General features: G+C 37.8%; 4 protein-coding genes, 3 long non-coding RNA genes and 1 pseudogene across 9 annotated transcripts; 6 read left to right on the top strand and 2 right to left on the bottom strand.

Annotated features, from left to right (window-relative positions):
• Positions 1–3,131: 3,131 nt before the first annotated feature.
• Positions 3,132–10,942, bottom strand: LOC129443819 (uncharacterized). The gene is made up of 2 exons (XR_012357700.1): positions 9,866–10,942; positions 3,132–4,728 (listed from the first exon to the last, which is right to left on the bottom strand). It is a non-coding gene; the product is annotated as an uncharacterized lncRNA (long non-coding RNA).
• An 11-nt stretch (positions 10,943–10,953) lies between these two features.
• LOC141349812 (5S ribosomal RNA) lies at positions 10,954–11,070 on the top strand (annotated as a pseudogene).
• Positions 11,071–16,217: 5,147 nt separating this feature from the next.
• LOC129424422 (uncharacterized) lies at positions 16,218–18,501 on the top strand. Its single transcript, XR_012357816.1, has 3 exons — positions 16,218–16,342; positions 17,328–17,544; positions 18,112–18,501. It is a non-coding gene; the product is annotated as an uncharacterized lncRNA (long non-coding RNA).
• Positions 18,502–19,436: 935 nt separating this feature from the next.
• Positions 19,437–31,507, top strand: LOC141349719 (uncharacterized). Its single transcript, XM_073853528.1, has 8 exons — positions 19,437–19,577; positions 19,670–19,854; positions 19,949–20,073; positions 20,165–20,231; positions 29,462–29,615; positions 30,403–30,548; positions 30,636–30,746; positions 30,826–31,507. Exons 2-8 carry the CDS (start codon positions 19,702–19,704, stop codon positions 31,012–31,014), a joined length of 945 nt encoding a protein of 314 aa, XP_073709629.1. The 5' UTR covers positions 19,437–19,577; positions 19,670–19,701; the 3' UTR covers positions 31,015–31,507.
• A 10,870-nt stretch (positions 31,508–42,377) lies between these two features.
• LOC129419462 (uncharacterized) lies at positions 42,378–45,763 on the top strand. Of its 2 annotated transcripts, XM_073853527.1 has the most exons (5): positions 42,378–42,470; positions 43,506–43,659; positions 45,052–45,197; positions 45,297–45,407; positions 45,487–45,763. In XM_073853527.1, the coding sequence occupies exons 2-5, from the start codon at positions 43,584–43,586 to the stop codon at positions 45,676–45,678; spliced, it is 525 nt and encodes a 174-aa protein (XP_073709628.1). In that variant the 5' UTR covers positions 42,378–42,470; positions 43,506–43,583; the 3' UTR covers positions 45,679–45,763. The 2 variants fall into 2 exon arrangements, with proteins under 2 accessions (XP_073709628.1, XP_073709627.1); XM_073853526.1 differs by lacking the exon at positions 42,378–42,470 and having other exon boundaries at positions 43,302–43,659.
• An 83-nt stretch (positions 45,764–45,846) lies between these two features.
• Positions 45,847–52,057, bottom strand: nucb2b (nucleobindin 2b). Its single transcript, XM_073853525.1, has 13 exons — positions 51,890–52,057; positions 51,197–51,331; positions 50,625–50,730; positions 50,388–50,522; positions 49,881–49,984; positions 49,520–49,705; positions 49,294–49,384; positions 49,164–49,222; positions 48,977–49,069; positions 48,800–48,889; positions 48,431–48,601; positions 46,604–46,664; positions 45,847–46,513 (listed from the first exon to the last, which is right to left on the bottom strand). The coding sequence occupies exons 2-13, from the start codon at positions 51,329–51,331 to the stop codon at positions 46,431–46,433; spliced, it is 1,314 nt and encodes a 437-aa protein (XP_073709626.1). The 5' UTR covers positions 51,890–52,057; the 3' UTR covers positions 45,847–46,430.
• A 39,167-nt stretch (positions 52,058–91,224) lies between these two features.
• Positions 91,225–261,073, top strand: luzp2 (leucine zipper protein 2). 2 transcript variants are annotated; one of them, XM_055174604.2, is made up of 12 exons: positions 91,225–91,425; positions 200,905–201,016; positions 211,180–211,250; positions 217,378–217,459; positions 225,907–225,969; positions 229,019–229,081; positions 230,338–230,400; positions 238,182–238,256; positions 240,114–240,281; positions 249,642–249,746; positions 259,246–259,317; positions 260,034–261,073. In XM_055174604.2, the coding sequence occupies exons 1-12, from the start codon at positions 91,403–91,405 to the stop codon at positions 260,136–260,138; spliced, it is 1,002 nt and encodes a 333-aa protein (XP_055030579.1). In that variant the 5' UTR covers positions 91,225–91,402; the 3' UTR covers positions 260,139–261,073. The 2 variants fall into 2 exon arrangements, with proteins under 2 accessions (XP_055030579.1, XP_073709625.1); XM_073853524.1 differs by lacking the exon at positions 91,225–91,425 and adding an exon at positions 102,490–102,796 and having other exon boundaries at positions 200,912–201,016.
• On the top strand, positions 132,487–134,749 carry LOC141349785 (uncharacterized). The gene is made up of 3 exons (XR_012357815.1): positions 132,487–133,270; positions 133,728–133,818; positions 134,511–134,749. It is a non-coding gene; the product is annotated as an uncharacterized lncRNA (long non-coding RNA).
• Positions 261,074–288,358: the final 27,285 nt, after the last annotated feature.

Raw genomic sequence — 288,358 nt, 5'->3', positions numbered from 1 at the left:
GTTTATTGTTTTAAGTAAAAGTTAAAGTATTTCTGAAAACTGTCTAAACCAGCATTTATGGAGTTAATGACGATCGGCAGTAGAGTGAGGGGTGTGGTTTTTGCAGCGGGAGAGACGAAAGTGAGAGAGTGTGGAGCAGCAGAGTGAGCGTGACACAGAGATTTTCTGAGTTTAAAATGTAAAACTATTAGTGCACAAATCAAGATGTAACTTGTTTCTGATGATTGTTTGCACGACAACCATATGAAAAGAGTGACAAGGTGCATATTGAGAAACGGGAGGAATTTCTACACGAAGTTCAAAGACTGTTTACTTTTGTGCTATTGCTAATGCTAACGCTGCGTTAGTTGAGAAACATATGCTGAAGTCAGTTCATCACAAGTGAACAATATTTTCTAGTTAAAGTTTGACTCTCAGTTGAACAGTTTGAAGAGTTTATCTGCTGTTTTCGATCTGAAGACAGAGAAGAGGACTCATACAGAGTTTAAAGCAATCAGGACTTCACTCGTGAGTTTTACTAAACGTGGTGTTAAAAAGGAGATCGAGTTCGTGTTGTAATGCTGATCGGATGATGAGACTGCACCCGTGACTGTTGGTGAAAGGCTGGGACAGAAACATTATCTAAAGGTACCTTTCATTTTGTTTGCTCGGTGACGAGTGAAGCGGCCATTACGTTTTTGGGCCACTACGAACACGAGCAACGCATCAGGCCTGCTACGGTATTTTAGTTTGATAATAACTTTGGTTGCCGGCTTTAGATTGCATTAAGGTGTTTTGTGGGCCCACAAAAAAAGTCTGATTTAAGTGATAAATGTATATAGAGGTTTTCTGAATTAATCCACTTGAGGGTTAATAGAGTTTAAATTGTTTTCTGTGCATTTATACATGATACAGTATTGACTGTGTTTACATTTGTTGTTTTAAAAAGAAGGTTCATAGTTTACATTGAATTCTGTGCATTTGTATGGTACAGTATTGACATTGTTTACATTTTTGTGTAAGTAAGAGAGACTATTCAATTACAGTATTTCCATTTGAAAAAAGAGGAACATTTTATGTTGAAGGTTTAAAAAGAACAATTATATTTTTTATTTAATTTGTTTATTTCTTTTGAGATAATAACTTATTTTTTGAGTAAATAACTAAGAGATATTTTCTTAAACTTTGTGTTGTGTTATTTCATTATTTACTTGGAAAGAGGTTATTGTTTTATTTGAGGAAAGACATACATAGACACACGGTTAAAATCTTTATTAATACTTTAACTTAAGAAAGGTAAATTCATAGTCAGGTATAGAAAACATTTCATGTGTGTATTTTAAAAGAGAAATCCAAGATAATATCTAAATTGAGTTAATAAGGGTTAACACATTTCATTAATACATTAACAGAACCCAAAAGCCCTGCCCTAGTTAATATAAATACTGAGGGGAGCGCTACACACATATGAAGGTTTAATGTAACTTTACAACAGGTTAAGCAAGACCACCCTGCAATAAATTAAGGCACAGCTTTATCGGAGTCATCAGGAGCTGATCCCAAGTGTTTATCTGGAAGCTGTTGGTGTATGTACTGGTAAAGTGCTTGCGACTGTGTAATGGATGCAATATCAACCCTGTGTAAAGCTGAACCAAAGATGGTTGTTTTTCAGTAGAGATTTGTACATTTGTGCCAGCTCAACACATTGAAGCAGTTTCTCGGACAGGGTTTACAGGACTATGGCAAAACAATGGCACTCATATATGTTGAGGTATGTGAGTAAAAGGTGTTTTTAAATTATTGTAGCTCAAATATGCATTTTAGCCTGGGACCAGCATAAGCCCTGTCAGGGAAACTGCACCATTGTGTTCCCAAATCAGATGTAGGTTGCTTCAGGTTGAGTTGTGATTTTAAAGTGTAGTTGTGGTCAGAGACGGATGGATCCTCCCATTGTGTTTCTGCATCACAGTTTAGGAACATGTTGATTTAGTCCATGGGCCAAGCAAGAATTTGGTACCACCTAAGGTGGCAAAATAAATTTGGTAACAGTTTGTTTGTAGAGTCCATATAAGTACTTTGAAACATGATAACCATCTTAAATTAGTAGCTTTACTAAACTTTGGGACAATCATTATGTTTGCCAGTATAGTCCTACAGTATCTGCACAGCAGGTCTAATGTACGAGGTAGCCATACATGCTGTATGTTATTTTTTTCAGGACAGTCAGGGGTGTCCAGATCTGCCATGATTTGATATGATATTTGTTGTATAATTTTTATATTACGCTTCATATTAAAGAAAGCATCTTTAAAATTGTTATATTTGTAAATCTTATCTCAAAAGATATTGGTGTGGGGGGATATCATTTCAGATATGGATAGACAATACTGTCTATAATCTGGTGATATCAGAACCATGAGAGTGGGACAATCCATGACCTAGCAATTTGAAAAAATATGTATGTAGTATGTACTGTATATGAAAATTTTGTATTATCCAATAACAACGACTGGTGCTAATTTCAAAAGTCTCAGATAACTCCACCATACTTCATTGTACATGTAAGCCATGTGTTTATTTTGATGTGTGTTACCCTTGTAGCCTACTAGCACTTTGCGACTTATTCAGTATAACTCAGCTGTGTTTAACTCTTTCCCCGCCAGCGTTTTTTTAAAAAAGTTGCTAGCCAGCGCCAGCATTTTTCATGATTTTTACAAAAGTTTAATGCCTTCCAGAAAATGTTCTTCTTTAAATATATAAACAAATAATATATCAGATGAAAGAACAGACCCTCTGCTTTCAAAAAAAAAAAAAAACGTTTCATCCTACCTTCATTAGTTCTCTTGTAATCACCTCTCAAACATGGGTAGGTTTCTTCAAAAACACCCAATTTTGAGCAAAAAGCTAAGATAAATCCATTTTTGCGAAGGACTTTTGATAAAGATCAGATGCAGAGCAATCTTTTAAACATACACAGAGTTCTTTCTCTTTCACGTGAGGCGCTACTTCCAGGTTGTATAAGCCACCTGGTGGATATTAGCGGTATTGCGGAAACACGGAAAATCTTGTCATTGGCGGGGAAGCGTTTTCTCTTAATTGACGAGATATCTCGTCAATGGCGGCGAAAGAGTTAAATGAGTGAAGAAATTACCAATGATTGCAACTTTGTTTAATTTGATGCATTTTCAAATCAAGAATACTCAGACCATCTTTGTTCTACAAGCAAGATACTTGTGTCACTGTGAAGTAGGTCCACACTTTTTCATTTGATACCTGTTTTATACAAGAAAAGATTGATGAGTGTGTGGAAATTCAGAGATGGCGCGGGTGTCAGGAAATGTGACAACAGAATGCTAGCTATAGTCCGCCGTGAACTAGTAACAGATGAAGGTCAATATCACAGATCCTGCTACAGGGTGTACACAAAGGATCCAAATACAGACATAGACAAAGGTGAAATTAACTTGGACCAAGCAGAATGTCATTATGAAGCAGCAGAAAGAATGGCGCTTTATAAAGTTTTTGCATACATTATGGAAGGACTGTTTGAACATCCTACAGTGGTACCATTCACAGACCTGACCTCTAAACTGGTGACAGAAATGGCAGAATCTGGTGTAACACAAGTGGCATCTTCTACAAAGAAACATATTCTCAGGTAGAAAAAAAATGACACAGCCCTTTGCCTTCAGAAGCAAGCAACAAGTGAAGATGCCATCCCACTACCACAAAACATCAAGCCTGGTCTGTTCACAACATTGGCATGCGACAATATAGAGAGACTAGAGGAGACAATCAGTGGTGAAGGGACATCACATATGAATGGAATTGCTGTGCAAACAAAGCCTACTGCTGAGACCAGAGCTTTGCCTTGCATCCCCAAAACCAAGAAGAGAAGCATTGAAGCAGTAGAGATGGTACTTCCCATTTACAATGCAAGAGAATGTGCCAATTCTTCTGTTATACAGACGATTGATACTAATCATGCCTCCTTTTTACAGAATACAATGATTACATTTTCCTATAACTAATAATTATATAGTATAAATATGTATAGTTCATTTCTAGACATTTGGACACCTCACTGACATGGATGAGAAATATCTCCGACTTATTTGTACAGGTATGCTAATGTTAGACTGGATGCGGGGACCACCAGCACCAATGGCTGTTCTGGAGCCTATGGCCTGCAAGTGTTCACGGACCTGCAAGCTACCTGACTGTTCCTGTCTTGCCAATAAATTAAAGTGCACAGAAACTGATTTAAACCTTAATGACTTAAAAAATACAGCTAAGTAGCACAATAAAACAAAATAATAACATGATAACATAATAATAAACATGTTTTGACACAAAATGTTAAAAACGGAGTTATCTCGTTTTGCAACTAACCTCTTCATATGATGATGACGATGATGAATAAACAGAAACAGTTTGCAATGACCAAATAAGAACAATGTAGAATTATTTTGTTTTTCTTTGTATGACATGTTCTGTTCAAATAAAGTAAAATGACTTAATTCTTTGGCTCAACAGTTAGTGTCATTGAAGGCTGATTTCTGTGACAAAGCTACCACTTATAAAAGGTTATCATGTTGAAATATCATCTAGAGATATGGACTTAAAACAAAAATCTAACTAGAATTTGCCACCTTGGGTGGTACCGATTAGTGAAAATTTTGGCCTGGGCCCATGGACTAATTGTATCATCCTCACAGTTGTCCACTGCATCACTACACATCAATGCATCTGTGAAAACAATATATTATTATTATTAAAACAATATAACCATAAAAAATGTATGTTAGTATTTAAAATAAACTTGCATCATGAGAATTAATATGGCACCCATACTTAAACAGAACAGTGTGTAAGAGAGAGATGCATTACAGTTTTTTTTATTCGCTTTGGTACTATTTTCACAAGTAAGGTGTACATTTTCAAAACTCTTAGTACAAAACTCAAGGCAGATCATCAAATAGTCAGTTTTTTCAAACATTTAATCACATGTTCAATTGACTTAGTACAACACACAAATTATACATTCACTTTTTCACCACACTTAATCATTGTGTCATCAAAGAAATATCTTTCATTTGAAGTAATTGTCTTTCACAATGCAATGCTCACAATACTTTTGAAATGCTTCTCATCTCATTTGTGTAAATACATTTGACCATCACTAAATCCAACTGATCTTAATGGTTAATCACTGAACCATTTGGTAAACCTATATATTTTCATTTCAGCAATATACAGTATATGGATTTTGAGAACTACAAAAATAAAACCTGTGTTTGTACGAACATATAAATTATGTCTAACCACACATGATAAAATACTCTTTATTGCTAATTGATTTTACATAGTGGTAACCAAAGTTGGTCATTACAGTAGATATACTGTAAAAGTGGGGGTGTAAACACTGGCAATTTATTTCAACATGAAGCACAATAGATAGCAAGGAATAAAAAGATCTTGTGGACAAGGGATCCATCAGAGAGGTGGGCATGGGGACCCACAGAGAGGTCAAAGAGGTGGACAAAAATCTACGGCCAAAGACAGGCTCGATCCAAATTACTGTAATGTAATGTAATGTAATGTGTGCACTAAATTTTATGTTTTCATTCAGTTACATCATAGAAAGTATACCTATGTTACAATTATATCTGAAAAAAACTACTGTAATTTGCTCAAATGATTGTAGAGGATGTCTTCATTGATCCTTCACTTGATTACACATAGGATGGATATTTTGGAAATTATAGATTATGTAAGTAATGTAAGTGTAGTGCCTAAGTGAAACTGTGTACAGCAATATGTATTTTTTAGTACTGTAGCATATTAATTTCAGCACTATTACAGTTTTTTTTATTCGCTTTGGTACTATTTTCACAAGTAAGGTGTACATTTTCAAAACTCTTAGTACAAAAATCCAAACTGATCACACTTGTAACGCAGCTAGTCATTCTTTCAAAACCTGATGTAATGCTTTCAGTAAGTTGCACATGTTTTCAGTCCACATAATCATTGTTTCAAATATAAGATTATTGTAATATGTAATGAGAACATTTGGTTTAATCACCGAAACACAACGGTATGATCTTCTTTCAGTTTAGTACTTTTAACAATCAGTTCATCCAACAGCAAACAATGCAAGATAAATGTTTCAAATCAGCCTTAATAGTGCTGAAATTAATATGCTACAGTACTAAAAAATACATATTGCTGTACACAGTTTCACTTAGGCACTACACTTACATTACTTACATAATCTATAATTTCCAAAATATCCATCCTATGTGTAATCAAGTGAAGGATCAATGAAGACATCCTCTACAATCATTTGAGCAAATTACAGTAGTTTTTTTCAGATATAATTGTAACATAGGTATACTTTCTATGATGTAACTGAATGAAAACATAAAATTTAGTGCACACATTACATTACATTACAGTAATTTGGATCGAGCCTGTCTTTGGCCGTAGATTTTTGTCCACCTCTTTGACCTCTCTGTGGGTCCCCATGCCCACCTCTCTGATGGATCCCTTGTCCACAAGATCTTTTTATTCCTTGCTATCTATTGTGCTTCATGTTGAAATAAATTGCCAGTGTTTACACCCCCACTTTTACAGTATATCTACTGTAATGACCAACTTTGGTTACCACTATGTAAAATCAATTAGCAATAAAGAGTATTTTATCATGTGTGGTTAGACATAATTTATATGTTCGTACAAACACAGGTTTTATTTTTGTAGTTCTCAAAATCCATATACTGTATATTGCTGAAATGAAAATATATAGGTTTACCAAATGGTTCAGTGATTAACCATTAAGATCAGTTGGATTTAGTGATGGTCAAATGTATTTACACAAATGAGATGAGAAGCATTTCAAAAGTATTGTGAGCATTGCATTGTGAAAGACAATTACTTCAAATGAAAGATATTTCTTTGATGACACAATGATTAAGTGTGGTGAAAAAGTGAATGTATAATTTGTGTGTTGTACTAAGTCAATTGAACATGTGATTAAATGTTTGAAAAAACTGACTATTTGATGATCTGCCTTGAGTTTTGTACTAAGAGTTTTGAAAATGTACACCTTACTTGTGAAAATAGTACCAAAGCGAATAAAAAAAACTGTAAGGCTGATTTGAAACATTTATCTTGCATTGTTTGCTGTTGGATGAACTGATTGTTAAAAGTACTAAACTGAAAGAAGATCATACCGTTGTGTTTCGGTGATTAAACCAAATGTTCTCATTACATATTACAATAATCTTATATTTGAAACAATGATTATGTGGACTGAAAACATGTGCAACTTACTGAAAGCATTACATCAGGTTTTGAAAGAATGACTAGCTGCGTTACAAGTGTGATCAGTTTGGATTTTTGTACTAAGAGTTTTGAAAATGTACACCTTACTTGTGAAAATGGTACCAAAGCGAATAAAAAAAAACTGTAAAAAGAGACAGTAACATTATACACACAACCTTTAACTTCAGTGTTAAATAATACGTTGTTTAATAGGTCATTATCAATATCTGAATGAGAAATGAACTGACAATTGTGGGATTTGATTTTGTTTTATTAATCGTGCTGTTTATCATCTTAATTAATGTGTATTGTTACAACAATGATTTCTGTGCTGACCACAAGAAAGTTGTCTGTGTGTGTGTGTGTGTGTGTGTGTGTGTGTGTGTGTGTGTGTGTGTGTGTGTGTGTGTGTGTGTGTGTGTGTGTGTGTGTGTGTGTGTGTGTGTGTGTGTGAGAGTGGGTGTGTGTGTGTGTGTGTGTGTGTGTGTGGGAGCCGGGGGGCTGTAAAAAGCCCTGAAGGGAAAACACACAGAACAGATGGTTTCAATAAACAAGTTGTTTGCTTTATAACTATGTTATATTTAGAGAAAGTGAAAATTAGTATGTTTAACTAATGAATGCATTTAACCAATTCATGAACAATGGAGTATTGTTGTGTTGTTGAATAATTATGTTTTACATATTTACTGCCTACATTTCATGATCATTGCCAAAAGTGTTAAAGTTACAAAGATGTCCAAATAAGGACTGTGGAAATCAGTGGCGGCTCGTGACTTCTCATCCGAGGGGCGCGAATTCAAAATAAGTGTTCGGAGTATCATGTGTGTGGTTCCCTTTTCCAAAATATGTGTCATGGGTGTGGAGAGATCATGTGTGCATCACATGTTTTGTCAAAATAAGTGCCTGCTGCACTAGCGTCAAAACCGTTTATGATAAAAGAGACGCTCACGTTCCAAAAGGCACTCCCTTAACATTAAACTCTGATTAGGCATGAGATTATGCGAGTATCTGGCAAACATGATCGTCTCTTTTGTCATAAACCCTTTGACGCGTCTGCAGCAGGCACTTATTTTGGCATGACACGTGATGCACACACGATCTCTCAAAGCGCAGAACACATATTTTGAAATTACGTACCACACACATGACGGGCTACATACATGTTGTGATGAACTTCGCATCGTGCGCCCTCAGAAAAAGAAGTCACCAGCCGCCACTGGTGGAAATTGATTTTGTTCCATTTTATATTTCTTTAATTAATCATTTTATTCTACAAACACTGTGTGTTTCATATATGCATTGAGTTATTACGTAGAAATTAGGTGTTTGAGTTTGAGAGTGGAAAGCTACCAGCTTGAGTGTGTGTGTAAAACTGCAAGAAGGATTAGCTAGGAATGTATGTCTGGAAATTGTCAGAGATAAGAGAGAGACCAGAGGAGGAAAAGCAAACAGACAACTATGTATTAACTAATGCTTTAATATTCACAGGACAAAATATGCAATATATTTCTTACTTAATCAGTATTAATCAGTGAATAATTGATGTAATAAAGATATGATGTTGTCTTTGATAAATGTGTATTAACCAATGAAATGAAGGTTGCATACAGAATAATCTAATGGGGGGATGGCAGCTCAACTTTGAAGAACAGAATCTCCTGCGCTTGTTCTTTGTGTGTGTGTATTCTTCCCTGACAGATGTTTTTTAATAATGATTAAAGTGTTTTGCTTAGAAGTAGTATTGCAGTAAAAGATGTAATATGTGTTTATCTATCTAAAGAAGTTAATGTGTGCCTTATTCATATAACCAATTTTACGAATAATGAAATGATGTCATGATATTGAAATGTGTTTTACATAATAATCACTTTCATCTTACAGCTTATGTTTTTTATGAATAAATGAATGTTTTATTAATGATTTGTTTTTAAGAAAGCATTATTATATTCTATGTGAAATCAATCATATGTGAAGTGGAGGAGTACTAGGGAGGAGATGACGGACTGCATGGATCTCAGGGTTGTGTGGAGAACAGTTTGTTTTTTCTTTGTCTGTGTGTGTTTATCTTCGCCTACAGGCTAAAACTGGGTGTGGTGATGGAGTCAGATTGACGAGGGGAACGGCCTTTGTGGGTGGAGATTCTAAGAAGAAAGAACGACGATAAATACTCATGTTTTTGTCCTGAGCTGGTTGTTCATTGCTTGAGATGACCCAGCGCGCTGTAAAACTTTTTCATATCAGATCAATAAATAGTTTAATTTTAATACTGTGCCTCTCCTCTAATTATGAACATGCAATGGACGCCTTGAAGTCCAACACATTCTACCATCTGAAATCTCAGTAACTTGTAGGAATCACGTGGGCTACTGTAAGAATGCAATGTAGCTACTATAATATCTCGTTGTACTATCGTAAATATAAAAATATAGGTGGACAATTAAAACCATTCAAATAGTTGCATTTTATAAACTAACGTTACTGATCTTAAGTGTATTTGTAGAATGGACTTCACAAATCTAACTTTAGGCGAACGAGCACAACGTTAGCTAAGATAGCTTACCTGAAACTGGCCACCTTTTCAACACCCGGCGTGGTTTAAAGTTACCGGAACATCGTAGTCGAACCATTACTTGGGATAAGGGTGTTCCTCAGTTGGCTTAAAATTGGTTAGAAAGAAACATAAAGGCGCTCGAGTGAGCTTTTTAAGCTTAACGCGTCGCCTTCAGTCACTGCCTCAGCTGCTCATCGTCTATGCGGCCGGAAGAACGTTGACAAAATGAGCGAAATGGCGCCGCCCTTGTTGTCGTGAAAAATAAGGTGAATAGAGTGCCGAAGTCATGACGTCACTTTGTAGGCCAACCCGGAAGTTAGCGGCGCATGGGTTCCCTCGATCGAAAAGCCATTCATTTTTCCCATAGACTTTTGGAAAATCGCAAAAAATAAGATCTGTGTTCAACAAAGAGTTATGAACCTTACACGTTTTGTCTATCAAGATAATCTTTATCAGTTAAACGAAAATGTATACATTTTGAAGCCTAAATAAAGCCATCAGATATAAAATGCTAACAGTATGCTATAAACGGACTACAGCGCACCGGTCGCGGATCAACGTCATCATCAAGCTTCCTCAAACTTTATTTAAAAAACACGCTCGCTCATTGTGATCTGCGCTGTTTATGGACACTTATCCACTTTTTCATGAGAAATATTGCCCATTCGTTATATTTCCAAAAATGTTAGAAATTTTGTTTACGCGTGATTTTTTGTTAATGATTTATTTATTTATTAGTTTAATTATTTCGTTAGTTTATGTAAACCTTACTATTATCATTGTGCCCCAAATAAACTTTAAAGATTATCTTTCACTGTATTATGTTTGATTGTATGTTTGCATACCATTTGCTAATTCGCCAGAAAAAAAAAACTCAGAAGCACTAGCTATTGCCGTATATCTTATGTACTTTTTCTTACTTAGACGATAGAAAACCATAGATCGAGGAGAGAGAACCACTATAAATCTGGACATAACAGTGCAGCTTAGATGCTGGTTTACTTACCGGTATTGTAAGGGCCAGCATGAGGGACAAGGTTTATCAAGTCTCATTAAGTAAAACTATGGAGAGATAGAGGAGTTATAATAGTGTTGTTGCCAGCAGCCATATCACCCTGTAGCCCAAGACAACTTGCCCACTGAAGCTAAGCAGGGCTGAGCCTGGTCAGTACTTGGATGGGAGACCACCTGGGAAAGCCAGGTTGCTGCTGGTAAAGGTGTTAGTGAGACCAGCAGGGGGTGCTCACCCTGTGGTCTGTGTGGGTCCTAACATCCCAGTATAGTGACGGTGGCACTATACTGTCAAAAAAGCACCGTCCTTCGGATGAGACGTTAAACCGAGGTCCTGACTCTCTGTGGTCATTAAAAATCCCATGATGTCTTTCGAAAAAGAGTAGGGGTGTGCCCCGGCATCCTGGCCAAACTTGCCCATTGGCCTACTAATCATCCCTCATCAGGCACGTGCACACATAGACATCAAAGGGGGCTTGAGCACCTGCCCTTTTTATTCCTGGAGAGAAAGTGCCCTTTTTTTCTGGGGTGCTTTTAAAAAAAATAAATAATATGATCTTTATTCATATAACAACTGATGTTTTTCTGTTTCTTGTGTTTTTTACTTGTTGCTTATTTAATTTAACATGAATTTATTCAGAAATCATTTAAATGAGATTTAAACTCTTATATAAAGAAAAATAGCGCTATTTGTGGCACACAAACGGTTAAAAGATGAGTCCCGCCTCCAAAATTCAAATCGCTAATATGATTGGCTTTACCTTTCCTTAGTCCCGCCTCTCTAACTTACTTCGCTTTATGATTGGTCTGTCTACACTCGTGCTGCATCATTCGCGCTTCAAGCGCCAAAGCTCAGCCTGAACGAGACGCGATCATGTGCATGATTATGCAGGCAGCTACCGGTAAGTGTGTGAGGGAGAAAATATTCTTATATTAACAGTTTTATGCACAAAATATGGGACACGTTGTTACACATAACGATTCAGGGACATTGTTTTCCATGGCAATCCCATATTAACCTGAAGAGTTGCAAACTTGTAACAATGTAGTGTATGTAGTTTAAACAGACTGCTCATAAAATAATAAAGCACAAACAATAAAATAATTGCTAACTACAGTAGTAAGCTTTTTTGTTTGCATTTTTTGTAATGGCTGTTAAATAAGTATAATGTGTTATACTGGAGTGCTGGAGGAGATTGGGAAGAAATCTGATGGTTCAGTATTTTACTTGCCCAGTCTGAATTTTCACTGACATCACAAAAAAGTAAAATATAAAATACAAATAAAATAGGCCTAATATATTTGTTGTTTCTGACATGTGTAACCCTAATAAATATGAAACCTAAGATTAAAGGTGCCATAGGATGTGTTGTCATAAAATGTTAAATTGTTCTTTGACAATTACATAGAAGGTATGTTGCTTTATTAAGTGCAAAAATTATCCAGAAACGTTTTTACATGTCAATTTAGAACCCTAGAATTTGAATTTGAATGAAATGGTCTATTTTTGCCCTATTTGAAAGGGTCATGAATAATAATGTTGAGCTCTGCTCTGATTGCTCTGCTCTGAGGCTCATGCCAGAAGCTCAAATTAGTAAACAGACCTTATATTTTGAGCCCTTATCAGGCAAAAATACATTTTGAGTAACAACTAATCAGCTAAACGCTAGCATATGATATAGCATTTATTTGCATGTAGCGCTAACTCAGCAGTCACAACTTTGTTTTTAGCATTTTAACAAATTTGTAATTAATGTGTAATTTAATGTTTTCAAAACATGCACATTGTGTAATGGCTTCCTTTCCTTCTCTTTAAACTTAGACTACTAAGGAGACCATGGTTTCTGTGTGAACAACTGATTATTTTGTAGACATCTTTTGAAAATTAAACAATTGCGTGAGTTTGAGGAAGATAAAATTAATTAACTTTTTAAATATTTTTTTAAAAAGGAAGTCAGATTTGCGTTAATATATATACTTTTTTATACATAATTATGAGAAGTGCCCTTTATTTCACTTGAGCCCCTGCCCCTCAAAATGTCTGTGCACGTCCCTGTCCCTCATACTAATTGGCTATATCACTCTGTCTCCTCTCCACTAATAAGCTGTTGTGTGGTGAGCGTTCTGGCGCAATATGGCTGCCGTCACATCATCCAGGTGGATGCTGCACATTGGTGGTGGTTGAGGAGATTCCCCCATTCATATGTAAAGCGCTTTGAGCACTGAGAAAAGCGCTATATAAATGTAACGAATTATTTATTATTATTATTCTATGTATTTTTAAGATAACTATACAATCTCTGAACAAACAGAACACAGTTAAATTCCAAACATTTAATATAATAGTTATATATAATTATATATGTTGAATTTAAAGAGAATTGTCCAATAGCATCAATGCTTAAATACAATATATTATAATTAAACCATATATGTTCCCTAAATAAACCATATATACTAATTTTGTTCACATTTTCTATATATTTTTACCTGGTAATCCACAAGCCCCAATGTGAGAGCCTGTGTAGTAAATTTTATCTCACATTACTGTGAGCTGACTGGTGTATAGTTACAATAGTATACAATAGTTTAACATTTAATTTTTGGCATTTGTTAGACAAGTGACTTACAGTGCATTCAAGCTATAGATATCAGCGTGTTCTCTGGGAATTAAACAAAAGTTAACAAAATGCTCCAATCACTGATCCACAGAAACATTGCAGCAAGTTTTGTAGTAAACATCTTTATTTTCATAAAATAAGTAAACTGAAAACAAACTATATACTATATAATTCACATGACAAGTCTCTACAGGGAAAGAAAGTATTTTTGCAACGCAATGTGAATGCCCACATGGAAAATGCAAGTGCAAGTGTGTATAGTTGTGGGCAAATTTTAATCAAGGTCCTCAAGGATGATTTCTTTGGGTCTCCTCCATCCAGCAAAGTACGTAACGGAATCCTCAAAATAAGCAACATATTCACACACAGCACTGAAAGTATCCCTATCTGGCAATCCTGTCTCCATTCGAATCACACTTTCACTCATCTGAAAGGCTGAATAATACCTGTCATGACAGTTACTCGTTTGCCTTTGGAGTTAGTCTTTGAGAAGCTGAATCTCTGTTATGGAATGCTCTAACTCAATCTTAAGCTGGATTCTTCTTCTTCGTCCAGACTGCAGCTCTTCTTTAGTTGTGCTTTTATTTGGTTATTCCTCAGAATTGATAGTGAGGGTTTGATCAGCCGGAGATGATTCATCATCTTTGTTTGCCATAAATTGTAGCCATTTCCTCCTCTTTATAAATGGGTGGTGGAACATTTTTAGGCACATCAGCCCTATCCTGTCTCAGGGAGTATGAATGATCTTCCAAAATTTGTCCAGTGGGAACATCATTTGTGGATATAAACAAAACAGGGACATTTTATCCCCTGCAGGAAAATGACAGCAGATGCGAGAATGGACACTGGACATCCGGTCAGCTCGTCTAAGGATAAATTCAAAATAAGCAGTGTTGGTTTTATGGAAGTTACACCTTTACAAATTAAAATTACAAAAATCACACAATAAAATATTTGTATTAAATTAGAATGGAGTTTTTCAGCATTTACATTAATCTTCTTCATTGATCCGTCCATGTTTATATAGCATATTCAATATAGTTAACATTTACTACTAAAATAACAAAGATTAATATCATTGTTGCCTAATGCCTAACTAGTGCTGTTTACAAATACAATCATTATTATTAGTGGGTAAATCAAAGTTGAATAAAAGTCAATAAACCAGGTATTATTTTGAATATTTTAATTAAACACATTTCTCGAAGTAACGCTAGCCTTTAATAAAACTGCAGCGGATCTAATCTATTAAACAGCAAAGTAAACAAGCTTTAAGATATTTTAAGAGAAAGACACAGGTAAGTTATTTTAGCTGTTGATTTTGTAATGAAAAAAGTTTATTCTTGCTAACTTAGCCTTTTCAATTCCATCTGACCGTCAAAGTATCATATCATTCGCGTGTTGAGCAATATGCATCATTAAAGTTTGGTCGTGCATGGCCACATTAAGGCAGTAAATACGGTGTTCACATGGAAATCATCGTTGTGTTAGCTTAACGTTACCTTATGGCACGAACAGTCTCCGCTGGGGAACATCGGAGGGTAAACGAGCATCTTTCATCGACGACTTGTGGTTGCATCTCCGGACAAAACAAAACATGTCAAAATACAGTCTCTCCACAGTACAACAATATTTGGAAAAACTACAATTTGAGAAGACTAAATATATAACGTTATGTATATTAACTGAAAGGTAAACTTCTGAGAACGTGAGGCTGAAAGGCTAGTGACAGATTTCCTGTCATGATGACGTATAAACTCCCCGCCAAGGATGTAGTCCCTATTAGCAACTTGTTAGCAACCACCGTTTTAAGGCACAATAAAGTTTTAAAAAATCACAAGCAGATTATAACTGGTGTATTTTATGTCATAGAACAAAACGTGAAAATATTTAGAGGTTTTGTTAACCACAGACCTTATTTCAGGCGATTTAGCAAAAACCCATTCAAAAAACCCATATCAGGGCGAGGGAACCCGTAGTGCTAAAATGCTACCTCACTTCCGCGTTTTAGCCTACAAAGTGACGCCATTACTTCGGCACTCTATAGTGATCCAAGCATTACGTCGAGTTTGCCGTAAGCTTACCTCATAGCCATCATAAGCCAGGTTTGCTGACGGAAGGGTAACGTAACCACACGGAAGAGCCAAAAAGTACTATTGAGGAATACAAAAACGCAAAAGCAGCAGTAGTAACAACAACAGAAAACAGTTTTGTTAGATAAATGGCCTTGGGCAAAAGTCTTTATAACTGCAATCACATAAGTTAGTGGAAACAGTGTCAGGCTTTCCCAGATGGAGACAATATAGTGAGGTAAAATTTTAGTGCTGTTTAAATGAATGCGTTGTGTTTGTTATTCATTTAAAAATATGAACATAAAGTTATAACTCATGACAAACTGGCAAGAGAGTTAATAACACAGATCTGTCCAAATATGAGGGAAACTATATTCCTTTGTAGGCCTACTGTGTAGCATTATTAGAGTACGTTGGTCTATATAATTTCCTTGTTGATTTTACATTAATACTATGATTTTACATTTGAATAACCATTGTTTCAAAAATCATAAAATAAAATCTCACTCTAGTTATTACTAATACAAGCAACTTTTTATGGTTTTCTATATGCTTGTCTTTCACAGATTATTCATCCAGTGTTTATTCACAAGATTGACCGAAGCTTATTTAGATGACCAAATTATGAACAATGACCCACCCTGAGGCTGTAAGAGTGTGCCTGATAAGAAGAATGCGTACTTGAAGCAGTTATAAGACTTAATATATTCAAGAAGACCAAGCAATCCTTATAGGACTACATGCAAAGCAATGTACTCCAGACCGCACAACTGGACATACAAGTACTTTTTAAAAAGCTCATTATTCTTCTTAACTTAATTATCCATGCTTATTCTTTTTGCTATTGTCTGTTTTATTATTAGTAAACAGTTTTGTTTTAAATTGTTAAAACATCTTTATCTTTTTTCAGATTATATTTTTGTTAAAGATTTTTTATTATCTACATGTCATGTCTGTGTTTATTTCAAGTGCAAACAGTAGAACTGTCACAAATGAATATGACTTTGCACCTGCACTTAATTTAGACATTTTTAAGCATTTTAGGTCAAAATCAGAGTGTAACTTTTACTTTTCATACTAAATGAAATATTCAGCCCCAAATAGCACTTGACTACAGAAGAGTTTTCACTTGTTAACCTGACCGATACAGCAACCATCACACCAAACATTCCAAAACCTGTTTCATTAGATAGAAACAATCAATGAATTTGGGCAACCAGTATCTGATTGAATACTATAGCTAAAAGTGTGTCACAGCTTTGTTCTGATCGGTTGTTTCTGTTTATGTGTTTTGTACGCTGTGTGTTTTGTCATTGGTTTGTTTTGACAGGTGGCCATGCACGTACCAGTCATTGTCTTAAGCCCAGGATACACTGCAAGATTTTTGCTCTCCTATAATATCATTACCTTATCACACTGTGTGACATGGATCATTTAAACTTGGGTACGACAAGCATGTAGACTGTATAATGATGACACCTATTGAATCATAGGTTGTGACGACTGTGACTCCAGTTAAGTGCAATGTCACCAGCATGTGCTAGTGTTAAACAAATACTGGTACGCTCATCGACATAGGACCACCGAAGAGCCATGATCACAGAAATTGCCACAAATGTTTCACGATGGTAATCTTTCGTTTGGGACCTCCAAAAATCATGCAGCGTATCCCAGGCTATATCCTCCCCTCCGTCTAGTCATCATCTCATTAATTATGAGATGCGCTGTCAGTGCTTTTTCTTTCTGACTCTTCTCTGTTCTCTCCAGATTGTGCCCTGATGCCATCTGCCCCGTTCTCCCAGCCTCATCTTCCCTCTCTATGCCTAGCTTCACATCGGTTGGCTCTTCTTTGGCTCTCTTCATCCCGTCTGCCTGCCTCGCTGCTCTCCCTGATAACATTTCCTGACTGATGCCTTGCACTCTGACTCTTTCTGCAAGGTGCCATTCTCAGCAGTGACTCAATTTAGTGCCACCCTGCTGCTTGGTGAGTCTCTGCATTCTGGAATTGAGATTTTCATTGCCCATTCAATAAACTGTTTTGTGCCTACAGTTGAGTCTGTGACTTTTTTTTGACCAAGTGATGTAAGGTCTCAACTTTATACCTTTTAATATTGATTTCTAGTTACACAGTTGTCTTTATGATGGGCCTAGCATTTTTTAGAGAGTCTGTATTTCTGTTCCCTATGTCAATACTACCCATTACAATGTTTTTGGTTGAAAACAATTATAGGCCTTTGTTGCCAATGTTTGTTGTTTATGGGTTTTATTAATAATCAAATATTAAATAAGATTCATTTATAACTGAGCAAAAAAATTAATCCTTTTGGAGTTTATATTCCATTATAATTTGCCTAATTCTTACTAGAGTACATGTAATAAAGTTCTGTTTTCTTTGTCATTTATGTTTTTACTACAGTACATTCTGATTGTATGAAGTTATAGACTTAACAGTTTACAGGCTGTGATGTGCATTAGGCCTACATATACTAACATTCCTAGGTCATCCATTTCCCAGGGCAGCACAATAAACTTTACCATTTATGTGTTGCAGGCATTGCACTTCTGAGGTCATCACCATCTTTCTTCAGCCAACCAAAATGATTCTCACCAACCACCCCAGCTCTGCTAAGCTTGATGTTGGAGGTCTGCTGTTTTTGAAGCAGGGGACCACTGTCCATTAAAGGCTTCATAAACCATTTAACAAAATCACATAAGATAGGGTAGTTCATACTCCATGCGATGTGCCATACAACGGAAGGGCCATGTTCCTTATCACATCTGGATACTGCAAAGCTCCTGTCTCCTCAACAATTAACGAACTAATCAATTATTAAATGAAGAAATGCTATGTAAAAGCAAAGATATTTCTTCCTGTGGAATTTGAGTCTTAAATTTAGTAATTACTGTTTTATGGCATAAATAAAAGTTAAATATTATATTATTTTAAAAGCATCATGTATCTTTTTTCATTCCTAATGTATTCTACTAGTAGTGTGTCAGGCTCAGGCACTTTAACCCTTATGAAAAAAGCCAAGGAAAATAGAGAGCATCATATCAAAACAACTGTTTATTTGCACATGCAACATTAAACTATGGTATACATCTCTGTTTTCATTACAATATTGAAAAGGGTGAGTATTTGGAGTCTACAGTACTGCTTGCTCCATCTCCAGCAAAGATAAAAACGTCCTAAGAAAAGGACTCATTCACATAGTATTCCTCTTTTTACAACCGCGACACATTTTGCACAGACAACACAGCATCTGGAGGACGTATATGATCCTCACCAGTGTTATTTATTGTTTTTTCCTGTGTGTGTCTAATGATAATAAAAAAAATTATAATTGATCAATTATACTTTGAAGGATAAAGCAAAACTACTATATTTACTATAAAGCTATCTAAACCAATAGCAGCTTCATAAGACTTAAGGTGGTTATCAAGGGACTAACAAACAAATATAATGCATATGGGTTGACCTGTGAAAACATAATGTCCTGTTTTCATTTGTCAGTTACCAGTTAGGCTTTAGAAACATGATAAAGTTATTTGAAAATATAGTTTGGAGAAATGTGTGAAAGTGGTCATGAATTTCAAGGGTTGAATGATTATAGTTAACTGTTTAAAAATATGTAGTTGTAGCCTACTAATGCTTTTATAAAATGCTCAAAATATATTTTAGATTACATCCTGTGATATCCAAGCCTTCTTTGTTTCTGTGTTTTCAAAGCTCCACACCAGGTGGTGGTAAAGAAAACAGTGTAGGTACGCGTTAACACGTGATTTACGTGTTAACACGCACTTACGCGTTAACACGTAGTGCGTGTTAACACGTATTTTTAACATGTTTTTTCCCTGTTGGCCTTCCATAGCGCCACGCCCTATTGAGTGAAAACGAAACTGCACGCGTCATGTCTTTTAAGGTGGAACCAAAAGTTTTGTGGTCTCTCTGACCCGCCAATTCGCACAAGACGTCTGACCGATACAGACACGCTACCTCTTTTGGCTGAACTTAAAGTTAGTACATTTGATATAGAAAATAAGTATAGTTTGACTCCATTTGCTTTGTTATGGAGGATAAATGTATTTATTGTTTATTTATATTCTAGGCTTGCAGGTTCTCAAACGAGAAAAAAGCAGCATGGCCATACCTATTGTAGACTTCAGTGCCTATGAACTTAAAAATACACATGTATCAGACGACAAATTAGAAAAGCTTGGGAAAGAACTGAGAGCGGCATTTACCGATGTGGGATTTGTTTACCTAAAGAACACAGGCATACATCAAGAAGAGGTTCGTAATTATTATTGCCTTCGTTATTTCTTCGGATATTCTGATGTATACAGACGAGCTATTTTTTTTCATCACCGTCTCTTCTGTTTAATAGGTGGACAAAGTCATGAGTGTTTCCAAAAAGTTCTTCAGTTTGCCTGAAAATATGAAGGCACCGTTCAGCAGGGGCAATTTCTCCTGTGATGTGAATCACGGCTGGGTTTCACTAGAAACTGAAAGGCATGCAAATAAATATTCAATAGTCTCCTCATTTATTAACAAATTCACAAATGATTTTTCTGTTATTTTTTCTTTTCTTGTCATGTCACAGCCTGAATCCTCAGCGTCCCGGTGATTTGAAGGAGGCATTTAATATAACATCACTGAGGGCAGATATTGTAAATATTTTTTTTGTTACTTTACTCTTTCGTGTAGAGGTCCTACTTTCCCCCCTTTAAAGTCTTCTAATTAAAAAACATTATTATTATAACGCATTATTTTTCACATATTTTAGATTAATACTACGGCTGTTTTTCCTATCTGCTTTGTTATTTTAAGACTGGGCTTTTTTTCTACAAGAGCTTCACTATGGCCTACTCATAAGAAGTAGCGATTGTCTTTTTCTCCCGTGGTGACGTGTATCCGAGTAAAACCGGCTTCTGAAATTAAAGGCGCAAAAGAGGATGTTTCCGCCGACTGAGAATCCAAAGACCGTTACTGGGTTTTTAAATAAGCGCATGCGTAAGAACAGCCTTCCTCCTTCACAGCTCATTTCAAGGGAACGCCTTCCAAAACTCCTGCACGAGTATTTGAACACGAGTGTTTGTTTACCACCGGCATATGCTGTGTCGCGTCAGTGGATTCATTATGTGAAAAGATATGATAATAAACACATAAGACGTAAAGTTAGATCAGTCGACGCTACCTACTCCCATTTCAACTAACATGTAGCAGACTGGTCACTTACAACTACAGTACAAGAACAACGTCGATATACCTGAATAACAGTACAACAATAATTACTCCACAAAGAAAGAATAATCACTGTTACCTGTCGAAGAGAATTTTTGCGACCTGCGCGTCTGTCTTGACACCTCTCTGTTCCTTCATTGCTCTCCAGCGTTGAAATGTTTCTCCAATAACGACGCTGGTTTGTTTACATTATTCTGACAATTTTCTCCTCTTCTCAGCGACTTAAAAACTCTCTTTTGCGTCCTCCTTCGGGTTTCTTCTCTTCCATGGTGCAAATTCGAGGAGGAAAGCAGGAGCGAAAATGAAAACAAACCGAAACTTAAGACGGAGTTTCATGCGCTATGCGCATGCGTCACTCGTGTAAAGATACTGGAGCGTGAACGTCTCTCACAAGGAACGTAATGGTAGTGATTGACAAGCCAGAGGGCCAATGATGATTGCGATGATTGCGTAAACGATTGGCTGATGTTTTTAAGGCCCTACCTTATGCACAGATGACATATATTAATTTTATTACTTTCAGTGGCCCTAATAAATAGTCTTTTATCATTTAGTAAAGACAGTTTCAAGTAATATTGCAAAAATGTATTAAACAAACATCCTCTTTTCCACCTTTAAATAGGGCAGGGCTGGACTTGAATTTGTTAATCGAGAACTAATAGAGGGTATGCATTGACGTCACTTTTCCGCGTGACCACGCGAGAGCTCGCCCTGTTGAGTGGCAAAACGTGCAACAAAATGGCTGGTTTTCATGGGGGCTGCTGCGAAAATGGCAGTAGGACTGACTTTTATCAGCTTAAATTAAATTTAGTTGGACTTGATAGCAGAGGAGGACAATACTTAGTTATATTAGTTACATTTCCCAAGCATCTCTGTGCTTTATTAGGGTGTTTAGAAAACTATGTATTCTTTAATGTTGCATATGAAAATTTATTTAGTACCTAATTACATTAAAATGTACTTTTACTTGAGTAACATTTTATCGCACAGCAGCTGTTTCTCATTTAGACGCGTTTCTCTCGTGTTTTCGCTGATTTCACATTGTGCTCAAATGCTGCCGCTCTGTCTTCTGCCACCCACTGGGCGTAACTGCAGCACTTTGCCGAAGGTGACGTCACGTGCATACCCTCTATTGGATCGTTTAAAGTTGGGTCATAGAGACAGAGTGCAGTTATGCAAATTTGGGGGCCACGCCCACGGGGGGGGGCAGTCCGACCGTCTCCATTGACTTTGTGTCGCGAGAGGGCTGCCTCCTTGTCATTTCTGGCTTATAACAAAGACAGAATAATGGCTAAAAGCTGCTGTGTGACAAGATGCACAGCTTACAAGCCAAAAAGCCCAGAGATAGGTTTTTACGGGCTGTCGAGCCGTAAATCTCAGCCTTTAAGGAGAAAAAAGTGCATCGATGACTACGTTTCCCTCTAGTGGGCGCAGTTCTACTAATAGAAGTACTATGAAAAGTTGGCTGTTTCCACTTTTGTGTCTTTAAACGCTGGTTTTTTGGGGTCGACGGCTTGTGGGGACTTGTTTCTGGGTTTTTTGGCTTGTTGGCTGTGCATCCTGTCACCAGAGATGTATAGTAACGAAGTAGAACTACTTCACTACTGTACTTAAGTACTAAAAGTCAGTATCTGTACTCTACTGAAGTATTATTTTTTTCTCCTACTTCTACTTTTACTTCAGTACATTTTTTCTTTGAGTTTAATACTTTTACTCCGATACATTTTTTATGTGCTGCATAGTTACTCGTTACTCTCAAATGTTACGAATCATGGTCACATGGTGGTCTGAACCAATTGGAGATAGTGAAGGGCGACCCCTCCCTCCCTCTCACTCACAAATATGAGCCGGGTTGTGGACAAATGTGAAGCGAAGAGAGAACCAAAGTGTGCGAGAAAGACACAGAGAGAGAGAGAATGCGCAAGAAAGGGCGAGTGTGCGCGAAAGAAGGAAACCTAAATTCAATGAAACACCTTGTACCTTTACCTATTACCATTTTATCGACTAATATTTCATTAATTCTGAATTCTCTATCGCCATATCAGTTAAATTAATCTGAATTATCTGAACATTCATGTCCTTGTACTCCTGCTACAGCCAAAGGAATTGTTAGTGTCCTTTAGCTTAAACATTTGAAATAATATAAACAATATTATATTCAAACTTTTGACTGTTTTCTTTAATAACTACATTACACAATACTTGTACTTTTACTTTCAGTACTTGAGTAGTATATTTTAAAATAAACTACTTGCAATACTTAAGTACAAAACATGTTTAATACTTTAGTACTTCCACTTAAGTGCTGTGCTTAAAGAGCACTTCAACTTCTACGCAAGTCACTTTTTTGATAGAGCACTTGTACTTTTACTCAAGTCTGGGTCGCTAGTACTTTATACATCTCTGCCTGTCACACAGCAGCTTTTGGCCATTGTTCTGTTTTTTTTTTTTGTTGTGGGCCAGGGATGACAAGGAGGCGGCCTCTCGCGGTGCAGGGTCGGTGGAGCCGAATGGATTGTTTCCCCCCGGTGGCGTGGTTTTCGGGTTATGATGCACTGCGCTCTGTCTCTGTCACTAATAGAGAGTATGCATTGACGTCACTTTTCCGCGAAACCACGCCAGAGCTTACCCTGTTGAGTTGCAAACGTTCACCAAGATGGCTGGTTTTCATAACGGCTGATGTGAAAATCCCAGTAAAACTGACTATTATCAGCTTAATTTGAATTTAGTTGGACTTGATAGCAGAGGTGGACAATACTTAGTTACATTTGTTATATTTTCCAAGCATCTGTGCTTTATTAGGGTGTTTGTATTGGGGAAAATTTGACTTCACTACATTGTAAAGCATAGACTAATGGAGTAAAAATTATGATAATAAGCTTTGGAATGTTTTCCAAAGAGAATCACTGATAAAATACAAATACTTGAAAAAAATACTAGAAATACTAGAAAAGTAGAAAGTAAAACCTCTGCTTGATAGTGACTGACCTGTGGTCAGTGGACGTTGGCATGAACAATCTATTTACTATAAAACGAAATCTTAGAATTCTTGTTAAATCTGTTAGTACAGTCTATCGCACAACAGCTTTTTCCCATTCAGACGCGTTTTCCCAGTGTTTCTGCTGATTTCACACTGTACACTAATTCTGCCACTCTGTCTTTTGCCACTCAGTGGGCGTAACCGCAGTCACTTTCGCCGAAGGTGACGTCACATTGCAACCATAAACACCTACGTTTATCTTCAAATGGTGTCTTCGACGACAGTATACTATAAAAATGAAGGTCATCTATTTTGGCATTCCTATTCTGACACTCAACAGCACAACAAGACATTTCTAGTGAGTTATATTGTACGTTTCACTCGTGTCTAATTCTTTTCCATTGTTTTTCTGCCACCACATGCGTGCGTGATGTAACTGTGACGTCGACTCGCAAAAGGTCTATTCATACTGTTGTGATTTATACCGTATCAACAAAAATTTAGAAGTATACCGTTGATAAAATTTTGGGGCATATCGTCCAGCCCTATGTCTGACCATGCCAATGTCCACAGACTACTGGTTGTTTGGCAAGTTGTTACGGTCACTGTTAAGGCCAACTAAATTCAATTTGAGTTGATCATAGTCAGTTTTACTGGCGTTTTCGCTGAGGCCCCTATGAACAGCAGCCATTTTGTTGATTGTTTTGTTGTCCGACAGTGCGAGCTCCGACGTGGTCACGGGGGAGGGGTGACGTTGTTGCATATACCATCTATTGCTAATCCCTGCAATCTTTTCTCGCACCCCACCAGACCCGGTGCTAGACACAAATTCACAGATGGGCATTTCATTTTTTTTTTAGGGGGGTACAAATGAGATCAACCTCACTGCAATGCCCAATATCATTAATTATGAATTTTCATTAATTGGGAAATTTGTGTTTTTGATTAAAGATTATTAGGGCACATGAATTTAAAAAAAATAATGAAGCTCACATATAAATTGTTTGTAAAAAAAACCCACAATATTCCAAAACAAATTACAGTTTTTCCTTTTAATTTCATGGCGACTTTATTATTTCCTTTATTTAGCCAGGAAAATCACATTAAGAGATTTCTATCTCTTCTTCCAGTGAGACCTGGGCCCGTATGTATAAAGCCGCTCAGAGTAAAATTTTAGTCTTAACTGTGTCAAAATTCTAAGAATGACGTCATTTTACTCTTATTCCTAGACTTAAAAATACGTTTGATTTATAAAGCCTGCTAAGTGTTAAGACTAGGTCTCAGCTCCTAAATTATTTAAGAGAGCTGGAGAGGTCTCTTAACCTAGTTAAGAGTAACAAGGGGGCAGCAGAGAGGTGGAGATCGTTCACTTTACAACAAAGAATGTGTTAGAATTACTTTAATTCAAATGTATTTCTATAGTACTTTTGAAAAAAAAAATATTGTTGCATTGTTGTAGAGCAGAAAATGTACAATATATACATGTTAGTAGTATATAGACAGTAGATAGAAATTAATATAACATGAAATATAAAGAGTATAAGGTTTTTATACAATGTATATTATACACAATATAATTACAGTATAAGATGTATATTAGTAAAAAAAACATATTTAAGTGCTAGCACAGTACCAAGAATTTTTATGGGATTAATAAGAGAGCAATTGTATATACTTAAATGGTATATACATTTGAATAAAATACACTGTAAAAAGTTAAAGTTGAATCAAATTATTGATAATGCCTAAAAATGTCATGTTTTTTCAACTTAAATCTTTCAGTTTAAGTGAAATAATTAAAGTTAAAAATGTTTAAATATTAGGTGTTACCAATTGAAGTAAGTTTTTAAGTAGAGACGCTTTTACATTTTAAAGTTTATGATAGGTAAATAAAATACCATAAAAATGTAAATAAAATCTACAATAGCATTATCAACCTCAAAAATTGCGAAGTATATACAAGGTTGCAGTGACATCATTATGTAAAGTGATATTAATAGAGTATAAAACCCTGACCCAAAACATGATGTTAGCAATGTTAGCAGTGAGCAAGCCAAAGAAAGCGACAAAGATGGCAAAAATTAAAACTTTAAGTGGAGAAGTCCAACTTAACTTGATCATTTTGTTCAGGCTTGATCATCAAAGTATTTTTTTATCTAAGTGTTTGCAAACTTTAGTCTTTTTTATAAACAGCTTGTGAGTAAAATCAAAATGATATTATTCATCATCTTCATTTAAAAAAAAATAGTATTACGTTTGTCTATTTCATTAACATGTTGAATCTTAATCAAAATTGTTCAAAATCGTGTAAAATAAATGCATGTACTTATTTGTCATATTGTTAAACATTTCTTTAAGCAAATTAAAATTAAAATATTTAAATACTAATATAATTTGAATGTATGGTGTCACATGCTGCTGTAACTGTTTAACATTGCCGGCTTTCTATTGGCTGATTCAGAGGTTAAGGGCGGCCATTTTGTGTTGAAATCATTGTAGTCCTTAGTTTGCGGCACTTAAGTCAGCACTTAAGAATGAGTCTTACACTTTACTGAAAGTTGCTTTCAGCTTCTTTATAAACGTCTTCTATTCTCAGACTGGTCCTACTCCTTACTAAGAATTTTTTGACACTTAAGTCATAGCTTAAGACTATTCTTCAGAGCATTTCTGAGATGTTTTATACATACGGGCCCTGGTCAAGACGACGGCACATTGAGTTTCATACAAAAAGAATACAATTGGACAACAACACAATTTAAAACAATCACATAATGAAAGATCTAAAACAAGAACGCAAATACAACAAATCAGTTAAAACAATTGCAAGTATCCATTAAAACATTTAGTAAAAGACGTTTAAGACGGTTAACCTTTAACACTGCCAGGTTGTCTTTTCTAGCTCAGACATTTATTATATGCGGCTCTGGGCCCATATGTATAAAACATCTCCGAATTGCTCTTAAGAATAGTCTAAAGCTATGACTTAAGTGTCAAAAAATTCTTAGTAAGGAGTAGGACCAGTCTGAGAGTAGGAGAAATTTATAAAGAAGCTAAAAGCAACTTTCAGTAAAGTGTAAGACTTCTTAAGTGCTGCAAACTGAGAACTACAAGGATTTCAACCTAAAATGGCCGCCCTTAACCTTTGAATCAGCCAATAGAAAGCCGGCAATGTTATACAGTCACAACAGCATGTGACACCATACAATCATGAATCATGAAGACATTACAATTATATTAGTATTTAAATATTTTAATTAAAATTTGCTTCTCAAAATGTTTAACAATATTACAAATAAGTACATGCACTATTTTGATTAAGTTTCAACATGTTAATGAAATATACAAACATAATGCCATTTAAAAAAGATGATGAATCACATGATTTGATTTCACTCACAAGCTGTTTATAAAAAAAGACTAAAGTTTGCAAACACTTAGATAAAAATACTTTGATGATCAAGTTAAGTTGGATTTTACTTAAACACTATTGTAATTTTTACAATTTTTGTCACTTTCACCTTTGGCTTGCTCACTGCTAGCATTGCTAACATTATGTTTTGGGTCAGGGTTTTATACTTTATTAATATTACTTTACATGTAATGGTGTATCTTGTAGATACTTCATAATTTTTGGGTTGATAGTGCTATTGTAGATTTTATTTACATTTTATGGTATTGTATTTAGTTGTCATAAACTGTAAAACGTAAAAGCGGCTCTACTTAAAGGAACAACTTACTTAAACATTTTTAAATTTAACTATTTCACTTAAACTGAGAAAATTTAAGTTGATGAAACATCAAATGCTTAGGCATTATCAATAAGTTGATCCAACTTTAACTTTTTACAGTGTATATTATGCAAAAGTTTGATTTATAAAGCCTCCTAAGTGTTAAGACAAGGGTCAGCTCCTAAATTATTTAAGAGACCTGGAGAGGTCTCCTAACCTAGTTAAGAGTAACAAGAGGGCAGCAGAGAGGTGGAGATCATGGACTTTACAACAAAGAATGTGTTAGAATTACTTTAATTCAAATGCATTTCTATAGCACTTATGACAAATTTCTTGTTGCATTGTTGCAGAGCAGCAAATTTACAGTAAATACATATTAGTAGTATATAGAAAGTCGATAGGAATTAATATAACATTATGAAATATAAAGAGCATGGTGTTTTTTATACAATTTATATTATATTACACAATATAATAAACAGTATAAAATGGATAAAATGTATATTAGTGAAACTTATTCAAGTGCTTACACAGTACCAATATTTTTTTATGGAATTACCAAGACAGCATACTTAAATGGTATATAAATTTGCATAATATACACTGTAAAAAGTTAAAGTTGGATCAAATGCCTAAAAATGTGATGTTTTATTAACTTAAATTTAAGTTAAAAATGTTTAAATATTAGGTGTTACCAATTGAAGTAAGTTTTTTTAAAGTCGCAATGAAATTGAAATAAAAAACTATATATATATATATATATATATATTACACTATGTGGTATTATTAACAAATGACTTATCTGTGAGCTTCATTGTTTTTAAAAAAATTGTGTGTGCTCATAATAGGCTTGTTCGACTTCATGCGGCGCCGCAGGAGTCAACGGCCGGATGACGTCAACGTATCGCGAGACCGAGACGAAATATAATTTCTGGAATCATTCTCGCGGTACTTTGACGTCGTCTGGCTGTCGGTTCTTGCGGCGCCGCATCAAGTCGAGCAAGCCTAATCTTTAATCAAAAATGCAAATCACCTCCCCTCCTCAAAACGATCTCTATTCACTTCCGGTCATATGGTATGGCAGGTGGGTGGGGTCCGGGAGAAAATCGCAGCGATTAGCAACATGACCCAACTTCAAACGATCCAATCAGATCTCGATGGACAAATTCAAATCCAGCCCTGCCTGATTTCATTTCAGAAGCCGTTTCATTCGGATATACGTCACCATGGGGAAAATAAGGCAATTGCTACTTCCGTTTCATGGCGACTTTAAGTAGAGCCGCTTTTACGTTTTACAGTTTATGACAGGTAAATAAAATACCATAAAATGTAAATAAAACTACAATAGCATTATCAACCCCAAAAATGTGAAGTATCTACAAGATTGCAGTTACACCATTACATGTAAAGTGATATTAATAGAGTACCAAAACATGATGTTAGCAGTGAGTTAGCCAAAGGTGAGTGAAATCAAATGATGTGATTCATCATCTTTATTTTTTTAAATAGCATTACGCTAGCTTTAATTTTCTGTCGGTCTTAGTACACGATGTAACTACAGAAGAGTCAGGTTTGAAATAGGAAAAATATCCAAACTTTTTGGTTATTTTTTAGCGCGATGCTAATGGTGTTATCACATTTAATGGATTATGCTAAGCTATGCTAAAAGTGGGAGCACCAGACCTGGAGATCAGCTGAATGGATTCCAAAACAGTAAAAATCAAATGTTTAACTCTAGAGGAGCTGGAATATGAGCATATTTTCAAAAAAAGTGGAGTGTCACTGTAACATATGAAAAACGTATGTATTAGCAAATGTCATTTAAATAAACAAATATTCATCCTTTTTATGAGCTCAAATATTATATTACTGAAAGTTAGTGAGACATTGCATTGAATTATAGGAAAGCATTTGTGATTGGAAACACATTATCTCTTCTGTTGGTTAGAATTGGCCCTCTGAAGGAGTTGAGGATTTTCGAGAAGTCCATACGGCGTTTTATCTGCACTGTAAGGATCTTTCTCTCAGGGTCTTAAGAGTGATGGCTCTTGGATTAGGTCTGGATGCAGATGTCTTCCTCAAAGCCCATAAGCATATTGAATGTAAGTAAAATGATTTGCACTTCCTCTTTGTGATGTAAACACTGCATGTTAAAGGAACAGTTCACCCCCAAAATGAAAATGTATTATTTTAATTGCCTTTTGATTCATTTTATATATTTGTTCACCTTCATCTTTCCAAATCTATATACATTGTGGGTCACAAGTCTGACATTTGGAAGAATGTGTTATATTTTACCATGCAGTTACAATAAATAAAGTTTAAAGCCTTAATAATTTGTGATCCTGATATTAAGCTGGGTTTTCACAGACTGGGTCACATTTTTCTCTCCTTGCTTTAATAAAGCAATGTCACAGGAGGAGTTATTCAATTATATCAATTAATTATATCAATATGGCTGTGCAGCCTTTACCAAAGAAAGTCGTTCCTATAGCATCTGCACATCTGGCTTCCCCACTTGGCAGCCATGTTTTTAGATTTCTCTAAAATGGCTCAACAAGGTCAAAATAGAGAAAATATTTAATCTCACATCAACTGGACCAAAAACTTTGTTCCCTTTCAATACGGTTCACTTCGCATTGCGTCGGAATGCTCGTTCCTGTTATTTCAGGGAACCAGGGTAACGTGAGTAACCTTATCGTTTCTTAAGCTCAAATTGATTTTTTCATTGCTCCAGTCTTGCCCAAATCCCCTATATGCATTTTCAGTATAGGCAAACCTATAAATAGTGCCAGTGAGTTTAGCCTATACATTTTCACTCCGTTTGATCATACAGAATCGAGAATGGACCTAACAGTTGTATAATCAGACTTTGTGTGTGTTTTTAAGCTGATGTGAATCCAACCACTTTGCGGACTTTGTACTACCCTCCAGTAAAGAGTGAATGTGCGAAACAAGATCAGGTGCGCTGTGGTGAACACTCGGACTATGGCAGTATCACTCTTGTCTTCCAAAGTCTAGAGGGTGGACTGCAGGTTAGTGGCCATGTTAAATATAGTAGTCCTCTATCATTAAGGATACATATGAAGTTGTTTTGGTTACTGTATGAATGTTTTCTCCAGGTTCTCAGTCGGACTGGAGAGTACATTTCAGCCCCTCCCATTCATGGAACAGTTTTAATTAACATAGCAGATCTGATGCAAAGATGGACCAGCGACGTTTTTGTGTCCTCTGTAAGTCTCTTCACTGATCTGTTTTGTGGCATTTATTGTAATTGTTTGGTGATGTTTATTTCTCATCTTTGACCCTTAGGTCCACAGGGTCTTGCTGCCCCCTGAAGGCGACTCTAATACACGTCAGTCTATGACATTCTTTGTTCACCCTGATAATGATGCCATTATTACTTGCTGTGATGGGTCGGACAAATATCCTCCTATTAATTCACTTGATTACCTTTTGTCAAGATTCAAGGAGTCATATGGGAAAAAGGTTGATGTGTGATATGTTTAACCCTCATATTATGTTCCAGGTCAATTAGACCGGTTTTGGTCAAAGTTTGGACATGCTGACATGTTTTGAAGTGTACCAAAATAATTTTGTAACGATTTTGAGGTTCACAGGTCAATTTAAATTAAATATATATTTTTAGTGTTTGTTGTTATATTGGGTATTTACTATCCTGAAATTGGGGTAAAAATGCTTCTCACTCTTTTTAGTACTGAAAAAGTCTTTTACAGACACGGATGGTAAAAGTGAGCTATCATTTCTATATACAATGTGTTTGAAATACTACTTAAGTTACTGTTTTCTTCCAGACATTTTGTGACTTTTTCTCATTTAGGGCCATGAACATGCATGCAAAGTAAGGATACACTGATGTTTTGTATGTGTTTTTTTGCACAAATAATGATTTTTGTTACGATTTTGATGTTCGCGGGTCAATTTGACCCATATTTGTTTGTTCCAAGGCAACTGAATAGTGAAGGATCCTACCTTAGATGGTAAATGGTAAATGGACTGCATTTATATAGCGCTTTTATAGACCAATGGACGTCCAAAGCGCTTTACATATTGCCTCACATTCATCCATTCACTCACACATTCATACACCGACGGCGGTGTCAGCCATGCAAGGCGCCATCCAGCTCGTCGGGAGCAGCTGGGGTTAGGTGTCTTGCTCAAGGACACCTCGACACTTGGTCAGGTGGAGCCAAGGATTGAACCACCAACCTTCCGATTTGTAGACAACCTACATGAACCACTGAGCCACTGCCGCCCCTCACGTGCAGAATGTTTTTATTATTGTGTTTTTTTATCTTTAATCATTTATTTACATAATCATCATAACATTTTATAATCATTAGTTTTTATCCATTTAATTATTGTATTTGATTATTTAATATCATTTTATCATTATCAATTTCATTATCATTTTTATTATTACATTATTGTTTATTAATTCATTTATTCATTATTGTTTTTATTCATTTATTCATTCATTATTATATTTCTATATTTCTACAACTGAAACTAACTGTCCATCAATAAAACTCTGTTTTATTTTATCATCTAAAACCTCAGTCTCACGACTCTGTTTATGCTCTCCTCTAGCAACGATTAATCAGCCTTATATCTGACAAATACTTTAACAAAGTAAACTTATATTTTCTGATGTGATCTGGTGTCCGGGGCTGGATCGTTTTTTATTTGTCTGTGGTGTGGAGACCTGGGCCCGTATGTATAAAACATCTCAGAAATGCTCTTAAGAATAGTCTTAAGCTATGACTTAAGTGTCAAAAAATTCTTAGTAAGGAGTAAGACCAAAGAAGCTGAAAGCAACTTTCAGTAAAGTGTAAGACTCATTCTTAAGTGCTGACTTAAGTGCCGCAAACTGAGGACTACAATGATTTCAACACAAAATGGCCGTCCTTAACCTCTGAATCAGCCAATAGAAAGCCGGCAATGTTATACAGTCACAGCAGCATGTGACACCATACATTTATGAATCATGAAGACATTCAAATTATATTAGTATTTAAATATATTAATTTAAATTTGCTTCAAAAAATGTTTAACAATATTACAAATAAGTACATGCATTTATTTTACACGATTTTGCACCATTTTAATTAAGTTTTAACATGTTAATGAAATACAAACGTAATACTATTTAAAAAATGAATCATTGTGATTTCACTCACAAGCTGTTTATAAAGAAAAGACTAAGTTTGCAAACACTTATAAAAAAATACTTTAATGATCAAGCCTGAACAAGATGATCAAGTTAAGTTGGATTTCTCCACTTAAACACAATTGTAATTTATGCCATCTTTGTCACTTTCACCTTTGACTTGCTCACTGCTAACATTATGTTTTGGGTCAGGGTTGTATACTCTATTAATATCACTTTACATGTAATAGTGTCACTGCAATCTTGTAGATACTTCACATTTTTATTGTAGATTGTATTTACATTTTATGGTATTTTATTTACACATCATAAACTGTAAAATGTAAAAGCGGCTCTACTTAAAAACTTATTTCAATTGGTAACACCTAATATTTAAAAATTTTTTTACTTTAATTATTTCAATTAAACTGAGAAATTTAAATTGAAAAAACATTAAATTGTTAGGCATTATCAATAATTTGATCCAACTTTAACTTTTTACAGTGTATATTATTCAAATGTATATACCATTGCTGTCTTTATAATCCCATAAAAATTCTTGTGCAAGCACTTGAATAGGTTTCACTAATATACATCTTATAGTGTATATTATATTGTGTAATATAATATACATTGTATAAAAAACCCTATACTCTTTATATTTCATCTTAAATTAATTCCTATCTACTACTAACATGTATTTATTGTAAATTTTCCGCTCTGCAACAATGTAACAATATTTTTTTTAAAGTGCTATAGAAATACATTTGAATTAAAGTAATTCTAACACATTCTTTGTTGCAAAGTGCATGATCTCCGCCTCTCTGTTGCCCTCTTGTTACTCTTAAATAGGTTAAGAGACCTCTCCAGCTCTCTTAAATAATTAAGAAGCTGAGACCTAGTCTTAACACTTAGTAGGCTTTATATATCAAACTTATTCTTAAGTCTAGGAATAAGAATAAAATGACGTCATTCTTAGAATTTTGACACACTTGAGACTAAAATTTTACTCTGGAGCGGCTTTATACATACAGGCCCAGATCTAACAATAGACACAAATTACTCACTATTTTCAATACTAATAAAGACTTCCTCAGACACAGAAAAGTAAATGTGAACTATCATTTCTATTTTCAATGTATATAAAATACTATGTAAACCAGATGAATTCAGACCCACAGAAAATCTAGAGGTGAATACAGGTGATGCCAGCTGTGCCCCACAAAACATGACACCAAAATAAGCACCATTTGTGTAAAATGCAAGAAGTCAGAAAGCACATGCTTGATGTGAGCACATCATGTAAACAGTGATTTCTTGAATTCGTACAATGAGCCTCAAGAACAAAAGATGAGCCTGTTTAGAAAAAGAAAAGCTTCATTTAATTTCACAGCAACATTAAATTGTTTATTTAGGATGTTTTAAACATAGGTATGTTAAAAAAACATGTTGAATTAAAATTAAAAATATAAAATGTTGCAACAGTTTTTGTGCAACATTTGTTAAAACAAACATGTTAAAAGTTATGGTTAAATGCATAACAGAGAAAAGCTTTATTTAAAAATAATTTGCTGTTCTTAATCAAACATGTTTAAAGTGAGGTTGAGTAAATTATCTAACTCATTTTCTTTTCTTAATAAATTAAGCTAAGATTTTGCTCAGACTCAGAGACAGACAAAGAACATAAAAAAAGTAAGTAAGGAAGGTTTATTTATATAGCACCCATGACAGATACAGAATCACAAGGTGCTCTACAAAGTACAAGAATAAAAATACACAGAGATTTAAAAGAAGCAGAAAATTAAAAACGAAAAATGTATAATTATAACATAAAATGCCTGATCAACTAAAAGCTTGTCTAAAAAGAAATGTCTTCAGTTGTTTTTTAAAAGACTCAACGGATTAAGCCTCACATACCGATAAGGGCAGAGCATTCCACAGCTTTGGTGCAACCATCTGAAAGGACAGGTCTCCCCGGGTTTTAAGACGTGTTCTGTGGACTCTAAGGAGATTGTGATTCGAGGAGCGAAGAGTGCAAGATGAAGAGTACGGAGTAAAAAAATCTGTAATATATTGAGGGGTCTGTCCATTTAGTGCTCTAAAACAAAAAAAATACATTTTTAAATCAATTCTAAATTTTACTGGAAGCCAAGGGAGTGTATATAGTATCAGTGTGATATGTGACAAAAATGTATGCACAAAAGCCAAAAATGGCATACACCAAAAATTATGAAGACTTATAAAACAAAGCAATGTTCCCTTTATATGTGCCCTTCTGTTTGTTCCTGTCAAAAGCCTGGCGGCAGCATTTTGCACCAGTTTGAGGCGCCTCAGGGAAGATTTGTTAAAAAAAGATAAAGATTAAATTACAATAATCAAGGCGTGAAGAAATAAAAGCATGAATAATCAACTCCATTGTAGCTTGCAATAATCTCAATTTGGAGATATTTCTTAAATGATAATAACAATTTCTGACCGTCAGTCTAGAGCAGTGGTTCTCAATCCTGGTCCTCCTGGAGGCCCACTGCTCTGAACATTTTGTATGTCTCTCTTATCTGACGGACAATGAGATCTCTGCTAATGAGCCGATGATTTGAATCAGCTGTGTTAAACAAGGGAGACATACAAAATTTGCAGAGCAGTGGGCCTCCAGGACCAGGATTGAGAACCACTGGTCTAGAGCAGGGGTGGGCAACTCCTGGTCCTGAGGGCCAGTGTCCCTGCAGAGTTTAGCTCCAACCCTAATCAAACACAGCTGAAAAATCTAATTGAAGTCTTCAGGACTGTTTGGAAATGACATGCAGGTGTGTTCGATTAAGGTTGAAGCTAAACTCTGCAGGACTGTGGCCCTCGATGCCCACCCCTGGTCTAGAGTGACCATCCAATGACATTGATTGGTCAAACAATACCCAAGGCAGTGGTTCCCAATCCTGGTCCTCGAGGCCCCCCTGCCACAAAGTTTTAGATGTCTCCTTATTTAACACACCTGGCTTAACTCATCAGCTCGTTAGGGAGACATGTTTACCACTTTTGAAGTAGGCTGATAAGTTGAATCAGGTGTTTTAAATAAGGCGACAACTAAAACTTTCTGGCAGGGGGGCCTCGAGGACCAGGGGCCTCATGTATAAAACTATGCGTAGGATTCTTACTAAAAGTCTACATATGCACAAAAGCCAAAAATGGCATACACCAAAAATTATGAAGACTTATAAAACAAAGCAATGTTCCCTTTATAAATCACAGATGACCTGCAAGTGTGCGTACATTAATCATCCTATCCCACCCTGCAAGCCCATACTCCCAACAAGTTTGTTTTTTTATAAATCACAACCTTTGCTTGAGAACTGGCGTACGCACGTTTCCAGCCCTGTTTGGTGCGTACGCATGCTTTATACATGAGGCCCCAGGATTGGGAAACACGGCCTCAAGGTTTCTTAGGCTCGGTTTGACAGATGATTGTAAAGAACAGAGGTGTTGTTTCATTTTAGGGACTTTTTGGTCAGGGGCAATAATTAGGGTTTCAATCTTGTTTGTATTTAATTGTAGACAGTTATTGTTTAACCAGATCTTAATAGATGACAAGCATTCCAATAGGTCAGTTAACTTCCCAAACTCTGACTCATTAAAAGAGCGATACAACTGATTGTTGTCAGCATAAAAATGATACGACAAATTATTAAAACCACAAATTATTTCACCAAGGGGAGTAATGTACAATAAAAACAAAATTGGACCTAAAACTGAGCCTTGAGGGACTCTACATAATTATGGGGACAACTCGGACAGAATGTTATTTACAGACACACAGAAGGATCTGTCAAAAAAATACCTTTTCAATGGTCTGGCTAGTGGCTAAACTGAACTCTGAAACAAATAACTTGTAAAAAAAGTACCATGTTTTGGATTTCCTAAAGATGAGGGGGACGGCCGCCCTGTGAAGGGAGGTTTCACAGCTGATCTATACTTAACATTGTATATGTTAACTTTACACAGTAACATTATCTCAGTGTAGATTTAGATAGCTTTAGCTATGATGATTTGTTATTTTATTTTGCTTTTTATCAGAAATAAACTACTCTAAAATAGATACTATTTTTATTGATTCTTTGTGGAAGTTTCCCGTAAGTTCAAGTTCTTTGGTATTCATGTTGTTGCTGCTGAAGCCGACTATGCAATTAGAAACTCCCCTGACGCCCTCACAATAATGTACACGGGCGCCAGTTGGATTTTTGTGTGAAAAATTATTAAACAGGGAACCCTAAGTCACAGAGTTTGATAGGTCGCAGAGTTTAGCATCTGTTAGGACCAGGTAGTATACCCTGTTGTCAATATTTCTGGTTGATTATATTTCCTCCGTTTTGTCTTAATGTGCATTTAAAAAAATAGTTAAAAGATCAAAGATTGCTTTTACTATTTAATCTTGTATAATACCTCTGGCCTTTCTTGTTGTGTTTTATTTATGTCTTTATTATCTTTTGGGATAGGTGCCCACTGCTCCCAATGTGTATGTGTTTACTACTACTGGGATGGGTTAAATCAGGGGTGGGCAACTCCTGGTCCTGAGGGCCAGTGTCCCTGCAGAGCTCCAACCCTAATCAAACACAGCTGAAAAATCTAATTGAAGTCTTCAGGACTGTTTGGAAATGACATTCAGGTGTGTACAATTAAGGATGAAGCTAAACTCTGCAGGACTGTGGCCCTCGATGCCCACCCCTGGGTTAAATGCAGAGACCGCATTTCGAGTATGTGTTGCATACTTCACAAACATGTCACTTTCTAACTTCAGAAAGGAAGCTGCCCGGCCATACAAACTTAATTCTACACTTCATTTTATAGGAAAACATGGTACAGGATTATGCAAAATATGCCAAGGAAACAGTTGAATGTGTTTTTCCTAGGTATGAACAGGAAAGGAATGAGTAGAGCTAAAAATTACAGCTATGTTAGACTTTAAAGGTTGTTCCTCCACACCCCACATTTATATAGGCTATAGTGCAGGGTTCCCAAAATCCAACCCTGGAGGGCCAGAGCACCGCAGAGTTCAGCTCCAACCCCGATCAAACACACCTGAGCAAGTTAATCAATGTCTTCATGATCACTGTAAAATCACAGCTGGGTAAGTTTGATTAGAATTGGACCTAAACTCTGTAGTGCTCCTGCCCTCCAGGGCAAGATCTGGGGAACCCCGAATCTACACTGAAAAAAATGATTCATTGAATTCAATCACATCCTTCAAGGTAAGTGGCTGCAATCAATTTATCCAAGCTACACTGTAAAAAATTGCTGTAATTATGCAGCTGGTTGCCAGTAACTTACTGTAGAAGATAAAGACTAAAAATGTTTAATGTTCATTTAACTTTGAACAAACTGTTGCCAGTAAATAACATAAATGTAAAATCTACAGTAAGTTACAGGAAGCTGGTTGCCAGTAATACTGTAATTTCTACAGAAATTTATTACAGTGTACATTTAAACAAAAGTTTTATATTTTATTTTACGTTACTAATCTTTTTTGTTTAAATGTAGCTTAAACATAAATTGATTGCAACCACTTACCTTAAAAAAATAGATTAAATGCAATGAATAATTTTTTTCAGTGGATATCTTTTTATATAACTCTGTGTGTTCTTTTATTTTGTTATCCTCGTATGACTTATGAAGCAATGCTAACTTTCATTTGTCTTAGTTTGCATTTATTAAGTTGAGACGGAGTTTTGACATTTCCTTTGGGTATGCAGAAAAGCTCAACATGGGCTAATCAGTCTAGGTCATGAAGTTTGATCAGAGTTCCCTATTCCAGTCTTAACTTCTCTATTCTCACAGTATATCTGTCCAAGGAATATTATTAATGTATCAGTATAGCCAGACCTGATCATGAGTTAGTCCATAAGTTTCCGTCTTCTGAGAGGTGATTAATGCTTCCTTTCTGTAAGCTATATATTGTGAACTTTCTCCAAAAAACTTTGGTCTACGTTTGAATGGCATTCATTGTCTGTGTCTTTCATAGCCCCTGATATCAAAAACTCTGCTGCTCAGCTCAGACCTCTAGACTACAAAAAATATTCCTAGACCTGATTAGAATTACATTCTAAAAAGCTAAAAAATTTACAATCAACATTAAACACAAAACAAGGATCTAGGAAAATTGTAAGGACAGTTCTAAAATAGTGGTCTTAGGAAAAGAATATAATAGACATCTTTTAAAATACGCCTAGACATGAAATCAGTTTACGCTCCAGCACAGGTGATGGCGGAATGCGGCCCGCAAATAAATCCAATAAAAGAAGAAAGACCCGCCATAAATAAAGGAAGTACGAAGGAAGGACACGTAGGGTGCGTTCCACTCCAGTGTTAGACACACACTCGCGAACTTCCCTAAGCACTTCCCCTCGGGGGAATCCCTGTCGCCATTTTGAAGTGCGTTCCACTTCGTCAAGTGGACGAGGGAAGTTTGTATGGACAGACCCTCGCTCCCTCGATTTTGACCAAGGGAGCGAGTCTGCTTCATACTTGAAGGGGTCCATATCCAGGGTTTAAATTGGGCCGGGGCCGTCCGGGGTTTAAATTGGGCCGGGGCCGTCCGGGGCTAAGCTCCGGCACATAGGCTGAAGGTCTCGCTCTGCTCGTGCCAGTGTAACCGCTGTGCTTGTGCGGTTGTACTCGCTGCGCTGGCACGTGTCCACTGACGCGAAGGGAATAATGTGTTTCCATTCACTATGGGGCATACTCACCAACGCAAGTTCAACGATTTGCGCGAGTAGATTACATACAAAGTCAATGCAAAGACGCAATCAGCCGCGTCCTCGCACGGGGCGATGCAAATGACGCGAATTGGGCGGCGCAATTGCCGCGGAAACACGCGCTTTCCTTTTAAACGCGTCTTCGCGCAAGTTATGCAACTCGAGCGAAAAAACTCAGGAACTTCAAGAACGCGCTTTCACACAGGACCATTTGACATTGTAGAGACGAGAGAGAGAGAGAGAGAGAGAGAGAGAGAGAGAGAGAGAGAGAGAGAGAGAGAGAGAGAGAGAGAGAGAGAGAGAGAGAGAGAGAGAGAGGTAATAATTGTGCCCACGTCGAGGAAACTTAATAGAAGACTAGAAACGTGTTAAGGACTAAAGTATGTATGTCACTCATCTAATTACAGTATGTTAACTGGATAACACTGCATATAACTCATTGTATAGTTTAATACATTTATGTATTTTGATTACACAAATCAAATCTTACGATTGTTTTAGCTGCTGACCAGCATAGGGAATCTCTATTGCTAATTTATTAGACATGTTGATGATACAGTACTGTGTGTTGTACCATTTCTTGTAATTTAATCTTTTTGGGTAGCCTATCTTATAGAATTATTCAAGGAGGTTGATTCCTTTTACTTCATTTAAAGTTTGATCAATTGTGCATAATGACATGTGCAACAAATGGATATAGGGTTTCAAACTCATAGATTTGCATAATTTAAAATTCAGACACTCTTTATAAAATATTTGTGGTAAATCTCTGGCACAGATTTAAAGTTGAAACTTATCAAATCCTATCAGAGGTCCAGAATGTCATTAAAACACACCAGTGGCTTTGCTGTCATCAGTATTAAACATGTTACCCCAAAGTACCCTCCCCGCAGAGCCCCCCCACATAACAAATCCCAATTTAACCCCTGAAACGATGTGTAACCATGTATCGAAAAAGTATAAATGAATCTTGTGATTGCTGATTAGGTGATAATCAGCCTACTTCACATTACCCCACATTAGACAAATATTCCTAACTGCTTGCATTACTATGTAAACATAATGTAAGTGTGAATTTTACGTCTTTTACCTGTATTTCTTACATCTAATTTAATGAAGTTTATTTAACTAAGTTCGGGAGAAAAGAGGTGCCTATAAATGGCAGTCCCTCAGCTCTGTCCAGTGACAGATTTTTTTGCTTTTTGCAGCATCCCTCCAGTCCTCCACCCCATCACCTCACTCTCATCTAGATTAATTTATCACAGTTAAATAGAGGGGAGTACTCTGGGTTCGGGCTAAAATTCCGAGCTCGGAGCCCTCACCCTCACTGTCCAGCACGCAAAATATGCTTTATATCATTCCCTTGATTACATGTTAATGCGAACTCGTGAACTGTCTGTTAAAGGGATAGTTCATCCAAAAATGAAAATTGTGTCATAATTTACTCACCCTTATGTTGTTTTTTTTTTTACAATATTTTGACGATTAAGAGGATATTTTTGACAAATAAGCACAGTAGATTGTAACCATTGACTTTCATAGCAGAAACAAATATTATGGAAATATTGTGATAAATATGTGTGTTCATCAGAAAAAGAAATTCATACAGGTTTAGAACAACATGAGGATGAAAAAAAGTATGACAGAAGTTTCATTTTGGGTAAACTATCCCTTTAGTAAAGCTAAATATCTAACATTAACTGCAGTAAATAAGTAAAAGTTTTTCAGGAAATCTAAACAGATGAACCTTAAACTTAGCAGAGCTCAACATAAATGTGGATTAATCTTTATTACGAAGTTACAGAAGTTAGTCAGTAAGGATCAATGAGTTATTTTCTTCTTTTCTTTTGATATAATTAACTCTGATGACAGACTTCACAAGGCTTATAAGACCGAATGCAATAAAATGTTTATTCGGTTAAGACAGTAACCAATTGTTTACTATGAAAATCACCAGAGGCGGACACTACTTAAGTATTTTTACTTTCTACATAAAAGTAAATTTAAGTATTTGTATTTTATCAGTGTTTTTCTCTGGAAAACATACAATATAAAGCATATTATCATAATTGTTACTCCACTACATTTCATAATTTTAAGTTTTTGGTTTATATTTAATATTTAAGTAAACATCTAGTATTTTTTACTTTTACTTAAGCAAAAAGTACTTTTGTACTTTTACTCGAGAAAGTAAAAGTACACAATTTTTATGTAATTAGGTGTTAAATCAGATTTAATATGCAATATAAAAGAAAAACACAGTATGATTCTATGCTTTAGAATGTAGTGAACATTTTTTAGTAAAGTAAAGTACATTTTTTCCCAAGACAAACACTTTGATAAAGCACGCTTGCTTGGAAAATTTACTCAAAGTACTCAAGTATTGTCCGCCTCTAAAAATCACTAAGACATCTATGCATATAAGCATTTTAAGCCAAAAAGATGCGAACATAAAGATTTGTTTAAGCTCTGGCTGTGCACGCGCGCTGTCGGTGGGTATGATGTCCATAAAACGAAATAAAACGAATAGCATACATCTGTTAGTTTTTGTGCCTGCGGTCACGTGACAATCATGACGCGTCGCTATGGACACAAGGGGTCAGTTAAAATATTTTAAGTCACACATGAAAGGGTTGGTTTTAAAAAAATATATATTCTAAGTAAACTACAATAGCCCAAGTTTAGTAAACATTTTTTATTGAGAAAACATTATTCTGCATCCATTTTTAGGTGTGCCAGCTGCCACTGTGGGTGGCACCGGCACACCTGTGGCTACGCCCCTGCCATGTCATTCCTGTCTCTTCTGACAAAATTCAGGTAGTGTCAGAAAGTTTGAGACACAATCCTGCATGTGGCTTCTCATATGATAACAAATGACATAATAAACGCTGCATAAGTCTTCCTGTATGTGTGTGTGTGTGTGTGTGTGTGTGTGTGTGTGTGTGTGTGCCTGCCTTTACTGTTTTGCAGTCTGACAACTGAGATCCCACAGTGTGACAGCTGGGAAAATGCGTGTACAGTCTGACATGCAACAATTGTAAAGAACAGTGAGTGAGGAGTTGCTTTAAAGGGGACATATCATGAAAATCTGACTTTTTCCATGTTTAAGTGCTATAATTGCTTAAGTGCCCAGTGCTTCTATCAACCTGGAAAATGTGAAAAGGAACAACCCAGTAACTTAGTTTTGGTAAACCATTCTCTGCAAGCATGTGAAAAAATAGATCATTGAAATTTGGCTCCCCTTGTGATGTCAAAAGGGGATCTTGTTATAAAAGTACCGCCCCTTAATCTGCACTATCCAACAACGGCACTGCCATTAGTGCAGAGAGAAGGAGAGAGAAAAAAATAATTGACAGCACAATTGAGTTTCAATTTTAACAAACCACCATCATTGTGCTCAGTGTTTGCATTTCATCAGCTCATTTGCATTTTAAAGGACGCACCCCAAATGGCACATTTATGCTGGCACCTACAAAGTGGCAATTTTAACATGTTATAATAAATTATATGTGGGTTATTTTGATCTAAAACTTCACATACGTACTCTGTCGACACCAAAGATTTATTTTACATCTTAAAAAAGTCTTGTGAAATGTCCCCTTTAAATTATAAAAATAAAGTTGAAATAAACTTTAAACTTTATTTTTATCATTTATACCAACTCCACACTAGTAAAGAATGTTGAAATGAATTTTAATGTCAAGTTCAGGAAGGAATAATTGACGACCGACCATAGAATTATAAGAAAATAATGCACACCCAAGGTGGTAAAGCGGCACGACGTGAAGTGGAGTGTGCATTATTTTCAAATAATTCAAGGGACCAGAGTCAATTATTCCGCTTATTCCATGGTTACCACAAACATTGCTCTGGTGCCTATTTTTAAGACATTTGACAGGTCATGTGTGTTATCAAAAAATAATTAACACCCATGGAACATTTCTCAGCCAATCAAAATAAGCATTCAACAGAGCCATGGTATTATTATACTTAAACATTTTGGTGCAAAATAGATAAATGTTGCATTGCAATATAGAAAAGCATTTGTGATTGGGAACATAATATTTTTACTGTCTGTTTAGAATTGGCCCTCTGAAGGAGTTGAGGATTTTCGAGATATCCAGGTATCATTTTTCCTACGCTGTAAGGATCTTTCTCTCATGGTGCTGAGAGTGATGGCTCTTGGATTAGATCTGGATGCAAATTTCTTCCTCAAAGCACATAAGCATATTGGAAGTAAGTAAAATGATTTGCATTTCCTCCTTCTGACGTAAACCTGTTAAAGGAACAATTTGCCTTTTGATGTATTTGATATATTAGTTGTTTACATTTATTTTTCCAAACCTGTATAATTGGTTCTGTTGGTATGCAATTTGGAAGAATATGACTTTTCCATGCAGTTACAATGAATGGAGTCTGAAGCTTTAAAGGGACACTCCACTTTTTTGAAAATATGCTCATTTTCCAGCTCCCCAGAGTTAAACAACTGCTTTTTACTGTTTTGGAATCCATTCAGCCGATCTTCGGGTCTGGCGGTACCACTTTTAGCATAGCTTAGCATAATCCATTGAATCCGATTAGACCATTAGCATCACGCAAAAACATAACCAAAGAGTTTCGATATTTTTCCTATTTGAAAAATTACTCTTCTGTAGTTACATCGTGTACTAAGACCATTGAAAGTTACCAAGGGGACTATTTTCGGGTGCTGCGTAATATCATATGCCTGCTGCAGCCATGTTACAACAGCAAAGTCCTTGATCAGAATGAGAGTATAGTTCCTAGCCATATCGGCCTAGAAAATCGCAACTTTTAATTTTCTGTTGGAACTACAAAAGAGACATTTTTTAAATAGGAAAAATATCGAAACTCTTTGGTCATTTTTGAGCGCAATGCTGATGGTCTAATAGGATTCAATGGATTATGCTAAGCTATGCTAAAAGTGGTACCGCTAGACCTGAAGATCAGCTGATTGGATTCCAAAACGGTAAAAATTTTACTTTAGGGGAGCCAGAAAATGGGCCTATTTTAAAAAAAAGTGTCCCTTTAATAATTTGTGAAATCCTGGGTTAAAGTCTCATAATCTAATAATTAGTAGCATCAAACTTATTTTAATCGTTGATTTCACATTGATTTCGATCTTTGACATGCCCTTACCTTACTAATATTAAAATATCAAGATGATTTGGTTATATTATATTAATAAAGCAATGTCACAGGAGGAGTGATTTTGGATTATATCAATGACTGTGTGGGCTCTGCCAAGGAAAGTAGTTCCTATTGAATCTGCACATCAGGCTTCCCCACTTGGCAGCCATGTTTTCACAAATTGCATTATAAAAGGTCATAATAAAACAAAATATTTCTAAGCACCAGTTTAATCTGACATCAACTGGACCATAAATGTATTTATTTTTTACGCTGAAATAATATTTTTTTATTGCTTCAGCTATTGCACTTTGATTATTGCAGAGACCTCCCTTTTTCATACTAATAAAACTGCACCTTCTTGTTCATTTCTGAAGTCTTTGGTCTCGCCCAAGTCCCCGTTATAAATTTGAGTATGGAGAGTGATACAGAACTAAATAGTGGCAGAGATGTACAATCCGACTTCATGTGTGTTTTAAGCTGATGTGAATGGAACCACTTTGCGGACTTTATACTACCCTCCAGTGAAGAGCGAATGTGTGACACAAGGTCAATTGCGCTGTGGTGAACACTCGGACTATGGCAGTATCACTCTTGTCTTCCAAAGTCCAGAGGGTGGACTGCAGGTTAGTGGCCATGTTAAATATAGTAGTCCTCGTGTCATTTTGAAAACACATGAAGTCGTTCGTTACCATGTACTGCATGGATGTGTATGTTTTCTCCAGGTTCTCAGTCGGACTGGAGAGTACATTTCAGCCCCAGCCATTCCTGGAACAGTTTTAATTAACATAGCAGATCTGATGCAAAGGTGGACCAGTGACGTTTTTGTGTCCGCTGTAAGTCTCTTCACTGATCTTGTTTGTGGCATTTAATGTAATTGTTTGGTGATGCTTATTTCACATCCTTGACCCTAAGGTGCACAGGGTGTTGCTGCCCCCTAAAGGCGACTCCAATACACGTCAGTCTTTGGCATTCTTTGTTCAGCCTGATGATGAGGCCATTATTACTTGCTGCGATGGGTCAGACAAATATCCTCCTGTTAATTCACTTGATTACCTTTTGTCGCAGTTCAAAGACTCTTATGGGAAAAAGTCTGTTGTGTCATGATATGTTTAAATTGATATCATTTAATAAGTGTTGATCAGAATGTTAAACAATTATTAAACAGTAGTAACTGCAAGAGCATAAAATCATTGAAGCTGAGATAATTTAATTTTTTAAAAGAATTATAAATCATTTACAAGAAATGACCAATCAAAGACCACCAAACACCAAAAATGTGTAGTAGATTTATGTAGCTTAAACCATTAAATTGACTGAACATCAGAGCAATTGCATTAGTAAAACAGACTATGCTGTTATTCAGTGATGGACATTCAATTATTTTTGTATTAATTGTGCTGCTTGTTCAGGTACACTGGTATAATGTCTAATCATAAAAAGTAAATACTTATAATTCCAGTGTTGGTATATAATACGTCACATGTGTGCAAAATAGATAAAAGAAATAAAACCAACATTAAACAAAACCATCTGCCCTTGAGGGTGACTGTCCATAAGGAAGTATCTTTAGCAATCTAGGCATATCATAACTTAAGGTCAATAATCTTTTGTATTTGGTAATACAAATAATACATTCTGTTTGATAATTTCAAGTAATGTTAAGCATTTTGCTAAGAGACAGTAACTTTTTGAATATGAAGAGGGAAATAAGTGACACTATGTACAAAACACACACACACACACACACACACACACACACACACACACACACACACACACACACACACACACACACACACACACACACACTTACACACACACACACACACACAAAACATTGAGAAGAGCTCAAAGGGTTAAGAATGTGCAGGCAGGTCTTGCTGATGACCTTGTGGTATGGGTTGACTGTCCACAGGTAATATCTCCACAGCTGATGGTACTAAATTCATTAAAAACAAGAGAGAAAACTAAGTATTAATTTTTTTGACAAAATATAATTGAATTTCCATGCGAAAACAATTACACTTACATTTGGCCTCGACTGGAGGCTCTGTTTTCTGTGCTTTTATCCTCTCCATGTGCTCTACTGCCTAAACAAAAGAAATAATTTAAAATCTTTAGCATTATAACTACAGAGGTGGGATTTTTGCTGTTTTAAAAAGGGTGTATTGTTAAGTTTTGGTTCAGAAACTAGACCAAATCCTGACCAAAGCTACGGTATAAGGATGCATCTCACAAAAATTTATATTTTGTATAAAATGGTGCTTATTTTAGGATTTGCATTGTGATGTGACAAATAAGCACATTTACTTCTTAAACTTTCACCGTTTTTAAACTTTCATCATTTACTGCAGACCTTCAGTTTTTATGCTCTCAATGAGACAATAATTTCTCTAATACATTTTAACATTATACACACACACACACACACACACACACACACACACACACACACACACACACACACAACACAATATTTAAATATAATATTGTTTTACACGAGTGGTTCTCAAACTGGGGGTGCCAGATGGTGCCTGTGGGGCAACAGTTTTATGACATTTTATAAAATACATTCATTTATCATAAATTCTGTGTCATTAAAGGCGGGGTACATGATCTCTGAAAGCCAACGTTGACATTTGAAATCACCTAAACCAGTGGTTCCCAACCCTTTTCACTTCATGGCCCCCTAGTTGCCCACCACAATATTTGAAGGCCCCACACTCATAATTTTTCCACATAAAATTAAATAGAATTTGTATATCCACTACTAAAATGGCAAAACAAATAAGAAACATCTTGATTTTAGCCTGTTTTAGCTTATTTTAATGCTTGTTTTGTCCATTTATTTAATAATTTTAAGTCATTTTGAGGCCCCCCTGGTTGGGAAACACGGACCTAAACAAACACACCCCTTCCCCAATAGAATCTGGACCTTCTTTTAAAAGACACCCCACACATGCGCAACCAAGGGGCACGTTCAAGCTCACACCGGTGCACAACGTTTTGCTACGGTTTCCGGGTTGAACGACATGGTTCCTGGAAACGGTGTGCAACAGGTTTTAGATGCGTTTTCTCTTGTTTGGTGGGTGTGTGTCAGAAATGTCGGACCAATCAGCGGCAAGATGTATAAAACCACGCGGTAGTGAAGAGACAGCTCGTTCAATGGGTTCAAGTTGGAATGTTGTCTTTCATTCTGGACGGCAAGGTCAGTGACTGTAACATCGAGGGTATTTTACAGTATTAAACACACATTTATAACGATTTCATCAGGCTTCAGAAACATTTTAAAAAGAACACAAAGAATGGCCTCCCAGCTACCGTAGTTGCAACTCTTGCGTCATCAGAACAGGGTATTCAACACGTCACCGTTTCTGTTTAATAAACGTTCTGCAACGTTATGTTGGGGCTGAATGCAGCCCAGGCAACAATGTTGGTTAGTAGACACGCCCCTTACTGCTGATTGGCTACAAGTGTGTTTTGATACTTGGCCCGACTCCCTTTTACAAAGCATTTCTCAAAAATCATGCACCCCGCCTTTAAACCTCAGAAAAATAAGACTACTATCCAACAACACTTTTTTTGTATCATGTTATAAGTCTGAGATTGTTTATATCATTAATTTTCTTTTAAGGGGGAAAAAAAGGAAATGATAGATCGGAGTAGAAACTTGGGCGGGGGCACACGCCAAAAAGTTTAAGAACCACAATTTTATACTATAATGTTGTTGTGAATGTGGGTTGATTATTTTGAATTTCACAACTAGGGCTGCGTGCTAAATCGTATGCTGTGTATGTTGTTCAGATGTCTACTGGATTGTTTGTTTCTCATTTTCTTTCATTTCTTCGTCTCTTACCTGCTGTAGCTCCATTTTCTGAGAGTTAAGCTGGTCCTGCTGTCTCTCCAGCTCCTCTCGCTGTCTGTGTAGATCATGTGTCTTTTGGTTGAGTTCTTGCTCCTCACGAGCCAGATGCTCCTCAAACTCTCTTAACTCGTCTTCAGTGTAAACTGGATTTTGCTCCAGAGTCTCAAGTAGAGATTTTAAAAAAATACATTTTAAAAAATGATCTTTCTATTTGAAATTGATCTTAGTTCAACATGAAACTTAGTTTGTTTTCCATTTCACTACTGTAATTTGATCATGTAAATTAAACCAGGAATGTACTTACAAATGCAAGTAGGATACATTTTGATTTCATGTCGCCTTTAAATAAAATATAAATACCTCCCATCCATCTGGCTCCAGAAATTCTTTCTTATTTGTGGCAATCATAAATTCTTCTAATGAAACAAGCCTGTCTCTATTGGTGTCAACCTGTGTACAGACAAGACATAAGAAATTATTACAAACTAGTAAACATAACCAGACATAATATGAATAGTAATAACTAAGAGCTCCTGCCTCATTCATCACATGTTCTCTCATTCGAAGTCTCTCCTCCTCCATTTCCAGCATATCATCCTCTTCACGTGTGGGATCATAGATCTTCTCTAGCTGAAAATAGTAGACACACATCACATTAAGCCATGTCATCTATAAAGTACACAGTTGTAAAAGCTCGAAATGGAAATAAGTCATTCATGGAAACCTCTTTCGTAAACAGTGCCTCAAGCTCTTGCTCATCAAAGTAACCATCTCCATTGGTGTCTGTGAAAGCGAATAGATAATCATTTACAGAAGTGATCTACTTGTGTTGAGCAGAATGAGGCAATGCTCACCATGAAGATTAAAAAACGTCTTTGGGTCAAATTCGCTGGGGTCTAAACCATCAGTCTCCTCCCAGACCTCTTTTAACTGGTCTTGACTGCCCTATTTACACACATACAGACTGAATCAAAAACACTGACAGCTTAATGCAAATATTTTATTTTCATTTTGAAATATTTTTTTTAATAAAATTAGCAAAAATGGATCGTTTTGTTTTAAAGTTTGTTGCTATCTTACAGGGTGATTGATTTTGGCATGGTCTGCATGTTTCTGCTTCATCTCTTCGTAATGTTCCTCTTCTTTCTTACGTGCTTCTTCATCCAGCATCTTAAGTCGTTCCCTCCTCTCATGCTCCTTCATCATCTCATATTTCTTAAACTCTTCGTGTTGCTCCTTGTCAAAGTTCTCCAAGTCATTAGTGGCCTTTAAATAACCGAAGAGAGAACAGGGAAACACATGTAAAAGTGAGATGTGGAGACCAGCATCTCATAACACAGTGCAGCTCTCCATTACATCAATAATGTAAGATTTGTCAAGCGTCATACGGCAGTATTTGCAGATGTGACAACTGTGAAACCAACGGGGTAGCAGATTATACCGATTTAATGAGGCGATCCAAATCTTCCACTTCAAACGTATGTGGATTCTGGTTATTGAGGTGCTCAAACTGTTTCAGAAGAGCTTGGTGGTCCACTGTCATACCTTGGAGGAAATAGAGAACCTCATTTTAATGTATTTCTTATTAGATGGTAGTCCGAGATTAAAAATAAACTGTGATCAAACAAAGGGTTAAATGAATGAGACTCAATACAAGTACAACATCCTCTATGTCTGCATGAGAACTTTTTCATAACGAAAACGAGAAGGACAATTTCGCAAGATGACTACAAGATGAGTATAATAATGAGCTAGCAACACAACAACAATGAAGTGCAAATAAAGTGTGACTATGAAGTGTTCATCTATAGTCAGCATCCAGGGAACACATATGCTGATAAAAGTGTATAACTTGTAATGCACTGCAAGTGGCTTTGGTTAAAAGCGTCTGCCAAATGCATAAATGTAAATTGCATGATTAGTTTAGGTATATTATTTTTCGTAATACCTTTATCTCCATTCACGTCTTGTTTGGCTTTGATTAAGGTGCGCAGTCGGTTCACCTCCTGTCTCTTTAGCTCATCCAGTTTAGTTCGCACGTGATGGCTGACAAAGTCCAACTCTTTAGCCAGCTTCCCTAGCTGTTTTTGCCACAGAAATGAAACGAAAAAGCAACTGGGTGTTAACATAATCAGATTTCACCTCTGAACAGTAAAATGGAAAAAAATAACACGCTACACTAGCTTGATGTCTTCCATGTCTGTGTTATGAAGTTTCTCTTTGAAATGTTGGTCCGTTTCCAGGAAATCAATAACTTCTCTGAGATAACGGTCATAGTGTAGTCCAGTGTCCTACATTAATTCAAATAATTTTTTTTAAACAGATGAAGCATTTATAATACACACCCTTAATGGCAGTTTATGCATTTATTACAGGCATCACTATAAATGTAGTTCTAAACATAGGTTCGGGAGGAACCTTAACATTCAGGCCTGTCAATCATAATTATGAGCGAATATAAAGCAGCCTCCCGGCCTCTGCGTCCAGCTGAAATTCTTCCGGCATCCCTCATCATCCCCATCTCCTCCTTCACTCATCACTTTTTTCCTCTGTGCAGTTCTGTTGCAGGGGGGTCTGAACTTGGGGTTCGAGCCCCGGCCTTAGGTTCACTCTCTCTGAAGGCTCAGAGCTTAGGTTCAAAGCTCCCTTCGAGGACAGCAAGCCAAGTTCGTACCATAAGAACTAGTCAATTGTAGTTCCCTGATTAATAAATCTGTATTACTGGTGGACATAAAACAATTATCAAATCTTACTTACTACACTTTTAGGTGACTCTAGTTCCTCTGGTGGAGGGCTCACTTTTGTCTTATCCACAGCAACCGGCACTGCATCCAAATAAACCCATAGACACAGTGTCAAACAGCAGCATAAAAGGCCTTTATGTCCCCACATCTGTGAAGAGAAAAACATCTGCTTAATACACTGTAAGTGCTATCTTGAAAATGCTATAGGTGGAATTACTTGGTTTCTATAGAATGTGTAAACTGCAGACAAATAAATAAACTTTTAGGCATAAACCAATAAATCATATTGCAATGACGTCATCAATTTTGACATTATTTTGGGTGTTTTGTTTGCAAAAGACTTGCAAAAACAGCCATGGAAACATTAGGATATACAAACAAAAAACTAAACAAAAGAAAAAATCTATCATGGGTGTTGTTGAAGACGTTCCTACATGCGTAACGTGACGTCACAAGCACGTGTAGGATAAACCTGCCATCAGCCGGAGGCTCGTCAATCCCTTTAAGAGGCAAGACTTTCTATCAAATGATTACTAAAAAATGAATAAAACTCTGAGAGTGGTCTAAAACACATTTGCAATTTACCAAAGATTGGTTACTGAAAGGGGTGAAATTCTGAATGTAATTTAAAAAAATATTCACGACACTTCTCTTAAAATCCGGTAATATAGCAAATAGTGAAAAGCAGCAACAGGTGAGCACTTACCTTCAATGATTCCCTGAGAACAGTATTTACAAACTCGTTGTAGTAGTTCTCGCTCAAGCGTTACAGAGATTTACAAAGTGACAGTTCATTTGCAACTTGTTTTTACCTGATGTGTGCTAAACACAGTTCCCTAATGTAAAGCATTCTCGGACCCGCCCACTGAGGCGATATGTCACGCCCCTTTCACTGCCGATTGGATAAAGTGTCTTTCTTCCTCTTTCTAGGTTTGCGCGTTGGTCTGTCATTGGACACTGACATGTTTGTCAAGGGTTTCCAGGGTAACTTCTCAAGTACTGAGGTACGTGGCGCTCGAGAGTCCACTGTTACAGCACAAAATCACACAGCTATGTGTGTAGATGTCATTTTGAAAGTGAGTCATTCAGGCTTGGTAGTATTGCTCCACTAAAAGCCAGATGCGTTTCAGAATATTGCTGTCACGCAACAAGCTTTTGCATCATAACGCCGTTTACGCTAAAAAGTAACATACAGTTGGAACAGTTACCGTTTTGGTTAAAACGGGTTTTGAGACTGGTTTTGATTTGATATTCTAAGTTAATGAAATTAATTTAAAAAATCATTACTTATACATCAAAGAACAAAATTAAAAAATCAAATAAATAATAAAGTATTTACCATAAACCAGAAAATATCAAGCCTCATTTAACTTTTATTTGTCTTACGTGAAAGAGGCAAGTATGGTTAAACAAATAATTGTGCTCTGATCTAAGCTGCAGTCTGTGTTTTAGTATAATCTGCTGGGATCAGTTATGACACAAATTATGATGAAAACCCTGAGATCATGTACAAAGGGACCTAAATAAAGTCACAAATAAGTATTGCTTCAGTTAAGTTCCTATCCATACTGGTCATCTTTAATAAACCAACCCTCGGCATCAACATTTCTTTGACATGATGTGACATGATTTGTATTGTTTTAACCAACGCTATCACTCCACTAGAACGCCGCTGCACGGATTACAGATATACAGACACTGCCATCTACTGGATAGATATCTTAACTGCGCAGATAATAAAATGCATTTTAGGTCCTGACAATAAAATACGTTGTAAGCTCTCTTGGGCCACATTAAATGAAGGGGCGGGTCTTGAGTTTGACACCTTTGCTCTCACAGAACCACGTGAAGTAAAGCTTGGGAAAGGTGTGTTCGACTTTATGCGTGCTGCGCAGACCGATCGGCATATGACATCATGTATTTTTAATTCGCTCTCGCGGTACTTCTCTGATATTTCGATGCATGTAGAACACATCTATCATCCGGGTAATAATGCTGTCTAGTTTGCTATATGTGGCCTTCATTTTTTTGTCATTTAATGTGTTAATATCAGTGTAATAATTACAATTGTCTAGTGCTAATGTACACCCATGTTCATATAATAGATTACAGCTCTGTGTGGTAAGCAAACCTCATCAAAACTCTACATTTTGGACAACGTAAAATTACATGTGACTTTTATGCTCATTTTAAGCTAAATTTGTCTTGCAAATAACGACAAGGTTAGTCATTAAATCATTGCTTATGCCAATCTTGAGCTTTGAAAGACATTCAGCAATAAACTTGAGTAAACATTGTTGCAATGCTATATGTTGCAACTAGATGGCACTAAGAGCCTATTAATTTAATACTGGCGCTCTTTCTACAACTAATGAGTTTTAGGTTAGGGTTAGTCAAGTTTATTTTACGCTTTTATTTCCAGTGCATGAGGGAATTTTGGTTTTGATCTTATGTATTTATATCTGTGAGCACAACCAAAACATTAAGAAAATAATTGGATTGCATCCAACAGTTCTTGTTTACTTAGTACAGTAGCTAAATTAACGATTATCAATATGATGGTAAGTACAGGCTAATAACAGTTTTTCCTTAGTTCTTGATTATTTGCCTAAATATATGTGAGACCTTAAGCTTGCCGATTTGACTAGTTGTTTGTTTAGTGTTTGTGGGTTTACATAAACAAATGTCAAAAAATGTTTTTTGGTTGCATGGTTCCCCTAATTTTTGTTCTCAGTTTAAATGTTGTTTGATATTGGCTGCAATATCAGCTTTGAAAGAAAAGGCCCTTAACGGTATATCGGAAAGTTGTTTAATGATTTTGCCCTGTAATGATTTTCAATGCAGCATATCACTGTTGTTGTGTTGTCTTTTGTACAGTGCTCACAAGTAATATAAGGCGAGTAACTAAATTATTATCCAACTTTTGTTTGTCGTTTAAGGTCATATCACGTTAATATGCTTCAACAGTTTGAATATTCTAGTGTTTCTTCTCTGCTGAAAAAACAGCATACCAGCAAGACCAGCATATGTTGTGTTTTGGTGCTGGTTTGCTAGTGAACACCAGCTAAACCAGCACCAGCATTAGCACCAGCTAAACCAGCACCAAACCAGCATTAGCACCAGCATGCTTCCCCTGAGGAAGGGCTTTCTTTCTTAGGAAGGGGCACATTTGGCACTCGCGCCCCGACCTGTCCATGTATGGTCGTTGAGCGCGCGCAAGGTTTAGGTGATTTATCGCAAGCGGTATCTAACACCATCGACGCGGTTGTATGTTGTGTTTTGGTGCTGGTATGCTGGTGACCACCAGCTGGTGACCACCAGCTAAACTAGCTTTAAACCAGCATAGAGCAGCATAATACCCATGCTGGTTTGATGCTGTTTTTTCCGCAGGGTTATGTTGCTTGTGTGTGCATTTTTGTTACTTCCTTACTAATGTAATTAAATAATTAATTCACTTGAGGTGAATATGCCGCTTTATTAAGAGCAGACCACCCAACAAATTACCACCTGCACTGAAGTCATCAAGGTTGGATCAGGTACTGTTTCCACCATATTGCAATAGGGCATTGCCTACTGTAGGTCAGATTTGCTATCCTTATTTGGTTTCTAGCTTCATAAATTCTAAGCATATGTTGTTCTTGTAACCTGATCAAAACAGCTGCTGTTTAAAGAACCTTATCTAAGGAGAAAGTCAATAGAGCCATCTGGGGGATTATGTTAGATTCAATCTATGTATCAGGGAAAACATTTGAACAACATAATTAAACCGGTTGTTTCTCTAACTGGAAAAATATTTGAAGTAAAGGTGAATTGTGTAACTTTTAGGAGGGTCACTTGACAAAAATGCAGTATAATATACATAACTATATTTTCAGTAGTGTATAAAGACCTTACAAAATGACTTGTATTGTTTTTATTATCTCCGAATGAGATGTTTTTATCTAAATACAATGCGGGTCCCCTGACATAGAAATCGATATTTTGTGCCGCCGTGTTTCTACATTAGCCGTAAATGGACAAACTGCTCTACAGAGTGTGTTTCGTCACTACGTTGTCTCAGACATTGACATGTTTGTCCTGTGTCAGCTACCGTAGCTTCTCTATGCATCCCGTTTTGAAAGGGAGGGTGAGCTGTGGACTGAGCTGTTGGTTACAATTCACGATCTCACTGGTACCGCTAAACTATGCATAGTGGACCATTTTACAAGACTTTTTTAAGATGTCAAATAAATCTTTGGTGTCCTCAGAGTACATATGTGAAGTTTTAGCTCAAAATAACATATAGATAATAATTTATTATAACATGTTAATAAAATTGTCACTTTGTAGGTGTGAGCAAAAATGTGTCGTTTTTGGGTGTGTCCTTTTAAATGCAAATGAGCTGATCTTTGCACGTAATGGTTGTGTCATGGTTGGATAGTGCAGATTTAGGGGCGTATTATCCCCTTCTGACATCACAGGGGGAGCTACATTTAAATGACCTATTTGTTCACTAGCTTGCAGATAATGGTTTACCAAAACTAAGTTACTGGGTTGATCTTTTTCAGGTTTTTTAGGTTGATAGAAGCACTGGGGACCAAATTATAGCACTTAAACATAGAAAAAGCCAGATTTTTTATGATATGTCCCCTTTAACTAAAACTACATGAATTTTCAATGGTATAAAAGTTTAAACTCTTATTGAAAATGTGGAATTAATTTAATTCTGAATATTTGAAAAATGTAAATGAAGAAATGTTGTGATGTAAATTAAATAAAAAATAATAAAATTCTGCACTACTTCCTGATTACTAATCGAATACCTTTGACATTGACCAATGCACTTTGTTCAAATGGTCAGATTTCCTTTATTTTTATTGAGACATTTCTAATAATGCTCATTTGAACATTCTGCAATGATACTAAGAAAACATGAATCATTAGGTTCAAGTTGACTTTTAATGTAAGTGCATTCTCTCCTAAAAGAAAAAGTACCAAATGCTACTACTACTAATACTGCTAGTTTATAAAAACAATAATAAAAGCATTTTAAAGTTCTTTCAGCCTGTTTTACCCCAGTGTATAAGTGTTCAGTCTATGTGATGTGTGACCCTGTCTGTGAAATCCAGGCTAAAGTATCATAATATAATTATGAGATTAAGAGCATCAAAGTTTGATTTTACGCATTAATTTAACTATGATTTCAATTTTTGACATGGCCTTCCTCAGTCAATAATAAAGATATCAAGGTTATATTTTGACAGAATGTCACAAAAAAACACAAAAAATACATTTGCTGGTTTAAAGGATTAGTCCATTTTCTTAAAAAAATATAAAAATACAGATAATTTACTCACCACCACGTCACCCAAAATGTTGATGTCCCTCCCCGTTCAGTCGAGAAGAAACTATGTTCTTTGAAGAAAACATTCCTGGACTTTTCTCATTTTAATGGACTTTAATGGACTTCAATACTTAACAGTTTTAATGCAGTCTAAAATTGCAGTTTCAAAGGACTCTAAACGATCCCAAACGAGGCATAAGGGTCTTATCTAGTGACACAATAAAAAAAATGCACTTTTAAACCACAACTTCTCATCTCCTGTGACGCGAAAGCGCGACCTCACGTAATATGTCATTACGTCAAGAGGTCACTGATGATGTATGCGAAACTACGCCCCAGTGTTTACAAGTGTGGAGAAAGAGGACCGTTCCGAGTTGTTGTATGTGGAATGATACTAATTAATGTCTTTGTTTCAGTTTATTGTTTAAAATGGTCTGCAAATGTGCGTTTCATATATATGTAACACGTGACCTTTCCACATCATTACGCAACTACGTGAAATCACGCTGGCTTGTCACACAGCTGGAGTTGTGGTTTAAAAGTGCATATTTTTTATTTTTCTTTCTAAAAATGACAATCGTTTCACTAGATAAGACCCTTATGTCTCGTTTAAAGTCCTTTGAAACTGCAATTTTAAACTGCATTAAAACTGTTAAGTATTGGGGTCCATTAAAAGAGAAAAATTCTAGAATGTTTTCCTCAAAAAACATAATTTCTTCTCGACTGAACAAAGAAAGACATCAACATTTTAAATGACATGGTGATGAGTAAATTATCTGGATTTTTTTAAAAGAAAAATGGACTAATCCTTTAATTCAGAAATGAACGGGGAATGAGTAGAAACTGGGTAGTGTAATGTTTATTCATTTTTTAAGTAAACCGAAAAGCAAACATTTAGTGTGACATACAGTACCGTACCAATACTCAGCAAGACCAAAAATTCTGCCATATTTCTGTAGTAAAGTCATAATACGGCTTTAGTGATGTTAGGTAAAGTAATCTAAACACCCTACAAACCATCTGTGCGGTCCTATAAATAAGGCATAGGACATGGTGATAGGAATGAATATATACACGTGGGGCTGAGAAGTAACGCTGTGTGAAGTGCTGACAGAGCTGCGAGGCCAAGCGGCCAGCCTGAACTCCACAGTGCAGATGGATAGCGGAGGAATTCAGCTTCAGCTCCCGTATGATTTATAGACCCTGAGAGGAGGGTGTGCATCTGTACGTTTGGATGTGTGCGTTTCTCTGTATCCTTGTGTTGCTGTGGGAGAGCGTTATGGATTCTGACTTGATTTCCATGTGGTGTTGATGTAAAGAACATTGTTTTCCCCCCAAGCTTTCCTCAGAGATGCAATAGGAGAATGGGGAGATGTATGGAGGTTATAGCTTAAGGGATTTGTTTTTCAATATTTTTTTTGTTTATTTACAGTAGTAGGTGTAGCCTTTTGTGAATGGATGATGCACGATTGCTAGTTTGTCTAATGCTGTGAAAGTGTTGGTTATATATTAGTCTGTTTAGGCGTCAAATATGTATTGATGTTTTATGTTTTATGCATGGTTGTTTACTAATTCTCAGCATGATTTTTTCCCCAACCACACAGCCTGTTTGCTAAATGGTAGTCTATGTCTGTCTTTAATGAACTTCTTTTGTGTGCTATTAGGTCTGTTTTCCCATCATGCACTTTCTGTTCTGTTTGGTGTTTTGTTTAAGTACACTCTTTTAGCTTTTCCAAGCAATACCTCAAACAAGTTAAGTTCAATATTCAAAGGGCCATAGCGGAGGCTGTTTCCTCATTTTGTGCCAACCCATGATTGACTGTTTAAGATAATTGATTATAAACTGCTGTGTGTCATCCAATTTGAACTGCTTAGTCAGCAGGTGGTGAAAAAGTTCTTGCTTTAACTGTAAATATGTGTATTATAAGCCCTTTTTTCACATAGTTTACAGAATGTGTCCGGGATTTGTCCAGGGATCGTTTGATCGTTTTGGTTTATTCACGCTACCAATGATTTTCCAGAATCTGTGTGTGCGTTCACACACATCCCGTAAAGATCCCTTAAAGCAGGGGTCTTAAGCTCAAACTGGCTTGGGGCCATTTCTGAGATAGACATCTTGTCGGAGGGCAGCAGAGCTATTTTGACATAAAAAACACAATATTTCTGTATACGTATACTGCATTTAAATTGTATTATTAACGTATAATACTTAAAAAATATAAAAAGGGCTTTTAATCTATTTAATACATTATTCTATAATGAATTTTTTCTTAAACGTAACTTTTTTATTAAAACCTTGCACTAAACTAACAAATTAAACAAAACTATTATAGCCTACATTTTTTTTCACCAAAAATGTGTTTCTGTTTTGATTTATTTTAGACTTGATTATGTTCAATCTCTGTAAAAATCAATATAACTGAGGCAATGTGTTACTGCATAGAAAGCAACATAATGATATTTTAGATATACTTCATTATACACTGATATTGAGATGAGTGAGCTTCATACCCAGGCTACTTTTATCTTTTTATCTTATATTTTATCGTTTCTCCTTATCTTTCCCTTTTTTCATAACATGGGCACCTGATGGCTTTTTCCTCATCGGTAGTTTAATATGTGTTGAATAACATCTCCCGCTCGCACTCCTTATGAGGTGTCACCAATGGAAGCTGTGACTTGCTAACTAACAAACCCCATCGCAGCTCTTCTCTGGACGAACACTCCAAAGTTCTGACCAGATTAACTGATCGCATGGTGACAAACTGACAATGATATGATTGAGGTTAGGTGCAGATAAGCAATAAAATCCAATCACGCATTTCGTTATGCTTGCTGTCAGAGAGCGCGGATCATGGTTGCATAGCGATGGAAGACCCGCAACCTCTCAAGCCATTTTAAAAGACACATGTTTAGATGCCAAGTGTAAAGGGACCCTTAAATGTTTACATCAACAATCAAAGAATATAAAACTAAGTAAATATTTTTTTCTGCGAGCCGGATTATGTAAAATTTTTGACAGCAGGCGCAAGCCGGGGAGAGGTGGAGGGAGGGCCGCAAGTGGCCCGTGGGCTGGGACGACATATATATTGTATTGTGCACTTGAGAATTTTTTCCCGCAGCATCTTAAGTTTGCTTATCCACAATTTATCCCTTGAAAAACCACATGCGTACATTTTTCCTTGATTCAATTGTAAACTACCGCAATGACGTGCTGTTCTATTATGCTGCCAATATAGTACTGTTCAAAAGTCTTAGGGCACAATGCAGGCTACCATTAGATTTGTTGTTTTTGCAATTGTGATCATATATAATTATTTCTCAGTCTCTTTATTAGAATACAACCAGAAAATACAGGAAATGTGTATGTAGTATTAAAAACAGTATAAAAGTATAAGCTGAAGTGTCAAGTATTTAGGGTAAACTCCCCTTCCACTTGAGCAATAGCAGGCAGTTGCAGGATCTGCTATACCTAAATTAAATTAACTCCTAATTTCTAATTCTAATCGAATGACTTCAGGACTTCAGTCTCCTTAAAAAAGCTCAAGATGTGTTTAGTGCCAAGAGAGGTCACACTAATTATTGACTGATGCCTGAAGAAGACATTTAGTTCAGAAAAATACACAATACTCTATCTCATCTTGAATCAGCATGTATAGTGACAAGCTCCCTGATTTTTTGTTATGATATGTTTTGTTGATCTGCATTTAAAACCCTCGTTTCAAAAAGCGGAATGATAACTTGTTGTAATAACACACGCACGCCTTTTGTTCACACAAATCTTATGCTATGTTACTATGTCCTCTTTATGGGAGCAATGCCAGAATCAATTACAGGATGTGTTTGCGTTCACGCAGGTGGCACACTAGCAATTTTATGAGAATTTTCTGGGATCAACGTACTTTGTGAAAGGGGTTGTACTGTAACAGATCATACTATATGTGACTATGCCTGTGAAAACCCATGAAAAGTATTTTTTCCTACATAAAGTCATCCTACATAATGTAAGGGACATTCTGTGAAAATAACCTTTATGTATTTAATATTGGCGTAGTACGGTCATGCCAATGATTGAAATCAATCTTTGATGCTCTTATAATTTCTAAATTAGACTATGAGATTAAGACTGAATTTCACAGGAAACGTTTTCAAAGTTTATAGCAAAAAATGTAATACTTTGGCATGCTATTATGTTTTACCCTGTTCATGCCATTTAACCCTTTGAGTGGTTTCCCGGTTCATTAATAGTTCATGTTAACTAATATAGTTAACTAATGAACCTTATTGTAAAGTGTTACCAATATATTTTATGTTTATTTAAAGATTTTTTTTCTGGAAGGCATTAAACTAAAACTGCGTGGCAACATTTTTAAAAACGCTGACGGGAAAAGAGTTAAGCATGCTTTCAAGCATATTTGATCATCACTTCAACAGTTGCATGATATAAATGTTAATGTATAAATTAGATGAATGTTGATTTATGAAAATACACACTACAGTCTTAAATCATATTTTCATTTTGTCTTTGCTGCGTCTGTGTTGCTTGAGCACAGCGCTCTGTTGCAGCCACACTTGATTTTGAGGAACTACTTTGTTTGGCGGAAGAGTAATATTTGAACTAATATAATTACAACTTATTATTTGTGTTCTATTTTATGAAATCCTGCTATGCATATGAAGTAACCGTTTTATAAAAGCAATAAGCCCCGCGAAGCAGTGGTGTTACAGTGCATTTTATAACAGCTAAGGGGGTTTTAGGCACTTCGCTTCACGTCGTGCCTAACAACGCCCCTTACCTGTTATAAAATGCACTCGAAAACACCTTGCACTGACATATCTAAACATATGTCAGTGCCATTGCTTTGCCTCAAGATGCAAACCAATATTTGTTTGTAAAAACAACTTAAATGTCCTAATATAACTTAGGACTAGTCTTGGATTAATCTAAACCCTGTCCGTGAAACTGCCTCTTTAAGTTTTAAGTAGTGTTTTGAGAGTCTGATGGAAGGACCCAAGTTTTACCCCCATGTCAGTGTCTCCAGGTTGAGCGGAGGCTTCCTTCAGAACTCATCATCTGAGCCGCTAGCTTCAATGAGAACATCAAAGACATTCCCAAAAGATCTCTGCTGTTATACTCAACAAAAAAGGGGAGCTTTTGAAGTGTCACAGTTCAAATCTGGCACTTGGCTTTCAACAAAAACTCAAGTGATTTGGAAGGTGGCTTTCTAGGAAAGGCCTGCAGTGCATTTTAACATGTCTCGACACTCGCAAAGAGTGATTTCACTTGAAAATTGGTTCGAAAATAGGCGGCCGACTTTGTCAGACAAGAGACGAACATAATTTCACCCTTGTGTTTCTGCTGCTGTCTTTTGTTTTGTTAGTTTGGGTATTTCAGCTCCATTTAACACCAAGCATGTAAAGCACTGCTTGTGATTTGAGATGATAAATCTCTCTAGCATCGTTGTGAATCTTTCATTGTTTGACAAATTGTCCAGCATTTCATGCTGTCTATCACCCCTCGACTTGATGCGTGTCTCTGTTAACTTAATAGGCGAGCGCTCTCCTTTCCAAGAGCACTGACTGTAACGTCTGACTCATGCTTTATTAGACCTGCCGCTGTTAGCATGGGTGGAGGAATAAAGACATGGAGAGAGCATGTGCATTGTTAGGTCCATTCGAAATGGGTCAGGCAATAGATTGCAGAATTCTGATTGTCCAGACAATGAAACAATTTGAAAGCATTTGCCAGTTTAACGGGTGGTGGACACAGCTGCACAGCAAAATATGGAACCTCAGAATAGAGCCTTCTGTGTGAACACAAACACGTCCTGTAAATGTTCTGGGACGAATCCCAGACGCATTTTCCGTAATCTCTGTGTGAAAAGGGTTATAGTGTTACCATTAAAAAAAATCAACTCCTACAGTGTTTTGTTAGTGATGTTTGTTAACTCCTTGGGTGTTATATAACAAAGCCCTCCAACTCTTGCTTACAGCATTGTTTCTGCGTCCTGTTTACACAGAATACTTTCCATGTATGTTACGGCAATGTAGGTCCTCTTTACGGAAATTTTCTGGCACCAAAGTGTAAAAGGGGACATTTCACAAGACTTTTTTAAGATGTCAAATAAATCTTTGGTGTCCCCAGAGTACATATGTGAAGTTCTAGCTCAAAATATCATGTAGATAATTTATTATAACATGTTAAAATTGCCACTTTGTAGGTGTGAGGGTTTGTCCTTTTAAATGCAAATGAGCTGATCTTTTCACTAAATAGCAGTGCCGTTGTTGGAAAGTGCAGATTAAGGGGCGGTATTATCCCCTTCTGACATCACAAGGGGAGACAAATTTCAATGACCTATTTTTTCACATGCTTGCAGAGAACGGTATACCAAAACCAAGTTACTGGGTTTTTCTTTTTAGCATTTTCTAGGTTGACACAAGCACTAGGGACCCAATTTTAGCACTTAAACACATAAAAAGTCAGATTTTCATGATATGTCCCCTTTAAATGAACTCTGAACTCTTTATATTTCCATTAGCACCGTAATTTTAACTGCAAAATTTGCTATGTGGTCACCTTCAACATACCATGACGCTGAACCTCATGAATACACACGTCTGTCCTATTCTTTATTGTTTATTCTGAATGCTGGCAACAGATGCAGGATCAGCAGTACCAGTCACAGCCCTACTCATTATTATTCTATACAAAACCAACACTGACCTCACATCATTCCCTTCATACACAGCTAGTCAGCTTACAAAATAGGGTCAGACTGTGTAAATTGAAGGCCATGCCAGCATCACCCAGTGCAATTTGGCCATGCGGTTCTAGCTGTCTAACTGGCCATTCGTACAGACTTTGAGATACAACATCTAATAAACCACAGTTGACTCCAACATATGGGAAATGTAACTTGGCAGGCACGGTAATTAATTCAGCTTCTTTTTTTCCTCCACATGTCATTTTTTATGATGTCGTATCGAAGGACTTTGCTCAGAGTGATCTGGTTGGCCAAACTTTAGAGCAAGGCATAAAAGAAGCAGATGTAGATAGCAAATCTGTTAAGAGTTCATGAGTACCAGTCTTTTTAATGATATTTACGCTTCACATTTGGGGCTCCTGATCTTCATTGCACCTTTAGTCAGTTATTAATTTAATCATAGTGTAAATTAATGTCATTTTTCACCCTGGGAAGTTTCTGTTCTCAATTATGATAAATTGCATCCGCTGTAAGTCAGTTTGCATGACTGTATCAGTATCTTTCTTATACCATCTGTTTTGCTCAGGGAATGGGTGCAGTGTGTAAATAATGCAGTTTGAATTTAAAACAACTCAAGTCAATTCAACCTAATATTTTAAAGAGCACCTATTTCATTGCTTAAAAACAGCATTTTTTTGTGTATTTGGTATAATACAATATGTTCCCGTGGTTTATGGTTAAAGAACACATTATTTTCCATATACCGTACATTTTTGTAGTTCTAGATTTCACTCTCTTCCTGAAACGCACGGATTTATAAAGCTCTGTGTCCCTGATTGGCCAGCTAATCTGTAGCCTATGTTGTGATTGTGAATACCTCTGATGTCAGCAGGAAATGTGACGCTCCTTATCATGTTTGAAAGATTCGGTTGCTAACAGGAGTTAACATACAGGCTGTGAGTCCGAAGCGGGAGAAATTATGATAATGTCGGTCTTGTCTACATCACCAATCCCAGTAAATAAACTGTTGCTTACAATCCGTGTGTTTGTTGTAGTCCAAGCAAAACGATTTACTTGCGTCATCGTTTACTTTTGGGTTTGTACCTTTTGCATATCGTTAACATGTACAAATACTAGGGGTGGAACGGTACACAGAAGTCCCGGTTCGGTTCGTACCTCGGTTCAGGGGCCACGGTTCGATTCACTTTCGGTACAATAGAGGGAAAAGCAAAACAAAAATAAAGAAGGCTATAATCTTAAAAACATAGGTGACCTTATCAGTGTTATTTTGAGATGTCATGAATATGAACTGAAATGCATTTAACATACTATCTCGTATTTCAAAAATGTATACCACTTTAAGTAATCTTGTACTCATCTTTCATACAAATATGGGTTCAAATGTATTACAAGTGTTACCTAAATACATTTTAAAATTACATTTTGGCCTTATTTCATATTAATATACTAAAGAACAAAAAAAAGGCTTGGAGGATGAATTAATAGGTGTGTACGACTTCACGAGGTGCTGCAAGAAACGACAAGTGGATGACGTCAGAGTAACGCGAGAGCGATTTGAAATCAGCCTCCTCCGCAAGATTTCTCGTGGTACTCTGGCGCTGATGGCGCTGCGTAAAGTTGTGCACACTTAAAAAAAGCAGCTGAACTCGACAGAACTGCGCCTCGTCCATTAATTGTATATTAGCAGGACAATTTATCTCCTACTTCTCAGCATGAGAAATACAAAGTGTGGCGTGAACTGACTGAAATGCGTGTGTGTCAAGGTGAATGCGTGAGACTTGAGAGCCCCGATTAGATGTATTTCCACTCACATACCTAACAACTGCTGAACAACGCCGACGCACAGGCTTAAGATCTTAAAGAGGCCGGCGGAGCGTCTAACTCTTGTGGAACACCACTTGCCATCCTCGCTATCGCTGCTCACTAACTGACTGGACCGGCGTCGACCTGACAAAAAACTGCAGAGTGCCAGAATGTAGACGGGCTCTGATAGAGCGCATACATAGGCGGAGCTCGGCTGCATCGGCGCCAATCAGAGCTTCAGAGCTAAAGCGGGGCAACAGATTAGCTGTCCATATAGAACCCGCGGATCTAACAGTAGTTCCGCATTACATAAATTATTTTGTACGCAAGTTTTTTTAATTTTCATACCGTGTATTCTCCGTTTAAATTCATGCACCGAACCGTGACCCCCGTACTGATTCGGTTCGAACCGAATACATGTACCGTTCCACCCCTAACAAATACACACTTACACAACCAAAGGAAATTTAAAAACCTGAATCAGCAATGTGATCTCATGTGTATTTTTACGTTTCAGTGTGGTACATTTACTTACATTTAAAACACAATGAAACGTATAATATTGACGCTTTGACAGTACTAATACATAAATTATTTACGTATTTACAGCTTTACAAACGTACAAATTTGTACGTAAGTTATTCCTATTCATAAATATAAAAATTTCGGGCAAAGGCTTTTTTTCATATTTTCTGCTTATTTATTTAAGACAGTTTACATTTACCTATTGAAATGATTATGATATTCAGAGAATTTCACAATATTAAACATTTTAAAACTTTAAAATGAATAACATTTCTGTATTTATTTAACTATTTTTTAATATTTCGTTTGTTTGCCATGACACACAAAAACGCATTTTCCCCTCTGCCGTCTTCTATGCAATACGTTATTATTACTATTAAGCAATAATTACACTAAAATACAACATAAATTCACAAAAGATGTTACTTTTATTCATTTGCCGTAATCCACATCGCGGATTGCGAGGAGGAACAGATCCAAATTCAGCCCTTTATCCAGTGATCTTGATCTGAGTTCTCATCAGCAACCGTAAAGTCAGATTGCGCGTTCGTTATAGGCTAATATAAATTTGAATTCAAATATCGCGACTCATAAAGAAGCTTTACGACACATTGCTTAACGGCAGTGATATCAAAAGCTCATTGGCTCTTTGCGTGCCACGTGATATATTTCCGTCATTTCCGTTTCCGTACATTTGAAATAAAAAAGGCGCCGTGACAGAGGGAAGCCGGATCAACGTTCTCTTGGATTAATAACTTTATTACTTCTCTTTGCTTTACTTCATAGAGAGGAGCTTGGCTGCAGCACATTTTAACTACTTTTGGTACTGATTTTAATATTCGCAATAAATAAGTTGTTGTGATTACACTTGTCTGTCTGTTATGCTTTTTGTAACAGTAACGTTAAATAATTTTAATATACTGTTTTGCGTAGGACTGTAGTGACTTAAAATTTTTTTTTAATGCTATATTGTTACTAAAATGTTCCTAAACATATCTGTCCGTTACGTTGCATAATATGAAAAGAATACATTATGTATTAAAACATTTTGTATAAAAAGGGTTTGAGATTAGGGTAAGGTTTGGGGTAGGGTTAAGGTGGTAACATATCGCTAAAATGGTTAAAGGGAAATTATACAGCAATCTTCATGGAATGAAAGATGCGTAAATGTTTTACATTTTTTTAGCTGTAAAAACGTAATAATGCTACGTTTAAATGTTGTAAATACGTCTAAATTGTACGTTTTAGCATCTATTTAAACGTACAAAAAATATGTTTTTTTTTGTTTTCGAAAGTTACGAAAGGCTGGAATCAGACAATAGGTGCTCTTTAAGTTTTGAAATTGTTTTACTTAATTTGTTAAGTTAAATTAACCGAAATGTTAAATCATTTTTTACAGTGTGTTTTCTCCTCCTGTGAGGAGTAAGGCCAAATAGTGAATGTAGATAGTGGATACACAGTTTTGTTGTTGAGAAGGTTTGCTTTGGAAGCTTAATGATGTGTTAAAAATTACATTGTGTCCTTAAGAAACTTTGACAAGAACGTAATACATCAATGTCAGTGTACAGGTGTCTTGCAAGTTTGATGCAGAGATCAAGTTTGTTTCGTCACTTAGAATTTTTTTTTCTTGACCATTTTTAGTTTGTCAAAGATCTTTTCAGCTTCAGTTTGTGTAGGAAGATCTCATTTTAATGGCATACATCAAACAGATCAGTGTGCAACCTTTGTTCTAGTCCTGATATAGTTGTAATAACGGTTTGGTTTCCTGGTGGACCGCTGAAGTCCACTGACTGCACAAAAGGCTCCCGGGAATCCCGTTGAAGATATCCAATCACATTAGGACTGACCACATTGATTAGTATGCACAAATAAATAAGACAGTTAGTGAACGGACTGTGGGTGCTTTGTGGGCGTGCAGCCTGAGGATGATAGCTGATATTATGATCAAATTAGACAAAATATTTTATAAACAAACAACAAAGGTGCGGGGGATGTGTATCATTTTATGAATGATGGGCGTTTGATTCCTGGTGAGTTCTGTGGGCAAAGATTCTGTGTGGGCCTAATAATCAATTACATTTTTCAGAATCTCCAACAAGATCTCATTAAAATCTTGCTACAGAAAGTGATGCAAAATGTTCAAATCTAGGAACAAAAGATTTCCCATACATGCTGCACAACCGAATTAGTCTGTAAGTTGTTTTGACTTAATCTTAGTTCCTCTTTGCTAATTGCAAAATGAAACATTAATTGCCACCGATGGTGCTAATTAAAATCCTAAATGTGCACAGAATTCTGCTGCCAAGGTTTGCAGCTATGTGGAGTCAGTAGCGAGAGATCCTTTTGAAGAACAGAGCCTTGGACTTGGGCTTTGATACGGTTTCATATCTAGGTGTTACAAGCTCTCTGCCTCTCAGACGTTTTGATTAGCACTCGCAAGATGTTTCTTTAGATCTTTTGACTTGGCATAAACAAAAGTTTGCTAACTACCGTGGGGGAGTTGGTTGACACAGTGGGCAGATATACTATACAGAAGTGAATACATTTAAATCTAGACAGAAACCTTATGTGACTTCACATGTTGAGCTAAGGCTGTAAGACTCAGAAGTGACTCATATGTTTTGAAGTATGCCTTGCTGTTGCTTCTCTGTGACATCAGACTGTCTGTGAAGGTTGACTGCAGCATGTAAGCTCTGGCCATGTATTTTTTTATTGACATTGCTGATGAAATACATAACCTAAATCATACACTCTTAAAAATAAAAATGTAGAGGTCTTCTTGGGTCCAAAGAAATGTACCCAACACGAAATGACCCAAATCACTTTTTATTCGAACCCGACGTGCACATTTTTTTTCTCTTTAAAACAAAGACCCGACCCCAGACAAACTGGAGAAAATTTTTGGAAAGGAACTCTATACACACACGCAATATAGTTCAGCTCTTCTCGGGTCCATTCGGCATAAACACATTCATTTTAAATTAGCTTACACCGGACCATAGGTTTTTCGAATCTAAAGGGGGCGCGTATACTTTTTCTGCGGCTACGCGTGGATGGCCGTGTTTGACATGTACGCAATACAAAAAAAATAAAAAAAATAAAAAAAATAGGATAGGTGAAGAAAAGTAGCAGATCCACCATTACAAACAAAGTTTAGAACAAACAACAAGAAAACAAAGAACAAAAATCAAACCTTATGTTGAAGATTTTTTTTTAAAGTTGTCAGGCAGCGGCAGCATTTTTCATGATTTTCACAAAATTTTAATGCCTTTCAGAAAATGTTCTTCTTTAAATATATAAACATACAATATATCAAATGAAAGAACAGACCCTCTGCTTAAAAAAAACAAAAAACGTTTCATCCTACCTTTACCATTAGTTCTCTTTTTATCACCTCTCAAATATGGTTAGGTTTCTTCAAAAACACCAAATTTTGAGCAAAAAGCTGAGATAATTTTTATTTTTATGAAGGACTTTTGTCAGAGATCAGATTCAGAGCGATCCTTAAAACATACACGGATATTCAGCTGCTTCCCTAGGGTGATACTTCCGGGTTTATAAGTTGCGGAAGTCCACCACCTGGTGGATAATAGCGGTATTGCAGAAAGCCGGAAATACTCCTCATTGGCAGGGAAGCATTATCTCTTCAATGGCGGCGAAAGCGTGGACCAGCGAAGACCTTTAGTGCGATGCCAGTGCTGAATCGCTCTTACACTCTGATTTTGGGGATTTCCACCTGGATTTGGCCTACCCAATTTTAAAAGCTTCCCATACCCACATGAAGAGGTGTACATACAAAAGTTTGGTATCATTTTACAGGAAACACTTTGACATTTAATAGGCGCTTTTAATGTTTTTTTCTAAAGTCTGTATTTAAAAGTGTATAACTCTGGCCCTGAGTGGTCACGAAAAAAGTTTTGTTTGATTCCAGCAAATGTCAGCGTTTTTTTTCTCTATCATAATGTATGCAAAAGTTATTTTACTCCAACTGATGGAGGGAATAATACCCTTTTTGTATTCAATTACCGCTTAAAAATATTTGAAGTGTCCCCATAACCACATACAGTAGAATAACTACTGTATGTGGTTATGGGGACACAGTGTGAATGGACTCATTTTCAGAGTAGGACCTAAAATAAAAGATGGTGCAACATTTGTGGCTATCTGTGCTATCTGAGGCAGTTCACACTCATATTTCACATATGTTTACAAAAGACAATTTTTTTCCTTATTATTCATTCAACGATTGTTGGATGTGTGATGATAATAGAACAAAAATAACGATGTAGCCTTATTCCTGAGAGTGAGAGCTTTCACTTGATATAAGACTTGCCCATGTTTGTCATACTTGAAATATATGAAATATGTGAATATTAAATGGTATAAAAATATGGGGGGAGGTGATAGTGTAAATTAAGTGTAAATAACTTTCTTACAGTAAAATATATGTCAAAGTGATGCATGATGAGTCCATGACAGACCATTAAAGATTAAAGGAATATTTTATATTAAGTCATAATAATTAATTTTGGACCCGGTACAGGGTCCGCAGAGTTAGATTGGATAAAGAACCGTGAACATCTGAAGAACCTTTATATTTAATTAAACATAGCCGTGAAAACACAATTTATCATTTAATCATTTCAATCTTAATTTGAAACATGTTGTTGAATGTAATGCCTGCTTGTTGAGCTGTACTATCATAACTGGAAATAGCAGCAGGGGTGTTGCCAATATGGCAGTGAGTTGAGTGAACTGACTTAAGCTTTTCACATGGGCAGACAGACATAATCAGAAGTGAGAAGGGGCAATAGGATAGAAGTGTACCACAGGGAGCTGCCCAGATAAAGTTACCCGCTAGGTAACTCTAAGCAGAGTTTAGAGCTGGTGCAATCCTGTGAAACTGCAGAGGATAAGCGGTAGCAGTTGAATGCTCATCTGACAGCAAGGAGCTCTAAAATATTTGGAGAAAGCTGTCCGCTAGCGTTCCCATTCATCTGCATGGTGGTGCTCGGCTTGCGCGTGACCCTCCCCATAGCACCAAGGAAGGATGTTATGTATTTGCATTCATTTTCATGTGACTTCCTCACAATGACATCCTCGAAACAAGTCGAAAATACGGTGTTGTGTTGTTTTGGTGTATAGATAGGATTTGGTCTCGTATGACTGATATAGCGGCCTGGAGGCGTTGCTGGTGAGGAGCGGGGAGACTTTTCTGAAATTGACTTTGCGACTACAGATAAGATGATTCTTACAGTCAATTAGTTTTCTGAAAAAATAAGATGATGCATTAAAAATAGGTATAAACCTCTCATAACAACTTTACTGTTGAAAAGAATATAAAAGAGTATATCAATTTCTGCTGTTTTTGCCGAGTTGGATGATAATAATCTCAAGTTCAGTAGAAGGAATAGCAAAACTAACCAGTGGTTTCTTACCGTACTTGGTGTACCGTCAATGCTCCTCTGGGATATAATTAAACCTTCTCTTCAAAGCTGACACGGCACAAGCTGAGCATTGAGCTCTTTGTAATCAACCATAACAAGATCTTTGTTATTACCTGGATAGTCAAATTTACAGAAATAGTATTTATAGTGTAATAATTTACACACAAATTCAAATCCTGCCAGTATTTATACACATTAAATGTGGGTGATTCTCACGAAAACTTGGTTTTAAAAATGTCAAGCATGAAAATGTAAAAATTGCTTAAATTTACTTTTTTTCCCACCAGACATTGAAAAACAAAGTCTGGAGTAAATGGGAACATTAATTTAAAAACTTTTACTTATCATTTAACACTTTTTGTAACATAATTTAAAAAATTAGTCCTAAAAAATCTCATTACCGCAACAGTCAGAAAACCTCAACACTGACATATTTTCAAAATGACATGACAAACCTGAAAGAACATAATTTGGAGATTCTGCACATGCATTTAAAATCAAAGAATTATGCTTCTATTAATTAAATTAACATTTAATAAGCATCTGTTGCGGTAATGATAATCAAAATGTCGTGTAAGCATTCTGACAAGACAATATTTCAAATTAACTGTAAAAAAATGATCTTACCTGGTAGCCATCTTGAAGTAACTGGTCCATGTGCTTGGTCACTCAAAATCAAACTTTATTAAAATTCTGTATGTGTGCTTAAACTGTTCTCAAAAAGTGTTGCGGAGGATGAGAACATCAGGCATGGACACATCATTTTCCTAATTTTTCTTCATTATTAATATACATGAATATTCAGTAAATATTTTTTCTGTCATGTAAAGTAGTCTAGCAAAACATCCATTTATTTTTTTTCTTAATATTTTTGTGTTAATTTGATTAAATTACAACATAACGCATGTTCAAACACAGCCGGACACATTGCGGTAATGAGAATTTCAGCAGAAAATTAGATAAAATTATTATAAATTCTTATGTTGAAATCACACATTGTGCAAGGTAGAACACAGTATTGTGTTAATTCTGATGCTTTTTAATGTTACTATATTACACATTTTAAAGCTAAAATCATTAGTGCCGTGGTGTTTCAATGGTTTCGTGAGAATCACCCATATGCTATATTTTTAGTGAAAACACAAAAGATATTTTTTTTTGTTGCGCAGCTCCTGATATACAATGACATCATGGCAAGGCTATTAAAAAAAAGTAGGCCAAACACTATGACTGTGTCCAAAATGGCCCCCTTTACCATCATTCACCATTCCCTACATAAGTCCACTAATATAGTTTACTCGAAGGAGTGAAGGAAACGAGTAAGTGAATTCGGACACTTAAGCTCGCCAGAAGCGCTACAATTTGGACCCCATCTTCTTCCGAGACGTGAGAATTCATTCGGCATGAGCCTCGGTGGACGAGTAGCGGCTAGCTGTGAGTGTACATCAGTTGTACACTGATTATTTCTGTGCATTGTGGGCTTTAAACGCAGGATAGGCAGGAATGATCTAAAAAACTTTTTTACAAATTTGTTTAAGCTGTCTTTAAATACCAATACATAAGTAAAATGTAAGTACTCTGAAAAGAGAGTATAAAACTCGAGTGTCTGTAGACCTTTCACGACCTTTTATTTCCATTCGGGACAAACAAAAGATTGGCTATCACTCTCTCTCACGACCATGGCTACCACCCTTGTTGCTACGGGATCTGCCCACACATGCACACACCCGATTGATTTGAACATGCACGAGGCACTCTAGGAAGAGCAAAAGTACGGCAGAGAAAGAGCATTCAAAACTCACAGTACCTGCATATCCAGTCAGCGAAGGCAAACAAGGCAAAAAAAGAATTAACGAAGAAATCAAACGAGAGTAAATATCGCGTGGCTTTTCCCCAAGTCTATAATGCGGTAGCGGTATTGTCTCTGAAGTGTAGTCCTCATCAGAGTCAACACTGCTTTCATCACAGAAACTCTTATATGAAAACACCTTATATGTTATGAATCTTCCACGAAAATTCACCTTCATCACAGTGTAATTGATGGTAATGAAAAAACGTGTATCAATGCAACCTGTTTTTAGCTTTGTCTTATAAATATAACTAGCTTGTTTGTTACCGAATCAAACAAAACATATTTTAAACTTTACCAGTATGGATATGCTAGCTTAATAGTGAGTACTTAAAGCTATCGTATTCGTTTATATTCATTTCATAGTGATAAAGTTAGGTGTATTATTACATGTGATGGTGACATGATGTTACTACATGCACCGCGCTCCTTCCTCTCCGCTCGTCTGAGGTAAATGCTTCTCCCAGCAGAGCCGGTCGGCGCCACGCGTTCATGGGTTTTGGAGGCATGGCTTTAGAAGAAACCCAAAGGGAGGGGGTGGAGTGAATGGAAATAATTAGTTGTGAGAGGTCTACAGACCCTTGATTTTTCTACTCTCTTTTTCAGAGTACTTACATTTTACTTATGTATTGGTATATAAAGACAGTTTAAACAAATTTGGAAAAAAGTGTTTTAGGGTGTTTTCACATATGTTGGTGCGCACCAAAATACATTGTATCATTTTTCAGTTAGTGTGGTCTGTGTTCACATATATATTTTTTTACTGTACTCGAAATGCCGCCCTGTACACCACGTGACAACGGTCAGCGCTGTCATTGGTCTCTGACAGCTCTTACCGTCTCCTGACCACCCCCACGTTTCCACGACAACCAGCCTGACAGGGAGAGCGCAGCTATCAAGATGTGGAGATAAACGATGCACGTCTTTGCAAAGTTTCTTTGCTTTAATGCGAAATTGCGTAGCTGTTCTATTAAAGCCTTTCTCACGGAGCCGTTTGCTAAAAAGCCCGTAATGTCACTATTTGTGTGTGGAGGACAGCTATGCATTTATAAAATCATCAGCTCAACGGCAAAGGAGACAGAGAATCTCTGCAACGGACCAGGATTGGCTTGTTTGTTGTTAACCCACAATATAAAACCCGGCTCACATCACAACGGAAGCCTAGTGGCTCAAACATGTGGAGAACAGTGTTCACACCACAGGTGGGTCGCCCCAGAGTTCAGCGACCACCTGTTTAGAGCAGTCTCGGAGCGGCTGTTTAGTGCGCTACCGAGTGCGGCTGTTGTGTTCACACTGACCCAAACGAACCGTACTCGGAGCAACACGTCATTTGGGCCGACCTAAACAGTGTATATGTGAAAACACCCTTAGACATTTTTTAGACTTAAACCTGCCTACTCTGCCTTTAACAAGTGCACTTAATAATGTACACTAGGATTTCGGACACCACTAAAAATGTATGTTCCCTTAAATAGTGTACTATTTAAGGATATAGGGAGTTATTTTCTGCACAGCCTATGACTACATATGCTGTAAGGCTTTTGAAGCCATTGTGTGAGAGACACATCAAGATTGAAGATGTTATTTAGTGATAATCTTGTTCTCTGCTAAAGCTCGGATCTAGGCCAAGGTCATGGCCAGAAATGAAACATTTGGTTACTACACAAAGAGAGAATCAATGCCTTTTTTGATGTCAGTTACACCTGTGCACCATTTCTGATGGGCTAGATGCACTCTTAGCGGATGTTTGTGAATAATGACTTCACTTGCAGGATTTTAATCAAAAAGTTATTGCGTTATTTCTATTGTTTACAGCTACCTTTTTGTTGTTTTTGGAGTTTGTGAAAAGCTGTGTAATGAAATTTCTACGTTTGAAAGAAAACATGCTTTGGAACAACGTAAGGGTGGGTAAATAATGTTTCATTTATTTCTTTGAGCACATTCTGACATACTTTCTGTACAGTTACCAGACCTTGACCCAAAGTTGATTCTAAAACATTATTAGTCTTATTCAGTACCTACAATTCAGTTTGAATTTCATGCAATGAATTATATTAACTAATAAGGGTCACATATTTTATGAATGAAGTGTAAAATGTGAAATACAGTTGAATAATTGATCAGGCCTAATGATTCATGAATTAATCATGTGAAATATTCTTTGTATGATGTCACCATAAGCTGCACACTTAGAATGAAAGTATTTAAAAAAAACACAGCATATATACTGTGGTATGTTGTCATGCATTGTTGGTTTAGTTTAATTCTGAAGTGCTTTCAATTTATCCTCATTTTATTCACGAGATGCCATAAGTGTCCATTGCTCTTGGGGCAAAACAAATCTCAACATGACATTGATTTATTGACTAAAACAAATGAACTGATGCAAAATGCGTAACTTTCAAAAGCTCAGTCAGGAGCCCAATATAGAGAGGGTCTGTGAGCATTGCTGTATCATATGCAAATATTGCGTTACAACCAAGTGCATTTGTTGCTATTGGTTACCATCCATACGGGATAATGGGATTTCAGTGCACTTGTTTGGACAGAGCATTCACTGAGCTCAGCTTTATCCCCTTCTCAATCTTCCTCCGAGGTTTCAGTTGAATTCTGTCTGACTTCAACACAATTTGTATTTCATGCATTTTAGAGTACCTTTTTGAAATGAAAGATCAAGCATAACTTAGGTTAACTGTTGGGGGCACTGAATGCCAAGATTTACCTCTGAAGAATTTCATGCTCCCTTAGGTACTTTAGGATTATGTTTGCTGTAAAGGGTGATTGTTGCCTAAAAGTGTAATGGTTGCCTTTTACAATATATTTACATAATTGTTAGGAGGCAAGAGTCTTTCACTTTGACGAACATGCAGGCTTCAGAATATTTTCTTTTTTATCTTGGATGATGGCCCAATTGTCTTAGAACATGGCTTTTTTAAAAGTTTTTCAGGTCAAGTATACCCTTTTGTGACTTAGTAGAATATCTCATAATTGTATTTACATACTTACACTGTTATGCCATTAAAAATGCATTAATGATTTACAAATACATTTTAGTTACATTTTAAAGGAACATGCCCAGATTTTGGGAATTTAGCTTATTCACCGTATTCCCCAGAGTTAGATAAGTCCATACATACCTTTCTCATCTCTGTGCATGCTGTAACTATGTCTGACGCAGCCCCCGCTAGCTTAGCTTAGCACAAAGTCTGGAAGTGAATGGCTCCAGCTAGCATACTGCTCCAATAAGTTACAAAATAATGCAAACATTTTCCTATTTATGTGTTGTGATTTGTATAGTCACATTGTGTACAAATAACAAGGTCATATGAGACACAACTATCTTTTAACAGTATTCATACTGGGGACTATATTCTCAGAAGGTGAAGCACTGCTACTTGGGCGGAGTGATTTACACAACTCTGACCGAACTCTCTGCTCCTCACCATGTCGGGTGCTGCGAGCAAATCACTCCGCCTGTCCCTGATTGGCCAGCTAATCTGTACGTTGTGATTGGCCTGAATACCTCTGACGTCAGCAGGAAATGTGACGCTCCTTACCATGTTTGAAAGATTCGATCACAATGCAATGCTGGCAGGAGTTAACTTACAGGCTGTGAGTCCGAAGCGGGAGGAATTATGATAATGTCAGTCTTCTCTACATCACCAATCCCAGGAAGTAAACTGTTGCCTACAATCCGTGTGTTTGTTGTAGTCCAAGAAAAGAGATTTACGTTAGAGACGATAACTTGCGTCATCGTTAACTTTGGGGTTTGTACCTTTTGCATATCATTAACATGTACTAATACACACTTACACACTAGTGATGGGTTACCCGCGGGTTGGGTTGGGGCGGGTAAAGAAATTGTTACTTTATTGCGGGGCGGGTCATTGAAAACAAAATAAAAAACACGTATGTTGCGTCTAATTCCCTGTAGAATATATTAAATATTTGGGAATATTTTCATATTTTATTAGGTTCTTTGATAAGTTTAAATTATGTAGGCCTACGTGGCAACGTAACTTCCACAACGTAACTTGCGCAACGTAACTTGATATCCCCAAAACTTTGTCACGTCATGGAAGCGCCAAGTAGCTCCCGCTGCCAGCCACAACAACAAAACAAACGGAGAAATAAAAGATGAAAGACGATCTGTGGGAGAAATTAAGGTAGCGAATCTGTGAATTGATAATACAAACGCTGCTTTGTAAAGGTTAAAAATGTTTACCATTATCCTATCTCTATATATGACCATGCTGGTTTCTATGGTTTATTCGCGTATGTTGTTGCCAGTTTACAAGGCGATGTAATCTAATGGCTGTTTCCAAACACTTTTAGGCTGAAATAAAGCCTCTTATTTACATTACAAATGCCTAGTACTTCTATTTTAATGGTCGCGGGTGCGGGGCGGTGCAGGTTGTAAAAATAGATACAGTGCTGTGGGACGGGTTTGGGGCGGGCCAAATATTTCATAAAAGCGGGACCCGCAGGTTGGAAAAAACGCTGACTCGCGCATCACTATTACACACCAAAGGAAATGTAAACACTTGAATCAGACCATAGGTGCTCTTTAAAGGTGTAGTGGAGGATTTTCTTGAATTTTAGAAAAGAACTGCCTTCTCCACTTTTTAAAAAAATGTAATTGGGCAACACTCCTGATTGACAACTAGGAGGACCAATAGTCTTGATGATCCACCCGGAAAAAGAAAATCCTCCGCAATAACTTTAACTCAATGCTCTTGGCAGGTGTGATACGTTCATCAAACGCTTTTGCTTCAAATACACATAATTTCGGCCTCAGGTCATTCAGAAACATCTTTTGTTTTAGTGCTATTCTATCATGGTTTCAGTAATTTGTATGCCAAAACATTGTACATAATAGCATATTCTTTTCCTTTTCTAATAAGTGCCTACCAACCAATCAATTAATAATATTTGTTTCAATTACCAAAATACCAACAACACGCTGGGCTAATACTGAGCCTATGAATTGTTTGTTACACTTGTCTTTTTAAGCACTCAAAATAATTGTGTTAATTTCAGCAAATAAATGATTACAGATTTGTATTTTGTCTCGCAAACAGCTGGAACACCCACAACAGTGCTTATAGAGTCTGAGAGACAGGGAAACGGCCCCAGACGGGAACAGTCGAAAATGCGCTTAATTCTTGGCTTTACTCTGTTGGAGCACTCTCAGGGGTGGCATGTAATGCTGATTGCATTTCCTGCACCTGTCAGGGAAGAGCAGTGCAGCGATGGCTTTAGATTAAAGCAGCTCTCTGGAGGAGCCGAGAAGAAGACTTCATTAAATCATTGACATGCCTCCTCTCTCTACTGCATGGCATTAAATCCAAGCATGCCAACCTTCTCTCCCACTCTCCAGAGCACTAACCATCTGTTTATTCTGCCCACTCTGTCTGCCTTTTTTACAGCCACCATTAGGACTTTATCTGCCTCCAACGTAAACAGCTCAGTATTTATTACCCAGTCTGGTCAAGTATACGGTAATTAGTTACAAGATGAAACATGTTACAACTAAAATTTATCATGTTTCATCAAGTAAAAAAAAAAGGGGGAATAAAAATGGGTTTTGGGGAATCATTAATTTTAATATTGCAAAGCACCAGCCTTTGCCATTTACAATGATGATATCATTGAATTGAAACAGAGTAATCAGATTATTGATATTCCGTGTTTCGATTTTATTGGGTCTCTTTTACCAGCGAAGGAGACCTACAATTTACCTGCATATATACAAAACTGACAACATGGCTATCCAGGCAAAAAGCCTCTCAACAGAAGTACACCACTACAGCCGACTATTTACACAGATTGCTGAGGGATCCAGTGGTAATAGAAGTGTCAAGTGCAATTTTAATGAAATGCTACATGGCCAGTGATCAATATGTGATTACCCTCAACTTAGCAAGGCATAACTTAGACCCCTAAGCAGTCGAGAGCCTCCGAACGAGAAATAGTTGAGTGTTTTTAAATTACTCATACATACCAAGTGTTAAAAATCAATAATGTAGCTGGAAGTAACCATGTAAACAGGAAGACAAAATAAAAGTATAGACTTAACAATAAATTACAATAAACCGTGTGGCCTTCATGCAGGCGTGTGTTGCTGGACACTGCGCTATTGTTGTTCAGGATAATGCTGTTTTAGACCGAGATCGCCTATTCATGGGTTCTTTGTTTGTCTGGTAATTTCGGACTTGGGATTTGACTTGATGTTCTTTTGCATTTGTTTAGCAGTGTGTAATTTAATTGATAAAGAATGTTAGGCTCGGCTTTATTGTCAATATAGTCGTGGCTGCAGGGTGTTGTTAGACACGATGTGCAATGGAGTGCCTTTATTGTGAACCTCTAGATCCTCTTAAGGACCTCAATGCGATTTCAGGAGCTGAAAGACCCTTTATTTGTTTTTCCATTCTTAACCTGATTTCTTTAAAAAAAATGTCATCATTGTATGACCTTTAATGTCTTTTAAATAGTAAATATAATAAATATTATATTATATAATTAAAACTGTAGATTGATATGATTGGGTTGTTTCCAATGTATTTGAACACTTTATAGACCAATCAGCATCCATGACTACTTTTTTTCATAGAAGCGCATGTTTATTTGTGCTGCATAATGCTGCATATTTGTGTAAAACCACACATAATTTATTGGACCGCATGATGCATTCACTCTATATTTAACATAACAGTGGACTACAATTGAAGACATCCTTTGATTTTCTTTTAACGTCAGCCCACAGGTTGGAAAATTACTACATTTCTTACATTCATGTTGTTCACTTCTTATACCAAATGACTGTTCTTTGTATGTTGCCTGTGGATACGGGTGGCCTTGGAATAGCAGGCCTGCCAAAAATTCCAGCTTTATGAAGCTCAGAAGGTTTTCATAAAGACAACAAACAAGATTTTTCCTGTGCAATATGTGAGATTATACATGCACTTCTAAACAACACTGAGTTGTATGTTTGTACATATTGATGAGGTTTTCAGCTTTTTTTGGCAGCCACTCATCGTCTTTACCAGTGATGTTTTAAACATGTGTGCAAGATGATTATTCTTGAGACTTAGCATGCTAAATAACTAATTTATCTTTAGAAGTTGGTTTGTTGCCTCGTGAGACTTTGAAAACTTGAATGTCAAAGCGGTACTTGGTAGGTAAATTGTGATTTTTTTTAAATAGCTCACATTCTGCTAATTTGCAAATGAACCTGAAGTAATTAATGTGACTCATCTTTGCAGCTGCATTTATAATTGAATATAATTAGTGAGAATTAAACTGCGACGTTTGTTTTTCGCACCTTTTATCATACACCATATATATATATATATATATATATATATATATATATATATATATGATTATTTAAGCAATATCGCTCGAGTAGGAGTGTGATATAGCTCTATATTATCACGGCTGTGATTAGGCCAGAGGCACGAGGCCGTAGGCCGAGTGCCGGAGGCAATCACAGCCGTGATGATATAGAGCTATATCACACGACTCCGAGAGCGATATTGTTTTTATACAACAGTTCGACGGCACACGTTTGAAAAACGAAAACTAGAAAACAACAACGGAGTAATTTTAAAAGCCTCTTTGTTTGAGAACTACTTCTTCCGCCACGGATTTGAGGGCGGCCAGAATGACAGGTAACACTTTCGGCTGCTTTGAATATCATATTAACTCAATGGACGGATTCGCCGTTTTTAAATATTACAATTTCTTGGTCACAAAGTGTAGTTTTAAGATTAGTTCAGTCGAGAATATATTTGTATTATATTTAAATCTACAGTCGATTAGTAAAGATAGCGCCTGTTTGAACGTTTGCTTAGTGAGATTCGGTAAGTATGAGAACCAAAGCATGAGCGGACCTCACTGTTCACTCGCCCCGCTGACCACCGCCCTCTCTGGGCTACATCTCTGACAGGGATTCCCTGGCTCTCATGTTGGCCTGATGGTCAAAAATTTGATCAAATCAGCAGTATTTGGTGTCATGATGAAACTATTACTTGTTTTCTTATTCATATTTAGTGTCTTTTGTGTTGTTATTGTTTTGGCGCAAGGTAAAAGTTAATAAAACTATACTTCTATAATGTTACTATTGGTTTATCATTTCATCTTAACGCGATACAAGCACTCGGTTATTATTAGACTTCGTTCTTGTCAGTACTATATAAGTGTCAGAGAGATGTTTTTGCATGCTGCTTATAAATAACGTTATACCAGTGGCGATATCTCATAACATGTTTTAATAGTCACGTCGCGATTAAATAAATGATCAATGTCCACATTTAAAAGCTGCGGTGCTTACCTGCAGTTCCCCGGTGTTTTCGCGTTCTGATAAGAGATATAGCTCCAGAAAAAGTGTGTTTATATTCCTCTTTCCAAGTGTTAATCGTCCACACGATGTGACAAGACATTACTCCCATTAACTTTAACGTAACATCCAAGAGCGCTGATCTTTGACGGAATAATAACTTCCGATTGGGGATTCACAGACTGATTTATGAGCTAGTGAACTAATGAGACACACGGAGAGTGTTTAAAAACAGGGCGTCTGTGTTTTTCCATTCAAAGATGAGACTGTTTAGGACCTCCATTCACTAGGTGGCGGAATGATACGAAAGGTGAAGCGGTTACTGTGCCGTTATCAGTACAATATCGCATAGCACTTAGCCAATCAGATGCGAGAACCAGAAAGAACTGTTGTATAAATATATATATATATATTCTCTTTAAGTATTAGGGTAACCAGGTGAATAAGACTGCAATTATTTTTCACAGTTTTATGTATGGTTTAAACAACTTCTAGATACTACCATGGTATATATGAGTCGCAAGGTACTTTTTGTGTTTTTTTGTGAAATTTCCCTTAAAAAAACATACATAAAAATTGTAATAAATTACCTCTTAAACATCATTGTTACGATTCATTTCTTGAGGTCCTCTTGTGAACCTGTATTTGGTGTTGGTAATGTGACATGCTTTATTTGAATTTTTATTTATATTGAGTGTTTTAAAGGGGCCATGAAATGAGAATCAAATTTCCCTTAATCTTTTGACATTTAAGATGTCTTTGTATCATTAATAAATACATCCTGCAAGTTTCTTAGCTTAAACTTGCCAAAGAATGCAATGAAATTATATGTTAAATTGTTCTTTGATATTTACTCTGTGTGTGTGTGTGTGTGTGTGTGTGTGTGTGTGTGTGTGTGTGTGTGTGTGTGTGTGTGTGTGTGTGTGTGTGTGTATAAGTTACTAAATAGTTCCAAAATATGTACAAAAATATAAAAAATTAAGAAAGCACTAACAATTGTCTGAAACACAGTGTTTTTTAATATTTTACTATGTCAATGCATGCACTTTTAATTTTTGTACAGCACCTCGTGAATGTGTTAACATTTAGCCTTGGCCAATTCATTCCTTAGGATCCAAACAAAGATGAATTTAGAAGCCACCAAACACTTCCATGTTTTCCCTATTGAAAGACTGTTACTAGTTACACGAGTAAGTATGGTGGCACAAAATTAAACTTTTGTTTGGAGTTGAGGTAAAAACAGTACAATATTGAAAAACGGTGGTGTTTTCCTTTAAATATACGATATTAAAACTATAGACATGCTTTCCAAGTATACTCCCCGCTGCTACACACGGGTGGGCGCGTTGGACACGTATACGTAATACAAATGATTTCTTATTCAAATGATTACTCTACCAGGCCATCAAGGCAGCACTGATTTGAAACATTTACAGTACGTTCAAAAAATTAGGATAAATTAAGAAAAGTAGTGGATACACCACTGCAAATAAAGTTTAGAAGAAACAACAAGAAAACCAAGAACAAAAATCAAACATTATGGTGACAAAAATGCTCCACAGCTTCTGTTCTTGGAAGAAGGGAAAATAAATGAAGAAAAGACGATGGTATGTGTCAAAATGCTGTCAATTGCCTTTGTGTAATTGTTTGTAGTGTAGTGTCCTGTCTCAACATTTTCAGGCGCATATCATATGTGTTGTCGTACTGGCACACTGTCCACATACTGTCTGCGCGGTCTCAAATTTTGGGAAGCACGCGGATGGTGCGCGCGGACATTCGTGGAACCCAACTGATGACGAAAATGACGTCATGCGGACGTGGACGTCCCTAGTATACCTTTGGCTTAAAGTATTAAAGAACCCCCCCAATCCGACCGGCCCACCTGGAACATCACTTGGCCCACCTTTTATCTCATATCTGGAGCCAGGTCTGAAACAATCGTGTTTGAGGCTCACAATATGTCATGTACACAACTCTTATTATTCATCTATGCCTAGATAAATACAATTTTACATTCTATGGCACATTTAAAGGTCCTCCTTATCAATACAGAAAGCATTTATGCAATCATTATCCGGAAAAAATACTGTGAAATAGCTGGATTTATGATGTAACAATGTAGATCCATATTCATATGACCTGGCCTCACAGCAGCAACTCATCATTGTATCGTTGACTCCGCCCACTGGCTTTCAGCCTGAGCAGCAACTCTGAAGTGGATCTGAAGGAGTAGTTGTTTTCAATCATGACAGGTTTGTAATAACAGTTAGATTGCAATGTCAGACAAATATTGCGCTTTTGCTGGCTGTGGAAAACACGGATCCTGACGTCAAAAAGAAATGGATTATTTATTTTTAACCAATGTCCTAGTCATACCTATATGCCAACTGTTTTAGACCAAACAAGAATCCCAGTTTATTGATAGTTCATTTATATGCTTCTAGTAGTGGTTGAAATGTTTTAGTATTGTGTCTATGAGATTGTCTGTGACATGAATAAACTGCTATTGAAAGTAACCAAGGAGACTATTTTCGGGCAGTGCGTAATGTTATTAATATTTTTTTAATTAATTCTACAGTTGTTTTAAAGGGACATTCAACTTTTTTTTTTAAATATTCTCATTTTCCAGCTCCCCTAGAGTTGATTCTTACAGTTTTGGAATCCATTCAGCTGATCTCCGGGTCTGGCGCTAGCACTTTTAGCATAGCTTAGCACAATCCATTGAATCTGATTAGACCATTAGCATCACGCTAAAAAGTAACCAAAGAGTCTTGATATTTTCCTATTTAAAACTTGACTCTTCTGTAGTCACATTATGTACTAAGACTGACAGAAAATTAAAAGTTGCGATTTTCTAGGCAGATATGGCTAGGAACTATACTCTCATTCTGGCGTAAAAATCATAAAACACTGGCTGCACTTTCACCACTGTTTATTATTTTGGTGGCCTCATAGCAAAACTTTGTATGCTCAGCTCTTCATTCTGCAACACCAGCTGTTTACTGTCTCTCTCTCTCTCTCTCTCTCTCTCTGTCTCTCTCAGGGCTGTTATTCTTCATCTTTTGCCCTCTTGGAACACTTAACATTCTGCTGCATCTGCTGTCGCGGTGTCACTGACACTCTAGTGCTGTTTAAGAAAAGAAAGATTGAAAGAAAAGGTTATAAATTTGCCAAATGATTCATTAGTCATCATTGGAGTCATTACAACATTCTGGACGTCAGCTGCCTGCTGATACAGAAGCATTGGCAATGGCTTTACTCGAATCTCATTCTGGTCCTCTCTCTCTCTCTTCTTGCTCTCTCGTTCAGCCTGTTTTTTGCTTACCGCAACCTTTCCCGCTCAGCCAGAACTGTTCTCTTCCCACCGATCAAAAGACTGCCATGTTGAAAAATGGTCATTGTAAGAAAAATGCATCTCCATTAGTGTTGCTCAAAGGTTGGACTCCCGTCTGAAAACCAGTACTGTGTTGCCACAAATTCAATAAAGTACCATCTTACAAAAGTCAGAGTCTTTAATGCCTGCTGTACAAATACCTGGTAGATAGATTGTGGGACTGCTATGTGTTTGGTGGTAAGTCACTGCCAAAGCAACGCTATAATAAAATACATTGTACACAATAGAGAACCTTAAGCAGGTCACACACAAGTGCAAGGATATCAAGCACAGGATGTACAAGTAAGTTTAAACTAAACCAACGTAGGTTATTCACAACGTTACAAACTTTGATTTGAATTTAAGGCAAAGTAATTAATCAGAATGTCAGACAAATATAAAAAATGTTATATAGTTTATATAGTTGGGTCTGGCATGTTTATTTATCAGGGTGACGGTCTTATGTTTAGGTTCAGTTATTTTACTTTAAAGATTATTAGACTACGTTCACACCGTCATCAAATTCCGATTTTCTGCTCATATGTGACCCATGTTTGTCTCTTTGTATGACTGTGTGAACAGCACAAACCACATGGAATCTGATCTTTTCGATTCAGATTTGAGCCACTTTCATCTGTGGTTCTAAATCAGATACAGTTCGGATGTTTTGCAATGCGACCTCAGTCTGAACAGTCATATCGGAATTCATGCGACTTTTACGTCATTCTAGATTGATGTGCGTCACAATTGCAAAAAAATGCACCAACAGGATGTTTGCAAAACCAGTTGCAAAAGACATTAAGTATTAAGCTTCTATTTCACATCGCCTTATACATGAAAGCCCCTAACACGCAAATAAGTGTGTTTGACTTTCCTGAAGCATTGTCCAGATGACGGACCTGCATGTGACCCGGGAGCAGACTGCCTCGGCTTGTATCGTTTGCTCCCACGGAACTGAGATAAAACACGTCGACTGGCCGGTCTGCGCAGCTCCGTATGAAGTCCACAATACCCGCTCGGTAGTCTGCACCTTAATTTCCATATTACCTTGTGCTGCGCGTGACGTAGTATTGTTCTTTTGCGCATGCGATGCAGTTCAGGACGACGAACAGTTCACACAGCTGTCTGATTTTAGCCACATAATGTGAACAGTCAAAGAAAAAATCAGAAATCTGAATTGAGCATTAATGTTTGCAGTGTGAACGAAGTCTTAAGTCAGCAATTGAAATGCCTAATTTTCACACATATCACTTTAGTCATTTCATTCCGCTGCAGAAGTGTATACTTTTTGGCAAAAATCCTTAAATACACTTCTTTGGACAAGACCTACTAAATTACTTAAGATTCAACTAGAAACATTGCAAATGACCACACATTAAAGGCGGGGTGCATGATTTTTGAAAAAAAAAACACTTTGGAGTCGGGCCGAGTACCGAAACACACTTGTAGCCAATCAGCGGTAAGGGGCGTGTCTACTAACCGACATCGTTGCCTGGGTTGCGTCTGTGTATGGCGGGTTTATCAAAAGAAGGTCCAGATTATATTGGGGTAAGGGCATGTTTGTGTAGGTGATTTCAAATTAGGGATGCACGATATATCGGCCGACATATCGTTATCGGCCGATAACTGCTTATTTTTAATATTATCGGTTATCGGTCTGATAGCAAAATTAGGCAGATAAATGAAAGCCGATAAATTATGGATTATTTTGATTTGTTGAACCACTTCACTTGCTCATTGCTGGCCATGTGGAGTTTTGATTGGTGCTTTCTGTTACATAGCACGAAGATGACACGTGTTGCGGGCTTAAGAAGAGTATGCTAGTCTAGCGCAAAGACAAGATGTCCGCGGTCTGGGAGTTTTTCATTGTGAAATTAATATGAATATTTATCGGCCTATATATATATATATCGTTTATCGCCCCCCAAATATAAAGAGTTATCGGTTATCGGTATCGGCCAAAATTTCCATATCGGTGCATCCCTATTTCAAATGTCAACATTGGCTTTCAGAGATCATGCACGCTGCCTTTAAGGGGAATTTTGAAGCATGTAGCTGCCACATTCGAGTTGTGTTCAGGTCCAAGTACTCAGAAGGGACTCCAGTTTGAATGTGATCCACGTTCGATTCCCAATCCCATCCTATCGCTCTCTAGTGAGTCACTCTTAGCTGTCCTTTCTGAGTAAAGGTAAAGGAATGAAAAATTTTGTCAATATCCTTATACTGTATATTCAGCAAACCTCCGTCAACTGGATGAAAAACTGAAAATCCATCTCTGAAAATCAGCACCCAAATTCTTCTGCCATGCACATATGCACATAGGATTTTGCTGAAAAAGAACTTTGCTGAATGAAGTCACCATTACACATATAAAGCATTATATTATACAGTATATGTATACATGAATGTATGTATATCAGCACTCGGTTTAGACAAAAACTTAGATTTACATTAAACATTTAATCGCTTGTGCTTTATTGGATTGCGTCTGATATTGTTATGATTCAATTAGGATACTTTTTCTGCACTAGGGTATAATTTATGTTTTTATAAAGTAATTTGTTCGCCTGTCACCGATTAGAGTCTCCAACAGCAAGTTTTATTTACATTCCTATGCACATTCTCCTGTCACTGTACACTGAAAGCGAATGTCTGGCAAATTAAAAGCACCGTTTTCTCAATTTTACTACATATATTTTTTACTATCACCTAAAAGGCCTCATTTGCATTGTACATTGCTGATCATAAACGCGGAGTTTCCTATAAATCTGTGATGTTTCGAGACCAATATAACTGAGAAATTTATTATCAGTCTTCAGTTTGAAGCAAGTGAAAATATAGAGAAATATTTCATAGTTTGTTAAACACTGAATTTCCATCCACATAAAAACTATGAATCTATCAAATGTCACCGTTCACTCATAGGAGGGTTTCTCGTACAATGAAATGAATGTGTCTGAAATGAACCCATCATTTAACATGTTTTAATAGCTCCCCTGCTGCCTGTGATTAAATGTCTTTCAGCGCGTGCTTTGCTGCTTGGAAACGAGCGTTCTGTGTTGTTAATGGGGTGATAGGCAGTTACAGCCTTCTCTCTGCCCATAAAAGAGGTTCCTGATACTGTGCCGGGTGCACACGGGCTTGCCGTTTCCATCCAGCGGTCCTTTGAAATGCTTTTACGTGTTAGGTTCGCAAAAGAAAATTGCCACCCCCTTGTCTGATTTTTCAACTTGCAATTAGTGGTAATTTGTTTGCTCTTTTTTTCCGTAGTTGTATCATAACTGACTGACAGCCACATTCTGTTGTTTGTCTATTGTTTTTAATGCAGAAGGCCTGCAGCGTGATAAAAATACATTTCACACTCTGTTCTGACACGGACGACATCTCCTTTGTCTGTGGCAGTAGATTTTGATGGAATAGATTATTTTCATTTGTACGGCTGCCTGGATTGAACAGTTTGCTTGTGTTGATGTATTTGTTAGACCGAAATCTGTTTCATACTGCAGTATCAGACAGTGGCAGATGGCTTCAAAACTAGACAGCGTACAACAAGGAAACCGTCTCTTTTATCACAAGTACTTGTGTTCATTCTTCACAGACAGGCCATTAGTGGAAATGGGTCGGAACCGTCTTAAATAATCCTCCTTTGTCTCAATACATTTTCTAGACAGGGATCTCTATATGCCAGAAGTAACCCTTATACTTAAAAAAAAAATAGCCGGATAAATCGGTATTCCTGGGCAAAGTGAGATAAATCATAATGGCTCAGCGCCATGTTTTGGATGAAGTGGGTGTTTATGATGGCACAGAAAGATGCCTCCTCCAAAGCCTGCAGATGTTAGGAATGGCGCCTTTACCTCATGTGTAAAGGTCATATATCTGGGTCACACACAGGTTAATGTATCACTCGGGAAGAGCTCTGTGGGTTTTGTCATTGGCTTGGGGAGTGTGGGAAGGTTGAATTTTTATTTGTGTGTGAAAAGAGTATTATCGAGCTGTTTTTCTTGCTGCAACCTGCGATGCTCTTTGTCATTAAATCCATAATTAATTTGCATGATTTTTTAATGTGCCGTTCATTGTGTTTGTCCTAATATCTCTGTTGCTTTAATTGCGCAATGAGGCTTGCAGGAGCATCCAAGGTTTTCTGTCGACTGTCATGTAGCTTCAGCGAGTTAGTCAAGTGAAAGGGCAAAGAAATAAATTAAGAGCACGAGTTTTAATTTGTAATCCAGCTTAAAGTCAAGCTGTAGAGAGGCCTGTTCCTCATTCTGACATCATTAAAGGACAAGTTCGGTATTTTACACTTAAAGCCCTGTTTTCAGATTGTTTATGATGAAATAGAACGGTTTTGACTGAAATTTCGACATATGCGGCTGCCCCGAGAATTTTTGGGTGTTTGTTGATTCACCTCCCACCTCTACAATGGCTGTATAGGTGCACTGGAACAATCCTTCCTAAAATGCATTAAACTTTCGTTTACAAAGACTTGAAACTCACAGAGTGGTCAGGGTTGTTCACTGATATGCTCACACAAAAATCACTGCAAAATACGCATTCCAACAGGTTTTATCGCAGTTTTTGTCCAACTTCATTGACTTGTATTAGATGTGCTGTGAGGTACGGTATTACTTCACGACGGGAACGTTGTTTGTATTCTTGCAATTGGCAAAGGTGGATTATCGCCACCAACTGGGCTGGATTGTCTTTTATTCAAGCTCTCAACGGAAGACTATACGGGTGTGAGGCGTTTGGAAAAATAGGTCCACAAATTTACAACGAATGCTAAAACAGCTGTTGGAAAGCATCTTTTGCAGCGATTTTTGTGTGAGCATATCAGTGAACACCGCTGACCACTCTGTGGGTTTCACGTCTTTGTGGACGAGGGTTTGGTGCATTTTGGGAGGGATTGTTCCGGTGCACCTGTACACACATTGTAGAGGTGGGAGGTGAAACAACAAATACCCGAAAATTCTCAGGGCATATGTCGAAATTTCAGTCAAAACCGTCCTATTTCATCATAAACAATCTGAAAACAGGGCTTTAAGTGTAAAATACCGAACTTGTCCTTTAAGAGACAGAGGAATAGACAATGCGAGACGATCAGCCACAAGCAATAAGTGTTTCACTTTATATGAAAGAGCCAATATCCTGGTGGTTGAATGTGCGTGTATTATTCGAACCAGCTTTAAAAATACATTGTTTTGCTTCCATTAAACTTTATGATGTCATTATGTTGCTGATTTAAAATACAGTAGGTTCTCATAACCATTTCAGAGAATTGGAATGACTTTCCCCATTCAAGTAGCTGTACTTGTGTAACAGTAAATAGCTCCCTGGGCGGCTACTGGTGTTGCCAAAATGGCCGCTGAGTGAGCTGACTAGCCTTAAAGGGACCTAAACCAAACCCACTTACATATAGCAGAGTGCCTGTGATACTCTGTTTATGTGACATGCAAGTGAAGTTTTGCTATAGTGTTATTTTAAGAACATGAGATGAGACGTTACCCATCTCAGAGCCTTTTAATTCTTCGAAGATTAGAGCGCTTTTCATCCCGCGTCATTTTGTTGGATCACAGATGTCCCAGAATATAAAAGATAACCTCTTTGATCGGACTGCGTCTGAGAACGTCGCATTTAACACGATGTCATCTTCTATCGCAGTCACAGGCGATGCGTTTCGTGCGCATCTTAAACCTTTTACACACTGCTGGTGTGGGTGAACGGAGCTTTTGTGCGTGGCTGAAATGCACACTGCTTGTTTTCTGCAGGTAGAATGGATGAGTGCTGTCTAATGACTGCTGCCTCTGAGGGTTGTGAGGGAAATATGAGTAATTGTGGAAGGAAGAAGCTGCTCCGTGTTGGCCGAGCCAAATCCTCTTGGCTGCGCTTTCAACCCTGCGGCTTGTTGCAGATTCCTGCCGTCTTTATCGGAGAGATAAACCATAAGCTTACATCTGTTGTGTAGTGTAGTCAGCATTGGTATTGTTATGCTTATTTTAAGCACCCTTTCTAGATGATCATCTTTATTGTGGAAAGGATGTGTGAGCGGAGGCCGGGCTGTATAAATAAAAAAGGTGGAGGTAAATCTATTGCCAGCAGATGTGGAGGTAGTTACGCTCTTTAATGGTCATTTGAATTCCGTCTGCAAGGATCATTGACTCCTTCTTTCCACTGAATTATTAATTCTGCCGTAGTTAAGGATGAATATCATTTTACCACGTAATAGCGAGCAATAAAAATATAATTTTGTATTGTGCAGCAATTGGCCTGTGATTGGTGCTTGTTCTTAGTAATTAATACGAAGGTTACTGGAACGGCTAAACAACATATGCTTATTTATTTTCTATTCATTTAAAGGATGCCGCAGTATCACGTCAAAACCTTGAACACGTTGGCACTTTTCCCCTTTTGGATTTGTTTTGACAGCCTTCACAGTTCCTCTGCTTCAAGCCTTTGTGTCGGAGCTCAGCTTTCAGCTGTCCTCTCAGTCACATCTTTGTCGTAGCCAATGTTTTTCTTTCCCCCAGGGCACGTCCAGTTTCATTGTTTCATTGTGTCATTGTTTTTGTTTTGTTTTTTTTTTTTTTTTTGAATGATTGGAGTAACCTGTGACTGATGATCTGTGATACTCTCGGTTCGAAAGATATGCCTGAAACAATGCAAGGTCATTGGGACTTTCATTGTAGTTGTCTGTGGTGTCAGAAAGTGCAGCGGGAGTCTTGCCTCTCAGAATTTATGATATTTTCTTGGTGACACTCAGGGAGGCAACCAGATGAGAAGAGCTATCGGCCGAGATGGGTAGATGGATATGATCTAATCTTACTGTGCTGACGATGGAAAACATCACATTGCTGATGTAGGTTTGAGATTTCCACTATATCTGTCAGAGCGCAAACAGTGTTTATTTGTTAAATGTCTGTTTATTATTTGGTAAGAGCACAGATATTATGCCGCGAACATGTGCAATTTGCTTCAAATGCATCTTCTGTTTAAATTTTTTAACTCGAGTGGAAAATTTGCATGAAATGAAGTTAAATCCCGCGAGTAATCTAGATCGAGGAACGCGATGCTTTGCTTTTTTGCATACACTGTATAAAGTAAAAGTTGGAACAAATTGAATTTGTAATATCAATTATTACTTCATTTTATAAACTTAAATGTTCTCACTTTAAGTAAAACATTTAAAGATACAATTTGTAGAATCCACTGCTAGATGGCGCACAATCAAAACAATAACAATGACGTATTAATGACGCTCTGAAGCAGCGTGGAATTATGGGATTTGTTGTCTCAACCGCTGATGGCCATCAATCAGACGGGAACGAGAAATCATGTTAGTGAATGAGGCAAAGTAATCAAGTTTTATAAATGTTGCGTTTGATGACATTGTTTGATTTCATTATGTAAGTTTTCATGCAATGTTCAAAACGCAATTGTTAGTCATAGATGTTACAGTATTAGTGAAATTCGATGGTGTGTGGAATTAAGTGTTCAGATCAACAAACTTACCATAAACAAGCGATTATAGCCCGACAGACCCTATTAATTAAGGTGGTAACAAAGGGGGACGTGGATATTAGTAACATCACTAGCCTCTTTCACACAGTTACCATGAATTTACCAAAATTAACCCTGGAGAACCCACAAATGGGTAAATGGGTTTTTGGATTTTCCTAAGTCCTCCAGGGTTAATTTACCAGTAAATACAAAAATTTGTGGTTACACTTTATTTTAAGGCGTCACTGTAACATTGTAATTATATATTTAAGTACAAAGTAATAATCATCAACAACTTGTACTGTACTTAATGTAGGGTTGGGGTTAGGAATAGGGTTTGGTTTAGGATTAGTTGCATGTAATTAACCATAATTAACTGTTATTACTATAATAATTACATGTAACATGTGTAACAAAGACACCGTAAAATGTCTGTGTTACCAAATTTGCTGTTTACAAATGCAGTGATGTTCTGTCTTTTTACCAGTAAGACATCATTCACACATTAGTATCAAAATACCGGTAAACTCGGAGAGAAAGCGGAGTTACCTGTGCCGCGCGGCAAGCTCAGAGTTGTATTTGTAAACAATGGCGGGTTATGACTTCATATCCACGGTCTGTATTCTGTTGTTATCAAATCTGTGCAAACGCTGACAGTTGCAAAATTGCAACAAAGTCTTTTTAGAGTAGTTTTTTCTGAATACAAGCAAAATAACCATTACCGTAGTTCACATTTCATAGCTATAGCGTAAAAAAAATCACAATTGAGTGTTGCTGTGTAAATGTGTACTATAATGTATATAATGTTAACTACAAACATGCTGCCAAACCTCCCTTCACATAGCGGTGATCCATGATCGCTGTCTCCTCCTATCTTTAGGAAAACCAAAACATTTGTTATTTTTGATGAGGTATTTGTTCCAGAGTTCATTTTAACCACTAGTCGGACAATTAAACAAACAGAAACCGGAAGTAAAGTTCCGACCAGACGCGTAACCGCGACAACGCATGTGCGTCTGATGAAACCGTCAGTAGCGCTAACCGGTAAATTATTGGTAATCTTACAACCTCTCTTACTGGTAAATTGGCAGCACTGATTTACCAAAAAGGTTCTGTTCCCACATGACTTGTTAACTGCAATATACCAGTAAATTGTGTGAAAGGGAGTATTGACAGGTGACTGCACTGCCTCGTGTCACTGTTTAGAATGGCAATTCTCTCATAATTTACAAGTATAATTTATTGTTTGATATTGTTAGTAATCAGCTGGACAAAATATATAACACTGGCCTAGTGGTTTTTGGATATTTTACTGCAAATTTCTTACAAATTGTACCTTTAAGGTGAATATACTTTTTAAAATTACGTCAGTTGGTAACATCTAAAATATTTAAAACATTTTCAACTTAAACTTTTTGACTTAAAATGAGAAAATTTAAGTTAATTTTTTTTTAAGGTTTTCCAATTGAACTAATTTATTAGGTTGTAAGCAAAAAAGCAAAGCATCGCATTTCTCGATCTAAAGTAGGCTACTTGCGGGATTTAACTTCATGTCATGCAAATTTTCCACTTAAGTAAATCAATTTCAATAGTAGACACGTTTGAAGCGAATAGTGCGTGTTTGCGGCAATCTTGCCACCCAATGAGCATCATTCGTTCATTTATTCATGTTTTTACATTGACTTTCTTTGTGATCTACTCACGCAAATAGTTAAATTCGCTTCTGGTGTGTACTTCAATCACATCATCCAATAATTCTGCATATTATATATATTTGTCTTAAAAAAAATCACCATAATATTTTTTACAGATCATAACATTTTGAAGATTACAAGCATATTTCAATAAGGAAACAATTAATAAGTAATATTACACATCATTTTTAAAGCATTTAATAAGCTTAATTATATATGACATGCTTTTCCACTGCTTAAATTATCATTTGCACTCACTCCAGTCATTTGTTATTAATTTTCTTTATTTTCCAAAACTAACGCAGCATGTAGCTGACAAGTTTGCTCTTATAATCATATTTATTAAGTAATAAAACTAATAGGAACTAAAGGACATTTATTTAAGCAACACTGTAAAATATATTTTCCTAATCAGTATTTTTGTCTTGTTTAGGTAAAAATATCAAAACATCCTTAAAGTAAGATAAATGCACTTGAGAAAAATTGCATAGGATATCAAAGCTTGTTTTTGTTGAATATAAGTTTATTTTTCTTACCCCTATTGCATTTGTCTTGTTTTAAGCATAAATTAAACATAATCTAGCAAGTTTATGTTATTAAAAACATTGCCAACAGGGTAGGAGACATAAACATATTCAGAATATCCTCTGATATCCAAATCTTATTATCTTACACAATTTTCTTACTTTCGTTTTAGGGATGTTTACACTTTTTAACGCAAAACAAGACATGAAAATTGATGTTTATTGCAGTATAAAAGCAATAAAAGACAAAAGATCCCTTCTTTTGCCTGTTCATCGGTCATCTGCTCCTCATTTCTCTTACATCTGACATGCGACAGGTTTGCCTTCACCTTGTCTGCTGTGACACAAGCCGCTTGAGGTGTGACTAAGACAGATAAGAGCAGATTACTAAAGAGACTTATTGCAGTCCCAGGGGCCAGAGCCCCACTTTCTGAGTGCCCATGCATCCCATGATGCTCTAATTAGACGCAAATCAAATAGGTGAGAATGGTGAAGAATTAGAAGCAGAGTTGAACCAAGGGACAATAGACTCCAAACTCCATTAGTGCTGTAATGGAAACCATTTATCATGCTTTTATAACACGACCTCCACCAGCGTCTTACCTTCATTTTCACTGTTCTGATCATGGAACTTGAATCAGTCAACCCTCCATGGTTGAAAGCAATGGCTACCCCTAAATCTTTTATTCCCTTTGAAGACAAAAATAGTGAGAGAGACATAGGTAGGTACTTCAAATCTCTGTCTTTCAGCGTTGTTAATAATAAATTAAGTTTTGTGGTTTTATGATGCTGCACTCCAGAATGGTCTTTTTCAGGCTGTATGGATCCATAAAAAACCTTTAGCATTCACAGAATCTTTCTGTTGCACAAAAGAAAGTAGTGGAAAACGATTCTACAGACTATAAAAAATTAAGAGTGTGTTGCCCTTATACGGTATGCAGCTTTTATCGTCTGTTCTAGAGTGCAAAAAGCATTAAAAAACAATGTGAAGTATCTTGGTAAATATTCCTTAAAATAAAGGATATTATACAATTTCTGCATTTAAAAAAAGTATAGTATTTTACAGTAAAATAGAATATTTTAAAATAGGTATCATTAAAGGGAGGTCTAATAGTATTTCTTTGACTAATTAACACAGTTAAAGAGGTGTTGTTGGGGTTTGTACAGGTTTTGGAAAGTTGCTGAATCTGTTGTGTAAGCAGTGCAGGAAGTACAGTGGAAGTCCTTATATGGGCACTTCAACTGGAATATCGCACGCACACACCAACCGAGAGCTGACACGAAATTAACTTCACCAGAGAAGTGTGTCATTGTTTGCGAGGGAAATTTGAATTTGTTCAGCTTCCCAAAGAACCCAGCATTTTTGGAACAATGGATGTAGTTTGTTTATTCGGGGTAGAAGCGGAGTTGTGCAAGTGTGGTTGTTTAATGCTGGATTTCGTTGAAATGGGCGGTCCCAACCGGGTCATGAGCCACAAGTGGTTAGTAAAACTGCATCAAATGTTTGTGTTTTGTTAGCAAAACGTAAGTGCATATAATGTAAACGACATGAAGATATAGTAAATCATAAGTTATCCAGAGATAGCAGGATAATGTTTTGTGTGCATTGCCTTCTCGTGACTCGCTCTGCTCACAGTACGCCTCCATGAGCTCGGATTTTTCGGAAAATAGCGGTACAGCTGATCTGTATTTTATTATTCTTATAAAGCAGCCATATCACCCTGTAGCCCAAGACAGCTTGCCCACTGAAACTAAGCAGGGCTGAGCCTGGTCAGTACTTGGATGGGAGACCACCTGGGAAAACCAGGTTGCTGCTGGTAGTGGTGTTAGTGAGACCAGCAGGGGCTGCTCACCCTGTGGTCTGTGTGGGTCCTAACACCCCAGTATAGTGATGGGGACACTATACTGTCAAAAAAAGCACCGTCCTTCGGATGAGACGTAAAACCGAGGTCCTGACTCTCTGTGGTCATTAAAAATCCCAGGATGTCCTTCGAAAAAGAGTAGGGGTGTGCCCCGGCATCCTGGCCAAACTTGCCCATTGGCCTACTAATCATCCCTCATACTAATTGGCTATATCACTCTGTCTCCTCTCTACTAATAACAGGCATGAAAATCCCTCACCTTTCGGCGAAATTCGCCGTTTTGAATCCAAAAAAGGTGACCCACGTGAATCATGTAGATTCGATGAGAAAAAAATTTTGGGGGGGAGGGGGGGTATGCGCGCGTTGTTTGAAGACGCGCCCTTCGCCGTCATCCAAACATGTATCCCAGACATTAGGTTTGTTTGAGTTCGTGCTGCGCTGCAAAAACCAACAGGCAGGCAGGTGACATCAAAGTATCACGAGAGTGAATCGATAAGCCATAAGGAAGTCTGCTTTCGGACGGCTCTCGCGCTACTGTGATGTCATCCGCATTTCTGTGTTCTTCGTCATACAAGCTTGTTGAAGATGCGTAGAGCGACTGCCTTCGGGACGTAAAGTCAACACAAAACGCTGTAAAACTATCATTGTAGAATTCTAATGCGTCAATCAATTAAAACAACACATCTACATAGACTGACACTGCAAAGTGACCTAAAATATTTTTGTTGGAATGGATTGGAACGAATTATGGACGTACTCCTCGCTTGTAAGACACATTGGTCTACTGGTCTACGGCTGTAAGTACTTAAATGTAAATATGGTGAAACTGCAAAATATTGCATGAAATGCTGTAATAAGAACATACTGTTACTAATACAGTTCATAAGAAAGTTTACCGTTTACAGTAACATTTAAGCGATTTTAGACTATTTGAGCGACAAAGATGCTAAAGTGAACTGTTTTCGCTGCGCATACGCGCACAAACTCAAAAATCACGCAAACGCATATTTTTTGGGCTTGACAGGAGATATACGCACAAACTATATTGTAATACCACAGTCTCTGCAAGTATTCTCATAAAAACAGTCGTTTATTATAAGTGAGCAGTTGATCATGTGTCAGTGTATAGATCGCTTCTCCGTTGTTAAAGGGACAGTTCGTCTCATAAGAAATGCTTATGTTTGAGTCATAATGTTAATCAAACTACAAAAGACAAAAGGAAATCACTTTTATAGCTTTAAAAAGATTAATTATATTTAATTTATAGTATGAAAACAGTGTTATGTTAATTTGATACTGTTTTTCTACATAATCAATAATGTTAGATCTTACTTTATTTGTAACTTTGTTCTTTTCTATTTTATATGCTTGTAATGTCTTGATTTGTTCTTATTTTATTTTCCCACATCACTTTTTTGCTTATCTGAAAATAATTCAACCCATGACTCAAAAACCATAATGTAGTTCATTTAACCAGTACTATATTGTGAAAATTAAGTAATTTTAAATTATATGTAGGCCTGCAGGTCCACCCTATTCCAAGGCCAACTTTAAATTGTATGGCCTTGCGATTGGTCAGATAATGGCAAAATAAAATTATTGCAGATGTAAAATAGTACGGGAATTCTACTTGTTACAGCTTTCCACATTTATCAACCCATTTAATTAAATATGGTTTCTGTTACTAGTCAAATGTTTACATTTTAAATCTAAATTGTCCGTCAGAATTAAATAATTGAAATAATGGTCATGTATGTTATGGTGGGAATTTTGTTTCTGCGCACGTGGAGGGATGTCCTTCCTTCTTTTTTGTCCTTGGCCATTCACATGCCTGAAGAATAAATCAGTTAAGTTACACCATGTTCCCTAATGAGCCCATAATATTTATTCTGAGGGGGTCCTCCCACCTCGCGGCCCCATCAGAGGCCACATCGCCCCTCGATTGCCCTTCTCACCTTTTTCACCCCTGACCCGTTTTCATGCCTGTAATAAGCTGGTGTGTGGTGGGCGTTCTGGCGCAATATGGCTGCCGTGGCATCATCCAGGTGGATGCTGCACATTGGTGGTGGTTGAGGAGATTCCCCCGTTCATATGTAAAGTGCTTTGAGTACTGAGAAAAGCGCTATATAAATGTAAGGAATTAAATTATTATTATAAAACTAAAGAGTCTTCAGAAATATTTAGGATGCAGTACTACTCTATAGGTGCTCAAGATTTACATGAGATTAGCAGAAACAGCGTATGTTATGTGAACTTTAATCACTGATTATGTTTAAATGCAACAATTTTTATCAGTTTGAATAAATTTAGTCTGATTGCACATTATAAAACTACAATTTATATGTATCCTAAAAATTGCAATTCAATTGAAATATTTGTTAACATGGACATTCTATATAATCAAATAATAATAACAAAATCAGGTCAGTGGCCATTTAAAATGAACCAAAACCAGCTCGATTTCCATGCACACCCGAAATGGCATTGCCTTGTGGGTGCATGCTTTTGCAACGAGTATCCTGCGATATGTAAATAAGACGTAAACATAAATACAATTCCACTGTGCATGTGCACAGACAGTGTTGGGGAAAGTTACTTTTAAAAGTAATAAATTACAATATTAAGTTACTCCCCAAAAAAGTAACTCATTGTGTTACTTAGTTACTTTTCAAGGAAAGTAATGCTTACGTTACTTTGAAGTTACTTTTGCTTTACTTTTTCTTACTTGGCTGAGGCTTGATCTCTTTCAGGCCTTGCATGTGCTTTTTATGATCGCAAAAATGTCAAGCTCTGGCCTGCCATCTCTGTTTCTGACATAAACTGTTTCCGCTCATGCGTAATTCTATGTTAATATGTTCAGTTTAATTCAGTACATTATTTTTAAATTGAATTAATTAAACTGAAAAGTAACTCGCATTACTTTTTTAAAAAAGTAACTCAAATATTAATGTGTATATTTATAAAGTAATGCTTTACTTTACTCGTTACTTCAGAAAGTAATATTATTACGTAATAGACCTTTCTCACAATAACCGGAAATACGTAATCGTCGTGAAAGCGGAGTTCCTGTCAAGCGTCAACACACTAGAAAAACAAACCCGGGCAAGTTTAAAATGGATCAAAGAGTCTACACAACTTCGTTAACGGATTTGCCAAATAATACATTTGCTGATGTGACACGACAAATGAAGGAAAACTTTTTCCATGAAGAATTTGTCCATAAATTTCTAGGTAAGTAGAGAGCGAGTCTAAGGGCTCTATCTTACACCCGGCGCAATGCAGCGCAATGCGCGACGCAAGTGTCTTTCGCTAGTTTCCACCCTAATTTTCACGTTTAGCGCCGCGTTGTTTAAATAGCAAATGCATTTGCGCCCCCTTTGCGCCCATGGGCGTTCTGGTCTGAAAAACGAGGTGTGTTCAGGCGCATTGTTGGCGCGTTGCTATTTTGAGGCAACTAAAATAGACTACGCCATTGACCAACAAAAACCTGGTCTAAAGTCTAAAGTCAATGGCGCAATATGTTTTATGTTATTTAAAGAGCGCATTAGTAATATGCGCCTATAAACGGGAGGACAACGCGGGTTTGCTTATCACAAAGTACATAAATGCGCAGCAGCACAAAAATGCTTTTAAATATGAAAGATTAAAGGATTGAATTTAAGAGATTATTATTGAGTCTCTTGGACATATTTATAAATGAGGACTGATTATGAGACGTTAGAAGGCGCAAAGAGCTGCTTTACCTGCAGCCTGATAAGTAAATAAATGCTTTGCTTTAAACAAATGCGTCTGTTTTTAAATGTTTTTTTTTAATGCTACCTCACGGATTTATTGTATATGATGTACCTGTGGATATGGCGAGATGAGAAACATTTGTAAGTAATGCTTAAAAAAACTCTTTGCTAAAAAAAACGCTGTCCAAAGTGCTGAAACGTGAGGAGAGCCGTTTGTAATTTCTTTATCTCCTGTTTGTTACAAATAAAGTATTTTTAGAGTACAAACCTTATCTTACATACTTGTAAATTATTTTTTGATGATATTGGATAGCCATACATTTAAAGCAATTACAAGCCTGCTTTTTACTTCCATGACTAAAAGAAAACGGGTTTTAAAGGTTTTAATAAAAAAATAACAATTTCAATATAAGGGAAAAACAACACAATTATTTAACATTAATCTTAAACTGGGGATCTTCTACCTCTGCTTAGTTTTTCAGTTTACAAAGTCCGTCATCTAAATAGGGATTAGACATAGCGCCAGCGCAACTTGCTTTTAAAGGGAATGATAGCTGTGACTCTCATTGGTTTACTGCACGTTACGCCCAAAATACTCCCATTACAATAGGACCTACCCTTTTCGACCGTGCGCTCGGTGCAAAAACTATTTTTCCCGTCGTTAAATTAGCAAAAGTGGATTCGGACACGCCCATTTAGACGTTGCGCTGTGCGCTTTAGACAATGCGCTTAGATTGTTAAAATAGGGCCCTAACTGTTACTGAACTGTTAATTATAACGAAACATTATTAGCGTGTCCACTTACACATAATGTATGTATAGTAGATGATATAGACTACCTTACTAAAACTTTATAGTCTGCTTTGAATGAAGCATTATGGTACCAATTACCTTCAATTACTGCCTATGGTTGTCCAAGTGAACGTCTAGTGTGTAGCAACAATAACGTTAGCCGGATGCTATCATTATCAGTTAATATTTTTGTCTGGTAATGTCTGTGATCGTATGTTTGTGTGTCGGGGTGATCTCGTTCCAAGAAAAATGAGTAGAGACAGCATTTGGTTGCAAGTGGTGAACAGTGAGCCCTAAAATGTAGTCCCCTTTAGTGAACTTTCTGCTGCATAGATAAGTGCTCCCCTTTCTTATGGTAAAGTTAGGCCCTTAATCTCGCCGGATAGCCTGAATCCATTTCTGTCTAACTTCACCATCAACAGGGAATTAATGATACGACTTTTTACATTGCCTTGACTGCGGAGGAAGTAGATTTCCGCGACGATTGCGTATTTCCGGTCATAAATACGGAAGTTGTGAGAAAGGTCTATGCGCGTTACTTGTACCCCAACACTGTGCACAGATATTTTAAGATCTGATTGAGAAAATTATGATTCACGCATTTACCCAAACAAACACGCCCCTACCCCAATAAAATCTGGACCTTTTTTCATAGACCCACCCCACACATACGCAACCCAGGCAATGATGTTGTTTAGTAGACATGCCCCTTACTGCTGATTGGCTACAAGTGTGTTTTGGCAGTCGGCCCGACTCCCTTTTCCAAAGCGTTTTTCAGGAATCGTGCACTCCGCCTTTAAGGTCTACACCACCCCATTCAATCTGATCGAAATCGGATCAATTAAGGTGTATATATAGACAGTTTTATCGGGCGCACGTGCGGTGACACGATAAGCGACTGGTCCGATCCTTACTTACGGTTTCTGTTTGTTTAATAGTCTGACTAGTTGCTGAATCTGAACTCTTAAACAAATACCTTGTCGAAAATAACAAATGTTTTGGGTTCCTATGTAATCTACGTGTTTATTTTCCTTGTTATATAAATAAACTACTTTAAAAGGACTTTGTTGTTATTTATTCTTCACGGAATTTACCGGAAGTTACGTGATGACCACGAAAGCCGCTTGTTTATGTTGTTACTGCTGAAACCGTCTATAAAGAGTTTTCAGTCTGATTGAGCCATCAATTTGATTTGAAGGGGAGTATTTGCATGTGAACATACTGTGTTGTATATGGTAAAATAACCTTAGTAAATAGGATTTACATGTTTTTTCCCCTAAAATAGATCAATTGCAATATTACACTGTTGTAAATTTAAACAACAATTTTTTAAAAGCCGGCTGGAGACATCAGATAAGGTGAAGTAACTGAATAACTATTAAATTTATCATCATCGGTTTACCCTCTTAATCTCGGAATATGAGACGGGAGCTGGGAAATGTCTCATCAATTACTTTGACGGACAACAGAGAACAAAATGTCAAACTAATGAACCCTAACATCAAAGTGGAATCTTCATGAAAATTGATTAATGTAGTCTTTGTGGAGTAACCCTGCCCCGCTCCAGCCCCGATAATCGCATTGGCCTGTCTAAAAGCTGCTGGTAATAAAAAAGACAGACGAATATCATGTAGGACGCACCAGCAGGTATTCGTCTTACTGTAAAACACAGAAAAGAAAGGCAAGAAGCCACTGGCTGTATTGATGCTGACATCACCTCACCAGCTCAAATCATTCTCCAGTCCTCCTCTCCCGGACCACCCAATCCCCCCTCCCTCCTCACCCTGGTTCCTGGCCATTAATAAATCCATTCGTCTCCGCTATTTGAAACCAAAGAAGCCCATGCTTTCACATACTCGTACCACTCACAGCGTTGCATCTGTCTGTTGCGGCGTGTGTGCTTGTGTTAATGCGCGTGTGCACCACAGAGAGAGAGAGAGAGAGAGAGAGCGGGTGAGTGAGCAAGCGAGGAGAGAGAGCGAGCGAGCAAAAAAGCAAACGATCGAGGGAAAGGGGAGGAAAGAGACGCCGAGTGCATGAGAGCAAGACAAAGCAATGAAATTCATCGGAGCCCTTTACCTACTGTTCCTTCTGCCTGCTTTGAGCTTCAACAGCAGCTATGAGGCGATTAACAGCTCTGGCTTCATCCATCACCCCCATTCATTCTGTCTGTTTATCTGGGCACAATAGCGGCTGATGTTAATCTGTGACAGCTCACTGTGGTGTCTGAGCTTACAAATATGTGCTCGTATCACGTTTGCCATGTGAGCGGACGAGAGACGACGAGAGAAATAGAGACAGCACAGAGATGCAGGTGAAAGATGCTTAACAGCTCAACTTTTTTCTCGCACTGCTCTTAGGGCTTGGCTAGTCCTGCAGACAAAACAGAGACGTTCTCGTTCTGGCACAAAGAAGGAGCGAAATGTGGTAGTGGTTTTCGGCTCACGGGGAGTTTAAGTAGGTCTGGCGGAGGTGCAAGTTTTGTGTCAGTCAAAGCTACGGGATGTCTGGGTGTTACAGAATGCGTTCGTGCAGGCATTCGCAAACAGAATAATGCTGCGAGGGGAAGATTTAGAGACAGGGAGTACGCAGAGAAGCAAAGGCTAAGCGAGGAGGAGTCTTGCAGAGTCAGGGAGTTTCAAGGATTGATCATTAATTTAACTACTGATAAAGTCATGCTTCTGTCCTGTCTAAAGCCGGAGCCATTTTCCTCTGGAAGACAAAACCGTTGCACACGGAAAGGTCAATAAGCACACAGCCAAGTGACTTTGCAGTGTTTTTGAGAAATTTTAAAGCTTGTTAAAAGTGTATTTGTTCTGCAAATACTTATGCCCTTTAGATTTGTCCAGGCATGCTTGCAGTACATTGGTACCATACAGAGACGTTTGACACTGCTGTAAATGGCATTAAAAAATAAGATAAATCTGATGAAATTTAACTCTGTTTATGGTAACCGTTCACCAATATGCAGTGTAAAATTAATTTTTAATAAATATAATTTACAGAAGTTACTCATTTGAGGCATGTTTATAAATGACATTAAAATGTATAAATATAAGTAAATGAATAGTTGGTATTATGGTCATCTCACAGCATAAAAAGAAATTAAACTCTTTTTCATCATTTGTCTTTTGTTTAATTATCAAGGCCAACCTCTGTAAGCAAATCTTCAGGTTCTTATTAAGCCAATATCAAGTATACCTTTTAAATACTGAGATGTATTTTTTCATAGCTAACTGAGTAATGCACGTACAGTATGTAGTTTTGAATGGTATGCTTTTGTAATTTACTGTACAGCTAATTTTTATTTCATAACATACCTGAAATTCCTTTGAAAGCTAAATTTTTCAAATAAAATTGCTTTTATAACTGGTAAGAGAAAACATTAAAGGGATATTTCACCCAAAAATTAAATTTTTGTCATCATTTTCTCATCCTCAAGTTGATACAAACCAAACCAATTCTTTGTTCTGCTAAACACAAAGGAAGATATTTTGAGCAGTGTTTGTAACCAAAAAATTTTTAAGCACCATTGACTTTTATAGTATAATTGTTTTCTACTATGGAAGTCAGTGATGCTCCTGCTTCTTGCTTGATTACGAATACAGTATCTTCCTTTGTTGAGCAAAACAAAGAAATTTATACAGGTTTGGGACTTTAAGGTGAGTAAATGATGACAAAAATTTCATTTTTTCATAGACAATGGGCCCTATTTTAACGATCTAAGCACATTTTCTAAAGCGCACAGCGCACGGTCTAAATGGGCGTGTCCGAATCCACTTTTGCTAATTTAACGACAGGAAAAATGGTTTGTGCGCCGAGCACATGGTCGAAAAGGGTTGGTCCTATTCTTTTAATGAGTAATAGGTGTGTTTTGGGCGTAACGTGCAATAAGCCAATGAGAGTCTCAGCTCTCATCCCCTTTAAAAGCCAGTTGCGCTGGCGCTATTTCAAATCCCTATTTAGATGACGGACTTTGTAAACTGAAAAACTAAGCGGAAATTGTATTGAAATTGTTATTTTTTTATTAAAACCTTTAAAAGCCATTTTCTTTTAGTCATGGAAGTGAAAATAGCAGGCTTTTAATTGCTGTAAATGTATGGCTATCCAATATCATCAAAAAATAAATGTACAAATATGTAAGAAAAGGTTTGTACTGTAAAAATACTTTATTTGTAACAAACAGGAGATAAAGAATTTACAAACGGCTCTCCGCACGTTTTAGCACTTGGACAGCGCCATGTTTTTTTTAAGCATTACTTAAAAATGTTTCTCATCTCACCATATCCACAGGTACAGAGTTCACATATACAATAAATCTGTGAAGTAGCATTTAAAAAACATTTAAAAACAAATGCATTTGTTTAAAGCAAAGCATTTATTTACTTACAGGTTACAGGTGAAAGCAGCTCTTTGGGCCTTCTAATGTCTTATAATCGGTCCTCATTTATGCCCAAGAGACTCAATAATAATCTTTTACATTCAATCCTTTAATCTTTCATATTTAAAAGCTTTTTTGTGCTGCTGCACATCCATGTGTGATAAGCAAACCTGCGTTGTCGTCCCGTTTATAGACGCATATTTCTAACGTGCTCATTAAATAACACTATTGCGCCATTGACTTTAGACTTTAGACCAGGTTTTAGTTGGGCAATGGCGTAGTCTATTTTAGTTCCCTCAAACTAGCAACGCGCCAACAATGAGCCTGACACACCTTGTTTTTAAATCAGAACGCCCATGGGTGCAAAAATGGGCGCAAATGCATTTGCTATTTAAACAACGTGGCGCTAAACGTGAAAATTATAATTGCGCCGGTTTGAAACTAGCAAAATACACTTGTGCTGCATTGCGTCGGGTTTATGATAGAGCCCAATATCTTAAAATAAGTTATCTTATCACACAAATTATTGTTAATTGTTTTATTATTTCACACTACTTCTGTTATTACTAAAGGCATTTACGTTCAGTTACATAGTAGATCTATTAATGTGACACAAGCCCACACTCCTAACCATTAAGATCCAGTGCAGTAAAGCAGTAACAAAAACAGCAACCTACAACCTATCAAGTAAATGGAAAGATGTGATGAGTAAAGCAGTCCTTGCCCTAATTTTCACCTGATTTACTTTAAACTGAGCAACATGAAGATGGCCGTATGTTCCTGTCATCATTAAAATTTCCCTTTGATGTACTGTAGGATGACATGCCTCTACTGTAATTTGTGTCTCTCTCTTGTAAAATACAGTTTTTTAGTATGTTTTCATATGCCAGAGAAAGTTGCATTGTATAACATCATGCGCTGTTGTTAAATATAATCCAGCACAGTATTTTTAGTCAGTGGTGTGCAACGTCACACACCATTTTTATCTTCTCGAAGTTCATGTAGTCTGAAAGACACAGTCCATTAAAAACAATCATGACTCATCTATCATGAACTGGACCAGTATTTTAGTGTATAAAAAACATCCACGTTAACTATAGCTTAGCTGGAAAAGCATGGCTTTAGCAAGATCATGGGTTCAGTTTTCAGCAAAATCACATTAACTAAAGGTAGAATTACCAAACACATAAATCTATTATAAACGTACAAAAGAACAGATACAATTAACATGTTTACGTTGTGCATTTGGCAGACACTATAGTATTATCCAAAGCAACTTAATGCATATGATATATATTTTTTATTATGTGTGTTCCCTGGCACGGCATGAATCTAGTCATTTGTTAATGATTTGTTTGTTTTATATTTAATCCTCTCCAACATTTCTGTTATAACGTTCGAAAATATCTTTGCGTGGCTCTATTAAAAAAAATACAGAATCTATGCTCAGCAGTAAACAGCTCTCATGCCAACAGCAATGCAATCCACACCAACATTTCATCAATTCTGCTTACTGGTCTGCAAAGCTCAGCTGACAACTGTATTGAACTACATATATATAAATCAGCAAGCTATACCATTCAGCGTTTTATACAGAGAGATGATTACATTATGCTGTATAAGCATTTGATGTTTAAAGAAACCTACTTCAAACATAAATGTACTCAATGATTTCATCAGATCCTCATAAGCGGTAAACAAATGGCTGTTGTTGGCAATATCAATACTGGAATTTGTTCAAACCACATTTGCATGCCATGCCTGTTCGTTTGGGTGATGAATGATTTGGAAAGTTAGGAATATGTCTGATGATGATACTAGATTTTAAAGACCTTAGATTTTAACCGTGACCTTGCCACATACACATAAAACACAGTAGATCTTTGATGGTAAATTGCTATTCCTGCATGAATAAATGTTTGTGCCTAGGTTTACATAAACATTGTAGTTTGTGTGTGTGTGTGTGTGCATTTCATGGATTTGGTACTAAATCACTGCAAAGATGTCAGATTTTTTTAATGGATGGATACGAGGCCATGGATAAGATTCACGTACCTTGTAAATTATGCATTAACATGCGGTTATATTTTTTTAGTGTTTTATATATAAAGAAATTAACATTTTAAATATGTTTTTAAATTATGAATACTCACACGAGTCTTAAAAAGCTGTTTTATGAAGCAGGTCACCGTGTGGGGGCTGACATATGGGATCATATGCCTTATTGGTCTTTTGGATCAGTTTTATGCAGTGGAGCCAAAATGAACAATTTAAAGCTCACATACTGTAACACACGCTGTTTCAGCATTTCTGATGTTAATCTGGAGTACCTAAAGAGTAGTATTACATCCTTTATATCTCTGAAGAGTCTTTAGTTTAATCAGATTTATAAAAGAAAGAGTATCTTTACAGATTCTTTCCAATGAAGAAGGAGGAGTTACTACCGCGGGAGGAGCGAGTACGATTCATGCAACACTTTATACAACACTGTTTAACTTATGATTCACTACATGTTCGTGTCATTTACATAATATGCACGCGCCTATTTTTTAACGTAACACAAGGTCTTACTTACCGCATGCAACTCCTGACCCTTTTGGGAAAATCCAGCGCATCAAACACACACGCAAAACTTCGCTGCTACCTCGGATTAACAAACTATATCCGTTGTTCCCATAAGGCTGACTTTCTTCTCCTTACATCCAAAAACACACTTCTTCTTTCGTGCCATTGATGAGTTTTGAAATTAATCAAAGCTGGAGCGTGATGTGATGTTTGCAAGTTCTAGCATCTCCTGCTGATTGACGGGTGGGCGGGGTTTTCCGGAGGAAGTGCCCATAAAAATAACTGATACGTATTGAAACCCCTGAAACGTCAGCTGGAACCGTAATAAAAATAAAAAAACTTTCCGAAACTTGTACGAACCCTGGCGAAGTGCATTTGGCACATAAATACTCTGTAACACGCCCAACTACTTTTTTGACACTTTGCCTACGTTTAGCATGAGGAAACAACTCTATAACTGTGTTAATAAGTCAGCATGCATGAAATACCTTTGAACCACACCTTTAATTTTTCTTAAATTTTTATTAAAGGAACAGTATGTAGGATTGTGGTGAAAACTGGTACTGCAATCACAAAACTTGTGGCTAAAACTGGTACTGCAATCTCACAACTGGTGGCCAATACATAAAATGACAACATAAACATCAGTTGAGGGCTGAAACTCCACTTTTTAAATGACAATATCCTGGCTGGACCACTGTTGTCAGTGATATAAGTATTTGAAATGAAAATGATTCTTAATGTCTAATGACATATCAGGGCCATTTTATGATTAATTGATATAAATTTCTTACATACTGTTCCTTTAACTTTTTTATTTTAGAGCTTCTGACTAAACTAAATGTTTTCTTGTAATTATCAGCACTCCTGCCGATAAATACATTTTCGTGTCTAGATGTCGCACAGCAATGCCGGAGCTTGATGACACTGGGAATGACCGTTGAATGATGGGAGTTATGGAGATATGGAATAAAGTTTTATAATGTAACGTTATATAGCCAACATAATAATTTGATAGAAGCAACAACAGGGCATTCCACATTTAATAATAAGAACCACACTTTTGCACCGAGGTGTGTCTGACTGCATGCCACCAAACACATCTGACATCAAAGTATCACAAAATTGAGACATAATATCATGCACCACTTAAATGTCATACCAAATGGTCTGTGCAGTGACACACAAAGTCAAACATATCTATGATTTCTACGGCAATTAGGGCGGAAACTGAGACTAATGTAGACATGACACAATTGACAGGTGATGCGATGAGGCATTAAACTGGTTGAAAACATTGTTGGAAACATTTGGGAGAAGTGCACAAGTGAAAATGTTTTTAATCCATTTTATTTTATTTTAATGCCAAAATCATACATATTTTACCTTTATGTTTTTTTTTTGTGTGAGAAGTTTTCTCATGAAGCTCACACAGGTTGTTTAATGTCTTTCTTTTTATTGTGGGTCTGGGCTTTGGTTCCTCGGCTCAAGTGCCTCCGTTCACTGTTACAACTGTCAGTGCTTCTCAGTTCCGCTCGCACGCCTGCAGCGTCTCCCTCAGGATCTCGGTCTCTTTCTCTGATGACTCAAACTTTGATGTAGGGAACCGTGGCATCTTCTGCCAAACCTTTGCCTACAGTGGAGTGACTGAAAAATGTCAAAAAAGTGTTTTGCAAAGGTATAAAATGGAAAAGGTGGGAACTCCCATTCTCAGCTTGTTTGTGCAAATGCAAGGGTAAATTTGTTCCTGCAGGATGCCTTTGTTTTTTTTAAGCAAAGCTTTGGAGGAAGCATTGTCATGTGGCAAAAAACTAGGAGACAAACTCGTTGCATTGTGGATCAATGACACTGGTGTCTGGTGGAGGGGGTCATATGTCTCATAGCTTTGCACCGATAGTCCGATCGTTAACCATAAATTTCGTGTTTTAATGGCTCAAACGGTCTCGCTAATATCTTTGTGCTGTGGCTACCGGGATGCGTTAAAATATTCCATTCTTGCTTTGTGTGAATAACGACCTTGAATAATGCTTTTGGGTAGTCATGGAAACCCTTGATAGGAATAGTTCTTCTCTGTAAGTGTACTAGCAGAATTTGCTGTGAACACACTGATATGTGATGGACATGTAAATCTTTTGTGTGGTTTGTTGTTTGGAAAAAAATCTTCCTTATTATCTTAATTGTTTCTCCGAGACAGTATTGATGTTTCATGGAAAGTCAAATCATTTTTACAGATTTGCATACTACAGAAAGGACAGTAATCTTCAATTTCCTTTAGTTTCAGAGTAAAATCTCAACAATAACTTCAATGGTGTTGCCAAGATACTAAAGTCTGTATTGAAAAGTCAATATGATTGTTCGGTCATTGCACTAAACTCTTATTGCATGTCCACAATAGTCTTATTTGTGCCTATTTTATTTCAAATATGTACAGGGTAGTTAAGTAAGAAATTTCTAAAACAAAGACAAAGAAGAAAAGAAATTACAGCTGAGATCTCTAAAACATCTCAGTTATTTCACCTAGACATTGCGTCTTGCATCTGGGATATTTCTCTTGAGAAAAAGACCAAGAAATCTCACGCATGTCTCCATTAGAGTTTCGGTAGACATCTCAACAATATCCCAAACTGAGCTCAGATTTGCAGAGTCTGCTATCCAATTTCAATATTATTGAAGATTTCAATATAAACCCAAATATTTCTCATCTAGTGTACCAAACAGTCTAGATTCATTTGATGCATGTTTTTTCAACAATAATCTCATTTGTTTCCATTTGTATTCCTCCTTAGCAATTTTAAGATATATCTGACTCTAAGATAATACCTTATTGTAAATCTCCTGAGATATAACATTTTCCTCCGAGCTAAACAACAAACAACTCCAATCAGTTTAATAAGCCGTGAAACATCTAAAACACAATAACATTTTTATTTGGGATAACATGATTTTGTGCTTTATTCCCTTTATTGTAGTTTCTAATTCATGCTATTACACAGCTCTTTGGAATTCTTGATTCTGATTGGCCAGTCGTGACATTTGCAGGTTTGTTATTCCCAGATAACAATTGCTCAAATTTAATTTCAGACAAAAATGAAATATTCATGTCTTTTAATAACGGGCATTATATTTACAAATAATGTAACAAAAACCAAATAGTGTGTTCGGTACATTTGAACGTCTTGTCTTATCTTAAAACCGAAAATAAACAGGTTTTCCTCGCAGAAGGTCTGCATTATTTAAAAATGAGCAAATATTTCAAATCAATATTTAAAGGGGACATATCAAAAAAATCTGACTTTTTCCATGTTTAAGTGCTATAATTGGGTCCCCAGTGCTTCCATCAACCTAGAAAATGTGAAAAAAGATTAACCCAGTAACTTAGTTTTAGTAAACAATTCTCTGCAAACATGTGAAAAAAAGGAATTGAAATTTGGCTCCCCCTGTGATGTCAGAAGGGTATAATATACCCCTTAATCTGCACTATACAACCACAGCACTGCCATTTAGTGCAGAGATCATTTGCATTTTAAAGGACACACCCAAAAAACAGCACATTTTTGCTCACACCTACAAAGTGGCAATTTTACCATGCTATAATAAATGATCTATATGATATTTTAAAGGTGCAGTGTGTAAATTTTAGCAGCATCTAGTGGTGAGGTTGTGAATTGCAACCAACAGCTTAGTCCACTGTTCACCCCTCGCTTTTAAAACGCATGGAGAAGCTACAGTGCTATAGCCGCCACCGGAAAAACATGTCATCGTCGGACACATCTTAGTAAAAAAGTATGTTTCTGCTTCTGTAGAAACATGGCGGCACAAATTGGCGACTTCCATGTAAGGGGACCCTCTGTGCATGTAGATAAATCGTCTCATTCTATGGTAATTAAAACATAACGTTCATTATAAAAAGGTCTTTATACACCCCTGATAATATAGTTTTGTATATTATTTTGCATTTCTGTCAAGAGATCCTTCTAAAAATTAAACACTGCACCTTTAAGCTAAAACTTCACATACGTACTCCGGAGACACCAAAGATTTTTTCGACATCTTAAAAAAAGTCTTGTGATATGTCCCCTTTAATGTTCCTTACATTACTTATTAGGTAAATAGCCATGTAATATGCTTAATATGTCGTTGTAAAGTTTGTACGTTTTTTGTAATAATTGATGACGGGCCGTTGAATTATTTGATATGTAAATACACACCCAAGGTCATAATGCAGCACAACGCAAAGCAAATGTGCATTATTTTTTAAAATAATTATTCAGTTATATTCAATTCAATTATTCCGCTTATACCACGCTTACCACAAACATTGCTCTTGTGGTTGTTTTAAGACATTTGACAGGTTAGTTAAAAATAAATCAACACCAGTGGAACATTTCTTAACAAATCAGAATAAAGCATTCAACAGGCCCGTGGTACAACGTGAAATTAGCCCCTTCAGTGTTATACGAGACCCTTCGCGTCAGGTGCTGATCACAAGTTGGGGCTTATTTCTGCAACAATAACAACCTTAACTTAACCCATAGTGGCATGCTGTTGAAATGATTTCAAAAGGTTGAGGCTGCAACAATAACAACCCTTGCTTAACCCAGTGGCATGCTGTTGAAATTATTTCAAAATGTTGGCTTTTTTCTACTGTGGCAGCATCCTGGTGGTTAAGCACCTGAAATAAAAAAAAATTCTCAAAATATCTAGCTTGACGCAATCGCTTTCATCTGACAGACTCTCCCAGTATGTGTCACTGATAGATTCAAAAGAATATGAAACTCTCAACTGTGCTTATATCTCAACTTTGCATTTAAAGCTGTATGGAGCTGCGAGGACCACGTGCCAGGCTGCAGAATACAACAGATTTGCTGGCAGATGCAGAGGTGCCCATGCATGACCGCGCCCAGAGTGCTTGGCATCGTGAGCGGTAAATGGAAAAGGTCCAACATTATTCTGTACTCACCTTGTGATGCATGACATGCACCTTGCGCACTTCTTTCTATCTTTGGGTCGCATCTGTGATGTGCACTGCAGAGGGGTTTCCATCTCAAGCTGTGATTACATTTGGGGTCTATGATTTCCTTTAATTCATATTTTACCAGGCTGAATACACGCTATTCGTTGTATATTAATGTGTGGCAAAAAACTGAATGTGGTTTTAACTGTTTTAACTTGACCTACATAGTAAGCATTAATAAGGCATAACATGTTTTAGCAATTACAACTTTCTGTGGTTAGATGAGGCCATAGCTATTTGCAAGCATGGTGTTGAAAGAAGGGGAGGATGCTTTTGACGATATAACCCTATGAGAAAGAGTGATTCGAGAGAGATGCTTTGAATTCAAGGACAATGTCATAAGTGTTAACATATGCAGGGTAGATCGGACGTTACCGGAGGGGCGATGTGTCGTCCTGTTCTTGGCTTGGCTCAAAGCGAAGATTGAAATTCAAGAGGCGTACTGTAATCAGAGCGTTATGGCAACCAAGCAGGCTGTCTAATAGTAAATTAACAGTAAACAGAACCTTGCTATGCCACGACAAATGTAAAGTAATTAATACACCTGGTGATGTGTGAGACTAGACTAGAATAATGTCGATATTTCATCATGGCTGTCAGTATCATGTGCATCTTCTGTGAGGAGAGATGATGCCTGCTTCAAAAAATATGGCAAAGAAAATAATCAGCCGTAAAAAGTGAAACGATGTTAAGCGTCCAAAAAGTGACGCCAGTGTTTAAGAGTGCCAGCTGGAGATTAGTGTCTCTCTTGAGCTCATTTTGTTCTCCTTGAGTCTCTATTGAATGATAAGTATAACTGTCTTTAGCAATGTGTATAGCTAATTGCTCTGTCAGTGAACTAACTCTGCACATTGGCCTGAAAAGGTCAAACTGGTTACAACACTTGGACTAATTACAAAGTAGGAAATAACTCAGCATTTTTCGCCTCGCTTGAATCGAAGACTGGATTTATACGGCAGATCTTGATGCCCAAATTCAATTTTTTTGACAACCCACTTTTATAATTATTTAAAAGTGACTCGTATAAGCACTTGCAAAACAATTCAAGGAAGATATACTGACTCCAAACAGCTTAAACCACAGAGGAAGTTTTATTTTCACATGAATGAGTCCTGAAAGCGATCTGAGAATATTGGTGTCTGTGCTCTTTTTTATCTTTACATATACACTGTTTACACATTATAATTTTATGTTAATTTAACCCAATGGCTGGGGTTCATCTCATTTTTGAGCTAACACTGAGTTGAAAATAACCCAGCATTTTTATAAAAATATTATTTTGTATTATTGTATTATTATTATATAGTGTTTTTGAAACCAGGTACAATTTTCCAGCGCATACAAACTACACCTATTTCTGACATTAAAAATAATAAACCTCTTACACTCGCTATTTTGGGGATTTCCGCCTGTATTTGGCCTACCCAATTTCAAAAGCTTCCCATACCCATATGCAGAGGTGTACATACAAAAGTTTGGTATCATTTTACAGGAAACCCTTTGAAATTATATAAAACACTGGTGAAAGTGCTAAACATGGTTGTATGTGTTGTCAGTCCTCTAATAAACACAACAATAAATAGGCACTTTTTGATGTTTTTTTTATTTAAAAGTGTATAACTCTGGCCCTGAGTGGTAACGAAACCTGCAGACAGTTTTGTTTGATTCCAGCAATTGTCAGCTTACAGAGGAAAAAGTAAGCTGATTTTCTCTATCATAATCTGTGCAAAAGTTATTCTATTCTAACTGAAGGGAGGAATAATACCCTTTTTGTATTCAAGTTCCGTCTAAAAACATTTGAAGTGTTCTCATAACCACATACAGTGGAATAAATGCAATATCTTTATAACATTTTACAGAAAACCCTTTGAAGTTACATAAAAAGCTGCTGTTTTTGACAAATATTGTTATTTATGTTGTTTTTCATGTGATGAAACACCAAATTTTCTTTTTTATGTTGTTTTATTTTCTAGCAGACTGCAGACAGTTCTGGTTGTTACCAGCAGCAGACAGTAAACACACAAAAAACGAATGAACTCTTTAGCATGTCGAATTCAAAAGTTATTCTTATTTTACTGAAGGGTGTGAAAATACATTTTTCATATAAAATACTTTGTTTTGTTTTGCACATATAATAAATAGTAAGGGATTGTTCATGCACACAACAACAACAAAAAAACAAATGCTGTGAATGGATTTATTTTTTAGACCTAAGATAAAGGATGGTGTATCATTTGTGGCTATCTGTGCTATCTGAGGCAGTTCACGCTCAAGTTTCACATACGTTTACAAAAGACGATTTTTTTTACCTCATTATTCATTCGACAATTGTTGGATATATGATGATAATAGAACAAAAAAAAAAACGTAGCCTTATTACTGAGAGTGAGAGCTTTCATTTGATATAAGATTTGCCCATGTTTGTCATACTTGAAAAATATGAAATATGTGAATTATAAATTATATAAAAAATATGGGGGGGGGGGGTGATAGTGTAAATTAAGTTTAAATAACTTTCTTACAGTAAAACATATCTCAAAGTATCTGCAGAAAGTAGAGATTCTAAGCTTTCAAACAGTATCTCATATATGGTACTGAGTCCATGACAGACCATTAAAAATTAAAGGAATATTTTATATTAAGTCATAATAATTAATTTTGGACCCGGTACAGGGTCCGCAGTGTTAAATTTAGTACACTGTAAAAATTGCTGAGATGTTTTTAACCAAGCATTGGGTCGAAAAAGAACACATTGGGTTGCAATTTAAGCTATGCTGGGTTCAAACTCATTATGCTGAGTTGTGTTAACCCAAGTTGGGTCCAATATAAACATTTTCTATGTTAATTTCACCCAGCGGCTGCATTCGTCCTTTTCCGACACAATGCTGGGTTAAAATTAACCCAACATTTTTAGAGTGCTAAAACATAAACATATACTCCAATTAAAATAATTATTTTGTAGTTGTATGGCCTGCTGATCATCTTGACATTGAGAAGTATTTTATGTATCTTTTACTAGACTGTTATTTTCAAACCAGCATTGCTTCTAAAAAGGATGAACCTAGCTGTTGGGTTAAATTAACCCAGAAAATGTTTACATATGACCCAACAATGAAAATAACCCAGCATTTTTTTAGAGTGTAATATATTTTACTTTTGTTTTATTTCTTTTGACCGTTTTGATAAATAGTCTATGTGATGTGTTGACCTTTATATCAGGTTTTAGCAGCACTTGCTCATTTCAGTGTCAAAACAAGAAGCTCGTCAATTTATTTTCATTATACTTATAAATGCACAATTATGTAAATCATTTCAGTAGCACATTATGCGCTACTTCTTTGTACATACAAGGTGCATTCATTATTTTGATCAATTTAGAGACAGAATGCTTATATAAGAGATATTTTCATTGTTAATAGCACTGGAAGTGTAAACGTTGCACTTGTTATTATCAGGATAAAGCTTTTAGGGATTTTTTAGAGAAGCGTTTTACTTGAGTGAGAGTGTGATTGGTCCTGGGTTCAAATCCTGCATAATGTGAAGGATTTTTTGGTAATAAAACAGAATTGCAGCTATATATGTCAGTAGATGTAAATCAGGTGCAGAGTGCATTTTTTTGCATTTATTTTATGATCTCACAGGAATGGAGAGCGGATGGTGGATGAGTTATTGAGAATAGTGTTTGTGTGATAGCTACAAAATAAAAGCGCTAATGAATAAGAAAAATGGCTTTTTTGATAAACACTCGAGTCCACAGCACTGCAGTATGCATGTAGGTTTGTAAGCGAATGGTGTCAATCAATGCCATAAGTAATCTCAACAAGACATTACAGTAGAAATCACAAAGTATTATGAACACACTGTTAGGACTGCAAGAAACAAATAAATAAATAATGGCGAGTAAGAGAGAGAATGGCCGGTGGGGATTTGTCAGACAAAGAGATTTGATGTATATGTCTCTTCCAGTGGTTGAAGTTTAGAGCTGTACATTAGCAGAGCTTCCACTGAAAGTGGGCGAGAGAGAGTGAGAAAGACAGTAAAGGGATGAAATGGGCGGGGTGTTGTTCACCCTTTTCTTATTTTAAAGTTAATGGCCACAGGAGTGAGTGGTGTGTCGTCTGGGTATTCAGCATTAACGCTACGAAGACACTGAAGCGTGTCTGGTTCTTGTCGCCATACAAGTAAATTGAACTGTCAAAAAACTCACGGTTTAGGACAGCACACGAAACCTCTATACCCCTCCAACTCGCATTGAAAAGAATGTAATAAACACTTTGTTGTAGCACCCCCTCAAAAAAACTCAATTTTCAATCAAAGCAGAGTGGGAGGCTATTTATTTGGAAACTGGACGCCTTTCAGTTGCTCAAATGAATATAGATTCCCCAGCAAAAACGTTTCACACTGTTGCGCTGACGTGTGTAATTGAGAAAAAGACAATAGCACTGCATATCTGTAGCGCTCATGGGGTAGAGAAAGCCAGCATGCACAGCAGGTTTTTTGTGAATGTTATGATTGGATAATTTCCAAAATTTGAGTGCTCATCTGGTCTCATAAAAAGCATAAAGTAAAGCTTGTCCTTGGTTCAGGCTGCGACTATTTAATAGAAAACTATTCATTGTCCCTGTTCCTGTTCTCATTGTCTCAGGGTCACAGAGCATAACTGGATGAGCATTTTTTTGTCCTTTTTCAGTGTGCAAATGTTAATTTAATATAAAAATACACACAGTAATTAAATATTCAGAGAAAATGCAACATTCTTAAACAAAGATTAAACATACATTATATAGTGTGTTATATGAACCTTAACCCAAAAACATTTGTCTTCATACACAAGATAATTGTGACCTTGCCTATGAAAACCCAGCTCAAGTATTTATTTGTGGTTTACTGTTTTCTGCATAAAATCATCCAACATATTACCTTCTTTGTAGGGGTGTCAGGATTCTCCAAATCCTCGATTCGATTACATTTTCGATTCTAAGGTCACGATTCGATTCGATTGTCGATTTTTACCTCTTTTTTTTAAAGCACAAAAAAATGCTATGCCATTTTAAGACTAGACTTTTATGAAATATAATATCTGACCTTGAATACCGGGATGCCCTGCCATTTTACTTGTGCTGCCAGTGGAAAAATATGATACACGCACACGAAACTTCCTGTCAGATGAACATTCCTGTCAGTACTTTGCACCTTGTCATTTAATGCGAGCGGGAGTAATGAGGAGTTTATATGGGCGCAAACTTATTAAGGTTGTGCCGATAGACGATTGTATCGTGTATCGACGATCGTTAGACATATCACCAATAGCGTGCTTTCATTACGATAGTTGGTGATGGTTATCATTATTCTCATCATAGTTTTACATTAACATGCTTATTGCGTGCTTTTCCTCACATGAGAGGGTTTGTGGGCTTCACTTTGCGCAGGAAAGCTTGTAACGCGCGCAAATTCCTTCTCGCACGCACCTGGACTTGATTTGCACGGCATGGACTCATTCTAGCAACTGAACTTGTAGTGCGCATGACTCGGTCTCCTCCTTGCAAATGAGCTTGTAATACGCACGTCTTTGACATTTCCTTGCACTAGAGAGGTTGTTAGCGTGGGTTAAAACCAGCGAGTGTGTTATTCCTGCTCTCTGGTACGCAGGAAATTTTTAGAGCGCCTGGACTTAATGACGTGGATGGATTAATGGCATAAATGAGTAAGAATTGAACAAATAAATAAATGAGTAAACTACTGCCGCCCCCGATACTATCGTTAATCTGCGATCTCAGAGGCTGACGATAGGACGATTTCAAAATTGGGCATATAGCCCAACACTAGAACTAATATTATGTCAGAGTCTGCTGCTTGTGTTGTAAGTAAACATGCTGCACAGTGTTTTGTACATGAATTTTCAGCGCAATTGATGAAATAAGATCGTGCACACTGTAAAAAATACTTTGCTGCCTTAAAATTTTTTGTTAAATCAACTCAGATTCATGTCATGTCAACAGAGATGAGTTGTCACAATTATAAAATATAGTTGAGAAAAGTCAACTTATTTTTATAAGTTATAACATCTCACCTGTAGTTAAAACAACTCATCTCTAGTCAAAATAAATAATAGTAAGTTGAAATGACTCGTAAATCCAAGTTGATTCAAAAAATTTTTTAAGGCAGCAAAGTATTTTTTACAGTGCCGCTTTAGTTTTATCAATGAAAGGCTAAAAATAGCGTTATACACCGTGTGTTTGGGCAAGAAGTCAGAAAAGACGTAAAAAATTGTGTTCAGTACCTCAGATTAGATAAATGGGCGGAGAGAAGGCGCTCTCCTGTGGCTGTTCGAACACATTCAACCACATGTGCGTTTACACTACAAAAGCTTGGAAAGGCGACCGGACCTGACATGGGAGCGTGGTAGCATCGACGATTACATTTTTTAATTCGAAGTTCGAGGTTCGATTTAAAATTTAAAATTGAAATCGTGACACCCTTAATTCTTTGAAAATCTAAACTTGATATCTTTAAAGCAATTGATATCATACTGAAATGAATGCTTAAAATCAAACTGTGATGCTCTTTATCTCACAATTAGATTTGAGACTTTTCAGAGACAGTCTCAGTGACATACTGTACTGATTTTCACCTTCTTCCACTGGCAAAAGAGTTGAGGAAACTTTCTGGGTAAGAGCGGGTGAGAGCAAGGCTTGCATGTGTATAAGTCCGCTAGCATAGTTTGCTAACAGGAGAATGCTGGCAAGTGGCTATAAATTCAAGATCTATATCTGGAAAAAATATATTCTTCTCATTTTCAGTGGTGATAAACGTAACCTATTAAATATTAAATTGACTTTCAGGTAGCGGTTGGCTATAACCGATGCTAACATAACGGCAAAAGGAAGCTCCATGAATAAATTATATATACCTTTCTTTTAAAAAATACTTGTGGTGGGTAATTGTTAGCCCATTTTCTCTCTGTCTCTGACCTCTGTAGCCTCTCTTTTAGTTTTTGATGTCCAGATTCCTTTGTAAAAGATCTCTAATTTGGCAGTTCACCATCTGATTCTGATCTCACTCAGTGACTGACTCTAGTCTCTAGCTATGTAAGACTGGACGAAACCATGCAGTAAATAAGGGGAGTGGGTAATTTTGCAGAAAATGCAGAAACAAGCCATAACTTTGTTTTATTGGTAACTCTTTGGTAGATATATTTACAATTTTTATTACATTACCACCATTGCTATTACTAATAAAAATCTCTGGGGCCTCAAAAGTGCGTGGGCCCTTAGAATCGCACGGTGCGTAAGCGTTAACATTTTCCCTTCACTTTTAATGGGTGACGTCATGTGTTGCCGAACTGAATTGTGAATCCGTTGGAGCTGCGTCACTGCCGTTGCTTGCGGCAGAAGATGAACATTTCTCAACTTTTCAAGCGCCAATGCGTGTGTCATTCAATCAGATCGCCTTATGCAAATTACCTAGGAAGAGCCAGCCGATTACGTTTATGGAAGACCGGAGCATTTGTTGTGGCCACTGTGATTGGCTGTTGGCCCACTTCAGACAAGCCTTCCGTTAAGCGTTAACGCTTCTGTCCCGTGTGAATCTACCGTTGGTGGCGCTCCTGAGAGAAGAACTTGAAAGTCTATGGACAGTTCACTCTTGTACAAACATACTATTTAAAGTTTTGACCTGTGATAAGGTGACACAACTTATAAACACAAGTTGAAATTGTTTAACCTAATTTGTTTAGTTAAAGTAACATGAAAAATATATGTTGATTTGTATTTTTTTGCAGTGTACATATTGGGTGTGCCTCATACATCCTGAAAAAAGTGAAGCCACTGGCTCTTTGATCTCCCCCTGGTGGATGGCTGCAGTACAAGTCTTAAACCCCGCCCTCTCCATGCAAACGAACGGGACTCTTTTAGCTAGTAATTTGATGCTGTAGATGAATATCAGTCATGTGACCTTTTACGACACTTGCTCTTTTTCCAGCTTACTGCCACCAGTTTTAGCTAGCTTGCTATGATTTACTTATATTTTACTGTCTATGATTCTTACGGCTACAGTTAATGGCTGCAAAAGACAACATTTCGCACCTCGACTGTCATGAAAAGAAACGCTACTTTAAAAAAATATCAACATTAGGGTATGATCCCTACCCGATCCCTGATGCGTTCTTCCAGCCGCTGTCCGCTGCTACTGAACTACCACTATGTTTACAACACTTAGAAGGCCTGACACAACATGAAACTTTGCTCAAAGTATCTTTGCCAGACATAAAGAAACAATCTCCAAATGAATCTTATATGAGGCTTCTTTTTTAACTAGAAGGTCAATATTGTTTTCCACTTGCGACAAAACACTGCGGCTCCGCCTCTGTCTCCACGGACGATTCCTTTTGCCCATGCCCTGACTCCAGACTGACGTTTTCACGTAACATGGCAGCGCCCATGGTCGGACATTTTTGGCTTCAATTCATTACAATGGAAGGAAGCAATCTTTTTTACAGTCTATGGTACATATCTGTGCAAAAATAGTACATACTAGGACCTTTTTAAAAGGTATCGTACAAACTGTACGTTTTATTCTAAAAGTGTAGAAAACCATGGGACAGAATGGTCCAATGTTTTTGTGATTTCTGCGAAACTATACCCAACTCACTTGGGTGTCACATTTATACCAGTGTTTCTATGAAAAAATGGTCTTTTATTAGGCATTTGAGCGAAATGCTTCGCTAGAGGCAACATATAAAGGTCACCGAATATGAATGAGTTTGTCTGCCTCTACAGCTTTAAACTCGTGGATTTTTGATCAAATGCTACACTGAATATTTAAGTTGCTGCTGACTGTATTAGCATACATCCTGAGATATTATATAAAAATAAAGTTGCCTATTTAATCTATATATTCTGGCAGAACATAATAGGTTATTTAATGAATAACTGAACCATTAAAACAGCATATTGGTTTTCGAAACAGTCATTAACCTGTGATTCTAACCTGCGATTCAATCACTTCATCCCTTGGCATCATCTTCAAAGACCTTTAATTAAATATCTCATATCTACTCATTTTCCTAAGACACAACATGATGGTTACATGCTTAAAAAAATTTAATATAACATAAAAGATCATGAGATTATAATGCTTTTCTTTTTCAGCAAGGTCCTTTTGAAGTGTTCTAGCCAATATGTTGCATAAGCAATATTATTTAAGGAGTTTTTTTGTTTTATAAAGGTGATTAAAGAGTATATTCATTGCAGCTTAAGGGTTCAGACCTTGCTAGAATGGCTTTTTAAAACCAATTAAAATTCCAGCTGTATGGCAAAAATGACAAGAATTAAAAAGTTTGATGGTGTGTTGCATCACATACCTTTGCAGTGTACAGTAAGTTTCAGTGTTCAGGAAAAAATGCCATGTTAGGAATGCATATTGATTTATACGGAATGATGATTTATGGTACGGATGAAATCAATCCGAGGCCAGATCTAATTGGTGACCTCTGATCTAAACCAATACTATTATTGTTGTCGTGAGTTTGAAGGTGCACTTTCTCAAAAAAACACTGCTGATGCCAGTAAAATAGATTTTAATCCTGAGCTTATAAAGCTAATAACGCCTTGATTATAAAATCACACAGCTCTGTCTTTCTTCATCTTTTTTGAACTTTTATGCACGCTGTAGACAAAAGGGAAAGTAACCTTGACTGCGTCTCAGGAGAAAAATGGCCCGCTGTCAGTCAAACCCTGCATCTTTGCGACCTGAGGCGTGACAGGACAAGGCTAGAGGGAAGTTGTGTGCCCCCGTGTGTGAGTGTTTACGGATGTGCACATGTAGGTCTCGGGAGGATGAGGGTTTAAAAGTTTCAGGTCTGTTTTGGGTTTTATTTGACCGTCAATCATGACATCGAGATTGATTGGGGTCTAGGGAGCGGAGGGGCTATTTTTCAGTGGGGTGACACTGAACAACACTGACATAAGTGGTTTCCATGAATTTGTTTTTGTTTAAAAAAGACATTCAGAATGACTGATTAATGCATGAGGGACCCTCTGAATTATTGAAGCCAGAAAGTCTTTATCCTCCTTTCAAATGACGTCCTCTAACAGCCTGAAAGTTATGTGCATTTATTTCAAGCAAATCAAGCTTGGAGAGTTGAAAAGCATTAGCTGATTGAGAAGACAAACGGCAAGTCTTTACCATAAATAAAAAAATTTACTTAATTTTATTAGCCCTTTCCTGCATTTAGCGCCGTATGGATATTTCTACAGAGTAAATTAATCTGAAACGAATAACGCCCGAATGAAATATCATGATTTCGAATCTACCTTTTAGTCAAAGGAATGCACATTTCTAATTCTTTGCCGTATCGCTCTAAGCTGATCAAACCGAGAGAGAAGTAATGAGGGTTTGCAGAATGATCGCACCATGAGCTGTTTTCTTTTAATAGACAACCGAAATTACTAACGTCATACGGCTCTTGAGCCGTCTCTCTCAGTAACATCCTTGTAGGGTGTGGTGTAATGGCTCGAATCTGACGCCTCTATTTATGTTACCAATTTTAGTGGAGCGGCATGAATAATTTACGAGAAAAAAAGAGCAACAGCAACCTATATCTCGGTGTTCATGTCAGGCAGCCATCTATCCATGAAAGCTTCTTATAAATCACGATTGCATCTCGGTCTCCACCTCATCTTTCCTTTGTCTTGTCTCTCTACTTTAATAGCTTGTAATTGGTCCCCTATGGAACCTAAAAGAAGGGCAAAGATGCGTAACTCACCACCAGTGATTGCTTGGATTAAGGAGTGCATGGAAAGATTTAGTCAGGCGTGTAAAAAAAGTTCATGAATAATACATGCTACAAATCTATGGCTCTGATCGTGAATGGTGAATGGCCCGGGGCCGGAGGGAGACTGTATTTGTGTGAATACCGGAGCTGACCAGAACTGGATGAGCATAACTGATGTCTTGCCTTGATATTCGACTGACCTGGGTTGTGCATAGCACAGTTTTCTCCGAGGGTGCAGCTGAGAAAGTTTTGATGAATTTAATCGTGAGTAAAGCATTTAAAAAAAACACTGTCCAACGCTTGCGGATAAGAGTTCAGAGGCAGGCAGCTATTCAGCGCTTTCTTAAAAAAGTTTAAAGGTTACCGTGCATGTGTGCGTCTGTGTGAACGGTGAAAACGCACTTGTTAGAGGAAAAGAATCTGTAGGAGATCTTTGAAAGATGATGTCTGGAAAAAATGCGATTTTGAAGTCGCGCATTGTATATTGCAGCTTATGCAACATGTCTGTCTTTTGTTTTCTGGCTTATGTTAACCCCTAATGCTTCAACCTTTAAATCTGCCACTTTCCCCCGCCTTATTTCATTTCCAGAATGTCATATTTGCTTCCCCTATTCCCTCTCTACATAAATCTGAATCCCTTATCAGGATACCCGCAACACCCCGGACGACACGTGGAATGGATACCGTTATTTTTATCTAATCTCTCTCACTGAGCATATTCTGTGTCTGCCTCCATCTCCTCTGACAGGAAAACTGCTTGCATTAGCTGCTGCACCGCCCTGACACCTTTCTCTGATAAGCCCCAACCCCCTTTCCCCGCATCCCCGGACCCATCCCAACTCCCCCCCACATACATCAGTGAAGAAGGAGTATTTTGCCACCGAGGAAATAGTTAGCCAATAATGCCGCAGTGATACATTTACCGTTACCGTGCGATATTTCCTATAATGGCGTTTGTTTTTATCCCCTCTCATGGCTTGGCCTATAGATCTGTTTCCGCCACACCAGAGCAACTTCCTGCCCCGATTCTCTCTAAATAAAACGCTGGATTTAGCTGCAAAATTGCACTGAGACGAGCAGCAAATCTATCCAGTTGTTTATAGGCTCCGTCGTGCCTGCACAGCGTGAGAGCAGCTCTCAGCTGGTGCTGAGATCTGAACGGGTGTGTTAAATCAAATGCCTCATTTGGTTTGAAACTTTTCGCAGAGAACCGATGCTTTTTCGCAGTTCTGCTCGGTGGGAGTTTTGCTGTGAAAAGCGGGATTTTGAGGAAGTATTGGCGGAGCTCTGATGCAGCACAAACTTTTTTTAGATTTTTGTATTGAATTTAAACAGGAAATTACTACAGGGCTGTTGGTAATGGAAAAGCACTCAGTTGCGCGCGGCTTTGGCAATGACTTAAGCTTGTGTTGCCAATGCGACAGTGTGTGTTTACGTGTATCTGCATCTGTCAGCAGTGTTTGTGCTAACAAGTGTTTACTGTGTGTTTCCTGTGTCTACATGCCACTTTCAGGGTGCAAATGTGAGCGGAGATACGCATTGGGGATACGCGAGTTCACATCGACAATCCGGGACACAAAATCTATTTTAGACCTGGAAAAATGAATCTCTGCACTATAAATCACTAATGTAAGCATATTTGTGACATTGACCATAGTAACTCCTTACAAAAGACCAGATTTTGTTTCTAGATTTCCAAGATGCTCTATGAATCATTTTCAAATCATGCTGAGATAACATGAATCATTGGAAACATGCCAGCTCGGGCACATTGCAAATGTAGAACATACCAAAATACTATGTTGTTAATTAGTCATTCAAATTGCCATGCTGCTAATTTTACTAGAGCTTTTTCAGATTTGTAGACCCAATCGTACTGTATATGTGCTTGCACAGGCTTTTGTGCGTTTGTTTGACAGTGCGAGCCCTGGGGGTGCTGGGAACTGTTGGTTACTGTGGTGAAGGTTGACGTGGCGCTCGGTTCCGGTCAGCAGGGCCAGTGGTGAAACGTTGTTATGTTGCCGAAGTCCACAGCGTCCATTCGCCTGGCCCGTCTGTCGGAGACTCCTCTGGCTGGGTTCGCGCCCGTGACGCCGCTGACAGAATGACAGCGGGGGGGCGGAGGGGTGAATGTCAATGTGGGCGAGTGCTGGTTCCGCATGATCTGCAGCTCATACAAACACTCACTCAGACTCACACATATTTTCATATCAAGTTTAGGGTGTTACAGTAGAGAGAGCACATTTCTTGAGTTGAGAATTCATTTTTATGCTTAAGGCCTCTGGCATATCAGAGGTCTTTTAACCTTTCGGCAGACCACGGGCCTCTTGACAGATAAAGAAATTGGGACCAGTGTTAAATATGAAATTTATGAATTTTTGAAGGATGTCTTGACAGAAATGCAATATAATATACATTATATTATATAAACTACATTATCAAAGACTTTACCTAATGAACTGTTATGTGTTTATTACATTGGAATGAGACATTTTTATCTAGATATACACTGCGGGTCCCCTTACATGGAAGTCGCCATTTTGTGAAGCCTACAGTACAGTCTACAGTAGCCCTAAACGGACAAACTACTGTACAGAGTGTGTTTTATCACTACTGTACAACAACATGTTTGTCCTTTGGTGGCTACGGTAGCTTCTCTATGTGTGGTGGACTGAGCCGTTGGTTGCAATTCACAATCTCACTGCTAGATGCCGCCAAAATCTACACACTGCACCTTTAAGGTAACACTTTATTTTGATAGTCCACTCTATATTTTACTTACTTTAATGGGCTGTACACACCAAACGCGAAGTGTGTATTTGAAATGCGTTCCTCGTTCAATATTGCTTGCTGGATTTAACTTTGGGTCAGTTGAATTTTTTCAACTTGCGCAGAAGACTCGTTTGAGGTGAATAGTTTGTGTTTGACTTTGTATGTAATCTACTTCGCGTTTGGTGTGTACGCCCCAATTAGTCAGTGGTTCTCAAACTAGGGGTGGGGTGCCAGGGGTCCCCAGTTTTATGAAATTTAATGAAATACAGTATTTTATTTTTTTATTTGTGTAATCAAACCTTAGAAAATATAGCTACCAACCAACAGCACTGTATATTTTTGTCATAAAAATCAGTTTTATTATAAATCATTAGTTAAAGGGACACTGCACTTTTTTTGAAAATATGCTTATTTTCCACCTTCCCTAGAGTTAAACATTTGATTCTTACCGTTTTGGAATCCATTCAGCCGATCTCCAGGTCTGGCGGTACCACTTTTAGCATAGCTTAGCATAATCCATTAAATCTGATTAGACCATTAGCATCATGCTAAAAATAACCAATGAGTTTCAATATTTTTCCTATTTAAAACTTAACTCTTCTGTAGTTACATCGTGTACTAACTAATGGAAAAATTAAAAGTTTTGATTTTCTAGGTCGATATGGCTAGGAACTATACTCTCATTTTGGCGTATTAATCAAGAACTTTCCTGCTGAAACATGGCTGCATGAGGCGCAGTGATATTACGTAGTGCCCGAAAATAGTCCCCTGCAATTGAAAGATACTAAGGGGACTATTTTGCTATTACTATTCATAATATCATTGCACAAATAGATTACAAAACGGTAAGAATCAAATGTTTAATTCTAAAAAATACTTTTCTGCCTTAATTTTTTGTTAAATCAACTCAGATTTACAAATCATGTCAACAGAGATGAGTTGTTATAACTTACAAAATTAAGTTGACTTTTCTCAGCTATATTTTATAACAACTCACCTGTATTTATGACAACTCATCTCTAGTCAAGATAAATAATAGTAAGTTGAAATAACTTGTAAATCCGAGTTGATTCAACAAAAATTTTTAAGGCAGCAAAGTATTTTTTACAGTGTAGGGGAGCTGAAAATTGAGCATATTTTCAAATAAAGTGGAGTGCCCATTTAATGACATACACCCTTGGGTCCTGTGTCCAAAAGTGCACAGAATTAGATAAAGTACCTGCTCATCGACCAATAAAACAGTATGTTGTATATAGTATGAATATGGGTAGTATAAATGAAATTCATACGTGCTATATCTGCCATGTTGATACAACACATAACACATGTCATCATAACAACGGGTGAGCTGTTAACTTGGATGCTGTTAAACAAGCGCAATTAAATCACAAGGAACCCTTTATGTATTTGCATTTGAATAGAGACGCGTTACTGCTTTCTGACGTATTTCAATATGAAAACGCATCTCCTACTTCTTCTTTGTTGGGTCCTCTCCTTGGAGCTCACGGAATAGTAAAGTGACCATTGAATTTACACTTTTAAATCTTGCCGGAAGTAGTAGGTTATCCGGGTAGTTTTTGCCACCTTTTTTCAACTACTACTATGAATTCGGACACACTACTTGTCTCGCCCACTGCTTTTCGCCTACTACATAGTAGTGAAGTAGGCAGTTTTGGGCACAGACAGTTAGATGGACGTTACTCTATCTTGGTTGTCTTTTTATTTGCCTGTCTTTTTTTGTATTTACTGTAAAGCTATTTACAGTAAATACACATTTTGTAAATACAATACAAATTACAGTAAATACAGTATTTCTGTACAATGTTAAGTTGGAAAAGCGCTACAGAAATAAATTCGAATTAAATTTTTAACACGTGTTAAAGGGGACAGACTTTTTCCATGTTTAAGTGCTATAATTGGGTCCCCAGTGCTTCTATCAACCTAGAAAATGTGAAAAAGAACAACCCAGTAACTGCATGTGAAAAATAGGTCATTGAAATTTGGCTCCCCCTGTGATGTCAGAAGGGGTTAATACCGCCCCCTAATCTGCACTATCCAACCATGTCACTGCCATTTAGTGAAGAGATCATCTCATTTGCATTTGAAAGGACACACCCAAAAACGGCATATTTTTGATCACACCTACAAAGTGGAAATTTTAAATTATCTATATGATATTTTGAGCTAAAACATCACATACGTACTCTGTAGACACCAAAAAATTCATTTTTTATCTTAAAAAGTCTTGTGATATATTCCCTTTAAATAAACGAAAGGTACTTTGTTGGCGGTGTTTAAGACAAATATATCCAGGATTTCAAATGGAAGTTGAATACAAATTGCATACGTTAAAAATTCAGTTCAGTTCAAATGTATTTCTGTAAAGCCTTTCACAATTTTGCATCATTTGTTTCAAAGCAGCATTGAAAGCAGTGAAAACAGAGAAATACAGGCAAGTAAAACAGGCAGCTTGATGTCTGTCAAACTGTGTTCATGAATATAAATGCATTACTATGGAAATGGAAACAAAATCTCACAGGGTTATATTACACAGTAATGCATGAAGATTTTAGTGTTGAGCTTTGCCAAGCAGAACTGCAAGTATTATTATGAAATGACAAGAGGTTGTGGGAACATGGCTCAATCTGTTGGTGTGGCCTAGTTAGCCTGTCATATGATTGCCTGCAGGTGTGAGGATAGATGCAATGAATCAGGTGTGCATATCAGTTTGCGCCCAGGGCGGCAAATACCAAGTGTATTTGGAACAGAAGGCAGCTTTCTGGCATTGCGTAAAAGTTTTATTTGTAGGAATATAATTTTGAACAAAATAGAAAAAATATTACTTTTATTTGCATTCATGCACAGGATATCTGTAAGGTATACAGATTACACTTTTTTTTCTTCAGGTTAGCTCTGTTGACCTGTGAATCACAACATTTCCTTTTGAATGTTTCCACATATACCTGTATATAGTGGAATGACAATAAAGCTCACTTGACCTTGAACTTTTTCTGTAAAAAATCGAACTCAAACGCACAATCTCTGTAAACCGGATGTTAGACAAGCATTGAATGTAAACTTGCTTTCATCACTTAAGGCAATCATATCACATTAAGGTTTTGACACAGCCTGCTGTTTTTCACTGTGCGTGTAAACACCACACATGCAGATATTAATTCTGTAGTGAAGAATCTCTTTATTTATTTCTATTTAATGTTCACTCATTCACATACAGCCTGTTGCCACATGGGTCAATTAATGTGTCATGCACACACACCTGCAGGCCGAATAGAGAGACATAATCACACTTTCCAGGTCTGTGATGTCAGGATGTAGGGCATCTCTAGGAGATCGAGTGTTCTGTATCTGTGAAATCAGCCTCTCTCTCTCTCTCTCTCTCTCTCTCTCTCTCTCATCTCTTAATCTCTTATTCTCCCTCGCTTTTACCTAGCTCGCTTTGGAGGCTGAGTAAGCTATTTAAAGCCTTTTATTGACAAGTTTTGTCATTTTTGCATATTGATGTACAGTAACAGCATAAACTCTATGCGTATAACATACATTTTGGCACACGCTTTTTTTGCTCATCATACAAAGCATATAATCTGAAATATTTTTACTCTATATGGATGCTCAATATTTGACACTTATATAAGCAATAAATGAAAAAAGACTATTGTATTTTCATGCTGTGTTGTTGGATGCTGTGAGTGAAGTGTTAACATCTTGATTAATCATAATGCAAGTGCAATTTACATGCACAAAGGAAGAAGACCAGCTGTTCTCGCGCCTGTCTTGAAATGCTAACTGTTCTGAGCTTTGGAAGATGCTGCTCTGAATTTAAATGTGGTAATATAAACTCCTCTAGTGTATTTTGTGATAGGTCTGAAAAGGTTGTTCAAATATTCACTTTTTACTACTGGTTCTGTAACAGTAGGCTTTTATTGTCATTGTAAAGTGAAATGTGTCAGCTGTGTGCCAAAAGCATTTGTAAATGGAATTTTAAAAATAGTTTAAAAAATACAGAATTTCCCAGACACTTCCCCAATCTTCCAATGATCAGGCATAAAGATAGCTCTGCCCCAAACTCACACTATGGTTGAGGTTGTGTTGCTGTAGTGTGTTGGGCTGATCATGATTCTCCAACAATGTAATGTTCTCACAGCACCACTATTATACACAGTGTTCAAACTGTTTTTTAGGGAGAATTAACCTGTAAATGTCTATTATACTTATGTCTTAGGGCCCTATTTTAAGGAGTTTAAACGGGCATGTCCGAATCCACTTTTGCTAATTTAACGACGGGAAAAATGGTTTGTACGCCATGCGCAAAGTTGTTCCTATTTTCGTAATGAGTAATGTGTGTGTTTTTGGGTGTAATGTGCAATAAACCAATTTAAGGCTCTAACTCTTATTACCTTTAAAAGCCAGTTGTGCTCGCGCCAGTGGGACTCATTTTCAGCCCTGGAGTTTTATCCCTTAGACCGGCCCACTTTAGTTCATGACTAACTATATTAAAATAATATAATTAAATCCTCAGTAGCCCACACAAGTCTGCAATAGTGCACTTTTCTCTGCAGCCTTGCAATTCATTGTATTTTTTAAATATATAATTTCCAAATCAATGCAAATACAGTAGCCAAAACAATTATGATTTTGGCTATAATCGTGCAGCCCTATCATAAGGGATTTTAATATTATTCAATTAAACATATTCAAAAACTAGTAAAAGGGAACAAATGTGTTTGTGTTTTCCCCTATATTTCATTTTTTAAATGGTGGGTCTTGAGATTACCTGTTGGGTTGATAAAGTTTAGAAACTCCTGATATACAAGCAAGATTTATCAAGTATGCAGAGGAAACAAATGGAAAAATACAAATTCTTATCTTAATTTTTAGTACTTAGATCATGTACATTGCCAAATAATGTAAGGTAGGCCTACTTTGTGTCATAAAAGAACAAATATTTAATGAACTTTAAAAAAATTTGTTTTACTTAAGAAAACATTATATTCATACAAAACTTTTTGAATAAACTGGTGAGTTTTGCATTAAATAGATTTTTGTTATCAATAGACGATGAATAATAATGACATTCATTATTGCATCTACTTAGATTTTTAAAAAATACGATTTGTATCCTTTTCTTTTGGTGGCCGTTCGTATCAGGTCGTGCATCTAGACGCGTGGCAAGCACACTCAAATATAGGCGCATCTGAAACTAAACTCGTGTTCACAGGCGTGCGCTTTGAAAAGGAGAAGAAAACTGCGCATCCAGCTTTAATATTTTTAAAGCCGGCAAATTATGTGAGTGCGGCTGGATAAGTGCTGGCAGCCTAGGGTTGAACAACACAGTCTCACGGAGTTGCGTATAAATAGCACGAAGTGTAGAAATCGTGCAATACATACACTGCAAAAAAAGTCCGCAAAAATGTCAATGTTATTGCAGCTGGGTTGCCGGTAATCCACCGCAGATCTACATCCACGTTATTCACCGGCAAGAGTCCGTTCAAAGTCAAATAAATCCCAAACATCAACAAGTCCCTATCTTTACAGAATAAAATTATACAATAACAGCCTCATGCAAAGCATTCTGGGAACCAGAAATCATCATCAACCTTTTTCTGTTTTTTGCTTCAGATTTTGTTTCCCAGAATGTTTTGCTTGATGCTATTTTTTAGTTTCACTCTGTAAAGACAAAGACCTGCAAATGTCCAATGTTCACTTAACTTTGAACAAAATGTTGCCAGTAAATAACATAAATTTAAATCTACGGTAAATTACCGGCAACTCAGCTGCAATTTCTACGGATTTTTCTTACAGTGTACGCCAAATTCCACTTTGGCGTGCATTTGATACGCCAGTCCTTCCCATTCACTTAAACGGTGCATTTTTTTTGTCGTTTTATTTATAGGTTTCTCTTTTTTTTTTGCTATTTTTTACCATTTTCGCTTGGGTTTAGGGTTAGAACAACTTTTTGTTATATAAAAATGACATCCTAACCCAAACCCCAACTCTAAGCGACCATGGCTTAAATATGGACAAAAACATGGAGAAACCTGTATATTAAATAACCTCATTAAGCAAATCTAAAATCCAACCCTAAACCCAAGTGAAAATCGTTTAAAAAACAGAAAAAATTTGAGAAACCAATAAATAAAACAACAAAAAAAGGTGCACCGTTTGGGTGGATGGGAGGGACTGGCGTGTCATGTGCACGCCAGAGTGGAGTTTGGCATGTGTATTGCGCGATTTTTGCACTTTGTGCTGTTTGTGCGCATCTTCAGGAGACTGAGTAGGGTTGAACACAAAAAAAAACCCAGACCGGCCCACCGGGAATTCTCCCGGTCCTCCCTATGGCCAATCGGCGCCTGGCTCGCGCCATGCCGATTCCCTATTTAGATTGCGGAATTTGTAAACTGAAAAACTAAGCGAAGGAAGAAGACCACTGGTTTATGATTGATGTTAAAAAATGGCGTTGTTTTTATTTGTATTGAAAATGTCATTTTTTGTATTTAAACCTTTAAAAGTCGTTTTCTTTCAGTCATGGAAATAAAATTAGCAGGATTTTAATTGCTGTAAATGTATGGGGGTCAAAGACGAGACGTCACCATTTTGGTGTCCGCATCAATTATAATTTACAAAAGTGATTTTACATACAAAAAAAACATATAAAATGCAAGTAAAATGTCTACTTTTATGTTTCAAATAACTTTTGTGAAAATACAATGACCTAATATGAGTTTAATAATGCTCCAAAGTGTAAAATCGTCATTCAGCGTAATGGTCCGGACCATGATTTTACTAATACATTTTTAAATAAACGTATAAAATACCATGTTAAAAAAAAATTTGCTTCCTTGGCATGTTCACATAAGTGTTGGCTGTTTTATATTAATAGGACTATGTGTTATTTTTTTCGTTAAATATTGAAACAACTAGGGTACTTTTGTCCCGAATATGCAGTTTGTCAGAGGTCATTCAGTGTAACGGGATCAGGAAACCATTTTGAAATTAAATAAACAAACAATACTCATCAAGCAGTCTGTGACATCATCAAAAGGCCCCCTGAAGACCATGTGGTGATTCAGCAAGGTAAGTTTATTGCTCTTAAATATTTGATAAATTCACCTTTTCATAGTGTGGTATCTTGAGTTACAAAAACGACTGTCATTCAGTGAAATGCAAAAAAACACTTTTATTGTTAGATTTTTTGAAAAATAAGTAGATGTTGTGAATAATGATGATAAACCTTTCTGGTCAAGTTCACTGTTTGATATAGGTATCTAGTTGTTAACTACTAATATTAGCTTAAGTAAAAGTTTCGTCATTCAGGGTAATGTTTTGTCATTCGGTGTAATGCAAATTGTATGTTACACCACAGTGTCATACATAACACTGAATGACAGTGTCACTGTTTAAATAACATTTTTAGCATTTTATTTCTATTTCAGATAAATGAGGAATGTTTAGCACAAAAAAAAATAAATCAAACTTGATCAATATTAATGTTTTAATGCATTTTTGTCATTTTGGTACTGATTTCTTTTAGATGCCCACAAACAAAAAGTTTCTAGGCACTGGCAGAAAGTTAATGCAGACCCAGTAGCTAGGGCAATGCATTTAGCAAGGAGACGAGAAAGGTGTTGAGGAGTGCAATGTAAAAATAATAGGGCTGGGTTTAAAAAGATAGATTTCTCGATTTTAATCAATTCTAATTTTGAAGAAACAATAGTGATTTGTAAATCACTATAATCGATCTTTCAGTCTATGCTGTTTTCAGCTGATGTTAATCAATATCAAATTGATTTGAAATTGAATCAAATCGTGAAATTTGTGTCCAAGCCTAGCCCTACAGAATAATAGTTTACTGCTGTTTTTAGATAGACTCCACCCTACCTATACCACAAGTTAAAGGGATAGTTCACCCAAAAATGAAAATTTGATCATTATTCACTCACTCTTATGTTGGTAAAAACCTGTATGAATTTTTTTGTTCTGATAAACACAAAGGAAGATATTTTGAGTAATGTTTGTAACCAAACCGTTTGTGGACCCACAAAAGGTTTGGTTACAAACATTTCTCAAAATATCTTCCTTCCATTTATGCGGATTTGAAACAACACGAAAGTGAATAAACGATGACAGAACCCTCATCCCTGGGTGAACTATCCCTTTAAGAGAGGCCACTGAGGGGATTCTCCGCCCATAATACAAATCCTGATAACATGTCATTTATGTTGCCAAACAGAAAGTATTTTTAATTAATAACACGTTTTATATAGATCTATGTCAATAATTTTATGTCAATAATTACATGGAATCTGTATTTCAGCAACCAGAGAAGAAAGCAAGCTGCCTTGGCTGCAAATCCTGATCACCCGTCAATCAGGAATTTATCAGATGCTGCAGCTGAGAAGAGGCGAAAGCAATGGCGGGAAAATCAAAGTAAACACAGGGCAGAAGCTAAACGTATAAGGGCAGTTCTGGATCTTATTATACAGTATTACCACCTGTTCAGTTAATTTTTACGAATATGATATGTATTGTGGAATAAAATGATTATTAATTTCAGCATCTACTTCTGTGATTTGTTTAGGAATTAAATGATACTGAATAATATTCAAAACATTGCAATAATGGAAACAATGACACTATTTTTGTCAAAAATGTCATTCAGTGTAACAAACCATGGTCATTCGGTGTAACAGATATATTTATGTAGAAATGAAACAATATACTTATTCTGAGCTGTACTTATTAAAATATGTAAAATAATGTGTGATCCTACAAAAAATTTTTTTGATTTGAATTGATTTTCACTTCCTTACAAAAACTTCTTGCTGACAAATGGGTAAAACCTAATGGTTTAAAGGATATTGGCGAAGTAAAATGCTTTAAAATGACAAATAGTTAGTATTTTGTGTCTGCACTGTGATCTATAAATAGAGTCTTGTAATGTGTCATCAAAAAATAGTTTTTCTAAAAATGTCTGATAATATTTTTTTGCATAAAAATATTGTTACACTGAATGACATTTTAGTTGGTGTCTTCTGTAAAATTTCAGTACAAATGTACGGTAGTAATTATTTTTTGCTCAGAAAAACATAAAGTTAAACAGGACATATTCTAATGTATGTGAAAAAGACTAAATTTAAAGCTCTTTTACACTTTTATTTTTTTTATGTTTTAAACCCCCTTTTCGTCTTTGACCCATGGACAGCCTACATGATCAATGTAATCTCAAAGAATAATTTACAAATATGCAAGAAAAGGTTTGTACTGTAAAATTACTTTATTTGTAACAAACAGGAGATAAAGGCTACAAATAGCCTTAAATAGCCAGTGCATACAGTAGGATTACATATTTTATAAATTGAGATTTTGTCCAAACGTATTTTTAATGTGACGTAATGTGATGCCGTCTTTTTAATGACCAACAAACTGCACATTGGGCACATTCGCAGGTCAAAAACCCCTCGTAACTGTATTTTACTTGAGTGATCCACATCGTCAGCTAGGTAAAATATATTTGTTTGAAGTTTCTTCTTTGATTTATGATGACTATCTGCTGAAACAATTAATTCATTAACATTTAATAATATTATATATGGTCACACAGTATGGTTAATGTTAATATGGATACATACTCCCTAGATATATTTTTTTAATGTAAGTATTGTATACTCCCCACTATTCATATATGCTGTGTATATAATTAGTTTTAAAGATGCCCTGAAATCCTGAATATCTATATATTATTTATATAACTGTCATTAATAGCAAATAAATATAAAGCTTTATTATGTGCTATTTATGTGCCTTTTTCAGTTTCAGCACATGCCCCTCAAAAGGTCCGTGCACGGCCCTAAGATGAATTAATTTCAATCCTATGTCTAAGATTGCTTTTTCATTATGATAATAACAACCCTAATGATATTGTTTGAAACTGAAATTAAATTAAATGACTCCCAAAAGGATTTTTAATTTAGAATGTTTAATTAAATTGTTCTAACACTTAATACCAGTCATATTCAAACAAATACCACAGTACCGGAAAGTCAAACATTACTCTCTAAATGTGACCCGTGCTGTCTAAATGAGTCAGAATGTGCACAGTTTAATTTCAAGCAACAAGCCAAAGAAGTGTCGATTTTGGTTGAATTTGAAGCTCACACAAAAATAAGTTCCTTAAGCCCTTATATAGCACTCCCAATGCTCTAAATAGTAATTTAACATCTAAAATTATCTTTATTTGTATGTTTTCTGAGAAGTGTACCATCCTAAATCTTTCCTTTGCTTTAATAATCCATGAAAGATTGTCGTTTTTTGTCGACTTGTTTGATGTTAAATAATTATTAAGAGAGATGTGCAGTACCTGAGTAATGTTAAAAGTGTTATTAAGAGCATTAAGTTACCAAACTGATCCTGACACATCTGAAGCATGTTTACTAAGTAAGACACGCTTATTTACCCAATCTCTGGACAGCTAAATGCTAACATCTTACCAAAAACGGTTGAGACTTTTAGAAAGTACTTCTTTTTTTAGCTTTTTGTGTAGGGATTATTCATTTGGTTTAAGTTGGAGGATTCAGAAAACTTACAGTGACATAAATAACTTTGTCAAGCAGGCTAATTAAGCAATATCGCTCGAGTAGGAGTGTGATATAGCTCTATATCATCACGGCTGTGATTAGGCCAGAGGCACGAGGCCGAGTGCCGGAGGCAATCACAGCCGTGATGATATAGAGCTATATCACACGACTCCGAGAGCGATATTGCTTTTATACAACAGTTCGACGGCACACGTTTGAAAAACGAAAACTAGAAAACAACAACGGAGTTATTTTAAAAGCCTCGTTGTTTGAGAACTACTTCTTCCGCCACGGATTTGAGGGCGGCCAGAATGACAGGTAAAACTATCGGCTGCTTTGAAGCTCATAACAACTCAATGGACGGAAAAGCCGTTTCTTTATATTACCGTTTCTTGGTCACAAAGTGTAGTTTTAAGATTAGTTCAGTCGAGAATGTATCTGTATTATATTTAAATCTGCAGTCGATTAGTAAAGATAGCGCCTGTTTGAACGTTTGCTTAGTGAGATTCGGTACGAATGAGAACCAAAGCATGAGCGGACGTCAGTGTTCACTCGCCCCGCTGACCACCGCCCTCTCTGGGCTACATCTCTGAAAGGGATTCCCCGGCTCTCATGTTGGCCTGGTTTGTTTATGATCGTCAAAATGAGATCAAATCAGCAGTATTTGGTGTCATGATCAAACTAGTACTTGTTTTTTTATTTATATTTAGTGTCTTTTGTGTTTGTTATTGTTTTGGCGCGAGGTAAAAGTTAATAAAACTATACTTGTGTAACGTTACTATTGCTTTCTCATTTATTCTTAACGCGATACGAGCACTCGATTATTATTATTATTAAACTTTGTTCTTGTCAGTACTATACAAAACGTTTTTTTATAAGTGTCAGAGAGATGTTTTTGCATGCTGCTTATAAATATACCAGTGGCGATATCTCATAACATGTTTTAATAGTCACGTCACGATAAAGTAAATGATCAATGTACACATTTAAAAGCTGCGGTGCTTACCTGCAGTTCCACGGTGTTTTCGCGTTCTGATAAAAGATATAGCTCCAGAAAAAAACGAGTGTTTATATTCCTCTTTCCAAGTGTTAATCGTCCACACGATGTGACAAGACATTTCTCCCATTAACTTTAACGTAACATACAAGAGCGCTGATCTTTGAAGGAATAATAACTTCCGATTGGGGATTCACAGACTGATTTATGAGCTAGTAAACTAATGAGATACACGGAGAGTGATCCAAACAGCGCGTCTGTGTTTTTCCATTCAGAGATGAGCCTGCTTAGGACCTCCATTCACTAGGTGGCGGAATAATACGAAAGGTGAAGCGGTTACAGTGCCGTTATCAGTACAATATCGTATAGCTCTTAGCCAATCAGATTCGAGAACCAGAAAGAACTGTTGTATAATAGATAACAGTGGGCGACACTTTCACATGTAGTCAAGTTCAATAATCCATGTTTGCTTGGTTGTATGAACAGATTCTTATAATAAAACGAAAAGGTTTATCTTGCATACTAATATAACACATCTACATAAATATTTACTTACATTACATTCAAAAATATTTTGACTTCAGCACATGCTTTTAAATAAATTGAATATGGTTAATCTTGTATACTGTAGTAAACATAAAACCTCCTTCATGATGTCATTGCTGATCTCTCTATTCAAAGTTATTTACACCCCGATTGATCGATTTCGGCATACTGTTGAGTTTGGTGGTTGATTTAGAGAAACAAATCCGAACAGCTGTGCTTGCTGTGGCCTCGGTAGTCTTATCTTAACCTCGGACAGTCTGACAAGCACTTCACAATTTAAACTGTCGTTTGAAACAAGGACACTGTCACACAGGGCTGTGTAAAATCTGGATTCAACAACTGACAGGGCATTTGGGGTTTAGACAAAAGAAGTCTTGCATATAAATGTGTTGAAAGAAAATCCCGTGCCTTCAAAACAGAATAAGAATCCTTTGATCTCATTTCAAATGCAAATGCTGGCATTTCATAAGTGCAATTCTTAAAGTCAATGCGAACCTTTGTTTACAACCATTTTTACATCTGTAGTGTGCTGTATATGCAAAATAGTACTGTAAGGCAGGACTTGAGTTTATTTTTTAGCATATGATCGGATTATGAAAAGTGAGTGTTGCGTACCAGAATAAAATTTGGTAGTTGGAAGCAAGAGGTAGAAAAGTAGAAGGGATTTGAGAATCATTATTATCACGAAAAAGCTGTTTAACAGAAGGAGCAAGTTATTGTGAAAAGGCAAGTTATTAAATCCATTGTACGTCATGTACACATTCAAGCAAGTGAGCAGCAACCATGTTAGTTAAAGTCAAGTCAAGATTAATTGTCATTTCAACTATATATCCACCTTTTTCTCAAAAGTGGATGTAAGTACGTATTTCCCTTCCTGTGCGAGACTCCCGCTTCAATATCCAGCTGGTAGAAAACAGTGAAGTGGGAGCACGCATAAAACATGATTTAAACAGTTAATATTTACTACACCTGCCATGTATGAACCAGTGTGAGGATGAAATGAAGAAGTGGCTTGATATATGAAGATATATTCAATCATTACGTGTTGTTGATCGTGTTGTGACGGGTCTTCAATGCGCAAATATAAAACCACACAGACATACCAGTATCTTTACAATGGGAAAGTCAGTCGAGTGTTTGTACATGGAATTTACCAAGACTTCGTGTTTTTAACCTTTTCAGGGGATGGCTTAAAATGTCACAACTGTCCCTCTGGTGTGAGTTTTTTTTAAACAGTAATTTTTAATGGACTTGTTTATGGCAACACGTCGAGCTTCACGCGGTCCGACACAGTCAGCAGTATCTTTCTCATTTAACACATAGTAAGTTATTTGAACAAATCATAATAAACATTAAACTACTACATGTATTGAGTATTGTTTTCATTTTATGAAAATATTATTACATCGCTTCTTACGCACTAGGTGGAGACATGAGCTTATGAAATTATTCGCTTACTTTTTAAAGTATTTGCTTTTTCATTTAAAACATAACAAAAGTATGCGCAAACACATAACTATTATAATCATTAACTAAGCAGATTATGTCGTATTCTGTACTGTAATGACATTTTTGTAATAATATATAGTAGCAGAATAAATAAATCAGCTAAATCACATATTTTATCGGCATAATATTAGCTGTTTTTAAACAATTTTTGTATTTATTGTTTACTGGCAGTTTCTATAAAAGGTTTTACTGGATGGATTTGTAAATACAGATCATGAGTGCATGTGCGCCACATACACATTCAGGTTTTGTGCATGGATTATGGTTAAAACAAATGTTTTATAGAGATTTACTGCGTTTGTATTAGCTAATATGGCAACGCCTAACTGCACAAATTATGTTGGTCTTCCTGGATTTCATAATAAACATTAAACAGCCAGTCAAAACGGCACACATGTGTCCTTCGCAATAGACTACCATTAGCGTTAGTGGCTCACTAAGTCATAAACAAGAAAGCTCAAAGATGTTGGCGCCCACATTAAAGTCAAGAAACAGGTGGATAGCAGTGCAGTACATAGTGAAAAAGTCAATGTTTCTCCACGACCATGGTGCTACATCCAGACCCTAAACTACACAACATAGAGCTAAGGACTAAAAAAAGTGCATTTTTAGCCTTGCCACATAAAGTGCATGTGTGCAACCCAGTGCAAGAGACAACAATAACAATTCATGGATAGGGAACAGAATTATGAGATGGAGGCAGCTGAAAACTGTGGGTCCACTGCTTTCAACAACACAATGCATGTGGAGTGTGTTAGCAAAAGTGAAAAATACGGGGGAGGAAGTTTATAGCAGTTGAGTCGTAGTTTTCTTTCTTTTAATATTCACCATGTAGGAATAAAGAACATCAAACCACCTCGCACAGATTCTTAAGTGCAGTCTGTCAATCCAGTAGAGTTTCAGCTCAGCCCCTCGTGTAGGTCTTTCTTCTCTGTATATACAGATGACAAAGAACGCCCACATTAACGCCTGCGTCTTCTTCAGCGTCTGAATGACAAGTGACGAGAAACCTCAAACATAAACTTTCTGTTCACTGACAGTAACCAGGCAGGGAATAAGCAAGTGTTTGTAAAGAAAGTTGTCTCTCTCGCGCTGAACTAAAACTTTTTTACTCTGTGCTCACAGTGAGATGTTTGCTTTTTTATTACATTTCCTGACCGCGATGAAGGTCAGGCAGGCCGACATAATCAGCTGTGTCACCTGTGCACCAGCTTGTGCAATGTAAATATTGTTCTTCATCAGAGTTTGTATCTTTTGTTATTGGCTTCTTCTCTCATGGTTTAATGTCATAATTTTAATAAGATCTCATTACTGCACTTGACTGGAAACAAGTAAAAAATGGCAATTAAAGTAGAGAAAATTAACGCTTTGAAACTGAAATGAGGCTCTAGGAAATGAAAAATTCAAATGATGTGCAAGGAATAACTATTCTATAGACGCTATTAGCCTGATACGCTCTCCAGTATTACTATAATAAGAATTAATAGAGGTTTCTTTATCTGCATACTGACCCTGACCAAATGACTTTCTTTTGAATGAGACAATACGATCTCTTGATTGAAATTAAAAGATATTTCTGTCAGACAAAAAAATCTCTGGGACTCGTAATTTGATCATTAAAGAGGTTATAGACTGTGTATATTGTACAAATGTTCATCTGATCCCAATATAAACCCGTTCTAAATGTTTAATGGTCTTGATTTATTCAATGCTGATAAGGTTTCTAATCAGATAGTTTTAATTAACTAATCTATAGGCTTTCATTAGGTGCAATAAAGTTTGAGAGCTTTGCGGAAGGTGTTCATATCGAGAGGCTTTGATTTCACAAGTCACTCCGGGTTTGCATGAAGCAAATACAATCCATAATGTTCCTTAGCACAAACAGCACAGACTCCTGGTAACATAACGGTGTAAATCCTATTAACCTAATGGATAGGACCAATAATGCAGCATTATCTCCACCTCAACCTGATTAGCAACGATGTTGTATTTGTGGGGATTTGCCAAACTGGCAGTCTGAGGTTGGCCCCTGCTTGGTAAAGCCAATAAGCTCCTTTATTTCCTCCCCAGAATCGTACGACTGGAAGTATCGTTTTGTATGTCAGGAGCTTTAAATGTTAAGGGAAATTATAAGCTTCTAAGCAGCAATTTTCAGTTACATGATATCACAACCCCGCTGGACACAAAGCATAAAAGAAACGCATACTCGTTCTGGTCTCAAAGCAGATTTGCCGAGAACCGATCATGTGAGTATTGTTCCATTGTGGTTTCCTTGGGTTCTAATAGGTCTATAACTTATAATGTTAATTTTAGTACAAATGACCATGCTGTGTCTCTCTATATCAAGAGAATAATCAGGAGAGACATGTGCTTCGGGCTGTTTTCGTCCTTAGAGTCACAAAATGTCAAGAATCCTCTTCACACCTGCTTAGCCATATATCTGCATTCCCTAAAGTCTCTTATTGCGTTGAGCTAATGCTCTTTCCTAGATGATTGAACTCGTGTTGTCCCCATTGCACTGAATTCATAAAATGTAATAATACAGAATGGAGAGTTGTATGTAATTGTAGTGGGGCTAAATTGTATTCTCTGTTTATCACATGCTGAGGTGCAGCACCTGTTTGTGAGAGCGACGATTATTATGTTAAAGTAATAGTTCGGTCAAAATTGAAAATTCTTTATTTACTCATAACAACATAAAAAACGGGGTAGCACTTTACTTGAAGGGGCGTTCATAAGCTACCCAGTCTCACAAGGTTTCGTGAGTCACGTAATTTTTTGATTCATTTTTCGTGATCGTATAACAAATTCCTGTTTTCGTGTGATAATCACGTATGGGCTACTCAACTGCCAGGGCTCCATAACTTTTTTCACTAGGAGCACAGTGGCCCTCAACTGAAAATTTTAGGGGCGCAACCGGAAAATTTAGGGGCACACACCAAAAATCAACATGCTTAACAAATATTCACATTTCTACTAATTTCCACTGTATTACTAATAAATACTTTAATGACAGAAAGTAGAAAGTACAATGTGCTGTTTCAAATTCAGTGTCACATCACAATAAAAGGTCAAATTTACTGGTCACACATGTGTGACTGGATGTAAAATTAGGGTTAGATTTGGTGCTTGCATTAGAATGTCACTTTATATATTGGTTTATACTATTTTTTTCTGATTTATTTTTTTATATGTCGCCTGGCGTTGGGGTTAGAGTTGGGTTTGGGTAGAGATGTCATTTTATGTAAATCTAACCCTAAACTGAAGCGACAATGGTAAGAAAATAGGACAAAACAGTTGAGTAACCAATACGCGATAATCACACGAAAACAGGAGTTCGTTATGCGATCGCGAAAAAACGTGAAAATTCGTGATAATATCACAAAAAAAGAATCAAAAAATTTCATGAGACTGGGCTGTCATACGACTGACATGACACCTTCATGATCATTACATGACACATGTCATGAACATGAAGCAGTGTCATTTTTAATTCAAAGATGACATTGTTTGAGATTAGTGCTGCCTCACGATTAGTCACGACCAATCGCTTGCAGAACAAAAGCCCCTATCCACACAATATATGTGTGTGCACTGTGTACAACAATTATGTATAAATAAACACACACACATACATGTAGAATTTTAAGAAAAAAAAATTTAATATAATAAATATTTATATTTATATATAATATAAATTATATACAAATATAAACATGTATATACACATGCAAATATTTCTTAATTAAATACATGCGTGTCTGTGTGTGTATTTATACATAATTATTATACACAGTACACACACATATATTATGTATACAAAAACTTTTATTCTGCAAACGATTAGTCGCGACTAATCGTGAGGCAGCACTATTTGAAATGATTGTTGAGATTATTAAAATTTATACAAGTATATTTGATTGCATTTGGAGACTGAATCACCTAAAATTAAATGAAAACAGTACAATAATGGGTTAAGTCATGCAGCGTTGGGTCCATATCGTGGCAAAAACTTCTTATATGTCAGAAAATGTCATAACCCTATGTGTGAGGAAGAACAAGATCTGTTATTTATGCATTGTGCACATACATAAAGTTACTGTAAGTATAATCTTTTGATGTGTCTGTTGCATTTTGTAAAGGTATTTAAAATTATTTGACATATATTAACACTTATTGACATTTTAATGACACGTTTAATTTCTACCACTGTAGTTGAGGTCAAGAAAAATATTCATGATGCTGTTATAAAACTATTTAACAGAGTATTAAGACTTTATGACATTTAATTTACAGTTTAATGTAATGTTAACCCATAAATCTAGGTAGTTTCTTAAGTTTGATAATTATTCTGCTGTGTCATGTTTATGACAGATTTATGACAAGTTATGATGTATTGGTTCATGTCAAATTGTCATAACAAAGACATCTCAAACAATGTAATATTTGCATTAAAAATGACATAATTGAACAAATGACAGTTGTCATAAGCGTTAAGATTCTTTAGATCAAATACAAGACCCAGTACAGTTCCTTTGAGTCAGTCATATAAGGACACAGTTCAGTAGAGACCCAGAAAAAAATAAAACTTGTAAATAAAACTAGAACTCCATGTTGATACCTTTCCCATTGCCTCAAGGCCTGGCCAGTAGGGAAACAGGCAAACATATGTGTTCCTTGGCAGGGATGCGGAAAAGTTGGCGCAAGGCAGTTTCCGATCCGGTGGGGGACTCTACTCAGGTGTTGCCTACAGAAAGAAGGACACTACAGGAGGTGTCGTGCCTCCGTCAACCAATAGGAGAGTAATCAGGAAACGCTGTGAGATGCAATCAGCTCTGATGTGCTGATGTCAGTGGGAGTGCCTGCAATCCCCGGCACGTACCGCGCGCACATATGCCTCTTATAAAACCAGCAATACTTTTGTATAAGGTCAGAAACAAAACTTTAAAATATCTAAATAGATTAAACAAATATTAAATTAAATAATAATGAATTAACTAATCTTCCAACAATCAGCTAATTTTATAAAATGAGCCCATAGTAGCAAGTCTGTCAATCTTTAAAAACACTGTACTGTCATTTTTCAGCTCTCAATTATTGAATTATTACAAATTTGTGTAAACAATTTAGTGTTAGAGACTTCTAATCTTTTTCATTTGACTTTTGTTTATCTCTCTGAATGAGACTGACATGTTTGTTAGCCCACAGTGATTGACATGAATCTCCGAATTAACAGTTAACTGCCTGTCGATCCCCGCCCTCTTCTGGGAAATCTGAACTCGTGTTGAGCCGATCTGAGTCATTCCATACAGTTTATTTTTCCCGAGCATCTCAGCTCTATATGTAATGTGACAGTCAGCTCCCAGGGCCGCATTGATTAGATCGACCCTTAAGGTACTCTGAGTACATATTTATATTTCAGAGAGCTGCTGTCTCCTGAATTTTGTCAGGAAATAGTGGCAGATTGGAAAGCTTGTTCCTGTGGGTGATCATTTGACTTTCATATCTCTCATATATGACATGAGGTGATGTGAGGGAAACTGCAAAACTAGCTCTTGTCATATAAGTTTTCAGGAACTGAAAGAGTTTTGTGCATCGCCGGCACACTTAAAAGTATGATTTTTGTTAAACCGATAGGTGATGTGTAAATGCACCTGGATGTTACAGTAGCTGTGATGGACCTGGCATTGCAGTAAAGACTTAAGCAGCTTAGCCTCCGACAGCCACCTTTCAAATCTCTCAGCGTGTTATGCATGTTTCCATTCTGAGACCTAGCTGTCTACCTCACATGTAGCTTTTGACCTACACCAACAGAAACTGGGCAGTAGGTGTCAGCTATTTAGCATGGGCGTTATGGTTTAACCTCCTTAGACCTGGATGTCCACGTATGTGGACATCACATTTTTTGTTGTTTTTTGCACCATAATAGTTAATTCTGTGTAACTGGAACTTGTTGTACACAAACGTGGACAATTACACTGCTTCATGTTCAAAGAAAAATATTTGGTTATTATATTTATTGGTTCTTCCTAACCCCAAAATAAATGGAAGAAATCTGAAAAAAAAGACAAACCAAAGCTTGGGTCTTTGGAGGTTAAGGGGCGAATAATTAAATGATTTAGATGTATTTGCCTTTGACCGGTGTCCGGCTAATCCCAATTTTATTTTCTTCCTTTGCTTTTTGTAAAATCAATCAACTCTCCTTATTTTGCAGATTGGATCTCACACACCAAAGCCTTCAGTGAGGTCTTATTGTTATCTCTTAATAAGAAAACCAAATGTTATCAGACGTGAGATTAAAAAGATACAGGTTCTCCAACCTGTACAAACCTTTTAGTTTTCAATAATAAATGATCCTGTTGTTGGCAAACTAATGAAATTTCAAATACTATTTATTAGCATTCTCTGATATTAAGTAAAAGAGGCAAAGCAAACGAATAAATGGATCTTTTTCTTGCATGGATCTATTATTCAATTTCTACTGCTTTTACTCAGTACCGGGAAAATGCTTTACAGTTTTACAGTACTGTACCGCATTGAATTTACGCTTGCTTTCTAATGGCTCGTTGCATAAGAGCATGACTAGTACAAAATATTGTGCTGGTTGTTATAGTTAATTCTCACACCGAGAAGCTATGACTCAACTTGGATATTTATCCAAAGTAAGAAAAGTCCTGCCCCCACATCTGATGGGCTGTGGGATGTCATTTTGTATTGTCTCTGTTAACACTTGTTACTTTTGTCCTGCTGCCAATACTGTTGCATTATTTTGAAAATGTATATTATTCTAATTTAATTTAATTTTCATAGTGTTCATACAGTTGAATTTTTTATTGTTTTTTTAATTATTTTTTGCAAAGATAAACGACTAAATATATTTGCAGTTACATATTTACAAGGTCATATATATTTACCAAAAACAAGTGTAACACAAAAATCTATTTTGTTCTGTTGTGTTACTTTTGACCCACCTATGTGTTACTTTCTTCCCAGCTGACAGGGTCAAAAGTAACAATCCGCTACTAATGTTCAAAGTGAAATTATTCTGAAGTCGTTTTACATTCATTCACCATTTCACCTTGTTTCGATAGAGTTACTGACCACAGCAAAAATATATCTCTGTTTAAAACAATCTTTTTAATCAATTTTAACTTGATAATTTGTTAAGAGGTCATCATACTTAAATGGACATCCTGCAAGTTTCAAAACTGAAAATGTCCGTGCTACTGAAATATAAGAGATTTCGACACCAAGCCAGGAAAATGGTCTAATCAGGAATGTGCCGAAATATGATGTCAGAGTAGAATCGAAACACCTTCCCAAACCCAAATACAACGATCACTTTTGTAGCCCCGCCCACAGCTTCGCATGACACGTGTGGGCCAAGGGTTAAGCAAACCATGCAGTGTCTCAACAATCAGTAAACATGACTTTAAGCATTGCCAAATGTAACCAAAATGACTTTTAAATAAATTTTTCCTGAGAGACTTTTATTTTGACGTAGTGATCTGTTATGAGTACCCAACAGAGTGTTCGATTGTGGAAGAACCGTCTGGGAAGGACATAGCCGCTGTATAACGGAGGCTTGGAACATAACATTAGGAATGCATGGTTAAAGTTTGTTTTTTTAAGAAGTTCCAGCTCGTGTGGGGAGTGTTTGTTTACTTTATGTACCACGGATTCATTTGTAAAGAAGCCACGAGTCGGTCCTTCATTTGCAGAGAGACTGTGATTAAAAGCACCACTAATATTGCACCTGGCAGGAATGACACAAAAGTATAGACAGTAAGTAAAACATTTTACTTTATTTAAGTTACTACGTTTTACTTTTACTTTTGGTTAATATGTCCCGTTGTAACATTAAAACCTTAAAACGATTAATAAAGGTGCAACACTTAACAATACGACTGTAATATAACGACAGAAATATACAAAGTTAGTGATAAAGAAGGACTTACCAGCCGCAATTTAGATTCTGATGCCTGCTTACTGTGTTGTATACGGTAATTTAGGCAAGTTGCGTTTGAAGGGTCCAACACTCAACAAATCTTTTTTATCATATAACTGTGGTATGTAACGTTACATGTATGTAAGAGCAACCTCACAAGCACAATAGAAATATACAAAGTTATTGATAAGGACTTATCAGCCGCAGTTTAGATTCTGATGCCTGCTTACTGTGTTGTATACGGTAATTTAGGCAAGTTGCGTTTGAAGGGTCCAACACTCAACAAATCTTTTTTATCATATAACTGTGGTATGTAACGTTACGTGTATGTAAGAGCAACCTCACAAGCACAATAGAAATATACAAAGTTATTGATAAGGACTTATCAGCCGCAGTTTAGATTCTGATGCGCACTTACTGTGTTGTATACGGTAATTTAGTCACGTCGAGTTGTTTCTACTTTACTATACCCATTGTCATTTATGTGTATCATCTTTAACACCCAGAATCATTTGTGGCTCAAACATATTTGTGTTTGGCTGCTATTTTTACAAATTAATGTTTTTAACATTTCCAGACAAGTAATTACGGGGAATAAAGCTATCCAATCACAGCAGTGGGCGTTTACGTCCAGGTCTTCAATGTGGCCTGCCCCTTCAAACGAACCATTTCTCCAGAGAGCCACGAATCCATGTTACAAAATAGCCTATTACTTATTGCCTATTACAAAATAGCCTATTACTTTCAATGTTTTTGAATGTAAAAATTAAATCGATAGATTCATTGCCCCTTTAAAATGAAGTTTTTCTGAAAAATTTTACTTTCGCCTTTCCTTTCCCTTATAGTACTGGTATGGCTGTACACTGACCCAGAAATGTGCCGGGCCATAAAGCAACCACTCTGTTTGTCAAAATCTCCACTTCTAATAAGAATTATATCACTGTGTACTCAGCTGTATCTGATTATACTGTCCATAAAGTGACTCAGATTTCCAAAAAATCAGCGGCGATGTTATCTACGTGATTCTGCTGAGAACATTCAAGACTTTAGCAATGAGAAAAACAATGACACTAGCTGTTGTCCTCGAAACAGAGAGGCTAAGAGATTCAGAGTTCAAACGTTGCGGCAGAAAGAAAAGAACACGTAGGTCGATAACTAAATTTACACAGCCCTATTGCCATGGGAACTCCCCTACTCTTTTACTGACCTAGATAGGCGTAACTGGTCAAATACTTATACCCACGGACCCAGGCACCAGCATCCTCACAATCCACAAAAAATGTAAAAATATGCAAATGTTAACAATGCATTAGTCACTATGTCATTAGCGATGTCAATATTCAGTGCAGTTGTGACTGTAAATCACACAACACTTTTGTAGCACTGCTTTATTTCTTTGTAGGATCATCATAACAGAAGATACAGACTTTTGTATTTCTCGCTTCCGCATCAGAAAAGCTTTACAACATTAGTCACAGTTTGCTGCGAGAGCAGCTGTTGCCTCCAAGCCTTTAGGTCCCTCCGACAGAACTCAATAAAACTCACTCACACAAAGTCCATCATAGAGAAGGTCTTACTTGCGATGGTCTTCAAGGCGTAGTCTCAAACCCATAAATGTGAGTCTGAAGAGGTGAATGTAAGCCTGCGGGCAGAAACCCGCGCAGTTCCGCCATCCGATTGGCTGCGGCGCACACAGCAAGGCTTGTAAATGACCTATTACTGACAGCGTTCAGAAGCACGACAAGTGCCGAGCCATAGTACTGCCATAATTATCATTCTAGAAGAGCTCTGGTGAAGTGAGAGAGATGATGATATCCATAGACTAAGGGTTGACCAAATGAATAGGATGAGGATGCAGGTGAATTCTAGACAAGCTGGCTTAATGGTGCAGGAGATACTTTGTCAGTTGCATTCCTCTGCGTGGTTTGGTTTATTCTTTTTGCCATTGAAACTCAGATTAAACCAAAATTATAAATATTTGAAGTTTTTGAATAGAAAAATACGTAATGTGCAGGATTGCTGAAATAATGCTAAAATATCACAGATTATGAAGTTACACTATTTCAAACAGGTTACATATTGAAGCTTGAGTCTCAGACTCTCTGATGCGTAGTCTTCAAGATTAAATAATGATTTGATGGTTGTGTCATGCAGTAAAAAGCTAAAAAGCTAAGAAATAGCTCACTGGTGCCCTTAAAGGAATAGTCTACTCATTTTCAATATTAAAATATGTTATTACCTTAAGAATTGTTGATACATCCCTGTCTCATCTGTGTGCGTGCACGTAAGCGCTGGAGCGCGCTGCGACGCTTCGATAGCATTTAGCTTAGCCCCATTCATTCAATGGTACCAATCAGAGATAAAGTTAGAAGTGACCAAACACATCAACGTTTTTCCTATTTAAGACGAGTATTTATACGAGCAAGTTTGGTGGTACAAAATAAAACGTAGCGCTTTTCTAAGCGGATTTAAAAGAGGAACTATATTGTATGGCGTAATAGGACTTTTGGGAGTACTTCGACTCGGCGCAGTAACACCCTCCCTCTCCCATTATGAGAGGGAGAAGGGGAGCGGACTTTTCAGGCGAGTCGAAGTACTCCCAAAAGTGCTATTACGCCATACAATATAGTTCCTCTTTTAAATCCGCTTAGAAAAGCGCTACGTTTTATTTTGTACCACCAAACTTGCTCGTATAACTACTCGTCTTAAATAGGGAAAATGTTGATGTGTTTGGTCACTTCTAACTTTATCTCTGATTGGTACCATTGAATGAATGGGGCTAAGCTAAATGCTATCGAAGCGTCGCAGCGTGCTCCAGTGCTTACGTGCACGCACACAGATGACAGAGGAATGCATCAACAATTCTTAGTTAAGGTAATAACATATTTTAATATTGAAAATGAGTAGACTATTCCTTTAAGAAAGTAAGTTTAGTGTTATTTCATTTAAAACATTCAAGTCAACATTTGGCTTTTGTCACAAAGGAATATTTTATGAAAACTGAAAATCATTTATTTATGTCATTTTAAACCGGTGTGACTTTCTTATTCTGAACAGCGGTGGTTTTATGTGCAATTACACCCTGGACTTAAGAGAATCCAGTTATTTAACTATTGCAATTACAACAGGAAACACACTTTTTAAGGTGCACAATCTCCAGCTCCAACAATTCTGCTCAAAATATGACAGTATAAGTTATCAGAACTTAAATAAATATACACTAAATGCATAAAAGTTTCAAACATATATACAATCAGATACATTAAAATGTAACAATAATATAAAATATTAAAGGTATAGCTGAAGATTTTCCCAAATTTTTGAAAAGAACCGCCCCTCCACTTTAAAAAAAAAGCACATGCGCAACACTCTACCTGCTCCCGAGAGGGAACGCCTTTAAATGTGTGCACGAGCCTCTTTCTTTTCGCTCGGTTTACAAGTTGCCGCCGGCAACGGTTTACCATGTCTGCGCGGTTCGTGACTTGTGCCAGGGCTAGCATTGCTAATTATAGCTTACATCAACTTTTACTAGCAGTGATTTTAAATAGATTTCTCCAAATAGCATGACAAACTTTACCTGTCAAGTAGAAACTTCACGACTGAGGCATCAGTGTGACATATTTTCCTAAAAACACTCTGGTCTTGTTTCTTTCTTCAGATGCCTTTCTCTTCTTGTCAGGCAATTCGTAGACACCTTTTCTCTTGCGGACCTCAGAAATTTAAAAAAAAAAACACGGTGAGAATGGGAGCTTAAATGAATGGCTGAAGCCGTAGCCCCCCACACATATACACCTGAAAGTGTACATGCGCAGAAAGCGAACCTAGGGATGAGCAAGTACAACGGCCTTACGTAAACGTATCACCAGAATGATTGACAACTGGGATAACCAATAGTCTTGATGATCCACCTGGAAAAAGAAAATCTTCCGCTATACCTTTAAGAATAATATACAAATAAAATAAATATTCTAAATAGCACAACTTCTTATTACACAAATGTACATTTTAAATAAATAACAGGACCTAACGTTAACCCAACTAATGGAAAAAATAAATAATAACCAAACTGGTAACAGTTTTGTTGCAAAGCACAAAATTATGGTGAAATTAGATCTCGTGTTTGTTGAGTTACATACAAATTATTGTTGTATAAGCACAGCAAGCATCATAGCAAAAAGCCTAACATTCTTAAAGGCGGGTACATGATCTCTGAAAGCCAATGTTGACATTTGAAATCACCTAAATAAACACGCCCCTACCCTAATAGAATCTGGACCTTCTTTTGATAGACCCGCCCCACACATACGCAACCCAGGTAACAATGTTGATTTCTAAGTTGGGCACCTAATGGTTTTGACCTTTTTCTTTCCATCTCTGTGTTTATTTGGCACTCGTTAATCAACAGATTTCCCATCGTCCCAACACTGTCACTCATGACCAGGAGTCAAACCAGTTATTAATTATTACCTATTTCTATTAGCCAAACAAAAATGTGCAGAAACTGTAGGCCTGTATGTATAATATTATGAATGAAATGTGCGTTATTTGTAAGCAAGTCGAGGTGTGACTGATTTTAACTCACTAATTCCATTTTTCCACTATACAGTGGATCCCCTGCCCTCACCCCCGTCCGTTCCATTCGGGAGAGACCCAGAGGTAAACTTTTCCTCGTGCCCTGCCCCACTTTCCTTGTCTCACACAGCTTCTGTGCACGGCACTTTCCTGCAAGCAGGGGCGCCAATTTGCCAATTCCCCACACAGTGAAATAATAGATAATAGAAAAAAGCTTCGCTGCAGCGCAGAGGATTTTTTTTAACTGCTCGTGCGGCCCCCCAGGTTTCATGAAACAGTTCGCCTGTGCCAAAAACCGCTACTGATTTTAAAATAGCAACACAACCTCATGGCAATTTTACATATTTTTTTATGAGGTGGCCAATTTGTTATAAATTTTTACAACCAAATTTTCACGTTTTTGTATGATTTGCTTTCTCCCATGTGATGCTAGATCTGGGAGTGTTTTTTAAACGAGTAATTGTATGTTTTTGAACAATTCACTTAGTACAAACGAATACAAATTAGCAAGTTTGTGACAGACATATAAATTCTCATGAGATCAGATTGGAAATGCAAAGGCATCTAAAAGTGAATGGGCACCAGGGGATGTCAAACAAGCACTACCCTTTATAAAAAAATAGTCAATGTACCTCTAGTCATGTTGTAGTTTTGAAGAACAGATCTTAAAAATCCTTAATGACAGCCATAGTCACCTTTTACTTCCACTGTAATATGGTAAAAATATTATAGGTATAATATTTGACTGGATATTCTGCTATAAATAACTCTGCTATTGGGTTTACATAAAACATAAACACTGAGTAACAGATACACTGTCAGAAACAATGGTCAAAATATGTACCCCTGATGTCACCGGGGCTGTACCCTTTCAAAAAGTACAGCTTTGCACTTAAAGAGTTCATATTAGTACCTTAGAGGTACATATTGGCAGAGGTGCACATGGGTACCAATTTACAAACATCTTTAACTAACAGTACATATTAGGACCCTTTTTTGTAATGCTGTGTTCAGACCAGCCGCGATAGAGGCGTCATGCGCGAGTGATTTCAATGTATTATCAATGTGAAGACGCGCTGACGCATGTCTGTAGGTCTCGTGGCGCGAATGAGGCGTTTAGTGCGGCGCAGTAGACGCAATTCCGCCTCATTCGCGCGTCTAGTTTGCATGAATGGCGCGAATTGAGCATTGCCGAGGCAAATGCGCAAGTTGCAAAATGTGGAACATTAAGGCGGAAAAACGTGCCACATTAACCAATCAGGTGCTTGCTCTCGTGACATGATTACAGAAAGCGAGCGGACTCGCAGAAGCCCCTCCCTTGACGCAAATTCTGCGTGAATTGTCAATGACTAGAATTTCACGTGCGGCTTTCGCGCGCGAATGTCCGAGTAAAGTCAAAATGTTCAAGCGGCAAACTAGATGCGGTAGACGCGATTTTAATAATGTTAATAATTAATTGATAATTAATAATGTTAATTATTAATGTTCCGGTTGTTGAAAAAGCTTGTAAAGAAAGCAAAGTTTTTGTGCAGTAGTGGTCTGAATCAATTGTTTTACATTTTGCCCAACTCAACAACAGAACCAAAGGAGGGCAAAGCAGCACAGCTGCTTTATCACGGAAATCAGCAGGGAAGCAATTCCAAAAATAATAAATGCCACTGATTTCACTGATGACTTATAGAGGGTGCGTGAGATTCTGCCTCAGTGCTTTGATGAGAGGTGATCTAAATGAGACCGAGCATGTGCTGCTCTCCTCTAAATCACAATGGGCTGATGAGCTGCATAAAAATGGAGAACAGCAGCATGATTTGCTGAGGACCTAACATAGCATTATTCGCAATTAACATTGTATGAGAGTGAAAATACGTCGCTGGAATTGTTATTTCTTACTGAGCCGTGCATATTGCCATCTGATGTTTATTTCATATTCCACAGTGGTCCTGTTGTGGCTAGTTATGACTGCTGTTTAGATATTGACTACCTGTCTGCTGTGACCATATTGTTCCAATCTCATGTTCTGCGGTTTACAACACATAACACGCTGACAACAGAGATAAACTTTGGCTGCATGCAGGTGTTAAAACGTAAGATAAAACGGCTCTGTCACCTCAATCCTTTATTGAATTATAAACATCTATTTAAACATGCTTGAATGCTAGTACAGTGTTGCCGCTTGAGCTTAAACTTGGCATTTGAGTAGTGTCATTTAAATCCTCTGAATATGGAATGAAGATGTACTATCCTAAGTATTATATACTATATTTGGATTATATTGCAGTGTAGTCTGGTTCAATAACTCAATTTAATCAGCTGCATAAGAAGTTAATAAAGTGGCTTCTGAGGGCACTTGCATAAGGTCTTATTAAATTCAGGCAGTATATAGTCATCTGCCATGCAGGTAAGCCATAATTTTAGCATTTAAAGAGAGTTGTTCATGAGTATAGAAACCTTTTTAGAATACCAGTCAATTTTGTGTTCTAGTACATAATTGGAGTGCAGCAAGGTGCTTTGAGGAAAATATAGAAATTCAGAAAGCAAATGAAATAAATTAACTTTGTACATTTGTTTATTCTTAGTCCTTGCAAATATTATGTTTGTAAAATATGCAAGTATATTAGCAATATCAATCACCTTATACAGCCAACCAAGCGCTACAGTACCGCAAATTTAAACATCTCTATAATACTGATTTTTTTCTTGATGCAAGTGAAGAATAATTCACAAATATATTGTGTCTTCTGGCATTTTGTTTATCAAACCCATTAATTTCATAAGGAAGAGATGTGTTCATTAGATTTTGCATTTACCTTTATGCAGTATTTCACTAAATCAAGATTTCACAATTCACGGTATTAGACCAGCCAACCCCAGAGGCTTATAGCACAATAAATAACTCAAGAGCATATTTTTGCCAATAGAATTCACAATGAGTTGCTACATAATTTATATTGTCTTTCAACACACAGTGGCAGTAATTGGTGTTTGTTAAAATCAGAAGTCATCTGTGTCCCTCCTCTTTCTGTTATTTCAGTCTCACTGTCTGTTTCTTAATAATACTGTACCGTGATTACAACAGGTCATTATATACTTAAGTGTCTTGAGAGAAATGAAATATACTCAATGTCTATGTTCAGAACCATATTACTGTATTTCTGCAGTATATACCATAGCACTGTATGCACACAGGGGTTAAATTTGGATTTGTTATGGGGGGTCTGTGGGGAGTGGGGTTCGAGGGGCAACATGTTTAATACTGATGACGACAATACCACTGGTTTGTTTCAACCTCCAATATGATTTTATAAGAATGAGCTTTAAAGCTGTGCCAGAGGTTGACCCAAAATATTTTAATAAGATCATCTGAACATTAAAATCTATGGGTCTTGACACCCTACATGCATTTGTTGCACATGTCATTGTGCACAATTGATCAAACTTTGAAGGACGTTATAAGGATCAGCTATTCGCTGAAATGATAGCAAAAGATTTAAAGCTGCTTAATGTTATGAAGCTTATGCTTTGACTGGATGTGTTTAAAAGCGTACCCTGCTGAAAAAAAACAGCATCAAACCAGCATGGGAATTATGCTGGTCTATGCTGGTTTGACGCTGGTTTAGCTGGTGGTCACCAGCATACCAGCACCAAAACACAACATATGCTGGTCTTGCTGGTATGACCAGCTTGGGATGCTGGTTCTAGTGCTGGTTTGGTGCTGGTTTAGCTGGTGCTGATGCTGGTTTTGTGCTGGTTTAGCTGGTGTTCACTAGCAAACCAGCACCAAAACACAACTGGTCTTGCTGGTATGCTGTTTTTTTTCAGCAGGGCACAGTTATGGTGCACATCCACAACTGGAGTTAAACTTTACTTGTACATGTATTTTGTGCAGATATATGCACGCTGTATAATACATTTAGGTTGTATATAAGGCTTAATATTATGTAGAGTGCATCATATAGAAAGCGCATCAGTTTGTGTTTATTAACCCTTTAGTTTCACTTCATCACGCAGCTATTCTTGTTAGAAGTTTACTGTTAAAAACATTCTATTCAATTCAATTACTTTTTAAGACCTATGGATTAATTGAAATGAAAAAATGACATAAAGGCACATGCCTAATATTGATTCTTAGCAGAGTTTACCAGAAGTAACATGCGTTCCACGAAAGCCAGTTGTTTATGTTGTTACTGCTGAAACCGTCTATACACTGTATGTAGAGTATAGCTGAAAATCCATTTCAGGCCAAAATCAGCTAAACACATGTGACACAGTGCTGTGTCTTCAGTTTGTTAATTTTTACATTCTGACTTTCATTATTAAATTATAAGTGAAGGTTTTTGACAAAAAGTGTGTATGTACTTAGAGGGTTTTGCAGCAAAAGACAGTCAAATATGTTAAATACCAAAAAAATGACTAAAGTGACATTTGTGAAAATAAAACATTTCAGTTACTGACTAATAACCTTTTCATTGACATTAAAGTGAAGTTACTTAGCCTAAACATAAGAACCTGAAAAAAATGCTTATTTACAAGAAAACATGTTAGATGCACTTAAAGGGTTTTGAATTTGAATTCCTCACAGTTATTTTTTCTAAATAGCAGAAAGTGTATACTGCGCCGTATGTAGTATGTATTAAGCTGGTGTTACATTGTTCCATAAGCTGGTGTTACAGAGCGTTTCCGATGCTAACGGAAGCAGAAATGAATGATCTGACCATTAACAGGACGGGCTGTTTTCTTTATCTTTGTCTTGTATTTACTTCCATCTTGGCCCGTTCTCTTCATCCGTGTCTTTTTTCCGTTCTCTGTCTCAATCTAATGTATTTATCCAGGTCTTCTGAGATCTCTCTTGTTGAGTATATTCTACCTTATTTGATTCCCGTCTTTCAGTGTTCTCGCAGGATTGTGTCTCTCTAATTGGGAAGCAGAGTTAATTATTCTCTTGCCCACTGTTGGCAGGGTAACTGCAGCATGTCTGCTTATGGTACAGCACCTGGCACTTAGTCTTAAGAACTCATCAAAGAGGATAATCAAAGAAGGATGTTAACTTCCCAGGACATTGTGAGTGTGAGAGAGAAAGAAAGAAAGAAAATAAGCATTATAGATAATGTATAGAGCAGCATCTATAACTTCATCTATTTAATGATTATTATCTCATTAATTATGCATGCCTCCGGTCTGTGAACAAGTGGGTTCAGTCATTAGGTTAAAAGAGAACATTAACGAGATAAGATTGCAATGTAAATAAAGGATAACACGATTTTTCTTCAACTAAACATGCACAAAGCGGATTCATTCATTGTCTTCTCCGTAATTCGGCTGTACATTATCATTAAATGAATTAAACGCTGCCTCGATAAGTATTGTAAACATTAGGAGTCTTTTAACCTTACGAAACTGGCCAGTAAAAACCCACTTTATACGGATAGTCCTACAATATAAGAGGTGGCTCTTTATAGCTGTTAATTTAGAGCGAAGTTTCACAGCAGCTGTACTGGGACAAAGTAGACCACAGAGGATTTCTGGATCTGATTCCCCACCCCATGAACAAACACTGAACAAATGTGTTTCTTTGGAGCCAAATCATTAAACAAACTGTTTGTAATAGCTATGGGTTTGAACGGATGCACGCACACATTTCTGTAGAGCTCCAGTTTGATTGTGTAGTAGTCCATATTAGGATGAGAATAATGACTGGTGTTTGTATTGATGCTGTATTATAGCTAAATGCATTATTGTTGGACCAATATTTTTGTTGTCCCCGTGTTGCTGCCATTATATCATATAGATTTATTCTGTGTGTTTCTTTTTCAATTTCTAGTGGGGAATGGATGCCAGCATCTGACTGGCTTTTTGTAACATCAGTAGTTAACTAAATTTGTAAATATGTTGAAAGCTAGCCTGAAAATTGCAAACCACAGACAGCTAGCCACAGTTAGTGACTATTTTTAAAAAAGAGAGCCGCAAACCCTTACTTACTTTTATCTGGGTATTACAATACCCACTAGTCAAACGATTATAATTTATGTCTTATCACATAGTGTGCACCAGTATTATGTCCCACCAATGGATTTCTGTCAAAAAGATTTGATTGAGCACAAGTGTTAATAATTACCAACAACAGCTCAAACTAATATCCGTCCTTCGGGGGCCATGCAATCACAGTCTATTGTCGATGGAAAAAATTCTCTCGGAGAAAAGAAAAATGCAGAAATGCATAATATGTCATACATTTCCGAGTGACAGTGGATATGATTATCATGCAGTCTGATCATTACCTGTGCTACTGGAGGATGACAAATGCAAACTCTTTGGAACAAAGAGGATGTCGATCAAACAAAGCGTAGCTTCGGAAAGATGAATTTTGTGCGGAACAAGTTTCTCCAAGAAATCATTAAAATAAAGGATGACACTGTGAAATTTTGAGGCCCTTCTCATAGTCCTTATCTTTAATAACTTGTTGATGACCAGCTCATATGAATGTTACGTGAGAGGGCAAAGGCACTTAAATATGATACAGGGTTTCCTGCAGAAAATTTGTTAGTTAAGGTGGTAGGGTTGGGCATGGGTGGGTAAGTGCCAGGGGCGTGGCAATCAAAGGGGCGGGGCATACGCATTATGATGAAAATTTAAATGTTTTTATTTAAAACACTCAAATAAAACTTAATTTTGAAGAAACTATGACAGAAAATGAACACATTCTAGATTATTAATGAATTAAATGTGTTTAACAGATACCTCTAACGGGAATAGCTGCGTGATGAAGTGAAACTAAAGGGTTAATAAACACAAACCAAAAAGCAGATGTTGTAGAACGTCTGGCGAACGATGATAGATTGCGCAAAAATTGTAGAAACGGATTACTTCCCACTATTAATGACATTATCTTACTGTAGCATGTAAATAATGCACATAAATAACGTGAGCAAGAGCGCTCAACAATTATATTGAATCAACAGGCATGTGAAACCTAGTTAGCAGGTTGCTCAAACAACAAAATCACCATCTAACTTACTTTAAATTTGCAAGAACTATAGACTAATACAATAACAGGCTTAAATTAACCCAAAACAAAAGTCCACTTACAGTTCTCACGGACACGCGTTTTATCAACTGGCTATCTTCCAGACATGACGGACCACGTTTTTATCTCATTTTGACAATGTCTTTCTCATTTCGGCTGTGTGGCCCGCTCGCCATGTGCGCTATTTACTTGTTTATTGTAAAAATACATTCTCAACTTTAATGTACAGTATGTTAGGCACTTTCAAGTCATTTCAAGAGTACATTTTATAAGCCAGATTGGGTTGACACTATGGTGAAAATTCGCGTAATGACTGCATTACACAAGCAAGTGGAAATGTGTCACTCTGATAATGGGAGCCAAATTAAACATGCTCCAAAAAGATCATTTCAGGCTTAATGTACACAGCTCTTAGAGATAACCCCAGCGCGCGCTCTCTCTCTCTCTTTGTGCAAGACGCGGCTGCTGGTGTTTGAGATACATGAGAGAATGGTTTGTTTACAATGCTTAATATGCTACTTTAAATCACACGTGGATAAATGGGTTTATAACGGCATTTCCCGTAGCACGACTATCGGTTCTTGATTCCCCGTGTTTCTCGTTCATTCTTCCTGTGGCCCCTCTTGAGTACAACTCAAGCTGATAAGCAGTGTTACAAGCAAATTCAAAAAGAATAGGACATCAGCATGAGGAAAATATCCCGCGATCGATAGCGACATAACTTTTCCCGAGGCTATTCATGCTCAGTACAACATATGGAGAGCCTGACATTTACATCAGACGCACAGCAAACACCACCACCGCCCAGAGGATCAAGGTGGGCTGTTTGGCTAACCAAACCAGCTTGAGCCATACAGCTGAATGCAACAGGTACTTATTACAACACAAACACCCCGATTTATTGATGTGTCCATCTGAAATGAACCGGCAGACGAATATATAAACTTTTAAAGCGAGAGATAAAGGGTTTATTCTAATTGCCAAAGTGAAATGAGTTCAACAACAGTTTGTATTTATTTTACTCGTTTCTAGACTCCAATTATTTGGCTCGAAGCTTTCCAAATGTCTTGCTTTCGAATTTACAAGCTTACAAGTTTAATTGGAGTTCATTTGGAGAGGATATAAAAACCGAGCTTTAGGTTCCTAAGGAAAAAATAACTACAAGACCTCCTTTTTGTGAAATGTTTTAAGATTAAGGATGAAATATTACAATTTTATGAAATGCATTCGGTTGTATCTACAGTAGTTTTCTTGTCAGGTGATAGAGAGAGACTCTCCTCCCTCACGACCTACACGACAACTAAGGACTCATTGATGGATTTAAATAACTGCAGGGAGTTGCACTGCGAGGAAAGCTGAAATGATGTGCGCTTCATGGAACATTAGTCACACAGTTCACGCAAACGTATCCCATAGAGCCATAACTTTAAAGCACACTTTTGTGTAATTTTTAGAGTGGAAATTAAAGAGATATGGAAAGTTCATTTGTATAACGCTTGTGTTAAGTGAAAAGCATATGCTTAGTGCAGTCGACCACACTAGCAGACTCATTGTTAAGCAGTCAGACCTTGAGAGGATTTTGTGATTTATACAAGGAATAAGTATTTCTAAGGAAGTTGAAAACTTTAGTGATATCTATCTTCTCTGAATGCAATTTTCGAGCTTTGAGGCAGTATAGAGTACTTGTATTTTTACTGCAAAGCAATTTCTTGGGCAAACAACAGGAGACATTAAACTGTGCAAACAACTGCATTTTTTGGTCTGTGTAGGGGTTGCAGTTATAGCAAAAGTAAAGAATCCAGTGCAACTTTTAAAATAAATGGGGCCCTTTGAGGAAATAAAATATTTAAAAGGGAAACGCTGTTTAAACAACTATATTGTTATTTTTGTTCTAGCAAATCATCTGGGATGCCTTATGGATTCTTTCAGTTTTCAAGAAAGGACAGTAATGTAAGGAAATAATATTAAGGGAACACAATAGTACCCAAAAACATAACATTTAAAGATATTCTGCAGTATAGTAACAATATTAAATTTCCACTCACACATGAGTTCGCAAAACCTCTAGCCTTTGAAAGAAAGATGTAGATAATATCTATTTCTGCCTTATTATTACAAATAAAAAAACAATAGCTATAAGAGATTGTAATATATTTCAAGGCAATCTTTAATTTTCTGTAAGCCATGGAGCAGTGTTTGTATAAACTGAAAGTGAAATGGTAAATAAAAATTAATTTGATTCTCCTTTAACGTTTTTGGATAAATGATTTAATCAGTCCTATCTGGGAGGTTTCCTAATGATTTGAAGCTCTTTTAGCTCAGAAATCATAACCGTATGAAATTAAAATGAGCTTTGAGCTAAATTTGTTTTCTCTAACTGCAAAAACAGTGCGTAATGTCATCAACATTGTTCAATCTAACAAACGAACTTTTAAAGAGCCCATATTTTACGTTTTATGGTTTTTACATTTCGTTTATAAGAAACACTTTATTGAGTAAATTCAGCTTAATTTTATCAAGTAAATCCACTTAAATTTGTAAGAAGGAAATTACCTTAATAATTTTGTGTTGAAACTACATGAATGATTTTAGTAAATATAGCTTACTAGGCAGTAGACTCGTAGTTCCCAGCATGCTATTTTATGTGTTTTTAACTAAAAAGAAAGACTTTTAAGTGTTTAATATTCATTTATCTTCAAGATTTAGAAGAGTTTTTGTTTCATCTTTGAGTTTTGTTCAAAGCCAAACTTGCTCGTATAACTACTCGTCTTAAATAGGAAAAACGTTGATGTGTTTGGTCACTAACTTTATCTCTACATGGTACCATTGAATGAATGGCTAAATGCTATCAAAGCGTCGCAGCGCGCTCCAGCGCTTACGTGCACGCACACAGATGATAGAGGGATGTATCAACAATTCTTAGTTAAGGTAATAACATATTTTAATATTGAAAATGAGTAGACTATTCCTTTAACTCAGCTTAATTTTGTTGCGTTTGTATTAAGTAATATTACAGTGTTTATTATACTTAAAAAAGGCTACAAGTTGACTCAACTTAAAACATCAAATGCAGCCACTTGCCTCAATTTTTATAAGTTAGATTTAGGTATTACTTTTTTACAAATCTCAAAGTCTACAATGATACGAGTTATCTGAAATCTCTTTTCTTGAAGTACAATAAACATAGGAATTGTTGGGAACAGTTTACTTCAGCAGCGATGTGGACTCGATGCACATTATTATAATTCTGCCCGCTTCTGACTCACAGCCTGTAAATAGTTTATGTTTTCATATTTAAGAAGTTGCTACTGATTATTCAAACCATGATTCAAACACGAGTTTTGTGCAGTCCAGAGTAGCACTTTTTGTTTGTCATTTCTACGATCACAAATGCAAACATGGCTTTTTTTAGTATACATTCCTTACTAATCTGTTACGTGCAAAGTTGATCGATCAGCTAAATCATCTGCACTTTCTGGATCAGATTTGGGGTAGTATTGATAGTAAAGACAATATTATCTCCTGTTGGGAGCTGATCTTCCAAATATGGTAAGGAGCATCACATTTCCACCACACGCTTGAGGTATGCAGCCAATCACAACCTACTGGATAGCTGGCCAATCAGAGCACAACGCACTTTTCAGAACGATAAGTTTGGTATAAATCAGCGCATTTCGGACAGGCGAGGCATAGAGGAGCAACAATAATGTTCGGTGTAGGGATTCATAATGATTAACTGTGATTAATCTATAGCAGAATAAAAGTTTTTGTTTACATTATATATGTGTGTGAACTGTGTATAATAATTATGTATATATAAATATGCACACATGCATAAATCATTTTAAGAAAAAAATATATTTATATATTAAGTATTTATATTTATATATAATATAAATTATACATAAATATACAAATATATATACACATGTAAACATTTCTTAAATATATACATGCATGTGTGTGCATTTATATACAAAGTTATTATATACAGTTCATACACATATATGATGTAAACCAAAAACTTTTATTCTGCTATAGATTAATCGCGATTAATCGTTATGCTTCCCAGGTACGGTGTGTAGAAAATAATGTGTTTTATCATAAAACCACGCGAACACAGTACATTACACCAAATACACCAAATAATTTTTTTAACAACCTAATAGAGGCTCTTTAATAATAGAAATAATCATCTTTTCTTTTTAAAACATTAAAGCAATTATTTGTGTGTTTTTTGTTGTTGATCCTGTAATTTCGCAGAAAAGGTTTTTTATAAGTGGTTTCGAAAATTAACAGTAATTTGCCATCATTTGTACATGTTCAGGGTTATCCTGACATGCTCAAATTGGCTATTTGGGGTCTTTGTCTCAGATTTGCTGAACGTTGTAATGCTGTAAGTGATCTCAGCAGAACATAGTTCAGTCTTTCCCTGTCTGTTCACTTTCATGTAATTGACTTATGTAATTAGGCCAAAAATGAAAATTAGCTGCCTACCTCTTGGGAAACCGGGATTGACAATCCTATTCCAGAGGGTTTAAGCGTTGGCTTTCGGCAAAGTCCATCCTGTAAAGTCATTCAAGCGTCTTATAGTCTGTGTGTCTTGCAAATGTTCTTCCCACTGTTAAAGATTACAACTGGGATTCAAGTCATTATTTTCCTATCAAACTCTGAACCAGAAAAATCACCGGGCCACCGCCACTGGTCTCAGAAGTCCATCACAACGGCAAGGTTAATGGCGAAACACTTTGAGGGATTGATCATGGAGCAGATGATGGGTCAGCTGAGATAGAAGACAGTTGATCGGATCTGACATTAATGATAGGGGGCAAACACAACTCTTAGTTTGTGGTGATGGAAGATCAACTTGACCCTCATACAAAAGCGTATGCTGTAGTGATCAGTTACTGTATGCCAGCGTTTTGTTTTAGTCTAAACTGAAATGCCTTTCCTGTAGCTCTGCTTGCCGGTGAAGCAATATGTAAATGAAAATATGCTAAATTCTCTGATAAAGTAGCAAAGAGTTAACATGCAATATGCTAAACGTGGCAGTGTTAATTAATCTCAAGTTATCATATCAAAAAGCAAAAATATCTAGAGAGGCAAACTCACTGAGGAAAACAGGTCATAGCAAATCACATCTGTATGAATGTGGAAATGAGCGTGAATGTGGAAATATTGGAATTCATTACATCTATGGGAAAATTCAGGCGAAGAATTAAAACGGTTTGTTGATGGAAGAGCATGAAGCGAGAAAATCCTCCATATTCATGCATGAACAAATCATTATATTTTAAAAACATCTTAGAAAAGCCGCTAACGTTACAGTTTTAAAATATCGCCTCAATTACTTCCGAGTGCACACTGAGCTACTCTTCTGAATTATAATGAAATAGATTTCGCAATGCTGTAATGATAAGTTGCCTTGCAGCCAATGAAGTCTTCTGTAGTTTGTTTCTAATCATTCAAGCCATTACTTAACTAATTAAAGTAATTGGGCAATTTAACATTAATATAGACTTAAATGATTTACAGATTTTCTGTTACGAAGGGTTGAGTAGAGGAATATGGATTCATTCAAAAAGACCCGACCATCTTGTCAAGTATTCCTATCATTGTCCAGCCAACATTCATCATGTGTACAGCAGATTCGTCTTTTTTCTTAACTTGGCTAAAATCTAAATGTACCAGGATGTCAGGTCCATTATAAGCTTAGAAATATTGCATAAGATATTATTTATTAAAACCCAAGCCTTCGAGTGCATTTTTGTGCCATATTTCTCATCTCCTGAAAGAGATAGTGAGCTAATAGTGTTTTACCTGTGATGTGAAAAGCTATAAACAAAGCCGTCAGGAAGGGGCAACTCAATGTCACAGGAGATTTCAAGCCCGACGTCTGTCCTCTGATGAGAGCGGCAGACAGAGTCGGCTTAAAATAGATGTTTCAAAACATGAAGTGCATCCTCAATGTGGGTTTAGTCACCAGGATGTTGCCCTCATGGTGCGCTGTGTTTTACATAATAAGCTTGGCTCAGGGCCGCTGGCTTGAGGTGAGCATTAATACAGAGGGTTCCTGATTTAGCGATAAGAACCAAAACTGAAACGGTAAAGGGTGGAATTTAATATGAATTGCAATGATTGTTCGCATACATTTTGATGTTTTAATGATCAGTTCATGTTGGATTTATGCAAATTAGTTTATTCATTAGATATGACCAAACAGTCTGTGTCGGACCAATTTGAATAGTGCAGTTCACCAGTTCGCAACTTTTTTATGAAAGGTAGTGAACTACTATTATCCAGCATACAGCACTTTACTGTAATTTGTATGACTTAACCACCGCAATCCAGACTCTTAATTCTGCTCTTCAGGAGTGCTTGACTACAAGGCACGTCTGGATATATGCCCAGGAACATCGCTGTTCCAAATCATTTGATAAATAGCTGCTGTCGTAATCACGAGAAAATGTACACAAACATCTCTTGAAATTTGTTTATACGGTAATGCTGTAATAGAAATTGCGGCAGACAAATTGTGCTGAGTTTTGTAAATAATGCACAATCTACACTGAACCTAATTTACATAGAAAGGCGGCACGTGTTTTTAACAATAACAATGACTTGATTTACTGTAAATTCTCACAGTGCAGCATTATTTCAGCATATTTAGAGCTTGGTTAAGGTGTATTGTCAGCAGTCAGAGATTAAGAGGCAGATTTTTTGCGATGAAGTACCGTATACTGTACAGTAGTGCCAAAACTGTTTAGTGCCCCCTCACCAAAACCCTCTCGAGATTTAGTGAGGTATTTATTAGTTCTCAAGTTCTACTTGAATGCAGGAGAGAGCCATGGCAAGTGTGTCCCGAGTCATGTATTTCATGTGTAGACTGTAATAGGAAGTGATGCAGTGTTTGCTCCCCGGAGCACAATGGTACACAGGTTCTAAATACATTCCTTTCTGTAATTTACTCTCTTTTTGTAGGACAAAACCAACTTCATGCTCTCTAAAGTCTAGTTTAGTCTAAATGTTGATACATTTTTGATGGATTCTGGGTTTTTTTAGAGCGTTGACAAAGGTTAACAGTGTGTGCTGAATGAACCGTATCTTTTTCCGGAGCAATAATGTGGAAATGTTTAATAGCTTTTTTGTAGCCAGACTCTAAGGTATGCCTATAGAGAAATTGACTTCCAAAAATAAACCTACCTTGCGAAATACTCACTGGAGTATAAAGCATAAAACCTAGCCGTGGTCTCCCCTACATTTAGGGGCATTTTTATAGCTTATAAAGAGACTGCATACGTTTCCTTTGCATGATGCATATGTTTGCTCTTTACCTCTTCTTTTTCTCTTTCAAAAATACCTGCATTATATGCAAACCATCACTAACCATCATAAACCAGCAAGAAAATTAATGTTGACTGTTTTTTATAACACCCCGGATTTCAGTTCTCATACATAATGGATCAGATGCGTTATGTATGACATATGTCTTTGTGCATGCATTCTTTTTTATGTTTATGTATGTGTGTGCGTGCATGTGCATGAATGTGTTTACCCTGAATTTTGATCTCCACTCAATGAGACATAGAAATGGAGATGGTGCTTGACCTCCACACTGCCAATGCTGTCAGCATGCTCCAAACCAAAGACCCAGCTGAATCTAATGCACATAGACAAATGCATCAATCTAGCACCTAAGCTAGCATGACTTTAAACCAGTCCCTGTCCAATGTAAAAAGACAAGCTAGTTTAACTCACCACCAAAGCGGTCTCCCATTTTCTATCTTCTAAGCTTCTGAATGGCTCTGGCTGAAAAGCCTTATCTTTAAGCCAACTCATAATGTTAAGCTTTTAAACCTGATACTGGTTTGATGGACTTGTTATGCATCTGTACTAGTGATGGCGCTTTTCCATTGCATAGTACCCCACGGTTTGGTTTGGGTCAGGTCGGGTCAGCTCACCTCACTTTGGCTTGGTTAGCTTTTCCATTGAGTTTAGTAAGACTTCGGAGTGGGAGGGATTATAGGCGTGTCGTTATAATTGCGCTGCCTACTGCTTTGACATCATACAAGTGAGAGCGCCTTTAAGGAGAAAATGTGAATTGCCGACTACGTTTACCTCTAGTGGGCGCAGTTCTACTAATAGTGGTACTATGAAAAGTTGCCTGTTTCCAATTTTGTGTTTTTAAACGCTCGTTTTTTGGGGTCGACAGCTTATAAAAACGTATTTCTGGAGTTTTGGCTTGTTGGCTGTACACCGTCACACAGCAGCTTTTAGACATTATTTTGCTTTTTGTTATAAGCCAAAAATGACAAGAAGGGAGCATCTCGCAATACAAAGTCAATGGAGCTGGATGGATTGTTTTCCCCCCGGTGGGTGTGGTTTTCAGGTTATGATGCGTTGCACTCTGTCTCTATACGTTCATTTATTTCTCAGTCTGCCACAAAATAAAATTGACTACCACAAATAGATGTTTGCACATCGCGTTTATCACTACCTCTGTCTCACGCGACAGTTTCTGTACAAACACTCGTGGCGTCAGTCGACACACTCCGCTGAGCTTCATTTAAGTTGCATTTAAGCATATATGCGGATGTGCACCTCGCGAATGTGCCGCCACAAAATGCAAGTCTGGAAAAAATACTGTTATGGTGTTCCTGATTCTCAACCTGTGGGTTTTTTTCATCGCTAAAAGAACGTTTGGGAACTTATAGCAGAGCACAGATGACAACAGGTTTACTCGAGACAGCGCAAGCTAGCATGAAGGTAAAGCTAATTTTTTACATTATGGCCATGACACTGGCAGTGACGATTCTCTCAGACCAATCAGTGATCTAAAGTGTTTTCGCGTCACGTTTATGTGTCAGCTCGGGTCGCTTGGAACCCCAAGGGAGATGGTACCAAAAAGTATCAGGTACTACATACTGCACCCAGTGGAAAAGCCCCCAAAAGTAAGCTGGCCCAAACCTAACCGTGGGGTACCATGCAATGGAAAAGCGCCATTAGAGGAAAGTGCAACAAGTGATAAAGATGCACTTATATTCTCATGACATGTTGATGTCTCTCTTTCTTGCTCTTGAGTATAACATGGTAAACGAATTCTTCGAAAGTAAGTGCACTTCAGAAATAATGAATAATAAAAGCAAAAGCTCTCCTCCCTCAATATAAAAGTGCTTTTATCTTTTTTAACTAAAGACCATTCATAATTAAAACAGGCCATGGACTGTACATGAAAGAGAATCTGTGATGATCATATTCTTTTTTTATTTAATTATATCACACATTAAATCCAGGCGGTCCTTTTCAATATGCCGAGCATGTGATATTTTGAAATCTCAAAGTGCATCGATTGTCTCATTTATGTGTAGCAGCACCGTTCAAACACTGAAATTGAAAATGCTATTGTCAATGAAAAGTCCTGCCAGTTTTATGATATCAGACTTCGATTCGTTTCTGCCAGACATTTGAGGAGGTTATAACCTCACCTCCCTCTCACGCACACATCTGCTGCGTATCATTATGACAGCTTGTGAGTGTGAATTAACCTGAAAGGTTGGTACACTGTCAAACCCTAATAAACAGCTGTCAGGTGACAGGGAATGCTTATCGCTGACACCCAGGTATTGCCAGTTTAAAACGCCCCGTTTTTGAATCCAGTAGAGGTAGAATCAGACAACGATCATGGGATGGGCTGGCGGATCGTTCAGCGCATCATATTAAAAGCCTCTCGAGAATTTCAGGGTTCAGAAGCAATCAAAATGACTTTTGTGCTTGATCAGTTTCTGCACCAATCGTGCATTGAAAGGTGAGAGTCTCCTGTGTTGCTATGAATCCCTTTTCAAATAGTCTTTTAATAGGACTCACCCCATCAGGTTTAGGGCAGTACATTCATACACCAAACGACAGAAGCAATACTCCCTATAGCAGCGTTTTCCCTATTTGCCACACATCCAGACGTCAAGCGTTTACCTGTAGCTGACACCCAATTCGACCACACAGTTTTCCTCTGGACATCACGGCATAACCCGAGGAGATATTCTCATTTCTACATGAGAAACAACCCTGACACATGCTTTGTGTGGCTCTAAGTGGTCACTGATTGTTCCCTTGACATCTTGTCCCTACAGCTTTAATGGGATGTCTAGCACATACAAGATTAGTGAAACCATTACCCCATCCTCCAACATTCCCTGTTCCTGACACCTACTTTAGTGGATATGCCTCTACAAATATCAGTCTGAGGCTCACAGGAAACCCCCACAACTGTCAGCACTGTCATGTAGTTCAGCCAGGACTCTGTCACAACATGGTTTTAATTGATGTTTCCTTGTGAAAGATGGAGAGAAAATTGTATTAGAAATAAATGCCAGTTATTTTTTATTTTCAGATACACTTTTCTTACCTTAACTCAGTGGTTCTTAATCCTGGTACTGGGGGCCCTGCTGTGCACTTTTTGTTCGTCTCTCTTATCTGACAGACTTAGTTCAATTCAATAGGATCGTTTACATGCAATCAAATAATCCGTTTGTAATCGTATTTATGGCTTAATCGTATTGAAAAGCCTTCATGTAAACACCTTGATCAATACGATTGAGGACGATCGGATGCAAATTTGGATTGTATTGAAGGGGGTGCTGTACTCTGATCTGTGATCTGATCAGCAGGAGAAAGTACACATGTAAACACGTGAATCATAGTATTTTCTCAATTGGATGCAAAAATACCTTGTGCACATGCGCAGAACATTTTTTCTTAAGTTCACATATTATAGTTACCTCTTATGCTGCGTTTACACCAACCGCGTTTGAGGCGTCAAAATTGCGTCTACCGCGCCTAGTTTCCATTTGAACAGTTTGAATGCATTCGCGTGTCTACTTCGGTCTGCATTCAAACTGAAAAAGCAATCATTTGATGCGCGTCAGAGGCAAACTCCACTTCTTGTGGGAGTGGGAAGTGCTATGCGGTTGTCTGTTTGCAAGATGGCTGATGTTGATTGTGCATCTATCGAGAGAGTTACCGGTTTGTATTTGGTCACCTTACTATACGGGGAAAATAAACAGCGTGGGTCGATAAACATCATGTGTCTCAAAAGTGAAATGTGTATTTACAACAAACCAGGTTGCCCAATGTCCTCACTGACACTCTTCCAAGCGAGGTCCTTTTTATTCCTGTCTCCTCTATAGAAATAAGAACTTGTGTTGCATAGCTCCGGGTGACTGCTTACGGACAATATCAAGCGTTGGTTGAATGAGTGACTCCGGGCGGGGCTGCCGCCACAGCAGCAAGCAGGCTCCTGATTGGTTAACGCGGCACGATAATCTGGCAAAGTTTAAATTTTTCGGGCGTCAGCCGCAAATTCGCGTCAAACACAAAATGCACAAAAAGCACCATTTGCGCGCGTCGCGATAAACGCCTCATCCGCACCGCGAAACCTCCAGACGCGCGTCAACGCGTCTTCATATTGACTTAACATTATATAAACACAACATTATATCACATGATTCTCGTCACAAAAACAAACAATAGCAAGGCAATAGCATCACGCATTAAAAAGGTAACGTTAATGGGGTCATGCGCTGTAGACTCTGCTGTACTTTTAAAATATTAGGCCACTTAAAGTAATAAAAGAGCGTTGTGCCTTTTGAAAAGTGTGTTTTCATTACCTATATCTGAAAACCCCTTAAGAACAACTTACTCCAACTTAGCTTTGACTTTAATATAAAGCGTGAACTCAACGAGGGTTGCACCAGTCGTTTGTAAGTTCTTACTTAAACTGGGACGTAAAGTCCAAACTAACTACTAGCTAGTTTATAACTAACTCTTTACTTTATTCGGTTGCACCATTTGTTCTTAAGGCAGAATGTAGCTAGTAGGTCGTAAGCTCTCCGTAAAGTAATGCGTTGTCGCATAGAATGGCGTCTATTTTTCTTAACCCAATCACAAGCCTTCTAATGGGTAATTGGGAAATAGTCTGAACAGTACGTAATTTCAAACTCATTCTTGACTCGCCTAAACTGAAAGTTAAAAAAGATGTTAAAGCAAATGTTATCGAAGTCAAAACATTACACTTTTAATTGAAAATATCTATCCCACACATGGAGGAGAAAATAAACAGGAAGAAATTTTAAATCTTTTTTTTAATGATGGATACATAGAAAATTAAACAGCTCTTGAAAACTCGTTGACGAACCTGCGGCTCTTCATTATTAATTACGAGCTCATCGATGTAATATAATCTGGCTGACATCTTATTCCAATCGTTATTCATGGACAGAGGCTTCCGTAAATATTTAGTTACAACGTATTGTTACGTTTGTTACGTATTGTTACGTGTTGGGATGTTTAGAACGGTTAGCCTCACGAGAATTTGTGCATATTTAATGAGTTTGTGAAATCGTATGAATTTGTAAGAAAGTTAATCGTGCAAAAACGTACATTTATCATAAAAAATAACAACCCATTCTCACTCCCCAAGGCGTCAAAATCTGAAGCATATTCAAACGCCCTCAGCGTCAGCATGAAGACGCGAAGGATGCCCCCATGCGTCACCACACCGACGAAATGGGAACTCCGCCGCCCCCATGCCAATCCCTCAGCATCGGACATAGACGAAAGGGAATCCCGGAAGGTCATGCCGTCACGTTATGCGACAATCGGCAGGATCATGCCACTTCTGGACGGTAACTACTCAATTTTTGTTGCAAATTTGTGACGGCATCACCTTCCGGGATTCCCTTTCATCTATATCCGACGCTGAGGGATTAGCATGAAAGCAACGGAGTTCCCATTTCGTCGACATAGTGACGCATAGGGGCACCCTTCGCGTCTTCATACTGACCCTGAAGGCATTTGAACATGCTTCAGATTGTGACGCCTTGGGAAGTGAGATGTGTTGAAAATAACTAACCCCACAACGTTACACACTGAAAAAAATGATTCATTCAATTTACTAAATTTTTCAAAGGTAAGTGGTTGCAATCAATTTATTTAAGCTAAATAAAAAAAAAATTAGAAATACAAAACAAAACAAAAAACTTTGATTTAAATGTACCTTAAATAAATTGATTGCAACCACTTACCTTAAAAAATTGAGTAAATTGAATGATTCATTTTTTTCAGTGCAGGGATTAATTTTTTCCAATTTTACTTCGTAAAATATGTACGAATTGCCATGAGATAGCGTTGGAACTGTCAGTAGTTACAACTCAGTTAGTAGTTAGTTAGTAGAGATGGGAATGGTAATAAGGAGCTATATTAAAGAATCTGTTTAGTAACCATGGCGATTTCTGCTGCACTAGCAGCTGTTAATGAATTTGCATGTGATACATTTGGAAGCATTTCATAAATTTTGGTGCATGTTATATACTTAAAGTGTGTGGATGAGGATATTTGGTGCATTGGTGTCGACCCCTTACGAAAATTAACCATGGTTTTATTGTGGTAAAATTGTTTTAAATTAATTAATTAATTGTGGTAAATTAATTTTCATAAGGGACCTTAGTCAAGAATAATCAAAACTTTGGACATTATTTTTACAATAAATGAACAATGTCTGAAAATGTTTTCTTGAACTACACCTCGTTTTTGTTCCACTAAAGATATTTAGCAATCACTTTGTTTATAAGCCCAGTTATTGTTCACTTTAATTTTTTAATTTTAATTAAAAAAAATTTAATTGTTCACAATAATTTTTCATATAATTCATATCAAATTATTCATATGCTGTGAGCAACTACAGATGCCGGTTCCTTAAACATAGCTGTGAAGTTAAGACTGTGTCTTAAGAACTAGTCCGACCAATTAGCAATTAGTTAGGGCTAATCAGTCTTACGATTTGGATTTAAATTAGACCAATCTAGCTTTTATGTAATATACTTAGAACCGTTATGATCAATACATAAACTTTTAAGACTAGTCTTATGCAACCGGCCACAGAGCTACAATTTTCTATGTATGTTGGCATTCAATGATAAAATTATAAAGTTTTTCTGAAGGAATATGTGGCTAAGTGGTCCTATAGCTTAGTTGGTGGAGCAAAAGTGCAAAATTTCCTCAGGAATACACATACTGAAAACCTGTATACCTTGAATGTAAGTCACTTTGGATAAAAGCAAAGTGAAATGCATTAATGTAAATGTTTATCCTCCCGGTGCCTCTGGGCAAGGTGAGAACAATCAAAATAAAATATTCTGTTTAAAAATGTACAGAAATGTACATGCACCCAGACATTTTAATGTTTCCCCTCTCTCTCTCTCTCTCTCTCTCTCTCTCTCTCTCTCTCTCTCTCTCTCTCTCTTTCTCTCCCTCCCTCTCCCTTTCCTTCTTATCTCTCTGTCACTGTGAATGTAAACACACAATTACACAATTGCATGCAAATTGTGCAGATGGATCTATTGAGAAGGGGCTGTTATACATCATCATCATTGGTTAGGATCAACATTTGGATTTTCATTTTGCAAACACTGGCAAACACAGCAGTTGGTAGCTTATAGAATGAAGAAGCACAACCCATGCAGGCAGTACTCCACTAAGATGGATGAGGGTTGAATATGCGGGTCGACCTCTGGCAGTCTCTGTAGCAAAAGAGATGACTGCCATTTGACTAAAAACTCTGAGGTTTCTTGCTCCTTTTGGCACGCAGTCATTGCGAAGTTGCGATGAACATTGAAAGTATAATTCAGCCAATGAGGGTTTATAACTTTCCACACAAAGGAACCAGGTGCAGTCGCAGTGATGAGCAAATGCGTTCGGCCTGTAAGGCTGCGTTTGTTCAGAGGATAAATAGTCGGCACTGTATTGAACTCTCCGGCGATTGCCCAAATACTCCCATAAGCGTATAGGTGGTAAGCAGGGACATTGGATTCTCTATTTGCACTCTGAATTAAAGCTCTGCGAGAAAACATTGCACCTGAGTCTAATTCCCCATAGGCGGTAATGATTGGCAAGCTTATTTAGTTCTGCTACGTGCCATGTGTTAACAATGAACAAACAAAGCATTACAAAATCCTGTTACCAGAAGGAGAAATAACTGCTGGTATTATTAGAAATGTAATAAATGTACTTTCCTGACCAGAAGGGCCAACATGAATTTTAGTCTTTCATTTGACATAACTTGTAACCATCTGCCGAAGAGGTTTGATTAGGTAAATGATACATAAAACCGTTCTCATATTTGACCCCAGTGCTTCATAGTGCTTACCTTGGGCAGCGGATCACTAATGAGGCGACACACGACAAGAAGACGCAAAGCACTTCATTATAAGCCGTGGTGAATCGTTTTTTATTGCTCATGTTCTTGGGCCTCATGTAATTTAGGCTACCGTCCGAGACCATCTTATCACTTTCATTTAATCCAAATTGATGTAAATGGATTGAACGCTCCTTGATTCTGTGCATCATGGAAATACAATTATTCCCCACAAAGAAATAGTAATATTCTTGGTTACATCAGCACTCGGGATTATGAACTGATGTTAATACTACTCTCCTAGGTCCCTATGCAAAAAGCAATAAAAAGGACCATTTAGCCTTTTTTTTTGTAACTGAAACTCAAACATGCAATCCCAGTCTATCTGTTAACCTAATAGGGTGAGTTCGGGCAATATGAGACACTGGGTAGTGTTATAATGGTGTGATGTTCTTGCTGGGTTGTCATGTGAAATCACAGTTTATGGCCCTGATGTCATTAAACACAGCAGAACAGTTCCCGAGGAAAATCAAATTATTTCACATGAAAAATAAACAAATATATCACAAACACTGTTTATTCCTTGTTGCACTTCAATTTTAAGTTAAATCACCTTGAATAATCAATTTCATTTTAACTTTTTTTTACTAGGAATTGTTATAAATTAAAAATAAAGCTGAATTATCTTAAGTTATTTCAACTTTATTTTTTATTTATTTCACTTTAGTTTCAAACTTTGACTATACTCAGTCAATATTAAGACCTTGCATAATGAACCGTTATGTGTTTATTACCTTAGAATGAGCCGTTTTTACATACACCTCAGGTCCCCTTACATCAGGGGTGGGCATCGAGGGCCACAGTCCTGCAGAGTTTAGCTTCAACCCCAATCAAACACACCTGAATGTCATTTCCAAACAGTCCTGAAGACTTCAATTAGATTTTTCAGCTGTGTTTGATTAGGGTTGGAGCTAAACTCTGCAGGGACACTGGCCCTCAGGACCAGGAGTTGCCCACCCCTGCCTTACATGGAAGTCGCCATTTTGTGCCGCCATGTTTTTACAGTAGCATCAAACGGACATACTGCTTTACAGAGCGCATTTTGTCACTACTTCCATATTTTGTTCTAGACATCATGTTTGTCCTGTGGCGGCTACCGTATCTTCTCTATGCATTTCGGTGAACGGTGGACTAAGCCGTTGTTTGCAATTCACAATCTCACTGCTAGATGCCACTAAAATCAACACACGGCACCTTTAAAGTGAGAAGGGGTATATGACCCTTATTTTAAGATAAATGCAGTGCAGTGTGTATATTAAATCTCAGCCTGTTGACTAATCACTAATTTTTAATTTTGTAAGCAACAAGTTTACTTTTCTTTAAAACACCAATATAGTCCTATAACTAAGTACATATTTCCAATTTGTAAAGATTACAAAAAACGCAGGGCATGAATATGTTTAAAAAAAATCTTCTTACGTTTTTTAAGCACATTGACTGGAAACAAAATAAGCAGGATTCATTTTAACTAAATATTAACATTTGTACACAACTTTAGGGGTTCATATGGGGTTTTACCTCTAACAAAACTTCAAACGAACTATCACGTAAATAGCTTATCAAGTCAATCACATTATTGAGTCAATGTCATAAAATGTTGCATCATTACTAGGGATGCACCAAATCCAGGATTCAGATTCGGCCGAATACAGGGCTTTTTGACGGAGTTCAGGTTCGGCCGAAACTTCAATTTTTTCCATTTGATTCCTCTTAGAGAGGATACTCTTCAGTGGTGGAAGACAAATCAGCAGCGATTTCCACTGCTGGCAAAAACAGCAAAGATCTACCTCTGTGCACCACCAACCTCTGTGGCCAGTAAAAGACTTTTCAGTACTGCTGGGGACATTCGTGCCTACTGTTATAAACGTAAACTAAACAGCCTACTATCCATGTTTATTGAGTAAATGTTCAATAACAGTAATTTTAGTTAAGTCACCAAACATATTCTGATTTAACCATTGTATTGTGTTCGATTTTTGTGACGATTTTGATGGAGCGGGTCAAATTGACCCGCATTGGATTCAATGCAATTCCTTAAATATCACATTATGAAAAACAAGAAGGAATTAGGTATGAGCAAAACCATTTTAGTATCAGTCTTTGTCACACATTACAAACGTTTAAAATTAAAAAGTATGATTTAAAAAAAATGCATTTAACCACAACTTTTAACATGTTTGTTTTAACAAATGTATCATTGTACGAATTCAAAAAATCACTATTTACATGATGTGCACACATCAAGCATGTGCTTTCTGACTTCTTGCATTTTACACAAATGTTGCTTATTTTGGTGTCATGTTTTATGGGGCACAGCTGGCATCACCTGTATTCACCTTTGAATTTTCTGTGGGTCTGAAATCATCTGCTTTACATAGTATTTCATATACATTGAAAATAGAAATGATAGTTCCCTATCAAAAGCTTTACTCGATGCTGCGCTGCTAAGCGCTATGGGGAAACGTCTTTATCGTTGACCAGCTGAATATAGTGTGCAAACACGTCAATGAAATTGACCCGGAGGTATATAGCCTCGGTTGATGACGACATCACAGCGCACCCGATGCGAGGCTATAAAATAGATGAGCAACAGCTGTGTCATCAGGTCTTTTTATTTTCAGACCAACTCTGAATGAGTGTGTGCTACACTGAAATGCAAATCTCTCTCTTACCTTTTGAACTTCACTTGAGATCTTTGTTAGGAGTTAGATTCCAACAAGATAGAGTGCAGACTTTCTCTCTTTCCGATTTTAAAGAAGTTTAAGTTAAAGGAAAATATGAGTAAGAAGAGTCACAAGCAGTCTAAGTCGTGTTTGTTTTCGCTTTATGGCGAAGGACGACACGTACACTTAACTGTTTTGTGTGTTTGGGGGAGGAGCATGCGGTCAAGGCTTTGTACAGTCTGATGAGTGCGAGCATTGTGAATCATTCACAATATAAATGATTAGTGCTCGCCGTGATTATTTCTGACCGCAACCTTAAATTAAGTTATTTCTTCGCGTGATTCCGAAGCGCACTCCGGTGTTTCTTCGGGTTATGTGGGGGTAATTATAATAATGACGTTGATGATATCTCTCTCGGTTCTGCGGAGTTTCATAAACCAGCCTCCGAGCGTTTCTCGCGCGATGAAAGTCGGTCGAGGAGCTTCTCGAGGTGGTAACACGCGCCAGGTTGCAAATTGATTGGCCTCGCGAGCCAGAGAACCCCAAACAAAGCAAACTAGCGGATAGGTTTCTATAGTGACAAAGGGAGAGGACGAAACATGAGCCTCTCTCTTTCTTTGAGGATCTCCATGGTGAATTAAATAAATCATGGGAAAGACCATACTCATTGCGTGCTTCATGCCCACGGCGTCAATTTACGACTATCATGGGTACGAAGACGCGCGGATATACCGAAATGCCACAGGTGGAAGAGACGCACGCGAGTTATCTCTCGCCTGGCTCGGCATCCTCATTAAAGAAGCCTACCCTGCCCACGAAACCGTGTAAAATAACTTCAGCTCTCGTGGGCAAAGCTTATCAAGCCGCAGGTCAGGCTGGTGCGGGGGCGGTTTTCCAGCATAATGTTAAAGGCCCTCTGTCTTCAATGTTAAAGGCCCCCCGTGCGGGGTTTTTAGCATTCCCCTAAGAGGAAATAATAAAATTAATACCATTATCAGAGAGTCTGGCAGCGTGGAAACTACTGCCAGCCGTTTCTGCTTGGGTAATAAGCACAGTACACTTAGGATACAAGCCAATTTATTCGTCGTCCTCCGCACTTCAATGGCGTGATATTCACTTCCGTGAGACCGGAACGAACGCACGTACTGTTGCAAGAAATACAAACTCTACTGATGAAAGGGGCCATAGAACATGTTCCCCTTCCAGAGAGAAGGCTTTTACAGCAGATACTTCTTGGTTCTTACAGTCTGCCTAGCTTTATCACCCCGCACACACACAAAATGTATGGATGCAGCACTGGCTCCATTGAGACTCCGGGGCATCCGCATTTTAAATTACATGGATGATTGGCTAATACTAGCAAAATTGCGATAGGTGGCGCTCCAACACAAAAACATTGTGTTAGCACATCTACTTTTTCTAGGGTTGAGACTCAACGCCAAGAAAAGCGTTCTTTCTCATGCCCAGAGAATGACTTATTTAGGGATAGTCTGGGATTCGATTACGATGCGGGCACATTTGTCTCCCGCACGAATCGAGGCCATTCAGCATACCCTGAGCAGAGTCAGGCTAGGCCAGGATCTCACTGTGAAATAATATCAGAGGATATTAGGGTTTATGGCATCAGCATCCACGGTGATTCCTTTGGGGCTGTTGCATATGACGCCGTTTCAGAGCCGGAGGGTTTCATCCAAGGGCCAACCCTCAAAGGCTGATTAAAGTGATGCGCCACGGGCTTCATACACTAACTATGTGGATAAGACCCCGGTTTGTTGACTTGGGTCCCACGCTATGAGCGACTTGTCATCGCAAACTGCTAATGACAGACGCCTCCCTGACGGGCTGGGGTGCGACCTTAGATGGTCGTCCAGCTCAAGGGGAATGGGAGGGTCATCAGCTCGGTTGGCACATTAATTGCCTAGCGCTGACGGCTGTATTTCTGGCCCTGAAATATTTTCTCCGCCAAATGAGAAGCTGTCATGTCCTAGTGCGGGTGGACAACACAGCGACAGTCTCATACTTAAGTCACCAGGGAGGTCGGCGCTCGTGCAATCTGAACAAGATAGCGAGGCAGATTTTTCTCTGGGCTCAGGACAAGTTCCTGTCACTCAGAACAGTGTACATCCCAGAAAACCTATATGTAGGAGCAGATTTACTGTCCAGGCAGACATTATCGACTGGGGATTGGAAACCCCACCCAGACATAGTGTCTCAGATATGGACCTGATTTTACAGAGAGAAAGTGGACCTCTTGGCCTCTTTTCAGATAGCGCAATGTCTCCTTTACTTCTCTCTGAGTTCCCCAGCCCCCCCCTGGGTCTGGACGCAATGGCGCACACATGGCCGGACAAACGCCTTTATGCGTTTCCTCCAGTGGCGCTGCTCCCGCAGGTTCTAGCCAGAATTCACCAGCAAGGCTCTTGCCTCTTTCTGATAGCACCGCGTTGGCTGAACAGAGTATGGTTTTTTAGAGATAATATCTCTCCTCAACGGCTCGCCATGGGCAAGTCCGGAGAGGAGGGGCATTCTGTCTCATGATAATGCATCTCAGGCCCGACCTGTGGAATCTCCATGTTTGGCTCCTAAAGGTACCAACTGAGGGACACAGGTTTGTCGCCTGATGTTACTGACACTATTTTGAGTGCTAGGGCTCCTTCCACTAGAAAGAATTATGCCTTTAAATAGGGTGTCTTTGAAGCATGGTGCATGACACATAATGCAGATCCTGTTAACTGCCAGTTTGCTACAGTTCTGAGTTTTCTGCAGGAAAGCTGTCAGCAGCTTATGCCCATCCACTCTCAGGTTTTATGTGGCCGCTTTTTCGGCTTGCCACGCTTTGGTGGACGGGGCGCCGCTCGGGAGGCATCCAACGATTGAGGCCTACAGCAAGAACTAAGATTCCTTCGTGGGACCTAGCTATAGTCCTTGAGGGTCTGGTTCAGACCTCCTTTTGAACCTCTAGAGTCAGCATCTGATAGACTTCTGACACTAAAGATGGTTGTTCTAATGGCGTTAACTTCTTTAAAAAGAATTGGGGTTATGCAGGCTCTGGCGATCTCGCCATCCTGTCTAGATTTTGCCCCAGGAATGGTGAAGTTGATTTTACATCCTTATCTTGATTACCTGCGTAAGGTTCCCTTTTCGACTGCACATCCGATCATTCTTGAGACTTTCTGCCCTCCGCCGTTCACCACGCCGGAGCAGGAGTTATACCACAGATTGTGTCCAGTCCGTGCTCTTCAGACTTATGTCCACCGCACTAGCCAGTGGCGTAAGTCAGAGCAGTTGTTTGTCTGTTTTGGGGGCCGCAACAGAGGTGCTGCGGCCACCAGGCAGTCCATATCACATTGGGTTAGGGATGCCATTGCTCTTGCCTTTGAGGCGCGCTGTCAAGTCTCGCCAGCAGGTCTGAGAGCTCACTCCACCAGGGGAGTAGCCTCTTCTACTGCTTTAGTAAAAGGGGCCTCCTTGCAGAGCGTTTGTGATGCGGCAGGCTGGTCCTCTCCGCATACATTCATAAGATTTTATAGCTTGGATGCTCATGTCACTCCAGGATCTCCTGTCCTCGAGTCAACATCTCAAGCTGATGTCTATGCCATTTGTCCATAAAAGGGGTATCCCCCACTGCTACTTTTAGTAAGGGGTGCCTCCTTACAGAGCGTTTGTGATGCGGCGGGCTGGTCCTCTCCGCATACATTCATAAGATTTTATAGCTTGGATGCTCATGTCACTCCAGGGTCTCATGTCCTCGAGTCAACATCTCAAGCTGCTGTCTAAACCATTTTTCCATAAAGGGGTATTCCCCACTGCTATTTATTAGGAAGGGGTGCCTTCTTATAGATGTTTGTGAGGCGACAGGAGCATCCTTTCCGCACACATCCACTATTTTTAGCTTGGTTGTTTATGTCTGAGATTTCTTTGAGGTCCTTGTGCACACACTTACACATCCGTAAGGGGTCCAGACATCTCCAAGCACGGCAGCGTGGGTATTGTCGTTCCCCATAGCGCTTAGCAGCGCAGCATCGAGTAAAGCTTTTGATAGGGAACGGAGGGGTTACTTGACTGTAACCTTGTTCCCTGAAAAAGCGGAACGAGATGCTGCGCTGTCTTGCCGTACAGTAGATGTCCCAGGACTGGTCTTCAAACAAAAGATCTGATGACACAGCTGTTGCTCATCTATTTTATAGCCTCGCATCGGGTGCGCTGTGATGTCGTCATCAACCGAGGCTATATACCTCCGGGTCAATTTCATTGACGTGTTTGCACACTATATTCAGCTGGTCAACGATAAAGACGTTTCCCCATAGCGCTTAGCAGCGCAGCATCTCGTTCCGCTTTTTCAGGGAACAAGGTTACAGTCAAGTAACCCCTCCGTTCACATTTACTTTTTTGTGTCTGAGTAAGTCTTTATCAGTACTAAAAAAAGTTAGGAAAAGCTCACTTTTCCCTTTCCAGGGTAGTAAAACATCAAAATATACGCAATAAATGTATTTAATTTGTGTCTATACAGTTGCCTTGGAACAAAGAAATATGGGTCAAATTGACCCGCGAACATCAAAATTGTACCAAAAATCATTATTTGTGCTAAAAAGACCCCACTTCAAAACACATCAATGTATCCTAACTTTGCATGCATGTTCATGGCCCTAAATGAGAAAAAGTGACAACATTTCTGGAAGAAAACTGTAACTTAAGTAGTATTTCATATAAATTGTAAATAGAAATCATAGCTCACTTTTACCATCTGTGTCTGTAAAAGTCTTTTTCAGTACTCAAAATAGTGAGGAGAAGCATTTTTACCCCCATTTCAGGATAGTAAAACAAAAACATAACAACAAACACTAAAAATATATATTTAATTTAGGTCTATGCAATTGCTTTGGAGCAAAACAAAATGCGGGTCAATTTGACCCGCGAACCTCAAAATCGTTACAAAATTATTTTGGTACACTTCAAAACATATCAGCATGTCTTAACTTTGCATGCATGTTCATGGCCATAAATGAGAAAGAGTCACAAAATTTCAAGAATAAAATCACAGGTTAACTGGTTTATCCGACAGCTTAAAAATCAAAACGGGTCAAATTGACCCGGAACATAATAAAAACACCTTTCTTTGCATTGTCTTTTATTGAAAGGTTTTGTTTTGTACTTGAGTAAGCATAGGCTTATGATCATTTTCAAAATAGTATTTCCTACTTGTCATCTTGGCATAATGTTGGCTATTCTTTTTTTTACAGTTAAAATAAAATAAAATAAAAAAATGCACTGCTGTGGACGTTGTTTACTTCATTAATGTGTTTATTAATGGAATAAGGATGCGAGTAGAATTCGGTATTCGGTCGAACCAAAAAAATCTGGATTCGGTGCATAATCATTACACAATATTGGGGTTTTAAAGAAAGGTAAACATGCATACAACCTGAGAAATTGTCCAAAACAGATATTATGTCCACAATGCGCTATTTTCATCTCAAAATAGGTCATATGCCCCTTATTATTTAACAACACACTTTTTCTGGGGTCCTTGTCCTGTGGAAATTTGTAAAATGATGCATTTTCTTCCCTTTGATGGCTGTATGACCAGCACTCCGGTACAAAGCAATAAGTTTAAAGCCCAAGCTCTGGACGGCCGTCCCTCACAGCCTCGGTTTGGAATCAACATGGCGGCGGACTGAATAAGGCATATAGGTTATATTTTCAATGAGTATTATTGCATTATTTTGAATGATTTTACATAGAAAACAGTAAATCTAAAAGACTTTAGATGTGTTTCCACAGGGTCACATTATTTTAATGTTTAGGCATTATAACCACATAGTAAGCATATTGTGCTACAGTGGGCCTGGTAACAACACATCTATAAACTAATCTGTCAATCATCTCTCATCATCTTTTTTTCTCTCTCAGTCATTCACTCTCGCTTTCTCTCTCTCGCGGATTTACTTAAAGAGGCTTTGCCTGCATAAATAAGGCTGATCTAGGCCTCTCTAAATCAGTGTCCCACATTTCAAAGTGAGCTGTCCTAGGTTATTTATATTTACATCCATGCATTTGGCAGACGCGTTCGTCCAAAGCGACGTGCGCTGCATTCAAGTGATGCATTTTATCAGTTCATCCATTCCCTGAGAATCAAACCTGTGACCTTGGTGTTGCTGTGGTGTTTGAGCTCTATACATAGCTATTTAATAAAGATAAGAAAAACTTTTTTTTTTAAATAGCAAGAAAACATCTTGACAATTCCAACAACATCTCATTAGGACATCACGGTAAAAGTCTCTATATGTCTTCAAATGCAAGAGAAGTGTTCAGAGTTTGATTTGTTGATCGTCTGTAAATGCCTCTCTCTCTCTCTCCATTCAATAAAACGAATTGCCATTTTAAGTAATTCAGGTCAGTTATGCAGCTTGTTTTGATTGGTAAATATTTTCCCTTCTATTTTAATGACACGAAACGGCACAAAAGAAAATCAAATCAAATACCCACGAAGGATTGTTCAGCCTGGGGAGCGCTCTGTAAACGCTTCACTGGAGAGGTGTCTACACGCGCTTCCCGGTCTGTTTGAAATTGCCTTTGGAGCGTGGAGGCTCTGAACCTTCCCACAGCGACACTTTACCCTTCCTTACACAGCTAAGCCCGAAAGGTCATTCTTTTGTCTTCACGGGGTCTGTCAGATTGCTGTCTTTTCTCATATGTGAGAACACCAAAACACTGCAAGCCGGTCAATACAGGTTTCTGTGGTAATGGAAAGGGATTGATTTTTAATGTTGCCCTTTGGAATGAAACAGAGACTCAACCATATCGGTAATCCATGCGACATAATTAAAATGCATACACGGGGAAGTAACCTCTGCCGGTTGATTTTGCATAACAAGATCACAATTTAAGATAAGAAGAGTCATAGTTGAAGTGAATCGACTGTAAATCTGGCTGTAGATATTCATAGAAGTCAAATATTGTGCAGCATGTTGTGATTTGTTTACCTCCTGTGACTTTTTTCTCCACAATGTTAGTGGGGCAATCCGTCATGTTTGGTCAGTATGGCACATTAAGCTGTGATTTGTGGGATGAAATCGCAGTGTTGCATGCTGAACTGCTCTTGGCTCCGTATGGTGCTGGATGATTTCCAAACATCACTCATAGCTTTTTTTCTTTTTCTGATTGATCACTATTACAAACAACTATGATTTGTGAAACTTGCATTCTTGTACTGTTTTTTACTTCACAGAAATACCAAGGGTTGTTTCAAAGCATCACGAGTGCTTTTTAATAAAACTGTTATCCTTAAAGGATAACCAGATCATTTTCTCACCACCATGTCATCCAAAATGTTGACATCTTTTTTTGTTCAGTAGAGAAAAAATTATGTTTTTTTGCTGAAAACATTCCAGGATTTTTCTCATTTAATGGATTGTAATGGACCCCAACACTTAACATTTTTAATGTAGTTTAAAATTGCAGTTTCAAGGACTCTAAATGATCCCAAACCAGGCATAAGGGTCTTATCTAGCGAAACGATTGTCAATTTTGTCAAGAAAAATAAAAAATATGCACTTTTAAACCACAACTTCTCGCCTTCCTCTGTTCTTGTAACGCACCAGTGCGACCTCACGTTATACATCATTACGTCAAGAGACTACGCCCCAGTGTTTACAAGTGTGGAGAAAGAGGACCGTTCCGACGTTGTTGTATGTTGAATGATACGAATTAATGTCTTTGTGTCAGTTTAGTATTTAAAATGGTTCGCAAATGTGCATTTCATATGTAACACGTGACCTTTCCACGGCATTGCGCAATTGCGTGGGGTCGCGCTGGCGCTTCGCGCGACCGGAGGAGGACGGGAAGTTGTGGTTTAAAAGTGCATATTTTTTATTTTTATTTCCAATAATTACAGTAGTTTCGCTAGATAAGACCCTTATGCCTCGTTTGAGATTGGAGTCCTTTGAAACTGCATTTTTAAACTGCATTAAAACTGTTAAGTGTTGGGGTCCATTAAAGTCCATTAAAATAAAATAAGAAAAATCCTGGAATGTTTTCCTCAATAAACATAATTTCTTCTCGACTGAACAAAGAAAGACATGAACATTTTTTGGACCACATGGTGGTGAGTAAATTATCTGGATTTTTGTAAAGAAAATGGACTAATCCTTTAAAATGCGTATAGACATACAGAACAAGGCAGATTTTGCGAAAAGTTTTCAGATTTGTAAAACCATGCATACACCAGAAATTCCACAAAATTCCCTTTATACAGTGGAAGACTCTATGTATGTGCATCTTCACCTCATCTCCTCCCCGAAACAACCATATATGGAGCGTACTATGCATAATATCGTATGCATATAATTTCAATATGCATATTTAATCCATATGATATTGTCGTTGTGTCTATAATACATTACAAGACACACTATAGCACACGCATCTCTATAGTACATTATAAAATACATACATTACAAAAAACATGCTTAAACATGGTCTAAAGAGTCCGCACTTACTTATAGCAAGTTTATTTTTTATAAATCCCGGTTCAGTGTGTGTGGAAAATTGCTTAAGCACATTTCAATGTCCGTTTTGTGTGTATGCACGCTTTTTAAATGAGGATTACTTACAGCTTGTATTTTCACCCACATAATATATTTAAAGCTAATTGTGATCTTGATAAGAAGATTTTTTGGAATCTGTTAATGCACACAAAAGACAAAAAATCAGCGTGGGTGAAGAGGGAGAGTCAGTGATTAAACTAAACTATCCTTCTTACAGAAATTTGCCCATTTCTGCTAAGCAAGATTACTGATAGCATAAAATAACCCTCAGACCAAATCTAAAATCTAAGGAGATTAATGTGCCACATTTTGTTCCTCTTCACTTGCATAAACCAACAATTTTAATGACTGAAAGCCTTAGGATGTTCAGTTGCTGTGCACCATAATAAAATAGTTTTTATTTTGAACTCAATGTTTTTGTGTTTTACGTACAACTGTTCAAAGCTAAAGCGAATTATACAAAACTAGCAAGATCCATAATCTTTAAGTAGATGTATAATGCCTGAAGAAAGCAGTGTTTTAGCTCTCTCTCTCAATTCTTTGGCAGCCATAAACCTCATGCGACTTACGACTTTACAGCCACAGTTAAATGTCATCATGACAACACTAATTAACTGATGTCGTCGTGACAGCACTGATTAAGTGATGACCACACGTTGATACAGATTAACTGATGGCATCATAACAACACCAATTAATTGATGACATCATGACAACACTAATTGAATGTTGACCACACGTTGACACAGATTAACTGATGACATAATTACAAGACTGATTGACTTATGACATTACGACAACACTCATGGATTGATAACATCACAACAATAATGATTGACTGATGACATCAGAAAAACACTAACTGATTACATCACACCAACACCGATTCAATAATGACACCACAATAATCCACACAGTCTCCAGCCTTTTTTACAAGTGACAATCACGAACTGTAAAAAGCAGCAAACAGGACAAATAAAGACAAAAACACCCGTATTAGACAGTGTGAAATATAGTTCTAGAGTGCTTTCAAGGACAGAGTTTATAAGCCATTGCATTAGAATACATCAGCTGAGTGTCTTCCCTATTCTGCCTCTATTATGAAGCGTGCAGAGAGGAACAATGTATTCCAGGTATTAAATGGCTTACAAATGCCGCCAGATCCTGCAGCAACACAAATAGACAAGCTGTAACACAGGTTGCCCTAGACACCTCCAGCTGGGCATTATAAAACAGCTTAACATTTCACTAGACAAGAGAGCAGTTGGAGAGAATCATATCACATGTCTAGAGGTTGAAAAAGTGTCACAACATATCTATGGCAAACATTCCCTCTACCCTCTAAAAATACCTCCGTACATTTGTTATTTTAAATAGGATTTAATTGGACATGCAGGCTTTGGTCGGTCCATATCTACAAAATTCACATCTGTATGCCTGGATGAAATGCTTATTAATTTATTATGGATTATATTGCAATTTAAAAATTAGGAGTGGGGAAAATTCTAAATGAGGTATCAGGCAATTATGAATCAAACAGGATGTTTAAACACAAGCAATATTGCAGAAATGCAGAGCGAGTGCGGTGTAATAAAACTGTGGACTGACCACAGTCTGTTTTCAGATGCTCATTGCGTAGTAAAATTCTAGATGAGTGTTTCATTGCATCTCAACGTGGAATGGGATTTTACAGACCTTGTCTGCACATGGCAACATGAATTGGAAATTTCACACTCTCTTTAAGCTCAGTCTCATAGAAAGAGATTATATGTGCACTGTTATAGTGGGAAAATGACAAGTGCCCTAATTTGAACTTTAGCTGAACAAATGATTTTGGGCATCCATGCATTTCATAGCTTTCCGGAATTTTGTTTCATCCGTTTTTTGCGGTGGGAAGACTATATCTTCTGCTTACTAAAACTGAGCACTTTTGAAATGAATCTTGTTGAATTAGTCATACCACTTTCAGCCCGAGGGAAATTTTTATTGCTCAGAGGGTGCGCTTTCATAGCTCAGGAGGGTTCCCAGTTTTGGTCCAAGTATTAAAGTGCCAGACAGATCCAATATCGTAAATTACCTGCATTGCAGGGTGTCATGTAGCTGTCCATCAATGTTAACAATGTGCAAAGTAATTAAACCAAAAAGTGCATGATTAATAAAGTTATTGGCTTTTAAAGTAGGGAGTCTTTACGAGTCATATTATTTTCGAATCTCCCACTTGTTGTCTGTCTGCGTATGAAGGAAATACTTTGTATAATCTCCGCCTACACAGTCTTGTCCGTGAGAAACGGAGACCGTGACCTGCCCACAGACATGTCCACTTGTTAAAGTTGAGAAGACACTGTGTTTGCAGATGTAAAGGCAAGTTTGTGTTGTTATCACTACCAAATCATCCTTTTTATTACTTGGGTTAATGATAAATGATGTGTATAGAGAGTATGCGCGTGATGTCACCTTCGTTGAAAGTGACTGCGGTTACGTCCACTGAATGGCAAAAGGCAGAGCGGCAGAATTTGTGTACAGTGTGAAATCAGCAAAAACACGGGGAAAACGCGTCTAAATGGGAAAAAACTGGTGTGCGATAGACTGTACTAACAGATTTAACAAGAATAAGGTTTGAACAAATGTCGGAAAAAGCAATGTCTGGCCACTGACCACAGGTGGGTTGACAAATTGCTAGGGTCACTATCCAACTAAATTTAACTAAGTCCAACTAAATGTAATTTTTGCTGATAATTGTCAGTTATACTGACATTTTCGCGGCCGCCACTAAAACAGCAAGCCATTTTGCTAAATGTTTTGCCACTCAACAGGGCGAGCTCCGGCGTGGTCACCTGGAAAAGTGATGTTATTGCATACTCTCTATTGATGTCGCTTTTCAAACTCTAAGGGGGCATGCACCCCAAAGGTTTATTATGTGTCTGAAAATGCTCGGTGGACGCAGACTGGCAGCTTTATTTCAGCCGGCTGCCAGCATTCTTATGCTGAGCGTTTTGGTTGCTGTGATATTTCTGCTTTGTTTATCAGTTGCTGTACGATTCGCCGGTTGGTTGTTGTGATCTTTGTCCAGCCCCTCCTACAATGTGATCGGACGGCCAAGTGAGAACTGTTATTGACGAACTGAACTTTTCACCCAAAGTTGAATATTTTTCAACTCTTGGCGCTGAGTGCGGAAGAACCGCTTTCAGCGCAGAAAAAAAAGCTAGCTGTTAGCTTTTTTGAAAAACACAGCACTTCCATTGGAAGCAATTGAAAAAATATGCATGCCGCGATTGTTAAAGCTTTGCTGTGCATGCCACCTAATGTCTTGTCAGTAAGTCACGTTAGCACTAGGTCAAAGCATGTTACACTATTGTTGGACTACGGAGACTGTGGAGACTGTGTCAGTTGACCGATCAGAGCAGGGTAGGCTACCGTAATGTGGGGTTTAGGCAGACTGAATCTTTGAACGGCTTCGTTTGGGGATCTCTAAGAAATGGGGTAATATTAAATTGATATTTTGAGAAAAATACAGTGTTTTTCGACCTTGCATGCATTTAAACCTGTTGTTGGAGATTTCTAAACAATATTGGAAAGCTTAGAGATTGGACCTGACTGGCACTTTAACTCTTATATGCATGAATCAGTACACTTTTGTGCACAGTTTTCCTGTTTTGTGTGCAGTATGCACGGTTAATGAATGGACTGTGGGTGGTATGCGGAGGTGTGTCTGAGGCTGACACTACAGTGGCCTGGCTGAATATTAGCAGGCTGCCGACTCCTCACAAACACCTCTACCCGACTCAAAGTACAAAAGAGCCTGGGGACTTGATATAAAATTTTAACCAAATGGTATGGATATAGAAAAGGCTGCCAGTCTTGAACACAAAGCTACAGCTCGTTTAATAGGAGTAAAGCTGTTTTTCTCAACAGCGTTACAGTCAGTGCTTTCCTTTTTATTACTTTCCCTTTTCTTTTTCCTCTTATTCATATTTAATGTAAAACTGACATCACTGAAAATCATGCAGAAAATATTTACAGCATATTACATCCCACATAACCCACCAACATGATGTTTAAAGGCAGGCATTTGGTCATTGCACACACCAGATATTTAAAGGGACACTCCACTTTTTTTAAAAAGTATGCTCATTTTCCAGCTCCTCTAGAGTTAAACATTTGATTCTTACCGTTTTGGAATCCATTCAGATGATCTCCGGGTCTGGCGCCATAGATATGTACACTAGATGTCGCCTCGGCAGTTCATTGGACGGAATGCGTCAAACAGAGCCGCCATCTTGAAACAGGGGAATCCCGCATCAGCGTCATTGTAGGCAATGGTGTAACAGAAATAAAAATCACCATAAATCGTTATGAACGCGATTTTCTTGGTTTTCTTTGGGTTCGTTTCAACAGTCTGACATGTATTTAGCATTTAGTACAGGAAAAAATAAAAGTTTTGATTTTATGAAAATTTACTTTTTCTAACTGTAATGCATAGTGCTAGTAGCCCTTTCATCCATGCGCAGCACAAAAGTCCGGCATCGTTCATGAATTCGAAGTACAGGCGGAGATAGCAGCTTTACCGAGATACTTCCTATGACCAGACCCCTGTTCTAAGATGGCGGCGGTTTTGATGCATGCTCAGAGCCCCAAGGCGACATCTAGTGTATATATCTATGGTCTGGCGCTAGCACTTTTAGCATAGCTTAGCACAATCCATAGAATTTGATTAGCCCATTAGCATCGCGCCTAAAATATAAGCAAAGAGTTTCAATATTTTTTCCTATTTAAAACTTGACTCATGTACTAAGGCCGACGGAAAATTAAAAGTTGTGATTTTCTAGGCAGATATGGCTAGGAGGACTATACTCTCATCCTGGCGTAATAATCAGGGACTTTGCTGATGAAACATGGCTGCAGGAGGCCGAATGATATTACGCAGCACCTGAAAATAGTCCCCGTCATTGAAAATTACTACGAGGATTATTTTCAGGCGCTGCATAATATCACTAAGCCTGCTGAAGCCATGTTACGGCAGCAAAGTCCTTGATTATTACGCCAGAATGAGAGTATAGTTCCCTTTCAGTCGGTCACTACGACGTCACGTCGTGGCCGACGAGTTGGGAATTGTATTGGGAGCTCGCTTAGAGAGACCAATCTGCTTCGAATACTACTAAAACGCCAATGAGCTTGGCATTGAGATGTTTGCGTGGTGCTGGCGCCGCCCCGCCGGGTGCGTGTGTGGGGCGCGCGTGCAAATAGGGAAATCGGCTTTTTATCGCTTCGGAAGCCGGCAGTATCTGCTACTGAGAAGCTACTTCACTCTGTTGGGATCGATTGCGGAAGTTGGTTGGACTGGCAGTACCACAGCGGACGCTTCGCAGTATTCCACAGGCTCTGCATCTTTTTTGTTTGTTTTGAGTTTAGTGTGTGCGTTGCCTTCCCTGTGCGCATCATCAACTGAGCATCTGAGTGAATTTCCCTAAAAGAGTGATACGAGAGAGCTTTGTGCCTTGTTAAAGGCAGCCACTCTCTCGTATATCCGGACATAAGCGTCCTTTTCAGGATGTCTTTTCGTCCGTGCGATCTTGGATGCGGGAAGTATATGGGTCCGAAGGACGGTCACGAGCGTTGTCTTTCGTGCTTGGGCATCGAGCACGCTGAGGCAGCGTTCGCTGGGGGTAAGTGTTCTCACTGCGAGAACATGTCCCTTGTGGATTTGCGGAGACGGTTGTCTTTCCTCCGGGAAAAACGCAACCCACGTCCGACGAGCTCTGATCGCCGCCACGGTGCGGCTGTGAAGCTCTCGAAGGATGATCTCCGCATCACTGTGCTGAACCGGGCAGGGGATTCGTCCTCTGCCTCTCAGCCTCCTCATCCACAGCCGGTTGATGCGCCGATGGAAACTTCAGAGTCGTGTTCTACGATGTCTGTTGGATCTGTCGTGCCTCCCTCCGGGTCCACGGAGACCGCAGCATCCGAGGGTGGGCCCTCTACCTCTGAGGATCTGGATGTCCTCCCCCCTTCCGGACGGGTCGTGACGCCGGATTTCGATCCAGAGATGGTGGCCGTGCTCTCTCGAGCGGCGGAGACCGTCGGGTTGGAGTGGGTTCACCCCCCACAGCCCGAACCGTCCCGCCTGGATGATTGGTTCTTTGGAGCTGCCCGGGTTTCACAACCCTCTCCGCCGGTGCCTTTCTTCCCCGAGGTGCACGAGGAGCTGACCAGGACCTGGAGGTCGCCGTATTCTACCCGTTTACGGCCGTTTCAGCCCTCCCCCCTCACCTCCCTCACCGATGGAGCCGCTAAGGGCTATACGGGAATCCCCCCCGTGGAGCGTGCGGTTGTGATGCAATTGTGTCCGGCCACCGCTTCCACCTGGAAGGATCGCCCAGCCCTCCCCTCCCGTGCTTGCAGACAGTCTTCCGGTTTAACGGGGGCTGCCTATCATGCATGTGGAGAGGCGGCTTCAGCCCTGCACGCTATGGCGTTGCTGCAGGTCCACCAGGCCAAGGCCTTGAGATCTGCACGAGGGAGGACACGACTCGCCTGTGCTTTCGGAGCTCCGGGCCGCTACGGATCTGGCCCTCCGTGCTACGAAGGTCACGGCACAGGCGATCGGTCGTGCGATGTCCACGATGGTGGTCCAGGAACGCCATCTGTGGCTCTGTCTGGCTGACATGTCGGATGCAGAAAAGAACAAGTTCTTGGATGCGCCCGTATCCCAGGCAGGCCTGTTCGGCGAGTCGGTGGAGTCGTTTGCCCAGCAGTTCTCCGCCGCCCAGAAGCAGACGGAAGCGATCGCTCAGATCATGCCCCGGCGCAAGCGACCTGCATCTCGCCCCCCAGCGCCGGCGGCCCCGTCTGCTCCTCGCCGAGGGCGCCCTCCGGCGGCTGCCTCCGCCCCCCCCCCCGCTAGAACGTCTTCTAGACCACGGAGAGGGAACAGCCGTCGGCAGCCCGCCCCGCCCGCACCACCCGCTTCCCGTGGCAAACGGAAATCGAAGCGGCCCTGAGACGGGCGACCTGGAGTTGGATGGGATCACTCTACGGGAGACGGTGACGGCACCGCTCCTTCCACCGGTAGAGGGCCGGGTGGAAAATCTTTTGTTTCGTTTTGTTTCTGTTCCGCCGGCTTCTCAGCCGGCACCCACAAAACCACAAAAAGAGTGCATTCCTATTCCTTCTCCAGGTCTCCAGAGGATCGAGAGAGATGTGAGCGGGCAGTCAGATGCTCTTCCTCCCTCTCCTCTGTCGCCAGTGGGTGTTCTGAGGAGTTCGAGCTCTCCTCTTCGGAGACCGGACCACCAGCAACCCCTTCGGAGTCTGCGTCCTCAGCTGAGGAGACCGGACGACCGTTTACCTCAGCGGGCTCAGGTCAGTGTCACACACACACATACTGTAGATGCTTATGCTGTCACGGCAGACGCACCGGCAGTCCCGCCTGTCCCGCCTCGCTGCCCCGCCGCGGGTACACCGGTAGTGCCGTTAATTCCTCTCGTACGGTCCCTGGGGGCTTGGCTTCAGCTTCCCAGTCCGTCTCGTTGGGTTTTACGCACGATCCGCCTCGGTTACGAAATTCAATTCAATCGGCACACTCCCAAATTTGCGGGCATACGTTTCACCACGGTGAAAGCGTCCGTTGCACATGTACTGCGTGCAGAGGTCGAAGTCCTGCTGGCGAAGGACGCGATCGAGCCGATCCCTCTTACCGAGATGAGATCGGGCTTCTACAGCCCGTATTTCATAGTACCCAAGAAAGGCGGCGGGTTACGACCGATTTTGGATTTGCGTGTCCTGAACAAATCTCTTCAGAAGAGGTCTTTCAGGATGATTACACCGAAACAAATTTTCAGTGCAATACGCCCCCAAGATTGGTTTGCAGCGATAGACCTGAAAGACGCGTACTTTCATGTGTCCATTCTCCCTCGTCACCGACCGTTTCTCCGGTTTGCGTTCGAGGGGCGGGCATACCAATACAAAGTACTACCGTTCGGGCTGTCTCTCTCTCCCCGTGTGTTCACGAAAGTGGTAGAGGCGGCGTTAAAGCCCCTCAGAGAGAGCGGTGTTCGCATTCTGGCTTACCTCGACGATTGGCTTATAATAGCGCATTCTCGGCGGACGCTGTGCGAACACAGAGATCTAACACTTCAACATCTCGCCCGTTTGGGTCTTCGGGTCAACTGGGAAAAGAGCAAACTCTGCCCCACGCAGAGGATCTCTTTTCTCGGTATGGAACTGGACTCGATCGATTTATCGGCGCGTTTAACAGAAGAGCGCGTCCAATCAATTCTGACTTCCCTCGGTTCATTCCGAGGGAAGAATGCGGTCCCTCTGAAACAATTTCAGAGACTCCTGGGGCGTATGGCAGCAGCAGCGGCCGTGACACCGCTCGGGCTGCTCCATATGAGACCGCTTCAGCGTTGGCTTCACGATTGAGTCCCGAGGAGAGCGTGGCGCGCTGGCATCCATCGTGTAACCATTACACCTGCGTGTCGCCTAACATTCCCCCCGTGGTCAGACCCCGCGTTTCTCAGGGCCGGCGTGTCCATGAGACAGGTCTCCCGGCATGCTGTTGTGCATACAGATGCCTCCGACACGGGCTGGGGAGCCACGTACGACGAGCTCACGGCTTCGGGGGTGTGGACAGCACCCCAGTTGCATTGGCATATCAATTGCCGCGAGTTATGGGCAGTATATCTGGGACTCGTACGCTTCGCTCAGGAGCTGCGAGGGAAGGATGTACTAGTACGCTCAGACAACACTGCGACCGTAGCGTATATCAACCGTCAAGGCGGTTTGCGCTCTCGTCACCTGTCGCATCTCGCTCGTCATCTCCTCCTTTGGAGTCAGAAGCATCTGAGGTCCCTTCGTGCCATTTACATACCGGGCTCGCTCAATACAGCGGCAGACGCGCTTTCCCGAGCAGCGCGCCCCGGCGAATGGCGACTCCACCCCCAGACGGTCCAGCTGATTTGGAGGAAATTCGGTCGAGCGCAGATAGACCTATTTGCGTCACCGAACAATACCCATTGTCGCCTGTTTTATTCACTAACCGAGAGAAAAATCTGTGTGGATGCACTGGCACACAGCTGGCTGCGGGGCCTGCGCCAATATGCGTTCCCCCCAGTGAGTTTAATAGCACAGATACTGTGCAAAGTCAGGCAGGACGAGGAGAGTCTTTTAATGATCGCCCCATATTGGACGACCAGGAATTGGTTTCCGGAACTAATGCTCCTCGCGACAGCCCCTCCCTGGCGGATTCCCCTGAGGAAGGACCTTCTTTCTCAGGGAGGGGGCACATTATGGCACCCGCGCCCCGACCTGTGGAATCTCCACGTTTGGTCGTTGAGCGCGCGCAAGGTTTAAGTGATTTGCCCCAGGCGGTATCTAACACTATTGACGCGGCTCGAGCTCCGTCTACGAGACGGGCTTACGCGTTAAAATGGAACCTTTTCGTCACCTGGTGCTCTTCGCAACGCGAGGACCCCAGAGAATGCCCTATTAACATTGTGCTTTTATATCTTCAACATAGGTTAGATGGTAGGCTGTCACCGTCCACTATTAAAGTTGATATCGCCGCTATATCTGCGCATCACTCACTTATTAACGGCAGATCAGTGGGCCAGCATGATTTGGTTGTTAGATTCCTGAGAGGCGCTCGCAGGCTAAACCCCTCGCGCCCTCCTTCTATTCCTCCCTGGGACCTGTCCATGGTGCTGAAAGCGCTACAGAGTCCTCCGTTCGAGCCTTTGCAGTCTGCGAGTCTGAAGCTTCTATCCATGAAGGCTCTGACCCTACTAGCATTGGCCTCGGTGAAGAGAATAGGGGATTTACATGCATTCTCTGTTGACGATTCGTGCCTTCAGTTTGGTCCTTCTGTCTCGAGCGTGACCTTGAGACCCAGACCAGGCTACGTGCCCAAAGTTCCCACTACTCCCTTTAGAGATCAAGTGGTGAGCTTGCAAGCATTGCCTTTGGAGCAGGCAAACCCAACCGAGGCTTTGTTGTGCCCCGTACGCGCACTGCGATTCTACGTGGACCGCACGCAAAGCTTCAGGACCTCAGACCAGCTCTTTGTTTGTTATGGTGGCCAGCAGAAAGGGAAAGCTGTCACTAAGCAGAGGATGTCTCATTGGATAGTTGATACTATCGCCCTAGCTTACAATGTGCAGGGCATTCCTTGCCCCTTTAATTTGAGAGCGCACTCCACTCGGAGTGTTGCCTCATCTTGGGCATTAGCTCGTGGTTCCTCGCTAACAGACATCTGTAGAGCTGCTGGTTGGGCGACACCTAATACGTTCATTAGATTCTATAATGTTCGTATCGAGCCTGTATCCTCTCGTGTTCTGTCCTCACCAGGGAGGACACGGAGAGCAGACTCGCAAGTCGGCTTGCAGCCTCCGACTGAGGCTCTAAATTGAGTTTTCAGTATGGAAGGCTAACAGAGCAAAAATGCGTAATGGTTTGATTTGCTCTCTCCACTGCCTTGACAGCCTTTGTTGCGGAGCATTGGCTGTCAGCCTTTCACTAGTTGTATTCTTACGAACCTACGTGTTTGGCCAGGGCCCCACATTGTGTCCCAACGGGTTCCTTTGTGAGTATTATTCCGTGGGGTTAATCCAACTAGCCCACGTTTCCCTTAGCAGAGCACTGCTTTGCTTACACAGCCACGGCTGTCATTTATACCTCAACTACGGTTGACTTTCGTCCACCATTAGCCCTTAACGGGGCGGTGGCTTCCGCAGCGTCCCTATACCGCTCAGTTAGGGCGCTTCCCAGTCGCTGGCACTACTGTGGGGTTAAAGGAACATCTAGTGCCCGGCCTTCTGCCTTGAAACCTAATTCTCCTATCCTTAAGTGGAACCGGAGGGCTTTAAGCAGACACTGGAAGAGGTCAGCCCCTAGTGGCGTTTTAGTAGGGTTTCCCAATTCGTCGGTCACGACGTGACGTCGTAGTGACCGACTGAAAGGGAACGTCTCGGTTACGGATGTAACCCTCGTTCCCTGAAGGAGGGAACGGAGACGTCACGTCCCGTCGCCACAGGTGCTGCCACCTGCTGTTTAGGCCGGTCACCTTCCGGCTTTCTCAGCGAACAGAAGCTGATTTCCCTATTTGCACGTGCGCCTTATATACGCACCTGGCGGGGCGGCGCCAGCATTATGCAAATATCTCAATGCCAAGTTCATTGGCGTTTTAGTAGTATTCGAAGCAGATTGGTCTCTCTAAGCGAGCTCCCAATACAATTCCCAATTCGTCGGTCACGACGTGACGTCTCCGTTCCCTCCTTCAGGGAACGAGGGTTACATCCGTAACCGAGACGTTACTAGCCATATCTGCCTAGAAAATCGCAACTTTTAATTTTCCGTCGGCCTTAGTACACGATATAACTACAGAAGAGTCAAGTTTTAAATAGAAAAAATATCAAAACTTTTTGGTTATTTTTAGCATGGTGCTAATGGTTTTATCAGATTCAATGGATTATGCTATGCTTAAAGTGCTAGCGCCAGACCCGGAGATCAGCTGAATGGATTCCAAAATGGTAAGAATCAAATGTTTAACTCTAGGGGAGCTGGAAAATGACAATATTTTCAAAAAGTGGAGTGTTCCTATTAAGCAGAGCTTCTGAACTATGATTTTTACAATTTTGGTAATTATAAAAAATAGAAATTAGGATTGAACACAAATATACATCTCCCAAAGTACAGCGTAAAGCAAGGCTTATTGCAATCGCAAAATGCATCTTACACTTTTACACTTTTAAGTCAAACTGCAATTAAAACCTAAGTATGAATAGTCTGGGAGGTTGGTTGTATAAACCGCATAGTCAGCTAGTTTTGTTTTTCAAGACTGGTCATAACTTTTTGTAAAGTGATATAACTGATATAAATTTATCTTTAATAAAAACATATTATTATAATTAACTGTACATCTTAAACATCTCAAATGTCCATATAGCAATATGCATCTTCTGAAAACAAGCTGCGCTAGTTTCATCTGATTTACCGAGGGCTACAATTTCCATTTCATATGGGATTATATCATTCTAAAGCACATAAAATTGCTCTGTAAAGCCATTAGCTCTACACAGAGAGCTCAGACCCACAGTCTCTAATGGAAGATGAGAGTGATCGGTCCTGCCGGGTTGGTTAAAGCCTAGTCTCTCTCCATCTGATCCTATGTGTATACATCCATACCGAGCTATAGCAGCAGCTTGTGAAACTCAGCACTTTCCGCTTTAATGACCAGGGCTCTGCACTTCTTCATTACAGAGGACGATCAGTTTCATATAATTCAAAACCGACCACAGAGACCTACGGGGTGGGTAGGGAGGTTCTGTCTAATGAGCTCGTGCGTATGTGTGGTTGCTTCTTTGCTTGTCATGTGCTGTTATTCGAAGCTCCCTTCATTTCTTTTTTCAGAGAGCGTCACCATTCATGTGTGCAGATAGTTTCTGTCAGATCTTCGCATCTAAACATCTTTTCTTCAAGTGGGATCATGGTTTATCGTCACCCTTCACGTGGCGCGGCTTTAATCAGAATTATGCGATCGCTGGCAACAACAAGCCAAAGTGAGCAGCATGCGATTACAAGCCTGTTTGTCTGACAGCCTGATTCTCATTAGAGCACTTTTTTGTGCTCCCTCTCCCTTATAGAGCCTGCCAAAACAGCTGTGTCAAAAGAGGTCACGGCATAATTATCAACCCATGACAGTAATGACCAATTTATTCCCCGTCCCCTTGTACGCGGGGAGCGGATCACGAGGCCATCCGATGACGGAGCCGTTTGTATCTCGAGCCCGACTCAATTTATTGACCTCTCAAAGGTCTGCCCTAGATGAGCCTGACTCTATTGGATAATGAATAAGTTGAGTAAAGTGCTCATGATTCTTTTTTCATTGCTGTCTGTCATTTATAGCACAAACTTTTCATGGGTTTCAGACATCACTCAGTAGGAGTTTTAGAGGCAGGATGCAATCCAGCATGATTTATTAATATCGCAGGTGTTGCTCTCATATCGTAGAGGTACGTATTGCTTTGGTTGTTGATGCGTTAATTCTTCGACATAAAGGTTCGGCTGAGTGCAGCTCGGGCTTGAATGTGTTTGACTGCACTCTGCATAACTTATTTATGATTTGTATTCGGGACAATGACAAATGACCTCACATTATATCTATATTTATCTTTTGTGTGCCGTGCACAGCTGTGACTTTCTTTTTGGGTTTGGAAAGTATTCAATGTGATCCAAAAGTGCAAAGACACGTGCATATTTTTAAGGTGATGCCAGGTGCTTTGTAATTTTACAAGTACAGTGTCTGTGTACTTTGAACACAAATTTTAATGTTTAGTGACATAGAATTACAGCACAACTGGGGCCATCACGGTTGTAAAATTTAGCTGGATGATTGATTTTCAAACGAATAATTGTTTTGATCAAGTATGTATACATACAGCTTAAAGGGATAGTTCACCAAAAAAATGAAAATAATGTCACTAATGACTTACCCTCACGCAAAAATGTTTTTCCAAACTTACAGCGTGCGTCTCCCTCAGACTGTAAACGAAGCCCGGGCGCACAAGAAAAAACAACAAAAAAGAAAAACAGCTGCACTGTTAGACTTTTTATTGTATATATGCGATAACTCACTGGCAACGTGTTACTATAACTGCCCCATTACAGTACCATAACTGTACATGTTTTTACAGTATGATGCCTTTACCGCGGTTTCTATTTTACAGTATAATACCCTTACTGTAACCTAGTTTTTAAAAATATATTGCATTAAAGGGGAATCGAACCCGGGTCATAAGTCCGTAACACTATCAAGGTGCCACAGAGTCACTTGATAAAAGTTACTCTAACAAAAAGTTCTATAACAATGTTTTATTCAACTACAGTAGCAGTACTGCTGTTGTTTTACAGCAGTCTACCGCAAATTCAAAACGTACAGTAAATCACTGTAAATTAAATGTTAATACCCATAATGCAATGCATATTACAGTAATGAACTGGAAAATAAAATGATGGTATTTTACTGGGCATTTTGTGGTAAGTACCTGTAGAAATTACATTTAAGTCTAACAGTGTGGGGCGCACCAGATAACACGTCAGCCGTCTTGCGCATGCGCTTCACAACAGACGCGGAAGAGAAGACAATGCATAATAAAGTCGTAGAAGCTCTCAGACTAAATATAAAACATCTTAAACGGTATTCCGAAGATGAACGTAGGTCTTGCGCGTTTGGAGCGACACGAGTCATTGATGACACTATTTCATTTTTGGGAACTATCCCTTTAAGTTTCTTATTTACATACAAAATGTGTATTTCTTTGTAGGCTTTGTAAACAAATGTTGCACATCATTAATGTGGTTAAACTGTAATTCACTCGTTCGGTAAATGACTTAACTTATTCCTGGCCAGCCTTTTTTTGAAAAGTTGCCCGCCAGCATTTTTTGTGATTTTCACAAAAGGCCTTCTAGGGAAAATTTCTTCTAAAAATATATAAACATACAAATATATCAAATGAAAGAACAGACCCTCTGCTTTCAAACAAACAATAAACAGACAAAACCGGGAAAACAAATCGTTTCATCCTATCTTTATTTTTTCTGTGTAAAATTATTAATTGCAGTATTACAGATTACCATAAAAACTAATCATGGACACGTTTTTTTTTCATGCAAATGTTTTCTCTTATTTGATGAGATAACTCATCAATGGCAGGGAATGAGTTAAATGTACTGACTGATCACACTATTGCTTTGAAGTAAGAGACTTAAATGCGCATTTTATTAAATTTCTATATTTGTGTTTTTTATTAAAATGACAATTTGTGATTAAAAAATGTACTGCATGATCACACCAAATATTTGCCATAGGTCTACGTAACAAACAATAGCAGGAAAACTTTGAGAATGTCAAGCCACAAGTTCTTTTTAAAACTTTCCTTTATGACTTCCTGAATGTGTGAGTTTTGCCAATCATCCATCATTCATTCACAATGGCTTTAGATCTTCCGCTCTCCTGTTACAGCAGAATGAACTTGCTAGACATGCCATATATTTAAAGTGTTCATCTTTTTATTTCTTTCCCTTTCTGTAGCTATGAGGGCCTTGAAAAGAAGCTGAGGGAGGTTTTTACAGAGAGGACGGGAATTTTACGACAACTTTCTAAAACATCAAAAGAACTGGACAGCATCAAGGGTAACCTGCAGGTAGGACTCGTTCCTCCCCCACATGTGTGATATAAAGTTTGTTGCTTAAACTTTTAAATGAAAGTGCCTCTTTGTTACATAACTTAATGCCTGCAGGATAGCAGATTTTTGCAGTTTCTGTAAGGACACAAGCATTAGAGGTGTCAAGTCTAACACTTTGTAGGCACTCTGAGCTGTTGCACCTGTAATGTATTTATACTGTATGGTGTCACTTGTACTCTGATCTTTTTTACTCTTATTATGTCTTGCTTTTATATTCTGTTGACCTCTTTATGATTCAGATGTAAGTGATTTTTGTATATTGAACTTATTTTGAAGGTTTTTATGTTACAGTTTTGTGTGTTTGTGTATATATTTTAGTCAGACTTCAATTCTGACAAAAAAAATCCTAGGGACATTTTTGAATTTACATGAATAATAAAAAAAATGGAAAAGCAAGCAAAAATACTTTAAGTTTTGATGACTCAAATGCATTTTTATGGCTCAGCTCACATCAATTCGAGAAACACTATAAAAAAGTTACTAAACTCCTGAACTCTTACAAACATGATGTAGGAAGTTTTTGTCTTTTAAGCAGTGTTGGGCGTAACGCATTACAAGTAACGTGCATTACGTACTTATATTACTTTTCTAAAGTAACGAGTAAAGTAACAAATTACTTTATAAATGTACAAATTCATATTTGAGTTACTTTTTTAAAAAGTAATGCGAGTTACTTTTTTAAAAAGTAATGCGATTTACTTTTCAGTTTAATTAATTTGTTTTATAAAAATAGTATACTTAATTTAATTGAATGTATTAATGTAGAATTACGCACTCTATGCGTGCGTGTCTGAGCAGGAACAGTTTGACTTAGAAACGGAGAAGGAAGGCCACAGCTTGACATTTTAGCGATGGAAATATGCAATTTCTGAATACAGAACTTCTCAGTCATAAAAAACACATTCAGGGCCTGAAATAGATAAAGTTGTTATTTTACAAGAATATGGTTTTATTTAACGAGAATAAAGTCGTTATTCAACGAAAATAAAGTCGTTATTCAACGAAAATGAAGTCGTTATATTTCGAGAATAAAGTTGTTATTTAACAAGAAAAAAGTTGTTATTTAACAAGAATAAAGTCGTTATTAAACAAGAGTAAAGTCGTTATTTAACTAGAATAAAGTCATTATTTAACAAAAATAAAGTCGTTATTCAATGAAAATAAAGTCGTTATATTTCGAGAATAAAGTTGTTATTTAACGAGAAAAAAGTCATTATTTAACAAGAGTAAAGTCGATATTTAACTAGAATAAAGTTGTTATATTTCGAGAATAAAGTTGTTATTTAACGATAATAAAGTCATATTTTGAGAATTAAGGCGTAATTTAACGAGAATAAAGTCATATTTCGAGAATAAAGTCGTTATTTAACAAGAATAAAGTCATATTTTGAGAATAAAGTTGTAATATAACGAGAATCAAGTTGTAATATTTTGATAATATTGTCATATTTTTACATTAATGTGTTTGGAGTGATATAAACATGCAGATTTGCAAAGCAGATACCAAATTATACCTGTCTTATTAATATAACAATATGAAGCTCAAGAAAGGCAATTTAAGGATCTCCCTCATATAAAAGGCAATATTATTATGATGCACACCTTAATAAAACAGGGATGCAATGAACAGAATATCGTGATGAATAAAGGTAGGGTTAATTGGGTAGGGTAAACTATACACACACGGAGGGCGCACCTAAATGAAAGTGAACAGGTGATGGGGGATATTAATTGTATGGCCGAGGGAGGAATGGAAAGACTCTGCGGCTTAACAATTGAGATAAATGCAATGAGTAGGCTACTCATTACTCATTACTATAGAAAGTAATCAGTAAAGTAACGCATTACTTTATAAATGTACACATTAATATTTGAGTTACTTTTTTAAAAAAGTAATGCGAGTTACTTTTCAGTTTAATTCATTTGTTTTATAAAAATAGTATACTGAATTAAACTGAATGTATCAATGTAGAATTACCCTATGGGTGCATGCCTGAGCGGGAACAGTTTGACTCAGAAACGGAGACGGGAGGCCACAGCTTGACATTTTAGCGATGGAAATATGCAATTTCTGAATGCAGAACTTCTTAGTCATAAAAACACGTTCAGTCGTTATTTAACGAAAAAAAGTTGTTATATTTCGAGAATAAAGTCGTTATTTAACAAGAATAAAGTCGTTATTTTCTGGAAAATCTGGAAATTCCGATTTTTAACAGCGTTTCAAAACAAATTCTCAAATTTCAAAGAAGCGTCAAACATTTTTCACTGGCAAACTGTAATTACAGTAATTCTGACATGATGTGAACGCAGCATAAAATCAGCACACAGAGCCCGTAATAGTAATCTTTAAAATGACAGTTTAACCAGTAATAATACAGGCACCTATAAAAACAAAGCTGAATGAGAACCGCTGGCATGCAAACCTGTAAAGCAATGCTGGCACATATGGAGACTGATTAGCCACAGAAAGAATGCATTATTCCAGGCAAATCCATTTTAGGCTTCTGGCAACTGAGCCAGTCAATCAAATACTTGATTGCCTCGTCCAATGGCAGTCAACCAGGCACCAATCCCTGGAAAAAAGCATACGCTTGAAGTGCATTAAAGCTAATTCATGGAACGATTTATTGTGCTGCTCAAGTGTTGGGAGCGTTAATGGATGAGGACAAAACAGCATAAATAAAACTGACAGAAATGGTCTGGAGTTAATATGTTGTGCTTTTTGTTTTAAGAAAAATGTCACTAAATTGGATCATTGCATATTTGATTCAGCTTTGTCTTTAAATGATCAACTTCATTGAAATTCTAAGAGTCACTCTGTGAATCTGTAAACCACTTTTCTCCTGCGATTCCAGCATGAGAATCCATAGTAATGGGCAAGTAAGTTTAATGGGTCTGTCAAGACCTGATGTGGTGGCTCCACTCGGCATGCGAGCATAGCAGAATCTCAGGGGCTTCGCTGCTGGATTGGGCCTGTGCCAACCTGCAAGATCCCTCGAGTTGAAATTAAAGATCTCTGGTGGTTTATCATGAAACCACGATCAACCGTACAACCAACCTTTTTAATGTGATCAATTATGTATGTGTGACCAATTAACCTTTTTGTAGAGCAGACTTACTGTTCATGCTGTTTATTTTTATAATGAGATCTCCCCAGAGTGCTGCTCATCACCATTAAACTTCTCCTGATGGAGCCTGTAGTCTTGGCAGAGACATTCGTGTTTGTGACGGGCAGATTTCTGCCAGCTTGGCCCAAACAGATACTGCAATGCCAATCTCAATACAACTCAACAGCTGCACAGATGGTCTTTCAGTGACAAAGCTTTGCTGCTGTTATTCACTGGAAACACAGAAGGGTCAACAAAGTGGGGCTGAGACAGAGCAACTGTGATGGCTAATGCATGTCATGACAGAGAGGTTTAGTGATGCTGTTTCTGGTGTTTTTGTCCCCATGGTCAGTGTTGAGTAAAAATACCTGAGCAGCATTATGAGAAATTACTCAACTAAAATTAGGGCAGCATGATTAGGACAAAAATCATAATTGTTGATTTTTCACTTTGGTATTGTAGTTGCGATTATTATTGACGGTTAATAGATTTTAAAAGAAGTTTTGAAATGTCTTATAACTTTTTGGCCTCGTACACACTGCAAACTTTCGGAACTGACAACCACATTTAAATGGGGGAGTGAATCCCCTAAATGTTCGTTTCACGTCTGTACGGAACAAGATTCACTCCTGAAAATGTGATAATTGACACAGAGATAACCATAACAATGTTCTGCCGTCTCGCATGCTTATCACTCATAGCTTTGACCAAAATCATTTAACAGCCTTATGTTTTGCAATAAACCTCCATCTTGGCGTTGTGTATTGCACGCATTTGTAAGGCTGCTCCACAGCGTGGTCTTGTAGTGTTGCCAAGTCCTCGTCTTTTTTGTACTCGCGCTTAATCTTTTATGGCTTTTGGCTTATAAAGCGATCAAGTTTTTGGTGTTATTAAAGTGTAAACATGCCGGTACGAATATTTAGATTTTTGAGGTAAAGCATTTGGATTTATTTTGGTTTATTATTGGATTTTTATTGTTCTCTGTTTTTTCGTGCAAGATCTGGCAACACTAGTCAGCAAACGCTCGTCATTTTTTGCACCGCGCATACAGAAGACTTTTCCTCCTTCTAGGCATTTATTTTTTCAAAAGAGACACTTGTCATGTCCATGTTGCTCGTTTAAACACTTTATTAACTACTAGTTGTTCAGTTCGGTTATGTACACACTATGTAGAGTTTCTGTAAATGCGGTTGTCACTACCTGCATTTTGCGGGAGTTAATGCGGTTGTACAATGCTGTTGTCAGTCCCGTAAATTACTGAACTGTATGTGTACAAAACAGGATTAAGCAATAAAAGGTGAAGTGAGAACCATATTAATATGCACTGAAAAAAATGATTTATTGAATTTAATCAATTTTTTTAAGGTAAGTGGTTGCAATCAATTTATTTAAGCTACATTTAAACAAAAGTTTTATATTGTACTAATCTTTTTTGTTTAAATGTAGCTTAAATAAATTGATTGCAACCACTTACCTAAAAAAGTGATTAAATTCAATGAATCATTTTTTTCAGTGTGCAGTGTATGGGATCTTTAAACATTCAAAACATTCATATAATGTAAATCATAAATAATAATGGGAGTTATGTTGTTAGTAAAAAATCCAAACATTACACTTTAATAAAAAATTATACTTTTTGGTTAATTTTAAATCTTTTTTGGGGTATCTGATACAAAAATAATTACAAAATATTATCTCTTCTTGAAAGTTATGTTAATTTGTCAAATGAGAAAAAAGACCTCTCTGTCCACAATGTAAATAGCATTCCCTTGGTGATCTGGGGTTTGTCTGTTTCCCCAACTTTTCCATTAACCTTGAAATTACATTTAAATAAGTTTAAGTCTTAGGCTTGTACAACTCTTTTAAAATGTATTGTGAAATTGCCATCACCTAGTAATCAATGCTGGTAATAATGTAATCCATAAAAAACTAATTAATTGATGTTTGTATATTTGATTAGAATCCTTTGGCAAACTGAACGCAAAATCGTGATTACATGTAATCTGTTATTATTACTAAAACATTATTTTTTACACTTCTATATGATTGAATTAGTTGGCATAATTAATCAATATAGCATCTCACTTCATCAGTATGCAGAACTTTGTTTGTCATTTGAACCAAATTGCTGAAATTCAATTAGGACCATGCTAGACTGCATAGAGAGCATCACTAGCATGCAACCAAATCATCCGTTTGTAATGGGATTGATGGCTCAATTGTATTGGAAAGCCTTCATGTAAACACCTTAATGTCACAGTTCTCTTAACTAAATGATGACAAAGGCAGGGATTACAGAAACTTACAGGACTTTAATGACGATGGACAGCATAACACGATGACAAGGGTACATACAGACGAGATCAGACAATGGACAGGCACATGAGGGCAAACTATAAAGGGTGAGTGATAATGACAGACAGCTGTAACTAATGATGAGTGATTAACTAACACAGGTGAGACTAATTAAAGGTAACTAACACAAAGAGCAATGATGAACAATGATAATGAACTAAACAGAACCAAAACCCTGATAGTACGCCCCCTCCCGGTAGGCGCGACCTCGCGCCGTAGATAAACAACAAAAGGGGCGAGTGGGAGGGAGCAACAAACAAAAAAGAAAGTGTCCAAAAAAAAAAACTGTGATGAAAGGTGAGGGAAGGTCTAGAGCAGGACCCAAAGACCAGACGAGACGAAGCCCCAGGGTGGAGACGCTGGCGGAGGGCGCCAGGGTGATGGAAGTCCTACTCCCACCCTGGGGACAGACGACAGCGTGGACAACGGAGGGAGGATCCAGGGCGGGGCCACGCGAGCGGAGAACCCGGGGGAAGCCGAGGATCCGGAGGGACGGGGCGGAGCTGGTGGGTCTCCCGACCGAGACGCAGGAGGATTCCGGAGCCACAAGGCGGAGCCAGAGCTAGGGAGTCCCGTGGTGATGTCTTCGGGAAGGAGGAGCCCAGCGAGCCGGAAGGGTGGAGTGAGAGACACACAGGGGAATGAGGAAAACCCGGAGGTGAGGGCAGGACGACGACTGACCAGGGGCGGAACCAGAGGGGTGACCGAAGCCTGGTGACGTCGTAGTGGGGACGGGAGCTGACGGAGAGGAGGGAGGAGAGACCCGAAGCGAGGCCGCTGGTCCGACGAGCCGAGGCGACCTCTAGGTCTCAGGGAGCGGGGGAGGAGAACTGGAGAAACCCCCGAGACAGTGGGCAGAGAGGCACACCTCGGCTCCGACGAACCAGCGGCGGTGACGCGCTGAGGATGAGCTGAGGTGTGATGCTTTGTCCGCTGACGTAGCTTCGGATTGGCTGGTTTGGGAAATCCAAAAGGGAAACCGGACGGGACCGGCAGCGCTGACCAACAGCGACTTACGAGGGGCGGGCTGGACGGAACCAGTGGTGACGATGAGGGGTGGGAAATGTCCAAAGCACAATCCGAGCAGATGTTAGAAACCCCAGGGACCGTTATTGGCTCCCCCTCAGCGGCGGGGAGATGGACGTCCTCCCTGACGTCATTTGCAGCTCCCGCGGCGGCACCCCGGAAACTCTGGTCACGCAACCTGGTCAGGGGGAACATCCGGGGTTTCGGCGACGCTGGGCTCCGAGGGAAGCTCTGGCTTGCAGGTCGCACTGCCGGGTTCTCCACCTGCGGTGGGCAGGAGTTCCGGGTAGGGTAAGATCCGTCTGGTCTCTGGGGGTGGCGATGGTCCGTTGGACCGTCCGAAGTGATCGGACGGTCTCCCTGCTCCAAACCGAGTTATTGTTTAAAGTAAAAATCCATAAATAAAGCTAACAACGAAACTGATTATCCGGAAAACAAAAAACTCTAATTTGAAACACGGAGGGGAACACTAACACGCCACAAACGTTTGGTCTGATCTTCTGTCACAGTTCTCTAAACTAAAAGATGACAAAGGCAGGGATTACAGAAACTTACAGGACTTTAATGACGATGGACAGCATAACACGATGACAAGGGTACATACAGACGAGATCAGACAATGGACAGGCACATGAGGGCAAACTATAAAGGGTGAGTGATAATGACAGACAGCTGTAACTAATGATGAGTGATTAACTAACACAGGTGAGACTAATTAAAGGTAACTAACACAAAGAGCAATGATGAACAATGATAATGAACTAAACAGAACCAAAACCCTGATACTTAATCAATACGATTGAGGTTGATCGGATGCAAATTTCGATCATATTGAAAGGGGTGCTGTACTTCGTTCTGTTATCCGATCAGCAGGAGAAAAGTACACATGTAAACGCGTGAACCGTATAAGTTTGGTATTTTACACTCAAAGCCCTGTTTTCAGATAGTTTAAGATGAAATAGAACAGTTTTGAATGAAATGTGGACATATGATGCTGGCCGAAAATTTTCGGGTGTTTGTTGTATCAGTCCCCACCTCTACAATGGCTGCATGGGTGCACTGGAACAGTCCTTCCTAGAGTGCATTGAACTTTCGTTTACAAAAAAGTGAAACTCACCAAGTGGTCAGGGGTGTTCACTGAAATGCTCACACAAAAATTGCTGCAAAAGATGCTTTCCAACAGGTTTTATCGTAGTTTTTGTCGAACTCCATTGACTTGTATTAGATGTGCTGTGAGGTACGATATTACTACGCCGCCGGGAACGCTGTTTGTATTCTTGCAATTGGCAAAGGTGGATTATCGCCACCAACTGGGCTGGAGTGTCTATTATTCAAGCTCTCAGCGGAAGAATGTACGGGTGTGAGGTGTTTGGAAAAATAGGTCCACAAGTTTACTACGAATGCTAAAACAGCTGTTGGAAAGCATCTTTTGCAGCAATTTTTGTGTGAGCATATCAGTGAACACCCCTGACCACTCGGTAAGTTTCACGTCTTTGTAAACGAAAGTTTAATGCATTTTAGGAAGGATTGTTCCAGTGCACATATGCAGCCATTGTGGGGGTGAGGGGGTGATACAACAGAAACCGAAAATTTTCGGGCCAGCATCATATGTCCAAATTTCAGTCAAAACAGTTCTATTTCATCATAAACAATCTGAAAACAGGGCTTTGAGTGTAAAATACCGAACTTGTCCTTTAAAAACTTGTCATTGGTAGGGAAGCTTGCTCAATGGTTCTCAATGGTGGGGAAAGAGTTAAGAACAACTTTCTCCAACTCAGCTTTAACTTTGTACATTTATCCAGTTAAAAAGCGTGAACTCGATGAGAGATGCGGTGCACAGCGTGGCGTTGCCAAGTCCTCTCCTTTTTCAAATTCAGATTTGGACTAATGTTCAAACGGTTTCCACAAGTTAGTTATTGACATTTGGGCTGTGAATAGTCATTGGGATGCTTTTGGGCTAGTTTGGGCTAGTTTTGTTTTTCGTTGGGGTGATTTTGATACGCGAATCTGGCAACCCAGGCTGTGCTCTTGCACAGATGTTTGGTTTGGATTATGTAGAACAGGGATGGGCAACTTTGGTCCTGGAGGGCCGGTGCCCTGCAGAGTTTAGCTCCAACTTGCCTCAGCACACCTGCCTAAAAGTTTCTAGTTTGCCTAGTGAGACATTAATTGGCTGCTTCAGGTGTGTTTAATTATGGTTGGAGCTAAACTCTGCAGGACACCGGCCCTCCAAGACCGAAGTTGCCCATCCCTGATGTAGAATGTACATTAAAACCAACATCTTAATCAGATTGCAATGTTTAGGGTGCATGTAAACTGTAGTGTCGTAATGTTCAATCGGATTAAATGTATTCAAATTGACATCTATCACACTGTGCCTCTGTCGGCCAATAATCGCATTAAAATATATTAATCTTATAAAAGATTAGAAAAAAACTAATCAGAAATGTCTGTTAAACAGCATAGCATCACTTTAGTATGTGATATTCTTTCCCCTGCTGACAGTAAGAAACTCATAGATATGTTTGTCACATCCAGACCTGACTACTGCAGTAGTATTTTGGCCGGTTTACCAGAGATCTTTTTCCAACACTTATAAGGGTTCAAAATATAGCTGCAAGACTGCTGACTTATGCTAAATTAAAGAATCTGTTTAAGCCCCCCCTGGATACCTGTGAATTGATTTGAAGAGCCTCTTAAATATTTTAAATGTCTTGATTGGGCTTACCCTACATACCTTAGCTTTACGACAACTAAATACACTCCTGTATATCATCCACCACTTGGAGCTTACTAGTGGTCCCTTAAGCATACTGTAACAAGAAAGTGTTGTGTGCAATTTTGGTCTCAAACTGTTAAACTCTCTTCTTGATAACCCATGAGCAGCTCATTCAATTAGTCCTGCTTTATTTTTGCCTTTATTTTCTACTGTATCTGAAAGTACATTATGAATTTTCTGTAAGGCAACGTGTAAACACTGTTTAAAAATGTGCTATATAAATAAATGTAGTTACTTGCCATGCTATAGCTAGGAATTATGTGTATTGCTCCAAACCCTTTATATCAATACCTCTTTGTTTTTCTCCCTTATTAATCTTAATCTCCCTTATCTCCTCCTTAACAGCTAGAGTACATTACTGCCCTGCCCATGACTGCCTATTGCATAAGTGAAAATCACATATCTGATTTATTACATTCTATAACCGTTATAATGAGGAATCATAATCCACATAAATATTACAATTCTTTGACATAAATGTGAAGTATAGCTGTAGCATAAATCTGCATGAGAAAATGTAAATATCCATCTCCTTTCCCTTCATGGTTTTACATTCCATTATTGATGTTTATAAGTATGCTGATTGAAGAAAATGGAAATGAGGCTATAATAAGAATTAGTGAGATTTCTTCTCGATGATGTTTCTCGGTGGAGGAAAACAGATGCTTTTGACCTGCCCCATAAAACAGCACATTTTAATACGTTTTAGGCTTATTGAAATAAATCAGCAATACAGAATGTGGTCTTTACACGTGAGGTGTCTGACCGTATCTGTCATGTCAAAACCAACTCAACACACAACGAAATTATATTACAACGTGTACTTTCCCACCCTTTCTGTTCTTTCTCGATAGACTCTAAAGAATGATGATGCTGTTCCCAAGAAGGATGTGCAGAGAATCTTGGAGCTCAGTCACAAGCAAAGGTAAGCAAATAATTTTCACATTGTGCAATCCCTCCAGCTCCTCCCATTGGGTTAGTACTGTTGTCCTCGAGCCATTGATCATTGTATGATGCATTTAGTATTAAAGTGGTAACTAAGAAAATGAACATCATCAGGTTGGGGGGGGGTGCGGTTGTGACCAAATGGCTAGACAATCAGGCTTGTAACCTGCTTTGAGTCCATTGACTGTAAAAAAATATGGACGTAGTGTCTGTGACGTCACCCCATTGGTTTGTGAAGATTGTTTTTGAAACCTAAAGTAGCCGTTTGCCTGCAGTTGCCATCTTGGCCGGGTGTCACCGTGAATCACTACACTCTAAAAACAAACGGTGCTATATAGCACCAAAAGTGGTTCTTTGCTCGTAATCATAGAAGAACTGTTTTTAGTGCCATATAGCACCGGTGAAGCACCTGTAAAGCACCTGTGTAGAACCAAATAGGGGCCATATAGCACCACATATGGTTCTACATAGCACTATATGGTTCTACACAGGTGCTTCACTGGTGCTTCACCGGTGCTACATGGCACTAAAAACAGTTCTTCTATGATTACGAGCAAAGAACCACTTTTGGTGCTATATAGCACCGTTTGTTTTTAGAGTGTAGTGGATAACCGAAAATGGGTAAAGAGGCGGGACATGGGTGAAGCTGAGGTGGCTTGTTGCTCAAACCACGCCCGCCTTTCTCGATTCTCGTGACAGCAGTGGCAGTTCACCCCTTACTCAAGTGGCCACGCCCTTAATCGTGCAGAAGTTTAAGGCTTAACATAATTTTAAACGGATGAGTTACAAAAAAATTTATCCCCCCTCACAGTTGTCATGAAGGGCAAAATTAGCTATATAGAACAAAAACACTTTTTGTACCAGGCTGTAAACATATTTATTTCTGCTCTTTAGATGGCAATTTTAACATGGAGGTCTATGGGAATTTACTCCCTTTTGGAGCCAGCCCCTAGTGGCCAGTCAATGTTATTGCAGTTTAAGTCACTTCCGTATTAGCTTCATCAGAGAAATCGGAAGGTTGCCCCTCGTTTGAGTTTCACGCCCGGAAGGTTGCGACTTTGGTGCCCTTGAGCAAAGCACCTTTCCTCCAATTGCTCCCAGGGCGCTGCGGTGATAGCTGCCCACTGCTCAGTGTGTGTGTGTGTGTGTGTGCACTACTCACTGTAATGGTTTAAATGCAGATGTCACATTTCGAGTATTGAACTGCTTGAAAATCACATCACTTTAATATACAGTATTACGCTTCCCTAATTCGAGTCCTGGCTCGTGATCCTTTCCTATTGCCATCTCTTTCCAATGCATCTAATGCATTAATGCATTTGGCAAACACTTTATGCAATATGGCTGCAGTGACTATACACTTTTCATCAGTATGTATAAACAGCTTTTGTGCTACTAAAGCAATGTTCTACCAATTGAGCTACAGGTACGAAAAATTTACTTAACTACATTCAAACATCTGTGTATTACCACTAAATATATAAATCCAACTCTTTACTTAAAGGGACACTCCACTTTTTTGAAAAATGCTCATTTTCCAGCTCCCCTAGAGTTAAACATTTGATTTTTACAGTTTTTTTAATCCATTCAGCTGATCTCCGGATCTGGCGCTACCACTTTTAGCATAGCTTTGCACAATCTATTGAATCTGATTAGACCATTAGCATCGCGCTAAAAAATAACCAAAGAGTTTTGATATTTTTTCTATTTAAAACTTGACTGCTCTGTAGTTACATCATGTACAATTAAAAGTTGTGATTTTCTAGGCAAATATGACAAGGACTATACTCTCATTCTGGCGTAATAATCAAGGACTTTGCTGCTGTAACATGGCTGTAGCAGGCGTAGTGATATTACGCAGTGCCTGAAAATAGTCCCCTGCCATTGAAAGGACTATTTTCGGGCGCTGCGTTATTATCATTGCGCCTTCTGCAGCCATTTTACAGCAGCAAAGGCCTTGATTATTACACCAGAATGAGAGTATAGTTCCTAGCCATATCTGCCTAGAAAATCACAACTTTTAATTTCTGTCTGTCTTAGTACACGATGTAACTACAGAAAAGTCAAGTTCTAAATAGGAAAAATATCCAAACTCTTTAGTTATTTTTTAGCACAATGCTAATGATCTAATCAGAATCAATAGATTGTGCTATAGCTTTGCTAAAAGTGCTAGCGCCACACCCGGAGATCGGCTGAATGGATTCCAAAACGGTAAAAATCAAATGTTTAACTCTAGAGGAGCTGGAAAATGAGTATATTTTCAAAAAAAAGTGGAGTGTCCTTTTAACAGTAAGTAATTTAAGGCCTGATATCTAAGCCTATGCTTAATTTCAGTCAGCTCTGGGTGAAATGAACTGTGCAAGACAGGAAGCTTTGTGTTCTTTAATGAATTACTCAATCTCACACACTAACACCAGTAATTAGAGACTGTTAGCAACTGTTTACATGTATTCAGCTGTAGACAGATGCTTCACCATTTGTTGTATACATCTTAGGCTCTAGTCAAGACTCTTTATTTCTCTTTCAAGAGCAACAGGGTACTTTAACGCAGCTTTTACAACAGAGCCGTCTCGGTTTGAATCAGATTGAATGAATTGTCAGGGGTTCTCAGTGCTAAGGAACTCCAGAGCACTCCAGAATACTCTTGATGGCATTATGGCAACAGATTGGATCCATCAACGTTCAGCCATGTTGGCTGTGGAGAGTTAGTGACAGAATTCAATTTCCCCCAGTGTCAGGTGCGTAATGGCTTCTATTTTTAACCCCAATCAACAGTAGACCGATATTGAAATTCAGGGCAGATGTGGTAAAGTTTCTGACCTTCACTCTCTTGATTAAAATGACAATGCAAGCACTCCGTAGAAAAAAATGAGCAACTATCCCACGGACATCGCGATTGGGGAGTCAAAAGAATGACATTGGTCTGTTCCTTACTTTGCCTTGTAAAACGCACACGGCGATGCTTCTTGGGGACTCAGCAAAGTCGTATCGGATTATTACTTGGACAATGCGGTTGCGGATAAAAGTGAGCCATCTGCTTGATAAGCAATAAGAAGCAAGACTGCAGCGTCTAACCAAAGTAAAAATGAAACTATAAAATGTGGCTACAGGCAGCAATTAACGGAAACCAGCATGTGTGAAAGGATGCTATTGTAAAATAAATAAATGAATAAAATAGACATTAGGACCTGTTCCAAACAAGGTGCTTGGTGTGGCCTTTGTCTCATTTGCACATAGGTTTCATTTGTCATTTTTTTAATCAGAAAGGGCCCGTTTGTTGTAACAATGTGTGGACTACAGTGATATACAGCATCATTATATCACCGTAATGTGGACTTGGAAGGTTAGAGAGTATCAAATATGTATTTTAAATTTAAAACAAAAATTTTAGTTTTAGGCATTGCTTCTGAGATGTCAGATGTCAAATCTCATGGATTGGGGTATTTGTATGGTAATCGGTACATGTTGGTTAACATTCCCTGTCTGTTGCTACCAGTGTAAACATATTTACTGCTACCATTTGATCAATAAATAAAAAATTATAAACATTTTACTCGATAAAGGATTAGTCCATTTTCTTAAAAAAATTTACTCACCACCATGTCATCCAAAATGTTGATGTCTTTCTTTGTTCAGTCGAGAAGAAATGATGTTTTTCGAGGAAAACATTCCAGGATTTTTTTCATTTTAATGGACTTTATTGGACCCCAACACGTAACAGATTTAATGCAGTTTAAAATTGCAGTTTCAAAGGACTCTAAATGATCCCAAACGAGGCATAAGGGTCTTATCTAGCGAAACTAACCCAAAGACATTAATTAGTATCATTCACCCTACAACGTCGGAATGGTCCTCTTTCTCCACACTTGTAAACACTGGGGCGTAGTTTTCCGTGACCTCTTGACGTGATGACGTATTGCGTGAGGTCGTGCTGGCGCATCACAGGACCGGAGGAAGACGAGAAGTTGTGGTTTAAAAGTGCATATTTTTTATTTTTCTTGTCAAAAATGACAATCGTTTCACTAGATAAGACCCTTTTGCCTCGTTAAGGATCATTTAGAGTCCTTTGAAACTGCAATTTTAAACTGCATTAAAACTGTTCAGTGTTGGGGTCCATTAAAGTCCATTTAAATGAGAAAAATCGTGGAATGTTTTCCTCAAAAAACATAATTTCTTCTCGACTAAACAAAGAAAGACATCAACATTTTGGATGACATGGTGGTGAGTAAATTACCTGGATTTTAAAAAAAAAAATGGACTAATACTTTAAGATGCCTTCTTTAATCTTCTTTAGCACAGTTCAAGGTTGTGGAGAACTTAGACTGGACAATACAACCATCATTCAAACTAATTATTTTTTTAAAGGAACAGACATCTGTGTAAATGATATCCACATTATAGTATACAGAGTTTTCCCTTTTTGATGTCTAGATCTACAAAAGCTTAACAAATCTGTTTGAAATTTGAAACCTGTGAAAGCCACATCCAAAAAATGACACGTTATCTCAGAACCACTCAACCAATGGTTCATAAAAACAAGATTTCACCAAAAATGTCAAACACTAAAAAATATTTTAATGCCAGACATATTGGTCCTTGAGGCAAATTTGTTCCACATGAGCAGAAGGATACTCAAGCGAAATTTTAAGTATCTAACTCAAACAAGCTAGCAAGGCTGATGTTTTGAGTATTGCAGATTTAACCACTAGTTGCTAGGCAACCATACATCCTTTCCATCCCAAAATTACACAAAATGCAATTAGCAACAGAGCCTTCATGCCTGCACATCACCATAGGAATGAAAAGTTTGAGCAGTTTAAAGTGAGAATGATAATAATAACCAGAGGAGAAGCAGTAGGATCGGGCGCTTAAGGGGGCCATTATGTCAAGGCCAAAGTGTTAACACCCCCCCCTGACTTGCACGTAGCCGTAGATCTCCAAATTATTTTTAATTAGTCCAGATTTTGCAAAGACTACGTGCCTCACTTTTTGATTCTTTCTATAACTTGCATATTTCTCTTTGAATGACTTCATACTGTAAAATCTAATTTCATGATACAGTAGGCAAGGAAATCCTGACAAAACAAAGCATAGTTTTAAAACATCCATTTATTAGGTAGAAAAACTCAATTTTTATATTTAGGAAACTGTAAATCAGTCCTGTTAAGTGAAACCTAATAGTATAGCAGTACAGTATATCTTTAGTTAACTCAATACATCATTGCAATGTGAGTCTTATCTATAGTGAATCGCTGTGGTGGCAGGGCGATAGTAAGTGGATGCTTTGCTGCCTTGGGACCTGGATGACCTGTTAGCACCGAAAGAAGCATGAATCCTGCTATGCACTAGACAAGTCCCTTTAGGAGAATCATCTCCACCACTTGTGCGTGAGCTGAAGCTTAAGTGTATTTGGGTGATGCAGACAGTGATACAAAACACAGAATCTAGTTCACATGTGAATGCCTTAAAAAGATCATAATTAAAGTTTTGGAGTGGCCTAGAAACCGTGCTTTTTGTCAAATTTTCCGACATAATTCGTTTTTATGTTGATCAACACAATAAGAGCTGATAAGATCAGACCACTCTTTGGTTTATAAATCCAATCAATCCTTCATAACATTTAACATTAACACAGCAGGCTTTAAACTCTGCAGTGTATTGATTTTGTAAGCACTAGTTATTGTTTAATCATTTTAACACAGTTGTGGTTGCTCAATCTTTTAGGTATCTTGTTGTTTAAAATTGGATTACATTTTTGACATTTTGTCTTTTTCGGTATGGTGCGTACAGTATGCATCAGATGGTTAATAAACAGACTGTGGGCGTGCCAGATGAGATTGAGACCATGCCACTAATACAACACATGCTCTGACACATTGTGTATGTGACTTTGGCTCATTGCCCATTCCTGTCCCAATCTTGTCCTCATTTCCCCCCTTCTTCTCTTTTTCTGGCTTAAAAGCTAAAAACTAGATTTGTGCATGCAGTAATCGGGTTTGAAGATTGGCTATTACTGTAAATCAGGTGCTCTATTCCTTGTCAGTTTTCTGTTTATCTTTGTCCCCCTCTCACACTCTTTTGTCTGCTTTCCTGTTTTTCATTCACAGGGATGAGATGAAGTCGCTCCAGTCGGCTCTGCAGAAGCAACTGGATGATGCAGCTGAACGCGCAGAGAAGCAGCAGGCCACCGTGAGACATCTTTGCACTGATGTGTTAAACTTACATACACTGTGTTTGTTGAACATTAAACGGTGCCATGGTTCCTGGTGCCGTGATTCTTAAAGCATCATTCATTTCCATACGGAAAAAAATAATTTATCTGGCCAGAAATATATTTTAAATATATGCTAAATATATTTTGTAGAAGGTCATGCTCAATTAAATATATATTTGAATTTGGAAATATATTTAGTTTTAACCTTCATATATCAACATTTCAAAAATGTATTTCAAGGGCAATATCTAATTTTACAACCCATATGGCAAAAAAGTATTCTTTGCCAAAATATGTTTGAAACATAAATACAAGTTAATTTAATAAAGTATATTTTTGATGTTGAAACTATATTTAACTTTAACCTTTTTAAAATGGTTATGTTTACAGGTTCATAACATAAACAAAGTTATGGAGCCCCTAAGGGGACATGAAGCAAAAATTAAATAAAGTTTAGTTTCAATTGCGCACGTAAATCTATCGCATGCGCACACAAAAACTACCACGTTTAGTTTTGCGTGCTCACGTAAATCTTTCGCGTGCGCACGTGAAACTTTCGCTTTAAAAAAAATCTGCACATGAAGGTTTCGGGTGAGCACATGAAACTAAACTTTAGATTTTTTTACTCCAATGTCACCTAAGGGGCTCGGTACAAAATAGATATAGTAGGCTAGATGTATTTTTTATGCTTCAAAATGTATTTAATATATTTCATAATATACAAAAATGGCCAAACAATATATAGGTGAAAAAAAAACTTTTTGTAAACATATTCCAAAATATATTTCAGCAAATATATTTTTTGGGCATTTTTTGTATAATTTAAAATATATAAAAAAATTTAATAAAAATATATTTATTTTTGCCGTATGGTTTTATTAGAAGTAAATACATTTTTCTACCATTCTATGCGAATTGTTATTTCATTTATGAAGTTTACAAAGGTATACAGTACCTATACAGTAAGGTAACTGCAGCTGCCATGATCTGATGAAAAAAAACTCAAGTACGTCTTGCATCAAACACAGCAATAAACTCTTAAATATGGGTATTTTTCTTTAAAAATACAAATTTTTAGCAAAAAGCTGAAATAATTGCATCTTTGTGAAGAATTTTTTGGATAATTGCAGATTAAGATAAAAATTCTTTGCACGTTTTTTTAATGCAAATTTTTTCTTTTAATTGACGAGATAACTCGTCAATGGCGGGGAAAGAGTTAAGTAAACCAACAAACTGATGACATCAAAAGACTGCAGGTTACTAATCATGACATTGACAATGTCAGCAACAGCAATGTCAGTAAAACCGATAAACTGTCAACCAATGCAATCCCATGCTCCAGTTCTTGCTGGGAAAAGAGTGAGTGGGATTCAACCAATACAGTTTTGTTTACTGTGTTGTTTACTTTAACACTTTTCATTTTTGCTCACCGGCCACAGTGGCTAATGCTTTTCCAAATTTACTAGCCACTCAGCTTTTTTACTGGCCACAATTTTGTTGTTCTGAAAATACATTTTATATGATTAAAGTTGACTTTGACAACATGCTAAAATAACTTAATATAGAGTAATTTTACTTGATTTAGCTAGATTTAAAACCCTTTCAGATGCAGATTGACCACCCACACTTAGACTACATATATCAGCATGTCATATATCACATATTTATATATATATATTCATAAGGCATAACATAGGGTAGCTTTTAATGAATATAATAAAAGTAGCGCAGGGGTGTAAGATTAACTGAAAAGATAAACAAAGTGGGTAGTGTGAGTGGGTGGTGTTAATGTCAAGCCCTAATTGTATACAGTCTGCATAGAAATGCATTGCTTGTGTTGTGAAAAGTTTTTATAACTTCAGAATAGTGAACAAAGTTGTAACTACTGTACATTAATCAGGCAAAGCGATAGTTATTTTTTTTAAACATTATTTTCTCTTACCCGCCAACCAGAAAAACATTTGCCCTCGTACATTATCCAAATGTCATAATAACTGCTTATAGCATTTTTATCATTTCCTGATGACTCACTTTGTGTTTACAGTAGATCAGTGCAGAAAGAAAGTCATTAATATTCATTATTGCTGTATTAAAGCAGGTTTAGACTGAATATCATGACTCCATTTTGAATCGTTCTTTCATTCTGCTGTGTCACCGTTGCACCCTCCCCTTTGACTCCTGTTTAAACTAATTACCAGGAAATCACTGGAATCCTCATTGAATGAGCAAGGCAGCACGGAGGGCCCGGACAGATTTGCGTCTATTTTAGGCAGTTACCTTAAGGTGTAGAAGAATTACATTACGGTAATTATGGAAAACTGTAGGAAGCATCTTGCTGGCTCCGGAGAGACAGTTATCTGCATGCTGAAACTTTTCTTTTTTTCATGCCTGTGTGTGGCTGTGCGCAGTACTGCGGGGGATAGAGACACAGACGCTCGTGTTTCGAATGAGAATGATTCACAGAGAATTAGCATTTCACCAGCTCTGGCTGTTCCTCCCATTTTGCGAATAGTTCACCACCAATTGACACCAATTAAAGATTGCAAAGCAGAATCACAAGCCGCCTTTGCAACAATGTGCCTGTTCATTTTCAGGAGAATGTTAACATTTTACACCAGTGTTGAAACTAGCCAGCAAGTTGTGACCTTTTGTTTGCCTGTAAGTGTCCTTTTATGACGACCTTTTATGTTATATAGTCATTATGTTTTGTAGGAGGTTTGTAGGAGTCATGAGAAACTGAGAAGAAGTGTTAAGCAAACATCTTGAGAAAAGCTTTTCAAAACTGCATGTTCAAAACCACCGATGTCAGTTTATACCCTTACCGTGGGATCACACCAGCTGCGTTTGAGGTGTCAAATTCGCGTAAACCTCGTTTAGTTTACAGCTTGAACATTTTGAATTTACTTGCTTCATTCGCGTGTGAAATTCTAGTCATCGAGACATTCACACGGAAATTCGAGTTATGGGAGGGGCTTCTGCGACTCCACTCGCTTCCTGTAATCACGTCACTACAAGAGCAACTCCTGATTGTTTTTTTTTCCGCCAAAATTCACATTTTTCAACTCGCGCGTTTGCCGCAGCAAACTATCAATTTGTGCCATTCGCATGAACTTGACGTTCAAATGAGGCAGAATCGCGATTACCGCATCGCGCTAAACGCCTCATTCGTGCCGTGAGACCTCCAGACGAGTGTTAACGTGTCTTTACATTGACTTAACATTGAAATCACTCGCGCTTGACGCCTCTACCGCGGCTGGTCTGAACGCATCATTAAGGTCCCATTGTATATTTTCTAGTAAAGGCAATGGAAAGCCGTTTCTTCATCTAAGTCCTTATTTCATAGAAAGTGAATCACTAAACACTAAATTCAGATGGGATGTAAAACGCCATTGATAAACACAGACCTTTGAACATACAGTTCATCCTATATTAAAGGGGCCATGGCACAAGACTTTTTTAAGATGTCAAATAAATCTTTGGTGTCCCCAGAGCACATATGTGAAGTTTTAGCTCAAAATACCATATAAATAATTTATTATAGCATGTTAAAATTGCCACTTTGTAGGTGTGTGCAAAAATGTGCCATTTTGGGTGTGTCCTTTAAAATGCAAATGAGCTGATGAAATTCAAACACTGATCACAATGATGGTGGTTTGTTGCAATTAAAACTCAATTGTGCTTTTCTCTGCACTAAATGGCAGTGCTGTGGTTGGATAGTGCAGATTAAGGGGTGGTATTATCATACACTCTAAAAACAAACGGTGCTATATAGCACCAAAAGTGGTTCTTTGCTCGTAATCATAGAAGAACCGTTTTTGTGCCATATAGCACCGGTGAAGCACCAGTGAACCACCTGTGTAGAACCATATAGTGCTATGTAGAACCAGATGTGGTGCTATATGGCCCCTATATGGTTCTACACAGGTGCTTCACTGGTGCTTCACCGGTGCTATATGGCACCAAAAACGGTTCTTCTATGATTACGAGGAAAGAACCACTTTTGGTGCTATATAGCACCGTTTGTTTTTAGAATGTATTAAGAGCTACTTATGACATCATAAGGAGAGAAATATTTCAACAACCTATTTTTTCATGTGCTTGTAGAGAATGGTTTACCAAAACTAAGTTACTGGGTTGATCTTTTTCACATTTTCTAGGTTGATAGAAGCACTGGGGACCCTATCATAGTACTTAAACATGGAAAAAGTCAGATTTTTATGCCATGGCCCCTTTAATGCATTAAGTTGTTCGCCAACAGCAATCAACCTACAGCTAGAAAACTACAATGCTTATTGGAAGAACTGTTTATTCTTCTGTCTATCAATAATAAATGTAACTGTTTATTGAACAGTTGGAGTCTTGTATTATAGTGCTGTTGGCATGCCATGTCTGAAATAACCCTTACTCATGGTAAAAGGACTGTAATGCATGGCCTCTATTTAAATATTTATGCATTGACTGCAGTATATCAACATGCAAACTCAGACTGAATTCAATTAAAGTGCTAATCAGAATGAATACCCCAAGGGTTCGCTGCTGTATTGTCTGAAAGCGTGGAAAGCTGCCCGACCTCTGTATTTAGATGTGTTGTTATTTTTCCATATCGTCTGCAATGGCTGCAGGCAGGAGAGAGAGAGGGTGTAAAAGTTATGGTTGTTTGCCATTCAGGGCTGAGCTGGGCGAATAAGGAGCAATAGTGGAATGGTCTGTTTGATTGGTATTGAGGTTCGACTGCAGGCTGTAAACACTTTTTGGCTATTTGTATCACACTCTGGATTATTTTAGGAAACCTTCTCCCCAACATTTATAGATTCATGTTATGTGATTTAAGGACTCCTTTATTTAAATTTTTATCAGGATTGACAGCATTTACAAACATTTATTTTATCATGTTATCAGTGAAATGTGATCTTTCTTTGTTATTAGAGCTTTTAGTAAAAATATGGGGCAATGCGTTTATTACCTAGTACATACTTCCTTTAAAGGGGACATCTGACTTTTTTCATGTCCCCAGTGCTTCTACCAACCTAGAAAGTGTGTAAAAGAACAACCCAGTAACTTAGTTTTGATAAACCATTCTCTGCAAGCATGTGAAAAAAGAGGTAATTGAAATTTGGCTCCCCTTGTGATATCAGAAGGGAATAATACTGCCCCTTATTACACGGCTCTCTGGAATGCTTGATTCTGATTGGTCAGTTGAGACATTTGCAGGTTCGTTCTTTTCAAATAATAACCGCTCCAAATTAATAACGCATAGCCGGACTACTTGCACGAGTAAAATCGCTCCGCGCCAATAAAGATCAATAGAGATTACTGTCTGTTTGGCGCCATCTTGTGACAAACACTGGACATTGACAACCACGACAAGACACAGACATCTTACTGAGAACGAACTTGACAAAATAGAGCATGACAGCTACGAAGCCAACACACACAAAAATACAGAATGGGGATTAAAACTTCTCAAAGACTGGCTAAAAGAGAAAAAATGGAGACAGACAAGTATGAAGCAGCGGATCTTAATAAGGTATTACGATCATTTTATGCATCTGTGCAAAGTTTCGCGGAAGGATAAAAATGTTAATTTAAAACAAATATGCCAATAAAATGTTTAAAATTCATATTCATGTCCAGTTTTTTTCTTATGTGGCAAGTAGCAGTGTAATAAGCGGGATAATGTAGAGGCAGCCGGTAGTTATTGGGAAATAAGCCCCTTCAGTGTGATACAAGACCCTCCGCTTCGCGTCGGGTCCTGATCACACTGTCGGGGCTTATTTCCCAATAACTACCGGCTGCCTCTACCTTATCCCTTACTTAATCTGCACTATCCAACCACAGCACTGTCATTTAGTGCAGAGATCAGCTCATTTGCATTTAAAAGGACACATTTTGCTCACCGCTAAAAAGTGGCAATTTTAACATGCTATAATAAATTACCTATATGGTATTTTGAGCTAAAACTTCACATATTTACTCTAGGGACACCAACATTTTATTTGACATCTTAAAAATGTCTTGTGAAATGTCCCCTTTAAGGGATAGTTCACACCCAAAAATGAAAGCTTTGTCATTATTTACTTACCCTCATGTATTACTTTGTTCTTCAGAAGCCAAATGCAGATCTTTTAAATAGTGTTGTTTTATGTATTTTTATTACATGAGGAGTAGATAGTGACCTCAATGCAGGGGTTAAATTGGGTTTTTTTATGTGGGCGGAGCTTTTAACGGGTAAAGCTTATAAACCTTATCAACAGCCAAACTGTAATAAAAATAAATAAAATAAATTATGAGTGTAAACAGTCAGTGCAAAAAACTAAATTAAAGAAAACTTACACTTCATGTGGCTAGAGCCAACGCTATATCTCGTGGCGTTTTGTAAGTATTTTACGAGATAATTGTAATTCCTAATTCGTATATTTTTCTATGATGTTTTATCCCCCTGTGACGTTGGGGTTAGGGGTGGGTTTTTGTTATTGTTGTTTATGATAATTGTATGCTTTCGATTCACTTCATACGAAATAAGCCATCTTATAAAATATGTATGAATTTTTTCGTAAGATCAGGCTGCGATAATCATCACTGTGATTAACATGTGCAGATTTTTTTCTCAAACCCAATCAGCCAAAGTCCTGACCTTTGACCATTGGTTGAGTTTAGGTTTAGGGTTAAAGCTTAGGCATAGGCATTGATCAAGGTGCTCGCGTGCGCAGAGGTGGAAAGAGTAATAAAATATTGTACTCAAGTAAAAGTAAAGTTACTTTAATAATATTTTACTTAAGTAAAAGTAAAGTTACTGGTCTAAAAATCTACTCAAGTAAAAGTAAAAAGTAAATAATTTTAACTTTACTCAGAGTAAAAGTTACTTTTTTTTTTTACAGCGGGGAGAGGTGGAGGATTCTAGTATAGTTAAAAAACGACAAGGGAATATACATCTCAAACTAGTTGTGTTTAATTGTAGGAACATCTTTACAATTAAAGTGCAATAACAATAAGTTCATAAAATAAAAACCTTTTTTTAAATAAGAAACATTTATGGAATTGTTTAATGATTTTTACATGTGAGTTATGCACTTTTAAAGGTGGTCAGCAGCTAGTAAATATAATCACTATAATAAGGTTGTAATTGATGTATTGCTGGTAACATACATTATTTTATTAAACTATATATCTAGATTAAATGAGCATATAATGAGATGAGTGCCATGTCTATATACTTTTTTACACGTTTTTTGTCTTCTAGCTTCCCTGACCTGGGTACCTGATGTCAGACCTTTATTCTCTCTCTCTCTCTCTCTCTCTCTCTCTCTCTCTCTCTCTCTCTCTCTCTCTCTCATGACCTGCGCAATGTCGAGGACGGTCTGAAGTTGTGTTTGACTTGACACGAAGCTGCTAGACTGCGGATGATAATGCGCATGGTATTAAAAACGCGTCGTGCAAATGACCTGTAAAAACCCGACCGGCAATTTCGTACTCAAGAGCATTAATCCTACCTTTCATATGAATGAAACACTCGCTTTGGGTCAGTGGAAAGTGGTCGCTTAAATATAACCAGGGGTTTCTTTCATAAGATTTGAACTGAGGCGTGTCTGCATCAGCGCGCGCCTGTCTCGTCCGTCTCCATGGTTCTTTTTGCTCGTTCCCCCGCCCAACAATCATCCGTTGCGCGTCTTTATCACCTTGCTTTTTTATATTTTTTTACTCGGTAACGGATATGATTGAAAATGTAGCGAAGTGCAATACTTTAAACAAACATACTTAAGTAAAAGTAAAGTACAGATTTGAAAAACTACTCAAAAAAGTAAAAGCACACAAAAAAACTACTCAATTACAGTAGCGTGAGTAAATGTAATTCGTTACTTTCCACCTCTGCGCGTGAAGGATAAGAACTTTGACGTAATCTTGTAATCTTTGGGAGCATTTTTGCTACAAGGCACTTGAGAGCATGAACTTTCCTTCCATAGGAACCAAAACCGGGCTGCATGATTTTTGAAAAACACCTAGGAAAATGGAGTCGGCCGAGTACCAAAACACACTTGTAGCCAATCAGCAGTAAGGGGCGTGTCTACTAACCAACATCGTTGCCTGGGTTTCGTATGTGTGGGGCAGGTCTATAAAAAGAAGGTCCCAATTCTATTAGGGTAGGGGCGTGTTTGTTTAGGTGATTTCAAATGTCGACATTGGCTTTCAGAGATCATGAACCCCGTCTTTAATACAAAATGTTATTCTCGCTTTGTGACAGTGTACATGAACCATCGGGCACACTCGCACGGAGCAGAGCGAGACTGTCTGCCATGTATCAAGGTTTTAGCCCTGGATGGCCCAAGCCCAATTTAAACCCTGTTATATTAAACATCATGCACAGTTGGTGGCTGTGTTTCTACTGTATGCTATATTCCTGTTTCTTAATTTTTCTTTCATTCAGATCAAGTTTCTAAAGATGGAGATGGAAAAGAAGACAAAAATCATCAAAGACCTTCAGCAAGAGGTAATGAAAAACATGTTATATTTATATTTAAAAGAATAAAAAATCTTAGTGTACTGTATTCAGCCATTACGACTTTGCAGAGAATAAAATTTAATATAAGTCGTTGTTTTCAGTCTTTCATTCGTCAGGCACAAGAAGGTCACCAGCTCATTTGCTCACAGCTAGTCATGAATCATTTAATAAAATAAAAAATAGCATGTTACATTTTTACAATGATGATTTTGGTTAAAGGTTTGATTAAAGGGATAGTTCACCCAAAATGAAAATTCTGTCATCATTTACTCTCCCTCATGTTGTTCTGAACCTGTTTTGAGTTTCTTTACTTTGTTGAACACACACAAAAAAGATATTTTGCTAAATGATGATATCCGCATAGTTAAAGGGTACCCATTGACTTAATAAACAAATACTATGGAAGTTAATGGTCATTAATCAAAATCTCTTCTTTTGTATTCATTAGAATAAAGAAACTCAAACTTGGTGCTCTTCATATATAAATTGTTGTTTAAACAGACTTACCTCTTTCGTCTCAAACAAATCACATTCATTGCGCCCTGTACGTCTGGGTGGACTCCTGCCATTGTAGCCTGTTACAAGCCAACCACATGTCATTTTTCTAACAGACTTGGGCAGTTGTTCTTCTTCAGGGGTGGAGGTGCCAGACTTGATAGCCAATTCCACCTCATTGAATCAAATTGCAATGCTATTCTGCTTCATTACCTCAAATGCTCTCTTAACATACAGCCTTTTTTTTCTCCTCGTTTCTTTTCATTTCTCACTCTTTCTCTCTTTCACACTTTCCCTTTAATATAACACCTCTCTGACCCGCTACGTATTATATATTCCCCAGTCAATTTGTTGGTGTGGGCCATTGTGACTCCTTCCCTAGCAGGTGTTGTAATTACAGTGGAAGTAGAAAAGTGCCCGTTGAATCAGTGTTAATTTAATAGCAAAAGTTTAGCACATATAGTGAACATGGTCTGAAATGGAAGAACTCTGCTGAGATAATGCTTTTGCCTTTTCAGTTGTTTTGAAATGCTCTGTCAAACGTCACACAGTGTAAAAGTCACATTGAAAAGACTGAATAGTTTCGCACCTGTAATATTCGCTCAATGAATACTGCACTTACTATAGTTGTGTGCACACCATGCAGCAATCTAATTTAACCATTCTTCTTCAAATAAAGGGTGACCTCATTGTTTCCATCTCTGTTCCTATGCAAAAGGCACGTTTGGTTTCCAAAAACAATAAAAATTAACAAAATGACATCATAGGAAATAATTTTACATATGGTACAAAAAGTATTTTTGGTCTATATAGTTAATTCTGCTTTTTATGACACTGTGAGAGGGGTGAATTTTTTTGTAACTCATCTGTTTAAATTATATTAAGCCATTGGGCCCTATTTTAACGATCTAAGCACATGGTGCACAGTCTAAACGGGGGTGTCCGATTCCACTTTTGCTAATTTAACGACAGGAAAAATGGTTTATGCGGCAAGCGCACGGCCTAAAAGGGTTGTTCATATTCTCCTAATGAGTAAAGGGTGTGTTTTGGGCGTAACGTGCAATAAACCAATGAGAGTGCTCTCATCCCCTTTAAAAGCAAGTTGCGCTGGCGCCATGTCTAATCCCTATTTAGATGACGGACTTTGTAAACTGAAAAGCTAAGCGGAGGAAGAAGACCCCCAGTTTAAGATTAATGTTAAATAATTGAGTTGTTTTCATTTGTATTGAAATTGTTATTTTTTTGGTTCTTTTAGACGTGGTAAAAATAGAAAAATTGTAAAAATAGTAAAAATTAATTGCTGTAAATGCATGGCTATCCAACATCATCAAAAAATAATTTACAAGTAAGAAAAGGTTTGTACTCTAAAAATACTTTATTTGTAAAAAAACAAGAGATAAAGAATTTACAAACGTGCGCAGAGCTGTTTCAGCACTCGGACAGCGCCATGTTTTAAAAAAAAAAAAACATTACTTAAATTACATTTAAAAATAGATGAATTTGTTGAAAGCAAAGCATTTATTTACTTTCTTGGCTACAGGTGAAGCAGCTCTTTACGCCTTCTAACGTCTCATAATCGGTCCTCATTTATGTCCAAGAGACTCAATAATAATAATCTTTTACATTTTAATCCTTTCATTTTTCATATTTAAAAGTGTTTTTGTGCTACTGCGCATCCATGTATGTGATAAGCAAACCCTCGTTGTCGTCCCATTTATAGGCGCATATTACTAACGACTCATTAAATAACAAAAACAACATTGTTACTTTAGACTTTAGACCAAGTTTTTGTTGATCAATGGCGTAGTCTATTTTAGTTGCCTCAAAATAGCAACGCGACAACAATGCGCCTGAACACACCTCGTTTTCAGACCAGAACGCCTATGGACGCAAAATTGGGCGCAAATGCATTTGCTATTTTAACAACGTGGCGCAAAACGTAAAAATTATCATTGCGCCAGGTTGAAACTAGCAAAAGACACTTGCGTCGCGCATTGCGCCGGGTGTGTGATAGAGCCTTTAAAGTTCTGCATTATTAAGGGCGTGGCCACTTGAGTGACAGGTGAACTGCCGCTGCTCTATCACTACCGTCAAGCTATGCGGGCATGGTTTTACCGGTCACCTCAGCTCCAGAGTAAAGCGAAAATGAGAAAACAAAACACAAAAAATTGTGAGGATCATACAGAGAGTAAAAGGTAGAAAGAGAAGAGGTGGAGAAAGGACTAGATTAAACTCAGCACCGCTATCATTTCTCTATTGATCCTTAATCTACCATCATCTATTTTCATAAAGACATCCACTGCAGGATAATACAGAAATGAGGCAAATACTCCTGGGTCACCTTGAGCCTGTGAGGGAACTGTCAAAATAAACTCAATGAAAACAGTTGAGGCGTTGCTTTTGTCTGCAGGATTGCTTTTGTCTGCAGGGACCATTAAATTGAGTTTATTTACCTACGTAACACAAAAAGTCACAGCTTGATTCAATGGTACCAAGCCATGTGTATAGCGTCTACTGATTTATTGCTATTTCTGCCTTTCAGAATAAAAGCTTGAAGAACAAACTTCTGTCTGGAAACAAGCTGTGTGACATGCATGCAGAGGAGGTGATGTCTTTCTCATCCGTTACACACAAAGACACACATTGCTATTCAAATGAAATAAGTGTTTTTCCAAGCCAACCTTTATATATTCTACAAATTCATTTAAATCTCTAAATTACATTTAGGTCATTGTGTTTTTTTATTGTACTGACTAAACAAGACACTTACCAAGTTACAGTCAAATCAAATTACAGTGCCAGAGTTTTATAGCCAATGACATTGATTGCAGTTTAGGACACAGCTATTGTCTTTGTAAAGAAACGTCTCATCGATCAACATAGCACCGTCTTTGACCTTAAGCAATACATTTAATTATAGATGTTGGTGACAATGGACAAACTTGATGAACAAGTATGAACATTGTCAGCAGTCAGACTCTATTTACTACAGCTATACACTTAAAAAAAATGCTGGGTTGTTTTAACCCATTGTTGGGTCAAATATAAACCGTTAATTTAACCCAACGGCTGGGCTCTACCCTTTTTGACCCAATGCTGAGTTAGAAAATAACCCACTTTTTTATAGTGTAGTATATATATATGAAGCTTCAATCCAAAACGTGTCCTAAATATTGCTTTAGGTCTACAGAGAAATGATTATTTTGAAAAATGGTTTTACAAAGTACACAGTATTCCTACCATAAATATCTTCTAAACTTTAAAAACTTTTAAGATTAGATAAGAAAAGGAGAGAACACAGCAATTTCATTTTTTTTATTAGTTTGTGCTGGAATCAACAGATTTTAATCAGCTGCGTTCAATGTTACAAACTTAATATCTTCAAGTCATGCCAAGCATGAAATTTGGCAAGCTAGATGCAAGTGTATTGGCCCATGTCATCTGACAGTAATGAAGTCTCATTAGTTTTGTGGAGGTGTTGTAAACTTCTATTACCAAGAGTTTGCAAAAGCCACATAGACTATGGAGAAAGAGAAGTGTGTGTGAATGCCTACAGTTGTGTCAGCAAACCACAGACTGACAGCCAAGACAATGGCATATAATGTGAAGTGAGCGTTGTGTGTGTGCGCGCTTGTGTGGTAATGTATTTGCATCATTGAGTGCTCCCTGCAGTACATTGAATGGACGAGTTTTATATTTCTTTGCTTAGTTGAAGGTCTCTCCTTTGAATTGGAGCTTTGCCCAGTAAGTGTCCACAAAGGAACACTTCGGCACGGCCACAAAATCCCTGCCACACAATCCAAAACCAATTTTGCTATTTGAATAACCTAACACCTATTTTCTCTTATCTTCATTTTGCAGTCCAAAAAAATCCAAGCTCAGCTGAAAGAGCTGAGGTATGGCAAAAAGGATTTAATTTTTAAGGTAAGGACCAAACAAAGAGAATGTGTCATTACTGTACACGTGCATGCTGTGCGGGGGCCTTAGTGCCACCTTAAAAAGATTATTTTACATGAGAAGGTTTTACAGGCCTGAAGTTCAGCAAGGGCACCATTTGGTGTATTGTGCTTTGTGTGATGGCATGTTAACTAAGTAGGCCTACAAGTTATTTCTGATTCAGTTTTAAATACCAGTCTTGGGATTTTTATTTTTAATATTTTAGGCTCCCAATGTGATTAAAATTTATAGACCACAGAACATGGAAATTCGGTCATCATTTATTTACAATCAAATCTCTTTTGGTGTTTCGTGGAAGATACGGTCATACAGGTTCATTGTGTGAAGGGTCAGGAAATGATGACTGGATTTACATTTTTTTGGGGAAACACTAACCACTTTAAAAAGCACCTATTGTCCAATTCATGTTTTTACATTTCCTTCAGTGTGTAAGTGCGTATTATTACATGTTAACGATATGCAAAAGGTACATACCCCAAAGTAAACAATGATGCGAGTTATCGTCTCCAACGTAAATCTCTTTTCTTGGACTACAACAAACACACAGATTGTAGACAACAGTTTACTTCCTGGGATTGGTGATTATTACGACATTATCATAATTCCTCCCGCTTCAGACTGGAAATTAACTCCTGTTAACAACTAAATCTTTCAAACATGGTAAGGAGCATCACATTTCCTGCTGACGTCAGAGGTATTCAAGCCAATCAGATTAGCTGGCCAATCAGGGACACAGAGCTTTTCAAATCTGTGCATTTTAGGAAAAGAGTCTGAAGCTATAAAAATTTACGGTATTTGGAAAATAATGTGTTTTTAAACAATAAACCACGCAAACACATTGTATTATACCAAATACACAAAATAATGTTTTTTTAGCAATGAAATAGATGCTCTTTATTGATTTGATTATTGAATAAAGAAATTTGAACTTTTTTACACAATAATCAGCATTACTGGCCAGAAAAAAATGTAACAAAATTAAAGTTATATGCATATTTTAATTGAAAGATTTGACCTTTTCATGTAAGGATTAGAGTGAAGATTCATGTAAAAAGAGTGACCTTTTGTGCCACGAAGGATGGCCTTTCCACTCCTATTTGCAGTGTTAGATGGGAAAATGTCAGCTGATATTTTCAGCACATTGCCCTTTGGTACATCATATAAACACTAGAATCTCACACCAAAATGCATCACTTCAACACTATTGATTTCAATTTATGAGGACGCGCTGACACATCGTGCAGAATGTTATTTCTGTTTGAAAGAAAAACTTAGTTAATAATAATAATTATTTGATTGTTATTATTAATATAAAGTAATAGAAGTACAGTAGGTGGTTCTTGAGATGAAAAGATTCTTTAATGTTTTTATCCAGGCTGTGCGTGTATGCCTGTATGCCCATCTAAAATTTATGTATCAAAATTATTTTTGTTCCCTATGTATTTTGTATGAGTCTATATCTAGAGTTGCTTTTTTGTTATAGTCTACAGAGGATTTGTTCAATAACTTGAGTCAAAAGAAAAATATTCTATAACAGATGATGGAAAGAGAGAATGAGAGGGAGACTGAGACTTTGAGTATTTTTCCAGATCTAGGCAGCATTAAATAGATTTTTCTGATTCAAAGTGCAGTCATTTATCACAATCACGTTTTGTTGTATTAGAGTTAAGTGGCAGAATTATGTGCATGTTTGTCAAATAATTCAATAAGAGACAGACTGCAACATTATGTGGCACTGTGTTCTTTACCAAAAATGTATTAGCATTGGAGTGGCAGTTGCCTGTACTTTATGTTCAGGTTTATTTATATAGCACATTTACCACAACCATGGTTGACAAAAGTGCTTTACATAAATATAATACCAAAGACAGTCACAATACATTTGTCTGAACACAGAGAATCAGAGAGTAGAGAGAGGCAGGTATTGTCATTGTCTGTGTCTGTCCACTTCAAATACTTATTCTTCCCTCTGTATATATTAGGGGCTAAGTTGCTAAGCTTTATAAACCAAAAAATAAAATTTTACAGTCGACCTGATATAGAACAGGAATGGGCATAACCATTTGCGACTGCCCAAGAGCAAACAAGTAATTGTGTTTTGGACCATGTGGAGATTAGAAATGAAAGAGAGAGGTAGCCCTTAAAACAGTGAATTGGAATATTCAAGCTGTTATAAAATGTTAAAGCTTTCTTTACGTTAAAAGATTAGTCCATTTTCTTAAAAAAATCCAGATAATTTACTCACCACCATGTCATCCAAAATGTTGATGTCTTTATTTGTTCAGTCAAAAAGAAGAAATTATGTTTTTTGAGGGAAACATTCCAGGATTTTCTCATTTTAATGGACTTTAATGGACCCCAACACTTAACAGTTTTAATGCAGTTTAAAATTGCAGTTTCAAAGGACTCTAAACGATCCCAAACGAGACATAAGGGTCTTATCTAGCGAAACGTTTGTCATTTTTGACAAGAAAAATAAAAAATATGCACTTTTAAACCACAACTTCAACAACTCGTCTTCCTGCGGTCATGTGATGCGCCAGCACGCCCTTACGTAATTGCATAATGCCATGGAAAGGTCACATGTTACATATATAAAAACGCACATTTGTGGACCATTTTAAACAATAAACTGACACAAAGACATTAATTAGTATCATTCCACATACAACAATGTCGGAACGGTCCTCTTTATCCACACTTGTAAACACTGGGGCGTGGTTTCGATACGTCATCCGTCACCTCTTGACGTGATGACATATGGCGTGAGGTCGCGCTGGTGCGTCACACGACCGGAGGAAGACGAGAAGTTAAGTGTTGGGGTCCATTAAAGTCCATTAAAAAACATAATTTCTTCTCGACTGAACAAAGAAAAACATCAACATTTTGGATGACATGGTGGTGAGTAAATTATCTGGATTTTTTTAAAGAAAATTGACTAATCCTTTAAATCTAGTCACCAAAGATGAGAAGCTTAAGCTGACAGGAGATTTGCTTGTCAAGTTTGACAAGCTTCATAATTTACATAGACAAAATTATTCACAAGCCATACTGTACTTATAGTTTTTGAACATACAAGCTGCTTTAAGGGCTGATGTGTCATTAGCATAACAATTGTAGTATTCCCCAAAATTGTTAAACATAGAGCCAAAAAGAAGTAAATACAGCGAAATTTGTAGCGGTACCAAAATAGAGCCCTGAGGTACACCAAAGATGAATAGTTTTCAAGTCAGACAGAGAAACTCCTGCTTCATTAATGAGCCCGAAAGCATTGAAGAACTTCCTACACAGCATTTCAAACATGTCAAAAGAATACTGTATCTACAAAATCAAAGGCAAAGCTAAGATTTAGGCACATCAGTTGTCATAAAAAATTCACTAAAAACATTTTGGAGGGCTGACTCAGTAAAATGCCAGACTTTAAAACCAGACTGAAAATGTAATGAAATAAAATGTTTATTCAAATGATTTTGCAGTTGTATAAAAATATTTTTTCAAGATTTTAGATAGAAACGGCAGATTAAATATTTGATTTACAGCAGTAATAAGCCTGAACAGTCCCAGTCTGAGGACAAATATTAATAATACTCAAAATGTCTGGGACAGCAGTATTAAAGATCAGTTTTTCATATCCTGAGATTAAAATGAGAAAGTAGGCTGCAATTTTAAAGTGATTTCTGTATGGACACCCATTTAATAAAGTGTGAAAGAAAAAGGGTACAAGTGTACATCTCCTGAAAAGATGTCTTTAAAAGCGAAAACTTTTCTGAGAAAAAATATTTCTAAGAAAGAAATCACAGTCAGTTTATTTAAAGAAGCGTTAAGAAAAATGTCAATATTTGAAAAGAACGTTTGGGGTAATGCAAATGATTTTTTATAAGTTAGTTAAATGCTAAAAGGATTTGTCATTAGCTGCCTCGACAGTCGTTTGGAAACCGTGTACTCATACAACATCACACTTTAGACACTCTTTCTTCTACTTGCACTAAAGCTTAAAGCACTAAAATATCAGATCAGTTAAAAAGATGTTTCTGCTTATTAACATCCAGATATAAAATGTTAAAAAGTTTAACATAGGAGGTTTTTACAATAAGCTTCCAGATACAGTTTAGAGAAAGCATCAAAGAGAGATAAGTCTGGGACTGTATTGTGTTTTTTATCCTCAATTGTATTTGATGTTTTTTGTGGTTATGTGTAAGACATTGTGGTTGATACAATTAAATAAATAAATCAAATCAAATCAAGCAGTTTGGATAAACATAGGCTACATGAGTTTATGTAATACAGGGTAAGGGTGTAGTGAACGGCACCAGTTTGTGATTGGAGAAAATGATTGTAATTAGAAATAGTTGCAGGTGAACTGTTGTTAATCAGTGACTGAGTCACATCCTGAGCCGTGAGGGTTCTTGTTGAACTTCTGCGGTTCTGTGAAGCGCTTGCAAGCTAAGATGATTTATCTTCCTTCTGTGAATCCGTGGAGAAATGCACGGTGAAGGCCCGACCAGTGAACTTGAAAAGGCAGATCGAATCCACTTACAGTATATCGTGGCTCCGTTAACCATTGAGAAATCTAAACCCGATAATCCAGATCCAACAAGAAAGAGGAGAACACTGAGAAGTCAGGGGAGCCCGATACCAGTGCAGACTTCACTTAAACAATAACGCCTCAATGTTCTACACGCCGTCTCTTGTGTGGAAGTCCAGGGATTTGCTAGAAAAAAGACCACAAAAGTTTAAGGGGAAGGATCAGGAAGCAAAGGAATAACTATTTAGGTTAGACTGAGACTGGTAGATGTCAATCAGTGGTTGATAAAGAAATCAATAAATCATCACGAGCACACAAGCATCGTTTTATCACCATGGGGTACCATCAGTTTTACTTGCAGGCATTTCTTATTTATGATTTATATATGCTCGTGCTGAGGATGGTGTTGATGTGTTGCATGATTTATTCTTTTTTAAAAACTTTAAATGAATAAATACGAGTTGCTTCTATTCTCTTTTGTGTCAGTAAAATGATTTAAAATAGATGAGATTAAATTAAGTAAGAAGAATGGTACAGTATAATAGCTTGTTAAGTCAGAATGATTGCAGTGTTCTTTGTGTTAATTATAGTTTGTGAACACTTTTCTTCACAAATTGGAAGCTGGTTACAAGTAATTAATATTTCACAATGCACTGTAATTATGGTAATATTATATTGATTGAAAACAAACAACGCAGTGCAAAATTTGCTACGACACTATTTGAAACATTTTTTTTAGAGTCAGAATTTTAACTCAGCCTTTAGTACTGTTAGAAAATATGTTACATGCTTTTTCAGTTGTAAGTCGCTTTGGATAAAAACATGTATTAAATTAATAAATACACACAAAAAAACACAAAACAAACACAAAGTGAACTGTTTATGCATTAACTGTTTTTGTCACTTTGTGTGCATATACGCTCTAAGAGGCTGTTTACACTTGGCATTAACATGCGTTTTCATCGATCGGATCACAAGCGGACGACGTTAATGCCAGGTGTAAACGGTGTTCAAAACGTTTTGAACGCATCCACTTTCGACCACTTTCAACCACATTCAGAGGTAGTCGAAAACACTTTAGATCGGATTGATTTTGTAGTGTAAATGCACATGTAGTTGAATGTGTTCGATCAGCCACATGCGACCGCCTTTTCTCCGCCCATTTATCTAATCTGAGGTACTGAACACAATGTATTACGTCTTTTCTGACTTCTGGCGCGAACCCACGGTGTACAGCGCTATTTTTAGCCTTTCATTGATCAAACTAAAGCGGCTGATCTCCGCAGTTTTATTTTGCAAGCGTGTGAAAGTTGCGCGATCCTATTTCATCAATTGCGCTGAAAATTCAGAGAAAGCTCCAACATATACATGTAGAAAACACTGTGCAGCATGTTTAAAAGCAGTGGAGTCTGACATAATATTAGTTTGCGTCCATATAAACTCGTCAATACTCCCGCTTGCGTTTAAATGACAGGAGAGGGAGTCGCCCACCGTCTCGACAGACCGCAACCTCACAGTATTCAGGACAAAGTGGTCGAAAGTGGACAAAAGAGACAGATTTAAATACATGGTGTAAACGTGATGTGTCTCTCTCGTCCACTTGTGATCCGATCGATGAAAACACATCTTAATACCAAGTGTAAACAGCCCCAAAAAGCCATTGGGTTCAATTACAGCCCAGTCTCACGAAATTTCGTTATATAGGCACGTCATTTTTTGATTCTTTTTTTGTGAAATTATCACGAATTTTCGCGTTTTTTCGTGATCGTATGATGAATTCCTGTTTTCGCGTGATTATCACGTATTTGTTACTCAACTGTTTTGTCCTATTTTCTTACCATTGTTGCTTCGGTTTAGGGTTAGATTTACATAAAATGACATCCCTACCCAAGCCCAACTCTAACCCTAACGCCAGGTGACATATAAAAAATTAATCAGAAAAAATAGTATAAACCAATATATAAAGTGACATTCTAATGCAAGCCCCAAATCTAACCCTAAACCAAAGCGTCAATGGTTTAAAAATAGGAAAAAGCAGTTGAGTAACCAATACGTGATAATCACACGAAAACAGGAATTCGTTATACGATCATGAAAAAACATGGAAATTCGTGATAATATCACGAAAAAATAATCCAAAAATTACGTGACTATATCACGAAACCTTGTGAGACTGGGTAGCAAATTAACCCAGATTTTTAAAAAATATTTGACCCAACAGCCCAGCATTTTGTGTTGAAACAACCCAGCACCGGTTCAATTACCCAACAGGCTGGGCTCGTCCCTTTTGAACCCAACGCAGAGTTAAAAATAACCCAGCATTATAAGAGTGTATGTTCTATCTTATTAGTGTTCATTTAACACATTTAAAAGTGTTTGTGTTTCAGATGCTTTTAATGTTAAATTTATATATAGCAGTGTCTAGCAAAATGTCCAAAATGTACACTTTACTTGCGAATATATGCGAAAACATACTTAACCGCTGAGTCACTTATAGCACAACACTGTCTTAGGACTATTTTTCTTCAGACTAATGTGACTTCTATTGATTTTCTTTCTTGGAGAAAACTAAAAGCTTTTAATAGTTTCTTAAGGTTTCACCTCTCTATCTTTCTTTCCAAATTAATGACTTTTCAGCACCAGCAAATCCTTACTCGATCGCTTTTGTATGATTTCAGAAACATTCAAAACTCCAAAAAATGCGAAATCATTGCCTGTTCATGTTGACATTTAGACGACTTCCTATCTCATTGAGCATTCAAGTTTATTCTGTAAAGAATGAATACTAAATGTCTCTATTATATACAAGCATATTACTTTCCATTGCCCAGATAACATGAGCTAATCACTCGAAATGGGGAATGTTGTCACCTGTTCACCTCCGCTTTTTACGTCTCAATGAATTAGCTGTTTGCTTCACATACACATTCTTGTAGCAATATTTATGGAAAACTAATGATATACTGAAGGCAGGTCATTACATATTTCTGCATGAATGAAGAACATCATACTCGATTATATTGCCTCAGCAAGCATTCAGAGTAGGGCTGACACTACAACATCTTATGCCATTTTATTTCACAAGCAAATTAAATCTTCTGCATTGCAGTAAAATGGGGTACTTTCAGTTCCTGTTTTCTAATTCATTAATATTGGCCATCAAAATAAATGTATATATTAAATCAGTTTGTCAAGATTATAAAAGCATGTGTCTTCTGTGCAGGGTCAGCAATTGATGGACCTAGAGAATAAACTCAGAGTTGCCAAAGATGAACTGGAGAAGGCAGCTTTGGATAAGGCAAGTATAAAAGATATTGAAGAAAATCTGATCTTTGAACCCATTACACTGCAACTACCTTAAAACACCACACAGCTTCAACACATGGGATACAGAAAACTTACCGGGCCGAGTTTCCCAAAAGCATCCTAAGGCTAAGTAGATAGTAAAAACGATCGTACGAATCATCTTAGAATTACGGGCCGTTTCCCAAAAGCTTCATAGCTTAAGTAGCACTTGAAAATCATCGTAGATCTACGAGTGCTCTGGAGTTAATTCATAAGTGCATCGTAAGACAACAGAGTTACAAGGTCACCTGCAGGACAACCAGCAAATTGCACTCCTGCAATAATGATAATGTAATCTTTTAAATGTATATTTATTTATTGGGGTTTTCTTTGTTTATTTATTTAAATTACTTTAATGTAATATATTTAAAATTCAAAAGAGAAATAAAATTTAAATGACTAAACATAAATTATTAAAGAAGGAAACGTATTTGGTACAACTTTGGTAAAAGTTGGTACTAGCAAATTGATAAATGGTTCCTACCAATTGCTGCCATAATTAATCTAGGCTACAGTAAAAAAAGTTTTGAAGGGGATGGCATCTGATTAAAGAAACCAAATAAATATTTACGGTACAATGCAATAATCCATAATAATAAATAAACATAGATAATAAATAATAATAATAATCTAAACTATTACATAAAATGCAGAAGGCATTACGCAGTGGGACTAGTCCTAACTAAATACGGAAAAGAATATTTCATTATAAACAAATTTTAAAACATTTAAAAAGTCATTGAACAATAATAAAAAAATATTATAAAAAACATTAGTGCACATCGGCTAAAGATCATTAGCCTAAACAAGCTTCTGCTACAAATTCGAATGACATTTCACTTGACAAACGGATAGCGACTCATAAGTAGCACTTAAAACCCACCTGCGAGCGATCGTTATACGTGCATCTTTGGGAAACACACGTAATTGAACAACGAATGTTCGTTAAATAGCTCGTAGAAAGCGCTCTTAAGTGCTAAGTTGAATCGTTATCGGGAAACCCAGCTCTGATCATTTTAATAGATCAACACAAATAAGGTCACAACACAAGAAGTTACTAAACCTGGCAACAAAGTATAAATGTGTTTTTGTTAGGAAGATGGTGATTGGAAGTAAACCACAAACTCTAACCATTTAATAAGGCTATCTAAATAAAAAAAACAAATCTATTTCAGCTAACATGCTTGTTGGTTCCGTACAAATCTAGTAATAGAGAAACAGCATTAAAATGCATTACATGGGATGGCATGTTGATGGCATCACATTCACATGGGAATTCGTATGTATTTTACGAGTTCAAATTTGTACGTTGTCTATTATAAAAAAAACAGAAATGAAACCCCATCTCTAATCACGCCCCTATCCCCAACATCACAGAGGCGAAGCAAATACAAATGTTGTCATACAAATTAATACGAATTAGCCACCTTGAAAAAACTTACGAATTGCTATAAAATTGTGTTGTCCAGACTGTTGTAAATTATTACAACCTGACAGCCAATAAACAAAAAGCTGCAATAATCAAGAAAATGGTTTGGTTATTTTTTTCTACATGATTAACTTAATTTAAAAACCCTTTTGACAGTACAGAGGTAATTCGTTCCAATTTTTGTTTCCTTCTGCTATCTTTTAAAATGCAAACTTGCAGCATGAATTCCATTATCTTTTTAGGCCAGGGATTTTGCAATTTAGGCATAGAGCGTAGAACAAATGAACAGATAAATGGTTTAAGAACCAGAGGATAAGATGACAGAGTGATAAACATTTGCCCATTAATCTCATGTGTGGTGTCTCATTTCATTTGTTGCAGGAGTCACAGCTTAAAGCCCTGAAGGACACAGTCCATATCTGCTTTTCATCTGTCCTACACAGTCAGACAGGAAGTCTACACAGATTTACAGCCACACCTACCAATCTGTTGAGGTATTCTGCCCTGGGCAACAACTCAAGAGTCACCTTTCAACAGCCGCATGCAAAGGTACAAACGCTAATGATGAAATATTCTAAATATTTTTGAATTGGGATGAGTGCATTTTTTCACATTACAGACAATGTTTACTAAGTTACTCCTGGTTTGTTATTGAATAGTAGATCTTAACTGACTTTGCTGATGGACATTAAAGGCGGAGTCCACTATGTTTGAAAAACGCGTTGGAAAAGGAGACGGGCCGACTACCAAAACACACTTATAGCCAATCAAATCAAATCAAATGCCGGATTGCGTATGTGTGGGGCGGGTCTATCAACAGAAGGTCCAGATTTTATTGGGGTAGGGGCGTGTTTGTTTAGGTGATTTCAAATATCAACATTGGCTTTCAAACATCATGGACTCCGCCTTTAACTGCGTTTGATTGGATAAATGATCATTAACATCTATAGCATGCAACTCACAAAATCATGATAACTCTCCGAATCATTTTTTTTAGCATTTTAATGAGGCATGGACTGTATATAAGCTCTGTCTTGGCTATGCTACCACTGCTGATGGCATAAATAAAGACTTTAGCCAAAACAAGCACATAAATAAATGGAATAGGATACATGCTGCTGCAAGAAGAGAAGGCAGAACCCACCAGCAGATCTAGGCAGGTGGTGCTGGGGAAGGAGGGGGACTACTAAGAATCGCATTGCATGCTGTACTGCTCAGTCTGGACAGGACAGAAAAAAATGTTACGTAGAAAAGATGGAACGATCTGCCAGCTTAATAAGAATGAATCAGAGTTTCATGACTGAATGTTGTATTTAAACAAGCAGCTTCCAACTATTTTAAATGTTCATCAAAAACATATTCAATTCTATTTATATAGCGCTTTTCACAATTGCTTCAAAGCAGCTTTACATGAATAGATGCAGGAGAAAACACAGAATAATCGATAGATAATATAAGAAGCACAATACAGCAGCTAAGAATAAACCGGACAAGCGAGCTTAGTAATAATATAACGTATACAGTAAAGTGCTAAGTTAAACCAATGTTGGTTGACTCTCCAGGGGATGAAAAAAAACCCTAGGAGAAAAACCCTGTGGGAAAACTCCTAGGAGGAGAAAAATCCTTGAAAGAGATACACTCTCAGAAATAAAGGTACAAAAGCCATCACTGGGACTGTATCCTTTCAAAAACTACAACTGTTTTCCTAAATAAAAGTATATAAGTACCTCAAAGATACATATTTGTATCAAATGTATACATATCTGTACCTCAATGGTCCTTTTCAAAGTCCAAATGACAGCTTTTGTACTTTAATTTTTTGAAAGTGTAGTGTGTACCTTTATAGGTACAGTTAACTGTTTGCACCCCTAAAATTTAACTGTACAAGATTTTCCCTTAAGGTACACAAGAGGTCCTTAACGTATACAATTTTTCTTTTAATATTCTTAAGGTATATATTTAAATGAATCTATGAGGGTACAGCCCCAGTGACAGAAAAGGTACAGTTTTGTACCTTTTTTTCTAACAGTGTACATATATATTTATATATATATTTATTACACGGCTCTCTGGAATGCTTGATTCTGATTGGTCAGTTGAGACATTTGCAGGTTCGTTCTTTTCAAATAATAACCGCTCCAAAATAATAACGCATAGCCGGTACTACTTGCACGAGTAAAATCGCTCCGCGCCAATAAAGATCAATAAAGATTACTGTCTGTTTGGCGCCATCTTGTGACAATTACTCGACAACCACGACAAGACACAGAGAGCTTACTGAGACTGAACTTGACAAAATAGAGCATGACAGCTACGAAGCCAACACACACAAAAATACAGAATGGGGATTAAAACTTCTCAAAGACTGGCTAAAAGAGAAAAAATGGAGACAGACAAGTATGAAGCAGAGGATCTTTATAAGGTATTACGATCATTGTATGCATCTGTTCAAAGTTTCGCGGAAGGATAAAAATGTTAATTTAAAACAAATATGCCAATAAAACGTTTCAAATTCTTATTCATGTCCAGTTTTTTTTCTTATGTGGCAAGTAGCCGTGTAATAAGCGGGATAATGTAGAGGCAGCCGGTGGTTATTGGGAAATAAGCCCCTTCAGTGTGATACAAGACCCTCCGCTTCGCGTCGGGTCCTGATCACACTGTCGGGGCTTATTTCCCAATAACTACCGGCTGCCTCTACATTATCCCTTACATATAAACACGATAGGGATATTAAAAGGGGTAAGCGGATTAAACTGGTTCAGCCGGTGGTCGTGAACCAGTTTAATCCGTAAGGTGATGCAGCAGCGAGGCACTTGGCTTCATGGAGAAACGTTGTTGATAATGATCTTAAATGCACCCCCGATAGGACAGTGCAGTGCTTTTTGGTGACTGTGCCAAACAGAGAGGTATCCACTGAACAATATCAAAAAAACATCTCATATAGCCAACCCTTCAAATGATGCCTCAGCTCTTATTTTCTTAAAAAGCTCATTTTTTCCCAACTACAATGGCTTTTCAACTACAGTATAAATGGCATTTAAATGAAAGATTATTATGCTCTCTTGAAAAGACGAAAATGGAAATGTGCCACATAGTTACAGAAAAGTATATCATTTGTCGGATTTCTGTAGAATAATTTCCTCGATAATAAAAATGTCTTTCACCTTGAGCTATATACCGCTTCTAACAAGACTTTAATAAGAATCTGACACAAACATGAGCATTTTCACAACAGTCAAGATGTTGTTGATCAACACTTTCAGATAATACTGACAAGGTATTTACGTCAGTGTCTCTTTAAAATAAAGCGTGTTATTATCAGACTTCAGTTCAAGGTTTCCTCTCTATTACAGATCATTCGCTTTCACTCAGATTAAGTGGATGAACAGTTTGTCCTCTACACAATCTAACTCCGCTTTTCAGTAAAGTCGCTATTCATGCATCCGTGCAAAACCTATACTAATGCTACACTTCCAGCTCTTGAAAGATTGAGCGCATGAGGTTTTAGGAAACATCCATGTTTAATTGATAGTTAACATGCTTTAAACAAGGACTTATGCTTACTGGCATGTGCATTATGAATAAATAGGAATGTTTTAAACAGCTAAACAATCTTTATTTTTGCATTTTCTTTAGTGCCTCTACTGGCTAAGATATAAAACATTTCAAATTAAATGATGTATCTGAGTTCTAAAATGCCATAAATGCATGTACTGCATAAATTGATTTCATGAAGCACAAAGATAAATGCTGGTGAACTATTACTTTAGGGAAGGCAAAGTTGTGGTTAAAACTAGTTTTGATCTTGTTATCTTAGTTGTCATAACAGCTGGTAATTTTACCAAGAGCGATAACCCTGGAACCAATAAAAACACATGAAAATTCTGACACATCTCTTATGTAGAGTTAACCACAATTAATTAACTGTCAATCTGAACAAACAGGAAAACAAAACATTCACACCACTGCTTTCCCCTGAAGGTATCTTTACCACATTTCCCATAATTAGCTCATCTTAAACCATGAAGGCCAAGCTGATTAATTAAAGCAGATGTTTTGAACAAATAATGGAGACTTACACCCTCATTTAAATAACCCTTTAGAACAGTTGCCCGATGGCAACTTCACAATGTTGATTCTCTCATCAAACAAGTTTGGAATAAAATATGCCAGACCTCCCATAAGCATTAAAGCAATAAAGGACCCCCAAAGGGCCTAAACAATGAAATATGTTCTAATCAACCAGCAAGTATATATATCCAGCAATATTGACTTGTTTTTTGGGTTGGGATGTGGGAAGTGGTGGTTGGGGGACCTCCTCAAGAGCTCAAACACATTTTGAACACTGTGTGTAACCCTATTACTTTTAAAGCTATTCTAACTGCAATTTCAAACACATAACTACCCATTTAAGAGCCACCAAATTGTATTCTCTATCAACTATGGACAGTAACAGAGTCTACTTTACTGTATATACTGTACAGATGTGGCCACAAATATTGGCACCCTTGGTAAATATGAGCAAAGAAAGCTGTGAAAATAAATTTACGTTTTTTCCTTTTGAGCTTTAATTTAATAAATTCACAAAATACAATGTTTCATTGATTAAAAAAAATGTATATGTGGGGGAAATCACATCATAAAAAATATTTTAAAGTTCCTGTCCTGTTTAAAGTTCCAGTACGGCAAGTAAATGTGCTGGAGTTTGTTTTTGTATGACAGCAGAGGATTTTTTTCCTAAACTGTGTCCCAACAACTTGTGGTGAAAATGGTGCTATTTTCCTTTATTTAAGATTTCTGACCCCATGGTTTAAATGATTTCTGAAGTTCTCCATCTGTAATTCTTTTATAGTCTTTGTCCACTGAAATGATACTCCTTGTTGAGCATTAAGACAATATAGACACACCAATACCAGTCAACCTTGCCATTTTTCCCGGGTTTCTTCCGAATTTTTTAATTTTTTCCCACCATCATCCCGTTTAACTAATTTCCCATATTTCTCCCGTATTTTTAAAAAATCCCCCTTGGCATATTTTGATGTTTGCTACATTCACCTCCGCTTAAGCAGGCTTCAGTATATTGGTAACATATCACTCATATAACGACACCCGCCAAAGAAACAAGAAGAAGAAAAGTTTTCAGAGGATGGGTGGAGGATGACGAGCCGCGTAAATTAGCGTGCATGTCCGCCCGCCAGCATACACAAACTCAAACATTTGGATGTGTGGGCTGATGCGTGTGGTGGGTGTGCATTTTTTTGTAACCCTGCTGTTTGTGCTTTACTCAGAAGGTGTTAAGGAATGCAACGTCTGCAACTGTATGTGTATAACAAGTCACTTGCAGATGCAAGAGAGCCATACAAACAACGATTCAATTTATACACTGCAAAAAATGACTTTCTTAGTATTTTTGTTTTCGGTACAAATATCTTACAATTCCTAAATCAAGATGATCAAAATGACGTTAGAAAATAAATCTAGATTTTAGACAAAAAAATGGGATTAAAACAAGCCAAAAAATCTGCCAAAGGGGTATGAAAATTTGACATTAATTTTTCTTGAATTCAGTGTTTAAGAAAAAAAGTCTTATTTCAAGATTTTTTTACCCCATTTATTTATTTATTTATTTGCTTGTTTTAAGCACAAATTCATTTAAATTTAATATTTTTTGTTTAAAAACTAGAGGGTTTGGGAAGTTTCCTTTATTTTCAAATCACAACATCTCCAGTCGGTTTAAACATCTTCATTATTGCTCTGATTGTGGAAATTGTTTTTGGTTTCAACTATTTCTGTAAAGTCACTTTCTACTTGTGCTGTAACAATCTTTTGCTGCACATCAGTCTTTGGGTTTACCCATTGTAAAGAATGAATACAGGGATTTGTGTTACTTAATATTTATTCCCCGTGAAACAGGAAGTCATGACTGGACAACATCATGTTTCTAGTCACCTTAAGCCCTTTTCACACAAAGATTACGGAAAATACACGGAAAATGTGCCTGGGATTTTTCTGGGATTGATTTTGGTTAATTAACAATGCCAATGATTTTCCGGAATCTGTACGTGACGTATTTAAAGTCCTGCACTTGGTAGGTTTTTTCCACAGCATCTAAAGTTTGTTAATTATCCGTGATTTCTTTCAAGAAACCACATGCATGCATTTTTGTTAATGACAGGAGCGCATGATGCGCTGTTTGTCATGCTGTTGAATGATCTCAGCTTCAGCGCAGATAGTGACGAGCTCCCTGATCTCTGCTTCAGTCCAGTTTGCCAACATTTCTTATTGTGAATGTTAATCTGCGTTGAAATCCCTGTGTCAAATAGCTGAATCATTATTTTTTGTTGCGATGACACATGCGTGTTTTTGCGTCTTGTTCACACATAATGCTTTTCGTTAATGTTACGGCAGTGTTACTACTGTAGGACCTTTTTAAGGAAGTGATCCCAGAACATTTACAGGATGTGTTTGTGTTCACACAGAAGCCATTTTTACGGAAATGTTCTGGGACCAAAGTGCTTTTTGAATGGGGTTTTGCTGTGCTAAGAAAATGTTAATACTGTATCAATGGGAATATATTTCAGAGATTTTTTACTCATAAAAATGTCTAGGGGTGCCAATAATTGTGTCCAGTGTGTATTAGAGAAAAACATTTTTTTAACCCTTATGTGTTGTTGGGGATGTTTTCATCCACTAGAGGGTTTTTTTACTCTTAATTTGGCCACAACTTTTTCTCTGTTTTATCAAATTGAATGATTTTTGGTGACAAATCTTATATTTACATATATTTTAAGAAAATGCTTTAAAAAAATTTAAAAACTCAACGATATACCGTGGGCAAATTTACTACCCTTTCGTGTGTTTAGTGAAAACATCCACTAAATTCAACGGCTGTAAAAATTTATCAGATGAATATTTTTTCTATTTTTTTTTCATAAATCTGTTAATCAACCTCAGTACTGATCAAAACTACCAAATCTTCACAAAAATTCCATGATTTTAACCCTTTAATTGCCAAGTTTATAAGGTGTGTCACTGATTTGGGGAAAAAACACACACAAAATGACATATTTTCAATATAAAAAGTGATTGTAAACTGGATTTTTGTTTACCTTTTTCACAGTCTTGGGCATGCCAAAGATTGGTAAAAACATTGGCTTTGAAACATTTTTAGTTTTTGTGTAGCATCAGTTTTAATTTTTTTCTCCCTCATTTATTGTTAGTGGCTGTTTTTGCCCCATTGACTTCCATTATAACCACATTTTTTGATTGAAGAGCTATGACACCTTTTTATCATGCATTTTTGAATGTTGGTGTTTTTTCCTTTTGCTAAGAGGTCAAATTTGTAATTTTTACAGTATATCACCATGTGGCACTATTAACCCTTTAGTAGTCCTGTGCAAAAACAAAGCTTAATTTCTGACTTGTACATGGAGTATAACTCCATAATAAAAGAATATTATTGTGTGTGTGTGTGTGTGTGTGTGTGTGTGTGTGTGTGTGTGTGTGTGTGTGTGTGTGCGCGCAAAAAAGATTTTCTGTAAAAATCTTCTCTGCATCGGATTTATGAACATCATTTATTATGAACACAAAAACAACTTCAAATAAATTAAACAATGAAGCAAGAGTAGAGGATGGATGGAGAACTAAACAATCAAACTAACTTTTAGTGTGTTTGTGTGCAGGTGTGTGTGTTCAATATTTCCTACAGGACTTGCAGCATATCACTTGGTGCTCTCTGAAAGTGTGTCCACCACAACAGATGCAAGTGCTGACATGTTTGTTCTTTGCACCAATTGCATGTTCCCCTCTTCACTCCTGAGCTGCTGGTGCCTGCTGGTGTCTGTGGATTTGTGTGTGGAGAGACAGCTGCAGGAGACTGAATCTCTCTCACCAGTGCAGCAACTGGTGTGCGAGGGTGATGCTCTCTCCTAAATATTGCTGCAGAGATTTTCCCAGGTCTTCTAGGAAAGCCTTCTCCTAAACAGCTTTTCACCTCCCTCATGCATGAGTTGCTGTCCCTCCAGACAAACTTGCAGAGAGCACCAAGTGATATGCTGCAAGTCCTGTTGGAATGACTAAACACTTATGTGTTCATAATAATGATGTTCATAAATCTAATGTCTAATGCAGAGAAGATTTCCACAGAACATCCCTTTTTCATGCACACACACACACACACACACACACACACACACACACACACACACACACACACACACACACACACACACACACACACACACACACACACACACACACACAAACATGCTTTTATTATGGAGTTATACTCAATAATGTAAAACACAATGTACAAGTCAGAAATTAAGCTTTGTTTTTGCACAGGGCTACTAAAGGGTTAATAGGGCCACATGGTGATCAACACCAAAAATGACCAATTTGACATCTTAGCAAAAGGAAAAAACACCAACATTTAAAAATGCATGATAAAAAGGTGTCATAGCTCTGCAATCAAAAAATGTGGTTATAATGGGAGTCAACGAGGCAAAAACAGCCACTAACAATAAATGAGGGAGAAAAAATAAAAACTGATGCTACACAAAAACTAAAAATGCTTGAAAGCCAATGTTTTGACCAATCTTTGGCATGCCCAAGACTGTAAAAAAGGTTTAAAAAAATCCAGTTTGCAATCGGTTTTTATGTTGAGGATCGGTCATTTTGTGTGTGTTTTTTCCCCAAATCAGTGACACACCTTATAAACTTGGCAATTAAAGGGTTAAAATCATGGAATTTTTTGGAAGATTTGGTAGTTTTGATCAGTACTGAGGTTGATTAACAGATTTATGTAAAAAAATTTGGAAAAAATATTCATCTGATACATTTTTATAGCCTTTGAATTTAGTGGATGTTTTCATCCACTAACAACACGAAAGGTAGTAAATTTGAACAAGGCACAAGGGTTAATAATGTAATTTCCCCCCAATTGCAATTATTTCACTTCAAAAGAAACATTGTAAATTTATTTTCACAGCTTTCTTTTCATATTTACCAAGGGGGCCAATATTTTCGTCCACAAGTGTATACAGTATATATTATAGTGTACAACTCATTCTAGGATGACAGAGCACTTGAGTTGATGCCAGATGACTTTGTTCAAATCTAGCTTATCAAAACCAGGCCCTCGATGGATATCACACTGATTTACAATGGGGAAGCAATAAATGTGCCATATTCTATTTCCTTGACTCTGAAGAGCTAAGAGTCCCTAAACTGATTATTGTTATATCATTACTTCTCCAGAGATGGGTCAGCTTGTATGAAGTTTGTTACCGTAGCATTTACCTCATCTGTCTTCTCTCACAGAATAAATGATGGGCTTTGACAAGAACTTTGCCAGGAACCTCATTTCCCATAGTGCTTTGCTTTTCCTTCTCTAATGCGCACCAACATCGATTTACCCAGAGACCAGATCTCAGCACTTTCACCGTATATACAGTAATGGAAAACATATTTACGTGTTCGTTCTGAACAGTCTGAAACATTGCTTTCACCTCACGCAAGGTCGATATATACAAATGTCCATGATATCAGCACGGAAGCAGCAGAATAGCGTTGAAGTATTTTTTTTTTTTAAAAGTGCTGTTACGCTAACTGCATAGTTGCAGTTTACTGTAAGTCTCTTTAGATAAAAGCTTTTGCTAAATGGAAAACAATAACAAAAGTATGTGCTTTAACTTGGTGCTTTAAAGGCCACTTATGTACAATAGATCAAAATAGCGAGAAACCATTGACAACAGACCTCAAATTAACCTAAGAAGAAAATTTTCTTTGCTTTTATTATACAGCGTCTGGAGAATTTAACCCTCACACGTTTTACATTTGTTTCCCTCTTTTTATTCCTTTGTGCCTTTCCTAATGTGATTCCGTTTTCTTTATGTTTTCTTCCTTAAGGACATCCCAAAAGTTCCCCGAATCACAACAGCGAGTAAATTGCCTGTGAGCAGTGCAGTAATGAGAAGAGATGGCTCAGGACTGAAAGACTGCCAGATGGTGAAGGTAAATCTTTAGTACCCTTATACTCTAATGGCCACTTCTTACCCTCTGGCCTAAATGGGGAAACTTATATTCATGGAGTCTCCGTGTATCCGTTCTCCTTTAAACATCATTTACAACTTAACATTAAATTTGTTCGGGAATATGCTTTGAGATACTTGTAGGCCACATTTACTGTAGCAGTTTTTTGATCAATGCTGTATTGAACACTTGCTATTGGAAAAATACTGCTCCATTTAGTTTAAAGTAAAGGGTAATTTCTGCTCTGCTGGAGGCAACTGACAGAATAAAATAATGATTTTGAGGTTCTCTATACATTTTACCATCTCGCTTTTTTCAGAGAGTCACACTATTGGTTTAGCTATTGCTGCTACTGTATGTTGGGTGTAGTCTTATATATTGTAGACCATTGCAGTTTATTCTGTCCTACAGCCACCCAAGTATGGGTTGTTCACATTTCACATCCAAAACCACATGGAAAGTGTCACTGGGTAGCGTCTGCCGTGGCTAAGCATAAATTCAGGATTGTGTCTCTATGCATTGTTTCTTATTTGAGTCAATATAAAAGCCACTTGACAGATCAGGCTCCTCCATCTTGAGTTGATATGGAAAGATACATGCTTACAGTACATGCTTGAAAAAAGGAGCACGGTTGCCTTGCATCTAGGGGAGAGCAGGGCACAACCTAACGCTTTTTGGATTTGGCTCAATCATTCAAAAAGATTTGAGTTTGATTAATGATATTTTTACACAAGCAGCACACACATCTCTGCTTCAAATGAACATTTAAAGTTTGTTTCTAGTGCTTACCATTCTTGGACAATTACACCAAACGTGACAGAAGTGCAAATGTTACCCCATAGGTGGGGTTAATTGTAACAGGCAGGGGGTTAAGGGCTCGTTATAGTTGTGGGTAGCCGCGACGCCATAGGTTCTGCGTCGGTTTTCATTTATACTTTTGCCTCGTCGTCCGCGTCGACGTGCAAACACACGCGCAGACGGCTGGTAGGCAGTAACCACGCATGTAACCACAGTAGTCTATATACTTGGTGGATATTGTTTATATATCTGTCTATAATAGACGGGTATCCACACTGTATTCATTCATCCAGCCCTTTTTTAACAATAGTTCAATTATATATTGATACAAATGTCTAAATATGTGAGGAAAAGCAGCACAATTGTGACAAAACATTTTTTTTATATGTGACCCAGTCTGTAATAACCATACTACAGTTTCAAAATCAAATTCTAAGATAATGAGCATCAGAGTCTGATTTTAGCCATTCATTTAATTATTACTTCAATCTTTGACGTGACCTTATTCAATCAATATTAAAGATATGAACAAAAATAAATTTGACACACAATTTTTGATAAGACAGGCACATTTATTTTGTTGGCAGCCAGCAATCATTTAGCCTATTTAAAACAACAGCAAGATTTACGCTAACGTTAGCGGTTTTCATATTGTAAGTGCTTAGGGGTCAGTTGTAACACAGCGTTACAATTAACCCCGCTAGGTCAAAATATTTTCAAGCCCACCAAAAAAGTTGCTAAGAGCTGCGGACATTTTCAAAACAGTGCTATGTTTTAGTCAACAAGACACTGATTAATATGACATAGCATTGGATTTGGTATCTTAAACACTCAACCCAAACGAAAAAAAAAACATATGATGAAAAAATGTACCTAAAGGTGCAGTGTGTAATTTTTAGAAGAATCTCTTGACAGAAATGCAAAATAATATACAAAACTAAATTATCAGGGGGTGTATAAAGACCTTTCACAATAAACCGTTATGCGTTTATTGCCATAGAATGAGACCTTTTATCTACGTACACTGCGGGTCCCCTTACATGGAAGCCGCCATTTTGTGCAGCCATGTTTCTACAGAAGCCCTTAACGGACAAACATTTTTACTAAGTTGTCTCCAACGATGACATGTTTGTCCGGTGGTGGCTACCGTAGCTTCTCTATGTGTTTCAAAAGCAAGAGGTGAGCAGTGGACTGAGCCATTGGTTGCAATTCACAACCTCACCACTAGATGTCGCTAAAATTTACACACTGTACCTTTAAATGCCACCAAACACTCATTTATCAACAACTCTCTGGAGAAACATTATACATTTCCAAAAATTTGCGGAGATCGTCTTTTGGCAGAGTGAAAAAAAAATACCAGAAAAACAAAAAGCTAAACCTTGTGCAACAATGTAAACAGTCTGTGTTACAACTAACCCCGTGTTTTTTTTTTAAATAACATACTTGTGCTCACAAAAGACAAGAAATGTGAACAGCCCCTTAGACAAGCAATGAACAGTCATTAATCACAGTTCATATTGTTCAACATGTAAGGGTGAGGTATTTATAATAGAAAAATCTTGTGAAAATTAGTGATACTGAATGATGTAAAAAATTGTAGAATAAATGTATAAGGGTGGTCTGAGTATTTACTAATGGATATCTAGTTTAATTCCTGTTAAGAGCCTTAAACGAATCTTGGGTGCCACTAACCATCCAAACCTTTACAAACTGCGTGCCGGATGCACTGTGAGAGATATGCAGCATGTTGTGCAAACAAACAAACAGGGCAATATTGTGACAGTGACACAATGCCCACAGTTTGAGAGGAAATTACTTTTACTGTTGTCTCTACTACAATGCATGAGTGCATTTCCCGAACAACAACGTAACTCGCTGCTGAATCAACATAGCACGATGCATAGTTGGAGAAACTAACTACCTTGTCACGACTGTTTCCCGAAAGCATAGTAACTTTGTCGCACATTCATCGTTTGAACCATGTTGGATCAACAACATAGTTGATGATGTCACATGGGAGGTGGAGTACTAATTAATCTGTGCAAATCGATTTAACGTCAGATAATTGCTGGGAATAATATATATTGCATTGGAAGAGTGATTTTGTTATTGGAATTTAGTTGTCTGTTGTTTATTTTCAAGATATTCAATTCATGTGCAAGTTCCCTCCTCCCAGGGATTCCCCAGGGTCTTAAAGGATTAGTCCATTTTCTTAAAAGAAAAATCCAGATAATTTACTCACCACCATGTCATCCAAAATGTTGATGTCTTTCTTTGTTCAGTCAAGAAGAAATGATGTTTTTTGAGGAAAACATTGCAGGATTTTTTCTAATTTTAATGGACTTTAATAGAACCCAACATTTAATACTTAACTCAACACGTAACAGTTTTTTTCAACGGAGTTTCAAAAGACTCTAAACGATCCCAAACGAGGCATAAGGGTCTTATCTAGCGAAACTATTGTCATTTTTGACAAGAAAAATTAAAAATATGTACTTTTAAAGCACAACTTTTCGTCTTGGTCCCGTCCAGCGCGACCTAACGTAAATGCGTAGTGACGTAGGGAGGTCACGTGTTACATATATAAAACGCACATTTGTGGACCATTGTAAACAATAAACTCACACAAAGACATTAATTAGTATCAGTTGACATACAACAACGTCGGAACGTCCTCTTTCTCAACACTTGTAAACACTGGGGCGGAGTTTCGTGTTCGTCCTCTGTGACCTCTTGACGCGATGACGTATTGCGTCGGGTCACGCTAGCACATCACGACCAGATCTAGACGAGAAGTTGTGCTTTAAAAGTGAATATATTTATTGTCAAAAATGACAATCGTTTTGCTAGATAAGACCCTTATGCCTCGTTTGGGTTTGTTTATAGTCCTTTGACACTCCGTTGAAAAAAACTGTTATGTGTTGAGTTAAGTATTAAATGTTGGGCTCTATTAAAGTCCACCAAAACGAGAAAAATCCTGCAATGTTCTCCTCAAAAAACACAACCTCCCCTCGACCGAACAAAGAAAGACATCAACACTTTGGATGACACGGTGGTGAGCAAACCATCTGGATTTTTCCCTTAAGAAAATGGACTAATCCGTTAAAGCTCGTATAATGTGCACATGCGCTGTTTTCAAATGCAGCGCTTCAATTCTGTTTACAATCTTAAAGACGTACATTTTTATATATTTAGAATGATGGATATAGAATGTACTACATGTTTTTTTGCTTATTTTTTTCAAAAGCATGATCAATGTAAGTCTACATATAATAATAACAAGGAACTATGCTTCTAACAACGACAGGAGAGCTGTCGTTCAAACCACACAAGTTTGCGATGCAGCTTGCGAATGTTCGTTTGAACTATGGTTTCGGAAAACACCAAATCCTTGACCTTTGTCAGTAACGACGTAACTTACGACAGTAGTTGGCTTACAATGCTTTTGGGAAATGCACCCCAGGATAGTTGAAATATTTTAGACAAAATCACCTGACACAAATTTTGTACACTTTTGTAATAAAAATATTTTATTAGGCCAGACGTGCTTTGCTCTGTCAACCTCAAAATGATACTGTAATCTGATTTTCCTCTCTTTGCCATTGAGTGCAATCCAAAGGTTTTTGCTCAAAATTCCCTTTTACAAAATTGATAAAAGGCAGCTGAATTTTTCAAGGAACAGACTTACAGACAATGAAACACAAATTTCAGTCCCATTTTGAGAAAAGCACCTGTGCAGATGCTAAGCACAAAGCAACCTTTTTTGACCCTCAGCCTTCATCAAAGCGAAAAATATGTTGCGTATCAAGCTGACACATTGGATGCTGGGATGCTGAACCTGGACTGATGTTTTCCAGATATAAACAGAGCAGATAGGAAAACAGCAGCATACAGAAGATACATTTCACTGTCTGACATGTGGTTATCAACTATAGTGACAGCCGTGTGTGTGTTTGTGGTTGTCATAAGTGAAGTGGTTGTGTGTTGGGTGGAGGGGTGTGTGAGGGACGACAAGAGCATTGGGAAGAAGTCTGAGACAAGAAACAAAAACCCGACAGACAGGCATAGAGAGAGAGTGAGAAATCGGCAGACGCAGAAACTCGGGGATGAGATGTCATTCATGGTAGATGATATGTCATGAAGATTGTCTTTTAATGAAAATGTTCCCAAAGCAGCATTACCCTGCTGATATTACTGATGAGAGAGAGAGAAAGAGGGAGAGAGAGAGGTACAGTTATTATAAGAAGAGTAGGCTTTATGTTCAACAGATCGGGGAGAACATTTTCTCATCAATGCTCTTTCATCATTTATAAATATTGCTGAACATTGTATCTTATTAATGTAAGCTAGATCAAAGCAAATAGAACTTATTTATTTTTGTTTATTTAAGTCTGTGCAAAACCTGATGATCCATGTCATCCCAGCATGATCAGAATATGTTCAAAGAGCATCTTGTGCTTTTCAAAAAAGACTGAAAGTCTAACCTATGGTCAATATAAAAAGTGTGTTTATTTGATTATTAAGCTAGGAATAGGACAGATTTGTATTGTCTGTATGGCTCAGGCAATAGTGCGTCTAGAGGCTTGTACAGTACATTAATGTTAATATAATTTGTTTCTGTATATTCCTTAAAATCCTCACAGACACAGCCTCATGTTTTAAGATCACAGCAGTAAGAATGAAGCAGACAGGGAAATACAAGCTTTGGTCCAAGCTTTTTGATGGCTACTCTTTTACTGTAAAGCTTTTCTGTATGGTTTGTCTTGTTAGAATATAAAATACTGTTTATTTTTTATTTAAACAGCCTGTGTTTTGTGAATTTACATGAAAAATGTTCTACTCATTTATTAAACATGCCGCTCCAAAGATCATGATTCAAACCTTTTATGCTTTTTTATAGCTCAGAGAGACAATCATATATACATTTCCTTAAAATACTCCATCCCTTGAGCAAAATGAGTATTTTGTTTTATATATATAACACTGTATATCTTTATAGCGCTGGGCTTTTGGGAGAATTGTAAATGGATAACGTTTATAGCTGATCACTATTCCATTGTGGTAGACATGCATATGTTTTTTATAAACACACACTTAAAATAAGCTTAGTGCTATTGTTTGATGATTTGGTAGTTGTCTGGTCCCAACACTGTAAAAAAATTGCTGTGATTATGCAGCTGGTTGCCAGTAACTTACTGTAGAAGGTAAAACCTGTAAAAATGTTTCATATTCATTTAACTTTGAACAAACTGTTGCCAGGTAATAACATAAATGTAAAATGTACAGTAAGTTACTGGCAACCAGTTCGCAGTAATACTGTAATTTCTACAGAAATTTTTTACAGTGTAAGATTTTAAAGCTTTTTAAAGAAACAGTTTGCACAGTAACTTTAAATACATTTAAAGCCTGGGATACACTGCACAATTTTTGGCTGTCCCAGACAAAAGATTACCATCATGAAACAATGGTGGCAATCTATGATCGTGGCTCTTAATTGCTGGTTCTGTGTCGTATGAGAAAGGGTCCAAAGACGGCCGTTTTCTTGCGACTAAACCTCAGATTAGACTAAAGACTAAAGATAGTTTTCTTACAGTGTCAGAAATTTGGCATGAAATTTGGGTGACCTGCATACCACCCAGACAGCGGACGACTTCGGGCCGGATCTACACCGGAACTGCTGACTTCGGCACGGATCCGGTGCGGTAGAGCTGTAATCGGGCCTTAAAAGTTAGGCCCGAAATGTCCGGAGCCGGACAGAATGCAGCCCGAACCCGAACGTACATTTAGATTGACAGCTTTTTAAAAGCCCGAACCCGTTTACAGCCCGACATTATTTAAATGTGCGCACACACACAGCTTTTGTCAAGAATGAGAAATTTACACAGGTTTTAACATTATTTATTCATGACTAATAATCTACACGCCACTTGGAAATTGAAACAAAGAAATAAAATAAGTCATCTGTAACATTGTAACATCTCATTCTAAATAGGCTTATGCAATATACTATAAATATGCCAATAAAATTATTATTTCTTAACGAATTAAATTAAGATAATACATTCTGAATTAAGATGGGTATTTGGCAATAACGAAATTAAGAGAAAGGCTTCGCGGGATTTGCGTCGGCACTTCTTTCCATTACTGCCAACATTAGTCTATATCCTCTGTCTAAATTATGTATTGAAGACTCGATTCATATTTAGTTATACATTGAAAAACCTACTCACAAAGATTAGGCTACATGTTTTTGATGAGGAAAATCATTAAATCCACTGTAAATGAATTCAGCGTGGTCCTGCACTATTGATAGTGCATCCAACAGCATTGAACTTGACCGCTCATTTACCTCACAAAGCCGGAGCGCAAGCCCAAGCCCGGCCGGTTTCCAACGGGTCCCGTCGGGTTCGGGCAAAGATCTTCAGCTCTACGGTGCGGGTCTAGCCCGGAGTCTTTTGCTGTATGGGCAGTATTTGTTTACCACTAGCACATGCTGGCATTGCGCTAACGTGTGTCGCAGGCGTTGCAGCTTACGTTTCAATAGGTGTCATCATCGTCCAATCTACATGCTTGTCGTACCCAAGTTTAAACGATCCAAGTCACACAATGTGATGAGGTAATAGGAATGATAAAATCCAGCAGTGTATTCCAGAGTCTTTAATCTACTCTGTGGAACAAAAAGATATTGAAGACTTGTAATGCAGATCTTAAAACAAATGTGTTTCATCCTGCCAACAAACAAACAAACAAACAAACAAACAAACATTAAAGATAAAATAACACAAGTCCATATGACTTATGCACTACATATTCTAAGCCTTATAAAATCACAAGATAGCTTTGTGTCAAGAATGTTGTATAGACTGTTTCAGCTGCAACAACATAAACAAACAGCTTTTGTGGATGAAACTTTTGTCATCTTTAGTCCTTTTACTGTAGTTTATTTCTGATAACAAGGAAAATAAATGACAAGTAAATTACCTTTGTTCATATATCATATCTAACCAGTGGTTGACCGTGCATTTCACACCTAGGCCTTCAGTGGTGTCCTATCTGAATGAATCCATCCCGTAATTTCATTATTATGACGTCACGGCAATAGAAACACATCAACTGTTATTAGTTAGTATTGCAAAGTAAAATAGAAATGACTGTATATTACACCTCAAGGAATTACAGTCAAATTTTACTTTATTAAAAAGACACTACAAAATTAAACACAGCGTATATTATACATTTGAAGGTCAAACTCTTTTTGCTAAAGAAATTGCATAATTATTTTTTTTGAAAAAGCTTACCAAGTGTTTTGAAGAATCAAAAGTATAACAAATTACTTTGTTGACAGTCTGTAATAAGATAAAGATAATGCAAAGAGTTTGTCAAAGGTTTACTATTGAAAAGGTGATATTCACAAAATGTAAATTTTACAAATATTAAGTTATTTTCTATCGCCATAGAGGCTAATGCTGAAAGTTGATACTGTTGGGACATATCATGAAAATTTGACTCCATGTTTAAGTGCTATAATTGGATACCCAGTGCTTCTATTAACCTAGAAAATGTGACAAATAACAACCCAGTAACTTAGTTTTGGTAAACCATTCTCTGCAAGCATGTAAAAAAATAGGTCATTGGAATTTGGCTCCCCTTATGATTTCAGAAGGGGATAACACCGCCCCTTAATCTGCACTATCAAACCACAGTACTGGAATTTAGCGCAGAGATCAACTCATTTGCATTTAAAGGGACACACCCAAAAATGATACATTTTTGCTCAAACCTACAAAGTGGCAATTTTAACATGCTAAATTATCTATATGGTATTTTGAGCTAAAATTTCACATATGTACTCTGGGAAAACAAAAGATTTATTTGACATCTTAAAAAAGTCCCATTTTAAAATGTCCCATTTAAGCTGGATAACGCTGTATGTGCGATTTTTTTTCCGGCAGGTTGAAAACGGCTGGAGGTTAATCCAGTCAAATGACGTGAAAATGCTAAGCGTGCTAGATGGCCCTGGGGACACCAACTCGAAATCTGATTGGTTAATGCAATGACTTTGTTGCCATTTATCTTAAGCTAAAGGCACCTGCACTTTTCGTTCAGAAGGCTTAGGCAGATTTCTTTGACCCTGGCAACACATGATGTCTGAAATATGATTGGATAAATGCTCTCCCATAAATATACACTACTGGAAGCAGCGCAATCAAGAGAAAGCTATGAAATAGACTATTAGGTGATTTATTTAAAACACATTCCTGAAAAAAAATATTAAAATATAAATCAGTGATTTATGGGTGGGTGACGGCCCACCACATTAGGCATATCAACTATTACATTCTGTGTAAAATGAATGTATACAATGTTAGCAAAGATCTTTGAATTCTTGCCTGGCTGCCAATTTGTTTCAGAGATCAGCTTGCCAGTAGCCAGACTGATAAATAAATATAGACCAGAATTTTACTTTGCTTCAGGCACGCAACCGCGACAACGTCCGTGCATCCGCTGAAATCGTCTACAGAAAGGCCTGTGCCATTCTTCGAAATATTGAATTTGTTCCACAATGAAATAAAAGTAACAGTGGTTTGAAACCACCTGAGGGTGATAAATAAATGATGAGAGCATTTTCAAGTAAACTTGAACAGAAAGGTTTTTTCTGTGTCTTTCTTTTAATGTTCAGGTGGGAGCAGAATGTTCCCATAATCAGACTGAGAGCGCATCTGAGATGAAAAAGATGTTTGGACACAGTCAGGTAAGTGTTCTGCTGTGCACCACCGAGGTGGTTATGAAGAGAGAATTCATAATGACTGATTTCATTACACAAAACAATTAATTTCACTTTGCACTGCTGTATGAACTATCATGTGCCACATTAAACAGCATCTATGAATCGTTTTACTTTTTCGAGAATTTGACAGATTTAGGTTCCCTTTTTAATGAAAAAAATTTATTTGATTATTAATTCTTTAAAATGATTAATATTTACAAAATTATCATGTTTTGTAACAGATGCTTTATTCCAAAGCAATTTACACTGAATTCAAACAAATTATTGATTTTAAAGTACAGATCATGCTCCATGATAAATTTCCTACCATAAAAATACAATTATTTAGCATCATACTGTACCAGAGCTATAAGAAAAATCCATTTTGATTTTTTGACCACCCAAAAATACACATACTGTATACACACTATCTGGAATCCCATGTTCCCATGTTATTCATGCGAGCAAGGCATCTACATGTAGTTAGCATAGATCCCGCAGCGAGACCTGCATATGTTTACTCCAGTGCTAACAAGTACAGGAGGAAGCAGTGACAGGTTTTGTCAAATTATAGGTCAGTCTGACACAGACGGGGAGAATGGAGAGAAAAGCGTAAATATCTAATCACCTGCTGTTTGTGCCAGACGCCACTTCACTATGATATGCATGTGTTCTCCTTTCTTGTCATTTCTACTCTATAGCCACAGACTCCAGAGCAAATTGAACAAGGCCAAGCAAGGACATCAGAGGACAGTTTGAAATCAGAAGGAGACCTAAAAAAGACACAAATGCCCACACACAACTAAGAGACAGTGGAAGACTTGGCAGATTTTCTGCATGGTAAAATGATGTCAGACCTGTTTAAGCCCCACTTCATTCACTGAGCTTATAAGCACATTCACACACTTACACACACACACAGATGCACACACGCACAGGCTGTGCAATGCCAGACAAACACAAACAACCCAATTTAACACCGCTAATGTAGAAAAGGTATTCCCGAGATTCAATTTTGAACTTTTTAAGAACCAACAGCATAGTATGGCATGCATTATAGAGTTTTAGACTTTTTGATTTTAAGAGGTTACGATGGTCCTGGATGTTTTTAATAACTGTTACTTTTTATGTTATCTATCTCTTTTGAGTTCATTTCTCCCAGAATGAGGACACAATGTTCTTTAATTTGTGTTGTTTGTACTTAAAAAAAGAAAAAAAATGACCTGGCACCGCAGACCAGAATTTCCATGTTAAAGTCACATTTGGTAGGAGGTTGGGGTGGATTGTAAGCTGCGAGGCAAAATTTGCCTTAAAAATTCTGATTTACCTGTACATGTTTGAGCAGCTTAAGTTAATAACGAACCGAAAGAATCCTGTAAGTTTAATTCCCAAATTCACTGTACGGAAACGGAATCGATGCCAGCTTTGCTAAAAACACAGAGAGAACTGTTTAAAACGTCGAAACAATGTGAAGGTATGATCTGTCTTGTGTTGTAGCAAAGATTAATTTACTCTTCCTACTCCATATTATGAGGTATTATAGGCTCAAGTTGGCTGGCCAACTATTGCTGTTGAATATTTCGAAGCTTTTGGTGCCAGAGTTAAAGAGAAAAACTCGACTCACAGTGAGTCGTCTCCCTAAGAATGATGTGCCATGCACCGAGTACTTAATCTACTGCTACATCTCTCTCTGTTTCTCTACTTTCTTGTGTCCTTTCAATAAACCGTGATTTTCGCTAAATGTGTGCAGAATAAATGGTTATTTGTGAAGTAAGACTACAGACTCTTTACTGTCTGTACCTTCGTGAGTCTTTTGAGTTCACTTCTCCATTTAATTAACACCTCTGGAACTTCTGAAACGTCCCTGGTATCCGTTGAAGTATGAGGTCAATAACTCAGATCCCATAGGATCAGTGGAAAATCCTCATTGGTTTATCTTGTACGTGAGCAGCACATCATAACTTGGAAGCTCTGATTCTTAACCCTCCTATAGACCATTGATTTTTCTTTATCCGTCTTTTTCTTCTTTTGCTTTGTCTTCAACCACGAGCTTGATCTATTTGCTTTTTCATCAACTCTAAAGTGATGTGGTAGTTAGAGAGAACAAGAAAGCGTAATTATCATGATCTGCGTCTTGAAGGAAAAGCTTAGAAGTGACATGACAAAAACAGAAATTCATTGTCTTTGAAAATAGAGCGGACATTTTCCAGATTCGTAACAATAGCGGTAATTGCGCTATAGTCGTTTGTTTTTTGTTCTGTTTTTTTATTTTCCATCACATACACTGTAAAAAAAATCCGTAGAAATTACAATGTTATTGCAGCTGGGTTGCCGATAATTTACCGTAGATTTAAATTTATGTTATTTACTGGCAAGAGTTTGTTCAAAGTTAAATACATTTTAAATATTAACAAGTCTTTATCTTTACAGAATAAAACTATACAATAACAGCCTCATGCAAAGCATTCTGGGAACCAGAAATCATCATCAAACTTTTTCTGTTTTTTGCTTCAGATTTTATTTCCCAGAATGTTTTGCTTGATGCTGTTTTTTTAGTTTTACTCTGTAAAGACAAAGACTTGTAAATGTTTAATGTTCATTTAACTTTGAACAAAATGTTTAAAAATTTAAATCTACGGTAAATTACCGGCAACCCAGCTGCAATTTCTACGGAATTTTTTACAGTGTACCTACAGTATACAGTATGTATTATTTATGCCAATGCAAAAATAAGTCCACCTCAATGTTATGATTTCAGTGAATTTTACTACTACTTTGCTTCCGCCAGACTTTACCAATTATCATCAAAACTTCTCAAATCATGCCAAGTGTGCAGAGAAAAACTTCGGAAGCTGGAAAAGATGCAATGTAAAGAGCTTTGACAGACATGCACTGGAAAATGAGACTGGGAGTGACAAACATGTGTTGTGTTTTGCAAAAAGCCATTTTACCTGTACACTGTCAAAAAAGGCTTAAAAATTTACCTTTTCTGGGTGGTACGGCGAGTTTCCGTTTTGTACTTTTACGGGTATACAAAACAAAATGTTGTACCTTTCTGGGTACATTACTGTACCTAAAGGAGCTTTATGTACTTTTAAAGGTACCGTTAAATGTTTTGTACCCCTAACTGTTACAAAATTGGGTAACACTTTACTTGAAGGTGACTGACATGACACCTTCATAAATAATGACATGACACGTGTCATGAATATGAAGGAGATTTTATGCACGTTTATGACAAATGTCATGAGGTGTCATTTGTTTAATTGTGTCATTTTTAATGCAAAGATGACATTGTTTGAGATGTCTTTATTATGACAAATTGACATTACCTAGATAACATAACTTTTTATCAGATACAAATTGCATTTAAATGTCGTTAAGTGTTAATACTCTTTCATATAGTTTTATAACAGCATCATGAATATTTTTCTTGACCTCAACTACGGTGGTACAGATATAATTTGTCATTTAAAGGTCATTAAGTGTTAATACTCTGTCAAATAGTTTTATAACAACATCATGAATATTCTTCAGTTCATAATGTTTTTTTTATTTCCTCCACGTGTTAGAGAAATAAAATAAATAATCCAATAATAATAATAATAATAATAATTAAAATTGATAAAATTGTATTTGATTGCATTGGGAGACCGATTCACCTAAAATTAAATGAAAACAGTACGATAATGGGTTAAGCCATGCAGCAGTGGGTCCAGATCGCTTGAAATCTGTTTAATTACATTAATTAAATTAATAAAATGTTTTGTTAGCTTTTCTTTTATGTCAGAAAATTTAAGAACCTTTTGTGTAATGATGAACAAATTCTGTAATGTCAGTTCCCTTTCAGTCGGTCACTACGACGTCACGTCGTGACCGACGAATTGGGAGCTCGCTTAGAGAGACCAATCTGCTTCGAATACTACTAAAACGCCAATGAACTTGGCATTGAGATATTTGCATAATGCTGGCGCCGCCCCGCCAGGTGCGTATATAAGGCGCACGTGCAAATAGGGAAATCAGCTTTTTTCGCTTCGAAAGCCGGCTTTATCTGACTGAGAAGCTACTATCTGCTCTTCTGGGAACGGTTGCTGAAGTTGATTGACAAGCAGTACTAACACAGCGGACGCTCGCAGTATTCCACTGCTCTGCATATTTTTTGTTTTGAGTTTTGTGTGTGCGTTGCCTTTCCCTGTGCGCATCATCAGCTGAGCACCTAAAGAGTGATTTCCCTAAAAGAGTGATACGTGAGAGCTCTGTGTCTTTTTAAAGACAGCCACTCTCTCGTATATTCGGAGATCAGCGTCCTTTTCAGGATTGCTTTTCGTCCGTGCGATCTTGGATGTGAGAGGTATAAGGGTTCCAGTTACGGTCACGAGCGCTGTCTTCATGCTTGGGCATCAAGCGCTCTGAGGCTGCGCTCGTGGAGAGTTTTTGTTCTCTCTGTGAGAGCATAACCCTCTTGGATTGCGGAGACGACTGACGTTTCTACGGGAATGCTGTCCGCGTCTTTGCAGTGCTGACACCGCCATGGTGCGTCTGTCAAGCGCTCGCATGACGCTCTTCGCATCACTACGCTGAGGAGGACGGAGGATGCGTCCTCCACCTACCGGCCTTTCATCCTCAGCCGGTTGAGGTTCCGGTGGAGACGGCAGAGTCGTGTTCTACGATGTCTGCCGAATCCATTGGACCTCCTTCTGGTCCCGTTCACTTCTGCAGCATCAGAGGGGTGTCCAATTTTCCTCCGAGGTGGAGTCGTTCCGGAGATGGCGGCCGTGCCCGCTCGAGCAGCGGTAACGGTAGAGTTGGAGGGGTTAACCCCTCTCCGCCCGAACCGTACCGCCCACGTGATTGGTATTTCGGAGCTGCTCGGGCCTCTCGGTCCTCTGCTCCTGTGCCTTTCTTCCCGACGGCACGAAGAGCTGACGTGGTTTGCGGCCATCCGGCCGTTCAGCTTCAGCTTTCACCCCTCACCTCCCTCACCAATGGAGCCGCTAAGGGCAGGGACCCTTCAGTGGAGCGGGGGGTTGCGATGCAGCTGCGTTCCTGGAGGGACCTCCCAACCCTTCCCTCCCGTGTTTGTAGATAGTCGTCCGGTTACGGGCGCTGTCCGTCAGGCATGCGGAGAGGCGGCTTCAGCCCTGCACGCTATAACGTTGCTACGGGTTCACCTAGGATTTACGAGGGAGGCCGCGACCTTCAGTCGTGCGATGTTCACGACAGTGGTTCAAGATCGCCACCTTTGGCTGTGTCTGGCTGACGGACGCAGGCGAGAACAACTTCTTGAATGCTCCTGTCTCACAGACCGGCCTCTTCGGCGAGGCCGTGGAGTCGTACAGCTCCGCTGCGCAGACTGAGGCGATCTATGAGGTCATGCCCCGGCGAAGGAGAGCTGCCCTTGGTAAAAACCACCACGCCGGCTCCTCAGTCTGCCTCTCGCCGTCGGCGTCCTGCGGCGACCACCTCCGTTCCCCTCCTCGGACCCCATCTCGGCAGCGCGGGGGGAACCGGTCGTCAGCAGCTCGCCCCGCCCGCTTAGCTGCTTCCCGTGAAAGCGGGAGTTTAAGTGGCCAGTAAGCGGGCGACCTGGATTGGCAGAGGATCACTCTTCAGGAGGCGGTGATTCGCTCCTTCCCCCGATAGAGGGTCGGGTGGAAAATTCTTGGTTTGCATTTGTTCCACCGGCTGTTTAGCCGGTGCCCACTAACCACACACAGAGTGCATTCCTCTTCCCTCTCCAGGTCTCCAGAGGATCGAGAGAGCCGTGAGCGGGCACACTCCAGCTCACCCTACCTCTCCTCTATCGCCAGCGGGTGTTCTGAGGAATCCGAGCCCTCCACTCAGGAGACCGGACCACCAGCACCCCCATCGGAGTCTGCGTCCTCGGCTGAGGAGACCGGACGACCGTTTCCCTCAGCGGGCTCAGGTCAGTGTCACACACACACATACTGTAGATGCTTATGCTGTCTCAGCAGACGCACCGGCAGTCTCACCTGTCTCGCTTCGCTGCCCCACCGTGGGTACTTGGTAGTGTCGTTAATTCTCCTCGTACGGTGCCTGGGTGCTTGGCTTCAGTTCCCAGCCCGTTTCGTTGGGTTTTACGCACGATCCGCCTCGGTTACGAAATACCGGCACAACCCCAAAATTCTCGGGCTTTCGTTTCACTATAGTGAAAGTGTCCGATGCACATGTACTGCGTGCATAAGTCGATGTCCTGCTGGCGAAGGATTATCGAGCCGGTCCCTCTTACCGAGATGATGATATGATGATAGGGTTTTCCAGCCTTTATCTCATAGTACCCAAAATACGCGGTGGGTTACGATCAATTTGATTTACGCACCGGCTCTACAAAGGTGGTCGTTTTTTGGATGATAACGCCGAGGCTCGTATTTCAATATTCAGATCGGTTGCAGCGTTAGACCTGTAAGACGTGTACTTTTGTGTCCATCTCCCCTCGCCTTAGACCGTTTTTCGCTCTGCGTCGTGGGGTGGGCATATTAATATTAAGTACACCATTCGAGCTGTCTCTCTCTCTCCGTGTCTCCATGAAAGTGCTAGTCACGGCATTAAGATATCAGAGAGAGCGTTGTTCGCATTCTGCTTTTATTGACGTTGACTTATAATAGCCCGTTCTTGGCAGACGTGCGCGAACACAGAGAGTTAATGCTTCGGCATCTCGCTCGTTTAAGTCATCAGGTCGACTGGGAAAGAGCAACTTTGCCCCGTGCAGAGGATCCTTTTTCTCAGTATGGAATTAGACTCGGTCAACTAATTGGCGTGTTTTACAAGAGCGCGCAACTAGTCAGTTCTGACTTGCCTCGGTTTAATTCGAGGGAAGTACGCGGTCCCTCTGAAACAATTTCAGAAGCTCCTGGACATATGACAGCATGCTGCAGCTGTGACACTGCACGAGCTGCGTCATATGAGACCGCTTCAGAGTTGGCTTTACGATCGAGTCTCGAGGAGAGCGTGGCACAGGCATACATTGTGTAAACACTACACCGGCATGTCATTTAGATTTCCCCGTAGTAGACCCAGCGTTTCTGATAGCAAGATATGCCTCTGAGGGGTCTCCTGGCATTCTGTAGCATGCGATGCCCTAAGCACGGGATGTTCAGCCACGTATGACGGGCTTGCAGTCTCTGGGACCCACTGTCGCCTATTTTATTCACTAACCGAGGGCAGCCTCGGCATGGATGCGTTGGCACACAGCTGGCCGCGGGGGGCGCGTAAATACGCATTTCTTCCAGTGAGCTTTATTGCGCAGAAACATTGTGCAAAGTCAGGCAGGACGAGGAGAGCCTTTTATTAATCGTCCGTACTGGACGACCAAGAATTGGTTTTCATAGTTAATGCTCCTCGCGACAGCCCTCCCTGGCGGATTTCCCTGAGGAAGGACTTTCTTTCTTAGGAAGGGGCACATTTGGCACTCGCGCCCCGACCTTTGGATATCCATGTATGGTCGTTGAGCGCGCGTAGGTTTAGGTGATTTATCGCAAGCGGTATCTAACACCATCGACGCGGTTCAAGCACCGTCCACAAGACGGGCTTACGCGCTTAATGAAACCTTTCGTCACCCGGTGCTCTTCGCAACGCGAGGACCCCAGAGAATGCCCTTTAACATTGTGCTTTATATCTTTAACATAGGTTAGATGGTAGGCTGTCCCTTCGCCATTAAAGTTGATATCGCCGCTATTTCTGCTCATCACTCACTTATCTACGGCAGATCAGTTGGCCAGCATGATTTAATTTTAAGAGGCGCTCGCAGGCTAAACCCCTCGCGCCCTCCCTCTTTCCCTGAGACCTGTCCATGGTGCTGAAGCCTTCTGGTCTCATGTTTTAGCCTTTGCAGTCTGCGAGTCTGAAGTTTTTTATCAATGAAAACTCTGACCCTGCTAGCATTGGCCTCCATGAAGAGAGTAGGGGATTTACATGCATTCTCTGTTGACGATTCGTGCTTTTAGTTTGGTCCTGCTGTCTCGAGTGTAACATTGAGACCCAGACCAGGCTACGTGCCCAAAGTTCCCACCACTCCCTTCAGAGATAAGGTGGTGAGCTTGCAAGCGTTGCCTTTGGAGCAGGCAAACCCAACCGAGGCTTTGTTGTGCCCCGTACGCGCACTGCGATTCTACGTGGACCGCACGCAAAGCTTCAGGACCTCAGACCAGCTCTTTGTTTGTTATGGTGTCCAGCAGAAAGGGAAGGCTGTCACTAAGCAGAGGATGTCTCATTGGATAGTTGATACTATCGCCCTAGCTTACAATTTGCAGGGCATTCCTTGCCCCTTTAATTTGAGAGCGCACTCCACTCGGAGTGTTGCCTCATCTTGGGCATTAGCTCGTGGTTCCTCGCTAACAGACATCTGTAGAGCTGCTGGTTGGGCGACACCTAATACGTTCATTAGATTCTACAATGTTCGTATCGAGCCTGTATCCTCTCGTGTTCTGTCCTCACCAGGGAGGACACGGAGAGCAGACTCGCAAGTCGGCTTGCAGCCTCCGACTGAGGCTCCAAATTGAGTTTCAGTATGGAAGGCTAACAGAGCAAAAATGCGTAATGGTTTGATTTGCTCTCTCCACTGCCTTGACAGCCTTTGTTGCGGAGCATTGGCTGTCAGCCTTTCACTAGCTGTATTCTTGCGAACCTACGTGTTTGGCCAGGGCCCCACATTGTGTCCCAACGGGTTCCTTTGTGAGTATTATTCCGTGGGGTTAATCCTACCAGCCCACGTTTCCCTTAGCAGGGCACTGCTTTGCTTACACAGCCACGGCTGTCATTTATACCTCAACTACGGTTGACTTTCGCCCACCATTAGCCCTTAACGGGGCGGTGGCTTCCGCAGCGTCCCTATACCGCTCAGTTAGGGCGCTTCCCAGTCGCTGGCACTACTGTGGGGTTAAAGGAACATCTAGTGCCCGGCCTTCTGCCTTAAAACCTAATTCTCCTATCCTTAAGTGGAACCGGAGGGCTTTATGCAGACACTGGAAGAGGTCAGCCCCTAGTGGCGTTTTAGTAGGGTTTCCCAATTCGTCGGTCACGACGTGACGTCGTAGTGACCGACTGAAAGGGAACGTCTCGGTTACGGATGTAACCCTCGTTCCCTGAAGGAGGGAACGGAGACGTCACGTCCCGTCGCCACAGGTGCTGCCACCTGCTGTTTAGGCCGGTAACCTTCCGGCTTTCTCAGCGAACAGAAGCTGATTTCCCTATTTGCACGTGCGCCTTATATACGCACCTGGCGGGGCGGCGCCAGCATTATGCAAATATCTCAATGCCAAGTTCATTGGCGTTTTAGTAGTATTCGAAGCAGATTGGTCTCTCTAAGCGAGCTCCCAATTCGTCGGTCACGACGTGACGTCTCCGTTCCCTCCTTCAGGGAACGAGGGTTACATCCGTAACCGAGACGTTTTTATGTATTGTGCACATATAGACAGTTATAGGTGCAGTGTGTAATTTTCAGAAGGATCTCTTGAAAGAAATGCAAAATAATATACAAAACAATATTATCAGGGGTGTATAAAGACCTTTTAAAATGAACCGTTATGTTTTTATTACCTTGGCATGAGACATTTTTATCTACATACACTGAGGGTCCCCTTTCGTGGAAGTTGCCATTTTGTTTCTACAGAAGCCCTTAACGGACAAACTTATGTTTACATAGTTGTCTCCTACAATGACATGTTTTTCTGGTTGTGGCTACCGTAGCTTCTCTTTGCGTTTCAAAAGCGAGGGGTGAGCAGTGGACTGAGACGTTGGTTGCAATTCACAATCTCACCACTAGATGCCGCTAAAATTTACACACTGCACCTTTAAATATAATATTTTGACGTGTCTGTTGCATTTTGTTAAGGTATTTTAAATTATTTTACATAGTATTAACACTTATTAAGATTTTAATGACAAGTTTAATTTGCACCACTGTAGTTCAGGTCAAGAAAAATATTTATTATGCTGTTATAAAACTATCTGACAGAGTATTACCACTTTGACATTTAAATGACAGTTTTATGTAATCTTAACCCATAAAGCTAGGTAGTTTCTTAATTTTCATAATTATTCTACTATGTCATATTTATGACAGATTTATGACAAGTTATGATGTATTGGTTTATGTCAAGTTGTCATAACAAAGCCAAACAATGTCATCTTTACGTTATAAATTACATAATGACACTTAATGACAGTTGTCATAAAATCTTCTTCATGCTCATGACACGTGTCATGTCATGATTATGAAGGGGTCATGTGTACCCAAAGTTGTTCCTAAAAGGTACACAGTAGATCAGGTGTCTCCAACCCTGCTCCTTATGAGCTACCATCCTGCAGATTTCAGTTCCAAGCCAGCTCCAACACACCTGTCTGCAATTATCAAGCAACCCTGAACACCTTGATTAGCTGCTTCAGCTGTGTTTGATTGGGGTTAGAGCTAAATATGATAGACAATGTGTTGTATACCCGTACAGAAATGTCCCTTTACCACCCACAGAAAAGGTAGCTTTAAACGTTTTATTCTGACAGTGTAGCCACGTCTTACCCTGAAAACCTGCCTTTATAAGATATTATAAATAAAAAGAGCTTGATTAAAAAAAAACTGATTAATATCTGCCTCTATGAAACACAGTCAGCGTGATTAAATTTTGTGGAAAGAAAGACTGACAAACTTTTCAAAATCAAGTGCTTCATTCAGTCCAAGCAGAACACAGAATAAGACATTCATTTCATGTTTCAGTATTACCTCCAATCTTTGAATCCAAAGCTCACAACAATGTTTGGTGATTAAAAGCATTGTTCTGGAATCACAACGGCAGTCTGTAGAAAAACAGCACGGCACTGAGCATAATGTTAAGTATAAAAATGAGATTTAGTGACGTCATGTGGATTTTTTTGAGAGTTCGACACTTATGAACTCTAACAAAAACATTATATGCTTTTTGGATGAATCTGAGAAAGTAATCTGAGGGGCTAATTACAGCTCGGAAACCAATTTTCCCCCTTTCATGCCCCCTAACCTACTCAAGTCAGGAAATGGTAAGGAAATGCAGCCCATCCCCAACTTCAAAGTGAATTTAACAAGCTACATTCAAACTATTATCTTATGCCCAAACACCCACCTGAACAGCATTTCAACTCTTTACACTTTGATTTATAAAATAGTGGTAAAACATTGCTTTCACACAGAATAACACGCTATCAATCAGTAAGGAAAAGAAAGTAAAGAATCTGTTGAGCAAGCTGTTTATTTGTGTCGTGTACCATTGAAATCATCAAGATTTATGCTTGCCAATAGCAAAATTACACAGTCAAACACATGCAGAGAGTGAAAAAAAATTTCATTTGGACACTTTGCAGGTGATGTATCTTTAGATAACCAACATTTTAAAGCTGACAATTGAAGATTAAAAGCCGACTTTGAATATTTTTCAAAACGCTGATGCAAAATAACAGCTTTACCTTGAAGATACATGAACCAAAATGTTTTTTTTTTAAATATCATGATATTTTATCATGTTTCAAACCTAATATTTTGTGCTTGTTAACCGTTTCATTAAGGTCATTTCTTGGCCGTTCCTATTACTATTCCTTAAGGATGAAGGACGGTCTCATAGCAACAGTGCCTCTATTCAGTTAAGTGACACAAACGCTAAGGCAAACTTTAACATGAGGTATGTGTACATATACACACAGATACAGTATAAAAACATGTCGGCAGGCCAACCGTAAAGTCACGGTGAAGAGAGATTTTACAGCAGACAGCTGTGGGCCTCGGCAATAAAAACTCTTATTGCCTCCCACACATTCCATAAAAATGACAATTATTCACTTATTATCTTTCACCTTCTAATAGTCTCCATAGAAAGTGTGTATTAAGCGTTAAGTAGTTACTTATCATGTAACAGATACATTCATCTATATTCATTTTTACTGGAACTATCTCTTTATTATTCCCTATATGGTTCTCACTCGCATTGGTTGTAATATTAAGTGCTCTGTGTGGTGTCGGCTCTCTTAAAAAGCTCATTTATCAAGGATTTCAATATTATTACAATTGAATTTTCTTGTACATTAAAAAGCCAAAAGGTTTGCATTAGTAGTGATACCCAGGAAGCACACATGCTGGTAAAAAACCCATAGCTTGAATGCACTGTGCGTCGCTTTGGATAAAAACGTAAAATATGGCACAAAACTTTTTTTTACAAATATTTTTGTTAATTTTTTTTTACAAAAATATATGTGACCCTGGACCACAAAGCCTAGAGTTGCATGGGTATATTTGTAGCAAAAACAAATAAAACATTGTATGGATCAAAATGATCGATTTTTCATGAATGCCAAAAAATCTTAGCATAAATATCAAAACTATTTTTCTGAGTGGATGCATTTGCTGAAAATTTTCTCAATATTAATCTTAATATTATCAATTTTGGTGAAGGCATTAGTCATTAGTTAGGCCAAATATACACTCACCTAAAGGATTATTAGGAACACCATACTAATACTGTGTTTGACCCCCTTTCGCCTTCAGAACTGCCTTAATTCTATGTGACATTGATTCAACAAGGTGCTACAGTAAAGGATTTTTTAGAAATGTTGGCCCATATTAATAGGATAGCATCTTGCAGTTGATGGAGATTTGTGGGATGTACATCCAGGGCACGAAGCTCCCATTCCACCACATCCCAAATATGCTCTATTGGGTTGAGATCTGGTGACTGTGGGGGCCATTTTAGTACAGTGAACACATTGTTCAAGAAACCAATTTGAAATGATTCGAGCTTTGTGACATAGTGCATTATCCTGCTGGAAGTAGCCATCAGAGGATGGGTATATGGTGGTCATAAAGGGATGGACATGGTCAGAAACAATGCTCAGGTAGGCCGTGGCATTTAAATGATGCCCAAGGGGCCTAAAGTGTGCCAAGAAAACATCCCCCACACCATTACACCATTGCATTAATGAGAAATTGAACAGGTGTTCCTAATAATCCTTTAGGTGATTGTAGTTAGGTCATACATCAATAAAAACGTATTATTTTTCAGCTGGTTGTGACTGGTTTTCTGGTCCAGGGTCACGTGGATGTACATATTGGATATGCAGAACATTAATTAAACCAAACAAGCTTGCCATCTTGATGCACACAGCGCACATACCTGTAAATCCCCCTGACTGAACACAGCTAATGATCTACAAAATGTTCACAGCTTTACAATGTCAAACCAATATCAAGATGTTTAATCTCACAGATCAAAATCCAAATTAATATTCATAAGGTACAAGCATAGTGCATATCGCTCGCAACTACTCCATTCGTCTTCTATGAGGCACCACAATACCGGGGATGTTGTGGCTTAAGTCCATTTAAACTATAAAGGTCAACAATGCAATCCATCTAAATAGCACTCGGTGCAATCTAAGCCTACAACCTAATTAAATACTAACACTAATTACCCATCCTGCCCTTCTCTTGTGCTTCTGCTGTAGTGCAGTCTGCTCATTAAAAGCAAATATGCCTACACATCTCATGATGGATGTGAATGTTTAACCATTACCGTCACATAATAAAATCTATTTGCTATTTTTAAATTGCCAAACAACGAAAAAGTCTCTTATTTGATCTTAATTAAGTTTAGGAGCATATCGAATTCATATTTACACCTTTATAAAATTAAGTCTAAACTTCATTACTTTTACTAGGACAGATCATGTTTCAGGCTTTGTAAGAGCCAGATGCAGGAAGAGAGAAGGCGGGCTTTGTGTATCTTTGTCGAGGGTCAGTCTTGACCCCTTTTAATACTGCTGTATGGAGGAAAGAAACTTTGAACTAAACCTGGTTTAACAAGTAAACAACTTCAGCATAAACTCCTGAATACAATTTCATACCGCAATAATTCCCAATGCTGCTGTATTCGTGAAATCATCAGCAGTTCTGCCGCTCGCAGCGTCTTCCTGGAAATATTATATGCCACCTAATTAATATAATCATCTAGCAATAAATTGTAAAACTACTTTGTGGACTTGAATCATGTGGTAATGAAAATGCTATATTAAAAATGTTCTGACTGGAAGACTTCGCTGAAAGTGTTGAAAGCTGTTATCTGCAGCTGAGCTGATTTAATAAACATGGAGGATGGTGTGATGTTAAATCTATCTAATAGCTATATTTCTCTGAAAGGGAAGGGAGGGGCTCTTTATTTATCTCCTCTGTGTAGCTTATGCTCATCTAAAGCCATTCAGGGAGAGTGGGAAAAGAGCCGTGTAAAGCTGAGACATCATTATTGGGTTTAAAAGTGCTTTCTGGTGAGGTTTTACCTTGCAAATAAAACTGAGATGTGGAGAATTGACAAGAGCCACTCATTTCAAAATGTGAAGGTCCCTGAGACTCAACATGTGAGAGTGGGGAGGGATCAGGAATGTGGCATTTGGAAGGCACTACAGCTTTCTAATCACTTATCCTTTTTTATTTCTTCAGAGAAAATTGAATTTCACTAGAACGACTCCCATGAAGCATTGCCGATATTGGTGTGATCTTCTCTTAAAACACCCCAAATTACCCACACAGCTGTTGAATATAAATAGAAAATGTCTAACACTTCTGGCAAAGATGTTACATGAGTCTAGCAGTCAGAAATCAAAAATAATTTTGTTTTTTTAAGAAAATTACTGAATTTGGCATCCCTTTAGAAAACATGCATTAAAGGGACATTCCACTTTTTTTGAAAATATGCTCATTTTCCAGCTCCCCTAGGGTTAAACATTTGATTCTTACTGTTTTGTAATCCATTCAGCCGATCTCCGGGTCTGGCGCTAACACTTTTAGCATAGCTTAGCACAATCCATTGAATCTGATTAGAACATTAGAATCGCGCTAAAAATAACCAAAGAGTTTTGATATTTTTCCTATGCAAAAACTTGACTCTATAGTTACATCTTATACTTAGACCGACAGAAAATTAAAAGTTGCGATTTTCTAGGCAGATATGGAAAAATATCCACACCTGTGCAGCATTTCTTCTTTACCTATTTTATACATTTCCCAAACTCAATAGTCCACCTAGTGTACAAAATAAGAATAACAACATAAATGGCTCTTACAAGCATATTTTTTAAAAAAAGTGGAGTGCCCCTTTAAAAATTAAAGGAACAGTATGTAGGATTGTGGCAAAACTGATATTGCAATCACAAACCTTGTGGCTAAAACTGGTACTGCACTGACCACTGTTGTCAGTGATATAAGTATTTGAAATGAAAATGATTTCTTAATGTCTAGTGACATATCAGGGCCATTTTATTATTAATTGATATAAATTTCTTACTGTTCCTTTAAGGTCTCTTTAAAAATGCAAATACAGGTAATGCAGAAAATTCTGGAGTAAAACCGCAGCTTAAAAAATATTTACAAGGTGAAGTAAGTGAACTCAAAATTAAGCCAAGTGTTTGGTCAAGGGTTTAATTCCAGTGAACACAATACTAATTAAAGATGTATTGGTTAAATGCATTGTAAGTTGCTTCTTCTGCCAAATACATAAATGTAAATGTTTTATATCAAAAGTGATGGAGTGCATGACTTGAAAGGTTTGAGAATCTTTTTTACTGTCCATCATCTATACAGTCATGAAAGATGTAAATGTGACTGTAATGTCTACCATCTTATTGTTCTCAGACTGTAGACAGACTGAAGGTAATGCACTTCAAATGCTGGCTCTGTGAATGCTCAAGATCTGGTGAAAGCAAAATTACTGTGTCTGTATGTAATGTGTTTAGCTATTATGCCACCCGCAGCTGGATCCAGCTTCCAGACGTTCAGACGTCCCCCGACAGTAGCCAAATTTAAGTACAGACTGAAAACAAATCTGTTTACCTGTGCTTTCTTAAATTAGGTACAGTGATGTGCTTTAATGTCATAGAACCACAGTATTATTTATCAGTCTCTAATGTTTGTTTCACCTTAATGGCAATGAAATGGTTATTAGTCAGTAACTTAAAGGGATAGTTCGGCCAAAAACGATATTAAACCCATTATTTTTCTCACCCCCAAGCTATCCAAGTTGCATATGTCCATCGTTTTTCAGACAAACACATTTTTGGATATTTTAGAAAATATTTTAGATCTTTCTGTTGATTAAATGTAATGTTACGGGGTCCAGCAATAGTCCACGACCTTCAAGTCCAAAAAAAGTGCGTCCATCCTTCACAAATTAAATCCAAACGGCTCCAGGATGATAAACAAAGGTCTTCTGAGGGTAATCCATGCGGTGGTGTTGTAGAAATATCCATATTTAAAATGTTATTAACGTTATTAACTACCTTCCGGTAGCGCCGCCATCTTAGACTCAGGAGAGAGTATTAGCGTAGTGTACGCACTTTTCTTAGTGACGTATGACAAATTCGGAGGGCGGGGGACAGAGCAGCAACAGAGAAACCGCTGTATGCTGCGTAAGCTCTCATCCTGAATGCGGATGACTCTAAAATGGCGGCGCTACCGGAAGGTAGTTAATAACGTTAATAACATTTTAAATATGGATATTTCTACAACAACACCGCACGGATTACCCTCAGACGACCTTTGTTTATCATCCTGGAGCCGTTTGGATTTAATTTGTGAAGGATGGACGCACTTTTTTTGGACTTGAAGGTCGTGGACTATTGCTGGACCCCGTAACATTACATTTATTCAACAGAAAGATCTAAAATATTTTCTAAAATATCCGAAAATGTGTTTGTCTGAAAAACGATGGACATATGCAACTCGGACAGCTTGGGGGTGAGTAAATCATGGGTTTAATATCGTTTTTGGCCGAACTATCCCTTTAAATGCCTTGTTTTAACAATGTCTTTCGATGTAAACCCTCAAAGTACATATACCAAAATTAACTTTTTTGGATAAAAAAAACTAAGGCCTAGTCCTGACTTAAGCTAATCCCCGTCCAAAATGCGATAAACACCTTTTTTTAATGAGTTACCGCCAAAATCAGTATTGTATCAGGTCAGTATCAAAAATTTAATTCTTAATTTTATGCAAAATTCAATATCCACTGTGTTATTCTGTCATCTTTTCTCCCTTTTTTCCCCAAAACGCTATAAACACCAGTCCTCCTTCTCTGCATAATGCAATAAATCCGCTCAACAAATCACAGTGCACCAATAATTGCTGCGCGTTGAATAGTTTTCGTTCTCTACTTTGTACTTCATAATCAACAAACAAACAAAAAACAATAATATTTTTGAAGGCATTGATAACCCTGTGGCGGGGAAGAAACGTAAGCCTTCAAAATCGAATAATTTACGCGAGAGGCACTCGGGAGACGGAAAAGTGTCGGCTGTTGATTGTTCTCCCGACAGCATCAAACTTCTGTCATGCTAACACATTGACCCCAGAGGATCTTATAAAAAAAACTTTCCATTATTTTACTTTAAGTCAATGAAAATCGAGTAGAACCAAAACATTTTACAGCTGATCGCTGTCAAAAAAGTTCAGCGACGACCTCCCAAGGTTGACAGCAGCAATGACAGTGTTATTTATATGACAAAGTAAGTGTTTTGATTAATGCCATTAATGTTTATTTTTATTCTTTTTAATCAGTGTATACCACTAGTCAACTAATTGAATATAACATGGCAAAGACAAATGCACATTTATATATTGATTTAATAGATTTATAGGATTTTGAAAAAAAAACTTGTCATGGATTTATTGCATTTTGTGGAAAAGTTTTTATAATTAATCTTTGAAAATCAAATTATGGATTTAATTTGTTATGTTTTTTTTTATAACCTAAAGATGCCATGTGAAAGTTTGTAACAAAAAGTGTTTTTCATCTTGTCACTTTCTTTGTATAGAAAACATGTTTTTACAGAAATTAGTCAAAATGGATTTATTATCTCATTTTTGTAGTGCCGTTTAGCGGTTTTAGCATCTGCGATCCTCATTTCTCCTTTTTTTAGGAAAAATATTTTCTGACATTATCTATATTTTTGTAGGAAGCATTCACAACATTCATTTGTGATAATTGATTTTTAATAATCAGCACAGTGTGGTTGTGAAATTGTTAGGGAATGGTTGTTGATTTTTAAGCTTTCAACATGGCAAGCTATGCAGGGAATAGTAATACAATTAGTAGAAATGATCCAGCAGATGAATTGTAATATACTGTAATATTTATTCATTCTGCCAGGGGAAATATGAACTTAAAGACTGTTTGGGGAAGGAATAATAAGAGCTACAGTGTGTAATGTTTTATTGAAAGCGTTCTCCTATTTCAATTTATTGCAGAAACAACAGTGAGCCATTGGTTAGTACATTTTCATGAATACAGGTTAGACTTTGGACGCATTATCAAAACACTGCAATGTTTGTTTGAAAAACCTGAGCAGCCCAACATGAAGCAGTTTCCTTAAATAATGGCTTGAGTTTGTCTGAGACACAGACGATAAAATCTGTTAAATAACACTATTATGTTACTGCAGTTAGTTAGTTACTGGTGTAGAAATCACACACATTAAAGCTTTAAAAGAGAGCTGGAATAACCCGAGGTCAAATAGTTATTGTAGCATCAGTGATTTTTCCCAGACTGTTGGCTTAATTATAAAAGCTTTTGGGATGGCTGACAGACTTTTCAATGAATTAAAGAAATTCTTTGCTGATCCTGAAGTGAACAATCAAACTGAATCGTTCAAAATATCTGAACAATAAGATTCTTTTCTATTATTCTTATTCTGTTAACACTTTTTTATTGTTAAGGTTCAACCTGAGAGTCATGGATTGGCTACACCAGAAATAAAGATTGGGTCTGGAGACAGGAAGTGTAATTCTCTTTATATTGACAGTGCTATTCTTTTAACTCATTTACATAAAGTTATTAATTTAAATAAGCTGTTGAATACATTAAAGTAACTTATAATCTTAGATTCTGTGATATGATAGAAATACAACGAAGATTGTAACAAAGCAGTCCATTGTGTCTATAGTGCAGAAATGAATAACTAGAGAAAATTAATATTTTATGAATCCAAGAAATGAATGCTATAAGAATAAAATATATCCTAAGAAATGCAAAATTCAAAACTAAAATTAACAAAACAGTTTTTTTGTACAGTAAATTGTGAAATACATGACCTTGCAGCAGAATACATTAAGTCAGTGGTTCTCAAACTGGGGGCCCCAGAGATGGTGCCACAAAAACTCAATTAAACTTAGAAAAATAAGGCTACTAACCTACAATGCTACATTGTATAATTTAATATGTTTTGTTAAATTAAAATATTAAGTTTTACAATGTTTTATGTCATATATTTTCTTTGAGGGGCCATGAAGGGATGCACCGTACACAAGGGGGACAGCACACTGAAAAAGTTTGAGAACCACTGCATTAAGTTACAAGACAGTTTGCTCAGAAATATAAAAAAATGTCACTGGGACACTACCCTAGAAAGGTCCTATATGTACCATGGCTCTTCTGATTTTTCCATGTGGTTGATGTCCTCAGGGCAACTTAATGTTGACCCTGGGACAACATTACAATCAACCAATCAGATTTCAGAAATAAGTTTAAAGTTTTTTCAAGTTTACGCTAACAACCAGGATTAGCTGTTTCTAGACCATTGTTTTTCACTTATCATTTCCCTCTGATTTGAAGGTTCTGGATAGGGTTGGGGTTTGGGGTGGGTTTAGGTTTTATTTACAAAAAATGTAGTCCTTATAGGTCAACACAATATGTTGCCCTGAGCACATCGAACACTTGGCAAAATCAGGTCAAGCCATCTACCATATAGGTACTAATATGCACTCTTAGGTACAGAGTAAGTACATTTTTAACAGTTACAAATTTGTACAAAACCTGTACCTTTAGATCATAACTTTTTTTAAATTGAGGCAGGACAATGAAAACAATCATTATTTTATCAAATGCTTCAAAATGTATTTAAAATTCCTTTCAATGAAACTTATGTAGTTATATATGTACTGTTTTTATAGCAGAAGAGAGACAACTTTATTTATATTCAGTCTCTTTTCATGGCCTTTTTGTCTGTTAGTGCATAGAGATCGGTCGATTCCTTGTGCACAAGCAAGCATATTCAGCATACAAAATGTATTTCTTGTTCAAATGCATTTTCTGGGGTTTGAATTATTCAACAGGGTCAACTCTAACATCTATAGGGTTCTTCTGTTTATAATATGGTAACTCTTTTCACAAAACACTAAAATGTGAGTGTTTGTTAGTCTAACTAACTGACAGATAAACAGGTGCCAAAAATGCATACATGAATCAATTGTATTTGTTAGTTTTACACTTTAAGGGGACGTGCACACCAAAGCTTTTACGCACGCTGCCGGCGCATGTTTTCAATTGTTTCCAATGTAAGCATGCGTTTTTTAAATAAGCCAGCAGCTAGCGGTTTTCATCTGCGCTGAAAACCGCCGCCCAGCAATTTTTCCGCGCTGAGGGCTGAGAGTTGAAAAATTTTCAACTTTGGATGAAAAGCTCCGCTCTTCAATGTCAGTTCTCACGTGGTCGTCCAATCACAGTGGAGGAGGGGTAAGTATCACAACAACCAACCACCTCACAGCTGACGTATCAGAGCTACCAAAGTGCTTAGCTGAAGGAAGCTGGCACTCAGCGTTTTCAGACGCGTTTAAAAGTTTTGGTGTGCAGAACCCCTAAAAGTGGCTCACTGGCTCATAATCATAGAACCAATTTAAGTGTCATTTCGCAGCTGTGTAGAACCATATTGTGCTATATAGAACCATATCTGGTGCTTTAGTGGTGCTATATCCCCCCCAGATGGTTCTTCATAGATGCTTTATACAGTAGGTGCTATATACAGTAGCACCAAAAATGGTTCCCCTATGATTACGAGAAAAAGGCGCAGATGATCTCATCTTTAATATCAAAAATGTTATTGGCAACCAACAGGTCAGAGTTGCACTTGTAAATTTTTGGACTGTGTGGAGTAGAAATGCAATTGTTCCTTTTGCTTTTTTCTCCGGGTCATGTTGAGCAGGAATGTCAACCTGGGGATTTTTGTTTCGCTACTCATACAAATTTTTACCAAACTCAACATTTTCTTCAGATGGTCTTTGCCACAAATGGCCAACAGAATGTCAAGCAGTATTTTGGCAGTGTGTTTCAATGATAGTTAATGTGGTTGAGAAAATACCCCGCATTGTAGGGACTGCGCTCTCCGACGGTCAACAAAAGCACTTGCATCCCTTCAACAGATGATCCTCAAGTCATAATACTGCTGTCCTCTGAATCTTTGGAGCTCAGTTAAATTGGAATGTGTCTACCACAGCTGTACTAGCCACCATAATTGTTGCCTGCAGCTATTTTTCTGCATTATGATGCCTTCCAAAAATGGGAGCCATTTTCTGCTCCCAGTTTTTAGGCACACAGCATCTATAGTGCTGCAGCTTGTACTACTTGCGAATATATAAAGCCAAGTTTACTCTCAAGTGTTATTCATTTACATTCTTTGCACTTAACAAAGTGCTTTTGCACTGGCATCAAAATGCTCAAAATTTTAATGAAGCAGGCTTTTATCACTTTAAATCAGGTCAGCCAGACATGGGGTTGTTTTTCACAGCCCTCTCCTGGCACGGGTCACAGCACACGCATCTCCACAGGACATGGACGGTAGAAAGGAAGGTGCTTCACCATTTATTATCATCAGAAATATGCATGAGCAACACCCTCCAGCACTGATCATTTTACACCCAGCATGCACTCTCAGTTTATTAACAAGTGCATGTCAGAGTACAAAATTTAAAGGACAAGTTCGGTATTTTACACTTAAAGGCCTGTTTTCAGATTGTTTATGATGAAATAGAACGGTTTTGACCGAAATTTCGACATATGCAGCTGCCCCGAGAATTTTCGGGTGTTTGTTGTTTCACCTCCCACCTCTACAATGGGTGTATAGGTGCACTGGAACAATCCTTCCCAAAATGCATCAAACCTTCGCCTACAAAGACGCGAAACTCACCGAGTGGTCAGGGGCGTGCTCACTGACACGCTCACACAAAAATCGCCGCAAAAGACGCACTCCAACAGGTTTTATCGTAGTTTTTGTCCAACTCCATTGACTTGTATTAGATGTGCTGTGAGGTGTACGGTATTACTCCGCGCCGGGAATGTTGTTTGTATTCTTGCAATTGGCAAAGGCGGATTATCGCCACCAACTGGGCTGGAGTGTCTGTTATTCAAGCTCTCAACGGAAGAATATACGGTGTGAGGCGTTTGGAAAAATAGATCCACAAGTTTACAACGAATGGTAAAACACCTGTTGGAAAGCATATTTTGAAGCGATTTCTGTGTGAGCACATCAGTGAACACCCCCGACCACTCTGTGAGTTTCACGTCTTTGTAAACGAAAGTTTAATGCATTTTAGGAAGGATTGTTCCAGTGCACCTATACACCCATTATACAGGTGGGAGGTAAAACAACAAACACCCGAAAATTCTCGGGGCATATGTCGAAATTTCAGTCAAAACCGTTCTATTTCACCATAAACAATCTGAAAACAGGGCTTTAAGTGTAAAATACCGAACTTGTCCTTTAAGGTTGCATGATAAGAGTACGGCAAAAATGCTTTATTGCTTTGAAAGAATTACAGTTTAATCACAGCAAGCATTGCACAAAATGCTCCAAAAACCTTTCGGTGTCTGAAAATCGATTCTCTTAAATTTCCATATTTATCAGCTAAATATGAATTAATTTGCTGAAGGATGTTTGTGTTGTGCTGAAGTGATGGATGATGTACACTGAGCAGAACATCGCCCAGACCTTTCTGGAGTCTGTATGTGTCTTGTGTTTTATTTACTGGTTTAGAAATGTGCAAATCACTATGCTAATGACAACTAGAGGGAAGCGACAAAAATCTCTCTTCTTCGCCTTTCTTTCTAAACACGGTAATGCAAGAGTTAAAATGAAGGTTGTGTCAGTGAGGTCACTTAGAGGAGAACAGTAATGTGCTGTAGAGGATGAATTAAGGGGAAATATTGTATATGGCTTTGATGGATGCCATTCACTCACCGCTCTGAGACACATGAAATAAATGAACACATCAGCTATATACTTTGTTAACTTCCTCTCGGCGTATGTTTTTGGTTGCTACGGGTGATGTTGTTGTTAGTTCAGAGCCTGAGATGCTCTGCATCTGTTAAATAATTCAGTTCATGTGTAATTGCATTGTGTCTAACAAAACTGCAGTTTCACTCCAGTGACATCTTTAGAAAATTAGTGACGTTCAAATGCATTATTTAGTTTTTACCCATTTTGTGTACTTTGTTGTTCGTTTCGTTACACTTGTGTTTGGCAAGTTCTTAATAGCTCATTAAAACTCTTTCAAGTAAATGAAATTATTTCAAATGTTTTCTTCATCCGTTCTCACCCTCGTTGTATTTGTCAGCAATATTGCTGTTCTACTAATTGATTTAGTCAAGTTTGCTAGTTATTTTCATCTATGCATTATTCAGATCGGTTCCTCCTTTCCCTTTGAGGCCTCTGAAGGCTCTGTTTGCGAGAAGGATACATTGCAGACGATTACATCATTATATGGTTTTATCAGCCTGCTGTTGAGATGTTTGGATGGCCAGCAGTGTTGGCTAACCAAAAGAATGGTGAGCGCAGCAGTGTGTATACGTGCATGAGTTAGCTAGTAAAGCGTGTGTGTTTAAGTTAGTTGTCAGAGCGCTGTGTGTCTGAGTATCGATTCACATGTTCTTGCTGTCAGCCCCGTTGCTCTTCTGGCCGCGTAGACTGTGGCACATTGACATCTATGACAGCAACAAAGGAAGTGGATCCTGCTCCTTAAAGATCTGTAAAGGAAGCGATGCTGCGCTCAATAAGGAACGGTGGCAGCTGAGCGCATGCACAAATCTGTAGTGTAAATTGCATTAAACCCAATTTTCATTTGAAATTTATTGCCACAAACAGACTGAGAACATTAAAACAGTTAATCAGAACGTTAAGATATATAGTGGAATTCATTAAAAGATCCGAAACTGGCACCTTTGCTTTTCCCAAAAAGTCCAGATCACATTATTATTATAAAGAACGTTTTTAGGTCGCACAGCGATAATTTTCAATTACCTTTTAATCTGACTTTCTCTATATGACATTTGACATCTTGAACTAACTTTAAAAGTCAAACACTTTTCAAAGTCAAACTCCTCTCATCTCCATGGAAACAAGAGCTTGTACGGCTTTCTCAGCCTTTACTTGAGATATCCTGTCCTCCCCGGCGAGTGCACAGCTCTGTATTGTTGATAATGGGTTTATACTTCAAGTGATGCATCACCACAGTCTTTGCTCTAATGTACTAGTAAACATTTAAGTGCAATTTTATACTACCAGCCCAGGTAATGACGGTATTTGAAAAAGGATCCATTTGAAGGTAACATATGTAGAAATGATAAACGCTATTGGAAAGACTGAGAAGTGCATTATTTTTGCTGCTTGATAAACACTGTCAGATGGTGCATCCACGACTCTAAGACACATTACAGGGTTAATAGTTGGAAAGCAGTAATCATTTGAGAGATTTGGTAATTAAACGAAATTTCCTTAACAAATTGATTTGATAACCGTGCCGTAGGATATTGTGCACATGTTAATGAACCTCTCTGCTAAATTAGAAAACATTTTAAGAACAGAGGGAGAGCAGTGAGATTTGTCTCTTTGGGCACGTATGTGTTAGAGAGAGACACAGCTGCCTATTGTAGGCTGTGGACAGAGAGGCATCTCATTAGGTTTTCAGACAAAGAGAAGATCTTTTCACTGCGTGCTTTTAGGACAAAGAAGAGAACTTGTGCAATGACAGATAAGAGTAATCAAATCATCTGGAGTACGACACAGCTGCCGTCACGGAGCTCTGCTCTCTCCACGCATTTGGCGCATTGCATTTTGTTGTCAGCCAAATTCTTTATGTTACTCTCAACTTTAAAGAGACTCAATGCTTCCCTAGGGCTCCATGCCTGCACACACTGACCCCCAGGTCATATGACATCCTCAGCAGAGCATGTAAGCTGCTACTTATATCTAATTAAAGTCAAAGTATTTTTGTGAAATGTGCAACAATACAGCACCAGTAGTGCTTGTTGACCATGAAATTTCGGTGAGCACTGCACTGAAGAAGGCTTGGAAAGAAAGATTTCTATAGGAGTATAAGCAATATAAATTTGTTTTTAATCATTTTATATGCTACTTACAATAAAATGTGCATTAATACCTTATATTCTATTCTATATGTATTGTATATATTTAATCATTTTCCTCTTTTCTTTGTCTTTTTATCCACTTAAAGCTGTTTTGAAGCATTATATAAATACAAAAATACATTTATATTTAAAAGGGACATATCATGAAAATCTGACTTTTTCCATGTGCTATAATTGGGTCACCAGTGCTCCAATCAACCTAGAATATGTGACAAAAATCAACCCAGTAACTTAGTTTGGTAAACCATTCTCTGCAAGCATGTAAAATAATAGGTCATTGACATGTGTCTCCCCTTGTGATGTCAGAAGGGGATCTTATTATAATAATACCGCCCCTTAATCTGCACTGTCCAACCACGGCACTGCCATTTAGTGCAGAGATCAACTCATTTGCATTTTAAAGGACACACCCAAAAACAGCACATTTTTGCTTTCTTTTTCGTGTCATTTTATGTATTGTTTTCTCATTGTTTTTTCCTATTTTCTTATCTTGTCGCTTGGTGTTGGGGTTAGAATAATTTTCTGTTACATTTTTAGACATCCTAAACCAAACCCCAACTCCAGGTGAGAACAGTTTTAAAAGCGGAAGAAAAACATGTAGAAACCAATACATAAAAGTACATCTTAACCCAAACCCCAAATCTAACCCCAACCCCAAGCAACAATGATTTAAAAATAGGGGGGAAAACAATACATAAAATAACACAAAAAAGAAAGTCGTGCCACGGACACGAGAAACTATTTATAGAGATTCTTGCTAAGTGACACGAAAAAGTGTGACATTAATCAAATTTTTTCGTGACTATAACATGACTTGCCGTGAGATCATGTTGCCTTTGTACCTAAAGAGTAGGGGTGGGCCGATACGATATTCGGTATCGATATTAGTCCAATATTGGCAGAAATGTCTGGATCGAATATTGTAGAAGTCGGGGAGTACAATCCGATCCAATACCAACACAGACCTTGTCATGGCATCTTGGGGTAAAACATGAATTTGCACAAAGTTGCACTTTAAATTGTCCAAAGTTACACCTTAAATTTCATTTTGATTTTTTTGTGCTGACTAACTAAAAATGATTTTAATAAATGAAGCAACAGTATTGCACAATGTTTTATTTAGTCTTGAATTTGCACAGTCATTTGTTGCACATTGAAACATTCTGTAGCTCTGTTTAAGCTTTTTACGGCTAACAAATATGTTATTTGCAGCTTAATTGATTAAAAGGGCGATAGAGATGGTATTGGGTCGATATCGGTATCGACAGATACTCAAGGTTGTGGTATCGAGAAAGTGGTATCGGCCCAGCCCTACTAAAGAATTCATATTAGTATCTCAAAGGAACATATTGGTACCAAATGTATACATATCTGTACCTAAATTGTACATATTAGGACCTTTAAAAGGGTACTGCTCCAATAATAGCATTTTTTATACATATTTGACAGTGTAGCCCAGTCGGAGCATCGTAGTTTAAAGGTCACGGGGCCAATTCCAGGGACAACACATACTGATAACAGATATACACTGCAGAAGCGTCTGCCATATGCATAAATGTAATTATATTAGATAAGTGAAGATACATTTTGTGGAAGAAGCTGGCAACAGGGTTTTCTTTGGGTAGAAGCTGTTCTGTAGGTGATTTTCTGGATGCTTTTGTTTCTAGATGGTGAAGAAAAAAAAAACGATTGGGATGGCTGGGAAGAAAGGATCTGGTCTTCCTAACACATCTATCTGAATAGATGTCTTGGATGCTGTGTAACTCCTGGCCAGTGATGGACGGTGCTGTCTTCACCACCTTTAGCTGTTCCTTGCTAGATACAGAGATTAGATATTACATACAATTACATATCTGATGCTGGTTTACTCTATCCTTCACTTCGCTCTGTGTGGTATTCGTTGTACTTCGCCTAACAACATTTCCTTTTTGATATGCATTTTATTCATAGCAACCTATAACTGTAAAACCAAGGACAGCAGGGATGCTGTACGGTTTGTCAAACAGACTGCCTGTAAAAATCTATCTGAGCAAGTGTCAGAGTGATTGCATCATTTCCTTCATCTACGTTTGGCAGGAAGTCAGTTGAATTAACCTTGATTTCCACCCCACAATAGTTGATAAGAAGAATTGGTACAATCCTGTTCCGGTTTGGGTAGTGTAGAGTATATGATGAAATTATGTCTTTATATGCGCTTTGAGTGTTTCCTTTAGTTTTATGGACACTGAAAGTCGTAAACAGTTTTGCAAGTTTCAGGACTGTAACAAAGTGAACCCGGTTTGAGTTTTAAATCCATCAGAATGAACCATCTGGGACATTTTGATGTCAGCCATCACAAGACTCTCTAATTAACTGATTTTCTGATGAAAAGCCAAAAGACAAATCAGCACACGGGCCTGGCGAAATCTGTAACATGACAGGAATTGTCTGAATGCTGTCTGCGATGTGAGTGACTGAATCCAGATCTTGTGTGATAAAGCCAGCCTGGTGAATAACTATATAAAAACATCATTTTTGGCTCTGCTCTTTAAATCAGTCTCGTTAAATTAGTTTGGCTCTGAAATACTACATTCTTTATAGGATTGTGAATGATCAAATCTTACCCTACCTCATATGTATCATTTCTCAGCACTGTGAGACGAATGACGTTAAGTGGCGATTATGGTGATTAGTTTTAATGGGATCAAAAAAATAAGATTAATGTGTCAGAAGGAGTGCAGATACAGTAGCTTAGAGTGAGTGATTATTTTGGAGTGTGTTAAAAGACATGGCTATAAGCTGGAGTTGCTGTGAATAGGTGGCTTTCGAAATCTGACATCCTGATCACATTCACACATGCAAAGAGTGTGACTTGAATCTCATTTTCATGAGAAACCCTTCAAAAACAAGTGCTGCTGCTAAGTAAATGCTACAGGAGAGAAAGTATTCTCTGTTGTCGAAGATAACAGGAAACTAATTACCCGAAACCGGCATGAAACAGACATTTTGATGAAACCCTTTGTGAATTGTAAACTGAAGCTATGGCTAAACATACTGTACAGTATATAATTAAGTAGACATTTCAAGTTGACATGAATATAATTATGTACACATTGTACACTTCAATCTGCCTCTAATGTAACAATAAAGACTGTATTGAGATTGGGTCCGAAATGCAAGTCAATTCAACCTATTTTTTTAAGTTTTGACTTACAAGTTGAAATTGTTTAAAGGAATAGTCTACTCATTTTCAATATTAAAATATGTTTTTACCTTAACTAAGAATTGTTGATACATCCCTCTTTCATCTGTGTGCGTGCGCGTAAGCGCTGGAGCGCGCTGCGACACTTGGATAGCATTTAGCTTAGCCCCATTCATTCAATTGTACCATTCAGAGATAAAGTTAGAAGTGACCAAACACATCAACGTTTTTCCTATTTAAGACGAGTAGTTATACGAGCAAGTTTGGTGGTACAAAATAAAATGTAGCGCTTTTCTAAGCGGATTTAAAAGAGGAGCTATATTTTGTGGCGGAGTGGCACTTTTGGGAGTACTTTGACTCGCCTGAAAAGTCCGCTCCCCTTCTCACTCTCATAATGGGAGAGGGAGAGTGTTACTGCGCCGAGTCGAAGTGCTCCCAAAAGTGCTATTACGCCATAAAATATAGTTCCTCTTTTAAATCCGCTTAGAAAAGCACTACGTTTTATTTTGTACCACCAAACTTGCTCGTATAACTACTCGTCTTAAATAGGAAAAACGTTGATGTGTTTGGTCACTTCTTACTTTATCTCTGATTGGTACCATTGAATGAATGGAGCTAAGCTAAAGGCTAT

This window comes from Misgurnus anguillicaudatus, chromosome 15 (assembly GCF_027580225.2).
Source record: "Misgurnus anguillicaudatus chromosome 15, ASM2758022v2, whole genome shotgun sequence".
Classification (NCBI taxonomy): domain Eukaryota; kingdom Metazoa; phylum Chordata; class Actinopteri; order Cypriniformes; family Cobitidae; genus Misgurnus; species Misgurnus anguillicaudatus.
Note: the sequence above shows the minus strand (reverse complement) of the source record. Positions and strands in the feature narration are given on the sequence as shown.

Bases quoted from the DNA above. Each gene is read 5' to 3' on its own strand.
- LOC141349719 (XM_073853528.1), top strand. From the start codon at position 19,702: ATGGCCATACCTATTGTAGACTTCAGTGCCTATGAACTTAAAAATACA. The intron at 19,855-19,948 runs GTTCGTAATTAT...TCTGTTTAATAG, and splicing joins CAGGCATACATCAAGAAGAG to GTGGACAAAGTCATGAGTGT. The intron at 30,747-30,825 runs GTAAGTCTCTTC...TTTGACCCTTAG, and splicing joins GCGACGTTTTTGTGTCCTCT to GTCCACAGGGTCTTGCTGCC.
- LOC129419462 (XM_073853527.1), top strand. From the start codon at position 43,584: ATGGTGCTGAGAGTGATGGCTCTTGGATTAGATCTGGATGCAAATTTC. The intron at 43,660-45,051 runs GTAAGTAAAATG...GTGTGTTTTAAG, and splicing joins AGCACATAAGCATATTGGAA to CTGATGTGAATGGAACCACT. The intron at 45,198-45,296 runs GTTAGTGGCCAT...TGTTTTCTCCAG, and splicing joins GTCCAGAGGGTGGACTGCAG to GTTCTCAGTCGGACTGGAGA.
- nucb2b (XM_073853525.1), bottom strand. From the start codon at position 51,331: ATGTGGGGACATAAAGGCCTTTTATGCTGCTGTTTGACACTGTGTCTA. The intron at 50,731-51,196 runs GTAAGTAAGATT...GAATTAATGTAG, and splicing joins TAGAGTCACCTAAAAGTGTA to GACACTGGACTACACTATGA. The intron at 49,223-49,293 runs GTGAGCATTGCC...TCGCTTTCACAG, and splicing joins GACGTTTTTTAATCTTCATG to ACACCAATGGAGATGGTTAC.
- luzp2 (XM_073853524.1), top strand. From the start codon at position 102,728: ATGAAATTCATCGGAGCCCTTTACCTACTGTTCCTTCTGCCTGCTTTG. The intron at 102,797-200,911 runs GCGATTAACAGC...TGTAGCTATGAG, and splicing joins GCTTCAACAGCAGCTATGAG to GGCCTTGAAAAGAAGCTGAG. The intron at 238,257-240,113 runs GCAAGTATAAAA...CATTTGTTGCAG, and splicing joins AGAAGGCAGCTTTGGATAAG to GAGTCACAGCTTAAAGCCCT.